Below are 288,358 nucleotides of genomic sequence, written 5' to 3'. Positions count from 1 at the left end.
CCTGTATATCCCAGCCGACACCCTGTGCGGGGCTGTGGTGACAATATCTGTTGCCGATACGGTATCGGTGGAGCGACTGGCTCGGACCGTGAAACACTCAACGATAGGGGCGGTGGCATGAGGCAGCAAAAGGTCACCGATGGCGTCTGGGGCATTCCACGTCAAGTGGGACAAAAAATGACGATTTTGAACCTCACCTCCTCCGATTTTTGCGAAACTTTGTGAACCTACTCATCTATATGTGAAAAGAAAGGAGACATTTTTTTGCCAAGATATGACGTCACTTTTCCGAGATACACGTCATCAAACACTGACTTCGGTAAGGCACATTATCATCTTTAAAGCGTCATAACTTTTAAAGTTTTAGACATATCACCACGCGACAAAGTTTGAAATGGAGGCAATAGATCAGGCTTTAATTTGAGGATCACAATATGGACTTCATTAACTAATTAGTGAGCATAATTAAAATTCAAAAAATAAATTTTGAATTTCTGAAAAATGGGTACCCTTCGATTTTGCTGATTTTTGCATATTTTATTCTTCCATACATTAGCTACTTCATATGAAAATTTCAGAATGGGCCGACGTCTACGTAACTGTCTTTTGGACTTCGTAATGTCTGGCACTCGCGCGTTTCGTTTCAGCAACCAAGGAAAGGCGCTACGCGGAGATGGTTCTTTCTACCTTAACCCGCGCCCCACTGGGGGGGGCTATTTATAGCCCCCCCTCCCGTTTTTCTGCAATAACTTCCAAACCGCTTGACGGATCGACGCCAAACTTTCAGTACCTTCGGCTGCATCAATTTGACACCTTGTGTCAAAATTTGAACTTCGTAGCTACCATAGGTCGGCCGGAAATGACGTCAGAGTGACGTCATGTTCGTCCGATTTCGACGCAAAACATTGAACCACGGCAATCGCTCCCAAGAGCTCAGTTTTTAAGCTAGATCCAATTTCTTTGCATGAAAGGACTCAAAATTGACCGCGCTATCAAACTGCTATCTCGGATTTTCAAAATTTTGAAAAGTTCGAAAATTTTATATAATTATATTCAAATTTTATATTTTTATATTTTTTTTCAAAAAGTTTTTGACTTTTCGAAAAAACCGGAATATATGTGACAGAACGCATGATTATGACTAACTCTAGCAAGTTTTAGCTAAATATCTTCAAAAATGGCCAAGTTATACGCATTATTGCAAAAAATTCACAATTATCAATTTTTCAAATCAATTTTTCAGTACGTATTTGACATCTTACACCAATATAAATGGCACCATCGTGTTCCTGAGCTCAAACTGCATCCAATAGACACCTTTTTTGTTGAAAAATTTTAACTTTAAAATTTGACCTTTTTTGACCTGAAAGTGACCTGACCTAAGCTAAATTCGACTCAAAATGACCTCGAATGACACAGACGACATCAAATTCGAAATCTATGGCCTAAATGGACCATAAAACATGCGTCACGTGACCGACGCATGATATAATATTTTCGTGACCTGTGATGACCTGACCCTGACCTGAAAATCAAGGTACAAGTTTGGTACCCTCAAGGTATCTAGAGCATCTGTTCACGAGTGTGGAAACCAAAAATGAGCCTGATCTGACTTGTAAGACGGCGGCCAGAGCCCAAAATGTGAACAAGCCAAAGTGCTTATAATTTTTACTTTGACCTGACCTGTGACGTCATCGGTGACCTCGAGGTCAATGAAATTAGGTTTCGCTCGACAGTTTTTCCGGGGCTATCAGACGCCGTTTGAATTTTGACGATCGGCCCAGTAGTTTCGGAGTTAGGAGGGGGGGCTATGAATAGCCCCCCCCCCAGTAGGGCGTGTTATACACAGACCCCAGTGGGGCGCGGGTTAATCAAACCAAAGCAAACCTAACCTGACCTGACCTAATCTAACACGCGTAAACTTATGTATAGCCCTCACGGCAGTTGCTGGCTGGCCAAATGCTACTTAGATACGAACACTATAAAACAAAAATGAACGCGTGTTAAAACACTTGAGGCTGACCAGCCACGAGCCAGCGACCTTTAGATTACGAGGTGGGTTGGGTACACTCGGCACACTAGCTACTAAGCCACGAAGATAGCTGGTCATCGCTGAGCTGTAAGCCAGTTTTCTTTTTTAATGATGCAACTGAGCATTCTCCCGGCAGCGCCTCTCTTTGGTTGCAAAAAGGAAATACGCCTGACTCTCCCAGCGCTAGGGAAGAAAGGCCCGGTTTAGTAAAAAAAAAAAGTTATTAAAGAACGGAATTTGAATTGTAGGTGGGGCGGTGGGGAACTTTATCGTGTGCCAATTTCATGGCCCTAGATCAATATCTTCAAGATCAATTGAGGTTAAACGTGATTAAATTTGCTATAGTGAATATTTTGCGTTTATACGCCCATGGCGCTAAGAGTAGAGGTGGAAATGACTAACGTTTTCCAAAATCTTGACTAATGACTGACTAATGACTAATGACAATTTTGGTTGACTGACTTTTGACTGACTAAATTTTCGTCTCAAAAAGCTTGACTGACTATTGAATGACTAACGCTACTTTTCTTGATTTTGACCAATATTTGACTAAATTTCGGAATTTGCTAGCTCTGCGTAAATAAAAATTTGCCGATACGCTAAGAAATATAAACGATGACCAACACCATGTTTTATTTTAATGTTTGTTCCATTCAGCATTTCAGAGCATGTGACCTGTGATGTTTGACCACAATGAACGCAATCAGCAATGAACAAAGCAGTGCAATCAGCAGCTGGGGATGTTGGCCACTGGCGGATCCAGGGGGACATTTAGGACCATTGCCCCCCCCCAAAGCCCGTTTGCCCCCCCCCCCCAAAAGACCCGAGTTTTAATATTACGCCTATGGCGGCGCATGGAAAGAAAGGGGTCATTTCGACCATTTGCCCCCCCCCCCAAAAAAAAAACGTCGGGCTGGATCCGCCAATGATGTTGGCCATGGTGGGCACTGGGCCAACGACATTCTATGCCTGGCTGAAACGAAAACTGTTAAAAGTACAGCCTGTGACCGTTTACAAGTTACTCATCAAAGCGCTTCTAGATGTCCGATCGACACCGGAAAAAAAAACACCAATCGATCCCAAAGTTTATCCCTAATCATTTTATGGCCAACGCAATGCGAAGCGGGCGCAAGATATGTCGGCCGTTACGACGCCTGGTTCGGGAGATAACAGGGGGAGGGGTAAAATTTACCCCCCCCCCCCAGTCGGGCGCGTTCGGCGGCGACCCCAGTGGAGCGCGGGCTAAGTCACCTCACGAATTACGACAAATTAGTCGACTAATATGCAACAAAATCCTTGACTAATGACTGACTAATGACTAACAAATATTTTGGTTGACTGACTTTTGACTGACTAAAAAAGCGCTTGACTAACGTTAGTCGACTAATTTTTGACTAATGACTAATATTCATTTCCACCTCTAGCTAAGAGTTAACCCGCGCGGGGCTGGGGTCGCCAGCCGAACACGTGGGGCTGGGGGTGGGTAAATTTTACCCCCCCCCCTGTTATCTCCCGAACTAATGGACCGATTTGGAAAATTCAAACGCCACTCGAAAGATCTCATCACGAACAACTAAAAACATGTACTTTATTTAAAGTGTGAGCCTTGAGGTCAAGGTCAAGGTCAGGTCATGGGTACAAATTGCAAGTTTCTACACTTATCGGCCTTACACCGTAGTTGCCGAAGAATGGACTGAGACTGATTGCCCAAAACGTATTCTTAGGCTACCAAGACAATATTCGCTGCATACAATGTCATTCAGAGGTCAAGGTCAAGGTCAGGTCAGGTCAGGTCAGGTCACCAAAAACAAAATATAGAAAAGGGCATGTGCGACACATGTTTTGTGGGTCATTTTATTCATAGAATTCAATAGGCACACTCAGTAGGTGATATGGACCACATCTGGATGAATTTCAGGTCGAGGTCAGGTCAAGGTCAGGTCAAGTGAGGTCAAATTTTGAAGTTGGTTGTTAAGGCCTAAAAGGTGTCTATCTGATGCAGTTTTTCACGGCAAATCGAATGGTGCTATTTTTGTTTCCGTAGGAAGTCTAGAACTTCCAAAAAATTCATTTTTTTTCAAAATTTTTGTGTGTCGTGACGTCATGAAATTTTTAATAACTCCCACATTTTTGAACCGATTCTTCTAAAAAATTGGTATGTAGGTGCACATACACCACATCTCCGACATATATTCCGTTTTTTTTCGATACACTCAAAATTTTGGATTTTATAATTATTTTCCCAAAAGTCAGTTTTTTGAAAAAAATGTTGGTTAAAATCCAAAATTTTCAAAAAACCGAGATTGCCATTTGATAGACAAAGTAGAAATACGTATAACATTTTTTGTTAAGTCTTCATTCCTTTAAAAATAAAGATGTTAGCGGCGTTTGAAATTTTGCCGTTTTAGAGGCGAAAATGGCGAACATGACGTCACTAAAACGTCAATTTCTCAAAAAATTTCCGACGGATTTCGCTCAAATTTTCAGGGAACGTGTCAAATTGATGTACAAAAAGGTACTGAAAGTTTGGCGGCGCTGCGCGCCGCCATTTTTGAGTTATTGCAAAAATTCGCGAGGGTGGGTAAAATTTACCCCCCCAGCCCCGCGCGGGTTAATGGCCGAATTCCCTATTTCTTTCTTTATACGACACTAGAGGGACAGCATTACGCGCAGCGTAAAGAGGGACAGCATTACGCGCAGCGTAATAAATCAAGTTTCAATAAAATCGACCCAGTAGCGGCCGAGTTATTGCAAGAATAAATTTGGCGTCTCCTCTTGGCTGGCGGTGCTCTGTTCCGGTATTCATTGCCAAAGGTCAGTGACCTTCCGGCTCTGATTTCGCTCAGTTTTGCAAGCGAAGAAACTGAGCCTAAGGCGCGTGATCTCTGATCGGCACCGGCCGCGGCCCAAAATCCCGCAAAGATGCGCCTGCCACGTGCAAACCACCGAACCCACCCCCACCAAAATTTAATATAACAAACAGATGCACGCGTCCGACTTGCGTCGAAAATTTCACCCCCGTAGCCCGCACCGTTCCGGAGCAATAGCCCGCCAAACGTGACTGACGCGTTACATACATACATACATACGTACAGACGTTTTGATTTTTATATATGTGACTAGAGGGACAGCATTACGCGCAGCGTAATGAATCAATTTTCATTAAAATCGGCCCAGTAGCGGCCGAGTTATGGCCAGAATAAATTTGGCGTCTCCTCTTGGCCGGCGGTGCCCTGTTCCGGTATTCATTGCCAAAGGTCAGTGACCTTCCGGCTTTAATTTCACTCAGTTTTGCAGCGAAGAAACTGAGCCTAAGGCGCGTGCCGTCTGCTCGAAACCGGCCGCGGCCCAAAATGCCGCAAATATGCGCCCGCCACGTGCAAACCGGCGAGCGCACCCCCACCAAAATTTAATACGACAAACAGATGCACGCGTCCGACTAAAGTCCAAAATTTCACCCCCGTAGCCCGCACCGTTCCGGAGCAATAGCCCGCCAAACGTGACTGACGCGTTACATACATACATACATACGTACAGACGTTTTGATTTTTATAGGACGCCATTTAATTGCGTCCCAGAAAAGCTATTTCTGGCACCTAAAAGCTGACTCGCCCCAAAATTGGTCCTCAGCACCTATTTGGTGGATACCAGCACCAATCATGGAAAATGACCTTAATTAGCTGTTTCTGGCACCTATTCATCGGTACGCCTTACTCTTTTTTCTGAATCTGGCACCTAAATGCTGAGCGTAGCACCAGTCTAGTAGAAAAATGAACTACTGGCTGGTAGAATCATGTTGTTCTGGTATAATGACCCCTGGAGTCTAGCCTAAAGGTTGCCAGTGCAGCTACACTCTAAGACAGCCCCGTAGTGATCTCAGCTTTGTATATGACGTTTAACCCTCGCATATGTGCGGCGTTTGCCAGCTTCTAATGTGTAGGGGGGTCGGTTGGACACCCCTTGCCCTTTGGCCCCTGATCGAGCTAGAGCTTCGCGGAAAAAACGAGCGTGTTGCCCGTGACGAGAGGAAGCCGATGATACCCAATTTTAAGGTCCTAGGTCATTGGTTGACCTTCCAGGTCAGGTCAATGACCCAAAGTCGGGAAAATCGGGACCTATTAGAAAGTCGTAAAGTGTGGCTGCTAAGGGGTTTTTCGGGGTGCTGATCACGAATATCGTGTTAGTTTTGATCACAGATGATGTCTTTAAGCATTTAGACCAGGTCGCAGGTCAGGTCAACCAGTAGGGGTTGTGACGAGTATTCGTAGTACGTGTCAACCGCCTCTGACAGCTTCGTAACATGTTACGAAGGCACCAAAACTACTTCGTAAATGTTCAAATGGTTGCTAAATTCGAATTCAGCTCACAAAACTAGCCCAGAAACATGTAAAACTTGAAAAAGTGAGTCGAGGTCACCCGAGGTCACCAAAGGTCAATGACCTGACCTGACCGTCAGGTGACCTTGACACCCATCCAAATGCATAGGAGCAACATCAAATCACATGTTTGAACGTTTGAAACCACGAAAAGCTTGCAAACGCGCGGCTAATGCGAGCCGACATACGCCAAATCGCGATTCCGGCCAAACATGGTCTCGGAAAAAAGATCACAGGTCAAAGATCATTTGGGTCAGGGTCATAAATTTTCAGAGTAGGTGTAAAATTGATCAATGCGAGGGTACTGAAAGTTTCGTCGCGATCAACCGCTTTTTACGCGAGTTATTCGCGAAAAACCATGGGGGGTCCATCCGACCCCCCCCCCCCCTACACATGCGAGGGTTAATGCATCAATAAGTTATTTTTCAAGCAAACATGCAATGTAAATTAAACCAATTAATCTCTTTTTCAGGTACGTACCATTAGAGCAAATGGTTCCAAAAAATGGAATAGTTATACAAACCAGGACCGGGGGTGGACGCCGCAGTCGCCCTCGCCAAGTGGTTTAGCGGAAACTGCCTGCTTATAATTAAGTAGGTATACCTACATATACGGAAACTGCGCCGAAAGCTGGCCGACCACCTACTGCAGATGTATGTGTGTGGAGGAGCCAGACGCCTCCAAAGCTCCCATTCACCAGAGTGAAGTTCCTTATAAACGATTGTTCGCTCATTGCTTTATGTCTTATGAGCGATTACTTGCTGTCCTTACTTTATGCTTTCAGTTGAGTGTTTAACCAAGTATTATGAACGGGGAGGGCGGCTAGCTGGCCTTGTGATTGTTTTATAGTTTTGATGGCGTTTTTCATGACTCATGCCATATTACTGCTGCAGTTTGCAGTCCACTGTTTCATGTATTTGTGTTTCATTTGACGTGTCTGTAGTCGTTTGAAATATACATTCAATCAAAGTCAACCACTACTTTCCTTTTGCAATGCACGAGCCTCGATGACCGGTTAACAGAGCATATGAGTGACCGTAACAATTTTAAATATGCATTGAAACCGCACAACCTGCTGAAAGTGCATTGGCTGCTCCTTGCTACTTGATCCAGTGTGAAGCAAAAGCAAGATGAAGTCAAGTCGAGACTTGAGAAAACAGGAGCCATCACTCGAGCCGAACCCGAGCAAAGCCACAGCAGTTTGCAATGTATAAACCCCATTCACTTCTATGGCTTAAGTCGGGATAGACAGGGCACACAGAGTGGGCTTGCCGGAGTTCAGCCCGCTCGGGCCGAGAGTAATCTCCATTATATAAATGGATTCACTGCTTGGGCTTAAATCGGGCTAACGCCAACCGTCGCTCAACTAGGGCTAAACTACGGCTGTCCGGAGCTCGCAGAGCGGGCATACCTCCGGCAGAGCATGGGCTCTAGTCGGCGTATTTGTGTCATACGCCGACTTAAGCCCAAGCCCTAGCCGACTTTAGCCCGACTAAAAATCTCGGGCAATCCGCACTTGAGCCTGCTTGGGCCCGGAGCAAAATTGCTGGCTGGGCTTATAATTTTTTCAAAAAGTTTTTGATTTTTCGAAAAAAGCAAACGGAATATATATGATAGAACACATGGTTATGACTTACTCTAAAGGGTCTGGCCAGGTATCTTCAAAAATGGCCAAGTTACACGCAATATAGCAAAAATTTCACAATTTTAAATTTTTCAAATCAATTTTTCAGTACGAATTTGACATCGTACACCAATATAAATAGCACCATCGTGTTCCTGAGCTCAAACTGCATCCGATAGACATATTTTCTGTTGAAAAATTTCAACTTTAAAATTTGACCTTTTTTGACCTACAAGTGACCTGCCCTCAGCTATATTCAGATGAAAATGACCTCAAATGACACAGGCGACACCGAATTCAAAAGCTATGGCCTAAATGAACCATAAAACATGTGTCACTTGACCGACTTATGATATAATATTTCCGTGACCTGTGATGACCTGACCCTCATCTGAAAATCAAAGTACAAGTTTGGTACCCTCAGGGTATCAAAGGCATCTGTTCATGAGTGTGTAAACCCAAAATCAGCCTGATCTGACTTGTAAGACGGCAGCCAGAGCCCAAAATGTGAACAAGCAAAACATCGATAATTTTTACTTTGATCTGACCTGTGACGTCATCGGTGACCTCGAGGTCAATGAAATTAGGCTTGTCTCGACAGTTTTTACGGGGCTATCAGATGCCGTTTGAATATTGACGATCGGCCCAATAGTTTCGGAGTTAGGAGCCCCACAGTACATAGTGATGCAAATGGGGTTCACGAGTGGCCATAAATACCAAAAAGTCAAGTTTACGAAACCGAGTAAATCGCGATATGGCTAACCAAAGAAATGTTTGGTGCATCTAAAATCACATAGCTTTCATGTTTTTGTCAAAACCGACCTCGTGTATGATTGCCAGAAGTCGTGACATTTTCTATGTCGTAAAATGACTGTCAGATACTTGCAAGTTCAAACGCCGCTAGCGTGCGTTTATTTAACCCTCGCCCGTATTGGTGTTTTTCCAGCCGCGAACGTATAAGGGGGGGTCCGTTGGACCCCCCCCTTGCCGTTTCGCCCCTGATTGAGCTAGAGCTTCGCGGAAAAAACGAGCGTGTTGCCCGTGACGAGAGGAAGCCGATGATACCTAATTTTAAGGTCCTAGGTCATTGGTTGACCTTGCAGGTCAGGTCAATGACCCAAAAGTCGGGAAAATCGGGACCTGTTAGAACGTCGTAAAGTGTGGCTGCTATGGGGTTTTTCGGGGCGCTGATCGCGAATATCATGTTAGTTTTGATCACAGATGATGTCTTTATGCATTAAGTCCAGGTCTGGTCAGGTCAGGTCAGGTCAACCAGTAGGGGTCCTGCCGGGTATTCCTAGTAGGTGTCAACCGCCTCTGACAGCTTCGTAACATGTTACGAAGGCACCAAAACTACTTCGTAAACATTCATATGGCTGCTAAATTCGAATTCATCTCCCAAAACTGGCCTAGAAACATGTAAAACTCGAAAAAGTGAACCGAGGTCACCAAAGGTCAATGACCTGACCTGACCTTCAGGTGACCTTGACACCCACCCTAATGCATGGGGGCAACATCATATCACATGTTTGAACGCTTGAAACCACGAAAAGACTGCAAACGCGCGGCTAATGCGAGCCGACATACGCCGAATCGCGATTCCGGCCAAACATGGTCTCGAAAAGTAGGTCACAGGTCAAAGGTCATTGGGGTCAGGGTCATGAAATTTTCAGGGTAGGTGTAAAATTGATTAACGCGAGGGTACTGAAAGTTTCGTCGCGATCGGCCGCTTTTTACGCGAGTTATTCGCGAAAAACCATGGGGGGGTCCGTTCGACCCCCCCCCTATACGGGCGAGGGTTAATACAAACTACAAAAATTATACATTGCAATGATCCCTAAAGCCTGCTGCTTCTCATTCTGGGTCACAAAAAGCCGTATCTTTTTTGGTTTGGCGGTGATCTAATCATCTGTCATCATGTTGCAATAACAATTTCTTAGTGAAAAATATTTGCTTTCGTTTCACCTACAGCAGCTAATACAGTGTGTGACCGTTAGTGCACCATACCATAGCATTCCCTAACCATTTCTGAGCCACACCGTGAAAGAATTAAGGCGCTAGCACAGGGCAGTCCGGCGCTATGGAAGTTTTTGTCCGGCGCGGTCGGGTGCCGCGGTCGGGGCGGATTGCTTTCACCGCGGATCGCAATTTCGACAGACGTTTGACTTTGACCTGCTATAAGTAGGTCAAATATTGACCTTAACCCTCGCCGGCACAGGGGGGTTGATGCACCCCCCTAAGGTTTTTCGCGAATAACTCGCGTAAAAAGCGGCCGATCGCGACGAAACTTTAAGTACCCTCGCATTGATCAATTTTACACAAACCCTGAAAATTTCATGACCCTGACCCCAATGACCTTTGACCTGTGACCTCTTTTCTGTGACCATGTTTGGCCGAAATCGCGGTTCGGCGCATGTCGGCTCGCATTAGCCGCGCGTTTGTAAGCTTTTCGTGGTTTCAAACGTTCAAACATGTGATTTGATGTTGCTCCCATGCATTAGGGTGGGTGTCAAGGTCACCTGAAGGTCAGGTCAGGTCATTGACCTTTGGTGACCTCGGGTGACCTCGGTTCACTTTTTCGAGTTTTAAATGTTTCTAGGCTAGTTTTTGGAGCTGAATTCGAATTTAGCAACCATTTGAACATTTACGAGGTAGTTTTGGTGCCTTCGTAGCATGTTACGAAGCTGTCCGAGGCGGTTGACACGTATTACGAATACCCGTCACAACCCCTACCGGTTGACCTGACCTGACCTGACCCGACCTGGTTTAAATGCTTAAAGACATCATCTCTGATCAAAACTAACACGATATTCGTGATCAGCACCCCGGAAAACCACATAGCAGCCACACTTTACGACTTTCTAACAGGTCCCGATTTTCCCGGTTTTCGGGTCATTGACCTGACCTGGAAGGTCACCCGATGACCTAGGACCTTAAAATTGGGTATCATCGGCTTCCTCTCGTGACGGGCAACACGCTCGTTTTTTCCGCGAAGCTCTAGCTCGATCAGGGGCCAAACACGAGGGGGGGGGTCGTACCAACCCCCCCCCCCCCCTTGTGCCGTCGAAGGACTCAAAATGGCCTGTGCCGGCGAGGGTTAAGTCAAAAGTGATATGCTCACGCGCGAGATCTTGTCAAGGGCAATCCGTTGGTTTTTGTTGCGAGGCGCTAGGACACTTCGTTTAGAAACAGGAGAGGGATGCACCGGCGAACCCCCGCTGTGGCCGCCCGCCCGCGGCGCGGCCGCCCGCCCACCGCGGTACCCGACCGCAACGGACGAAAACTTTAGTAGCGCCGGTCAGCCCTGTGCTAGCGCCTTAATTCTTTCACAGTGCGGCTCAGAAATGATTAGGAAATGCTATGGTATGGTGCACTAACGGGCACACACTGTGTAGACTGCTGTAGGTGAAACGAAAGCAAATATTTTTTAGTAAAAAACTGCGATTGCAACATGACGACAAATAGTTAGATCAACGCCAAACCAAAAAAGATACGGCTTTTTGTGACCCTGCTTTAGAAGCAGCAGACTTTGGGGATCATTGCCATGTATAATTTTTGTCATTTGTACGAAATGAACGCACGCTAGCGCAGTGACGTACCCAAGGGGGGGGGGGCACGGGGGCCAAGGCCCCCCCCTGAGCGCCTTCGGCGCTCAGGGGGCCCCTTAGGCCCCAGGATATTTTTTAAACACTGGATAAAACGTCTTTTACTCGGAAGAAAAATTGATATTAAAGTTTCATTTATGTGCCCTGGGTACCCGAGGGGCCCCTGCAGTCATCCAAGGGCCCCCAGTTTCCTGGGCCCCTGGTCGCCTAGGGGGCCTCTGGTAGCCGGGGGCCTGGTCTCATGGGGGCCCCTGATAGCCTGTGGCCCCTAGTCGCCTAGAGGGCCCTGGTCGCATGGGGGCCTCTGGTCGCATGAGGCCCCTGATCGACTGGGGGCCCCTAGTTGCCTAGGGGGCCCTGATAGCCGGGGGCCTGGTCGTATGGGCCCCTGATAGTCTGTGGCCCCTAGTCGCATGGGGGGCCTCTGGTTGCATGATATTGAGGCCCCTGATCGCCTGGGGTACCTAGTCGCTCAGGGGGCCCCTGGTAGCCGGGGGGCCTGGTCGCATGGGGCCCCTGGTTGCCTGGGGCCCCCGGTCGCCCCTAGTCGCCTGGGGGACCCTGCACTGGTCGCCTTGGGCACCTGGTAGCCTGGGATCCCCTGGTCGCCTGGGGGCCCCTGATCGCCTGAGGGCCGCTGGTCACCTAGAGGGCCCCTGGTCGCCTGGGGGCCCCTGGTAGCCGGGGGCCTGGTCGCATGGGGGCCCCCTGGTCGCCTGGGGGCCCCTGATCGCTTTGGGGACCTGATCGCATTGGCCCTTGGTCGCCTGAAGGGCCCTGGTCGCCTGGGGCGGTGGGGCCCCTAGTCATCTGGAGGACCTGGTCGCCTGGGAACCCCTGGTCGACTGGGGGCCCCTGGTCGTCTGAAAGTACGCTTATCACCTGATTGATCCCAAATCATCTGAGTGGCTACTGGCTACTGGATATAAGTAGTGACTGGAGTAGGCACTCATCTGAAGGAGCCAATATCTTTCACGGTGCCGGAGATATCACAGAAAAACAAAAAGGCTCAACTGAATACCCCCCAACCTTGGCCCCAAAGGCGTCATTGGCTAACACAGGGATGTGGGTCGATTTGCAATCGCATTTCCTCCTAAGTCCTATTCCTCCAATTAATACAGAGTGTCCCAGAATTACCCAAGCATTTATTTTCTGGCTAAAAGTACAATTGCGCTCGTTTCCTAGTGAAACATATAATAGCCACGTTTACATAGAGCTAGTTGCCAGATAGTGGAATTCCGATAACGAGACATTTATTCCCCACTATTATATTATATACCTACATATCCGGAATTGGAGGATGTTCAGTAATTGAGGCGCTCGCTCATAAAATGCCGTGCGTTTCATGCACACTCCTCAAGCAAAAATATTTTTACTTTCCAATTTTCCACATTTTCTCAAGGCTTAGACCGTTACAGAGACCGTTTTAATTGACTTTGATGAAGTTGAACGCGAGAAATCACAACCAAATGCTACATTAGGTTGTAAAGAACTGAATGGCGTTTTCCCACACACGCGGCGTTTTCTCACCTACGTCTGCAGGAGAGACAGGACCCACTATGCCCCCCCCCCCCACCATCGAAAGGTTCTTCATGACTCCCGGGGGCCCCCGGGGAACCTGGGGGGCCCTATACACTGTGGGGGGCCCCTTCGAAAGCAGGTGGCCCCCTCCTGGGCGAAATCCTGGGTACGTGCCTGCGCTAGCGGCGTTTGAACTTGCGAGTATCTGACAGTCATTTTACGACATAGAAAATGTCACGACTTCTGACAATCATACACGAGGCCGGTTTTGACAAAAATATGAAAATCATGTTTTTTCAGACACCCCAAACATTTGCCTGACTTGTCATATTACGATTTATTCGATTAGGTGAACTTGAAATTTGGGCCTTTTCGGTATTGATGGCCACTCGTGGACCCCATTTGCATCACTGTGCAGTAGGGCGCGTTATACACAGACCCCAGTGGGGCGCGGGTTAACCCTCGCCGGCACAGGCCATTTTGCGTCCTTCGACGGCACACGGGGGAGGGGGGGGGGGGGCTACGACCCCCCTCGCCTTTGGCCCCTGATCGAGCTAGAACTTCACGGTAAAAACGAGCGTGTTGCCCGCCACGTGAGAAAGCCGTTGATACCCAATTTTAAGGTCCTAAGTCATCGGTCGAACTTCCAGGTCAGGTCAATGACCCAAAAGTCTGGGAAATCAGGACCTGTCAGAACGTCGTAAAGCATGGCTGCTATGTGGTTTTTCGGGGTGCTGATCACGAATATCATGTTAGTTATGCCATCATAGATGATGTCTTCATGCATTTAGGCCAAGTCGGGTCAGGTCAGATCAGGTCAACCAGTAAGGGTTTTGCCGGGTATTCGTAGTAGGTGTCACCCGCCTCTGAAGGCTTCGTAACGTGTTACGAAGGCAACAAGACTAAATCGTAAATGTTCAAATGGATGCTAAATGTGAATTCAGCTCCAAAAACTAGCCCAGAAGCCAAAAACATTTAAATTAAAAAACTGAACCGAAGTCATCAAAGGTCAATGACCTGACCTGACCTTCCGGTGACCTTGACACCCACCCACTGAACTCTATAATGTGGAAGGCGCATCGGCCGCCAGATGGTGTCCAACGGTGCCGCCATGTTGCGCAGACTAGGAAGCGGCCGCCGCCTGTGTTGGGGAATAGGGAATTCGGGACCTCGATTTTGTTTGTGGCCGCTGCATCCGTTACGTTCAAGCTATGTCGACACGGAACCCGGCATCTTACGCAGAATTGAGTGGAGAATAAGATGAAATCCTAAAAAATCCTCAGCTACAAGGAACTAACACGTTAAACCCTTTTATAAGTCAATGGGGAAATATGAAAATTGTTATTTTGGCGCCGGGAATGATCTGAAACTATCTCAGGCATATAGAATCATGATTTCGTGCACTCCTTGCAAGCTTCGATGCTTCACATTTGCATTTTTGCCCTTGTGTGACGTCATTTGTGACGTCACAAGGGTCACAATTTTTCTTCAATTACTCCCGATCAAATTGAGCTAGCGAATCAGGAAAGCCACAAATGGACTCAGAAAGACCTGCCGAATCAAATGATAGGCAACATGACCTTACTCGACCAGCTTCGTGACGTGAGAGCTCTAACCTGACCTTGTCACGAGGTCAATGCCTTAAATTGACCTAACCCAAACAAAAAGTATATCACTCGATGCGCCTGAGCTAGCTGAACACGATGATGCCAAAATCGCGGCTCTACAGCCATTTTTGGCGAAGTTATTTGCCAAAAACCGAACCCGGTGCCTTAGGTCACATGACCTGACCTCAGAGGTCACCGGTTGACCTGAGAACTTTAAAGCGGACTCCTACCAGTCACTCTGCATTGTACTTTGCCGCATACGACCACTTTACCGCTAAATTCTAGTTAAATTAGCGGCGCGTTATGGAGGTGGGTTGAATCAACCCTCTCGGCCGGGGCAAATGTAGGTCCGGCGAGTGAAGTTGAGGAATTCTGAAGATTCTATCGTTTTTTTCCCACTCAATTCTGCGTAAGATGCCGGGTTCCGTATCTACATAACTTGAACGTAACGGATACGGCGGCCGCAAACGTTAATCGAGGTCCCGAATTCCCTATTCCTCAACACAGGCGGCAGCCGGTTTCTGGTCTGCGCAATATGGCCGCCACCGTTAGACACTACGGCCAATAGGCTTGAAGCGGCAGTGCTCCCCTGTGCACCCACCCTAATGCCATGGGAGCAACATCATATCCCGCGCCCCGCTGGGGCTCCTGGATATCCACGCCCTGTTGGGTGTTTGAACAGGGTTCCGGACAAAATATCGAAATGCAAAATATCGAATCGCAAAATATCGAAGGTAAAATATCGAAGTGACAAAATATCGAAAGCAAAATATCGAAATGGTAAAATGTCGAAGTTGCGAAATATCGAAAAGCAGAATATCGAAATGGCAAAATATCGAATCGCAAAATATCGAAATCGCAAAATACCGAACAGCATAGGTAATATCGAAGCTGCAAAATATCGAGACAAAATATCGAAAGACAAAATATCGAAAGACAAAAAATGGAAAAGACAGGATATGGAAAGACGAAATATCGAAAGGCAAAATATCGAAAGACAAAATATCGAAAAGACAAAATATAGAATGCAGAATATCGAAAAGACAAAATATGGAAAGCAGAATATCGAAAAGAAAAATTATCGAAAGCAGAATATCGAAAAGACGAAATATCGAATGCTAAATATCGAAAAGACAAATTATCGGTAAGGAGAATATCGAAAAGACAAAATATCGAAAGCAAAATATTGAAAAGATTCGCTGATGCACTGACATTTCCGACACTTCTTGCCTTGAAATTAAAAAAAAAATCACAGGCTGTGTTGGGCTGGGTTGGGTTGGGCTGGGTTGGGCTAGATTAGGTTAGGTTTGGGTTGGGTTGGATTGGGTTGGGTTGGGTTAGGTTTGATCAGGTTTGATTATTATTTTAGATCAAATGTAACTGTTTCCTTCTAATGAAACGCCAATAACGGGAAGGGTTGAATCAACTTATGGTTTAGTTGTCCACTGGTTCAGCTGTCCACTGGTTCAGCTGTTTACTGGTTAAATTGTCATCGGTTCAGCTGTGACTTATGACTGGTTTTAGTTGTCACTGGTTCAGCTGTCACTGGTTCAGTTGTCATGAAATCAAGTTTTAGTGCCTCGTCAATTATCCCACCCTGGTACCGCCCATGCCTTCGTCTTTTTGATATTTCGCTTTATCGGCATTTTGTCTGTTCGATATTTTGCATTCAATACTTTGTCCTTTAGATATTATGCTTTCGATATTTTGTCTTTTCAATATTCTGCTGTCTGTATTTTGTCTTTTCGATATTATGCATTCGATATTTTGCCTTTTCGATATTCTGTTTTCGATATTTTGTCTTTTCGATATTTTGTCTTTTCGATATTTTGCATTCGATATTTTGTCTTTTCTATATTTTGCTTTCCATATTTTGTCTTTTCGATATTTGGCGTTCGATATTTTGTCTTTTGGATGTTTTGTCTTTCGATATTTTGCCATTTCCATATTTTGCAACTTCAATATTATGCGAGTCGATATTTTGCTATTTCGATATTTTGCTATTCGATATTTTGCTATTTCCATATTTTGCGATTTCGATACTATGCGACTCGATATTTTGCGATTCGATATTTTGCGTTTCGATATTTTGTCATGGAATCTCAACAATCGTTTGAACACCCTCCCCCCTTCTAACTCGGCTCCTGGGCCACGTAGTGTTACGCAGAAAAGAGCGCCAGAAATAATGACGAAATCACTTCGGTCACTTTTTTGGTAAGGTTAAAGATCAGGTCACCAGAGGTCATTGAAGGCAAAATTTCGCCGATTTTCAGGTCGAATGTCGACAATTTCCAAGAAGCCAACGCATAACTCAAGAAACCCCTGCAAACACAGCTCACATCATTGAACCGCGGCCTCGGCTCAGGCCGTGCGCCGCGGCCCGGGCCGAGTCAGGGGCGGCGCCAGGTACAGCGACACATGGGCCACTGGCGCAGCCAGGGGTGGGGCAATCTACTACATCCCTCCACCTCAGGACAAAACATGACACTTTTGAACAGTCGCCACTAACACTTTACACATATGACAGTCTCTCAGGCGGACGGAGCCGCGCACGACCCCGCAAAGCGTAACCCCCCGGGCCGTCTCCCTCGGCCTCCGTCGCCGAGGGCAACGTCTCAGCGGCCCGTGAGGACGGCTCACGCACACATGAGGGAGGATATCCAACACTGGGAATGCTGACATTGCGATAGGGCAGCATTGCAAGCATTTTGGCCAGACGTCCGCACACGGTCGAGGTGTCGATGAATCACACGCCCACCTCTGAGTCGCACTGACAGTTTCACACCCTCTCTCCCCACCAGGACACCGGGCAGCCACGTCCTCCCCCCGCCACCGCTGAGCCGGTCCACTGCAGACACAAACACAGCATCGCCTACGGCCACCTGACGACCAACCGTGTGCCGATCGCGATACAATTTCTGTTTCTTTTTTTTAACATTTATTTCGTTCATATACGCACATATGATGTATAGGTACACGTACATCGTGAATCACATGTCACTCATGTATATGGATGCTTGCACATATTGGGCATGTCACAATGCGAGCGCACCAAACGTTCACAAAACTCGCCCCGCCCCGCATCGCCCCGCGAATCCCATATCTACTCGTTCTCGCTGGGGCGATGCCCCAGGCCGCCTGCCGGGCCCGCGACCCGTCACCCTGATAGGGTGGCGAGCCGCGCGCCCGGCCGGCCGGCCGACCCTTAATAGGGCCGGCCTCCGGTTAGCCGGGTTGGGTTAAGCTCAGGCTACACTACCAGCGTTTTTTCGGTTTCTGCGTGATTTCGGTTTCCGCGTTTTTACGGTTTCTGCGTTTTTTTGTTCCGGGCGGCCGCCGCGTGGACGGTGTTGTTTATAGCATAGTGTCTTCAGTCCATCGCGTTCATACCTTTGGATGAGTTTGGTGCGTTTTATTTTATCCCCTTTGTTACACCATATGAAGTTGTAAAGAAGGGTTTCAATCTCTTTTATCTGTTGGGCAGGGGGATTTGGCAGTGCCATAAATATGTGTACTAGCTTGGATATTAGTAAGGCTTTAATTATGCATATTTTCCCTATTGGGGTGAGATTTCTTCTTTTCCATTGTTCGATATCTCTGTTAATATTATGAATTTTTTCATCCAAGTTTCGCTGCGTAATATTGTCAGTATTGTTGCTAAAATAAATCCCAAGAATTTTGAGTTCCTTCACTACCTTTATATGGCACCTGGAAGATAGTTGGTCTGTTGTTAATGTTCCTATTGGTAGACATGACGTTTTGTCTAGATTTACTTTTAGTCCTGATAGTTTAGCGAATTTCATCAGTATCTCTAAGGCGCCTGATATCGAGATGCTTGTTCCGTCAAGTAACAGGATCGTATCATCGGCATATTGTGAAATTCGGATTTGTTTATTTGGGGATACATTAACTCCTTTAATTGATTTAGATTTAGTTATTAACCCTGCTAAAACTTCGACTGCAATATTAAACAAATATCCTGAAGACGGGTCGCCTTGTCTGATTCCACGCTGTAACGTTATCGCTGAGCCTAAGTGTCCGTTGATCATAATGCGGGAATAGTTTTCAGGATTAAGATACAGACAGTTAATCATTTTTAAGAAATAGGGGCCGAGTTTTAGACATCGGAGGCAGTGGCGGCGGAATAGGGGGTGCAGGGGGTGCAGCTGCACCCCCATCGAAAAACATGGGGGTGCAAACATATCTTTTTGCACCCCCAAAATCCGTACAAGGGGCCCGTCGCACCATCCAATACATTTTCTCCTGAAAACCAGTGATCGGGAAACGAACACTAGTGTGGAATCATCCGGGATGTCCAATTATGGTCAGGAGCGCCCCATGCTAGTCTTTGGGGTCCCCACACCGGCTAGAAGTGTTCCGAGCCGCGTTTGGTGCTCCACGCGGCATCTGAGGGCCCCCACGACGGCCTCAGAGGGCCCTTTTATGACGATCTCTGAGGGCTCCCACCTGAGGGCTTTGTCCCCTGGGGCCCTACAACGGCCACTAAGGGCCCTTATGACGACTGCTGAGGGTCCCACAGAGACTTCAGGGCCCCAAGGAGACCAGGGGCCACGCTGGCCTCTGAGGGCCCCTATGACGGCCTCTGAGGGCCCTTACGATGATCTCTGAGGGCTCTCACGACGAACTCTGTCCCCTGGGGCCCTATAACGACCACTAAGGGCCCTCATGACGACCGCTGAGGGTCTCACAGGACTCCATGGGCCCCACTGGCCTCTGAGGGCCTCTACGACGGTCTCTGAGGGCCCTTGTGACGGTCCTAGGCCTGACTCAAGTCTGAGGGCCCATTTGGCTTCAGACGGCCCAGCGACGGCCTCTGAGGGCCTCAACACAACCAGGCTGCAGGGGCTATGCTGGCATCTGAGGGCTCTGCAACGGTCTATTGAGGGCCCTAACAACAATGGCCTCTAGCGGTCTCACCAAGGCCTCTGAGAGCCCTGCAAAGGTATCTGAGGGCCCATGAAGACCCTCAATATGGCCAAGGACCCTCATGACGACCTCTGATGATCCTCTCGAAGGCTTCTAAAGGCCCTCACAACAACTTCTGAGGACCCAGGACGGTCCCTGAGGGGCTGAGGGCCCTGACGACGACCTCTCTGGGCCCTCACGATGGTCTCTAAGACCCAACGCAAGCTCCAAAGGCCCACACTGGCGTCTGAGGGCCCCACGACGGCCTCTGAGGGCCTCGACACAGGCAGACTCCAGGGGCCATGCTGATCTCTGAGGGCCCTCTTGACGGCTTCTAGGGCCTAACGAAGGTTTCAAGGGCCAACGCTGGCCTCTGAAGAACCCTACGACGGCCTCGGAGGGTCTCAACTCAACGCAGGCAGGTGCCAGGAGATATGCTGGCCTCTGAGGGTCCCGCAGAGTTCAGATTCAGAGGATCCAGCGACCTTTGTGGACCTTACGAAATACGAAGGTCTCCGAGAGCTCACGCAGGCTCCTGGAATTCCACACTGATTCTCAGGCCCATGTCGGCTTTTTGAGGCACTTTATCTGCTCTTGGTGCCCCGTCGCCGGCCTCTGAGAGTCTCAATGTCGGAACTTATGGGGCCATGGGCCCTACACCGGCTTTTATGGCCCCTACACTACATCGACTCTTGGGACTCATGACCCATGAAAGGTGGGTCTAAGCAGCTTCTAAGAATCCCCATGCTGGTTCTAGTAGCCGCCAGCCGAATATTAGGGCTCACACGCGAGCTCCTGGGACCCCGTGCATATCCCAGGGGTCTACCTGCCTCTAAGACCCCACACATACTTTTGGGGCTCAAACGCTTGCCCCTGAAGGCCCCACTGAGTCCCCTTTCCTCTATTCAGTCCTCCATACCGGCTCTTTAGGCTAAACATCGGCTCCTGTGGCCTCCATCCCGGCTTTGGAGGGCCTCCATACAGGCTTTTTTGGGTCCGATGCCGGTTTCTGAGAGCCCTTAAAAGACTTTCGAGCCTATACTGCATTCTGAAACCTTTCAGCAACTTTCAAGGGACCGACCCTGATCGGAGGGCTCATTCAGTCTGGGGAGTCATGTAGGTCTCTAGAGGAGTCCCTATATGGTCGGTTTTCAAGGGGCTTCTAAACACGGTCTTCTTGGAACGGTCTCGTAGGGCCCTCAATGGTCCTCTGCGGATCCAGAAAAGTGGAATGAATGAATGAATGAATGATGTATTTCAGTGCTTCCACAAAGTGGGTGTTCCAGCAGCCACCTCGATGAACATGTGACTAAAAATACATAACTTAAAAGCATGACACAATGAACATGTAAAATATACGAGTAGGCATTGGTTAAAACTACGAATAAAGAAACCCAAGCGCAGGGCGGAAAGATCCTGATGCACCGCTCACTTGTGTGACAAATAAGAAAATAAGAAAAGTAGTTTGAGACGCTGCGGGTGGTGGCTAGACTAAAAAATTAGCCGAAAAAAAACTAGCTGCATTTGCTTCTTTATGCTTTCATTATTTGAGACAGGTAGGTACACTGCAATTTCAAACCTTTTACAGAACCTGTGTGTATGGGAATAGTTTTCCAAAATCTTCGTTTTTCATAAATCAATAATAATCACTCAAAAAAAAAACTGAGGGGGGCCCAAAACTTCCAGAGGGGCCCCTTGAGAAAACTTTGCACCCCCATCCAAAATTACCTTCCGCCGCCACTGATCGGAGGACTGATCTTAACCCGCGCCCCGCTGGGCTATTCAGCCATACGCGCCCTGCTGGGGGGGGGCAGATTCTGCCCCCCCTGTCTAACTTCCGAACCGATGGTCGTAGAAAGACGGGGAAAACGGCAATCGAAAGCTCTCAACAAGGCGGATCTAAAGAGCCCAAATTTTTTTGCTTAAGTAGGTCAGAGGTCAGGTCAAGGTCAGGTCAAGGGTACAAGATGCAAGTTTCTACAGTATCGGCCTTGCACCGTAGTTGCCGAAGAATGGACTGAGACTGATTGCCCAAAACGTGTTCTTAGACTACCAAGACAATATTCGTTGCATACAATGTCATTCAAAGGTCAAGGTCAAGGTCAGGTCAGGTCATGTCAGGTCACCAAAAACAAAATATAGAAAAGGGCATGTGCGACACATGTTTTATGGGTCATTTTACTCATAGAATTCAATAGGCACACTCAATAAGTGATATGGACCACCTCTGGATGAATGTCAGGTCGAGGTCAGGTCAAGGTCAGGTCAACTGAGGTCAAATTTTGAAGTTGGTTGTTAAGGCCTAAAAAGGTGTCTATCTGATGCAGTTTTTGACGGCGAATCGAATGGTGCTATTGTTGGTTCCGTACGAGGTCTAGAACTTCCAAAAAAATCATTTTTCAAAATTTTTGTGTGTCGTGACGTCATAAAATTTTGAATAACTTCCACATTTTTGAACCGATTCTTCTAAAAATTAGTATGTAGGTGCACATAGACCACTTCTTTGACATATATTCCGGTTTTATCGATACACCCAAAATTTTGGATTTTATAAATATTTTCCCAAAAAAGTCAGTTTTTTGAAAAAATTTGGGCCAAAATCCAAAATTTTCAAAAAACCGAGATAGCCATTTGATAGACAAAGTAGAATCACATATAACCTTTTTTGTTGCGTCTTGATTTCTTTAAAAATGACGATGTTAGCGGCGTTTGAAATTTTGCCATTTTTGAGGCGAAAATGGCGAACATGACGTCACTAAAACGTCATTTTCTCAAAAATTTTCCGACGGATTTCGCTAAAATTTTCAGGGAACGTGTCAAATTGATGTATGATAAGGTACTGAAAGTTTGACGTCGCTGGCGTAACGCGTTTAGAAGTTATTGACGAAAAACGGGAGGGGGGGCAGATTCTGCCCCCCCCCAGCGGGGCGCGGGTTAAATATGTCCACGATACTGACTCGAAAGCCGCTTCGAAGTCTGCAGCTAGAATCATTGCGTCCATATTCTTTTCTTTTACTGACTCTATTGTATCAAAAAGTAAGCGAGTATTTTCTCCAATATATCTTCCAGATATATAAGCAGTTTGGGAGGAGCTAATTATTTTATCTATTATACTCTTGAAACGAATAGCTACGGCGGATGAAACTATTTTATAGTCGACATTTAACAATGTTATCGGCCTCTACCCTTTCAATGAATGTGGTGATTTACCTTGTTTGGGAATCATTTTTATTATCCCTTCTCTGTGAGAATTTAATTTTTGGCCTTGTGTGAGTGATGCGATAAAAGCTCTGTGTAAAAAATGGCCCTAGTTCTGCCCAGAAAGTTCTAAAAAATTCAACGGGAAAGCCATTTGATCCTGGTGTTTTCCCTCTTTGCATAGAACGCAACGCGTTAGTTAACTCTTCCATTGTAAGTTGCGATTCTAATCTTAACCCTCGCATGTGTAGGGGGGGGGGTCGGATGGACCCCCCCCATGGTTTTTCGCGAATAACTCGCGTAAAAAGCGGCCGATCGCGACGAAACTTTCAGTACCCTCGCATTGATCAATTTTACACCTACCCTGAAAATTTCATGACCCTGACCTAAATGACCTTTGACCTGTGACCTCTTTTCCGAGACCATGTTTGGCCGGAATCGCGATTTCGCGTATGTCGGCTCGCACTAGCCGCGTGTTTGCAAGCTTTTCGTGGTTTCAAACGTTCAAACATGTGATTTGATGTTACTCCCGTGTGTGTCAAGGTCACCTGAAGGTCAGGTCAGGTCATTGACCTTTGGTGACCTCGGGTGACCTCGGGTCACTTTTTCGAGTTTTACATGTTTCTAGGCTAGTTTTTGGAGCTGAATTCGAATTTAGCAACCATTTGAACATTTACGAAGTAGTTTTGGTGACTTCGTAACATGTTACGAAGCTGTCAGAGGCGGTTGACACGTACTACGAATACCCGTCACGACGCCTACTGGTTGACCTGACCTGACCTGACCCGACCTGGTCTAAATGCTTCAAGACATCATCTGTGATCAAAACTTACACGATATTCGTGATCAGCACCCCGAAAAACCCCTTAGCAGCCACACTTTACGACTTTCTACCAGGTCCCGATTTTCCCGACTTTGGGTCATTGACCTGACCTGGAAGGTCAACCAATGACCTAGGACCTTAAAATTGGGTATCATCGGCTTCCTCTCGTCACGGGCAACACGCTCGTTTTTTCCGCGAAGCTCTAGCTCAATCAGGGGCCAAACGGCAAGGGGGGGTCCAACCGACCCCCCCCCCCCTACACATTAGAAGCTGGCAAACGCCGCACACATGCGAGGGTTAAGCTATCGCTTTGAGACACTGTCTTAGTAATGTTCTTCTTCACGACTGATTCCTCAACTGTTTCGTCTTTTCTGCTGCTATATTTAGCCTCTACATTCCCTGTGAATTCTGATATAATGTTTTTTGTCTGAGTAATAATGCGATCTCCTTCTTTTATATATTGAATATGGTTAGATTTCCCGTTCCTCTTTTCTAGCGAGAGGAAATATTTTGAATTTTTCTCACCTTGTTCGTACCATGAAACGCGGGACCGAATAATGAGTCCTTCTATCATTGGCTGTCTCATTTCTTCTAATTTATATTTCGCCAACTCAAGAGAATCTAAATCCTCCTCCAGTCTGGATTCACTATAACGTTTTTGCGCTCTGATTACTTCTTGTTTCAAGTTATTTTCAACTGTTCTCTTTTGTCTGGCTTGTTGCTTGGAAAATTTGATACTTTCTCCTCGTACCATCATAAGGAGTGTTTCGTAAAAAAGACATTCGCTTATTGTCAGCTGAATAGTTGAGTATTCAAAGTGGTCGGTGTAAGCGTCTGAGTGATATGTTGGCACTGCGTATTGCTTTAAAGTGTCTACTATGCAAGTTTTTATGCGTTTTATAAATTCCTCGTTGAGTAGATGCGATGTGCTCAGCATCCACATTCAGTGGCGGCGGAAGGTAATTTTGGATGGGGGTGCAAAGTTTTCTCAAGGGGCCCCTCTGGAAGTTTTGGGCCCCCCTCAGTTTTTTTTAATGATTATTATTGATTTATGAAAAACGAAGATTTTGGAAAACTATTCCCATACACACCGGTTCTGTAAAAGGTTTGAAATTGCAGTGTACCTACCTGTCTCAAATAATGAAAGCATAAAGAAGCAAATGCAGCTAGTTTTTTTTCGGCTAATTTTTTAGTCTAGCCACCACCCGCAGCGTCTCAAACCACTTTTCTTATTTTCTTATTTGTCACACAAGTGAGCGGTGCATCAGGATCTTTCCGCCCTGCGCTTGGGTTTCTTTATTCGTAGTTTTAACCAATGCCTACTCGTATATTTTACATGTTCATTGTGTCATGCTTTTAAGTTATGTATTTTTAGTCACATGTTCATCGACGTGGCTGCTGGAACACCCACTTTGTGGAAGCACTGAAATACATCATTCATTCATTCATTCATTCCACTTTTCTGGATCCGCAGAGGACCATTGAGGGCCCTACGAGACCGTTCCAAGAAGACCGTGTTTAGAAGCCCCTTGGAAACCGACCACATAGGGACTCCTCTAGAGACCTACATGACTCCCCAGACTGAATGAGCCCTCCGATCAGGGTCGGTCCCTTGAAATTTGCTGAAAAGTTTCAGAATGCAGTATAGGCTCGAAAGTCTTTTGAGGGCTCTCAGAAACCGGCATCGGACCCAAAAAAGCCTGTATGGAGGCCCTCCAAAGCCGGGATGGAGGCCACAGGAGCCGATGTTTAGCCTAAAGAGCCGGTATGGAGGACTGAATAGAGGAAAGGGGACTCAGTGGGGCCTTCAGGGGCAAGCGTTTGAGCCCCAAAAGTATGTGTGGGGTCTTAGAGGCAGGTAGACCCCTGGGATATGCACGGGGTCCCAGGAGCTCGCGTGTGAGCCCTAATATTCGGCTGGCGGCTACTAGAACCAGCATGGGGATTCTTAGAAGCTGCTTAGACCCACCTTTCATGGGTCATGAGTCCCAAGAGTCGATGTAGTGTAGGGGCCATAAAAGCCGGTGTAGGGCCCATGGCCCCATAAGTTCCGACATTGAGACTCTCAGAGACCGGCGACGGGGCACCAAGAGCAGATAAAGTGCCTCAAAAAGCCGACATGGGCCTGAGAATCAGTGTGGAATTCCAGGAGCCTGCGTGAGCTCTCGGAGACCTTCGTATTTCGTAAGGTCCACAAAGGTCGCTGGATCCTCTGAATCTGAACTCTGCGGGACCCTCAGAGGCCAGCATATCTCCTGGCACCTGCCTGCGTTGAGTTGAGACCCTCCGAGGCCGTCGTAGGGTTCTTCAGAGGCCAGCGTTGGCCCTTGAAACCTTCGTTAGGCCCTAGAAGCCGTCAAGAGGGCCCTCAGAGATCAGCATGGCCCCTGGAGTCTGCCTGTGTCGAGGCCCTCAGAGGCCGTCGTGGGGCCCTCAGACGCCAGTGTGGGCCTTTGGAGCTTGCGTTGGGTCTTAGAGACCATCGTGAGGGCCCAGAGAGGTCGTCGTCAGGGCCCTCAGCCCCTCAGGGACCGTCCTGGGTCCTCAGAAGTTGTTGTGAGGGCCTTTAGAATAGAGGTGGCAAAATGTGGACCCGGGGACCCGGTCTATGGAACCGGTCTGGACCCGGATGGGTCCAGACCGGGTCCCCCAAAATATTTGGCCGGGTCCAACCGGGTCCTATCATTTCCCCGTGCTTTATGGTAAATATTAAATTAATATCTTTTATGCTTTGGCAAACATAGTCAGAGTTGATGCAGTTTCCAGTTCATAAGTCCCAAATCCACTTTTGAATTTTAACATTCCTGCAGATTGGGCTACCTATTCTATAGCATACTGGTCAGTCTTGCTTCAATTTCTTATCTTGTCACCTACAACAGAATAAACAAGTTCTAAGTGCTAGCAATCCAGAAAATATTTCACCAAATGTTTGTACGGATCACTTCCATTCAGTTTGCTGTACAAAACCTAGCAATATTTTGAGCTGTAGAAATCAAATACCAATAGCATATGTAGGTAAGTATGTATGACTGAAATCCATTTATAAATGGACACAAATCCAATTGAAGCAAGGCTGACCAGTGGCATTCTCACCTGCCTCTTCAAAGACATTGACATACTGATACCAAATTCACTATGCCCACCGGAAATCAGAGTTCATGTTTGATTCAAATGCATTTCATAACTCAAACAGCTTTGAAATTATTTCTATCACGGCCAGAAGACAACTCATAAAACCAACATGCCCTTTCATAAATCCATAAAGCTAAAAATGAATCCAAGGCATTCTCCAGAAACCGTAGTATTGATCAGATTTTTACCCAACTGGCGCCGCATGGTGGCGCTAGCAGAGCGTATTATACATATAGCGCTCTACTAGCGCCATCATACGGCAGCAGCTGGCAAAAAACTTAGTCAATACCAATGCCCTTCTCCAAGGCCAATGATTCCGTGTTGATGTGAAAATGGCGCATTTGAGCGTCATATATGCTATACCTTACGCACGCTAATCTACTGCATAAAGGTTACAATTTTGGAACACGTTTGGGAAGAAATCAAGTAAGTCTCAGAACCCTTGGTTTTTATTCTATATCTAAGTACTAACAAAAAAATGTGGTTTGTTTTCTACGTTAATAAATTGGCACTTAAGTCATGATCGCAACCTTGCAGTACTTTAAAGTTTATTGCCATTTGCCATTACGATTTTGCAGTACTTTAACCCCAACAAAGTTTTGCAGTGATTTAACGCCTGTTTTGTCCTTGCATTGCTATCGTGTCGACATTTCTGGCGGACCTCACAAAGTTTTGATGTTTCTATTTTGATTTTGAATGTTTTCTGGTTTGGGGCCTTGGATAGTTGATAATATATGTAAGGACTAATGAATTAATTCTAAAAACGAATATCTTTTACCAAGAATATTAGAAAAGGTATGTATCAGTATGTTATCTTGTCCCATGTTGATGTTAGGTTCTGACTCTGGTGAAGGCACTGCTCCATGGATCCCCAGTTCACATCATTTTTAGCAGCTGTAGTAAAAGTGGCTTAGGTTAGCATGCAATTCATTGGTCTACTTACTTCTTATATTCTTAAATAATCTGGTTCTAAAATACAAACTGTGAAGCGAAGTGAAATGACCATGGCATGAGTTTTTTACTTTGCAACACAAGTGTGCCCAACCCATTTGGAAAGAAACTATTTTTTTCTTGCTATACCTACAACTGTACACAATTTTCATAATGAATTTCGGGAACGGGTCCATCTGGTTCCAACGCTGACTTAGACCGGGTCTGACCGGTTCCAGAAATATGCCAGTCAGACCGGGTCCGGGTCCGGGTCCCAAAATTTTCCAGTTTTGCCACCTCTACTTTAGAAGCCTTCGAGAGGATCATCAGAGGTCGTCATGAGGGTCCTTGGCCATATTGAGGGTCTTCATGGGCCCTCAGATACCTTTGCAGGGCTCTCAGAGGCCTTGGTGAGACCGCTAGAGGCCATTGTTGTTAGGGCCCTCAATAGACCGTTGCAGAGCCCTCAGATGCCAGCATAGCCCCTGCAGCCTGGTTGTGTTGAGGCCCTCAGAGGCCGTCGCTGGGCCGTCTGAAGCCAAATGGGCCCTCAGACTTGAGTCAGGCCTAGGACCGTCACAAGGGCCCTCAGAGACCGTCGTAGAGGCCCTCAGAGGCCAGTGGGGCCCATGGAGTCCTGTGAGACCATCAGCGGTCGTCATGAGGGCCCTTAGTGGTCGTTATAGGGCCCCAGGGGACAGAGTTCGTCGTGAGAGCCCTCAGAGATCATCGTAAGGGCCCTCAGAGGCCGTCATAGGGGCCCTCAGAGGCCAACGTGGCCCCTGGTCTCCTTGGGGCCCTGAAGTCTCTGTGGGACCCTCAGCAGTCGTCATAAGGGCCCTTAGTGGCCGTTGCAGGGCCCCAGGGGACAAAGCCCTCAGGTGGGAGCCCTCAGAGATCGTCATAAAAGGGCCCTCTGAGGCCGTCGTGGGGGCCCTCAGATGCCGAATGGAGCACCAAACGCGGCTCGGGACACTTCTAGCCGGTGTGGGGACCCCAAAGACTAGCATGGGGCGCTCCTGACCATAATTGGACATCCCGGATGATTCCACATTAGTGTTCGTTTCCCGATCACTGGTTTTCAGGAGAAATGTATTGGATGGTGCGACGGGCCCCTTGTACGGATTTTGGGGGTGCAAAAAGATATGTTTGCACCCCCATGTTTTTCGATGGGGGTGCAGCTGCACCCCCTGCACCCCTTATTCCGCCGCCACTGTCCACATTCCATTCCCTCTCAAGTCTTGTTTTATTTTAACCCATTTATGCCCAGGAATATTGACCATCATGAAAATCGACGAAATCAAAATATGTTATGCTCCTACCAGGGCCTTGCATGGAATCGAAAATAATTTTTGCCTGCAGCAGAAGTTTTTCGAGAAAAACGTAAAAAACGTGCGTTGCGAAATCGCAACGAAGGGCACACCGGGCGCCATCAGCGTTGCGAAAACGCAACGACGGGCACATCAGACGGACATAAAGTACACTGAACTGCCGTATATGCTAATTTGTTTTGACAAACATCAATCAACTGTTGACAACTATTGCTTGAAAATGCGGAACCCACATCCGTCATGCTCTATAACCCGCCTAAGAGCCTCAGTGAGGAAGCATAACTTCATGATTCGCGAACGGGGAGATGGCAACACGGTCATTATCAACCAGTTACGTTGTCCATTGCTGTTCATTTAAAGTTGTGCTCGACACATATCCAGGGTGATGCTTTCTTTTTGGAAGCTAGACAGAGCCATTACCCCCACCTATCAGACCCCACACTGACTAAAATTAAACGGAGGATTGGGAGTAAACCAGTGCCTCACGTATGCGCGTATATCCGCAATCATTGTTAACCACCCTCCTAGGTGTAAAGTTAAATTCCATTGCAGGTTAGTCGTACCCACTCTCAGCAAAAAGAAAAAAAAACAAGACTGATCCGGCTCTAACAAATTATCCGCGTAAGGCGTAGCGAATCACAACAAATCGACTCCCAGTTTATCATGTTTACACCTGATCCAAAATTTTCATGGCCCCACTCTCAGCGACCTTCACGTGTAACCTCTTTCTCGAGACAATGCCAGGACAGAATGGTGATTCGACGTCAATCCGTCCTTTCCATCTTCAGGATAGTTGAATCCTCCTATGTTTGATGCATGGGTCCTATGTTTGATGCATGGGTCCTTTTCCTACCATGCGATTTTCAGATGCATGGGAACACATTGCTTAGTGAACGAACAGCCCGAGGCCGATAATCTGCGAGAGAAAAAGAAAGGATTGTTTGTGGCTGTTTGAGCCAGCAAATATGAAATGTGTCGCAACATTTTACGTGCGAACGCACCTTGCACTAAACATACCTATACACGTCTCTCATGGCATAGGCGGCGGAGCGGGGGGGGGGAGGGGGCATAGGCGTTGCATGGAAATGGAAATGGAAAGAATGGGACCAAAAGTCGGCAGTACCCCCCCCCCCCCCTTAATTGAAGATGTTCCGCCGCTACAGCCTCATGGCTACAAAATGAGAGAGAGAAAGAAAGAGAGAGATAGAGAGAGAGAGAGAGAGAGAGAGAGGGAGAGAGAGAGGGGGAGGAAGAGAGTTGGGGAACGAGGAGGAGAGGGAGGAAGATGGGGGAGAGAAAGAAAGAACCCACAGCGTATCACGAGTGAAGTCTATTGTTGATATTCATACTTCCGCTACCCTGACAATGTGCCCATCGTTGCATTTTCGCAACACCGCTGTCTTTCCGATGTGCCCTTCGTTGCGTTCCCGCAACACGACCGTAGTCATATTTGAAAATAGTCACAAACCTTTTTCGTAGCATTATTTCTGAACAAAATGCATATCTACGCTATTGTAGGGACTCTGCAGAATATGTTTACACAATTTTCATTACGATATTATTAAGCACTTAGCCTACTTATTTTGGTTTTCGTGACGTCATCACTCACAAAACCTTCGACTTCCCTCTGGGAGCTCTAGGCAGTAACTTACCGGCCGCACAGACTTGTAACTGCGTAGCATCATGCGCACAACCATGCTAGACACGCTGAAACTTGTCTCATCGGTTAGTCTCTTTTACACACTTCTCAAGCTTCGATTACGTCGACGCTTGCTTGCGTTGCGAAAACGCAACGAAGGGCGTAAATGGGTTAATTGTTAGAGTTATAGCATTATGGTCGGTTCGATAACCTGGTATAATTTTTGTATTCGTGATGACATTTGCCGAGTGATCGGTGACAAAGAATATGTCAAGTCGGCCACACTGGAATGGGTTTCTGCGTTCCCACGTATATTCGCGCTCACTGGGATTCAATCTTCTCCATATATCTATTATATTAAATTTATTTGCGAGCTGCATAAACGTTTTTCTTGCGTTTACATTGTTTTCTCTTTTGTAATTGAGACAGTCTATTTTTGGGTCTACCACGAAATTTAAGTCTCCGGCAAGAATAATATGATCGACCTCAATATTTTCTAGATGCGCAAATACCTCCTCAAAAATATTGGGTTATCTCTGTTGGGGCCGTATATATTGATAAGAAACAAATATTTCCGTTGATATTTCACATATAACAATCACATAATTTCCACACTCAGAGTTAATATTTTTTATTAAAGTGTGCTGTGTATTTTTATCGATTAATATGCATGTTCCTCGACTACGTGAAGAAACACACGAGTGGTAACAAGTACCTCTCCACAAACTATTAAAGTACGGCAATGTGCGGGATGTCATATGCGTATCTTGGAGGAAAACTACGTTAAAATTGGATTTACGAATGTAGTGCAAGACATCGCGCCTTTTGCTTTGTTGGCTTAAGCCTCTGCAATTCATAGACAAAACATTTAGATTATCCATTGTCTGTTGGTTGCCCAATTGATTTTTTGCATGTCCCCGCTGCATCCCCAGAGCAACCAGCGAATATGTGAGTGTATGGGTGTGGGTGTTTGCGTATGTGTGTGTGCGTGTGTAGTTGTACTGTGACAGGTAGACGCGACATAGATTCACAGCAACGATTGGGTACGACTACTAATCCGCTCCTTCCAGCCCCGACACTCCCCTCGCCTGGCACGTTGCCAGAAACAGTGGGCTAAAAGAGAGCCCGGGCGGCTACCAGACAACTCACCGCCTAATAACTAATAACTAACTAGCCGGAGTGTCATAACAAAAACGACCAGAAAGACCAGAAACACGTAAGGCAACTGATAGGCCGCTCAGCCAATCTCCTACTGATATCGTAAGAAGTCATTCTAGAGCGCTACTCATTAGATAAGCATATATTCATCGCTCCAGGCAGTAACATGGCGAATATGTAGTCTTACTTAACCTAGAACACTACTAAGCTTAACTGACGTGCGCAAGGTGCAAGGTACCGGGAGTCGCCACCACTGCGACCGCCGGCAGCCGGGCCGCAACGCCGCGTCAGACACGGCCGCAGCCGTCGTCGGCCGCCGGCCGCCGCCGGACAGCGCACCGGAAACACGGCCGCCGTCGCTGACTCCGACAGACCAAGTCGAGGTCGCTCAGCCATCGCTCTACATCACTATGATCATTGATCAACGCCCAATTCCCTTGCTGCTTAGCCCTAAAGTGGTAACCGTGAGCTCCGATCGCCTTCCTACGTCTTAATTACTAGGAACTGGCACGCCATTGGGCACGCCTATTTGCACATAGTAGACAAGAAACGCTTTTGAAAACAAATTGACTATCTCGACTAAACAAAATGTTGTCAAAGTAGGTGGGAGTGAGCTATGACAGTACCTTTCTTGTGTCGGTTTCCGTCCTGGCTACCGCTCCAGTCCCCGTCCCAGCTCCCGATTTCGGCACCGCTCCATCCCCCGCCGCCGTCCCCGCTCTGGCCGGGGGGCCAGCGCCGGAGGGGTCCCGGCACGGCGGCGGCGCAGGAACGGCCGCTTGCCTCTCCGGGGCCGGCGCCGACGCGGGCGCGGGTGGCACGTCTTTGCGACCGGTGTCCGCGGCGGCAACCGCCGTCAGCTGAGGCGCGCTCGCAGACGGCGGAGGGTGTGCTCCGCCCCGCGGTGGAGCAGGGATCGCACTAGGGCGCGGGTCGCGATCACCGCGGTCCCCACGCTCCCCGCTTAGGATGCGCCGCACCTGTTGGAGATCTGGCACTCTGATGTTGGGACCTCCCTTCACCAGCCGACAATAGACGATGCCGCGACGGCTGAAGACGGACGCCACTTTTCCTCCATTCGCAGGTTTCCTAGCCTCCAGCAGCTGGTTGTATATTTCACGGTTCTTGGGCGTCAGGCTTTCCGTGATGTAGAGTTCTGATGTTCCCCGCGACTCCCGCCTTGATCCGTTGAACAGTTCAAAGCGACCGTCGTAGACTGCGTCTCGCATGCGACGTTTCACAAAGCGAACGACCACCTTGTTATTTGCCTGTAGTCTGTGAGCCGCCTGGATGTCCGCCGTCGTCATTTTCAGCCACGGGAACCTCTGGTTCAAGACTTGGGTGACCTTCTCTTCAACGTCTTCGTCGGTGGTTCTGGAGATGAAGTCGTCGCACGCCAGGATCAGCATGGAGAGACGACGGTTGAGGTCGATTCCCTCCGTCCGCTCTTGCAGCTCATCCAGGGCCTGCCCTTGTCGTTCCAGCTGCTCCTGCAGACTGCGGATCTCGACGTCCTTATCCATAACCTCTCCTTCCAGGACTTCGATCTTCCGCTGCATGCTCTCAAACTTGGCCTCGAAAGCCGTGATGACGGTCGCGATACCTCCGTCGAGCATGCGTTGGAACCGAGACATGGCCGCGTCGCTGAGCTCCACGGAAGCCAAGGTGTCGGCAGCTTCTGCCGCTTTGGCGGAAGGTGCAGTCTCTCTCGGTGATTTGGACTGTCTGCTTACCGCCGGACGCTTTGACTTCCTACCTTCAGCTCGGGCAACCATCTCCGGCACGGAGAACTGGCGTTTTCTCCGGCCGGCGGTGCCGGCACTCGTCTCAGACTGAGATGTTTTTTTTTTCAGAACAGACAATTTCTGTTTCGCCTGAGTCTGCCGCACTGTCGCACCTAAATCAGGCACTAGAGCGTTCAGCGGTGTTCGCATACGCCGCCACAAAAACAACTCTGCCGGTGTAGCGCGAGTCGTGGTATGGGGAGTCGCTTGGTAATGAAACAAAAATCTCGAAACTTTTGTGTGCACAGATCCCGACTGCTGCTTCTTGAAACTGCGTTGAAAAGTTCCCACACATTTTTCAGCTAAGCCATTCGATTTCATCTCGCCAATTAAACCCAGCAGGGGCTTATGATCAGTTTGGATAACGAACGTCTTGTCAGCTAAATAAAAGTGAAAATGTTTGACCCCTGCTACCACTGCTAAGCCCTCTCTGTCTGTTTGCGAGTAACGCCGGTCCGTCTCATTGAGCGTGCGCGAATAATACGCTACTGGGCGCTCGCCGGACGGCGTCTTTTGACTGAGTGCACAACCGATCCCCACCGGACTGGCGTCACATGCCAACGTGATCGGTAAGTGAGGATCAAAGTGTGCCAGAACAGGAGGGCTCCTTAACAGGCGCTTGGCATCCTAAAACGCCTCCTTTTCCGCGTCTGCCCATTTCCAAACAGCATCCTTTCGCAAAAGAGCGTACAGTGGTGACAGCGTAGTGGCCAGACCACGCAGAAACTTCCCATAGAAGTTAACCAGTCCCACACATTGCCCCAAAAGACGGTAAATAACTTTTGAAAATACCCATCTCCAATTTTAGTGTATTCTGGACAAAAATTTTGCGAGGAATCCGATGGTGTGGTCCCCGAGATCTGAAAAATTTCCATTTTGGAAATAGCACCTATTTTTTGGAAAAATAAGAATTCGTCAGGCATAATACTCAAATAAATTGAAAATATAATGAGTTAACCCTCGCCCGCACATAGGGGGGGGGGGTGGTTGCCACCCCCCCCAAATAGTCTTTCTGCTCTGCACTCAACATTTTTGGAGCTAGAAGGCTGATTTTTCGTATAGCTGCTCCTCTATCCTTTCTGGATGTCCACTGAAAATTTCAAGCTTCTGTGATTTTTGGTTTCGGAGATATGACCTTGCTTTTCAGGTCATGTCATGACCCAAATGGCCAATTCTCAACATCTTGCGTTTGCCATGGGCCTAGTGAGCTTTTAACACCCTGATTTCGGCCTTTTTTGCCAGTCTTACCTCCCACCTATCATGGAACATGTTCGACGATGTACAGGGGTCAAGGTCAGGGTCAAGGTCAACCTAGGTCATCTAAGATAATTGCGTTTTAGGCAAGCTGAATTTACTTTTTGTGAAGTTTTTTGACTGCATTTTTGGTAAAAGCTTCTCAGATCATGATTTCATGTAATATGGACCCAAAAACAATCGGTGCACACCTCAGTATACATTACACACAGACACACACAGATATACAAACACATATAATTGACCTTGACCTAACTTGACCTGAAATGACCTCAGCAGCAAAAATCTGGTCGGGTAGTGTAACAAAGAGGTTCTAGCTTGCTTGGCACCAGAAAACAGCATCGTCATCGGTATTTGATAAGCAGCGCACTTGATATCCAACGGTGACCCAAAACAGCAACATTTTTTAGTTTGACCTGACCTGGAAGGTCAATGACTGACCTAAGAAGGTAAAACTGGGTGTCATTGGATTCGTCTCTTCCCAAAGAATCTTTTTGGTCTTTACCGCTAAGCTCTATCTCCAACGGGAACGAAATGGCGCGGGGGGGGGGTGGCAACCACCCCCCCCCCCCATGTGCGTTCTAGGATGGGAAAATGGCATGTGCGGGCGAGGGTTAATTTCGGTAACAGCACTAGAATGTGTCGAACATGAATTAGAGATATATTTTAGCTGAGATATGATACTATATCTGCGCATACATGTACATGAACCAGTACATTAACCCTCGTCGGCCGAGAAGGGGTGGGGCGGGTGCCGCCTCATAGGGTTTTTCGCGATAGCTCAAAACACGCCTAGGGTAGACAGCTGAAACTTCGCATACCTAATCTTTTATTCAAGCTGGATCTTTTGACACCAATCGCGTTTTCAGGTCAGTTCAGGTCTCTGACCTATGACGTCATAAATGAACCTCTGCGAGGTCCTCAGACGTTGCAACTTTGCAAGGCCCTCAGTGCCAGAGGAACTTTCACAGGAAGATGAAACTTACAGGACGTAGTATCATTCAGAGGTCTCACAACTTGTATATCTCGGATTTTACCTAAATGTCACATGAGGTCAGGTCGGTCAAGTGACCTAACCATTATAAGTCAATGGGGAAATATGAAAACTGTAATTGTGGCGCCGGAAATGATCTAAAACTATCCCAAGCACATGGAATCGTGGCTTCATGATTGGACCTTACAAGGAGTGCATGAAACCACGATTTCATGTGCTTGGGATAGTTTTAGATCATTTCCGGCGCCAAAATTACAGTTTTCATATTTCCCCCATTGACTTAGAATGGTGAGGTCACGTGACCGAACTGACCTCATGTGACCTTAGGGAAAAATCTGAGATAAACAAGTTGTGAGACCTCTGGAGGATACTACGTCCTGTAAATTTCATCTTCCTGTGAAAGTTCCTCTGGCACTGAAGGCGTTGTCAATTTGCAACATCTGAGGACCGTGCAGAGGTTCATTTATGACGTCATAGGTCAGTGAGCTGACCTGACCTGAAAGGGCGGTTGGTGTCAAAAGATCCAGCTTGAATAGAAGATAACTTATGCCAAGTTTCAGCTGTCTACCCTAGGCGTGTTTTGAGCTATCGCGAAAAAAAAAACCTATGAGGCGGCACCCGCCCCACCCCTTCTCGGCCGGCGAGGGTTAATGTACTAGTTTATGTACATGTACACACACAGAAATATTGAGCGGAAAAACGGTGTAATTGAAAGTACCAAAAGGAACATTTTTTTTGGTGTAAAATTACTCTGTTTTCTGCGTAAAAGAACACTTATATGTGTGTTTTGCTAGCTTCGGAGTGCTTCACTATTGTGTAGGAGAACCGCTTTCAGTGTACCTTTACCGCGGATCTCGCGTTACATTTACGCACAAATATGTGTTTTTGGTAAAAAGTACCAAAAGGAACACTCGCGTGGTAATCGTACACAAATTCATGGCGGTAAATTTACACAAATATGACGGTTATTATAACGATTTTTTCTGGTAAAGCTAATGTTTGGCCCGCAAAATTTGTAACGCAAGCGACACACGGCGGGACGTTGTCGCCAGCCGCGAGCCTTAGCTATAAATGCAACGAAACATTGTGATGCTCAATGCCTACCCCATGCTGCAAACACGTTTGTTTGTTTGTCGTTTATTATTAAGAATCGACATGACATCTGACGGAAATAAAAGCTAGATTAGCGTATATACCTTATGATGTATATAAGCTGATATTTCACAACGCATATGGGCGCCGCTACAGGCCGCAGCCACCGCCCGTCTCCCGTCAACTGCCCGTAATTGATGAATACAAAATATGTCATCTGTACGCACTACTTCACTGTGCCAAAATTATCGTTCATTTAATTAGCCATCGGCTCTCTGTTGCCTATCTGGCAAAATATTAGCATACCCATACCTAATTAACCCTAGAAAAGCATGAAAGTGCATCCATTATTTTCATAACACGACAGCAGTTCAGTTGAGAAATTACAAGCCCACCTTAGCACTCCGACAAAGCTGGATAATTTCCAGCAGCTCCTCCAATGTCGCTCCGCTTCAGATTTCCGACTCGGTCTTGATTGCAGTTATCAGACGATGACCACAATGCAGTATTTCACTTATTACTCACTTATTCACTCATTACTCAGCTTATTATCCAACTAGATAAACACCACAGCACTGTTTTATCTCACTGATGTCACAAAATGGGCAAACTCACTCTGCGCACTGCAGCCACAACACTCCCCCGCCGGCCCCCGCGGTCCCCGGCGCACAACTGACAGATTGCGAAAATGGCGCCGCCGCCGCGCCGTCAGCATTTAGCTCAAAATTTCGCTAAATTTACATGGGTTGACGTAAACGAACGGTGCTCTGGATGTGTACCGCAATTACCAGTGTGACACAACACTCATTCGCTTATGGATACACTTGCTTTGCATGAAAACATATCAGTTAGGTATTTGAACATCTGTTATGCTGTTACATTATCCTGTTTTGCGTAAAGATGCTTGTGTGGTGTAATAAAACTGCCGATGTTTGTTAGTTAACCAATAAACGTCGTATAAAAACAAACTTATTCTTGATGCCTTTACTTATTATGGCGTTGTGCGACGGATACCTTGCTTGTTTATCACGTAAATACTTAAACTAAAGATATTTTACTACGTGAAGCAGAACTTTGAAGCTATTTGAACTATTTACGAGTATATTGAACTTGACATCGCTCAATATTTCTGTGTGTGTATGAGCAGATATAGTATCAGCTCAGCTAAAATATATCACTAATTAATGTTCGACACATTCTTGTGTTGGTACAAATATTTACTCATTATATTTTCAATTTATTTGACTTTTATGTATGACGAATATTTACTTTTCAAAAAATATGTGCTATCTCCAAAATGGAAATTTTTCAGATTTCGGGGATCACACCATCGGATTCCTCGCAAAATGTCGGTTCAGAAAACTTTAAAATTGGAGATGGGTATTTTCAAAAGTTATTTACCGTCTGTTGGGGCAATGTGCCCAGCCAGCAGCGCAGCTGGGACACATTTTCCGGCTCCGGGGCCGCTGTGATCGCCTCCACTTTGTCATCTGTCGGTTGGACACCCTCACCACTGATCTGATGACCCAGGTACACCACCCTGTGAGCTCCGAAAACGCACTTGTCCTTGTTAAGCCGCAGTCCGGCCTCACGGATACGCGCCAACACCGCTCGCACTGCGACATTATGCTCCTGCAGCGTCTTACCCGAGACTACGACATCATCCAGAAAGACGCATGTCCCTTTGATGCCCGCTAAGAGCACCTCCATCGTCCTTTGGAAAAGTGTTGGTGCGGATGAATAACCAAACCCGAGTCTCGTGGGCTTCAGTAAGCCTTTTAGAGTGGTGACGGTAAGATATTCTCGTGATTTTTCGTCTAGAGGGAGCTGATTATAGACCGATTTGAGATCAACCTTTCAGTACACCGTACTCCCCTGGAGCTTTGCTGAGAGCTCTTTAAAACGCGGTAAAGGATACTGCTCCACCGGAGCCGCTTTAAACTACCTTAGTAAAGTTGGGTTCATGTGGTGACCCTTGGTGACCTGACCTGTGACCTGACCTGGTATGACCAGTGACCTCTAATAGGAACATATGTACTAGACAACTGACGCCCTATCGCTAATTTTCGACAAAATGCGTTTTACTCGGTGTTATAGCGCCTGCTCTAGAAGCCCCGTGAACGGTGAAACATTTTATCTTTGACCTGACCTGTGACGTCATCGGTGACCCCGAGGTCAATGAAATTTGGTTTCCTTCAACAAATTTGACAGGGCTATCGAACGCAGTTTGAATGTTCCGAATCCATCCAGTAGTTTCGGAGATACGGGAGGGGGGGGGGGCAAAAAATGCTCCCCCCCCCCACCGCGCGGAAGGTGGCCGGGAGGCCCACCGCCTGCCGGGTTAAACATTAGCGAGGATTCATGATACCAACAAAATATCAAACACATTAGGATTGAAATACCAAATACCAAGTTGGTATCGGTTTGGTATCGGTATACCAAAAAGTTGGTATCCTATTGACATCTCTAGTGAGGTCACGTGACCGACCTGACCTCATGTGGCCTTTAGGAAAATCCAAGTAATAAAAGTTGTGAGACTCCTAATGGATACTAGGCTCTGTAAGTTCCATCTCCCTGTGAAAGCTCCTCTGGCACTGAGGGCATTGCGAATTTCTGACATCTGATCTGAAGACCGTGCAGAGGTTCCTTTATGACGTCATAGGTCAGTGACCTGACCTGACACGAAAATGCGGTTGAGGTCAGGTATCCTAAGTCTCAGCCCTCCATCGCCAGCGTGTTCGGAAATAGGAGTTATTGCGAAAAAAAACGACGGGGAAGGGTGGCCGCCCCCCCCCCCCTCCTCGGCCGGCGAGGGTTATAACACCGTACCAGCATTGCGAGCAAATCCAGGCCCCCCAGCGAGTGAGCGGGGCGCGAGTTTGAAGTCCAGCAGGGCGTTGAAACCTTAAATCTAGGACCACAGCCCGTGGCGCGGGTTTAACTTGAATCGCTTACCTTACTTTCCTTAGCACACCTTTCTTCCTAGTCCTCCACTCTCTGTACGAGGTCACGGCGCTGACACTGCGCAGTGCCACCCCTGTGTCGCTTTGTCATGAGGCCGAACTAGCATGGCCTTGGAACTAACCCATTAACCTGGTGGCGGGACTCAATAATTTGATGACGTCATCAGAGCTACCATGGTAACGTGACAACACGAGTCGGTCAGTGTGCAGGCTCCCCCTCCCCTGGCATGCAGCTTGCAGTTTCAGCCGGCAGTACATCCGGCCCAGGTGGTCGATTTGACCGCGCTTACCCATGACAACAAAGTAGGTACAAACCAGTGACGTACCCAAGGGGGGGGGGCCACGGGGGCCAAGGCCCCCCCCTGAGCGCCGAAGGCGCTCAGGGGGCCCCTCAGGCCCCAGGATATTTTTTTAAACACTGGATAAAACGTCTTTTACTCGGAAGAAAAATTGATATTAAAGTTTCATTTATGTGCCCTGGGTACCCGAGGGGCCCCTGCAGTCATCCAAGGGCCCCCAGTTTCCTGGGCCCCTGGTCGCCTAGGGGGCCTCTGGTAGCCGGGGGCCTGGTCTCATATAGCCTGTGGCCCCTAGTCGCCTAGGGGGCCCTGGTCGCATGAGGCCCCTGATCGACTGGGGGCCCCTAGTTGCCTAGGGGGCCCTGATAGCCCGGGGCCTGGTCGTATGGGCCCCTGATAGTCTGTGGCCCCTAGTCGCCTAGGGGGCCCTAGTCGCATGGGGGCCTCTGGTTGCATGATATTGAGGCCCCTGATCGCCTGGGGGTACCTAGTCGCCCAGGGGGCCCCTGGTAGCCGGGGGGCCTGGTCGCATGGGGGCCCCTGGTTGACTGGGGCCCCCGGTCGCCCCTAGTCGCCTGGGGGACCCTGGTCGCCTTGGGCCCTGGTAGCCTGGGATCCCCTGGTCGCCTGGGGGCCCCTGATCGCCTGAGGGCCGCTGGTCACCTAGAGGGCCCCTGGTCGCCTGGGGGCCACTGGTAGCCGGGGGCCTGGTCGCATGGGGCCCCCTGGTCGCATGGAGCCCCCTGGTCGCATGGGGGCCCCCTGGTCGCCTGGGGGAACCTGATCGCATTGGCCCTTGGTCGCCTGGAGGGCCCTGGTCGCCTGGGGCAGTGGGGCCCCTAGTCATCTGGAGGACCTGGTCGCCTGGGACCCCCTGGTCGTCTGAAAGTACGCTTATCACCTGATTGATCCCAAATCATCTGAGTGGCTACTGGCTACTGGATATAAGTAGTGACTGGAGTAGGCACTCATCTGAAGGAGCCAATATCTTTCACGGGTGCCGGAGATATCTCAGAAAAACAAAAAGGCTAAACTGAATACCCCCCAACCTTGGCCCCAAAGGCGTCATTGGCTAACACAGGGATGTGGGTCGATTTGCAATCGCATTTCCTCCTAAGTCCTATTCCTCCAATTAATACAGAGTGTCCCAGAATTACCCAAACATTTATTTTCTGGCTAAAAGTACAATTGCGCTCGATTCCTAGTGAAACATATAATAGCCGCGTTTACATAGGGCTAGTTGATTCCGATAACGAGACATTTATTCCCCACTATATTATATACCTACATATCCGGAATTGGAGGATGTTCAGTAATTGAGGCGCTCGCTCATAAAATGCCGTGCGTTTCATGCACACTCCTCAAGCAAAAATATTTTTACTTTCCAATTTTCCACATTTTCTCAAGGCTTAGACCGTTACAGAGACCGTTTTAATTGACTTTGATGAAGTTGAACGCGAGAAATCACAACCAAATGATACATTAGGTTGTAAAGAACTGAATTGCGTTTTCCCACACACGTGGCGTTTCCTCACCTACGTCTGCAGGAGAGACCGGACCCACTATGCCCCCCCCCCACCATCGAAAGGTTCTTCATGACTCCCGGGGCCCCCGGGGAACCTGGGGGGCCCTATACACTGTGGGGGGGCCCCTTCGAAAGCAGGTGGCCCCCTCCTGGGCGAAATCCTGGGTACGTGCCTGGTACAAACTTACTGAAGGTCAATGCTAAATAGATATACAATAGGTACAATGGAAGACGATGCATATATAGATATATTATTGAGTAGGAAAAACATACAGCACATGGGTGGACGCGTTTCGTCAGAGACTTTTTCAACACCCAAATATCGACAAAACAATACGAACACACAAGAACAAAGCTAGCAAGCACAGTTTCATACCTGTTGATATATCGCGTGTACATATTATGAGAATGTGCCTAAATGCAAATACACCTCCAATACTGCGCGTCAGTTAATTGGCAAAGAAAGAGAGAACACATATATGTGTAAGACAACTCATGTTGACAAGTATCTGTTTTTCTATGTAACATTTATTTTATATTCTGAGTACAATATACGGCCGCAGATTTTGCCCATTTTATAAACCCTGCCCGTGTATTGATCGTTTCGTTCGTTGCAATGTATGCCGCTTCCGTCGCCTTTCTACTCCCCTTGCTTTTGCACTTCGCTATCACTCTCGCCCCTCCCCAATTCGGTAAATGATTCGTTGAGTGAGCATGAAGCACGAACGCACTGTGTTCCATGTCGTTTCTTACATCTCTCCTATGCTCCTTTAACCCGCGCACCGACGGGGGTCTGCGCCAACTTCGCACCGACGGGGGGGGGGGGGGCGGATGACCGCCCCCCCCCCCTGAGATCTCGAGAACGAAGCAAGATAGCGACAAGCGGTAAACGGCATCGGATACGCACGGACAAGGTCTACAATTTTTACACAGGTCATTTTCAGGTCAGGTCAAAAATGACGTCACAGGGGTCGAAAAAGTCAAAATGGCGGCGCTAGATATGGAGAGTTTTTCTCGAATAACTTTCGAATTAGTCAAGATAGGAACAAACTAAGGGCATCATCGTGATCCTCTCGTCAATCCGCATCGAATGATATATATGTTGACCTCGAAAGGTCAAGGTCAAAGGTTGACCTCAGGTCACGTGACCTCGAGGTAATCGTGTATATCATTCGATGCGTCTTGACGAGTTGAACACAATGAGACCATCCGCGCGGCTGTATCTTGTTCCTGTACGGAGTTATTGGCAAAAAAAGCTTTGGTGACCTTTGGTGACGTCACATGACCTTACAGCTGCCCAACAGCAAAACAGACCTCAAGGTAATGAAGGTTGATCATATATGAAGTCATGTATGGTATATGGGGCCATTTCGACCCGTTTTAGTGGTAAAAACAGGGAGTTGATTTTCCCCCCATTGACTTATAATGGGGAGGTCGCGAAATTGACCTGACCTTAGGTCACCGATATCAAAATTCCGAGATATACGAATTGTAACTACTAATGACCTAATGACATCCTGCGACTTTCAAAGGCCTCCGACATCTATTGTAGCTCTGGCACGGTGACAAAGTTGCAAAAAAGTGACTTGAGGTTGGGCCATTCAAAGTGACTTGGTGACCTGACCTTAAAAGTTAGGAGGTTCAAACTTGCACACCATGTGTAAAATTGATGAGAGAATAGTCGTACCAAATTTCGCGGCGCTACGCGCCGCGGTTTTCCCGCTATCCGCGAAAAACCTCAGGGGGGAGGATATCCGCCCCCCCTGAGGTTTTTCGCGGATAGTTGGAAAACCGCGGCGCGTAGCGCCGCGAAATTTGGTATGACTATTCTCTTATCAATTTTACACAGGGTGTGCAAGTTTGAACCTCCTAACTTTTAAGGTCAGGTCACCAGGTCACTTTGAATGACCCAACCTCAAGTCACCTTTTTGCAACTTTGTCACCGTTCCAGAGCTACAGTAGATGTCGGAGGCCTTTGAAAGTCGCAGGATGTTATTAGGTCATAAGTAGCTACAATTTGTATATCTCGGAATTTTGATGTCGGTGACCTAAGGTCAGGTCAATTTCGCGACCTCCCCATTATAAGTCAATGGGGGAAAAATCAACTCCCTGTTTTTACCACTAAAACGGGTCGGAATGGCCCCATATACCATACATGACTTCACATACGATCAACCTTCACAACCTTCACAAAATGGAACATGAGGAAGGCCGACTGGAACGGCTTTCAAGATTACATTGACAAATACATAGAGGAATATAACAATAACAACGTAAATATTAGCAATAATAACATTGATATACAAAATCTTTTAGACATAATCAACGAAGCTGCAAATATTAACATTCCACTTACCGGCCAAAGGCCCGGGTACAAACACGCTCCCTGGTGGAGTGACAGTTGTCAGAACGCGGTCGCCAGAAGGCGCAGAGCCCTCAGGCGATGCCGGAAGTTCCCCTGCCCCCAACACGAAACAGAACTCCGCATAGAAATTAAAAATTGTAAAGACACCATACTTAACGCCAAAAAGCAAGCTTGGGAAAACTTCTCAAGCAAGTTCAACCGATTCACTCCCACATCCAAGATATGGGAATATATAAAATGTTTCAAAAATAAAAAGACGCCAAGCTTTAAAATACCATCATTGCTTATACACAATACACTCACAACAGAACCCACCACAGTAGCAACACATTTCGCAGCCCACTACGCATCCACCTCATCACAAAACAGCTTAGTCGCAAGTACTTCACCACGAACTCAGCACCACACTAGCAACACTTACCTTTCACTCCGACAATACAGAGCATTACAATCACCTATTTACCCTTTATGAACTTCAACTTGCAATTTCTAAATCTGGCAATACTTCGGTAGGCCCAGATAAACTAGCATACCTATTTTTCAGAAAACTAACCGATTTCGGCCTAAATCAACTTCTCTCGGCTATTAACCAACTCTGGGTTGATGGCACCTTCCCAGACTCCTGGAGGGAGAGCATTGTCATTCCCATCCTTAAACGAGATAAACCAAACACCGATCCAGCTAGTTATAGACCTATATCCCTGTCAAGCTGTGCCTCTAAAATTGTCGAGAGAATGGTCAACAATCGAATCAGGGTGTATCTAGAGTCCAACAATCTCCTTTCACAACACCAAAACGGCTTTCGCCCAGCCCGTTCTACAGCAGACAGCATAATCCACATAATAGACACAATTCAGCAAGGTTTTTACAATGATAAGGTCACCGCAGCGCTATTTCTCGACCTAAAAGCAGCATTTGACAGGGTACACCATGAAACACTTTTAATAAAAATACACAATATTGGCATTAACCCGCGCACCGACGGGGGGGGGCGGATATCCGCCCCCCCCTGAGGTTTTTCGCGAATAGCGGGAAAACCGCGGCGCGTAGCGCCGCGAAATTTGGTATGACTATAACCTCATTAATTTTACACATGGTGTGCAAGTTTGAACCTCCCACCTTTAAAGGTCAGGTCACCAGGTCACTTTGAATGACCCAACCTCAAGTCGCTTTTTTGCAACTTTGTCACCGTGCCAGAGCTACAGTAGATGTCGGAGGCCTTTGAAAGTCGCAGGATATTATTAGGTCATTAGTAGCTACAATTTGTATATCTCGGAATTTTGATATCGGTGACCTAAGGTCAGGTCAATTTCGCGACCTCCCCATTATAAGTCAATGGGGGAAAAATCAACTCCCTGTTTTTACCACTAAAACGGGTCGGAGTGGCCCCATATACCATACATGACTTCATATACGATCAACCTTCACTACCTTGAGGTCTGTTTTGCTGTTGGGCAGCTGTGAGGTCATGTGACGTCATCAAAGGTCACCAAAGGTTTTTGGCCAATAACTCCGTACAGGAACAAGATACAGACGCGTGGATGGTCTCATTGTGTTCAGCTCGTCAAGACGCATCGAATGATATACATGATGACCTCGAGGTCACGTGACCTGAGGTCAACCTTTGACCTTGACCTTTCGAGGTCAACATATATATCATTCGATGCGGATTGACGAGAGGATCACGATGATGCCCTTAGTTCGTTCCTATCTTGACTACTTCGAAAGTTATTCGAGAAAAACCCTCTCCATATCTAGCGCCGCCATTTTGACTTTTTCGACCCCTGTGACGTCATCTTTGACCTGACCTGAAAATGACCTTAGTAAAAATTGTAGACCTTGTCCGTGCGTATCCGATGCCGTTTACCGCTTGTCGCTATCTTGCTTCGTTCCCGAGATCTCAGGGGGGGGGCGGTCATCCGCCCCCCCCCCGTCGGTACTAAGGTGGCGCAGACCCCCGTCGGTGCGCGGGTTAATCTTTTGTCCATGCCTCTACCTGTTTCACCTATATATGACTTTTCACAATGCCCACAGGGTACCTGATATACGACGCTAAGATCTACATTCTTACTTATTTTCTTTTGCGTGATCTCTCCTATTTTTCTGCCAGAAGTCAATTTGACTTTGACGTCTGTCGTTTCAAGTTCTTTCGCGATGTTTCGGCTGCTTTTGAGTTCGGTACCTAATGAAATATATCTTATGTCGTTCTTTGGTTTCGCTTCAGCTTTTGCTCTGTTTCGAATGTTCAACGCTTTTTTCTTGAGACGAATGAGATAGCCTTTGGGATATTTAAGCTTCATGAAACTGGAAAAGGTGTGCTCAATTTCTTCAGTAAAATACTCCTCACTACAAATACGAAAAGCCCTTAAGAAAAAGCCCAAGACCACCCCACTTTTAACTCTATCACTATGACCGGAAAAAAATGAACATAATCTTCCCGGTTTGTAGGCTTACGATATACTTTGAATTTCGCACGACTATCGCTTCGGACTACTTCCGTATCTAGGAAAGCAATGGAACCTCCCTTTTCTGTTTCCACAGTAAACTGAATCTTCGGGTCGACTGCGTTGAGTTCGTTGACTTTGGCGTTCAGATCGATCGTTTTTGGTACTACTACCAGCACGTCATCGACGTATCGTACCCACAGAACATTGTACCCCATAATATTTTGGTACCTGTTTTGTTCCAGCCATTCCAAATACAGGACGCTGCTACTGGACCCATTGCCAGCCCGCTGTGTTGGCTGTAATCATCCGACTCAAATACAAAACCTCCAAATTTCATACACATTGACACAAGCTTAACCTTCGCCCTGGTGGGGGGGGCCATTTTGGCCCCCCCCTGTGGTTTTTCAGCGATAACTCAGAAACCACTTGAGTTAGCGCCCTGAAACTTTGTATAGCTGTTTATTCAACATTTTTACATCATGTCCTTTTTTGGGGGGTTCGGGTCAGGTCAGGTCAGGTCACAAGGTCACCAAAACTGACACCACCTCTAAAAAAGTTCAAAGCTCTCTCAAAGGCACAGCTTTTATCCGATCGATGTAAAATTTACAGTACTTGAAGATGTCACCCAGCTCTACAAAATGGCTATCTCGGATTTTTTATAAATGTGACCTAAGGTCAGGTCAGGTCATCGCTGCTCCCCATTATAAGTCAATGGGAGAATCGAAAAGTAGTTGTTTTTCAGCTAAATCGGGCGTGATTGTTCCTATATTTCGTTATTGAAGTGTCTTGGGTCAGCAAATCACAGCCCATGTGAAACCATTTGCTTGTGACCTCGCTGAGGTCACGCTAGGTCATCTCCCTGGTCACCAGAGGTCACCAGCGGTTTTTCTGCACTTACTTGTTATTGAATAGAGATAGAGACTCCGTTCGACGTTTATCGTGTTTGTCTCGTCAATGCGGATCGAATGATATGCAGCATGACCTATTTCGGTAAGGTCATGACCTTGACCTGAGGTCAAATTTTCAAAATGACCTTTCGAGGTCAAACTATATATCATTCGACGCGTCTCGACGAGCCAAGCACGATGGTGCATGAATCGTTTCTCTATTTTCTCGTGAATGCATGCTATAGTTAAAAACATTTTCAACGAAATTTGCCAAGTTGACCTTGCATGACCTCTGTAGGCCAAACCGTTAAGCTGAGGTCAAATCTGACGAACCTTGGCGAAAGAGCTTGAAAAGAGCTATCGATTGCTTTTTTCCGCGGCTCTCTAGCTCTTCTAGTTTCCGAGCTACAGCGGAATATGTCCGGCAACACCGAAAACACTGAAATTTGACCTATGATGACCTCTAGCGACCTCAATATTGACCTTAGCGAAAAAATGACCGAAATACTTTCGAACGTACTTGTTATGGGCTTTCGTTTGCTTTTTTCCGCGTCTTCCTAGCCCTCTTCGTTTTCGAGTTAGACGGGGGGGGTCATTTTGGCCCCCCCCCACCAGGGCGAAGGTGGCTCAGACCCACACCAGGGCGCGGGTTAACCCTCGCCCTGGCAGGGCATTTTTCATAACACGGCCTGGCAGGGGGGGGGGTCGATGTGACCCCCCTCGCGATTGGCTCCTATGGCACCTAGAAACACCAAATTTGGTAGGTAGGTGGGCCCCCTGGAGTTCTCGCCCCTGTGCAAATTTGGTTGCTCTAGGTCAATATTAAGGGGGGTTTTGGGGGGTATGAATGTAAAAATTTTGCTAAAAACAGGTCAAACGTTTTTCGCTTATAACTTTTGATCTAATTAAGATAGAGCAAAAAGAAAAGCACCAGTGAACTCAGCACGTCAAGGCGCGTCGAAAGATATACTTTTTTGTTTGCTTAAGTGTACTTAAAAAGTTAAGCACATCTTAAGTACAACTTAAGTCTTAAGAATGGTCGAAATGCTTAATGTTGCATATCATTCGACTCGGCTCTTCAAAAGGAACAGAATGATGCCATTTTGAAAACTGTATCTTTATTGTGTGACAAGTTATTGGCACAAACGTCATTTGACCTCAGTTGACCTCATTTGACCTGACCCGTGGATAAGTACACCAAACAAAGAAGCACCAAGTGACATACTGTTAAGTACTGAGGTTTCAAAGCACAAAAATGATAGAACGAAGCGGATATCTCCAGTATTTTCCGAATTGAATATTTTCCCATAGGCTTAACATTACGACGTAATGACCTCTAACTGACCTAAGGTCAGTGACATAAAAAAAACGGATTATATGTTATACAACTTGGTGAACTTAGCACATCCTGAAAGTTTCAAGGAAATCGGTCCAAAACTGTGAGTTGGACAGGTGCATAAAAAATTGGAATTTGACCATGACCTTGTACCGGTTTTTCTGACCTGGTGACCTGACCCAAGGTCACCCGGATCTGAAATTTTCAGGTCATATGTAAAAAGGTTGCCCCATAGGCTGCGCTAAATTTGGCGGCGCTGCGCGCCGCCGTTTTTACGCTATCTTTGAAAAACCTTAGGGGGGTCGCATCGACCCCCCCCCCCTGCCAGGGCGAGGGTTAAAGTAGTCAGACTTTGCGAGCCGCAACTGGTTCGCATCGATCTTATCAACTACATCTTTGATCACTTTAAGGGCGTCGTCTACGGGTACATTCGTGAACAGTGATTTTACATCAAGACTAGTCATGTACTTATCTGTGAAGTCGAAGTCTTTAAGTCGTTCAATTAAGTCGTTGCTGTTTCGTAGGTGTGCATCACTGATGGCACCCAGACTGTTCGATAAGGGCTTTGCCAATACTTTTGCGAGTCGATGTGGCGCGCTGCCGATTCCTGAAGTATTGGGCCGTAGTGGGATGCCGTCCTTGTGGAGTTTTGGAAGTCCAAGCATCCTTGGAGTTTCCGGTGATTCTTCTAAAAGATGCAATAGCTGTTTTCCTTTTTCCGATTTTCGTAGAAGTTTTCTTGCCTCCTGGTTGAATTTCTTACTTGCCTTTTCGACAAATCCGTGTGGTCACGGATTTGTCCCAGAAACCACCCTTTGCTAAGCTCTACCCAATTTTGCGTTATTCGGCCCAAAATTGGGCCTCCTTCCCCTGACTACTACCAGTATAACACCTTTTGGGGCGACTAACGGAGCGAGCGAGAGGGTGAGCCTTGCACGTGCGAAATTTCGAGGGGGTACCTGCAGCTGACTTGTGCACGGCACCCTACTAACCGGTCTCTAGCGATGTGCCAAATTTGAGCACAATCGGCCCAGCCGTTCTCGAGATCTGGAAGCGGCACCCTGCACGTGCGCACGTGCAAAATGGGTCCCAACTGACTTTTGCACGGCACCCTACTAACCGGTCCCTAACCATGTGCCAAATTTGGGCGCCATCGGTCCAGCCGTTCTCTAGATCTGGAATCGACCCCTGCACGTGCGCACGTGCAGCAGCACCCCAATTCTGGCACATAGATATGCATTGCCTAGTGGGTGCCTACCTACATGCCAACTTTCAGCGCAATCGGTCGAGTAGTTACCGAAATATTGCAACAATTACAAAAGTGACACATCTTCGTTTTGCACGTGGCACGTGCAAAGGGGTCACCTACATGTATCGGGAATAGTCCAGTACTTGGTAGAAGGAATGAAGCTACCCTACAAAAATAACCGCATGTAAATCGGTCAAGTGGTTGCTGAGATATAAGCGTCGCAAAATCGTGACCACGGCCGGCCGGCCAGCCGGCCGCTCATACTCAGAAATTTCCGTTAATCTAAGGAAAGACTTCGCTCGCTTCGCTCGCTCCGTAACCAAAGTGGTGGTTTTCTACCACAGATGCTCGTCGAGGTCGGAATTTCCAAATACGCGTCACCGAACATCTATCGACTCCGCAAACATGCTAGGGCTGCGAGTCAGAGTCGGAGTCGCTGCTGGTCGGAGTCACAGTTCTAAGTCATGCTCGATTCGGAGTCTAATCTTAGAAGATGGGGTAGGTGTCGGAGCCAGAGTAATCAAAAACCCATCGACTCCGCAGCCCTGCAAAACCATCCACTAAAACTACCAAAGCATCGGATAATGGCTCACTAACACTGCCAGTGCTATACGCACACACTGGGTGCTGTTACGCATGAAGCTAGAAATGGTCTGCAAAAACGGGAAGCGTTCTGCACTAAACCGGAAGTATTCTGCACTAAACTGTAATTATTACCGGCAAAACCGGAAGCGGCCCGCATGTGATATTTCAATCGCGACCCTGGCTGCCTATGCACAGTGCACATATTATGTGACGCAACGTTGCATATAATTTAGTCTTCCTGCAAGTTTTAACACCAATCGTTTTGTTTCAGCGATTTTGAGACGTCTGGCAATATTTGTACTGATGATGGTTACAGAAAACATCGAGCTACTCTTACCTTCTGATTTCAAGTCGTTAGTTAAATACGCATCATTAATTTCCATTGGATGTTAGACGACCACAGTTTGACATTTTTTCTTTGCCACAGCTCTCTTACTGCCGGCACTTATAAACAAAAAGGTATTCAAAAATTATTTCCTAGCACAATAAGTTCTCGTAGTGTTTCGCCATCGTCAAGAACGGCTACATTTATTTTAATTACTGTCCTTTTCCTCTTACAGATAAACACGACAGAGTCTTCCGAGTACGTCTTTGTCTTCCATCAAACCAGACTGAATAAGCGGCCTGCAAGTATCTCCATACCAATATGCCTACTATTGAGACTGGACTCAACCTCAACGTACTCTCGCCGCCGAACTGTCAACATGGCCACTCAGAAACCATCGCATCTTTCTTGTAATACATCCAAATGAGACGGACGGGTCTTGACGCGCTTGGTATTTATTCTCATTGAAACCCAGTTCAAACCTAGTCACCTGCCTATGTTTTGCTGAAGCAGCTTTTGAAAGCGCAAAGTTCAGCGGGTTGAAAGCCACGTTCCTGCTCTTCTCCAGTGCTGAAGATTCTCCAAATGGATTTACTTAACCCTCGCACGACCAGGCCATTTCTCATAACACGAACGACCAGGGGGGGGGGTTGTTACGACCCCCCCCCCTGGCGTTTCGAAACGGAAGGTCGTAGAGCTTAGCGGAAAAAACCAACGGATTGCTCTCAACGAGATCTCGCGATTGGTGGTATATTTTTTGGTCCTAGGTCAACATTTGACCTACTTATGACCGGTCAAAGGTCAAATTTTCCGAAAAATCAAACTTTTTCAACTTTCCGCGGCGATTGCGGCAAAACGGTGGGAGATATCGACTTGAAACCTTCACTATCGTGTTCCTTGATCAATTCTCTATCGTTTGGTATATATTTCGTTTCCCTAGCTCTAAAAATGGCGCGTTGGGAGCGCCGGAAGTCGGCAAGGTCACAGTCGGCGGCAGAAATTCGAAAAATCAAAATTTAAATTTTTGAAATCTGATTGTATTTTTGGATTTGGGAGGTCCATTTGCTCCTTATAGAAGCTAATATTGCTGCATATTCCCATTGAGGTGACAAGAATTAGCAAAATAGTGGTTCGGGCGCTTTTCAAAAATAGTACCGGACGCTGTTCCTCTTGTGACGTCATAGCTCCATGACCTGACCTGACCCGGTCAATTTTCTTGCACCACACGATAGCCAATGCTTGCCCCAACATGCATGGGAAGTTTCATCATGATCCATCAAACAATGTGGGTATCACCGGCAGAAAACCTAGGGATTCGGCGCACACGTTTGGTAACTGTCGGCCGGAGGCTGTACCTCTTATGACGTCATAACTCCGTGACCTGACATGACCCGATCAATTTTTTTTCGGCAAAAGATGCGCAAAGGTTGCCCCAGAGGGTATTGAAAATTTCAGCCCGCTACGACAAGCCGTTTAGCGTGCACTTCGAAAAAAACCTCAGGGGGGGTTGATACAACCCCCCCCCCCCTAGGCGTTCTAGGGTTAAATGGTATAAGTCGGAGTGAGATCTAGGTAGCTTGAGAAAAGGTGGAAAAGTTGTGAATGTTCTGAGAGGTGGTGTTTGGAGAAGTTTATCACGTGACGTTCACATGTGATGGTGAGAGTGATTTGCCGAAGATGTTGGCCTAAAGACGCTGGCTGCTGAACAACGAATCACCCAGACGGATTACGACCTCCGTGTGACCGGAGTGACTGAACCCAAATTCACTAGACAAACGCACCAACAGCCGGCCATCCGACCTCACGAACCACCAATGTCCTCGTCGCCAAACTCCACCTCCCTCCCCGCGTACGACGACTACGACATCGCCACCTTCTCCACCTTCCCCAACCACACCACCTCCAACATCACACTCCTCGCTCCTGAACGTGCTCCCCTCCATGTCATCATCTCCCTGACGGTCCTCTACGGCGTCATCTTCTTCGTCAGCGCCTTGGGCAACACCATCACCTGCATCACCATCGTACATAAGCGCTACATGCACACGGCGACCAACTACTATCTCTTGAACCTGGCCATCTCCGACCTCTTGCTGCTCATCACCGGACTGCCCTTCGAGCTGTACTCCTTCTGGAGGCCCGGTGGCCAGCATGTCTTCAGAGAGGCCTTTTGTGTCCTAAGGGGACTCTGTGCCGAGACGTCCACCAAACGTACAAAGGGATCATTATACTCCCACATGTACAAAGGGATCATTATACTCCCGGTGTTATGTCACTGTCGTTACTGTATTACAGATATAAAGCAGGCACGTTTGGTGATCATACACACGCACGTGGCATATAAACACGCAAACAAATACTCCAAGGACATTAGCTAGTTGTAACTGGCTACTAAGCTACCCATAACATCGACATCTGGAGTTGCATTAGGCAAACGGAGTCAAGAGAAAGAATGTATGCAAACCAGCGCAGCCGTGCGGCACAAATAAAGCCCATCAATGATTCGTCACAGATAATTCAGACACAATCCGATGCACAAACTTCTTGATCTCCGCATGTGTACAAAATATCCCGGCAGTTGCTGGGGTATTTCGCCACCCACAGTTTGCTGGGGGGGGGGGGGGCGTTAAACGCCCCCAGCCGATAACTCGAGAACCAATAGGCGCAGCGAAACGCACGAGGCGGCAAACGAAAGAACGCGACGAGACGCTTCAGATGAGTACTTTAACCCTCACCGGACCTATTGGTTTTCTACATACGCGCCGGCCGAGGGGGGGCGGGTACGACCCCCCCTCGCCGTTTCGCCCCTGGTGGAGCTAGCGCGTCGCGGAAAAAACGAGCGTGTGCGCCGTTACGAGACGCAGAGATTGGTACTCGATTTTAAGGTCCTAGGTCAACCGGTGACCTCTGAGGTCAGGTCAAGTGCCGCAAGGTACGGTTCAGTTTTTGGTGAATAACTTCGGAAAAACGGCCGCAGAGCCGCGATTTTGGCAGCATCGTGTTCGCCTCGCTCAGGCGCGTCGAATGATGTAATTTTTGTCCGGGTCAGGTCAACTTGGGGTGTTGACCTCAGGTCAAGGTCAGGTCAGCACCCCCAGGTCACGAAGTTGGTCGAAAGAGGTCATGTCGCATATCATTCGATTCGGCAGGCCTTCCTGAGTCCATTGGTGGCTTTCACGACTCGCTAGCTCAATTTGATCAAGAGTTATTGACGAAAAACTAATATGACCTTGATGACGTCATAAATGACGTCACGCAAGGTCAACATTGCAAAAGTGACGCATCTAACCTTGCAAGGAGTGCATCAAATCACGATTATGTGTGCTTGAGATAGTTGGAGATCGTTCCCGGCGCCAGAATAGCAGTTTTCATTTTTCCCCATTGACTTATGATGGTGAGGTCACGAAAATGACCTGACCTCATATGACCTTTAGGAAAAATCCGAGATATACAAGTTGTGAGACTCATAATAGATACTAGATCCTGCAAGTTTCATTTCCCTGTGACATCTCCTCTTGCAGTGAGGGCGTTGCGAAGTTGCGACATCTGAAGACCGTGCAGAGGTTCACTTATGACGTCATAGGTCAGTGACCTGACCTGACCCAAAAATGCAGTTGGTGTCAAAAGATCCGGCTTGGATCAAAGGTCAGGTATGCCAAGTTTCAGCTCTCTATCGCCAGCGTGTTCGGAGCTATTGCGAAAAAAAAACCTATGGGGGGGGGGGCACCCGCCCCCCCCCCTCGGCCGGCGAGGGTTAAAGTTGAATTTTGAGGTCACAGGTCGGGTAAAGGTCAGGTCAAACACCTGAAATCGGGCTCTCAGTAGCATGGACTTCAGGACTTCGCAATGGGCACCTCTCGTCATAAACTCTGTCAAAACGGTGCACAATCCATCATATAAGGCCTACAAGAGTGTCAGCTCCATGTAGGGGTCAGTCAAGCATAGGTCAGGGTCAAGGTCAGGTCAACCGGGTAGGCACATATCCCCGAAAATCAAAACTGATATTCGCAGCCCGTGAAACATGTTTTATGGGTAATTTGGGGCGTAGAACACGATGGTGACATTCATTTTATCATATGTGTACGTGTTTGGCTCAAAAAGTTCAATTTAAGAAATGCATGTATCATGGTCGTCAAGTAGTCACGAGAAATTGCCAAGTTTCAGTTCAATAATTTGGAAAATGCGGAACGATAATCAATACCTAATCGAAGATAGCCATTTGATTGTTCACGGTATTGGCAGTCTAATGGCGTTTACGGCATGTCTGTATGTTTATTCTGTGATTTTATATGATTTTTTGAACATATGCCGTTTTTTGTCGAAAACTCAGTAATCATGACTTCACTAAAACCTCGATATCTCAAAATTTTTCCGACCGATTTTTTTGAAACTTTGTCACAATAAACTTTAATCAATTCTCTACAGGTACCCAAAATTTATGCTATGGCCCGGCGAAAAAAGTGGGGGCGTTTAACGCCCCCCCCCCCTCCCCCCCAGCAACTCGCGGGATAAAAGCTACATAGCAGTGTTTATCGTTAAGTATGTACATGTATTAACAACTAAACCTTCATAAAACTTCTTTCAAACGTAGTAAATGGCAGTCCCCTGACGAATTTCTACAAAGCAGCTCGCACGTAGGACCTCACAACATATGCAATGTGCAATCTCCAGCAATGATATTTCACACAATTCATTTGGAAGAAAGTAAACACCGCACAGTGCGTCATCCGCTCTCGATAGAGTCCACAGATAACCCAATGTGTTGGGTTCAATTGCACGGCGCACTGTGGAACCACACACAAGTTCCTGGTCCATATTTCACGCCTTACTTGTAATGTATCACGCCATTATATTCACATCTTGTCCTTCTACCTGTATATAAAGCATACACGAGATGTCCATGGACTTTTTCGAACACGTATAATGTCATAAATCAGCGTAGTTTTGATCGAAATAATTGTGTTCGACCCCAATGTGTCCCCCTGGTGCACGCTGGTGCTGAAGGAGCGCAGCTTCACCGGCTCCCAGCTGGAGATAAAGCCCGGCCGACTGTCGTCCCATTTGTCCGTCATCTCAACGTCTTGCAATGCGAGGGTGAACAAGTCTGCCGGTACCGGGTGGAGCATGACGTCATGCGGGGACAAAATATGACATATGACGTCACTGAGGAGACAACAGGTGCTATATGATATGGGAGAATAGTGCCACAGTGACGTCACAGCGACAATATCAGACTGAATGGACACAATGACGTCATCGATATATGATTGTTTATGACGTCACTGCCCACTGGACAAGTCCGATAAAATATTCGCGGCATCCTACGACAGTGACCGCTCGTGCCAATGACCTCTGAAGTCGGGACGTCCTGATCTCATACACACTCATCCGATTCGGAACTCACCAGTCACCACCGCTGGTCGTTACAACAACGTTACCGTATAGGGGGCACACATTTTATATCTAAGGTCAATTATAAATTTACTGCCACTAAAGTTTCTAACTTACTCGCCGTTGTTTCCGGCTCATGGTCAGAGAATGTGAGGTTTATTCATCGTAGGCTGCTGCCCTCTGGTGGTGAAACCGCTGTGTATGGTGCTGCCACCTGTGTGTTCCCTCCTGCCTATGGAAGGGACTAAATGCAATAACACCAGCTAGCCCGCGCCCCAGTGGCGGTCTCAGCCAACTTCGCCCTAGTGGGGGGGGGGGGCATATGTTACCACCCACCTCTAACTCAAAAACTAAGATTGATAGAAAGACGCGGTAAAAAGCAGTCGATAGCTCTTAATGCGTACGTTTGAAAGTATTTCAGACATTTTTCACCTTAGAGCAATATTGGGGTCACCAGAGGTCATCAAAGGTCAAAATTTGCCAATTGTCATAATATTTTTTTTTCAGAAAACATGCCGCTATCTCAGGAACTATGGTAGCTAGAAAAAACGCATGGAAGAGCAAACGATAGCTTTTGAGCTTTTCTTTTGAAAAGGTTTTTTATCAATATTGACCTCAGGTCAACGGTTTAGCCTCCAGAGGGCAAAAACTCCAAAAATAGCTGTTTTTACGAAAAGTGTTTTTCGACAATAACTTTTGACTACAAAAAGCCATGGCATTTCTATTGCCAGAATCGTGTCCCCCTCACCGAGACGCGTCGAATGAACTATAATTTGACCTTGAAAGGTCAACTTGAAAATTTGACCTCAGGTCAAGGTCATGACCTGACCGGAAAAGGTCATGTTGCATATCAGTCGATGCGTCTCAACAAGACAAACACAATGAGACCATCCCCAGCGTTCTATCTCTTTCCAATCGCGAGTTATTGGCAAAAAACTGTTTGTAGCCTCAAGTGACCTCGGATGACCTATCTAGAGGCTATCAGCAAAAATGACACCTTGGTCATCACGAGTGGACTAAATCATTGTGATTGTGAAATATTTGGACTGTTCCTATGCGTACACACGGATCTATAGGCATTTTCATTTTTCTCCATTGCCTTATAATGGTAAGGTCACGCCACTGACCTGACCTTAGGTCACGGATATAAAAAATCCGAGATATACAAATTGTAGGCGCCCATAACATCATGCAATCCACCAAGTTTGAAACCTTTCTGACAAACACTGCAGACTGGACATGATTGCAAACTTTTTTAGGCTTGGTCAGTTAATTTGAACTGGTGACCTGACCTGACATGACCTGGGGTCAAAAATTTCACACATTGTCCAAAATTAATGTACAAAAAGCTACCCCAAGCGGCGCGGCGCTACGCGCCGCGCTTTTTTATTTACACGCGAAACACGCGACAGGGTGGTAACATATGCCCCCCCCCCCCACTGGGGCGAAGGCTCTAGAGAACAGAACTCACTGAGGATGACTGCTGTAGGCGCATTCTGAGTCGGCGTGATATTTTCGAATGATACTTCTAGGTAGCCTCATACACTATGATGCTGCTGGTGGACCTCTGTCTCAGCTTCCCATAGGCAGGTTCTGTGGACAAGACGAGAAATATAGGTAGGTAGTGGTTCGAAGCGAAAGAGTTACATAAAGAGACAAGACTGTCGAAGATGACCACAACTCGACATACACAATGGCGAAGTGGTCTCTCACAGTATAAATGGAAACATCTTTATTCAGCCTCACAAAGCGCAAACATTATGCAACGTCACACATAACTCTAACGTAAATGTCTGATGTGACGTCTCACCGGGACACAAACAACACATGAACGGGTATATGGTGCCACATGCAGTAAGCACAGCATTACAGCTGACAGCCAGGCACCAATGGTTACGCTGGATGTCCATTTATTACAATGAGTACAGTACACTAGGTATACTGATTTCTTGTTTACATCTTTGCTCAATCAAAGGTTATACAAAAATTAGCATCATAGCCAATAACTTCCAGTTGTTTTCAATTGCACTACCTACACTAATTACACTAAAAGTCACTTTCACATTGTGTGTCATTGTAAACAAAACATGCACACAGTGGAGCTCTAATAACACAAGACAACGATATATCCGACATGCATATTGCACAATGCAAATCCCCAAGTTCAGCCAGTGGTGTCACACAGATCACATTCATGCATAAAAATGATGCCAAGCCCAATATGCTGTTTATATCAGTTTTGACGTCACATCAACGTCATGTGTTAACCTCGACCCCTTGAGAGAGTGTACGACAGCGGCTCCGAGAGGCCGGTGGCGCCGAGCCGTCTGTTGCGGGACTGATCAGAGGCGCTGGGCGGCGCCGTCACTCACCCGGGACATTGAACCTCAGTGTTCTCGGCGTGCCGTCATCGCTTTTCCCCAGGTCTGCCCTGACCAGGGCGTCCAGGACCCTCTGACTGAGCTCCTCCATTGCGTGAAAGATCAGCGCCTCCAGTTTCCGACAGGTAAACGCCAGTCTGCGACAGAACAGAACACAGACCAGTCAGCGACACCAGCCGGCCGACCGGCCGTCTGGAGGGGACGGGTCCGGTATCCACAGGGCCAGTTCAAGTCAGGTCCGGTCCGGTTGGGGTTCGGCGTTCGGGTGCGGTCTCTGAGTCTGGGGTCGATGCGGTAGGTAGCGTGCTAGCTGATATTGGATTACGTGCATATACCTATGTATGGCTATAGCCATATGCATTGTGCACGTAATCCATACACCCATTAGACCTATGTAATATGTATACCGATTCTTATGATACAACAATGGTTGCGCTTATATACATATGTACATACATTTATACAATTACTGTATGCCTGGCCTATTCAAATACATTAGCCTGAGGGGTGTGGTAATAACTGGTGTAAGCAAAGTGACCACGGTCAAAAATGCATTACCAAGTCAACATTTTGGGATGACCTCGTTCAAAAAACCGCTAAGAGCTTCGGTCTAGACAATTGTTTTATCGTTGGCATACAGTAAAATACATACCAAACTCGGCCGGTGATAAATTGTCAAGACCTCAGTCCTTACTGATTTTTTGAACTCGGCCTTCGGCCTCGTTCAAAAATTCAGTTAGGACCTCGGTCTTGAAAATTTATTTACACCGGTCTCGTTCAGTATTATATATAACTGCTTTTGTTATAGCCACAATACATAGCCCTAACATACATACAGACCATGCATGCTTGTTTGCATTGGTCTTGGTCTGGTGTAGGTCTGGTCTGGGTCTGGGTCTGGGTCTGGTCTGCGACTGATCTGGGTCTGGTCTGGTCTGAGTGGTCTGGGTCTGGTCTGGTCTGGTCTGTGTCTGGTCTGGTCCGTGTCTGGTCTGGTCTGGTCTGGGTCCAGTCTGGGTGTACAGCTGACTGACCTGCTGACCGCCTTGACCGGTATATCCGTACAGAGTGCGCTGGGCGTTCCCAGCTGTATCTTACGCAGCTGGGAGCAGCCGTGGAGGGCGGCCAGTGAGGCGTCAGTGATGGCGCCGGACAGAGAGCCGCCAAGTGTTACGTCTTCCAGGCCGGTGAGGGCGGACAGCAGCCCCTGTAGGGCCCCGGCAGTGACACGCGGGCAGTCTGGGAAACACAGACACATACAGACATGGTATGGTGAATGGTGTGGGAAATGACAGACATTATGCATATTAGTGTGTTGCGCATATGGCACAATACGTCACATACATATTAGCGTATTGCGCATATAGCACAATACGTCATCGGCCCAGTCAATAGCATTGGAAGTGAAATGCCAGCTTTACATATCTGTCGAGTTATTGTGATGTTTATCACTTGTATACTTGTTTCCCTAAATGTCACCACACTACTCCCACATACCCAGCACGTGTGGCATCATGGCCGTTGACATACCCGTCGTCGGTGGTATTCACCCGACCGAACATACCACACATACACACATACAAACATATACACATTGGTGACGTCATTGCCAATACTGTTCATAGTCTGTCGTTCTCCTCTACTGGTACGGTGTAACCATGCATCGTTACTCTATGTTCATCACTATATCTAACCACTCGTATTAATACCCTGTTTGGCCACTGCTGGTCACCACGTATGACTTCAGAAATATGAACAATATGTAATCGACACAACTAATACCAAACAGCATTGTGAATGTGCATGCAAGACATGTTCACATAACCACTCCTGATATCGTCATATATACCGTTGTAATCACACTACTCTGACGTACCCCCATGACCTGTCCCATGCATACGTTCCCGGTTCACCTGTGCTGCGACGGTGTTACCACGCACGGCTACTCGGTGTCATCACTATACCTAACCACTCATACCGATAACCCGTCCGTGCCACTGCCACTCACTGAGCATATTCAGCCCGGTAACCCGTGGTCCCAGCCCCTTGGCTAGCTGGTCGATGACGTCATCTCCCGCCTGTTGTATGACGACCACCAGCCCATGGTCGGGCCGTCTGTTCTTCCCCAGTTTCACCGGCTCTCCCGTCTCCCCCGGTCCTGTCGGAGTGAGAGCTGTGTCAGCTGACTGCAGTCGGACGGAGCTGTCGCCGGGTCGGGAGGCGGCTGACACAATGGTGTCAAACACGGATATAGACGACACTTACACTGACACAGCCGATTCGGCACTGCTGAGTAGTTATATGGTGCCTGTGCCCATTCTTACTTATTGTGCAGCACACACCATAACCCGCGCCCTGGTGGAGTCTGTTTATAACGCGACCTGGTGGAGGTGGTGGTGGTGGTGGGGGGCGGGGCTATTTATTGTCCCCCCCCCTCGTATGTCCGAAAATACTGGCCGGATCCGCAAAATTCGAACGGCATTTGAAAGCATTGTCAAATTTGGCCCGGAAAATTCAATTTCATTGACCTCTGGGTCACTGATGACGTCACTGGTCAGGTCAAAGATAAAATGTTTTGCCGGTCACGGGTCTTCTAGGGAATGCGCTATAACATCGAGTAAAACGCATTTTGTCGAAAATTAGCGATAGGGCGTAAGTTGCCTAGTACCTATGTTGCTATTACAGGTCACTTATAATACCAAGTCAGGTCACGGGTCAGGTCACTAAGGGTGAACAGTTCAGCACATGAACCCAATTTTACTAGGGCTGTGTGATGCATGTTTTATGGCCAATTTTTCATTTAAAAATTCAATGGCGTTGGTTGTAAGACCATCAGTCGAACGGTTTATGTCACTTCCTGGTGGAGGTCAGGTCAAGGTGGTGGAGGTCAGGTCTAACCTTCCATCAGAACAAAAACTCGACATACTCCTCCACGGTAAATCCACCAGCACAGAGGACGGTCGGCGCGTCGCCGAGTGCTTCCAGAGCTACATTGAAAGATCCCTCACCATCAGGAATTCGGCGGCGGCTGGCGGCGGCGGTGCCAGCGGCCCTTTCTTGCGGACACCGCCAGTGATTTACCTCAGAGGCGGCAGCATTACTTTAGTTACTTATGTTTTATACGTAACTTAGTTGATACCAATAGTTGTTGATAGTTGATACTTTGTACCTTGTAAATGTATTTACTTTCACTGTATTTTTCTTGTTTTTCATTGTATTGCTCTTGTTCACCCGATCTTGACGTGAATGACGTGTGAATGAGCCAGTGTGTGTGAGGGAGAGGTGCCATGAAATAAGCTGAATAGCTTTTGCACCGATCCCAGACTGTATAGTGTATAATGTCTTAACCCGCGCCCTGATGGGGTCTGCCGAGCAACGCGGTCTGATGGGGGGGGGGCATTTTGACCCCCCCCCCCTAAGATCTCGAGAACCACGCAACATAGCGACAAGCGGCAAACGGCGTTGGATAGCCCCAACGAGGAACTACCTTGTGAGTTTGTGACCCAATTTCATTGACCTCGGTCTAACCGATGACATCACAGGTCAGGTGAAAGGTCGAATTTTCACCGTTTACAGGCATTTCAAGAAATGCGTTGTAAAATCGAGTAAAATGCATTTCATTGAAAATCAACGATGGGGAAATGTTCATCAAACACATATTTTGCTATTTGAGGTCACTGATACCAGGTTAGGTCACAGAGGTCAGGTCACTGAGGGTCACCAATTAAAAATATCATGTGATGCATGTTTTATGGTCCATTTTATATGCCAAATGCGATTATGTGGGACAAGCAGCCCTTGTGGTCAGTTGAGATTATGTTTTGGTGAAGATCAGGTCATGGTCAGGTCAAGATCAGGTCAAATTAGGTCAACTTTCAAAGTTGATATTTTTGCATAAAATGGGTATCGATTCGATGCAGCTCGTCACGAGGAGTTCAATGGTGGTCTTTGTTTTGCGTTACGTGCATGGGCGCCGCCACCGGGGGGGACGCGGGGGACGCGTCCCCCCACTCTCAGAATTGAAGGGGGACGTCCCCCCCCAAACTCATTACGGAGCGAGCGAAGCGAGCGTAGTCTTACGTAGGTTAACGGAAATTTCTGAGTATGCCGTGGTCACGCTTTTGCTAGGCTTATATCTCAGCAACCACTTGGCCGATTTACATGCGGTAATTTTTGTAGGGTAACACTAGAATCTAGATTCATTCCTTCTAACGAGCATCGGATCGGACTATTCCCGATGCATGTGAGTGACCCCATATGCACGTGCCACGTGAAAAACGAAGAGGTGTTAGTTTTGTAACAATTTCAATATCTCGGCAACTACTGGGCCGATTGCGCTGAAAGTTGGCATGTAGGTAGGTAATCTTGGGTAGGTATACCCACTAGGCAATGCATATCCATGTGCCACAGTTGGGGTGCTGCTGCACGTGCGCACATGCAGGGGTCGATTCCAGATCTCGAGAACGGCTGAACCGATTGTGCTGAAATCTGATGCATGGTTAGGGACCGGTTAGTAGGGTGCCGTGCAAAAGTCAGTTGGGACCCATTTTGCACGTGCGCACGTGCAGGGTGCCGCTTCCAGATCTCGAGAACGGCTAGGCCGATTGCGCTCAAATTTGGCACATCGTTAGGGACCGGTTAGAAGGGTGCAGTGCACAAGTTAGTTGGAGGTATCCCCTCGCAATTTCGCACGTGCAAGGCCCACCCCACCCTCTCGCTCGCTCCGTTGGTCGCCCCAAAAGGCGTTTTACTGGTTGTTATCCTACTCGAAATTTGATTAGGCCCTTCGGTCCAAAGAGACCATTTCAGAGCCGCAAGTATGAAAGAATTAGTGGGAGACATTGGTCGGGGCAGCCACCCTAGTGAGCCACTTGGGATGAACCCGACCAATTGAACAGGCAGCCCAGCCCACTGGCACTCACTGCACCCGGCAAAGGACTATAGCTCCAGTGGAGCCATTCCCGCATGGGATAGAGTTGCCCGTCCAGCCCGGAGCAGGGGGTTGCGGCGTGGAGGAGAAGGATTTGACTGTCCTGAGGATGGAAGAGATGGAACGGCCGGTGCCGAATCTGAGAGGGTCCAGGAGGTTTAGACACTCAGTATATGGGGTGTGGGCCCACATGCATGGGTCTGACCCCTGCCACCTCGGCCAACAAAATCTCCAGGCTTATCCGACCTGCCATCGCGGAACTGCCGATTTTTGATATCGTGATCAACGTGTGTCGTACAACACGACTGGCCGAACACGGGCCTAATATATTTCGTCTAACCAGCCAAGAACATGACTTTACACCAATCCGACCTCGAAGTCAAAATCCGAACATTTTCGAAGACTTCAACTCCGACTCTGGCCAAAACTGGCCAAAACAGTCACCTCCGACTAATTCCGGCTCCGACCCCACGCTTCTGCAGTCACGCTACACTAAATTTCCAGCTTCTAAGAAATAAAAGCTATACGGTTGCAGGACCACAAAACTTTGAGGCGACTTGACTACTTGACTTGGTTTTCCTGACCTAAGGTTTTCTGGTATCAAGCTTGTTACACGGGCTGCAAAATTCGTATTTTGGAGCAGTTTTGCCTAATATTTTTTTGCCAGTTTTCGCGGCGCTTCGCGCCGATTCGTGCACAAACCAAAAAGAGAGATTTGTGACTATACAACGCCCCCTCCTCCACGCGGGTATGCAATATGCATTGCCTATGCAATATGCATTATCGGTCATATTAGTGGCATACATCAGCAATTATACCGTGATAGAACACGAGGCTTTGCCGTGTCAAACTGAATCGGACATCAGATGTGTATAAAGGTAGGTACTCGGTGGGAATGCGGTCTATAGCCATTACTTTAAGGAAATACCTACCTAAACTACTTTCCTCAAACCAGTTATTTCGCCACAGTTTTATGAGTTTTTAAACATAAAATGGTCAGGAAATAATGAATATTTGCAAAAGGATTTTATATTTTTTTACATCACTATTTTCCATCTTTCGTAGAGGCTACTTGCCTATATTGCAGAGGAAGCTGATTACGCGTTGACCAAGCCACAGTGTATATGTCGTAGGCATCGGGTGAAATCCGGCATTTCATGAAATGCCTAGGCATTACTTGGAGTGCCGGCAAAGACTGAAATATTCGTAGAAATACGCGCGTTACGGCGAATGCCTGAACATTTTAGGCATTTCATGGAGTGCCAGGCGGAGGCCCGGCAGTCGATGAAATATGGTCGAAATAAGCCGAGTACAATCATTGCCTAGGCATTACATGAAATGCCCAAGTGACGACCGGCAATTTCTGGAACGGTTACCGAAGATGTGCGAGCGGTTTGGCGCTGGCTCGGTACCCAACCCAAACCTAATCGAGCCCAACTTATCTACTTTTAACATAACACGTTAGGTTAGGTTTGATACGTTACGTAGGCGAAAGTAGGCTTTAGGTTATATGGTAGGCTAGGTTAGGTTAGATTGTTTGAATTAGAAATAAACTTGGCCGGACGGGATTTGAACCCGCCATCTCGCCACGGAGTTCAATGTTCAATATCATACACCATCAATCCCTTTCCACCGATGCAAGGGCGGATCCAGGAAAACTCCAAGGGGAGAGGGTCATGAATCGAAGTGGTGCCCTACCTATACCCAAAACTAAAACTCAACGGATTTCGGCCACATAATTTTGGTGGTGCCCTATTTTAGTTTTTTGCTTTTTTATATTTTTATTTTTGGTCAGTGTCTTCGCCCCTGGGCCCTGGCAGGCCTGTGCTGCCCCTGGCGGGCCCGTGGTGCCCCTGCTAGGCCGCAGGTGCCCCTGACAGGTTTGTGGTGCCACTGGAAGGACTGTGGTGCCCGTGACAAGCCTGAAGTGCCAACGACAGGCCCGTGGTGCCCCTGACAGGCCCATGGCGCCCCTGCGAGGCCGGTGGTGCCCCTGCTAGGCCGGTGGTGCCCCTGGGCCCTGACAGGACTGTGGTGCACCTGACAAGCCTGAAGTGTCCCAGACAGGCACGTGGTGCCCCTGACAGGTCCAAGGTGCCCCTGGCAGGCCTGTGGTGGCCCTGCTAGGCCTCTGGGGCCCCTGACAGGCCTGTGGTGCCCCTGGAAGGAATGCGGTGCCCCTCGGCCCTGACAACTCTGAGGTGCCCCTGACAGGCTCGTGGTGCCCTGCTAGGCCTGTGGTGCCCCTGGCAGGCCTGTGGTGCCCCTGGCGGGCCTGTAGTGTCCCTGACAGGTCCAAGGTGCCCCTTCGAGGCCGGTGGTGCCCCTGCGAGGCCGGTGGTGCCCCTGGCAGGCCTCTGGTGCCCCTGACAGGTCTGTGGTGCCCCTGGCAGACTTGTGGTGCTCTTGCTAAGCCGATGGTGCTCCTGACAGGCCTGCGGTGCCCCTAACAAGCCTGTGGTGCCCCTGACAGGTTCGTGGTGTCCCTGCTAGGCCTGTTGTGCCCCTGTTAGGCCGGTGGTGCCTCTGGCAGGCCTATAGTGCCCCCGGGTCCCATGGGGGGGGGGTCATGACCCATGTGACCCCCCTTGGATCCGTCCCTGCACCGATGAGACTTGAATAAGCAAAAGGCGCGGGAACTCGCACATCCAGGGCTGCGCAGTCGGAGTCGGAGTCGGTTGGAGTCGACAGCTATGACCGGAGTCAGAGCCAGAGTCGATTTTTGGAACCGAAGCCGGACAAACCGAAAATCTATCGACTCCGCAGATCTTGCAAAGTTGCAAGGCCAGAGCTGGAGTTAAACTTGGTCGGATTCGAAAGTTCTGCCCGGAGTCGGAGTCGGAGTTGGTTTTTGAAAGCCAGAGTCGGGGTCGGAGTCGCCGAAAATCCATCATGTCCGCAGCCCTGCGCACATCTGCGGTAATCGTTACAGAAAGTGCCGGTCGTCACTTGGGCATTCCATGTAATGCCTAGGCAACGAGTGTGTTCAGTTGATTTCGACCGTATTTCAGAGACTGCCTGGTCTCCGCCTGGCATTCCATGAAATGCCTAAATTGTTCAGGCATTTGCTGTAACGCGAGTATTTCTACGAAGATTTCAGTCTTTGCCGGCATTCCACGTAATGCCTAGGCATTTCATGAAATGCCGAATTTCAGCCGATGCCTACGACATATATAAATAGACCAAGCATAGTACGTAGTTCAAACCAGCTGAATGCTGATTGGCTAGCATTTTTCCGTAAGGGAATGGATTCCTCGGTAAGAGAATGACAAAGTGTAATCTATGGGAATGACTTCAGTCTTCAAACCTAAAATCGATACCTATATATTTGGCTAGGGTGATCGTTGAGCCATAAAAGCTCCTGATTTGTTCTCGTCTCAGCTCAAGCTTCAAAACTGTTACTTCAGTTCAAAACCCTATGTTAAAAGTGGCATATTTGCTTTAAACGTTGAATGCATCCGACCGAAAAAGCCCCGGTAAGAATGTCTACTTGTGTTTTCAGTCAGTCAGTCCGTCCCCCCCAGTCAAAAATCCGTGGCGGCGCCCCTGGTTACGTGGTCTAAACTTGTTAAAATTGAGTTAAAAATTGACGCCATCAATTTGGAACCGTTTTTTTCGCTATAACTTGGCCAAAAAAGGAGGTATCGATCTAAAATTTGGTATGTGGATAGAAGGCGGTTAAGACTATCACGTACATTCCGGTTTCTTCGAATTTCAAAAAACTTTTTAGATTTTTTGGCTATTAAATTCAAAAAATATATTTTTTTTTAATTTTTGGGGGTCAAAATCAACTAAAATTCAAAAATCTGAGATATTAGTTTTGTAGCCCTGTTAATTCTACACCTTTTATGTCTGAAACATTTTTCTGTATCTCTAAAGCTGTAGGCCTGACAGCTCTTCCCGCGAATCCTTTTTTGGGTCAAAAATGGCAGAAACGACGTCACTCCGACGTCATTAGCGGCCAACCTATCATAGCCTTTGGAGAAAATTTTGGTCACAATGTGCAATAGCTATTCACGGGGGGGTACTGAAAGTTTGGTGACAATCGGCGCAGCGGTTCTGGAGATATATCGAAAAAAAAACTGAAGGGAGGGGGGGGGGCAAAAAATGCCCCCCACCGCCTGGAAGGTTAAGCGTTTTTCTGAATTTTCAAAGCTATAGGCCTGACAGCTCTTCCCGCGACACCTTTTTTGGGTCGAAAACGGCAGATATGATATCACTCTGACGCCAACTGCGGCCAACCTATCATCATAGCCTGTGAAAAAATGTTTGGTCACAATGTGTAAACTTGATGCCCGGGAGGGTACTGAAAGTTTGGTGACGATCGGCGCCGCGGTTCTGGAGATATATCGAAAGTCTGGGGGAAAAATAGCCCCCCATTTGGGCGCGGGTTAACCCTCGCTTGCCGAGGAGGGGGGAGGGGCGGGTGCCGCCCCCATAGGTTTTCCGTTATTGCTCCGAACACGCCGGCGATAGAGAGCTGAAACTTAGCATACCTGATCTTTGATTCAAGCCGGATTTTCTGAACCAACCGCATTTTCGGGTCAGACGTCACTGACCTATGACGTCATAAGTGAATCTCTGCACGGTCTTTAGATGTCGCAACTTCGCAACGCCCTCACTGCCAGAGGAGCTTTCACAGGGAAATGAAACTTGGAGGACCTAGTGTAAGTGGTGCACTGTTTACGCATTATTATTATTTAGTTGTCGCTTTCCTTTTGTCCGGCGGATGTGACGTCCTGCGCGACCTGTCACGTGACCGCCCGGCACCGACCAATCGCGTGCCGTCCGGCCCTGAGCCGGCCGGGGGTCGGGGCGTGTCCGCGCAGGTGGGCTATTTCCGTGCCCGACCGCTGTGAAGTGCACATGGTGATTGAGTGCGTCTGATCTCGAACGGTAAGCGCTGAGTTGTTGATTTGTTTGATTTTACCGATACCCTTTGTTTGCTTTAGTACTGTCTAATTAATTTTGTCTAATTTATTATAGCGTGTTCTGTGTCATAAAACGTTCAAATTATGTTTAAGCGTTACCTGGGCCGCTTTACAGGACGTGGTTTGAAGGACGCGGTTTGAAGGACGCGGGCTTTGTTGGCCAGGCTATGGTTGTAATAAATTAGAAGATGACCGACTGCTGTGTTGGCCCGCGTGCTCGAGAGCCGACGCCGACGTCGTCGCCCCGGCCCACGCTTACACTAGTATGCATTAGGAGTCTCACAACTTTTATGTGTCGGATTTTTCCTAAAGGTCATAGGTCAGGTCATTTACGTGACCTCACCATTATAAGTCAATGGGGAAAAATGAAAATGCTATTATGGCGCCGGGAACGATCTCCAACTGTCTCAAACACACACAATCGTGATTTCATGCACTCCTTGCAAGGTTCGATGCGTTACTTTTGCAATGTTGACCTTGCGTGACGTCATTTATGACGTTGTTAGGGTCATATTAGCTCTTCGTCGAAAACTCCCGATCAAATTAAGCCAGCGAGTCGCAAAAGCCACCAATGGACTCAGGACGACCTGCCGAATCAAATTATATGCGACATGGCCTCCTTCGATCAATGGCGTGACCTGGGGGGCGCTGACCTGACCGTGACCCGAGGTCAACACCCTAAGTTGACCTCATCCAAACAAAAATATATCATTCGACGCGCCTGAGCGAAACGAACACCATGCTGCCAAAATCGCGGTTCTGCGGCCGTTTTTTGCGAAGCTATTCACCAAATACGGAACCGTACCTTAGGGCACTCGACCTGACCTCAGAGGTCACCGGTTGACCTAGGACCTCAAAATCGGGTATCAGTATCTGCGTCTCGTAACGGTGCACACGCTCATTTTCTACGCCACGCCCTAGCTCCACCAGGGGCGAAACGGCGAGGGGGATTCGTAGTTCGTACCCCTCGGCCGGCGCGTATGTAGAAAACCAATAGGTACGGCGAGGGTTAACCCTCGCCCGTATTGGTGTTTTTCAAGCCGCGAACGTAAAAGGGGGGGGGGGGTCCGTTGGACCCCCTCCTTGCCGTTTCGCCCCTGATCGAGCTAGAGTTTCGCAGAAAAAACGAGCGTGTTGCCCGTGACGAGAGGAAGCCGATGATACACAATCTTAAGGTCCTAGGTCATCGGTTGACCTTCCAGGACCTTCAAAGTCATTGACCCAAAAGTCGGGAAATGGGGACCTGTTAGAAAGTCGTAAAGCGTGACTGCTGTGGGGTTTTTCGGGGTGCTGATCACGAATATCATTTTAGATTTGATCACAGATGATGTTTTCATTCATTTAGGCCAGGTCGGGTCAGGTAAGGTCAGGTCAACCAGTAAGGGTATTCGTAGTAGGTGGCAACCGCCTCTGACAGCTTCGTAACATGTTACGAAGGCACCAAAACTACTTCGTAAATGTTCATATGGTTGCTAAATTCGAATTCAGCTCCAAAAACTGGCCTTGAAACATGTAAAACTCGAGAAAAGTGAACCGAGGTCACCAAAGGACAATGACCTGACCTGACCTTCAGGTGACCTTGACACCCACCCTAATGCATGGGGGCAACATCATATCACATGTTTGAGCGCTTGAAACCACAAAAAGACTGCAAACGCGCGGCCAATGCGAGCCGACATACGCCGAATCGCGATTCCGGCCAAACATAGTCTCGAAAACTAGGTCACAGGTCAAAGGTCATTAGAGTCAGGGTCACGAAAATTTCAGGGTAGGTGTAAAATAGATTAACGCGAGGGCATTGAAAGTTTCGTCGCAATCGGCCGGTTTTTACGCGAGTTATTCGCGAAAAAAACATGGGGGGGGTCCGTTCGACCCCCCCCCCCTATACGGGCGAGGGTTAACCCTCGCCGGCCGAGGGGGGGGGCGGGTGCCGCCCCCCCCCATAGGGTTTTTTCACGATAGCTCCGAACACGCCGGCGATAGAGAGCTGAAACTTGGCATACCTGACCTTTGATTCAAGCCGGATCTTTTGACACCAACCGCATTTTCGGGTCAGGTCAGGTCACTGACCTATGACGTCATAAGTGAACCTCTGCACGGTACTCAGATGTCGCAACTTCGCAACGCCCTCACTGCCAGAGGAGCTTTCACAGGGAAATGAAACTTGCAGGAACTAGTATCCATGAGGAGTCCCACAACTTGTATATCTCGGATTTTTCCTAAAGGTCATATGAGGTCAGGTCATTTTCGTGACCTCACCATTATAAGTCAATGGGGAAAAACGAAAACTGCTATTCTGGCGCCGGGAACGATCTCCAACTATCTCAACCACACAGAATCGTGATTTCATGCACTCCTTGCAAGGTCCCATGCGTCACTTTTGCAATGTTGACCTTGCGTGACGTCATTTATGACGTCATTAGGGTCATATTAGTTTTTCGTCAATAACTTCCGATCAAATTGAGCTAGCAAGTCGGGAAAGCCACCAATCGACTCAGGAAGACCTGCCGAATCGAATGATATGCGATATGACCTCCTTCGACCAACTCCGTGACCTGGGGGCGCTGACCTGACCGTGACCTGAGGTCAACACCCTAAGTTGACCCCACCCAAACAAAAAGTATATCATTCGACGCGCCTGAGCAAGGCGAACACGATGCTGCCAAAATCGCGGCTCTGCGGCCGTTTTTTGCGAAGTTATTCACCAAAAACCGAACCGTACCTTGGGGCACTTGACCTGACCTCAGAGGTCACCGGTTGACCTAGGACCTTAAAACCGGGTATCAATCTCTGCGTCTTGAAACGGCGCACACGCTCGTTTTTTCCGCGACGCGCTAGCTCCACCAGGGGCGAAACGGCGAGGGGGGGGGTCGTACCCGCCCCCCCCCCCCTTCGGCCGGCGCGTATGTAGAAAACCAATAGGTCCGGCGAGGGTTAAGGTACGGCTCCGTTTATGGTGCATAACTTCGTAAAAAACGGCCATAGAGTCGCGACTTTGGCAGCATCGTGTTTGTCTCGCTCAAGCGCGTCGAATGATATAGGGGAGGACCGTACAAGAGTACGCACCTAATGCATTTTGTCGTCTCACGCCGTTCGGTTTTGGTTTACGGCTACGATCAGTATATTTCGATAAAGCCTGATCATTTGTCCACAAACTGTTATGACCACAGCGGCCTACGTCCAATGACCGTAAGCGTGACCGTAAGCAATTTTCTAACACCCTGCATTTGCGTACTCTTGCCTGATAGGCAGTACAAGAGTACGCACTTCGTGCGGGTGGAGTACGCACTACGTGTATGCATTCCTACTCGCTGGAATCAATGCATTCATGCAAGTAATTAACCCTCGCCCGCACATGGGGGGGGGGGTTGCCACCCCCCAGGTAGTCTTTCTGCTCTGCACTCAACATTTTTAGAGCTAGAAGGCTGATTTTTTGTATAGCTGCTCCTCTATCCTTTCTTGATGTCCACTGAAAATTTCAAGTTTCTGTGACCTTTGGTTTCGGAGATATGACCTTGTTTTTCAGGCTATGTCATGACCCAAATGGCCAATTCTCGACATCTTGCGTTGGCTATGGGCCTTGTGAGCTTTTGACACCTTGATTTCGGCCTTTTTTACCAGTCTTACCTCCCACCCATCATGGAACATGTTGTTCGACGATGTACAGATGTCAAGGTCAAGGTCAAGGTCAACCTAGGTCATCTAAGATAATTGCGTTTTAGGCAAGCGGAATTTACTTTTTGTGAAGTTTTTTGACTGCATTTTTGGTAAAAGCTTCTCAGATCATGATTTCATGCAATATGGACACATAAACAATCGGTGCACACATCAGTATACACACAGACACACACAGACATACAAACACATATAATTGACCTTGACCTAACTTGACCTGAAATGACCTCAGCAGCAAAAACCTGGTCGGGTAGTGTGAGAAAGAGGTTCTAGGTGGCTTGGCACCAGAAAACGGCATCGTTATCGGTATATGATAAGCAGCGCACTTGATATCCAACGGTGACCCAAAACAGCAACATTTTTTAGTTTGACCTGACCTGGAAGGTCAATGACTGACCTGAGAAGGTAAAACTGGGTATCATTGGATTCGTCTCTTCCCAAAGAATCTTTTTGGTCTTTACCGCTAAGCTCTATCTCCAACAGGAACGAAATGGCGCGGGGGGTGGCAACCACCCCTCCCCCCCATGTGCGTTCTAGGATGGGAAAATGGCATGTGCGGGCGAGGGTTAAACTATTGTTATCTTTATTGCCGCAGCCACTAAAACGGCCACTCTTAACAGAGTCGAGGCGCCCCGCTGTGGTCGTGCAAATGCCCCCTGGTCTACCAGAAACAGTGATGCTCTTCGTGGTTTCCCCAACTGCTCAGTGCTCGGCGTCCCCCCGAGTGTCATCCACCTTGTTGGCCAATCCCGTGAATCTGCTGAGGGGTTGCGCGCCTGATGCACTAAGTTGATTAATGCAACACAACCACGCACTCGGAAAACTGCGTACTCTTGTCCGCCACGGCAATGCGTACTCATGGCCGACACATACGGTAGACACAAAGCGGGCTGAGAGCTGGCGCCACAGTCGTCGCGTAAACAATTGGGACTTGACACACACCAGATTCCCCGTGGTATCTTGATAGGAAAAAATGAAAATTATATTGCCGCTCCCTGAGGAAGGTCACACCTTTTCCTGCACCCCAAAAAGTCTAAAAGCGATGTGAAAAACACGTCTAAGCCTCTAAAAAAGACAAGTGAACCCGTAGCGCGCCCACCTTCCACCATCGAAGCCGCGTGAGAGACAGCTTCCTTAGGACTCGAGATGACGCTGATGAGGCGTTGCTAAGCAACCGAAACAGCTGCTGCGTACTCTTGTCGCCTGCGTCCTCTTACCCGCCCTTACCCTACTTTTTGTTTGGGTTAGGTCAACTTAGGGTGTTAACCCGCGCCGTGCTGGTGGCCTGAACTTTCCGCCGAGTGCTGGGGGGGGGGGGGGCGTTTTCACGCCCCCCCCGTCTAACTCGGCTCCTGGGCCACGTAGCGACACGCGGTAAGCGGCAATCGAAAGAGCGTCAAAAATAAGGAAGAAAACACTTCGGTCATTTTTAAGGTCAGGTCAAAGGTCAGGTCACCAGAGGTCATCGAAGGTCAAATTTAGTCCATTTCGATAATTTTGGAAACTGCCAACGGCCAACTCGGGAACCAATAGAGCTACAGCGCCGCGGAAAAGCGCATTCGATAGCCCTTTTACCGCCATTTATGTAGAGTGTTCTCAGATTTGACCTCAGGTCAACGGTTTAGCCTCCAGAGGGCAAAAACTGTAAAAATAGCCGTTTTCACGAAAACTGTTTTTCGGCAATAACTTTTGACTCAAGAGAGCCACGACATTACTTTTGCCAGCATCGTGTTCCTCTCGTCGAGACGCTTCGAATGAACTATTTGTTGACCTTGAAAGGTCATTTTGAAAATTTGACCTCAGGTCAAGGTCATGACCTGACCGAAAATGGTCATGTTGCATATCAGTCGATCCGTATCGTCGATCTGAACACATCTGACGTGTTTTCACTGCTCTAGCACGTCTCTATCAAAAGTTATAGCCAAAAAACTGCTGGCGACCGTTCCATGACCTGAGATGACCTCAGGGGCATACAGAAGGGTCACAGGTGCATTTTTCCGATTCAGTGTGTCATGTTCACCTATGAACCGATGTTTGTGAGCGTTTTGAACGACATTCGTCCAAAAGAGGCACATTTCAATTTTCTCCCATTGACTTATAATGGAGAGGTCGCAAAATTGACCTGACCTTAGGCCACAGATATAAAAAAAACCGATATATACATTTTATAGATACTGTTACTCATATCAATCGCTGAAAGTTTCAAAGTGATCGTTCAGTCGGTGTAGCTATAGCGAGCCTTTGAACTTTTTCTGAGGTAAGGTCACTTGACGTGACCTGGTGACCTGACCTTGAACGGCCCAGGTCTGAAATTTTCACAACATGTGCGGAAATGATGTAGAAACACGTGTACCAAAAACAGCGGCGCTGCTCGCCGCCGTTTTTGAGATATTCGCGAAAAACCTGAAGGGGGGGGCGTAAAAACGCCCCCCCCCCAGCACGGCGCGGGTTAAACTCGGGTCGCGGTCAGGTCAGCACCCCCAGGTCACGAAATTGGTCGAAAGAGGTCATGTCGCATATCATTGATTCGGCAGGTCTTCCTGAGTCCATTGGTGGCTTTCCCGGCTGGCTAGCTCAATTTGATCGGGAGTTATTGACGAAAAACTATTATGACCCTAATGACGTCATAAATGACGTCACGCAAGGTCAGCATTGCAAAAGTGAGTTATCGAACCTTGCAAGGAGTGCATGAAATCACGATTTTGTGTGCTTGAGATAGTTGGAGATCGTTCCCGGCGCTAGAATGGCAGTTTTCATTTTTCCCCATTTACTTATAATGGTGACGTCACGAAAACGGCCTGACCTCATATCACCTTTAGGAAAAATCCGAGATATACAAGTTGCGAGACTCCTAATGAATACTAAATCCTATAAGTTTCATTTCCCTGTGAACCCTCTTCTGGCATTGAGGGCGTTGCGAACTTGCGACATGTGAAGACCGTGCAGAAGTTCACTTATGACATGATCTGAACCGAAAATGCGGTTGATGTCAACACATCTGGCTTGAATCAAAGGTCAGGTATGCCAAGTTTCAGCTCTCTATCTCTGGCGGGTTTGCACCTATCGCGAAAAAAAACTGAAGAGTTAGGGGGGGGGAAGGGGGCGGCACCCGCCCTCCCCCTCTCAGCCGGCGAGGGCTAACCATACGCAAATCCGCATTTGTAATGCTCTACTCTGTTTCCCCCAGTCAGAAGTGATATTAGCCGTTTTCGCGACGGCCATCTGGTACACATTTGGTGCACATCTGGTACAGATCACTGGTGCAGATTTGGTCAAATTAGGTTCAGTGTGTCTCTTAGTAGCCATCAGCTAGGGTTGCACTAATTGCTTATATGCCTGCTTTGTCATATCATCAGAGAGCATCATCGATTAAAACACTGAAATAAATTCATAAAATGAAGATATTTGCTGTAAAAGAAATTAGGTGCAGATTTGGTCAAATCAGGTGCATTCGCCGGATAGCCCGTCGTGAAAACGGCTATTACTTGGTTCGCCCACAAAAGGTATCTCACCGAAGACGTGCAGCGTTCGCAATGACGGCGGCAGGAGCCTCAGCCATCGTCCCGTCGAGTCAAGAGGCACTGACAGCACCAGCTCCTCCAAAGCACGGTAGGCCTCCAGGCCCCGGAGTGCCGTCTCCAGCTGCTCCTCGCTGAGGCCCCGCTGAAGTGTGTGCGTCTTCACATTCGCTATCCGCATTGCCTCCACCAATGCTCCGACGTCACTAGTCGCCGATGGCTATGGAAGTAACGGAGGTTAGCAGGGGGATTGAGCGGGGATTCAGTAGGGTCCCTGCGATTTCGCTGAAAATGTGTTTGTGGGTGCGACAGCCGACACTATCACATCTACCTTTGTACAAAACGCGGGGAATCGTATTGGGGGATAGGGGGCATAAATCTTGAAAACGAGATGCCCTCCGGGTACAACCGACGTACGCTGGAAAATCAATTATTTCTAGCAATTCTAGCTATCAAAACGGCTCCCATTGTACGTCATTCGAAAGAGAAAATGTCCTTGATGGGACAGGACCAAATTTATGTTTTGTACTTTTAACCCGTCCACCGCTGGGGGTCCTGGATTTCCACGCCCTGTAGGGGTGGGGGTGTTTGTACACTCCCCCCTCTAACTCGGCCCTGGGCCACGTAGCGACACGGGTTAAGCGACATTGGAAGGAACGTAAAAAACATGACGAAAATACGTAATTCATTTTTTAGTTCAGGCCAAAGGTCAGGTCACCAGAGGTTATCAAAGGTCAAATTTTGCTATTTCAACATTTTTCAAAACATCCGACAAACAACTCGGAAACCAATAGAGCTACAGCGTCGCAGAAAAGCGCAATCAATAGCTCTTCTACAGGCCTTTCTGACTGTTGTTCTCAGATTTCACCTCAGGTCAACGGTTTAGCCTCTAGAGGACAAAAACTAAAAAACCGCTTTTATGGAAAGATGTTTTTCTCCAATAGCTTATGACTCAAGAGACACACGACAATACTTTTGCCAGCATCGTGTTCCTCTGGGCGAGCCGTGTCGAATGAACTATAATTTGATCTTGACAGGTCAACTTTTAAATTTGACCTCAGATCAAGGTCATGACCTGACCGGAAAAGATCATGTTGCATATCAGTCGGTCCGTATCGTCGAGTCAAACACATCTAAAGCGCTTTCGTCGCTCTAGCTTGCCTCTATCACAAATTAGCGAAAACCGTTAGATACCATTCGTGAACTGAGATTACCTCGGTGACATAACGAGGGGTCACGGGTTCCATGTTCCGGTTGAGCGTGTCATGTTTACTCGTACTGCAGCGTTTGAAAAATGTTTTGAATGACGTTGGTCTAAAAGTGGCGCTTTTCAATTTTCTCCAATTGACTCATAATGGAGAGCTCGAAAAATTGACCTGACTTCTAGGTTATATAGGTATATAGAAATTTCGAGAGATACATTTTGTAAATATTGTTACATTTATCAATCGCTGAAAGTTTCAAATTAATTAGTCACTTGTAGAGATTGCAATCCCGGGATCGGGATCCCGGGATCCCGGCGGGATTTCAATCCCGATCCCGATCCCGAAATTTCGCCAATCCCGGGATAAAAAAAAGTTTTTCACCAAAAAAGGAATGCAGCCGCTGCACCAGTCATGTTCAAACTGTTAATAGTACTGGGTGACATAAAGCAGAGAAACTAGCTGGCACCCCGTCTCGGCCGTCCACAATCGACCGTGTGGGTAGCTCCCGGGATCACCCACAGCTGTTAAGCTGCTTAAATACGTACGAAAAAGGGTCCACGCACCAGAACGTCAAAAAATTGCAGCATCAGTGCTGCAGCATCTCCATCAGGATCACGGATCGTTCAGCGATTCCGACTTGTCCGTCCGTGGCCGGAAGAAAAGAGGTCATCAAGGCAGTCGTTGAGATCGTGTCGCAGAAAGATGTCGTAGATGTCACGCAAGTGACGGCAGAGCTCACTGATTCAGACGTTGAAGACGGCAGAGTGGAGCTCTCCCAGTCAGTGACTCTGCCCTCAAAGCGACTATGGAGCATAGTCTGAGAGAAATTAGTGATAAAAGCGGAACCAGGAAGAGGTGAAGTGACCAAGCGACGTCCTGAAAATAGTGTGAAATAGGGAGCTGCCAAATTTGGCGTACACTAGTCGCGAGTTTTACGATAGACAGACCTACCAGCAATGGCTTAAAACTGTCATGCCAACTAGCGTAGACGCAGAGTGAATGAGGCGTATAGGTGTCGGAACTCGGAACCCGTCTCAATGACGAGACAGCAAACGCACTGGTCGACGCATAGTTCATCAAGGCCAGTTGGGAATAAATGCCAGTCAAATTGAAACGCTTTCTTTACAAATTCAATCGTTTTTAACGCAAAGGACATGGGCTAAGGATGGCTTTTGGTTGCCCCTTTGTTTGTGGTAAGCTAAAAGACGCAAAATCTGTCAGTAGGAAATCATTCTTACGACGTTTTGTGACAAAACAGGAATCCCGGGATCCCGGGATCCCGAAATAAAAACTTTCGGGATCCCGGGATTGGCAAAACGTTCCGGGATTGCAATATCTAGTCACTTGGTATAGCTATGACAGGCATTGAAACATTTTAGGAGGTAAGGTCACTTGAAGTGACCTGGTAACCTGAGCTTAACCCGCGCCGCACGTTGCTCGGAAACGCTCCAGCGAGAGACCAGCGGCCTTTCCGCAAAAGTTTTTTGCTTGTTATTCCACAACTAGTGAAGCAAACTTCATAAAGCTTTGCATACCTTCTCTGTCATATGTAAGCTATCATTTGGATGTCAAGCACTAAATATATGACGTGAATCTGTTAAGTTATGACGTCATAATTGAGTATAATACAGGATCTAACACCACTTTAAGTCAACAAGGGAAATTGGGAGCTGCTATTCGGGCACCGGTAATGGTTTCATGCACTCCTTGCAAGGTCTGGTGCTTCACTTTAGCATTGTTGACTTTGCGTGACGTCATTTATGACGTCACTAAGGCCATATAAGTTTTTCGTCAATAACTCCTTATCAGATGGAGCTAGAGAGTCTGGAAAGCCACCATTGGACTCGGGAAGACCTGCCGAATCGAATGATATGCGATATGACCTCCTTCAACCATTTTCGTGACCTGAGGGGCTCCGACCTGACCTTGACCCGAGGTAAACACCTTAACCCGCGCCCCAGTGGCGGTCTCAGCCAACTTCGCCCTAGTGGGGGGAAGGGGGCATATGTTACCACCCACCTCTAACAAAAAAAAAAGAAGAGGGCTAGAAAGACGCGGTCAAAAGCAGTCGATAGCTCTCAATGCGTACGTTTGAAAGTATTTCGGTCATTTTTCATCTTAGAGCAATATTGGGGTCACTGGAGGTCATCAAGGTCAAAATTTGCCAAATGCCATTATATTTCTCAGAAAACATGCATTTATCTCAGAAAATACGATAGCTAGAAAAACGCATCGAAAAGCAATCGATAGCTTTTGAACTCTTCTTTTGATAAGGTCATTATCAAAATTGACCTTAGGTCAACGGTTTAGCCACCGGAGGGCAAAAACTCCAAAAATAGCTGTTCTTACGAAATGTGTTTTTCGACAATAACTTTTGACTAAATAAAAAGCCACAACGTTTCTATTGCCAGAATCGTGTTCCTCTCGCCGAGACGCGTCGAATGAACTATAATTTGACCTTGAAAGGTCAACTTGAAAATTTGACCTCAGCTCAAGGTCATGACCTGGCCGGAAAAGGTCATGTTGCATATCATTCGATGCGTCTCAACAAGACAAACACAATGAGACCATCCCCAGCGTCCTATCTCTTTCCAATCGAGAGTTATTGGCAAAAATATGTTTGTAGCCTGAGAGCCTCAAATGACCTCGGATGACCTTTCTAGAGGCTATCAGCAAAAACGACACCTTGGTCGTCACGGGTGGTCCAAATCATTGTGATTCTGAAATGTTTGGACTGTTCCTATGCGTACGCACGGATCTAGAGGCATTTTCATTTTTCTCCATTGACTTATAATGGTAAGGTCACGCCACTGACCTGACCTTAGGTCACGGATATAAAAAAATCCGAGATATACAAATTGTAGGCGCCAATAACATCATGCAATCCACCAAGTTTAAAATCTTTCTGACAAACACTGCAGGCTGGACATGATTGCAAACTTTTTTAGGCTTTGTCATTTAACTTGACCTGGTGACCTGACCTGACATGACCTGGGGTCAAAAATTTCAGACATTGTCCAAAATTGATGTACAAAAAGCTACTCCAAGCGGCGCGGCGCTACGCGCCGCGGTTTTTTATTCACACGGAAAAAACGCGACAGGGTGGTAACATATGCCCCCCCCCCCAATGGGGCGAAGGTTAAGTTGACTTCACCCGAACACCAAGGATAGCATTCGACGCACGACGACGATAGCAACGAGGGGTTAAAGTTGCCATTTTCCGGTTCAGTGCACAGTGGGGATTTTTCCGATCTAGCACGTATTTATTCGTAGAGGGCAAACCATAGGTAGAATTGTAGCCAGATTGTGCACAGATGTTGGCTGGTGTGTCCTGGTGAGAATTTTACTTGTAAATGTGCATAATCAACATAGTATAGGGGGTTCAATTGGACCCCCCGCTCAGCCGTTTGGCCCCTGATCAAGCTAGAGCTTCGCGGAAAAGTCAAGCGTGCTGCCTATGACGAAATGAGGCCGAATATATCCAATTTCAAAGTCCAAGGTCATAAGCTGACTTTCCAAGTCAGTTTAATGACCCAACTAAAGTTGGGAAATCGAGACCTCTTGAAACTTCGCAAAGTTATGGTGTTACGGGGTATTTTGGGGTGCTGATCACGAATTTCATGTTAGTTTTGATCACAGACGATGTCTTTATGCATTTAGGCCAGGTCGGGTCAGGTCAGGTTAGATCAACTAGTAGGCGTCCTGCCGGCCATCCATAGAAGTGTCACAGCTACTACTGATAGCTTCGTAACATGGAACGAAGGCACCAGAACTACTTCGTAAATATTCAAATGGCTGCTAAAATCGAAATCAGCACCAAAAACTACCCTAGAAACAAGTAAAACTCGAAAAAGTGAACCAAGGTCATCAAAAGGTCACTGACCTTGACTTGACCTTCACGTGACCTTGACTCCCACCATTATGCATGGCACCAACATCATTTCACATATTTGAACGTTTAAAACCACAAAAAGACTGGAAACCGCGGATAATGTGAGCTGGCATACGCCGAATCGCGATTCCGGCCAAACATGGTCTCGAGAAATATGCCACAGGTCAAAGGTCAGTTGGGTCAGAGTCATGAAATTTTTAGATTAGATGTAAAATTGATGATCTCGAGGGCACCGAAAGTTTCGGCGCGATCGGCCGCTTTTTGCGCGAGTAATTTGCGGAAAACCATGGGTTTTATCCGACCCCTTCCCCCTCCCCCTCCCCACAAGTGCGATGGTTAATAAGGTTACGGTATGTATAATTTACGCTTGTAATCCTATTCCTAATGAATGTGTCTCAGAAAATATGCATCATATAAATCACGAAGTAAAATTATTCGCCTATGTCCGGAACATACCTATATCGTGCTGTTTGCCCTAGCGCTCCTAGAGTGGGGTATTAAGATACTCTAATGCGAATATTCCGTGCTCAGGCAAGTTCCGGCAGCCAAACTAGGCGTTGTCTTGTGCAGGAGAAAGTGGCGAATTCGATAGGATATGTTTCGGAGTGGAAAAGTGTGGAAAACATTGTTGATTTCCTACATTTATCTAGAATACCATTCCTTCAATATGGTGTCTGTAAGGGTTTTTTGTAAATGACATTTTTGTGACCTTAGTAAGGTTGTGGCATACTTTCTGTTTGCCATTCCATTCCTAATAAAGGTGCCTTTCAGACGATATGCAACTTTAAGACCTCGCAAGATTAAAACCAACAGGACAGGACAATGAAATTGAGCTATACTTTCGGGCCTTGCTGAGCCCATTGAGTAAACACGCATGAGTGTGAACTTTGGGCGCATTTTTCCTAGTTTTGCTGTGGACATACAGATAAAACAATGCCATATATGAAAAATTCAGACATTTCTTAGCCCCACTGACACAAAAAATAAACAAAAATCCAAAAAAAGATTTTTTGAATTAATAGGCGCTAGATCGGAAAAATCCCCACTGTGCAGTGTGTCAATTTTACCTACATCTCGATGTTTAAGAGTGTCTAGAATAGCGTTCGTGCAAAACAGACGCTTTTCAATCTTCTCCTATTGACTTATAATGGAGAGGCCGCAAAATTGACCTGACCTTAGGTCACCGATATCGAAATTCCGAGATATACATTTTATAGATAATGTTGCTCTTATCAATCGCTGAAAGTTTCAAGTCAATCGATCTATCGGTGTAGCTATGACGAGCATTCTTATTTTTTTTTCTGAGGTGAGGTCACTTGGCGTGACCTAGTGACCTGACCTAAGGAGACCTGGGTCTGAAATTTTCACAACATGTGCGGAAAAGATGCACGAACAGGTGTGGCGCCGCCGTTTTTGAGATATCTGCGAAAAACCGCAGGGAAGGGTGTTCAAACACCCCCCCCCCCCGGCCCGGCGCGGGTTAACCAAAAACCGAGCCCGTGCCTTTTGGCACTTACCTGACCTAAGAGGTCACTGGCTGACCTAAGACCTTAAAATCGGGTAGTACTTATTGCGTCTTATAACGGCACACATGCTCGTTTTTTTTTCCGCGAGGCTCTAGCTCAATTAGAGGCGAAACGGCGAGGGAGTTGTACCAACCCTCCCCGGTCTAGAAAACCAATCGCTCCGGCCAGGGTTAAATACCCCTACTGTGCTCTAATGTTAAAAGACGGCCCAAGGTCACCTGACGCCAGTGACAGGTGTCCTATATTTGCAGCGCCTTATATTCACGAAGGTTTCAATTTCCACTTTTTTCAGCCGAGTGATGGTTACCAATAGCAAGGCTCTCTAAATACAAGCCGTAATCGCCACGCAATATGTGGGAGGCTTTTGATGTCAATGCATACATAAATGCATACATAAAAGCATATTGTATGCGCTTCCCACAAAATTCATAAACTCAAGCACATCTGTTTTTAACCCGGCAGGCGGTGGGCCTCCCGGCCACCTTCCGCGCTGGGGGGGGGGGGCATTTTTTGCCCCCCCCCGTACCCCCGAAACTGCTAAACGGATCCGGAAAATTCAAACGGCGTTCGATAGCCCTGTCAAATTTGTTGAGGGAAACCAAATTTCATTGACCTCGGGGTCACCGATGACGTCACAGGTAAGGTCAAAGATAAAATGTTTCACCGTTCACGGGGCTTATAGGGAAAGCGCTATAACACCGAGTAAAACGCATTTTGTCGAAAATCAGCGATAGGGCGTCAGTTGTCTAGTACATATGTTGCTATTAGAGGTCACTGGTCATACCAGGTCAGGTCACAGGTCAGGTCACTAAAGGTCACCAAGGGTCACCACATGAACCCAACTCTACTAAGATTGTGCGATGCATGTTTTATGGCCAGTTTTTTTTTTTATTTCCAACTCAATGGTGTTGGTTATAAGACCATCAGGTACAGTTTAGGTCACTTTCTGGTGGAGGTCAGGTCAAGGTCGGTCCCGTAGCTCAATTGGTAGAGCGTTGGACTCCGCGTGGTGACAGCACGCGTTCCCGGTTACAACAGTCCGGGTTCGAAGCGCGACGGGCGCTTGACATTTATGGGCCTCCTGACAGGTATGGTTGCGGTTGGTGGCAGGCCGTAGCCAGGTGAAGTCAGTGAGGGGACTGGCCGTGAGCGGCTATGTGCGCACGACTTTGGACTCTAAATTCTGCCATAGAACTGGAATTGCGCGATCGGAGGGTAGAGGGCAGGGTTACCGCAACAAGCTTCGCTTAGCGGTGGTTCTGTCCTTTTGAATCCTTCCCATCACAAGGTTCGCACTAAATTTATTAAAAAAAAGGTCAGGCCAAAAAGGTCAAATTTCAAATTTGATATTTTTGCGTAAAATGGGTATTGATTCGATGCAGCTCGTCACGGGAAGTCTAATGGTGGTCTTTGTTTTGCGCTACGAGGTCTAGAAGTGCTAAAAATTGAGTTGGAAAATTTCACGTCATCAATTTTTAACAGTTTTCTTTCGCTATAACTTGGCCAAAAAAAGAGATATCGATCTCAAATTTGGTATGTATATAGAAGGCGGTAGGGACTATCACATATTTTCCGTTTTTTTTTTTAATTCAAAAAACTTTTTGGATTTTTCGGCTATTATATTCAAAAAATATTTTTTAGGGGGTCAAAATACAAAAATTTAAAAATCCGAGATAGCAGTTTTGTAGCCTTCTAAATTCTACACCTTTTACGTAAAGAACGTTTTTCTTTATCTCTAAAGCTCTAGGTCTGACAGCTCTTCTCGCGAAACCTTTTTTTGGGTCGAAAATGGCAGAAATGACGTCACTCTGACGTCATTAGCGTCCAACCTATCACAGCCTTTGGAAATTTTTTTGGTCACAATGTGCAATAGCTATTCACGGGAGGGTACTGAAAGTTTGGCGACGATCGGCGCAGCGGTTCTCGAGATATATCGAAGAAACTAAAGTGGGGGGGGGGGCAAAAAATACCCCCCAGCCTGGAAGGTTAATGACCAGTCAAATACGCATGGTTGCGTGGAGGCCACACAGGTCAGCGTAAGCCGGGCACTGACTACTACTGTTATCTACTGGCCGTACTACTGTTATATGTGATGTGGGATTTCAATTTGGTGTCTATCAGCAATAAGACTCTGAATATCCGGCTCAAGAAACCTCTTGCTCCGCGTCAGTTTCCGAGTTCTGGGATACCCCATCTTCGGGGGCTGATTGGTCAACCGGATAAGTTTTGTTGGCCTAATTATAATAATTTGATCAATTTCAAATCGATCTAAATATAAAATAATCCGAAACTCCGGAATCGCCCGTGTCCTCTCGTGAGGGCATTTCCGATCAGTGTGCGCCGGCCCGGTGCTCCGCGACTTCCACGCCGGGCCGGGGGGGGGGTGTCCCGTCTAACTCGGCTCCTGTGCCACGTAGCGACACGCGGTAAGCGGCATTCGAAAAAGCGTCAAAAATAAGGACGAAAACACTCTGGTCATTTTTTGGGTCAGGTCAAAGATCAGATCGCCAGAGGTCATCTAAGGTCAAATGTAGTCAATTTCAACAATTTTGGAAACTGCCAACGGCTAACTCGGGAACCAATAGAGCTACAGCGCCGCGGAAAAGCGCATTCGATAGCCCTTTTACAGACCTTTCTGACTATCGTTCTCAGATTTGACCTCAGGTCAACGGTTTAGCCTCCAGAGGGCAAAAACTGTAAAAATAGCAGTTTTCACGAAAATGGTTTTTCGTCAATAACTTTTGACTCAAGAGGGCCACTACATCACTTCTGGTAGCATCGTGTTCCTCTGGTCGAGACGCGTCAAATGAACTATTTGTTGACCTTGAAAGGTCATTTTGAAAATTTGATATCAGTTCATGATCATGATCTGACCGGAAAGGGTCATGCTGCATATCAGTTAATCTGTATCGTCGAGCTGAATACATCTGACGTGTTTTCATCGCTCTAGCACGTCTTTATCAAAAGTTATAGCCAAAAAACTGCTGGTGACAGTTCGTGACCTGAGAGGGCCTCAGGGGCACACAGAGGGGTCACAGGTGCATTTTTCCGATTCAGTGTGTCATGTTTACCTATGAACCGATGTTTATGAGGGTTTTGCACATCATTCGTCCAAAAGAGGCGCATTTCAATTTTCTTCCATTGACTTATAATGGAGAGGTCGCAAAATTGACCTGACCTTAGCCCTCGCCCTGGCAGGGGGGTCGATGCGACCCCCCCCCCCCTAAGGTTTTTCGAAGATAGCGTAAAAACGGCGGCGCGTAGCCAAATTTGGCACAGCCTATGGGACAACCTTTTTGCACATGACCTGAAAATTTCAGGTCCGGGTGACCTTGGGTCAGGTCACCAGGGCCTCGTTTCATAAAGCGAGTCCGTAACTTACGCCGGTTTTTGGTCTTGTATTACAAGTGCATGTGAAGCGATGACTATAGTTTGAATCGTTGGATTCATTAATCTTGCAAGCAATAACAGAAGGGAGAAAGGGAAATAAGTTTATCGCTTTAATGTGCTTGCAATACAAGCCCAAAAAACCGGTGTAAGTTACGGACTCGCTTTATGAAACGAGGCCCTGGTCAGAAAAAACCGGTACAAGGTCATGGTCAAATTTCAATTTTCTTTTTGCACCTGTCCAACTCACAGTTTTGGACTGATTTCCTTCAAACTTTCAGGATGTGCTAAGTTCACCGAGTTGTATAACATATATTTCGTTTTTTCTAAGGTCACTGACCTGATATCAGTTAGAGGTCATTACGTCGTAATGTTAAGCCTATGGAAAAATACAAAATTCGGAAAATACTGGATATATCCGCTTCGTTCTATCACTTTTGTGCTTTGAAACCACAGTACACATCAGCAGGTCACCTGGTGCTTCTTTGTTTGGTGTACTTATCCATGGATCAGGTCAAATGAGGTCAACTGAGGTCAAATGACGTTTTTGCCAATAACTTGGCACATAATGACGCTAGAGTTTGTGGCGAGTTCGTACTTCCTTTTATTAGAGGTTTTTGCTCCTATTTTATCACGCCTTATTTGATTCATGTTTATTTTCTTTTATTGTTGCTGCGCTCGTGAAAAACAATAGTTTTTTATCAGAAACTGTCATTTTCCTTATTTTCGTCTCTCAATATAATTTTATCATTTTTTATCGATTCGTCTCGGCCACCACAAGCTTACAAAATGGTGTCATTGTGTTCCTGGTGATCAGCCGAATCGAATGATATGCGATATGATGCAATTAGGTTAACTTGAACTTAATTAGTTAATTAAAGTTTACTTAAAAATGAGAAAAACTTTAAGTACAGTCCACAGCAGAAGTAATGTGTGGTTTCAGTCATGGGTATGTTCTGCTTCTGAAGCCTAGGAACGATTAGCCAGACTGCAACGAAACTTTAAATGTAGCTTACATGCAGGGGGCTTACATGTATCTTCACCCTTGCAGCTACAACTTTATCTATTGACGTCTTCTTTTTAATCAGTCCGCATTTAAAAATCGTCGGTCAAACCCATCCGTTGAGATTGGTAAAACCACACATTACTTTAGCGGTGGGCTGTACACTTAAACAAGCTAAAAAGTATATCATTCGATGCGCCTTGACGTGCTGAGTTCACTGGTGCTTTTCTTTTTGCTTTATCTTATTTTTACCTCGCAACCGCCGCAGACCAGTAGTCACGCAATCTCGAGGTTTGAATAATTTGGATCACCGTGCATATCTCACCGACTTGTACTTAGCTGACTGGAGTAGTGTGTTTGACTCAGAAACTGTCTCCGAGAAATGGGACGCCTTCATATCCACATTCTCACCTATACTGGACAGCCACGCGCCGCTCCGTTCGGTCCGGGTGAGGAACCCGGCCGCCCCTCCGCTCTCGGCCGACACCAGGGACCTGATGTCTCGCCGCCGCTCTGCCTTACGCCTCGGCGGGAGGGGCTCGGCCGAGTACCGGGAGCTGAACCGCGCCGTCCGCTCAGCCATCCGCCGTGATACCCGCGAGAGCATAGAGGCCAGGATCAGTGAGCGGGGGCCACAATCTGTCTGGCGCAGCCTGCAGTGCGTGGTTGGCGGTAAACGCTCCGGTACACCGGTAGTGCCCCAGCTGACAAGCGAGGAGCTGAACCACTTTTTCGTGTCCGTCGGACCGCGAGTGGCCGCTGAGGCGGCGAACCGGGGCCGAGGCGCGAGTGATCCAGTACCCTGTCGTCTTCCGCGTGTCGGTGCCTGTGGTTTTAGCGTCTCACCTATCGATATCGACACTTTGACCTGTATACTGCTGAGCATGCGCAACTCGTCCGCCTGCGGTGCGGACGGTATTTGTGTACGGGTGCTGAAGGCTGCGTTCCCCGCCGTCGGCGAGATCATCCTACACATCATCAATAGCTGTTTGATCCGAGCCGACTATCCTTCATCCTGGAAACACTGTTGTTCATCCTATCTTCAAAAAAGGCGACCCTTCCGACCCTTCTAACTTCCGTCCAATATCCATCATTCCCATCATATCCAAAGTCGTTGAGCGTGTCGTTCAGCGGCAGCTCTTTCACTACCTGTCCTCAAACCACCTCCTGTCATCCAACCAGCACGGCTTTCGCCCACACCACTCGACGGAGACCGCGCTGGTGACGGTCTCTGACCACATCCTCACAGCCGCCGACGGTGGAGAGATCACCCTCATGTGCCTGATCGATCTCAGCAAATGTTTTGACGTTGTCGACCACCGAATACTTTTAGACATGCTACAGCTGCACGGCGTCGACACCGAGTGGTTCGAAGCGTATCTCGGCGGCCACACACAAAGTGTTTCACTCCGTAACGCCGCGGGTGCCGACAGTGTCTCACGGCCGCTGCCCAACTCCATGGGAGTCTTCCAGGGTTCGGCGCTCGGGCCGCTACTTTTCACGGTGTTTGCCAATGACGTCACCATACGCTGAGGGTGCTACGGTGGTCCAATACGCTGACGACACCCAGGTGCTAGTCTCAGGTAAAAAGAGCGAACTACCAACGCTCATCTCCAACTTGGAGACATCTCTGGCCTCTCTGGATCAATGGTTTACAGCTAACGCCCTTAACCCGCGCACCGACGGGGGGGGCGGATATCCGCCCCCCCCTGAGGTTTTTCGCGGATAGCGGGAAAACCGCGGCGCGTAGCGCCGCGAAATTTGGTATGACTATTCTCTGATCAATTTTACACAGGGTGTGCACGTTTGAACCTCCTAACTTTTAAGGTCAGGTCACCAGGTCACTTTGAATGACCCAACCTCAAGTCACTTTTTTGCAACTTTGTCACCATGCCAGAGCTACAGTAGATGTCGGAGGCCTTTGAAAGTCGCAGGATGTTATTAGGTCATTAGTAGCTACAATTTGTATATCTCGGAATTTTGATGTCGGTGACCTAAGGTCAGGTCAATTTCGCGACCTCCCCATTATAAGTCAATGGGGGAAAAATCAACTCCCTGTTTTTACCACTAAAACGGGTCGGAATGGCCCCATATACCATACATGACTTCACATACGATCAACCTTCACTACCTTGAGGTCTGTTTTGCTGTTGGGCAGCTGTAAGGTCATGTGACGTCATCAAAGGTCACCAAAGGTTTTTTGCCAATAACTCCTTACAGGAACAAGATGCAGCCGCGCGGATGGTCTCATTGTGTTCAGCTCGTCAAGACGCATCGAATGATATACATGATGACCTCGAGGTCACGTGACCTGAGGTCAACCTTTGACCTTGACCTTTCGAGGTCAACATATATATCATTCGATGCGGATTGACGAGAGGATCACGATGATGCCCTTAGTTTGTTCCTATCTTGACTACTTCGAAAGTTATTCGAGAAAAACCCTCTCCATATCTAGCGCCGCCATTTTGACTTTTTCGACCCCTGTGACGTCATCTTTGACCTGACCTGAAAATGACCTATGTAAAAATTGTAGACCTTGTCCGTGCGTATCCGATGCCGTTTACCGCTTGTCGCTATCTTGCTTCGTTCTCGAGATCTCAGGGGGGGGCGGTCATCCGCCCCCCCCCCCCGTCGGTACTAAGGTGGCGCAGACCCCCGTCGGTGCGCGGGTTAAGGTGAACGCGGGTAAAACAGAGCTGATCGTTTTTGGTAGCCGTCAAAATCTCCGCGATTTTCCCAAATTTACCGTCAAATTCTGTGAAACCAGACTCGTTCCCTCTGACCAAGTCAAGAACCTCGGAATACTCTTCGATAAACACCTCACCTGGGACAGCCACGTGGATGCCGTCAGCCGCCGCTGCACAGGGACTCTCCTTGGTCTTTCACACGTCCGCCATATGGTACGTGGCATAATTACTATGCTCGTGTCAGCCCTGGTGCTTACGCAGGTCCGCTACTGCATATCTGTTTACGGCAATGGGTCAAAAAAGAACGCAGCAGAAATTCAAAAGATTTTGAACTTTTCCGCTTAAGTCATCTTTGGTAGGCGGAAATTCGACCACGCTGCGGACCTGCGGGAGCAGCTGGGCTGGTTGGAAGCCCAGCAGCTAGCTGACCACAGCACGATCTGTCTCACCCACAAAGTGTTCCGAAGTGGAGAGCCTGAATCGCTGGCAAATGTCCTCCGTCTGAACGCGGCAGTACGACACCGTACTACCAGGCAGGACGGTCTGCTGCACGTGCCGCGCTTCAGAACCGAGACCGGCAGACGACGCTTTTGTACCAGAGCGCCAACACTGTATAACCGGCTGCCACCGGACGTGACTGCTCTTGACGGGCAGCGCTTCCGACGGGCGCTGAAGCGCTTTAGTGCCCGTGATTGTACTGACTGACATGTCTGCAAGCATCGACGTACGTTGTGTGAGGACGCGTGGCAGAGTGTGTATATGTGTTCAATTTATATGTTGACCTTAGAATGTACTGCATCGCTCCCCCTGATGACTCGGAGCCATAATAGCCACTGCTGCTGTGGAGTGCTCCTCAATAGAAATACAATACAATACAATACAATACAATTATCTTAATTAGATCAAAAGTTAAAAGTGAAAAACGTTTGACCTGTTTTTAGCGAAATTTTTACATTTATACCCCCCAAAACCCCCCTAAATATTGACCTAGAGCAACCAAATTTTCACAGAGGCGAGATTCTCCAGAGGGCCCACCTGCCTACCAAATTTAATGTTTCTAGGTGCCATAGGAGCCAATCGCGAGGGGGGTCGCATCGACATCGACCCCCCCGCCAGGCCGTGTTATGAAAAATGCCCTGCCAGGGCGAGGGTTAGGTCACCGGCATCAAAATTCCGAGATATACATTTTGTACATACTGTTCCTCTTATTTCTTATTAACCCGCGCACCGACGGGGGTCTGCGCCACCTTAGTACCGACGGGGGGGGGGGCGGATGACCGCCCCCCCCTGAGATCTCGAGAACGAAGCAAGATAGCGACAAGCGGTAAACGGCATCGGATACGCACGGACAAGGTCTACAATTTTTACAAAGGTCATTTTCAGGTCAGGTCAAAGATGACGTCACAGGGGTCGAAAAAGTCAAAATGGCGGCGCTAGATATGGAGAGGGTTTTTCTCGAATAACTTTCGAAGTAGTCAAGATAGGAACAAACTAAGGGCATCATCGTGATCCTCTCGTCAATCCGCATCGAATGATATATATGATGACCTCGAAAGGTCAAGGTCAAAGGTTGATCTCAGGTCACGTGACCTCGAGGTCATCATGTATATCATTCGATGCGTCTTGACGAGCTGAACACAATGAGACCATCCGTGCGGCTGTATCTTGTTCCTGTAAGGAGTTATTGGCAAAAAACCTTTGGTGACCTTTGATGACGTCACATGACCTTACAGCTGCCCAACAGCAAAACAGACCTCAAGGTAGTGAAGGTTGATCGTATGTGAAGTCATGTATGGTATATGGGGCCATTCCGACCCGTTTTAGTGGTAAAAACAGGGAGTTGATTTTTCCCCCATTGACTTATAATGGGGAGGTCGCGAAATTGACCTGACCTTAGGTCACCGACATCAAAATTCCGAGATATACAAATTGTAGCTACTAATGACCTAATAACATCCTGCGACTTTCAAAGGCCTCCGACATCTACTGTAGCTCTGGCACGGTGACAAAGTTGCAAAAAAGTGACTTGAGGTTGGGTCATTCAAAGTGACCTGGTGACCTGACCTTAAAAGTTAGGAGGTTCAAACTTGCACACCATGTGTAAAATTGATGAGAGAATAGTCATACCAAATTTCGCGGCGCTACGCGCCGCGGTTTTCCCGCTATCCGCGAAAAACCTCAGGGGGGGGCGGATATCCGCCCCCCCCCCCCGTCGGTGCGCGGGTTAAATCGCTGAAAGTTTCAAGGCGATCGTTCAGTCGTTGTAGCTATGACGAGGATTGAAACTTTTTCTGAGGTGAGATCACTTGACCTGACCTGGTGACCTGGCCTTAAGAGCCCTGGGTCTGACATTTTTCACAACATGTGTGGAAAAGATGCATGAACAGGTGTGCCAAAAACGGCGGCGCTCCGCGCTGCCGTTTTTGAGATATATGCGAAAAACCGCAGGGGGGGGGGTGTTCAAACACCCCCGGCCCGGCGCGGGTTAAGTGACCTTGGGCTTACATTTTCACAGCATGTGCGGAGAAGATGTACGATAAGGTGTTCCAAAAACGTCGGTGCTCCGCGCCACCCGCGCCACGACGAGCTATTCGCGGAAAAGCGCAGGGGGGAGGGTGCTCAAACACCGTCCCCCCAGCAGGGCACGGACCAAAGAAAAGAAACTAAAAAAAAGCAAAGAAGTAAACATGACGTGAGCAATGTATGCCCCCAGGCTTAGACCACTATGTTTGGTCTATGGTCTACCGATATATAGTGGTCTATGCCCCAGGACATATACAGACATCTGAAACGAATCAAACTTCCCAGATTGCCAAATCTCCCAAAATGCTCATCAATGCTGCTCATCAATGGGACAAATCAAACTGCCGTTCCCCACAAAACAAGTGAGGGCCCAACTAGGCCCAATTGAAAATGTTGTCCCGATTGGGCGGTTCCTACGATTTCGATGTTTTGTAAAATTACCACACTCTCTCCTGGGCACCGCACCTTCACCCATTTTATGCAGAAATATCAACCTTGAAAATTTACCTTTTTTGACCTGGCATTGACCTGACCTCCACCAGGAAGTGACTTAAACCGGTCCTGATAGTCTTATAACCAACATCATTGAGTTGGAAATGTAAAATGACCATAAAACATTCATCGCACAGCCCTAGTAAAATTAGGATCATGTGCTGACCCTTGGTGACCTGACCCGTGACCTGACCTGGTATTATCAGTGACCTCTAATAGCAACATATGTACTGGGCGATTGACGCCCTATCGCTGATTTTTGATAAAAAATGCGTTTTACTCGATGCTATAGCGCACTTCCTAGAAGACCCGTCAATGGCAACATATTTTTTATCTTTTACCTGACCTGCGACGTCATCAGTGACCCTGAGGTCAATCAAATTGGATTTTCCCTCGACTAATTTGACAGGGCTTTCGAATGCCGTTTGAAATTTGCGGATCCGTCCAGTAGTTTTGGAGATACGTGGGGGGGGGGGGGGTAAACAATAGCCCCCAGCAGGTCGCGTTATGAACAGACCCCACCAGGGTTGGGATTAAATCTGGCTGAAAATTAGGAAACCTACCGGGGAACCCACGGCAAGGGGGTTCCCAACTTGGCTACTAAGACAATGCATCTCAGTCAGTGCTCGCAACAAAATCGGCTCGATGAGCAGTCACCATATGGAATCGCTAGAATCAAGGCTAGCCCGCGCCCCGCTGGGGGTCCTGGATTTCCACGCTCTGCTGGGGGGGGGGGGGGTTGAACACCCCCTTCTAACTCGGCCCCTGGGCCACGTAGCGATATGCGGTAAGCGGCATTCGAAAGAACGTCAAAAACAATGACGAAAATACTGTCATTTTTAGGTCAGGTCCAAGGTCAGGTCACCAGAGGTCATCAAAGGTCAAATTTTGCTATTTAACATTTTTCGAAACTGCCAACGGACAACTCGGGAACCAATAGAGATACACGCCGCAGAAAAGCGCATTCCATAGCTCTTTTACAGGCCTTTCTGTATCATTCTAAGATTTGACCTCAGGTCAACGGTTTAGCCTCCAGTGGGCAAAAACTCCAAAAATAGCCGCTTATAGGAAAAATGTTTGTCTTTAATAACTTTTGACTCAAGAGAGAAGCGACATTACTTTTGCCAGCATCGTGTTCCTCTCATCGAGACGCTTCGAGTGAATTATAATTTGACCTTTAAAGGTCAATTTGAAAATTTGACCTCAGGTCAAGGTCATGACCTGACGGGAAAAGATCATGCTGCATATCAGTCGATCCGTATCGTCGAGCCAAACACATCTTAGGCGTTTTCATTGCTCTACCTTGCCTCTCTCAGAAGCTAGGAGCGAAAAACGGTTAAGGGGCCCTGACACTTGCACGATTTTGTGGCACGCATTGGCACGAGTCGAATCGTGCCCGTGCGCATACTAGTCGTAAACTGACGTGAAGTGTGCGTTAAGGTGCTCTGACACTTGCACGACTTTTGGTCACGATTTTGTCGTGGCAAGCCGTGCCATTTTCGTGCACGAACTGGGATGGCTCCCGCACTGTTCACGACTAGTGCACGACCAGTTCACGACGATTTCTAGAATAATTCACGAATGTGTGCCCATCAGTGTCCACATTGGCACGGACTGGTACGACGAGTTCACGCATACTTTCCGCATAGTTTGCGCATAGTTTACGCACTTCACGCATTGGCACGACAAGTCTGCGCAATTTGTGCCGACTTGGGCATGCCATATAGAAATAGGACCTCCCATTCATTAATGTATTGTAAGCTCCGTGTCCTGGTAAGACCCATCGTGACCTCCAGTGACACAAATGTCCTGACCGTGCCTAATGTGACCAGTTTGACCTGGACTGACCTATCGTGACCTTGTCTGACCTCTGCGACCTGGCGTGACCCGTCGTGATCTCATGGTGACCTTTGTGACCTAACCTGACACCGTGTGACCTAATTTGACCTCTGTGACCTAACATGAGCCCGTGTGACCTAGTTTGACCTCTGACCTGAAATGACCCGTTTAATACATTTTCGGTCATTACTTCCCATCTAGGCGTCCAATCGACTCGGGAAAAACACCAAACAATCCCAAATTTCGCGCTGCGAAGCTAGCCGAGATCCACATATTGGCACGGGCTGGTAGGACGAGTTCACGAATACTTTCGCATAGTTTGCGCATAGTTTACGCACTTCCCGTACCGTCCCGACGAGTTCACGACGAGTTCACGAACAGTTTGCGCATAGTTCACGATCCGGGTGCGAAATTTTGTCGTGACCAAAACTTTGAACATTTCAAAGTTTTTGCTCCGACATGGCACGAAGTCACGACGAGTTAACGCACACTTCACGTCAGTTCACGACTAGTTTGCGCACGGGCACGATTCGATTATTGTCAATGCGTGCCACAAAATCGTGCAAGTGTCAGGGCCCCTTTAGCTCGTCGTGACTTCGTGCCATGTCGGCACGAGAACTTTGAAATGTTCAAAGTTTTGGTCACGACAAAATTTCGTGACAGGATCGTGAACTATGCGCAAACTGTTCGTGAACTCGTCGTGAACTCGTCGGGACGGTGCGGGAAGTGCGTAAACTATGCGAAAAGTATGCGTGAACTCGTTGTACTAGCCCTTGCCAATGTGTGGATCTCGGCTTGCTTCGCAGCGCGAAATTTGGGATTGTTTGGTGTTTTTCCCGTGTCGATTGGACGCCTAGATGGGAAGTTATGATCGAAAATGTATTTAACGGGTCATTTCAGGTCAAAGAGGTCAAACTACGTCACACGGGCTCAGGTTAGGCCACAGAGGTCAAATTAGGCCACACCGTGTCAGGTTAGGTCACAGAGGTCACCATGAGGTCACGATGGGTCACGCCAGGTCACAGAGGTCAGCCAAAGTCACGAAAGGTCAGTCCAGGTCAAACTGGTCACATTGGGTACGGTCAGGACATTTACGTCACTGGAGCTCACGATGGGTCAGGCCAGGACACGGAGAAATTGGTAAATGGGAGGTCCCATTTTTATACATGGCATGCCCAAGTCGGCACAAATTGCGCAAACTTGTCGTGCCAATGCGGGAAGTGCGTAAGCCATGCGCAAACTATGCGGAAAGTATGCGTGAACTCGTCGTACCAGTCCGTGTCAATGTGGACACTGATGAGCACGCATTCGTGAATTATTCGTGAAATCGTCGTAAACTGGTCGTACACTAGTCGTGAACAGTGCGGGAACCATCTCAGTTCGTGCACGAAAATGGCACGGCTTGCCACGACAAAACGTGACCAAAAGTCGTGCAAGTGTCGGGGCACCTTTAGATACCATTCGTGACCTGAGATGACCTCGGGGACATAACAAGGGGCCACGGGTGCCCTTTCCGGTTCAGCGTGTCATGTATACTCGTAAATCAGTGTTTGAAAGTGTTTAGAATGGCGTTCTATCGTGTTTTTGTTTTTCTTTAATGACCTCCTTACAATGATTATGAAACTGTAATCTCAATTCGTTTATTTTTTATATTGTTAATAGAATGGCGTTCGTATAAAAGAAGCGCTTTTCAATTTTCTTCCATAGACTTATAATGGAAAGATCGAAAATTGAGCTGACCTTAGGTCATTGATATCAAAATTTCGAGAAATAAATTTTGTAGATACTACATGTATCAATCGCTGATAATTTCAAAGCGATCGGTCACTCATCATAGCTATGGCAGGCATTGGAACTTTTTAGAAGGTGAGGTCACTTGAAGTGACCTGGTGGCCTGACCTTTGGTGACCATGCCAAAATTTTCACAGCATGTGCAAAGCGGAAGGTGTATGATAAAGTGTGCCAAAAACGGCGGCGCTCCACTCCACCATTTTTTAGATATACGCGAGAACCGCAGGGGGGTGCTCACCCCCTCCCCCCTAGCAGGGCGCTGGCTAATACAGGGTGTCCCGAAATTGATTGCGCCTTTATCCCATCGCATTCATAATGAAACAAAAACATGATCGGTACTTTGTTAATTTACCGATGCATCCTCCCCTTAGTCGAATGCTCTCCCTCATGGGCTCAGGCATCCCGCACACCAGATTGTCCAGCGTCTCGGCGCTGATACCACGGTAAAACTCTTGCTTGAGATGTCAGAAGCGATTTTTTCAGCAAGACAGCGCGCCAGCGCACAACGCGGCCACGACTCAGCAGTGGTGCCGCGACAACCTCCAAGGGTTCTGGGAGAAGGGCGTATGGCTCGGGCACAGCCCTGACTGGTCTCCCATTGAAAATATCTGGGCTATCGTGCAGGGCGAGCTGGACAAGAGAGAGCCGCCCACCTCCGAGAAGGCGCTGGTCAGCAATCTGCAGAACGCTTGGCTTCAGATCAGCGCCGAGACGCTGGACAATCTGGTGTGCGGGATGCCTGAGCCCATGAGGGAGTGCATTCGACTAAGGGGAGGATGCATCGGTAAATAAACCAAGTACCCACCATTTTTTGTTTTATTACGAATGAGATGGGATGAAGGCGCAATCAATTTCGGGACACCCTGCATAGCTCGGAAGCCCTGCTGGCAGCGATCGAAGACTCACCGTGCGCTCCAGTTCGTACAAACGCGCCATCAGAGAGGCGATGGTTTGCTCCAGGTCTTCATTGCGCGCCTCGGTCTCGCGCAGCTTGGTCTCCGTGGACGAATTGGTGACGCGCAGTTCCTTCAACAGATTTGCAGGGCAAATATGGGGCGGGACGTGACTTTCATATGCACCGCGAACACAGGTCGATGGGTTTCAAACCTCTTGTCCGACACACATAGCTGGCGAATCTAAAGGTGGGGGACTTTTGGGGGATATAGCCTAGCCCTCCATCAGTGTTCAAAATTGACGATATTTTCCAGTTTCCCTCACACAGAAATAATATTCAACAATTTTTGTTGGCGAAAGTTTACTTTATTCCGCACACAATAAGGATGATAACCCGAGGTGGACAGCAAAGGTCAGTTACCTTCAGGTCATTTTCCGTCCTCTTTTTGTCTGTCAGCGCTTGGTTCAGTTGGTCTCGCAGCTCACGTACACGAGTCTTCAGTCGCAACACCTGCATCTCGGCGGCCTCCTGCTCTCTGGGCACCAGCCTGGCGGCCAGATACGGGAAGCGTTACACGTTACACAGCAGCCCGTCCCCCACGCAGGCCAACACTACTCGACCGCCACAGTCCGCCATTCTTGCAGCCATTCTGTAACTCGGGAACTACTGGGCTGATCGGAACGAAACACCATTCGAATCTCATCAGGGGATACGTTTTTATCAGCCGTTTCTAATATGGTAACATCAGGTTACCTCTGTGACCTCGAAAGGTCATTTTGACGTTTTAACCCTCGCACCGACGGGGGGGGGGCGGATATCCGCCCCCCTGAGGTTTTTCGCAAATAGCGGGAAAACCGCGGCGCGTAGCGCCGCGAAATTTGGTATGACTATAACCTCATCAATTTTACACATGGTGTGCAAGTTTGAACCTCCTACCTTTTAAGGTCAGGTCACCAGGTCACTTTGAATGACCCAACCTCAAGTCACTTTTTTGCAACTTTGTCACCGTGCCAGAGCTACAGTAGATGTCGGAGGCCTTTGAAAGTCGCAGGATATTATTAGGTCATTAGTACCTACAATTTGTATATCTCGGAATTTTGATATCGGTGACCTAAGGTCAGGTCAATTTCGCGACCTCCCCATGGGGCGTTCAACGACAAATCGACAAATAAAAAATTAAATTTGCACCCTCATATTTTATTTTTCGTTGAAAACTGGTGTATGGGGTTGTGATGGGCGGGGAAGCCAGCTGTGGCAAGGATTTTTTTCTTCGAACAACGGTTTCCGAGATATAGCCTCGGGCAATTCCAGCAGGTCGCGCTGCAGCCCTATGTTTGGCGGCCTATAACTCAGAAACTGTTGGTTTTCTACGATAAAAACTCTATATGGTTCAACCATAGACCTCTGTACACCTGGACTGAGCGCAGAAATTTCGGCCATGACCATAGTGGCCCTAACTTTCAGATGTTATATCTCGAGATCAGTAACACCCAGATAGGTCCGGTCTTCACTGTTTGATGGCCCCGTGCATTAAAAATTGAATGCAATGTCTGCGGGAGATATCGGCTGGCACAGAGGAGGGTCTGCGCGTGGCGCGTGAGGGGTGTTTACAAAGTTGGTCTAATGATATCTCCAGAACCGCGTCACTGATTGAGCTCAAATTTGGTATGTGACCAGATACAGCACATCCGACACTATCACATTTCTCAAATAGGGGGTACTACTGCACGTGCGCACGTGCGCACCCCTTCTTTATATCTCAGTAACCACTGGCCCGATTGAGCTCAAATTTGGCATGTGGCCAGATGACATACATTAGCCACTATCACATTTCTCAAATTGGGGGTGCTACTGCACGTGCGCACGTGCGCACCCCTTCTTTATATCTCAGTAACCACTGGCCCGATTGAGCTCAAATTTGGTATGTGGCCAGATGACATACATTTACATTACCCACTAGTGCATTTCTGAAACAGGGGGTGCTGGTGCACGTGCGCACGTGCGCACCCCTTCCTTATATCTCAGTAACCACTCACTGGCCCGGCTGAGCTCAAATTTGGTATGTGGCCAGATGACATACATTAGCCACTTTTGCGTCTCTGAAACAGAGGGTGCTGCTGTGGGTGCTGCCGCAAGTGTGCACGTGCACACATTTTCTTATATGTCTGGAACTGCTGACCCGATTCTTGGGCCCGATTGAGCTCAAATGTGGGTCTAAACATCAAGCAACTGCCGCTAACGCATTTCTGAAACTGTATGGGGGCATTCTGGAACCGCTGACAGTGCACTTCCCTTTTTACGCAAACTAATCGGCGCGTGCCATTGCTCTCAAGTTCGGGGTGCAGCATCATATCATGCATCTCCGTCAGAGGCAGCCCTCGAACAGGGGATTCTGTTCTAAGTTTACAAGAGAATGTCTCTTTCGATTGGTTTTATTTGACGTTTTCCACTTTGATCAATAGATCTGTAAACGGTTTATAAATAACGCATTGCAAAACGATTTTATTTTACTGAACACTCTTATTCTTCATACCTACACGAATGTATAACCAACTCCACAAAAGTCATAACATATCACACGGATGCGAAACGGCCCCCGCTAAACCAACGCCACGGCCTCATTATTGACTCTCAGGCATTCGCACCCGATATTCCACACGGACCAGCGTTCAACCACCAGCCACCAAAACCGTTATGTCACTCTGTGACCAGTGAAGGACAGTGACGACAAAGTGGCCGTGTATGGGATATTGTCCCTGTATATCATCGAAGTACATAATTCTACAGCTACGTAATTATACGTAATTATGCGTACGTAATTGCACATTTCTTTCACGCCAACGTTTAGGCTGCTGATATTATCACGGTTTTGTGTGCTGTCCGTGGGCTGGTCGCGTTGCCGCATGCATGCACATTGCACACTGCTGACGTTTATCTCACTACTGCCGGCTACCACGTCTTCAATATGTCATTATGCAGTCTTGGGCCTGAGCTATGATGCATGCCCCACTGACGCGTGACAACACTTAGGCACTTGAGCAGTGCTACGGGTTGTCCTCCACGTGGCACACAAGGAGATAGCACACGGGTAGCTCCGTCTGAGCAGCCGATATTCTCACAGCCCAGGCAGTCCTCCGTCGCGTAACGGTCGATGCGGCTTACCTACTGAGGCACGAGCAGCACTATATAGGCTTAAAGGGACTATCCCACCTTTAACATGGGGTTTGAATTGAGATAGCCAAGTTTGCGGCGAGGTTCAGAAACCACTATCTATCTAGGTTGCAGCCCCCGCGGCCTCTTGGTGTTGAAGAAATTCGTTCCCTTCATTTGAAGATGGGCCTTGTACAAGGCCCTATCTTCAACATGGAGCGACCGTTAGTGTGACGTCACCTCGTTTAGTCATTCTGATTTAAATGGGTTTGTTCGTTGAAAAATCGCTTAAAACTTGGTCTGAACTTTGTTGTGGTGCCTACAGAGTAAAAAGAATCAGCTTTATGACAGTAATGTGGCCTAGGGAAGGAGGTAATTTTGGCCTGTGACGTCACATATTTGAAAGTTTGTGTTTGGAATATGGGAAGCCTAAGATGTTTAATGAAAAATAAATGCCAGAACCGTGTTCCTGGTCATCCAATCTATAAAGTCGGGCACAATTTAACTGGTTTTAACAACATTTTAGAAGGTGGGATAGTCCCTTTAAGTAGTGCTGCAGAATGTCCTCCACGTAGCACAAAATGAGGTAGCACACGGGTAGCTTCGACTGGACAGAATGTGTCACAGCTCAGGCTCAGGCAGTTTTCCGTCGGGCGGCGGTTGTTGTTGTTGGTCCCTCCGGCCGCTGCACGAAAGGACCGCGGCCGGAATTAGCGCGACATTGGTGGATTTGGCGACCTTTCCCAAATTGAGTTAAACTGTGTCACGTAGTTCAGAAATGTCCATGGACCACGAATCTGCAAATATTTTTCGTCCATAGTGTACAGCGTCCGCGCCACATCAGCCCAAACACAAAGTTTTGTGCCAAGCATCGTAGACCCGTTTTCGTACGGAAAAAAATAGCAGCTAACGTAGGTAAAAAATATATCTATTAGACGGCTTTGTCAATATTTTCGACGTCTAACCTGATAGTTTAGACCATGGGCTACACGATGGAAGAAAAAACTCATAGCGGAATATATAAATACGCTTCAAATGTTAAGTTTTTTTGGTGCTTTAAAAATTTTGAGTTAATTTTACTGTTATAGATATTCTGGAATGCCGATATAAAAAGTCCCGCTAGGTCCCGCTGTTCTTTTATCAATATGGTGTTTAACAATCAATTGCCTTTCAGAAAATGTATAATTTAGCTGCGTCAGCCTGCGGCAGCGAAAATGAGGGGCATTTTTTTACTCCAGGTCGCCGCGGCCGTGAGCCGCGAGTAACAGAACCTCAGGAATCGAACAAGGTTGCCAAGTACCAACTATATTAAAGTTTTGTCCGGACATATCCGTACCTTCTATCGAAGTTTCTGATACACTTTTCTGACCCGTAATAAATTTGTTATATAGTCATGTAGGCCATCAGATTCCCATCTTCACGGTTTTGGTGGCTACATTATTTGCTTATCGGAATTTCCGGTGCCGTCATGACCTGGCCTGACAGGTGCTGCCGTCTTATCACGTGACCGAGCGGAGTCGAGGTCAGGGCAGGTCAACCGATTAATTAATCAATTAATTAATGAATTAATTAATGATTAATTAGTTAAATTAATCAGAAATTGCTTAGAAAGTACACCGATTACCATTTCTATGATTCTACCATCCTTTTCATGTGAAAAGCGGGCACGAAATACGAAAAAGTACCGATGTCGCGCTAATTTTCGCTCCGGTCCCATTGTGCGCTGGCGTCCCGCAACGTAGCCTAGAGGCTCTGGAGGGCCCTTAACCCTATTCCTGGCGGGCTCCGCCGGGACAAGAAACTGGCGGGGGGGGGGCCGATTCGGCCCCCCCCCTCAGATCTCAAAAACTACACATCGCAGCGACAAACGGTAAACGGCATCGGATACGCACGGTCAAGATCTACAATTTTTACTAAGGTCATTTTCAGGTCAGGTCAAAGATGACGTCACAGGGGTCGAAAAAGTCAAAATGGCGGCGCTAGATATGGAGAGAGTTTTTCTCGAATAACTTTCGAATTAGTCAAGATAGGAACAAACTAAGGGCATCATCGTGATCCTCTCGTCAATCCGCATCGAATGATATATATGTTGACCTCGAAAGGTCAAGGTCAAAGGTTGACCTCAGGTCACGTGACCTCGAGGTCATTATGTATATCATTCGATGCGTCTTGACGAGCTGAACACAATGAGACCATCCAAGCGTCTGTATCTTGTTCCTGTACGGAGTTATTGGCCAAAAACCTTTGGTGACCTTTGATGACGTCACATGACCTCACAGCTGCCCAACAGCAAAACAGACCTCAAGGTAGTGAAGGTTGATCGTATATGAAGTCATGTATGGTATATGGGGCCATTCCGACCCGTTTTAGTGGTAAAAACAGGGAGTTGATTTTTCCCCCATTGACTTATAATGGGGAGGTCGCGAAACTGACCTGACCTTAGGTCACCGATATCAAAATTCTGAGATATACAAATTGCACATACTGGTACCCTAACTAAAGCCTGAAGAGAAGAAATTGATCGGTCAAAAACTATAGCTCTGGCGTGATTGCAAACTTTTCTGAGATAGGGTCACCAAACCGCCTCTGGTGACCTGACCTGAGGTCAGATCAACTCAAAATTTTCAGACATCTTGCGTAGAAGCCTTTTAGGAAAAGTCAGAAAATTTGAGCTTCCTAGCTCAACGCGTTTGGGAGAAATAACCAAAAAACCTCAGGGGAGGGGGGGGGGCTCCTGAGGCCCCCCCCCCGCCAGGAATAGGGTTAAGGCGGCCACCAGGGCGGCCATCACGTCGCTGCGCCAGGCTTCCTCAGGTGTCGGCCGTCTCGTGTCGGGAGTATATTCCCAGAGGCCGGGATTCTGAGGCGGACGCCTTTCAGGCCCGGGCACGTGAGCAGGACGCGCCGGTGGGTGTTGGTGTGAGGTGGGGGGGGGGGGGGAGGCCGCATCCTCTGCATAGCGGGCATTGCGCGGCCTCGCACTGGAGGTCCCGGCACTGGGTGCAAACGGCTGTCGGGCTCCGGCCAATTGAGTGCGGGTACTCCATCGGCCGGTCCGGATCTGGTGCACTTCAACAGCTGGGACTCGCGCACCCATCAGCTCGCGGTATATACCAGCCGGTAGCCGCTCTGCGCGTCGGGTACGGGTGGTATGTGGGTCTGCCAATGACTGCGTGGTCGCTCTGAAACTAGAACTGAGTACTCCGGCGGGTCTCTTCAGCTCGACGCAATCGTCGTCAGCGTAGACAGTCAGCGCGCCGGCTCCGCCACGGAGGACGCCACCCATCGCCGGCCCATCAGTCCATACCCAGGTCGCGCACTAGTTCAGTGATGTCAGGTGATGGAGCGCGGTGTCCCTCTTTGAGGAGGCGGCAGCTCCGGCTGGGAGCTCCGCTCCTATCTCCAGCTCGAAGGTGATTGCACAAGTCGGCAGCCAGGGTGGAGTGGGGGGGGGGGGGGGGGCGCTGGGGCGGACTTGAGGATTCAGAAAAGAAGGATTCATTGGGTCCGCGGCGGCCAGCTGGTGCAGAGGGTCCTCGGTGGGCAGGGATGCTTCCCTGGTCGGCATTCGCGCTGCCAGCGCCGTGCGGCGCGCCGCGACCGGTACATACCACGCCAGCATCAGCCATGACCCCATGATGGGGGGCCGATCCGATGCAGCCGGTGATGATCCAAGCCGCGGCGTGCATCTCACGCCCCAGCACCTCCACGTTTTGTCCGTCGCTGGCAGCCAGGCGACCGCTGCTGCCCTCTCCAGAGAGGGACCTGGTGGCCGGGCTTCGGTCGGTGCGGTTCACCTGCTCACTGGGCCGACTCGCTTCGGCGGCTGGCCGTTGTTTGTTGATGGGTATTCACCACGACTTCTTTTTCTGTTCGCTATTTTGCTATTCTTCCGTACAGTTACTGGTAGGCTGCAGTGGGTACATACCTACTGAATTAGGCAGCTCTGTCCTCTGCACACCACGAGGCGACCAGGCCGAATATCGATGTACCTATGTACCATTATAGGTATAGGTGGACGGTCGGTGACAAATTAACTGAATCTAAGAAGAACCTCTTGTATAATGAAACAATGCAGCTTTTGACTCTTCAATATCTAGGTACTACTACCGTGACTTCTGTCTCAAAAGCGTCTGTCTGAAAAGAAACATTAATTGCAATTCAGTACTGGCATTAAACAGCATTGTTGGGGATTCAAACCATGAAAACTGCGATTAAGTTAAGAGCATAAGGCTACTAAGGTACTCTGTTTTGGGCGATGTAGAAAGCCACTAGAAAGCCATCGTTTTCAAGTGATAAATCGATTATTCAAATGATGAATCGATCATTGGTATACAGTTGTTTTACAGCGACCACCGATGACACCACTCACCTAAAACTTGACCTGAAGCCTGAAGGTAGCTGATGTGGTGCCTTGTCGCCGCATTAGATCATTCTCTGGGATTCGTCATGCTGATGTTTCCTTCTTCAAAAACTCGGAACGTAGTTGAAATGTGGCATACCAACAATGTCAAGCAATGGTCTGTAACAACATAAACTTTGAAACAATGACTAAAACATCTAAATATTCCATAGTATTTAAATCCCGCACAACTTCATAAAAATCAATAAAAACTAGATGGCCATGTTTGCGCGATAACTGTACAGATCTAAGTTATATGTGAAGGGGGCCATATGTTTGGTTGTCAAAACTGGTATGTTTATATAAGTAGGGTTGAGTTTTTAGTTAATTCATTTAATCGTATGGTACGTATGACTTTTCGAGAAGCACTACAGATCCAAAAGCTTCTCAACTTCTACCCTATCCTACCTGTCACCTAACGATACCATAACCTGCCCATACTCTACCCTGCCCATACCTACTCTGCCCATACACTACTTATAGGTACTCTAGATGGCCAGCTTTGCGCGATAACGCATTGCGATATTCCGAGTAACGCAATACGCATATTATCCGTGAGGATCGGTGTATTGAACTGAGACTAAGGATGACCTGTTGCTGAGTCGATTCCTAACTGTACGCCAGGTCGTTAAAATGTAACATTCGCAGCCCTCTCGGCAGTTGCCGGCTGGCCGAATGCATAGTGGGTCAAAAGTGGAAATAGCCGGTGCGCCGTCTGGCAACCCGGCAGCCCGCCGCCATAGGGAAATTCATGCTTTTTGTCGCTTTTTCGCTCCTTATGAGTCACTTGATCTAATTAGAGCTTAACTAGGAACGAGGCGGGTCACTTGGACGTATTCGGGAGCGGAATACGGTGTTTTGGAGGCAATACCTGGGAAACCCAACCCGCCCAATGCGAGTTTTTAAGAGTCTGCATGCCCAAATTAACGTTGAGCGCGGTCGTTTTCGGTCGGTTTTCCGCGACCTTGTGGCGAAATCGCCTAATCTATTCAACAAGGATGGGCTAATTCGCTTAACTAGGAATGAGGCGTTGAAGAGAATTATTCAAGGAATAGAGCTGTGCAAAAATATTTTTTGTATTGTTTAAACTGTATCCGCCCTTGAACGATAAACATTGTTGACCCATCAGAAACACATCCCTTGGAATGCGTTTGGACTTAGCTGGATCTAATATTAGCGAGTATCTGCTAGTGCAGTTTCTTGGCTTACACAGTACGCACACAAGCATACATACTTCCTGCCCATGGTTATTCCTCACTTGAATGAAAATTTTGCTATAATATCTATTCCAAGCAGTTAACAGGTTTTAGTGCAGTGCCAATTCGGAACCGTTCAGCGCCGCCAGTCTCCCAGGCGGCGCGTACTACGGCCGCCGCCGGCCGCCGCCGGCCGCCGCGCCGCCGCTCTGGCAGGGTGTTTGACTTCATATCTCTGTTGCTAGAAAAGTTGTGGACCAATTTACTTGATTCTTGCATGAAAAGATCCGCCATTCAGTTCTTAGCAGGTAACGAAAATTTGACGTCAATTGCACGATCCGCTGCCCATATTGTGGTACTGCCATCTATTGACAAGGCTGGCGAACTAAAGCCGGGCGGCTATTTCCACTTTTGACACACCATGTTAACTCGCTGTTCAGTTCTTGCCCCGCACCTCACGCAAAAAGATAAGTTACTGGCGTCATGTAACCCTCAGAGGTTGGGCACGCCATCAAACCCAATCATCATCATCGACCTTGACCTTTGACCTTGACCTCGGATTTTTTTGAATGTGCTACTGCCTCTCGATGAGACGAACACAGTGGTGGCCGAAATTTTCCGATAGCTCCAAAAATGAAGATTTTATAGGGTACGGGGACTAAAATGTACGTTTAAAGTGACCTTGACCTTGACCTATGACTTTGACCTCGGATTTTTTTTGAATGTGCTACTGCTTCTCGATGAGACGAGCACAGTGGTGGCCGAAATTTTCCGATAGCTCCAAAAATGAAGATTTTATAGGGTACGGGGACTAAAATTTACGTTTAACCCGCGCCCTGCTGGGGGGGGGAGGGGTGTTTGAACACCCCCCTTGTGGTTTTTTGCAAATATCTCAAAAACGGCGGCGCTCCGCCGTTTTTGGTACACCTTATCATGCATCAATTCTACACATGTTGTGAAAATTTCAGACCAAGGTCATTCAAGGTCAGGTCACCAGGTCACTTGAAGTGGCCTCACCTCATAAAAAGTTTCAATGTCTGCCATAGCTACACCGAGTGAGCGATCGCTTTGAAATTTTCAGCAATTGCTAAGAGCAATAGCATGTACAAAATGTATATCTCAGAATTTTGATATCGGTGACCTAAGGTGAGGTCAATTTTGCGACCTCCCCATTATAAGTCAACGGGATAAAATTGAAATGCGCCTCTTTTGGACGAAAGACATTATAAACACTCCCAAACACTGAATTACAAGTGGTTTAGACACACTGAACATGAAAATGGTGTCCGTGACCCCTATTTATGCCCCTGAGGTCATCTCAGGTCACGAATGGTGTCTAAGTTTTTCGCAAATAACTTTTGATAGAGGCATGCTAGAGCGGTGAAAACGCCTTAGATGTGCTCAGCTCGACGATACGGATCGACTGATATGCAACATGACCCTTTCCGGTCAGGTCATGAACTTGACCTGAGGTCAAATTTTCAAGTTGACCTTTCAAGGTCAAGTTATAGTTCATTCGATGCGTCTTGACAAGAGGAACACGATGCCGGTAAAAGTAAGTTCGTACAAGGCTTGGGTCAAAAGTTATTGCAGAAAAACTGTTTCCGAAAAAAAAATCGGCTATTTTTGCAGTTTTTGCCCCCTGGAGGCAAAACCGTTGACGTTAGGTCAAATCTGAGGGAATTGCTCAGAAAGGGCGTTAATAGGGCTATCGAATGCGCTTCTCCGCGGCGCTGTAGCTTTATTGGTTCCCGAGTTATGCGTTGGCTTCCTGGAAATTGTTGACATTCGACCTGAAAATCGGCGAAATTTTGCCTTCAATGACCTCTGGTGACCTGACCTTTGACCTGACCAAAAAAGTAAAGTGACTGAAATGATTTCGTCATTATTTTTGGCGCTCTTTCGAACGCCGCCTTCCGCGTATCGCTACGTGGCCCAGGAGCCGAGTTAGAAGGGTGGGGGGGGGGGTTTAACACCCCCCCCCCAGCAGGGCGTGGAAATCCAGGACCCCCAGCCGGGCGCGGGTTAAAGTGACCTTGACCTTGACCTATGACCTTGACCTCGGATTTTTTTGAATGTGCTACTGCTTCTCGATGAGACGAACACAGTGGTGGCGGAAATTTTCCGATAGCTCTAAAATGAAGATTTCATAGGGTACGGGGACTAAAATTTACGTTTAAAGTGACCTCGACCTTGACCTATGACCTTGACCTCGGATTTTTTTGAATGTGCTACTGCTTCGCGATGAGACTAACACAGTGGTGGCCGAAATTTTCCGATAGCTCCAAAAATGAAGATTTTATAGGGTACGGGGACTAAAATTTACGTTTCAAGTGACCTTGACCTTGACCTATGACCTTGACCTCGGCTTTTTTGAATGTGCTACTGCTTCTCGATGAGACGAACACAGTGGTGGTGGAAATTTTCCGATAACTCCAAAAATGAAGATTTTATAGGGTACAGGGACTAAAATTTACGTTTAAAGTGACCTTGACCTTGACCTATGACCTTGACCTCGGATTTTTTTTAAAATGTGCTACTGCTTCTCAATGAGACGAACACAGTGGTGGCGGAAATTTTCCGATAGCTCCAAAAATGAAGATCTTATAGGGTGCGGGGACTAAAATTTACGTTTAAAGTGACCTTGACCTTGACCTATGACCTTGACCTCTGATTTTTTTAATTTGCTACTGCTTCTCGATGAGACAAACACAGTGGTGGCCGAAATTTTCCGATAGCTCCAAAAATGACGATTTTATAGGGTACGGGGACTAAAATTTACGTTTAAAGTGACCTTCACCTTGACCTATGACCTTGACCTCGGATTTTTTTGAATGTGCTACTGCTTTTCGATGAGACGAACACAGTGGTGGCTGAAATTTTCCGATAGCTTCAAAAATGAAGATTTTATAGGGTACGGCGACTTCTAAAGTGTCCTTGACCTTGACCTATGACCTTAACCTCGGATTTTTTTGAATGTGCTACTGCTTCTTGATGAGACAAACACACTGGTGGTCGAATTTTTCAAATCGGACCATAAACAAAGATTTTACATGGTACGCAGTATTTTGACCTCTCAAGGTTAAACGGTTTGACCTAGGAAAAAAGGTCACCATTTTCGAACTCAGCGTGCCATGGGCTATCTGCATGCCAATTTTGAGCGAAATCATTACTCGAATTTGAATCCGAATACGAATACGACGCTAACTTTATGGACATACTGGCCTGCCTATTTACCTGAGCTGTCATGCTATGTCACCACTGGATCATCAATGCAGCATAGCCGCAGGCTTTCGTGCATCCACAGAGTGGCACATTGCCAGCAGTGACCTGACCCCCAGTCGGCCCGCTGCAGACCGGTGCAAGGCGACACCCCCGCTCAACGGCAGTCTGACCGCCGGCCACAGGCCCGTCACGGGCTTGGCCAAGGGCAGCTGACGTCACGCCTGATGAGTCACCCGGCAGCCCCCCGGTGCGGAGGACGGTCAAGTATGTCCGCTGGCCTGCCCCAGCACACAACTCGCTGTCGACTACCATGTCATTACGTCGCTACTAATGACATGTCTGCTGGCTTGCCACAGCATCCAACTCACTGTCAACTACCATGTCATTACGTCGCTACTAATGACACGTCCGCTGACTTGCCCCAGCATACAACTCACTGTCAACTACCATGTCATTACGTCGCTACTAATGACATGTCTGCTGGCTTGCCACAACAACCAACTCACTGTCAACTACCATGTCATTACGTCGCTACTAATGACACGTCCGCTGGCTTGCCCCAGCATACAACTCACTGTCAACTACCATGTCATTACGTCGCTACTAATGTCACGTCCGCTGGCTTGCCCCAGCATACCACTCACTTACCGGGGTTACATGAGCAAGTAAATGCGTATCAGGAACGGATTTTCCTATTCGCTCACCATTGTAGTCCGTTTGTAATGCGTATTAACCCGCGCCCGGCTGGGGCTCCTGGATTTCCACGCCCTGCTGGAGGGGGGGTGTTTGAGCACCCCCCCTTCTAACTCGGCTCCTGGGCCACGTAGCGATACGCGGAAGGCGGCGTTCGAAAGAGGGTCAAAAATAATGACGAAATCACTTCGGTCAATTTTTTGGTCAGGTCAAAGGTCAGGTCACCAGAGGTCATTGAAGGCAAAATTTCGCCGATTTCCAGGTCGAATGTCGAAAATTTCCAAGAAGCCAACGCATAACTCGGGAACCAATAGAGCTACAGCGCCGCGGAAAAGCGCATTCGATAGCCCTATTAACGCCCTTTCTGAATAATTTTCTCAGATTTGACCTAACGTCAACGGTTTTGCCTGCAGGGGGCAAAAACTGCAAAAATAGCCGATTTTTTCGGAAACAGTTTTTCTGCAATAACTTTTGACCCAAGCCTTGTACGAGCTTACTTTTACCGGCATCGTGTTCCTCTCGTCAAGACGCATCGAATGAACTATAACTTGACCTTGAAAAGTCAACTTGAAAATTTGACCTCAGGTCAAGGTCATGACCTGACCGGAAAGGGTCATGCTGCATATCAGTCGATACGTATCGTCGAGCTGAACACATCTAAGGTGTTTTCATCGCTCTAGCATGCCTCTATCAAAAGTTATTTGCGAAAAACTGTTAGGTACCATTCGTGACCTAAGATGACCTCAGGGCATAAACAGGGGTCACGGACACCATTTTCATGTTCAGTGTGTCTAAACCACTTGTAATTCAGTGTTTGGGAGTGTTTATAATGTCTTCCGTCCAAAAGAGACGCATTTCAATTTTCTCCCATTGACTTATAATGGGGAGGTCGCAAAATTGACCTGACCTTAGGTCTTCGATATCAAAATTCTGAGATATACATTTTGTACATGCTATTGCTCTTAGCAATCGCTGAAAGTTTCAAAGCGATCGGTCACTCGATGTAGCTATGACAGACATTGAAACTTTTTATGAGGTGAGGTCACTTCAAGTGACCTGGTGACCTGACCTTGAATGACCTTGGTCTGAAATTTTCACAACATGTGTAGAATTGATGCATGATAAGGTGTACCAAAAACGGCGGCGCTCCGCGCCGCCGTTTTTGAGATATTCGCGAAAAACCACAAGGGGGGTGTTCAAACACCCCCCCAGCAGGGCGCGGGTTAACTCTGCTCATGTAGCCCCGAGCACTGTCAACTACCACGCCATTACGTCGCTACTAATGGCATGTCCGTTGGCTTGCCCCGCATACACCTCACCGTCAACTACCATGTCATTACGTCGCTACTAATGACATGTCCCCGCTGGCCCTGTCCCAGCAGCTCCTTCTAGAGCCCTGAACAGCGGCATGACGTCTAGTTTTGGCGTTTTTTGGCGTCTTTCAGAAGAGCCCAGGAAGGGGTCAGGGGTCGAGGCCAGCCAATGCCAATACACCGAACGTAATAGCTTAGCCCGGACTCACTTAGCACCTTAACGCTAATGGTCATTTCACGATGGAACCGTGCAAATTATATTAGCGGGAAGTTGCGCCATCTCCCACCTCCGCCAGCGCCAGGTCGTGGCTCATCAAGGGACAGGTAGTGCCACCTAGGTGCGCCGGGGAGAACTACGGGTCGCATAGTGCCACCAGATGTCGCGCACACACGACAGGCGCAGATATATGGAATTTAGAACGTGGGCGATGAATTGTAACAGCGTTGATTTCTACCATGAATATATCTTAGCAACTTACAGCGTGGGCGCAGGCACTGGAACCACAACGGCTACCACAACTGCACGTAAGTAAGTCCGACATACAACTTATGTTGGACTCGAGGCAACGCTGGCCAAGCGGCCTTTTCCGTTAGGACGCCGAGCGACGGAGTGCGCGCAGCCATTGTTTTTTTTGTCTCCCTCTGTTCTTTCTAGGGCGTCTTTCAGAAGAGCCCAGGAAGGGGTCAGGGGTCGAGGCCAGCCAATGCCAAAACACCGAGCGTAATAGCTTAGCCCGGACTCACTTAGCAACCTTAACCCTCGCCCGCACATGGGGGGGGGGGTGGTTGCCACCCCCCCCCCCCCAGGTAGTCTTTCTGCTCTGCACTCAACATTTTTAGAGCTAGAAGGCTGATTTTTCGTATAGCTGCTCCTCTATCCTTTCTTGATGTCCACTGAAAATTTCAAGTTTCTGTGACCTTTGGTTTCGGAGATATGACCTTGTTTTTCAGGTCATGTCATGACCCAAATGGCCAATTCTCGACATCTTGCGTTGGCTATGGGCCTTGTGAGCTTTTGACACCTTGATTTCGGCCTTTTTTACCAGTCTTACCTCCCACCCATCATGGAACATGTTGTTCGACGATGTACAGATGTCAAGGTCAAGGTCAAGGTCAACCTAGGTCATCTAAGATAATTGCGTTTTAGGCAAGCGGAATTTACTTTTTGTGAAGTTTTTTGACTGCATTTTTGGTAAAAGCTTCTCAGATCATGATTTCATGTAATATGGACACATAAACAATCGGTGCACACATCAGTATACACACAGACACACACAGACATACAAACACATATAATTGACCTTGACCTAACTTGACCTGAAATGACCTCAGCAGCAAAAACCTGGTCGGGTAGTGTGAGAAAGAGGTTCTAGCTGGCTTGGCACCAGAAAACGGCATCGTTATCGGTATATGATAAGCAGCGCACTTGATATCCAACGGTGACCCAAAACAGCAACATTTTTTAGTTTGAACTGACCTGGAAGGTCAATGACTGACCTGAGAAGGTAAAACTGGGTATCATTGGATTCGTCTCTTCCCAAAGAATCTTTTTGGTCTTTACCGCTAAGCTCTATCTCCAACAGGAACGAAATGGCGCGGGGGGGGGTGGCAACCACCCCCCCCCCCATGTGCGTTCTAGGATGGGAAAATGGCATGTGCGGGCGAGGGTTAACGCTAATGCATTTTGTCGAAAATCAGCGATAAGGCGTCAGTTGTCTAGCACATATGTTGCTATTAGAGATCACTGGTCATGCCAGGTCACATAAGCGTAGGAACCATGGGTGCAAGGGTGCAGCTGCACCCACAATATTTATCCAGTGGGTGCAGACAATGTATTCTGCACCCACAATAATCTGAACCAAAAACCCCTTTTTCATCAACACTACTTCCCATGCAGCACGGCAAATTCAGGATATGTTGCCTACTATCCATCTTTCGAAGCATTTGCTACTGTGATCAGTGATGGTCTTCAAAACTTACATTTGTGCTGAAAAAGGGAAATGGAGCATGTGATTGAACACATACCGAACCGATGACCCACTGTCAAAAATTTTAGCCCGATATCTTCGAAAATGGCTAAGTTGGCCGTTTTTACTTTTTGCGGTAGTCAGTGTTGACAATACAGGGTGGCGCCGGTAAATAACCACAAATGTCAAACCTGTGTTACGAGGAAACTGTTTTGTGAAGAGCAATAATTTTTTTGCATTCATGTTCCATGCTTTATGTAAATTGTTGTCCATAGCAAAAGGAAACGTTGCAGCTGAAGATAATAACGGAAGAAATGAAAAGGCACGCGGTCATTGTGGCGCTTCACGCCGGCAGCTAGGCATCCGAGGTCGCCAGCTTCCTCAAGGTCGACAGAAGCCATGATTATAAAGTCAAGCGGAGCTTGGATGAGTCTGTGGGCGACGTCCCGTCTGTGGCAAAGCGGAAGAAACATCCCCGACGATCTGATGCCGTCAGAGACGACGATTTCATTGCCAAAGTCGAGAACGTCGTCGACGATGACCCGACGTCGACGTCACCGTCGATGGCGGTGACGTCGTGAAGCCCTGGATCGACCGAGTGGCTGAGGAAGGCCCTATGTGTTCCAACAAGACTCTGTAACCGCCCACAAGGCCAGGTTGACGCAGGAGTGGATGAGCGCCAACCTGCACAGCCACATCACGCCCGAGTTCTGGCCGCCAAAATCCCCGGACCTGAACCCGCTCGACTAAAACGTCTGGGGCGTAGTCGAGAGGAACACAAACACCCACACAACAATATTGACTCTCTGAAGTCAGCCATCAAGCAGATGATGGTCAAGATGGACAAAACCATGCTGACCAAGGCCCGCGCCCGGTTCAGGCCGCGCATCGAGGCCGTCATCGACGCGGAGGGGGATTCATCGAGTGAAGTGTGCTCGACAGGTCGCCATCAGTCACCCCAGTTCCAAACTTTCATCCAAAGTACTGACTTTTGCCAAAAAAATTGATGTTTTGTGTGGAGCACATATTGTCTTCATTTATCGGCGCCACCCTGCATTAGCCCTCGAATGTGTGCAGCGTTTTCCAGCTTCTAATGTGTAGGGGGAGGGGGAGGGGGGTCGGTCGGACCCCCTGCCGTTCGGCCCCTGATCGAGCTAGAGCTTCGCGGAAAAAAACGAGGGTGTTGCCCGTGACGAGAGGAAGCCGATGATACCCAATTTTAAGGTCCTACTTCATTGGTTGACCTTCCAGGTCAGGTCAATATTCCAAAAGTCGGGAAAATCGGGACCTGCTAGAACTGCGTAAAGTGAAGCTGTTATCGGGTTTTTCGGGGTGCTGATCACAAATATCTGATGTTAGTTTTGATCACAGATGATTTCTTCATGCATTTAGGCCAGATCGGGTCAGGTCAGGTCAGGTCAACCATTAGGCGTCCTACCGGCTATCCATAGTACCTAGGTGTCAACTACCACTGACGGCGTCGTAGCATGTCACGAAAGCACTAAAACTACTTCGTAAACGTTCAAATGGATGCTAAATTCGAAATCAGCCCTATAAACTACCCTAGAAACATGTAAAACTCGAAAAAGTGAACCGTGGTCATCAAAGGTCAATGACCTGAACTGACCTTCAGGTTATCTTCACACCCACCGTGATGCATGGGAAGAACATCATTTCACATGTTTGGACGTCTACAATCACAAAAAGACTGGAAACGCGCGGATAATGTGAGCTGACATACGCCAAATCGCGATTCCGGCCGAACATGGTCTCGAGAACAGGTCACAGGTCAAAGGTCTTTTGGGTCAGGGTCATGAAATTTTTAGAGTAGGTGTAAAACTGATCAACTCGAGGGTACTAAAAGTTTCGTAGCGATCGGCCGCTTTTTGCGCGAGTTATTTGCGAACAACCAACGGGGGGGGGTTCATCCGACCCCCCTATACATGCGAGGGTCAATGCTTCCAAATGCACTTATCGGTTGGTACCTTTTCGACATGGTACACCCTCAAAGCTCGTAACGAGCCTTCGCTCGGGTGTCGCCCCCCCCCCCCCCACTTCACCGGCCATGGCTGGATTTCTGCACCCATGCACCCACAATGTTCCAGCCGTTCCTACGCCCATGCCAGGTCAGGTCACAGGTCAGGTCACCAAAGGTCACCAAGGGTCACCACATGAGCCCAACTTTACTAAGGTTATGCGATGCATGTTTTATGGCCAGTTTTTCATTTCCAACTCAATGGTGTTGGTTATAAGATCATCAGGTATGGTTTAGGTCACTTTCTGGTGGAGGTCAGGTCAAGGTCAGGTCAAAAAAGGTCAAATTTCAAAGTTGATATTTTTGCAAAAAATGGGTATCGATTCAATGCAGCTTGTCACGGGGAGTCTAATGGTGGTCTTTGTTTTGCGCTACGAGGTCTAAAATTGCTAAAAATTGAGTTTGAAAATTTGACGTCATCAATTTTGAACAGTTTTTTCGCTATAACTTGGCCAAAAAAAGAGGTATCGATCTAAATTTGGTATGTAGATAGATGACGGTAGGGACTATCACATATGTTCCGTTTTTTCGAAATTCAAAAACTTTTTGGATTTTTTGGCTATTATATTCAAAAATATTGATTTTTGATTTTTGCAGGTTAAAATCCAAAAAATTCGAAAAACCGAAATAGCAGTTTTGTAGCCCTTTTGATTCCACACCATTTATAACTGAAACATTTTTCTTTATCTCTTAAGCTGTAGGCCTGACAGCTCTTCCCGTGAAACCCTTTTTTGGGTCGAAAATGGCAACAATGACGTCACTCTGACGTCATTAGCGGCCAACCTATCATAGCCTTTGGAAAAATTTTTGGTCACCATGTGCGCTAGCTGCTCCCGGGAGGGTACTGAAAGTTTGGTGACGATCGGCGCAGCGGTTCTCGAGATATATTGAAAAAACTACAGGGGGGCAAAAAATGCCCCCCACCGCCTGGAAGGTTAACCCTCGCCGGCCGAGGGGGGGGGGCGGGTGCCGCCCCTCCCATTGGGTTTTTCGCGATAGCTCCGAACACGCTGGCGATAGAGAGCTGAAACTTGGCATAGGGGAGAGCGGGGCCAGTTGAACCACTTTTTATATATTGACATGCACAGCGAGATCTAGTTGTCATATCGAAAAATGCACAATACCATGAAAAAATATGCTCTTTTGGCTTTATTTTAAGATATGTAAAATTACGTTTCAAACATATTTTGCTGCCAAACGCATGCTTATAAAACAGCTCTACGCCCGTTTCAAATGACCCCGATGCGAGGGTCAATTGAACCAGCCCATGGGGTCAATTGCACCTATCCTTAACAATGGGATGTTTTCCTCTTTAAGGCCACTTTCTTAAGGAGATATTTTGTCCGGTTCACTTTTCCAAATGCTACATTCAATAGGTCGTTGGAAAGCTAAAAGTGCAAAGTTCCTCATAATAGGTGACATAAAGTACATAGACTATGGTAAAATGGGCGGATGAGGAAAATGAGAAATATCTCAGGCTATAGTGTGCTTTCAAGCAAAAGGCTGGAGAAAAAGGGGTCAAAAATTGAGCTCTATGAAACTACTATTTCAGTTTAAAAGCTCATTTCAAAGGTGGACTATTTCTTTTAATGTTTACAGCCCCTGAACAATAACCATTGCAAAGGTCACCGGGGTCCATTGAAACGGCCTGTGGCCCTGTTTCAACTGACCCTCAGAAAAGCGTTTCAATTGACCCCATCCGCTCCCGCCATCTCGCACGCGCCGTAAAGCACATGTCAAACGAGCTGGAGAGACTGCATCATGCTGAATGAAGGGCCAAATAAGGTGTTATTCCGGAGCCAGGAGTTCTTCTTTCAGCAAACAAAGGTATATGAGATATCACAAAATATTTATAAAACGATTTCTCCCAAACGCCCCTCAAAAACACAAAAACAAGTGTCAAATCAAAATTACCGTCCGTTTGCCGCCCAAACGCCGTTGACAAAGGAAGTGGTCGAGCGCGGATGCGCAGTGGTGTCGGCAACGCCATATGTTGCATACTGTTGAAAATAAAGCCATGTTTCATCTGACCCCGTGTTTCAACTGGCCCCGCTTTCCCCTACCTGACCTGTGATCCAAGCCGCATCTTTTGACACCAACCGCATTTTTGGGTCAGGTCAGGTCACTGACATATGACGTACTAAGTGAACATCTGCACGGTCTTCATATGTTGCAACTTCGCAACGCCCTCACTGCCAGAGGAGATGTCACAGGGAAATGAAACTTGCAGGATCTAGTATCCATACGAGTCTCACAACTTGTATATCTCGGATTTTTCCTAAAGGTCATATGAGGTCAGGTCATTTTCGTGACCTCACCATTATAAGTCAATGGGGAAAAATGAAAACTGCTATTCTGGCGCCGGGATCGATCTCCAACTATCTCAAGCACACCGAATCGTGATTTTATGCACTCCTTGCAAGGTTAGATGCGTCACTTTTGCAATGTTGACCTTGCGTGACGTCATTTATGACGTCATCAAGGTCATATTAGTTTTTCGTCAATAACTCTTGATCAAATCATCTCAGCTAGCGAGTCGGGAAAGCCACCAATGGACTCAGGAAGACCTGCCGAATCGAATGATATGCGACTTGACCTCTTTCGACCAACTTCGTGACCTGGAGGTGCTGACCTGACCTTGACCTGAGGTCAACACCCCAAGTTGACCTGACCCGGACAAAAAGTATATCATTCGACGCGCCTGAGCGAGGCGAACACGATGCTGCCAAAATCGGCGCTCTCCGGCCTTTTTTGCGAAGTATTTCACCAAAAACTGAACCGTACCTTGGGGCACTTGACCTGACCTCAGAGGTCACCTATTGACCTAGGACCTTAAAATCGGGTATCAATCTCTGCGTCTCGTAACAGCGCACACGCTCGTTTTTTCTGCGACGCGCTAGCTCCACCAGGGGCGAAACGGCGAGGGGGCTGGTTCGTACCCGCCCGCCCCCCTCGGCCGGCGCGTATGTAGAAAACCAATAGGTCCGATGAGGGTTAACCCTCGAGGGTTGTTCGAAACGGCGAGGGGGTTCGTACCCACCCTTGCCAAGCACCGTCCCCTTTCCCTTTCATTTGGGTCGGAGGCCCGCCGTCCGCCGCCCGGTACAGTCGTGTACAGGTTGATGGTCCCCTACTCTTTATCCACCGGGTTCCTATGGCTCAGCATTGGCAGCAGCCGCCTGGTACCGGTAGGCTGTGCCGCATGACCCGAGAGTGAAGCGGCACAGTCTACCCACGCCGTTTGACATCGGCTCGGGTCGCCGGGTGGAGCGCTTTGTAGACCAGCTGTCACGTCAGACCAGCGCGGGGGGAGGGGCTCGTCTCGGTGGTTGGCGTGGGCTGGCGAGTAGTGTGGGGCGTGTTGGTGGACCATGTGGGCTGGGCGGGTGTGTGTGGTCACTTGCTGCATTGCACATTTTGCGTCGCTTAACAATTGCATTCCTGTTTTTGCTAAGCAAAATGCACGGAAGAACCAGCGAATATAATTTACTTGTGCATTGTGCAAAACGTGATTTGCCACGGTATCGAGGCAACCATAGGTCTTGTGCCACATATATGCATGATATTTAGGCAATACGCTTATGAAAATGGTAGATTGATCGGATTGATCCTGGATGTCAATTCGTATGTTAAATGTCGACATGTATTAAATGAACGAATGAATGAATCAATCAATCAATCGACAATCGACATGTAGATATAAAACCGTATAAATGGCTCGCAACCACTAAAATCGAACCGGATCCTAACTCGGAAAAGTAGCCGGAGCCCCGATGAGGCTCGAACCGGGACTCCACGTTGAAAGTTTTGCCAATGATCCATCATCATTCCACCAAGCTAGAGCGACCGGCACCCGGAACCACAAAAACATTCATTGAGTTTGCTGCCGACCTCCCGGCCCCGCCGCCCGCCCGGCCAGACTTTGCCCCGGCCGTGGCCACCATCCGATGTAGCTCAGCGTAGGAGTGCTAGACTGTCAAACTGACCGGTAGCGAGAGGCCCGGTTCGAGGCGCTTCGCGTGCTGGATGTTTATTTCTGTGTCCGAGGCTATGCGATTAGTCCACTTTTCAGAAAGATTATTTGGTGACAGGTCTGTTTTCTTTCTTTGCTGCAATTCATGAGGAGACCGTATGGACCCTTACCTGTCCTTCCGCACTCCACTTGGGAGATGGGTGTTTGAACCCCCCTGGGTTTTGTGAATATCTCTAAAGCGAATTTTTTGGAGGGTGGATTACGATCGGGTCTATGCGACAAGTGACCACACACACCCAGCCCCGGGTCCGCTCACTCCCTCCCCACATCACCCCCGCCCCACACCACACTCCAGCCCGCCTCATCCACCGAGCCGAGCCAAATAGACAGGCCTGACCCTTACCCCCCCCCCTCCCCCCAGCCGGTGTAACGCAGCGTCCGGTCTAATCGCTCTACCAGGCGACCCGAGCCGGTGTCATACAGTGTGGGTAGGCTGTGCCGCTTCACTCTCGGGTCATGCGGCACAGCCTACCGGTACCAGGCGGCTGCTGCCAATGCTGAGCCATAGGAACCCGGTGGATAAAGAGTGGAGGACCATCAACCTGTACACGACTGTACGTCCTCCTCACCCCCTCAAATCTATCCCTCCCTCCGGGGACGCCCCGTCGGAAAGCATGGGTCAGCTTACACGAGGGAGGGAGGGTAGGTCATTATGAGAGATGAAAGGGGGCGGGCATTGTAGCGGGTGGACTGGGAATGGCCGTCTGTGCTCCGAGAATGACTGACCTCCTTGAAGAGAGTAGGCTACTGCTGCGCCGTCGGCTGCTGCTAGTGGCACTCTCACCGTCGAGGTAGACCGCCACAGAGAAGAAGCCCCTTTCGTTTCTTGCTCCAGTTTAAATACCCCTGATGACATCACTTGGCGCCCCAGTTTTTGTGGGCGGTCTAAATCGGTGGAGGGACATAGGTAGTAGGTACCGCCCTCGAACCAAGATGTCTTCTTCGGCTTGAAGCACCGCCCCAATTTCTCGTGATTTGATGGTGGTGGCTGACGGCTGTGCATCCCCTCAGGGTGTAGTATCGACAGTCCTCTCAGCAGCCCCTGGGGCGTGCCACCCTCTTTCCCCAGCTTCCGGGTTAATTGTATCAGAAATGTGGGTCGTTTCTCCGCTCCCCTTGTTTGGTCCTCGGCTTAAGTCCAGGTCGGCTGCTGCGCCCTTCTCTTGTTTGGCTTCTGTCAGTAATGATCCGCTTGATAAATGTTCCCCATCGGGGTGCCGAGAGTGGGACCAAGTCCTGCTTTCCAAAGGTTAAACCCTCGCCGGACCTATTGGTTTTCTACATACGCGCCGGCCGAGGGGAGGGGGGGGGGCGGGTACGACCCCCTCTCGCCGTTTCGCCCCTGGTGGAGCTAGCGCGTCGCGGAAAAAACGAGCGTGTGCGCCGTTACGAGACGCAGAGATTGGTACCCGATTTTAAGGTCCTAGGTCAACCGGTGACCTCTGAGGTCAGGTCAAGTGCCCCAAGGTACGGTTCAGTTTTTGGTGAATAACTTCGCAAAAAACGGCTGCAGAGCGCCGATTTTGGCAGCATCGTGTTCGCCTTGCTCAGGCGCGTCGAATGATATACTTTTTGTTCTGGTCAGGTCAACTTGGGGCGTTGACCTCAGGTCAAGGTCAGGTCAGCACCCTAAGGTCACGAAGTTGGTCGAAAGGGGTCATGTCGTATAACATTCGATTCGGCAGGTCTTCCTGAGTCCATTGGTGGCTTTCCCGACTCGCTAGCTCAATTTGATCAAGAGTTATTGACGAAAAACTAATATGACCTTGATGACGTCATAAATGACGTCACGCAAGGTCAACATTACAAAGGTGACGCATCTAACCTTGCAAGGAGTGGATCAAATCACGATTCTGTGTGCTTGAGATAGTTGGAGATCGTTCCCGGCGCCAGAATAGCAGTTTTCATTTTTCCCATTGACTTATAATGGTGAGGTCACGAAAATGACCTGACCTCATATGACCTTTAGGAAAAATCTGAGATATACAGGTTGTGAGACTCATAATGGATAATAGATCCTGCAAGTTTCATTTCCTTGTGACATCTCCTCTGGCAGTGAGGGCGTTGCGAAGTTGCGACATCTGAAGACCGTGCAGAGGTTCACTTATGACGTCATAGGTCAGTGACCTGACCTGACTCAAAAATGCGGTTAGTGTCAAAAGATCCGGCTTGAATCAAAGGTCAGGTATGCCAAGTTTCAGCTCGCTATCGCCAGCGTGTTCGGAGCTATCGCAAAAAAAAAACCCTATGGGGGGCGGCACCCCCCCTCGGCCGGCGAGGGTTAACTGATTAATGACTCGCCACTGGCAGGTGGTGCGCTCCGGCATGTCATTTGTTGACTTCAGATCCGGGTTCTCATGAAGTGGGGGGTGGTCGTCCATAGTGGAGCCTTTTTGTCAAAGCCGGCTTCACCCCTTGTGTACGCCGGCCTGCGACGCAGATGGGCATCGCAGCCGATTTAGCCAACTGACCGTGTCTCTGCGGCGCGCGCAGATGGTCTTGGGGCCGACGCGACGGTCAGGGGGTCAAATGACTTTGTTTGCGTGCACAGCCCGGCTCTCCATTCATCAGACGACATGGCTGATCGGCATCCGGGTCTCTGGTCCCAGCCTCGGTCTGTTTTCATCCGAGTCGGGTGCAGCTGCTGTTTCGGGCCGGCCCGAGTGCGCCGGCGCGTGGTCGGCCTTCCTGCGCTCTGGTCAATGATTGCACTTTCGTTTGTGACACAGCTTGCTTTTTCAAATTGAAAAAAAAATTGTGGCGCACCTGCGTTACAACTCCGTCCAAGCTGCCGCAGCCTTTACTGGTAAAAGAGAGCATGGTGGTCGTCTTTGCTCTTTGAGAAGTTCTTTTACTACCTTGACGGTCGGCATTTCATAATGACCACATACAACAGCGCTCTCAGATACATGCTCCAGGCCACAACGGAACCCAAGTGCTCCTCACGACTTGTGAGGGATGCATTGAAGCTGCTCGATTTCGAGTTCGAGGTGCGGCATCAACCGGGGCCCGAAATACCGCACGACGGCACGTGAATGGACAGAGCCGTTTGTCTTGAAGGGCAATGAAAGAAGGGCAAAGCCAAGAAGTGACCGTGGTCATCGACCTCGACTCGTGCACTTGGTCGGTTTGTACCGTCATTGAGATGGAAATCAAACCGCTGAGTGCCGAGGAGCTGCGAGCAGAGCAGCTCAAGGATGAGCCGTCCCGGTACGAAGTGCCAAAAACTCGCATAAATGCTTATGACGTCACCATCCCTATACATGTTGGAGCCATTTTTTACATTTTGGGGGTCAAAAATCAAGATAGAAAGTTGCAATTTGGGACATCTATTGTTCTAATAGAGCTATATAACATATATTCCGTTTTTTAAATAAAAAAAAGATTTTATTAGCTGTTTTCCAAAAATCATAGTTTTTTGAATTTTATGGGTAAAAAATGCATTTTATGGGAAAAGTGAGATAGCCATTTTGAAGACCTCATTGAGCTGCGTCTATTCGTGTCTTTAATTTGCAAATTGATTAAACCCCTGATTGTTGGCGATTTTTTAAACATTGGTCATTTTTTGACGAAAAAAGCCATGTAGTTGCAGCAATAAAATCGATATATCTCAAAAAGTTTTTGAAAAATTTGCATAAGAATTTGACGAAAGACGTCAAATTGAAAAAGGAGCAGGTATACGAAGTTTCAAGTTGATAACTTAACCCTCGCATGTGTAGGGGGGGGGGGGTCGGATGGACCCCCCATGGTTTTTCGCAAATAACTCGCGTAAAAAGCGGCCGATCGCGACGAAACTTTCAGTACCCTCACATTGATCAATTTTACACCTACCCTGAAAATTTCATGACCCTGACCCAAATGACCTTTGACCTGTGACCTCTTTTCCGAGACCATGTTTGGCCGGAATCGCGATTCTGCGTATATCGGCTCGCATTAGCCGCGCGTTTGCAAGCTTTTCGTGGTTTCAAACGTTCAAACATGTGATTTGATGTTGCTTCCATGCATTAGGGTGGGTGTCAAGGTCACCTGAAGGTCAGGTCAGGTCATTGACCTTTGGTGACCTCGGGTGACCTCGGTTCACTTTTTCGAGCTGTACATGTTTCTAGGCTAGTTTTTGGAGCTGAATTCGAATTTAGAAACCATTTGAACATTTACGAAGTAGTTTTGGTGCCTTCGTAACATGTTACGAAGCTGTCGGAGGCGGTTGACACGTACTACGAATACCCATCACGACGCCTACTGGTTGACCTGACATGACCTGACCTGACCTGGTCTAAATGCTTAAAGACATCACCTGTGATCAACACTAACACGATATTCGTGATCAGCACCCCGAAAAACCCCTTAGCAGCCACCCTTTACGACTTTCTAACAGGTCCCGATTTTCCCGACTTTGGGTCATTGACCTGACCTGGAAGGTCAACCAATGACCTAGGACCTTAAAATTGGGTATCATTGGCTCCCTCACGTCACGGGCAACACGCTCGTTTTTTCCGCGAAGCTCTAGCTCGATCAGGGGCCAAACGGCAAGGGGGGGGTCCAACCGACCCCCCCCCCCCCTACACATTAGAAGCTGGCAAACGCCGCACACATGCGAGGGTTAAGTGGTTCGTGAGCTATTCATGAAAAACGGAGGGGGAGGGGGGATTGGATCCAACCCCCCCCCCCTCGGCCGTCGCGGGTTAAAATCGGGTATCATCGCCTTCCTCTCGTCACGGGCAACACGCTCGTTTTTCCGCGAAGCTCTAGCTCGATCAGGGGCGAAACGGCAAGGGAGGTCCAACGGACCCTCCCCCCTTATACGTTCGTGGCTGGAAAAACACCAACACGGGCGAGGGTTAAGAGGAAAGTGAACATTTACCTACTGTTTATCGTATAGTGTCTGTTGACCGCTGTTTGATGAAAAATGCAAGATTATAAAAAGGGAAGCTTGTGAATTTGAATCACTTGTGTCAAACATCAAACTTACCTTTTTGGAGGTCTTGACTCTGTGTAGAAGGGTTTCAGGCTGTCCAATGTAATGCCGATGCTAGCTGCTGCCAGCCACACGTGCAAGAGCAGGGTAGGGAACTCTCCAGTGATGTAGTTGACTACTCCAGTTGACACGTTGCCAACCTCCTTTCGTCCCTCCTTCGAGATATCATTGAAGTGGTGGACCTGTAAAAAGCATGAAGCAAAAAACATGAAAAAACAAAGTTGTAGAAGTGACGTCAGCCTTTCCTTTCGGCATCGCTGAGCAATCAGGTGTAGCCAGAAGCCTGCCACTAATAGGGATATAACTGTGACTGCTACGGATTTCCATAAATAAAGGCTCAAGAACCTTGGAACCATAAAAATACAATCTTACTTAACCCGCGCCCTGGTGTGGGTCTGAGCCACCTTCGCCCTGGTGGGGGGGGGGCCAAAATGACCCCCCCCCGTCTAACTCGAAAACGAAGAGGGCTAGGAAGACGCGGAAAAAAGCAAACGAAAGCCCATAACAAGTACGTTCGAAAGTATTTCGGTCATTTTTTCGCTAAGGTCAATATTGAGGTCGCTAGAGGTCATCATAGGTCAAATTTCAGTGTTTTCGGTGTTGCCGGACATATTCCGCTGTAGCTCGGAAACTAGAAGAGCTAGAGAGCCGCGGAAAAAAGCAATCGATAGCTCTTTTCAAGCTCTTTCGCCAAGGTTCGTCAGATTTGACCTCAGCTCAACGGTTTGGCCTACAGAGGTCATGCAAGGTCAACTTGGCAAATTTCGTTGAAAATGTTTTTAACTATAGCATGCATTCACGAGAAAATAGAGAAACGATTCATGCACCATCGTGCTTGGCTCGTCGAGACGCGTCGAATGATATATAGTTTGACCTCGAAAGGTCATTTTGAAAATTTGACCTCAGGTCAAGGTCATGACCTTACCGAAATAGGTCATGCTGCATATCATTCGATCCGCATTGACGAGACAAACACGATAAACGTCGAACGGAGTCTCTATCTCTATTCAATAACAAGTAAGTGCAGAAAAACCGCTGGTGACCTCTGGTGACCAGGGAGATGACCTAGCGTGACCTCAGCGAGGTCACAAGCAAATGGTTTCACATGGGCTGTGATTTGCTGACCCAAGACACTTCAATAACGAAATATAGGAACAATCACGCCCGATTTAGCTGAAAAACAACTACTTTTCGATTCTCCCATTGACTTATAATGGGGAGCAGCGATGACCTGACCTGACCTTAGGTCACATTTATAAAAAATCCGAGATAGCCATTTTGTAGAGCTGGGTGACATCTTCAAGTACTGTAAATTTTACATCGATCGGATAAAAGCTGTGCCTTTGAGAGAGTTTTGAACTTTTTTAGAGGTGGTGTCAGTTTTGGTGACCTTGTGACCTGACCTGACCTGACCCGAACCCCCCAAAAAAGGACATGATGTAAAAATGTTGAATAAACAGCTATACAAAGTTTCAGGGCGCTAACTCAAGTGGTTTCTGAGTTATCGCTGAAAAACCACAGGGGGGGGGCCAAAATGGCCCCCCCACCAGGGCGAAGGTTAATAGATTATAAGTCGTGTCTGCGTCCGTCAGCCTTATGTGTCTTAAAGCGCCGGAACGGCGCCGCGTATCGACGTGAAATTTGTTTACCACAAACTTTGGGTGGGGCGGACCATCGTATCAAAAGATGGGCGCAATCGGACCACGGGTGCGGCGTCAGCGCGTGCATCTCTGCCTCAGGCTGGGCGCGGCCGGCGCTGGGCAGAGAGCACGCGCTTTAGGCTCAGTTGTTCGCTTAAAAAACTGAGTGAAAAGCATCAGAGCTGGGAGGTCGTTGACCTTTGACAACGAAGGCCGACACAAGGCACCGCTCGCCAAGAGGATTCGCCAGTAAATACAATTAATTTGTTTTTGCAATATCTCAGCCGTTTCTGGGCCGATTTAGCTGAAACTTGGACTGTCGGTGGTAGTGCAGTGTAGAGTAGGGTAGGGTAGGGTAGGGTAGGGTAGGGTAGGGTAGGGTAGGGTAGGGTAGGGTAGGGTAGTGTAAGGGTAGGGTAGTGTAGGGGTAGGGGTAGGGGTAGGGTAAGGGTAAGGGTAGGGTAGGGTAGGGTAGGGTAGGGTAGTGTAAGGGTAGGGTAGGATATGGTAGGGTAGGGTATGGTAGGGTAGGGTAGGGACTAGGGGTAGGGGTAGGGGTAGGGTAGGGTAGGCTAGGGTAGTGTAAGGGTAGGGTAGGGTAAGGGTAGGGTAGGGTAGGTTAGGGTAGGTTAGGGTAGTGTAGGGGTAGGGGTAGGGGTAGGGGTATGGGTAGGGTAGGGTAGGGTAAGGGTAGGGTAGGGTAGGGTAGGATATGGTAGGGTAGGGTATGGTAATTGGTAGGATAGGGTATGGTAGGGTAGGGTATGGTAGGGTAGGGACTAGGGGTAGGGTTGGGTAGGGTAGGGGTAGGGTAGGGTATGGTAGGGTATGGTAGGGTAGGGTAGGGTATGGTAGGTTAGTGTAGGGTAGTGTAGGGGTAGGGGTAGGGTAGGGTAGGGTAGGGCAGGGTAGGGTAGGAAAGGGTAGGGTAGTGTAGGGTAGGGTAGGATATGTTAGGGTAGGATATGTTAGGGTAGGGTAGGGTAGGGCAGGGTAGGGTAGGGTAGGGTAGAGTAGGGTAGGTTAGGGTAGTGTAAGGGTAGGGTAGGGTAGGGTAGGGTAGGGTAGGGTTGAATTGAGTAACATCCTAACTTAAAAAGGGCTCGAACAACTCGCATGCATCACCATCATGCTTTACAGTTCAATTAAAAGCAGTTACCCAGTTCTACACAAATAACACCAATAAAAATGCAAGTTTCTACACCCAAACTAATGCATCCGTTAATCATACATATCAGAACATACAGTTATCGCGTAAACCTGTAGTCTAGTATCATTAGAATTTTGGAGAATTGTTGGCAAGAATTTGAAATTTTATGTGGTAGAATTACTAGTTCCTAGAAAAAATGTTTTTCTTTTACACCTTTTACACCAAAAGCAAAAGAATCTCATTTCTAGTTAGGTGGTCTCATTTTGGATATGGTATACGTTAACCCTATTCCTGGCGGGCTCCGCCGGGACAAGAAACTGGCGGGGGGGGGGGCCGATTCGGCCCCCCCCTGAGATCTCGAGAACGAAGCAAGATAGCGACAAGCGGTAAACGGCATCGGATACGCACGGCCAAGATCTACAATTTTTACAAAGGTCATTTTCAGGTCAGGTCAAAGATGACGTCACAGGGGTCGAAAAAGTCAAAATGGCGGCACTAGATATGGAGAGAGTTTTTCTCGAATAACTTTCGAATTAGTCAAGAAAGGAACAAACTAAGGGCATCATCGTGATCCTCTCGTCAATCCGCATCGAATGATATATATGTTGACCTCGAAAGGTCAAGGTCAAAGGTTGACCTCAGGTCACGTGACCTCGAGGTCATCATGTATATCATTCGATGCGTCTTGACGAGCTGAACACAATGAGACCATCCACGCGTCTGTATCTTGTTCCTGTACGGAGTTATTGGCCAAAAACCTTTGGTGACCTTTGATGACGTCACATGACCTCACAGCTGCCCAACAGCAAAACAGACCTCAAGGTAGTGAAGGTTGATCGTATATGAAGTCATGTATGGTATATGGGGCCATTCCGACCCGTTTTAGTGGTAAAAACAGGGAGTTGATTTTTCTCCCATTGACTTATAATGGGGAGGTCGCGAAATCGACCTGACCTTAGGTCACCGATATCAAAATTCCGAGATATACAAATTGCACATACTGGTACCCTAACTAAACCCTGAAGAGAAGAAATTGATCGGTCAAAAACTCTAGCTCTGGCGTGATTGCAAACTTTTCTGAGGTAGCGTCACCAAACCGCCTCTGGTGACCTGACCTGAGGTCAGATCAACTCAAAATTTTCAGACATGTTGCGTAGAAGCCTTTTAGGAAAAGTCAGAAAATTTGAGCTTCCTAGCTCAACGCGTTTGGGAGATATAACCAAAAAACCTCAGGGGGGGGGGCTCCTGAGGCCCCCCCCGCCAGGAATAGGGTTAACCCGCGCCCTGCTGGGGGTCCTGGATTTCCACGCCCTGCTGGGGGGGGGGGTGTTTGAACACACCCCCCTTGTAACTCGGCTCCTGGGCCACGTAGCGATACGCGGAAGGCGGCGTTCGAAAGAGCGTTAAAAATAATGACGAAATCACTTCAGTCAATTTTTTGGTCAGGTCAAAGGTCAGGTCACCAGAGGTCATTGAAGGCAAAATTTCGCCGATTTCCAGGTCGAATATCAAAAATTTCCAAGAAGCCAACGCATAACTCGGGAACCAATAGAGCTACAGCGCCGCGGAAAAGCGCATTCGATAGCCCTATTAACGCCCTTTCTGAGTAATTCTCTCAGATTTGACCTAACGTCAACGGTTTTGCCTGCAGGGGGCAAAAACTGCAAAAATAGCCGATTTTTTTTCGAAAACAGTTTTTCTGCAATAACTTTTGACCCAAGCCTTGTACGAGCTTACTTTTACCGGCATCGTGTTCCTCTCGTCAAGACGCATCGAATGAACTATAACTTGACCTTGAACGGTCAACTTGAAAATTTGACCTCAGGTCAAGGTCATGACCTGACCGGAAAGGGTCATGTTGCATATCAGTCGAACCGTATCGTCGAGCTGAACACATCTAAGGCGTTTTCATCGCTCTAGCATGCCTCTATCAAAAGTTATTTACGAAAAACCGTTAGATACCATTCGTGACCTAAGATGACCTCAGGGCATAAACAAGGGTCACGGACACCATTTTCAAGTTCAGTGTGTCTAAACCACTTGTAATTCGGTGTTTGGGAGTGTTTATAATGTCTTTCATCCAAACGAGGCGCATTTCAATTTTCTCCCATTGACTTACAATGGGGAGGTCGCAAAATTGACCTGACCTTAGGTCATCGATATCAAAATTCTGAGATATACATTTTGTACATGCTATTGCTCTTAGCAATCGCTGAAAGTTTCAAAGCGATCGGTCACTCGGTGTAGCTATGACAGACATTGAAAGTTTTCATGATGTGAGGTCACTTCAAGTGACCTGGTGACCTGACCTTGAATGACCTTGGTCTGAAATTTTCACAACATGTGTAGAATTGATGTATGATAAGGTGTACCAAAAACGGCGGCGCCGTTTTTGAGATATTCGCGAAAAACCACAAGGGGGGTGTTCAAACACCCCCCCCCCCCCAGCAGGGCGCGGGTTAACCCGCGCAACGACGGAGGTCTGCGCCAGCTTAGAACCGACGGGGGGCGGTTGACCGCCCCCCCCCTGAAATCTTGAGAACGAAGCAAGCTAGAGACAAGCGGTAAACGGCATAGGGTATACGCACGGACAAGGTCTACAATTTCTACTAAGGTACTTTTTAGGTCAGGTCAACGATGACATCACAGGGGTCAAAAAAGTCAAAATGGTGCCGCAAGATATGAGGAAATTTTTTCTCGAATAACCTTAGAAGTAGCCAAGCTAGGAACGGTTTATGGCACCACCGTGATCCACTCGTCAATCCGCATCGAATCATACATGTGTTGACCTCGAAAGGTCAAGGTCAAAGGTTGACCTCAGGTCACGTGACCTCAAGGTCAACATGTATATCATTCGATGCGACTTGGCGAGCTGAACACGATGATGAGACCATCCGCGTGGCTGTATCTTGTTCCTGTGAGGAATTATTAGGGAAAAAACTTTGGTGACCCTTGATGACGTCACATGACCTTACAGCTGCCCAAGAGCACAAAAGCCTGAAGGTAGTCAAATTTGATCGTAAATAAGGTATATTGGGCCATTCCAACGCGTTTTAGTGAGGACAAAAACCTCGCGTTTGGCTCCTGATGGATCTAGAGCTTCGCGGAAAAAACGAGCGTGTTGCCCGTCACGAGAGGAAGCCAACGATATCCAATTTTAACACGCGCACCGACGGGGGGCGGATATCCGCCCCCTTGAGGTTTTTCGGCGCGTAGAGCGCGGGGGGCACTACGCGCCCCCCGCGGCGCGTAGCGCCGCGAAATTTAGTACGATTATTCTCCCATCAATTTTACACGTGGTGTGCAAGTTTGAACCTCCTAACTTTCAAGGTCAGGTCACCAGGTCACTTTGAATGACCCAACCTCAAGTCACTTTTTTGCAAATTTGTCACCGTGCCAGAGCTACAGTAGATGTCGGAGGCCTTTGAAAGTCGCAGGATGTTATGAGGTCATTAGTAGCTACAATTTGCATACATCGGAATTTTGATATCGGTGACCTAGGGTCAGGTCAATTTCGCGACCTCCCCATTATAAGTCAATGGGAAAAAAATCAACTCCCTGTTTTTACCACTAAAACGGCTCGGAATGGCCCCATATACCATACATGACTTCATATACGATCAACCTTCACTACCTTGAGGTCTGTTTTGCTGTTGGGCAGCTGTAAGGTCATGTGACGTCATCAAAGGTCACCAAAGGTTTTTTGACAATAACTCCGTACAGGAACAAGATACAGCCGCGCAGATGGTCTCATTGTGTTCAGCTCGTCAAGACGCATCGAATAATATACATGATGACCTCGAGGTCACGTGACCTGAGGTCAACCTTTGACCTTGACCTTTCGAGGTCAACATATATATCATTCGATGCGGATTGACGAGAGGATCACGATGATGCCCTTAGTTTGTTCCTATCTTGACTAATTCGAAAGTTATTCGAGAAAAAACTCTCGATATATAGCGCCGCCATTTTGACTTTTTTGATCCCTGTGACGTCATCTTTGACCTGACCTGAAAATTACCTTCGTAAAAATTGTAGACCTTGTCCGTGTGTATCCGATGCCGTTTACCGCTTGTCGCTACCTTGCTTCGTTCTCGAGATCTCAGGGGGTCGGTCATCCGCCCCCCCCGTCGGTACGAAGTTGGCGTAGACCCCCGTCGGTGCGCGGGTTAAGGTCCTAGGTCATCGATTGACCTTCCAGGTCAGGTCAATGACCCAAAAATCGGGAATATCGGGACCCGTTAGAAAGTCGTAAAGCGTGGCTGCTAACGGGTTTTCCAAGGTGCTGATCACGAATATCGTGTTAGTTTTGATCACAAATGATGTCGTTAAGCGTTTAGACCAGGTCCGGTCAGGTCAGGTCAGGTCAGGTCAGGTCAACCGGTAGGGGTCGTGACGGGTATTCGTAGTACCTGTCATCCACCTCTGACAGCTTCGTAAGATGTTACGAAGGCACCAAAACTAGGTGTTGTTTTTATCCACTGGGACTGAGAGCGTGAGATGATGTTTTTCGTACTCCAGCGTAGATGGGTGGGTAGAACCGTGGAAGCCGTATGGCTACCCATCTACGCTGGAGTACGAAAAACATCATCTCACGCACCAAAACTACTTCGTAAATGTTCAAATGGTTGCTAAATTCGAAATCAGCTCCAAAAGCTAGCCTAGAAACATGTGAAACTCGAAAAAGTGAACCGAGGTTACCAAAGGTCAATGACATGACCTGACCTTCAGGTGACCTTGACACCCACCCTAATGCATGGGAGCAACATCAAATCACATGGTTGAACGTTTAAAACCACGAAAAGCTTGCAAACGCGCGGCTAATGCGAGCCGACATACGCCGAATCGCGATTTCGGCCAAACATGGTCACGGAAAAGAGGTCACAGTTCAAAGGTCATTGGGGTCAGGGTCATGAAATTTTCAGGGTAGGTGTAAAATTGATCAATGCGAGGTACTGAAAGTTTCGACGCGATCGGCCGCATTTTACGCGAGTTATTTGCGAAAAACCTTATGGGGTTGCATGTTCCGGCGAGGGTTAAAATTCAAAGTTGATATTTTTGCATAAAATGGGTATCGATTCGATGCAGCTCATCACATGGAATTCAATAGTGGTCTTTGTTTTGCGTTACGTGGTCAAGAATTGCTTAAAAATTGAGTTCAAAAACTTGACGTCATCAATTTTGAACAGGTTTTTCGGTATAACTTGGCAAAAAAGAAGGTATCGATCTAAATTTTTATATGTATAGCGAAGAGCGCAGGGACTATCACATATATTCCGATTTTTTTTCGAACTTCGAAAAAATTGGGGATTTTTATAGTTTTTTGTTTAAAAAACTTCTTTATTTTTAGAGTTGAAAATCCCAAAACTTTGAAAATCCGAGACAGCAGTTTTGTAGCGCCGTTTTTCCTCTACATGACCACATAAAGAACTTTAAAATTGCTTGTTACCTGTAGATTTGGTGAGTGTTTCAAAATGTCATGTTTTTTGCTCATGTTTACTCGAACATTACCTCAGTTTGACCTCAATAACTCCTGACTCAAGGTGACCTGTGACTTGAAATTTTGTGTGAAGGTGTCAAATTGATGCCCGGGAAGGTACTAAAAATTTGGCGTTGCTATTTAAGAAAAACAAAGGGGCGCCAAAATGCCCCCCATCAGGTCGCGGGTTAACCTTTATGACCTCTGGTGGCCTGACCCTTTGCCTGATAAAAATAACGCATCGTCGTGAGATTTGATGCGCTTAAATGCCGTTTACTGCGTGTCGCTACGTTTCCGAAGATGGGAGTTAGAAGGGGGCATAAGACATCCCCTGTAGCAGTCCACGGAAAATTTAGTCCACCGGCATGTAGGGGAATTTAAGGTATTTCACATTTGTAATCAGCGCTTTAGTGCAGAGGGAACAGATCATCAAAAGTGGGAGTAGTGCAGTATGGACTGGTGCTGATCTGTGTAGCGCTTCTTCGAGATACCATCTTGGATGTGAATTGTGCAATGTGCATTGTGCATCGTGAAAATTCTACTCTACGAAATGAGGTGTTTGCTAATCGACCTTCGTTGGTGGTGCGTCGCTAATGTAAACGAAAAACAAGCAAAGATAATAAAAATTTTTACATCACCTTGTTTCTTATCAACCTAAGTAGTTCTGCAGTGGTCCCCTGGTAGCTCTCGAAAGCCCCTTTATCCAGAGTGGCGTCGACGACTTTCTTCCATTCTTTCAGTTTGACCAGTTCTGTGACGAACGCAAGATCGAGTTCTTCATTGACAGCCTTCTTCAGCACAGGGCCATGTTCTTTGTCTTCTTTGATGCAGTCGCTGACAGCCTTAGGACAGTACAAAACGACAATTACAATCACTGACGAGGATCGTCTTTAGGTTTGCTGACATACCTACTTCATTTGGACCTTTGATTAGGTACACATGCATAGGTGAAGAGGATTTCTTCAAAGGATGGCCTCTACGGGGTGTCACCAACTTTCTTTGAAGAGCAAAAGTAATAAATGACTTACAGGATTATTTCAGATCGTTGTAAAAAGTGAACAACAATACGAAAATGTTCGTACCGGCTTATATATCAGCACGTGTCAACAAGAATAATAGCTTTTTTAATTTTTACCTTTATCACATACGCTGGGAATTTAGTCGCAGAATTCCGATAATGAATCATGTGTTTTATATTTTGTTTTCGAGCATTTTTTGAAATTAGTGCGCAAACTGTTGGTTATAATTTGGTACTTCTTTCTGAAAACACCGTGATCAAGATTGTACTGTACCGGAGATTTTGTTACGGAGCGAGCGAAGCGAGCGTAGTCTTTCCTTGAAATTTCTGAGTATGAGCGGCCGGCCGGCCGGCCGTGCGGACGCTTTTGCGAGGCTTATACCTATCTCAGCAACCACTTGACCGATTTACACGCGGTAATTTTTGTAGGGTAGCTTCATTCCTTCTACCAAGTATTGGACTATTTTCGATGCATGTGGGTGACCCCTTATGCACGTGCCACGTGCAAAACGAAGAGGTGTCAGTTTCGTAATTGTTACAATATCTCGGTAACTAATTGGCCGATTGCGCTGAAAGTTGGCATGTAGGTAGGCACCCACTAGGCACTGCATATCCACGTGCCAGAGTTGGGACCCTTTCTGCATGTGCGCACGTGCAGGGTGCCGCTCCCAGATCTCGAGAACGGCTGGGCCGATTGTGCTCAAATTTGGCACATCGCTAGAGACCGGTTAGTAGGGTGCCGTGCACAAGTCAGTTGGAGGCACCCCCTCGAAATTTCGCACGTGCAAGGCCCATCCTCTCGCTCGCTCCGTTAGTCGCCCCAAAAGGCGTTGTACTGGTGCGTAATTTACAATAAGAAACACTTGAATCATGTACTTGTGTACTTCGTGTCGGGTCGCGGCCGGCCGGCCGCGGACCAATTTCAGAAGTGGCGGGCAGACCGTACGTCGAGTACTTGTTTACTCGCGCGGCGGTACTGGGGTTCACAAGCATTGTTTAAAATCTTTTTATTTGCCATGAACTTGAAAATATACACTAATTAACGTTCATTTGTCAATTATTACAAGTTCTTCGAAATTATTCTTTGAAAGCAGATGATTTCATTTCACTCAAGAATTATCTTGTCCACCACTACAACCGCCACCCAGCCGCCCTCCATTGGAAGAGATAGGCTCTGCGGCACAAAGTGTCGTTTTAAAGTGGACAGGGAACCAAGGTGTCATGACACTTCAAGCTAAATTTATGCTCATTATGTACCTAGAAGCATTGGGAACAACGCTCTGACTGTACATTTTTAGATTTGTGCCTCTTAATGGAAACATTTACGATCAAGTACTTTGCGAACGCAGCTTGGAAGCTCCAGTAATGTTAAAGCCCTATCTCCTACAAGTATGTAAATACTGTTCTAGGGAACCAACAGTTCGCATCGTACTACCTTTAAATTATATCCATATTGTTCCCAGTGCTTTCCTGAACACCGTAGTGAGTGTACATTTTTCGTTTTTTGCTTTACAAGCGAAAAATTCGTCTAGTTTTACACCACTTCACTCGCCTCCATAGCCCCCTAACGGCGGCGCGCGGCGCGGCCGGCCGGCGCCCGCTGTAGTTCCAAACACTCCCGATAGATGGCAGGCGCAGAAGTGGTCCCAGCCGTCCCGGTACGTACTACCCTACTAAGGATGTATTATGAGTATGACCCTTGTTTGCCCCAAAAGGCGTGCTCCTTGAAATAGGTGATTTTTTTTCTTAATCGTTTGGATGGTAGGCATGAGCGAAGAAATGACAGTCGGATTTGAAAATGATCAATAACATGCCAAAAATTGCACAGGCTCTTTTAGTTTATCAAATAGCAATAAAACAGACAAGCATTCGATGATAATGGAAATGTTGTCGAAAGTTTGTTGTTATATTGCTATTTGGTAAACTAAAATAACTAATACAATGTTGGCATGTTATTGATCATTTTCCCATCAATTTTGACTATTGGGTGAATAAGGTTAAGTTATTCTTACCTGGAAAAACTTCTCCGTTTGCTCTGATGTCCACAAAGCCGGATGGTTGACCACGTAGGTGCTTGATGGTCTTTTTGTTGGATCTTGCTGTATCATTTCTTCTACCAGATGCCTTGTCGCCACGTTCACTGATTTGGGATCTTCGATGTTCGCGAGGCTGACAAAATGAAAGGTTTGAAAAACACGAGTCAACTTAACCCGGCAGTTGCTGGGGTATTTCGCCACCCACCGTTTGCTGGGGGGGGGGGGGGGCGTTAAACGCCCCCAGCCGATAACTCGAGAACCAATAGGCGCAGCGAAACGCACGAGGCGGAAAACGAAAGAACGCGACGAGACGCTTCAGATGAGTACTTTAAAGTTGAATTTTGAGGTCACAGGTCAGGTCAAGGTCAGGTGAAACACCTGAAATCGGGCTTTCAGTAGCATGGACTTCAGGACTTCGCAAAGGGCGCCTCTCGTCATAAACTCTGTCAAAACGGTGCACAATCCATCATATAAGGCCTACAAGAGTGTCAGCTCCATGTAGGGGTCAGTCAAGCATAGGTCAGGGTCAAGGTCAGGTCAACCGGGCAGGCACATATACCCGAAAATCAAAACTGATATTCGCAGCCTGTGACACATGTTTTATGGGTAATTTGGGCCGTAGAACACGATGGTGACATTCATTTTACCATATGTGTACGTGTTTGGCTAAAAAAGTTCAATTTAAGAAATGCATGTATCATGGTCGTGAAGTAGTCACGAGAAATTGCCAAGATTCACTTCAACATTTTGGAAAATGTGAAACTGTTTGTGATATTTTACTCGCGTTGTGTTTTGTCTTAATTGCTTAATTCGACTTAATATTCAAATACTGTTTCTACATTGCTTCACTTTATTGACCCACTTCAGAAGTAGTTCCCACTTTTTTTCCTCTAAATCAGCTCATATTTATTTGGAGCTCGCGCTGAACCTGCTATGTAATCAATCGGTCCTCCGCGACATCACCCCCCACGCTGAGTGATTCCCAATCACTCTGAATCACTATCACACCTCACATGTCTCGATCAGTCCCTTGCATCACTGATCCAGCTCCAGTCTGACGATCTTCGTCACTGGTCTCCTGTAGACGCCCTTTGACGTTTTGACCTCAGCGACCCGCACCAGTCCGTCCGGGCCGGGGAACGTGGCGGTGACTCTTCCCAGGGGCCACGAGCCGCGCGGCACGGTCTGGTCGACGAGCAGGACTGCTTCGCCTTCTTGGATGTTCCGTGACGCCTCGGTCCATTTCTGTCTGGCGTGCAGACTCGGCAGGTACTCTCGGACCCAGCGGCGCCAGAATTCCCTGTTGAGTTGTTCCAGCCGCTGCCACCTTCGCTTCAGGTAGTTGCTGTCGTTACAGGAGGTCGGTGCCAGGTCAACTTCATTATGACCCAGCAGGAACGACGCCGGGTTCAGCGGAGGGCCGTCATTTGGATCGGACGACACCGCTGTGATTGGCCGAGAGTTCAGCAGCGCCTCGGCGCGACAGAAAGAAGTCTGTAGCTCTTCATCAGTCAGGTCTGCACTCTGCAGCGTTTTGCGCAGGCTCCTCTTCACACACTTCACTGTTGCCTCACATCCACCGTTGAAGTGAGGCGCTCCCGGCGGGATGAAGTGCCACTTGATGTAGAGGTGCGCTGTCTTGTCTTTGACTTGATCTTCATCAAGCTGAAGCAGTAGCTTCTTGATCTCCTTGCTTGCTCCGACGAAGTTGGTGGCGTTGTCTTCTGATGCACTCCGGGCAGGTGCGTATGGTTCGTTTGACAGCTTCTCTTGCGGCGATGATCCAGAACCGCTGCCTCAGCTCGGAAATGGTGTGCTCCACTCCCATCTCGTGGTCTGCGTCTTTGTGTGTCTGCTCGATGATGAGACAAGTCACGGCGTGCTGTTTGGGTAACAGCGCTGGGTGTCTTGCTTCGAACGGTATATCTGACCGGCGCACGCGACCACCGACTCGAAGAATGCCATCGCCATCCAAGAATGGAGATAGCCGTCGAATGCTGCTGTCCTTTAGCTCCCTTGGCCGCTTTCCTGTGCCGGAGTGGCCTGCCTGAGCCACGAGCTGACGCTTCTCTTCTTCAAACTCACTTTGAGCCAGCTTCACCCAGAACGTCTCCGCCGTCTTCAGCTCAGATGGATACAATGGATGCACCAGTGAGGCGTCTGAGGTCAGCTGTAGGTCACGGCCGGACCTCGTCTTCAGATTTGACACGAACCTTAGCACGTAAGCAGTGGTTCGCACCAACTTCACCCAAGATGAGAAACGAGCAGGATCAAGGCGTGACTCCTTTTCCAGCTTCTTCATCTGCGTGTTCTTCACCTGTTTTGTCTGTCGATCATCACTTCTGTCGAATTTCTCCTGTGAGAAATCTTTCTTCTCTGGCCAATAATCGGGTGGCTGACACAGGAAGTCAGGACCTTCCCACCACATCTTGCTTTGGGCCACCTCATCCGAGCTCTGGCCTCTGGTCGGCAGGTCGGCTGGGTTTCTTGTCCCGGGCACGTGCTGCCACTGTCTTGGCTCTGTAGTGTCTCTGATTTCCGACACCCGGTGTGCCATGAAGCTCTGGAACCTGCTGACGTCGTTGCGGATCCAGCAGAGAACATTCACTGAGTCTGACCAGAAGAATACTCCGGTCATCGGAATGTTCATCATCTTGCACACCTTCTTCACTAGCCGGGCGCCAAGCAGTGCTCCCATGAGTTCGAGCCGTGGTATGCTGACTTTTGTCGACTTGGGCGCCACTCTGACCCTTGACATGGCCAGTCTTGATGACCTTTCTTCATCCTGTTGACTTACTACGCATATAGCGGCGGCGTATGCAGACTCTGACGCGTCTGAAAACACGTGTATCTCCTGCCGGCAGATCTCTTCAAATGGATGCAGACAGCGAGGCACGTTCACTGACTCCAATCTTCGCAGCTCTGACTCCCATCTTCTCCATCTCCGTTCCAGCTCCGGTGGGAGGTCATCATCCCAGTCCAGATTCAGCTGCCATGTCTGTTGAAACAGCAGCCTCCCTGTGACCGTGAAAGGCGAGCAGAGGCAGAGCGGATCGAACACGGAGGCTAGAACTTTCAGACAACTTCTCTTGGTTCTGATTGTGCCTTTGTCTTCAGCTTCATCTGTCCTCGGACCGGAGCTGACGCTGATCACATCATCTTCTGCGTTCCAGACAACACCCAGGGCCTTGTTTGGAGAAGAATGTTGTTCGATTTTCACGGAAGACTTCTCAGCTCGATCCTAAGGTGGCACAGTTTCCATGACTTTTGTGTGGCTGCTCATCCACTTCCTTATCTTCATTCCAGCACCTGCCATGAGATCGGTCAGCTGTTTCCGAGCTTCCACTGCTGCTTCGACATCTTCAAATGAGGTGATGGCGTCATCCATATAGAACGAATCATTCACGACATTTGCAGCCAAGGGAAGCTTCTCTGCGTGAATCTCGGCGTTCCGCTTCACAACAAACTGCGCTGCAAAGGGTGCTGCTGCGTTGCCGAATAACCACCTGCTCGCTTCATATACATCAACTTCACGTTCTTCATCACCGTTCCTCCACATCACTCTGTGATACTTCTGATCTTCCTCTGGAAGTTTCACCTGCAGGAACATTTCCTTCACATCGCCCGTGAGGGCGATTGGGTGCCGACGGAAACCGAGGAAAACTTCAATGAGGTCGTTGCACATTGATGGACCCGTGTAGAGCTGGCTGTTGAGACTTCTGCCTCTGAAGTTGGCGGCAGCGTCATAGACCACTCTCAGTTTCGTGGTGACTCGGTCGCTTCTTATCACAGGAAAATGTGGCAGAAACCATCCGTCCTCTTCAGCAGTCATCCTGTCTTCACCTTCAAGCTTCTTCATGTAGCCCTTGGAGAGGTAGTCTTTGAAGACGGCGTCGTAGTCCGTCAGCAGCTCCTTCCCCGCCTTCTTCAACGACTTCTCGGTCCTCTCGAGCCTTTTGACCGCGTATCCAAAGTTTCCGTGTAGGTTTGGCCTTCCGTCTCGCCACGGGACAGCAACTTCATAGCGCTCGCCATCAAACTTCAGAGGAGTCTCCATCATTTTTGTCGCTATCTTGTCTTCATGGGACAGAACTTCAGCTTCATTTTGGATCCCGATCAGGTCCAAACTGGTCATTGCCTTCATTGCTTCGATTTCTTCTTCATTGTGCTTCTCCGGTTTTGGTGGCGCCTCTTCGGAAGGAGCCAACTTCAGCTTCTTCAACTCTTCCAACTTCATCACCTTCATGTTCGTTCTCATCGTCTTGCTGTTGCTTCCGCTGCGCTCATATCCGAGAAGTCCGAATGCCGTCCATCCCAACGGTGTTTTGATACCCACTGGATCGTCTTCACCGCCCTTCACAGTCTCCAGCGGAATGAAGAGTTCCATGGTGTTCCTGGCAAGTCCGATGAGCATGTCAACGCCTTGCTTCTTCGTAGGTGTTGGAAATGGCAGAGACTTCAGGTGGTCCCACTTCAACTTGATGCCATTCCAATCACCGATCGTAGAAGCACTTGACAGGTCATCAATGACGAAGGCACTCAAGTCAATGCCAAACTTCTCATCCAGAGAACTCATCTTCACTTCGGTTTTCTTCATGTTCACCGATTCATTTCCATTCACCGTCCCCAACTCAAACATTTCTTCGGTTCCACTGAGTTTCAGCTCTTCAGCAGTGGCTCTGGTGACGAAACTTGCGTCCGAGCAGGGGTCGAGCAGCGCGTTCACCACCACTGATCTTGTTCCATTGGTCAGTCTGACAGGGACTGTCTGGAACGCTACGGTGTTCGTGTCTTCTTGAACCTGTTTTGTTTTGAACACCTGCGAAGCATTAGCGGTCCTCTGTTCTGTCTCCCGAATGGCTGCGCCTCCGCTGGGAGCCTCGGAGCAGGTCAAACCGCTGGCTTCAGCGTGCAGTAGTGTATGATGGCTGCCGCCGCACGCCGCGACAGAATAGCCAGGATACTGGCGACAGTTACGGCCGTTGTGAGTTCCTGAAAGGCAGCGAAAACATATACCCTCCGTCTTGCAGAAGTGGTACCTGCTCCCAACAGTCCACTGGCAAAACATGGGGCACACTTCCAACTTGTGCTCTCCGCCGCAGTACATGCACTTCATGGGTCCATTCTCTTTGGCACGGTGTTCACTTCTTGCATTGAAGCTCTTCTTGTATTCGTGTTCGCCTCGTTTCTCTCCGTGCCTCGGTTTCGACTCCTTTCGGTCTTCTGACTGCCAGTGACTGCTTCCGGCTCCGCTCATTTCATGGGCATCTCTCTCACACACCGCTTCATCTGAGAGCCAACCGGCGAAGAGAGTGAAGCTGTCCTTTTCTTTTTGAACTTGCAGCCAGCGCTTGTAACTCTTGAGGTAGGTGGCTGGCAGCTTTTCTTGTACAAGAATATAATAGGCTGAGACGTCCGAGAGATCTCCAGCCCCTCCATGTTCTTCAAGCTGGGTCACCAGACTCTGCACTCGATCGGCTAGATCTTCGAGATCTTTGTATGAGCCCTGACGGACCGGTCTCAGGTGTCTGATTTCTTCCGTCTGATACCGTATCCGGCGGCCCGACCCTCCATACCTTCGATCCAATTCACTCCTAGCCTTGTCATATCCGGCTTTGGTAGGGCTGTATCTTTCCACCAGCTTGAGTGGCTCTCCGGAAAGACAGTTGCGAAGCTGCATCATCTTAAACTTCTCTGGAATTTCTTCGCCGTCGACAAATGCATCAAACGTGGTCTTCCAGTCTTCATATTTTCTGTTGTCCCCGGAGAAGACCGACAGCGGGGGATTTTTTAATCCATACGCGCCCCAGTCGATTCGAGCGGTTCTAGCCTCTGCTTTCTTCTGCGCTCTTGGTGCTTCTTCATTTCCTTGGGAACTTACGGAAGCCAATTTCTCTCTGATCACTTTGTTGGCGAATCTTATTGCTTCTCTGCCGTCCTTCTCCATCTGTTCTATCTCTATCCACAGCTCTTCTCTTTCTGTTTGTTCAGACATCTTTAAGCTTAGAGCTTCCCCAATTTCATTCAGTTTTTCAGTCAGGTTGTCCATGGACTCCAATATTTCTGTTGAGTTCCCTACAGTTAACTCTCCGCTTTCGACTAGCGAGTTGAGTTCCCTCTGAGCTTTATGAAACTCTCTCACTGTTGCCGCCATGTTCTTCTTTAGGGAGAGCTCCGTCGCGTTGTCTTCCGCCATCTGTTCTGAACCTTCAGGGGGCTGTGTTCCTTTCTTCTTCTTTCCGGCCATTCTTGCTCGCCGATATTCTAAATTCACTTACCTACACAGCTTTATAATATTAATTACACCCAAGCTTCATCATTTACTGTACATTAAAACTCATGCAAATGCTAATCGTAACTGTCCGTTTCTTCACTCAATCAAACTTCAAAGAGCTTAATTACGTTAGCTTTGCTCAATGCAATGTGATAATCAATAGCTTAACATCCGGGTCATCGCGGCATCAAATGTTTGTGATATTTTACTCGCGTTGTGTTTTGTCTTAACCCTAGAACGCCTAGGGCGGGGGGGGGGGGTTGTATCAACCCCCCTCCCTGAGGTTTTTTCGAAGTGCACGCTAAACGGCTTGTCGTAGCGGGCTGAAATTTTCAATACCCTCTGGGGCAACCTTTGCGCATCTTTTGCCGAAAAAAAATTGATCGGGTCATGTCAGGTCACGGAGTTATGACGTCATAAGAGGTACAGCCTCCGGCCGACCCGACAGTTACCAAATATGTGCGCCGAATCCCTAGGTTTTCTGCCGGTGATACCCACATTGTTTGATGGATCATGATGAAACTTCCCATGCATGTTGGGGCAAGCATTGGCTATCGTGTGGTGCAAGAAAATTGACCGGGTCAGGTCAGGTCACGGAGCTATGACGTCACAAGAGGAACAGCGTCCGGTACTATTTTTGAAAAGCGCCCGAACCACTATTTTGCTAATTCTTGTCACCTCAATGGGAATATGCAGCAATATTAGCTCCTATAGGGAGCAAATGGACCTCCCAAATCCAAAAATACAATCAGATTTCAAAAATTTAAATTTTGATTTTTCGAATTTCTGCCGCCGACTGTGACCTTGCCGACTTCCGGCGCTCCCAACGCGCCATTTTTAGAGCTAGGGAAACGAAATACATACCAAACGATAGAGAATTGATCAAGGACCACGATAGTGAAGGTTTCAAGTCGATATCTCTTACCGTTTTGCCGCAATCGCCGCGGAAAGTTGACAAAGTTTGATTTTTTTGGAAAATTTGACCTTTGACCGGTCATAAGTAGGTCAAATGTTGACCTAGGACCAAAAATATACCACCAATCGCGAGATCTCGTTGAGAGCAATCCGTTGGTTTTTTTTTTTGCTAAGCTCTACGACCTTCCGTTTCGAAACGCCAGGGGGGGGGGGGGTCGTAACAACCCCCCCTGGTCGTTCGTGTTATGAGAAATGGCCTGGTCGTGCGAGGGTTAATTGCTTAATTCGACTTAATATTCAAATACTGTTTCTACATTGCTTCACTTTATTGACCCACTTCAGAAGTAGTTCCCACTTTTTTTTCCTCTAAATCAGCTCATATTTATTTGGAGCTCGCGCTGAACCTGCTATGTAATCAAGCGGTCCTCCGCGACAGAAACGATAATCAACAATCGAAGAAAGCCATTTGACTGTTCATGGTACTGGCAGTCTAATGGCTTTACGGCGTGTCTGTATGTCTATTCTGTGATTTTATATGATTTTTTTGGACATATGCCGTTTTTGGTCGAAAACTCAGAAATCATGACGTCACTAAAACCTCAATATCTCAAAAAAATTTCCGACCGATTTTTTGAAATTTTCCATAATAAACTTCAATCAATTCCCTACAGGTACCCAAAATTTGGCGCGCCTGCGGCGCGCCGTTTTTATGCTATGGCCCGGCGAAAAAAGTAGGGGCGTTTAACGCCCCCCCCCCCCCAGCAACTCGCGGGTTAACCCGCGCCCTGCTGGGGGGGTGTTTGAACACCCCCCTTGTGGTTTTTCGCGAATATCTCAAAAACGGCGGCGCGGAGCGCCGCCGTTTTTGGTATACCTTATCATACATCAATTCTACACATGTTGTGAAAATTTCAGACCAAGGTCATTCAAGGTCAGGTCACCAGGTCACTTGAAGTGACCTCACCTCATAAAAAGTTTCAATGTCTGTCATAGCTACACCGAGTGACCGATCGCTTTGAAACTTTCAGCGATTGATAAGAGTAGCAGTATCTATAAAATGTATATCTCGGAATTTTGATATCGGTGACCTAAGGTCAGGTCAATTTTGCGACCTCCCCATTATAAGTCAATGGGAGAAAATTGAAATGCGCCTCTTTTGGACGAAAGACATTATAAACACTCCCAAACACTGAATTACAAGTGGTTTAGACACACTGAACATGAAAATGGTGTCCGTGACCCTTTTTTATGCCCTGAGGTCATCTTAGGTCACGAATTGTATCTAACAGTTTTTCGCAAATAACTTTTGATAGAGGCATGCTAGAGCGATGAAAACGCCTTAGATGTGTTCAACTCGACGATACGGATCGACTGATATGCAACATGACCCTTTCCGGTCAGGTCATGACCTTGACCTGAGGTCAAATTTTCAAGTTGACCTTTCAAGGTCAAGTTATAGTTCATTCGATGCGTCTTGACGAGAGGAACACGATGCCGGTAAAAGTAAGCTCGTACAAGGCTTGGGTCAAAAGTTATTGCCGAAAAACTGTTTCCGAAAAAATCGGCTATTTTTGCAGTTTTTGCCCCCTGCAGGCAAAACCGTTGACGTTAGGTCAAATCTGAGAGAATTACTCAGAAAGGGCGTTAATAGGGCTATCGAATGCGCTTTTCCGCGGCGCTGTAGCTCTATTGGTTCCCGAGTTATGCGTTGGCTTCTTGGAAATTTTCGATATTCGACCTGGAAATCGGCGAAATTTTGCCTTCAATGACCTCTGGTGACCTGACCTTTGACCTGACCAAAAAATTGACAGAAGTGATTTCGTCATTATTTTTGACGCTCTTTCGAACGCCGCCTTCCGCGTATCGCTACGTGGCCCAGGAGCCGAGTTACAAGGGGGGTGTTCAAACACCCCCCCCCCCCAGCAGGGCGTGGAAATCCAGGACCCCCAGCCGGGCGCGGGTTAAGCCTGCAAAGTAAAAAGATTAGCACCATAGGGTTGACCTTCGCCCATACCTATTGGTGTTTTACCAGCTGTGAGCGCATAGGCGGGGGTTCATTGGAAGTTGGAGCCCCCCTCTTGCCGTTTACCCCTGATCGAGCTTGATAGGTCAAGTCTGAGAGAATTGACCAGAAAGGGCGTTAACCCGCGCCCCAGTGGCGGTCTCAGCCAACTTCGCCCTAGTGAGGGGGGGGGGGCATATGTTACCACCCACCTCTAACTCAAAAACTAAGAGGGCTAGAAAGACGCGGTAAAAAGCAGTCGATAGCTCTCAATGCGAACGTTTGAAAGTATTTCAGTCATTTTTCACCTTAGAGCAATATTGGGGTCACCAGAGGTCATCAAAGGTCAAAATTTGCCAATTGTCATTATATTTTTTAGAAAACATGCCGCTATCTCAGGAACTATGGTAGCTAGAATAACGCAGGGAAGAGCAATCGATAGCTTTTGAACTCTTCTTTTGAAAAGGTCATTATCAATATTGACCTCAGGTCAATGGTTTGGCCTCCAGAAGGCAAAAAGTCCAAAAATAGCTGTTTTTACGAAAAGAGTTTTTCGACAATAACTTTCGACTACAAAAAGCCACGACATTTCTATTGCCAGAATCGTGTTCCTCTCGCCGAGACGCGTCGAATGAACGATAATTTGATCTTGAAAGGTCAAGTTGAAAATTTGACCTCAGGTCAAGGTCATGACCTTACCGGAAAAGGTCATGTTGCATATCAGTCGATGAGTCTCAACAAGGCAAACACAATGAGACCATCCCCAGCGTTCTATCTCTTTCCAAGCGCGAGTTATTGGCAAAAAACTGTTTGTAGCCTCAAGTGACCTCGGATGACCTGTCTAGAGGCTATCAGCAAAAATGACACCTTGGTCATCACAAACTTGGACTAAATCATTGTGATTCTGAAATATTTGGACTGTTCCGATGCGTACACACGGATCTAGAGGCATTTTCATTTTTCTCCATTGACTTGTAATGGAAAGGTTTCGCCACTGACCTGACCTTAGGTCACGGATATAAAAAATCCGAGATATACAAATTGTAGGCGCCTATAACAGCATGCAATCCACCAAGTTTGAAACCTTTCTGACAAACACTGCAGGCTGGACATGATTGCAAACTTTTTTTTAGGCTTTGTCAGTTAACTTGACCTGGTGACCTGACCTGACATAACCTGGGGTTAAAAATTTCACACATTGTCCAAAATTGACGTACCAAAAGCTACCCCAAGCGGCGCGGCGCTACGCGCCGCGGTTTTTTATTCACACGCAAAAAACGCGACAGGGTGGTAACATATGCCCCCCCACTGGGGCGAAGGTTAACCCGCGCCCTGCTGGGGGTCCTGGATTTCCACGCCCTGCTGGGGGGGTGTTTGAACACCCCCCCCCCTTGTAACTCGGCTCCTGGGCCACGTAGCGATACGCAGAAGGCGGCGTTCGAAAGAGCGTAAAAAATAATGACGAAATCACTTCGGTCAATTTTTTGGTCAGGTCAAAGGTCAGGTCACCAGAGGTCATTGAAGGCAAAATTTCGCCGATTTCCAGGTCGAATGTCGAAAATTTCCAAGAAGCCAACGCATAACTCGGGAACCAATAGAGCTACAGCGCCGCGGAAAAGCGCATTCGATAGCCCTATTAACGCCCTTTCTGAGTAATTCTCTCAGATTTGACCTAACGTCAACGGTTTTGCCTGCAGGGGGCAAAAACTGCAAAAATAGCCGATTTTTTCGAAAACAGTTTTTCTGCAATAACTTTTGACCCAAGCCTTGTACGAGCTTACTTTTACCGGCATCGTGTTCCTCTCGTCAAGACGCATCGAATGAACTATAACTTGACCTTGAAAGGTCAACTTGAAAATTTGACCTCAGGTCAAGGTCATGACCTGACCGGGAAGGGTCATGTTGCATATCAGTCGATCCGTATCGTCGAGCTGAACACATCTAAGGCGTTTTCATCGCTCTAGCATGCCTCTATCAAAAGTTATTTGCGAAAAACTGTTAGATACCATTCGTGACCTAAGATGACCTCAGGGCATAAACAAGGGTCACGGACACCATTTTCAAGTTCAGTGTGTCTAAACCACTTGTAATTCGGTGTTTGGGAGTGTTTATAATGTCTTTCATCCAAAAGCGGCGCATTTCAATTTTCTCCCATTGACTTATAATGGGGAGGTCGCAAAATTGACCTGACCTTAGGTCATCGATATCAAAATTCTGAGATATACATTTTGTACATGCTATTGCTCTTAGCAATCTCTGAAAGTTTCAAAGCGATCGGTCACTCGGTGTAGCTATGACAGACATTGAAAGTTTTTATGAGGTGAGGTCACTTCAAGTGACCTGGTGACCTGACCTTGAATGACCTTGGTCTGAAATTTTTACAACATGTGTAGAATTGATGTATGATAAGGTGTACCAAAAACGGCGGCGCTCCGCGCCGCCGTTTTTGAGATATTCGCGAAAAACCACAAGGGGGGGGGGGTGTTCAAACACCCCCCCCCCAGCAGGGCGCGGGTTAATAGGGCAATCGAATGCGCTTTTCCGCGTCGCTGTAGCTCTATTGGTTCCCGAGTTATGCGTTGGCTTCTTGGAAATTGTCGACATTCGACCTGAAAATCGGCGAAATTTTGCCTTCAGTGACCTTAGGTGACCTGACCTTTGACGTGACCAAAAAAGTGACCGAAGTGATTTCGTCATTATTTTTGGCGCTCTTTCGAACGCCGCCTTCCGCGTATCGCTACGTGGCCCAGTAGCCGAGTTAGAAGGGGGGAGGTGTTCAAACACCCCATCCCCCCACCCCAGCAGGGCGTGGAAATCCAGGACCCTCAGCGGGGCGCGGGTTAAAGAGGAAAAATATCTGCAATAGTTCATACTACAATCAACAATTTTGCCATTGCACCAACCAAAGAACAGATTTATGGATTTATCCTTTTTTTGCACGAATGTGCCCCACTCTCCCCTAGAAACCAACTGTAAATTCCAAATCCAATAATTTGAGTCAATCGTACATGCATGGACAGACGAAGCAGCTACTTCATACATCGTAGCCTAAAGGCCGGAACACAGCTTTTCAGCTGCAAAAACGAGTCCCGCTTTTTCCATTGAAATACATGGCATATTTTTCGCTCCCAACACGCAGGTCGTCCCGCTTTGCGCCGCGAAATCACACCGGATCCTGCTTGCAAAACGCGGACAAAACGCAAGCAAAACGGGAGCGAAATCAGCCTGACGCTTTTTGCAAGCTGAAAAGTTGAATCCAAGGCCATCTAACCAGGTATGGACATCAGCCAATCGGGGCGAATCACGGCCGGCGGGCGGATGACGTCATCGGCCCATACTCCGCAGACTCCGCTCACTTACGGCAGCGAAACTGAATGGCGTTTGCATCAATTGTTTAGTGATCGATTTTATCCAACTGGAATGCAATTAACGTTCAGCGGCTTCTTAACCGTTGGCTCAATATTCTTGCAACCTTTCAACTAGTGGTGTCAATCGGTTACCGAAAATTTCGGTTACCGAAAATATATGCTGACCGATTTGGTAATCGGTCGGTCAGGCCCCCCAAAAATCGGACACTTTCGGTCACCCTGCCAGTGAAACCATTTTCTAAAAGAGAGAGTATTCCATTTTTGCCTAGTTAAAATGAAATTTATTGGGATGTTAATGATAAAGTTGCAAAATTTCCCCCAAATGCCAAATGCCACATTTTGGCATCTTCATTGGCCATCCCACCCAGCAGGCAGCAGCCACCCATTGTCCAACCACAACTTATACAAGCAGCCAAGCAGGCTGATTTTGACTCAGTTGACCCCACAAGTACACACAAATTTGAAACTCTATTCCAGTCTAACTGTTAAAATTTCACCTGTAATCAAAAAAGTATTGCCTACAAAAAATCATTATACAGTCATCAAAAATGCAAGGACAAAAATAACTTGAATTACTGAAATGTGTTTTCTGAAGACTGGACAGTTAGCACTTAGCACTTAGCAGTGATCACATTTACATTTCACAGGTGTTCTACTATTCCACATTCTCCTTAATTAAATATTGCAGGTACCAACCAAATGTTTGAAATCTAGATGACCACAACATACAAACATAGGAATCTTGACAAAAACTACATATTCGGCCCATGTCCGATTTCTGGAATCTTCCGCATTCCAAACACAAGGAAGGATTTCGAAACAGATGCGCCATAACAGAGACTTTAAACCAGCTGATTAAGTTGCTGCAAAAAAAAAAGTTTTGGATCGTTACATGCTGCCTCGTGAATTATTTTATTGATGTAAATGATCCAACACGATATTGAATTCTAATGAAATCAACATTGTGAGTGTAATTCACTACAAGAAAATTAATTTCCCCTCAATAATTCGACCAAAAGGGCATATAAATAAATATTACGTCATCATCATACATCCTTTCTTTAGGGAAGAGAGGATCTTAAAAGTCAATCCTTGGTTCTTCTATTACTTTTTGCGCCACTTTGGCGCCACTGTATTAATTTTGTCTGCATATTAATATTTTGTTTTCTTGTAAAGATAAGATTAACAAGAGATAAGACAAAGTGCCCGTTTAATGAATTTTCATATCATTTTTGGGACAAAATTCAAGCTCAGAGCTACCTAATACCTGCCTTTTCAGCTGGATTTTCAGTGTCAAATTCTTTGTAGAGTATCTCAGACCACATCTCAAGACTCAAGGCAAGTTTCCAAGCAGTTTTGATTTGTTTTGTGGTGTTTTGATTCCGCCTTTTCTCCTAGGGAATGTTGTCATGAACATACATATTACCAACCATTTGACTTACTAATTGATCGTGCTTTTGCAACATGAATGAGCATTCTTCCTTACATAGACCACAGTAGATTCTTGACAATTCTAATTAACCAAATCTGTGAAATGCTGAGGTCCATGTGTTGCTACCCTCAGCAATGTATTGTAACTTCTACCACAAAATGTATTTTGCAGTGACTAAGAATTGACTGAACTTGGACTGAAATGCCATTTCGCATCATTTTCCATCATAATTTACCAAATATTTTAATTTTGGGGTAGAGTAATAGCAAATAGAATTTCGGTCAAATTTCGGTCAAATTTTGGCTTGGGATGTTATCGGTCGGTATTCGGTCGGAAATTTTTCCCAAATTTTGGTTTCGGTCGGTATCGGTCAGACATTTTTTGGAAAATGACATCACTTTCAACAGCAAAAAAATGCAGCCAATTTCGTCTAATTTGCAGTCAGTGCGGACGGTGCCGACTGCTGTTCCTAAGCCGTGACAAACGGGTAGACAAACCAGGGGTAGCCAGTAACAGTTGGTAGCATTAAGCCAAATGGGCGCTCAAAAACTACTACCCCATAGGGTTTCCATGTTATATCAAAATTTTTCCAGCGAGCCCCATACGTAAGCTAATAGATAAAGTGCCAATATCATTGTGGGGAAAGGTAGCCTCAAGCTTCCTCTACAACCTTTCTATCTAGCGTTTTTCGATGCGGAGGCCATAACAGGTCCAAAAAGCATTGGGCACTGCCCGATGTACCAAAAGCACCTCCATGAGAGCACAAGTTCCTGCGCATGCGCACATTGCCTCAACCCTGTATGTACTAGCGTAAATTAGTGATACTGCTCACGGACTCGCTCAGCCAATCAGCATCCCTGATTACATTCATAGTCGCTTGCATCACGTAAATCCTGCTTGCAAACACACTTTAAGACTGAAACAGCTGCGCCATTTCTGCCTTCGATTGATTCCCTCCATCTCAGTAAACTATACGGTTTTCAACTAACTTTAGACTAAGTTTTAACCCGCCCTGATGGGGTCTGCCGAGCAACGCGGTCTGATGGATGGGGGGGGGGCATTTTGGCCCCCCCCCCTAAGATCTCGAGAACCACGCAACATAGCGACAAGCGGCAAACGGCGTTGGATAGCCCCAATGGGGAACTACCTTGTGACCGAATTTCATTGACCTAGGTCAAACCGATGACGTCGCAGGTCAGGTCAAAGGTCGAATTTTCACCGTTTACAGGCATTTCAAGAAATGCGTTGTAAAATCGAGTAAAATGCATTTAATTGAAAATCATCGATGGGAAAATGTTCGTCAAACACATATTTTGCTATTTGAGGTCACTGATACCAGGTCAGGTCACAGAGATCAGGTCACTGAGGGTCACAAATCAAAAATCATGTGATGCATGTTTTATGGTCCATTTTTTTCCAAATGCGATTATGTGGGATAGACAGCCCTTGGGTCGGTTCAGATTATGTTTTGGTGAAGGTCAGTCAGGTCCTGGTCAGGTCAGTCAAATGAGGTCAAATTCAAAGTTGATATTTTTGCATAAAATGGGTATCGATTCGATGCGCTCGTCACGGGTATTTCAATGGTGGTCTCCGTTTTGCGCTACGTGGTCTAGAATTGCTAAAAATGAGGTTGAAAAATTTGACGTCATCAATGTTTTAACAGTTTTTTTTCGCTATAATTTGGCCAAAAAAAGAGATTCGATCTGAATTTTGTAAGTATATCGAAGAGCATAGGGACTACCACATATTCCGTTTTTTTCGAAATTCGGAAAAAATGGAAATATTTTGAGTTTTTCTAAAAAAATATTTTTTTTTAATATTTGGGGGTCAAAAACCCAAAATTTCAAAAATCCGAGATAGCAGTTTTGTAGCGCCGTCTTTTTTTACACAACCACATAAAGAACTTTAAAATTGCTTGTTAACTGTAGAATTGTTGAGCGTTTCAATATGTCATGTTTTTGCTCATTTTTACTCGAACATGACCTCAGTTTGACCTCAATACCTCCTGACCCGAGGTGACCTGTGACTTGAAATTTTGTGTGAAGGTGTCAAATTGATGCCCGGTAAGGTACCCAAAATTTGGCGGCGCCGTTTTCTCGCTATTTAGAAAAACCACAGGGGGGGGGGCAAAATGGCCACCCATCAGGGCGCGGGTTAACCCGCGCCCTGGGGGGTGTTTGACACCCCCCCCTTGTGGTTTTTTCGCGAATATGTCAAAAACAGCGGCGCGGAGCGCCGCCGTTTTTGATACATCTTATCATACATCAATTCTACACATGTTGTAAAAATTTCAGACCAAGGTCATTCAAGGTCAGGTCGCCAGGTGACTTGATGTGACCTCACCTCATAAAAAGTTTCAATGTCTGTCATAGCTACACCGAATGACCGATCGCTTTGAAACTTTCAGCGCTTACTAAGAGCAATAGCATGTACAAAATGTTTATCTCAGAATTTTGCTATCGATGACCTAAGGTCAGGTCAATTTTGCGACCTCCCCATTACAAGTCAATGGGAGAAAATTGAAATGCACCTCTTTTGGACGAAAGACATTATAAACACTCCCAAACACTGAATTACAAGTTGTTTAGACACACTGAACATGAAAATGGTGTTTGTGCTCCTGTTTATGCCCTGAGGTCATCTTAGGTCACGAATGGTATCTAACAGTTTTTCGCAAAATACATACTTTTGATGGAGGCATGCTAGAGCGATGAAAACGCCTTAGATGTGTTCAGCTCGACGATACGGATCGACTGATATGCAACATGAGCCTTTCCGGTCAGGTCATGACCTTGACCTGAGGTCAAATTTTTAAGTTGACCTTTCAAGGTCAAGCTGTAGTTCATTCGATGCGTCTTGACGAGAGGAACACGATGCCGGTAAAGTAAGCTCGTACAAGGCTTGGGTCAAAAGTTATTACAGAAAAAAACTGTTTCCGAAAAAAATCGGCTATTTTTGCAGTTTTTGCCCCCTCCAGGCAAAACCGTTGACGTTAGGTCAAATCTGAGAAAATTTCCAGAAAGGGCGTTAATAGGGCTATCGAATGCGCTTTTCCGCGGCGCTGTAGCTCTATTGGTTCCCGAGTTATGCGTTGGTTTCTTGGAAATTGTCGACATTCGACCTGGAATTCGACGAAATTTTGCCTTCAATGACCTCTGGTGACCTGACCTTTGACCTGACCAAAAATTGACCCAAGTGATTTCCTCAGTATTTTTGACGCTCTTTCGAACGCCGCCTTTCGCGTATCTCTACGTGGCCCAGGAGCCGAGTTAGAAGGGGGGGGCGTTCAAACACCCCCCAGCAGGGCGTGGAAATCCAGGACCCCCAGCCGTGCGCGGGTTAAGCTATGGTTAGTATGTTATTTCTGGTACATATAATTTAAAAATAACTGCTTTATGAATTTGGCTTTACTCTTCAGAATTGAATATACCGTATTTTTCCATATACAAAAAAAATATATCACCTACCCTGTAACTTGTCCAGGTAAAATGGGCGCTTTCCGCGTCGTTGGTGTACCCGTTGTTTTATATACCCTGAGACAAACAGGCGAACAAAACACAACACCAGCTGTTTTCTTACACGTTCATTAGCATGTCAAAGGTTGATATAAATGTCAAGGTATGCACAATGCACATTTCTTGGCTAGACAGCATAGAACCCAAAATACTGTCCGAGTTGAAGCGCTGATCTAGCCTGGAGTTTGGGAGGGGGAAGGGGGGGGGGCAATAGTTCATCGACGTCGCACATGGGGACTGTGTGGAACTGATTGGCGTTTTGGTTGTCGGCTCGGGGACGATCGACGGCACTGTGCTGCTGCTAGGTGCCTCCTCTGTCGTTTGACGGGGCTCTGGAGCACCTGCTAAGCTTCGGCTAACCGCTGCGGCTCCGGTGCCATTGGCTCAGAGACCAACACTCGCAGGCTGTACCGGCAGGAACTGATCGGCGATTTTGATTCTGTTAGGCTGATTTTATTAGTGCGTTAGAAGCAGATGGAGCCTGGCCGGTGGGTTCTGCCTCAAAGCGGGGCTGATTGGGTTAGGTGCAGCCCATACACCAAAATAAATTGAAAAGTGTCCAAAATATCGCTTCACAAAGTCAGAGGATTTAGCATGGAAACGCGCTATGGCCTGATAGGAACTGACTGTCGTGGCGAATTTCGATGCTACCAAATTTCGGCGGGGGCTTGCAGCCACGTGCCGCTGGTCAGCCGTGCCACGGACGCTCTGGACGTGTCGCTGCCGGTGCTGGCCGAGCCGGCCGCGCTCTGGGCCGACTGCGGCCATGGTGCCCGACCTGAACCAGTTATAGGTAGCTGACGCCGGGGTGGCGCTCGGCGAGGCCGGTGCTGGTTGGAGATCGGGCCGCTGCCGGCTGCGGTGTCGCACGGTGCAGCTGCTCGGCACTCCGGCCGCCACCGGCTTTATGGCAGACACCTCGAATCTCAGCAGGTTGAATCTCTTTCAACTTTTCAGCTCTTCTGCTCGCAAAGCGGAAGCGTAATAGCGTCGGTAACCATAGAAACCAAATAAAACACCTCGTTTACGACAATAGGGTTGGGACCTATCTGCATGCTCTGTATGTTTTGGTAAAATAAAAAGCTCAGAATTTTTAATGATTTAATTTAAAATCACTTTGTTAAAAAAATGCCTAGTTAGTTCAGAAATTAATTATTTGTGGCTGAAAACAACTTGCTTCTGATTGGTCGGGCTAATCATGACGTCACATGTAGGTATATAACTGTCTGTATATTTGGCGCAGTTGAGACATACATTTTCTATGTATTTTCCTATGGTAAATCGGAGTGATTGGTCGTGTTTCAGTGTCTCTTTATTTTGCGCTGGTATTGCGTGGCTAAGAAGTTTTATCAAGAATGGCATATACTAAAATGTTCCTTTAATAATGGAGCTTCAATATCTGTGAGTTTTATTGGCAAGCGAAAACTGATTTCGCTGTTATTTTATCTGGAAATTACTCATTTTTTTAGGTCAATATTCAAATATTTTACGGGAACAAGTTGGCACTTTTCTTGATTTTTGCAATCAAATCGCGTGTGATTCAACTGTATTGGAACTTGCAAAGAAGCTTGGTGATTAATTAACTGTGTTGTTATGGCACTGTTTGCAAAGCATGGATAATGAAACTCAGTGCCAAAGACTTAGCTACATAGCAATGCCTCAAGTAATACTTAGGTGTTGTTTTTATCCGCTGGGACTGAGAGCGTGAGATGATGTTTTTCGTACTCCAGCGTAGATGGGTAGCCATTCGGCTTCCACGGTTGACAGTGATGACATCGCAGGAGGGACAGAATTCAGAGTCCGATCGAGAAGAATCGGTGCAAATGCTACGAAGACCAGGCAGCTCTGATACAATAGCTAGTCGTCTCACTACTCTCACTCCATTAGACCAGCTGATTCCTGACAGCACCGACTCGGATGCAAAGATGGAGCTCATCTTCCAAGCCAGAAACCAGTTCTTTGATGGAAGATGTGATGCTGCCTCTGTCTCTGCTTTGTTGGCCACTTTGGACGGGGCGGAGCTCCGCTCCTTGCGTGAGCGGTTATTCGCCTGTCATCCAGAAATAGTTCCTTCGTTTGCTGGCCGTTCCCTGATTAGGTGCAATACGGGAGCTGTAATCAGGGAAGTAACTTTCCATATGAAAGGGTGCAGTTGCACCCCCGTCCCCCATCCACTAGAAGTGCACCCCCATAGGCTAAGCGGCGCCCCACACGCCGCACCACACGATTAGCTCTAGAGCAGATGGCGAGGGTGATTTCTCGGCTACATTCCATCTCGGCGTCGTGATGCTTGTGGACTTGGAAAGCGTCCAGTCGTATGTAGGGTAGTGTAGGGGTAGAGTTGAGTTCAATAAGGTCCTTACATTTGAAAGGTTTGAACAACCCGCAATCAGCACAACATACCACAAGTTAAATAAAAACTACCAAACTCCGCCCAACTAATATTAATAAACATTACAGCCAAACTAATGGCCTAAATAAAAATATATCTCAAATCCTAACAGTTATCGCGGGTGATGGCGCCATGAGTTGCTATTATCCAAAACAGATGCAAATAAACATGTTTGCATGTCCTATGTATGTTTGTTTTAAAAACGTTGCAGCGGCACTGGGAACTGCAGTCTTAGATCTGGGTATGTTTGGCATCTGCAACTCTTCATATACACATTAACCCTTTTCGGACGGGGAGACCTTTCAGGATTTTCTTGTACAATTGCCAAACGCCGCGAGACATTCAGCTCATATTTGGTGACTTTTCCTAAATGCTCATTGCGCACATCTCAGCAAAAAAAAAAAAAAATACCGGGTCAGGTCAGGTCAGGTAACCAGAGCGGGTTTGTTGACCCCACCTCAGAAAAAGTTTGCAAATACGTCAGAGCTTGAGTTTTTCACAAAGTTATTTCCTCTCATCAAGTCTTCAAAACAGTACCTGCAGTATGTGTCGTTTGTATATCTCAGAATTTTTGATCTGTGACCTGAGGTTAGGTCAGAGTCGTGACCTTTACATTGCAAGCCTATGGAAAAGTATTGAAATGCGACCTGCACCTCGAGTAAACGAGTCAAAACCACCCAATTCTTTAACCCGCGCACCGACGGGGGTCTGCGCCAACTTAGTACCGACGGGGGGGGGGCGGATGACCGCCCCCCCCTGAGATCTCGAGAACGAAGCAAGATAGCGACAAGCGGTAAACGGCATCGGATACGCACGGACAAGGTCTACAATTTTTACTAAGATCATTTTCAGGTCAGGTCAAAGATGACGTCACAGGGGTCGAAAAGTCAAAATGGCGGCGCTAGATATGGAGAGGGTTTTTCTCGAATAACTTTCGAAGTAGTCAAGATAGGAACAAACTAAGGGCATCATCGTGATCCTCTCGTCAATCCGCATCGAATGATATATATGTTGACCTCGAAAGGTCAAGGTCAAAGGTTGACCTCAGGTCACGTGACCTCGAGGTCATCATGTATATCATTCGATGCGTCTTGACGAGCTGAACACAATGAGACCATCCGCGCGGCTGTATCTTGTTCCTGTAAGGAGTTATTGGCAAAAAACCTTTGGTGACCTTTGATGACGTCACATGACCTTACAGCTGCCCAACAGCAAAACAGACCTCAAGGTAGTGAAGGTTGATCGTATGTGAAGTCATGTATGGTATATGGGCCATTCCGACCCGTTTTAGTGGTAAAAACAGGGAGTTGATTTTTCCCCCATTGACTTATAATGGGGAGGTCGCGAAATTGACCTGACCTTAGGTCACCGACATCAAAATTCCGAGATATACAAATTGTAGCTACTAATGACCTAATAACATCCTGCGACTTTCAAAGGCCTCCGACATCTACTGTAGCTCTGGCACGGTGACAAAGTTGCAAAAAAGTGACTTGAGGTTGGGTCATTCAAAGTGACCTGGTGACCTGACCTTAAAAGTTAAGAGGTTCAAACTTGCACACCATGTGTAAAATTGATGAGAGAATAGTCATACCAAATTTCGCGGCGCTACGCGCCGCGGTTTTCCCGCTATCCGCGAAAAACCTCAGGGGGGGGGGCGGATATCCGCCCCCCCCGTCGGTGCGCGGGTTAAGAATTATGACAAATTATCTTATCTGTAATGATCCAGGTGCCATTTACTGACAGGGACACCGGAGAGGGTTATCTGAGCCGAGATCATGTGAGGTGATATCTACCATAGCTCACAATACTTACAATATTGACAATGCTTTTGCTTACAACACTTACAATACTTACGATGAGACCAGCAAGCACTCTGCCGTTACAGTTCTAACTTCTGTTTCGAAAAACGACGTTACACACATTCGCTGCCAGCATAACATGTATTGTTTGACAGTAACAAAATACAATTGACATCTGAACCCCAAACGGACCGCCATCCACTCAAATTTTATAACCCTGACCGGTCAGGGGGCGAATGGAGGTCATTTCCTGGGCATTACACTCAGCCCTTGCACAAAATATCTCACCTCACAGTGATCATTACAACAATAGCACCGACTTGATAGTGGATTTCAAAGTACTTGCATCAGCTCTTCCTGCTATTGCAGACGATCATCTCCTCAGGGTAATGTTGTTCGGGACATGAACGAAGATCGTTTCGGAGTTTCATAAGTGCTACTGCAACAGCCTGGCACAAAACAGGACTTGATACGCTCTTCTCTGCACTTTGCCCTTCAGTATATCACAAAAGAATTGTTTAGAATCCATCTTACGCTTCTTTCACAGTCTCCCTTGCCACCGTAGGGCGTAGATAGATTGCTGTTGCTGGTAAGTTAAGCCACGGTAGATAGCAATTACCTCGGTCTCAACGCCTTAACCCTATTCCTGGCGAGCTCCGCCGGGACAAGAAACTGGCGGGGGGCCGATTCGCCCCCCCCCTGAGTACTCGAGAACGAAGCAAGATAGCGACAAGCGGTAAACGGCATCGGATACGCATGGACAAGGTCTACAATTTTTACTAAGGTCATTTTCAGGTCAGGTCAAAGATGACGTCACAGGGGTCGAAAAAGTCAAAATGGCGGCGCTAGATATGGAGAGAGTTTTTCTCGAATAGCTTTCGAATTAGTCAAGATAGGAACAAACTAAGGGCATCATCGTGATCCTCTCGTCAATCTGCATCGAATGATATATATGTTGACCTCAAAAGGTCAAGGTCAAAGGTTGACCTCAGGTCACGTGACCTCGAGGTCATCATGTATATCATTCGATGCGTCTTGACGAGCTGAACACAATGAGACCATCCACGCGTCTGTATCTTGTTCCTGTACGGAGTTATTGGCCAAAACCTTTGGTGAACTTTGATGACGTCACATGACCTCACAGCTGCCCAACAGCAAAACAGACCTCAAGGTAGTGAAGGTTGATCGTATATGAAGTCATGTATGGTATATGGGGCCATTCTGACCCGTTTTAGTGGTAAAAACAGGGAGTTGATTTTTCCCCATTGACTTATAATGGGGAGGTCGCGAAACTGACCTGACCTTAGGTCACCGATATCAAAATTCCGAGATATACAAATTGCACATACTGGTACCCTAACTAAAGCCTGAAGAGAAGAAATTGATCGGTCAAAAACTCTAGCTCTGGCGTGATTGCAAACTTTTCTGAGGTAGGGTCACCAAACCGCCTCTGGTGACCTGACCTGAGGTCAGATCAACTCAAAATTTTCAGACATGTTGCGTAGAAGCCTTATAGGAAAAGTCAGAAAATTTGAGCTTCCTAGCTCAACGCGTTTGGGAGAAATAACCAAAAACCCTCAGGGGGGGGCTCCTGAGGCCCCCCCCCCCCGCCAGGAATAGGGTTAAGTTATTTTCATAAAAAAGAACAAATAATGATCAATAAGATGACAGGAATGTAAACATTTTAATCGTTAAGTAGTCCAAATATTGGAATGAGCTTTTGCTTTTCAGCATCCTCCGATTCATCATCTTTATCATTTGAAAATTCGAGGTACATAAAATGTTTATCACGCGCTCATGTTAAGTGGGAATATATAGTTCGTTTTTTTTAAGTTTGCCCCTCACTGTAAACGTCTCTTTGAACACAGCACGAGAATTGCTAGCTGAATTACTGGGAAAACTGGCTAGCGCACATTGTATTGTAGAGTTGGATAATATTTTCAAAATAAGTTTGAACACCGACGATTTAACGTTATGTTAAGCGCCGTGCAATTTATTTATTAGTTCAGACATAATTCCTGAGAAGTCGTCTATCCCTGTGGGGCTGTAGGTATTGGCAAATACGAGCTACGAGTCTGTGAAATAGTAAATAAATTTGATGAAATTGATCGTCTGTGAAATCTGGTCAAATCAATGTGCGCCAACCAGTTTTCTCAGTAATTCAGCTAGCAATTCTCGTGCTGTGTTAAAAAAGACGTTTACAGTGAGGGGCAAACTTAAGAAAAACGAACTATAGTACACGGCAGACACATCAATTTTTGACACTGAACATTTCATCCGTAAATGTTTTAGCATAATTTAAAGTTAAAAACAGCGCGAATGGCAGAGTGAAGCAAACAACATCTTTCACCCATTGATATACATGTAATCTGTGGTGCGCCAGATGCGCCATTATTTGTCAACCGCAGAAGGTGACATGTGACGTAACAGCATCAAGAGCATCTTTTTCAAGAACTTTTCAAAACAAGTTTCCTATCTTTCTTCCCCCATTTCTCTCAGCTTATTGATTTTATCAGGCAATGGTATGCACCATAAATTCTGTGAAAATAGTTTGATCATTTTCATGCATTCTTAAAAAATCGAGTTCCCAACCCCATTTTGACCCTGTGCTGTCTCTGGCCTCTTGCCTTCAGCTCAAAGGAATTTAGTTGATCGACATTTTTATGCTGCGTCGTTTACATACAATTTTTTTTATATTTCGTTGTTAAAAAATGCTCGATATCATACTGTCTCAAATAATAATAAAAAATAAATAAAATAAATAATAACCGAAGGTTTGTTGTCAATAGTTAAAACACTATTCTTTAGAATTGTGTTTTTCTATTGAAAACAAATCTGAGTTCCCTGACAATTTGGCAAAAGCTGCCTGAGATCAGTACAACTTGATGCTCTTGAAAACGGCTGGTCCAAAAATTCTGATTTTTTCAGGATTTCTAGTGGGCCAGGTGATCTACGTTCTGGTATGGGTCTCCCCTCCGCGGACCATCTGGTGCACGTGCCACGTGACTTTAAAAATTCCCGTGTTAAGCCAATGGGGAAAATGAAAAAATGCGTTCCACGGCAGATTGCTCGAAAACGATCCAAACGACCCCCCATTTTCTTACATGCAGATCAACCACCATTCGGTGCACTACCCATGGGTATGTCGCAAAGTGGCCGGAAAAGTCCAGAAACCACGTGCCACGTGCCGTTGAAAATGACCCTGCACACCGGAAATTGGGACTTTTGGTCATTTCGGCGCACCCATGATGCATACTATGGCGTGGGTGACCAAACAATGGGTGTCATCCGGTCGGCAACTGTTTAAGGTGTCGTCCAGTGGGCCAAAGTGGTAGTTTCAAACTTTTGGGATCCACCACTCTGGGGATTCTTTTTGACAATATACTTACGTTTCTTGGCGCAATGTTCATTCCACCCAGCCGGTCGTCAATGCGTTAGATGACCCAAATGACGATTGACCTGAAGGAAGTTGGGGGCGAGGAACACGCACGTGCCATCCGTTTTTTACTCGGGCGCTTTCATCTAGGAGATTTTTGCAGATACGTCAATGCGTTAGATGACCCAAATGACGATTGACCTGAAGGAAGTTGGGGGCGAGGAACACGCACGTGCCATCCGTTTTTTAATCGGGCGCTTTCATCTAGGAGATTTTTGCAGATATCTTTTTGATTTGTGAAAATCACCAGCCTAGCGGTATGCCAGCCGCTGATAAATTATTATCTTGCTGCGGCCGGGCGCTTATTTGCGGTGTTTGCGTTTGGCGGCTGGCGGGCGACTTTAAGTCGTTTTCGGTTAGCAGTTAGCGTCGGTGCGGTGCGGGCGGTTTTATTTTTTTCGGCGTTTCGGCGTTTTTTTCTGTGTGGTTTGCGGCGGTCGGGTGATTTTTTGCCGTTTGCGTTGGCTTTTCGGGCGTGCGTTTTACACGTTTTGCGGTGTTTACGTTTTGCGGCGGGCGGGCGTTTTGTGTTTTTTGCGGTGTTTGTCTTTGGCGGCGGGCGCGGGCGGGCGGGCGATGCGGGCGGTTTTCTTCTTTTTTTTTGCGTCGTTTGCGGTGTTAAATTTTTTGCGGTTGGCGGGCGGTTTTATTGTTTTGCGGCGTTTTTGCGTTTTTATTTGCGGTTTGCGGCGGGCGGGCGTTTGTTTATTTTTTGCGACGTTTGCGTTGGCGTTTCGGGCGTGCGTTTTGCGCGTTTTGCGGTGTTTGCGTTTTCCGGCGGGCGGGCGTTTTTCACAATTCAAAGTCCAAACCTTCGGGCCACAGCGCTCCTCGAAAAGCGCTGCCCTCGAGTAAACGAATTGATAAACATGTTGGGGCACCTTACAGTAAGTATATGACATTCTGTCTTCCCAACCCAAAGCTTGGCCCTAAATCTGTTTTTACTGCTTGACCTCAGTAAAAACAGATAAGATCTCATGTTGGTAAGATCTCATATGTTTTATGGAGAAGAAAACTTTGTAATAGCCGTTTTAACGACGGCTATCTGGTACACATTTGGTTTACAGTTGGTGCAGATTTGGTCAAATTAGGTCCCTTGTGTTTCTTAACCCGGCAGGCGGTGGGCCTCCCGGCCACCTTCCGCGCGGTGGGGGGGGGGGGCATTTTTTTGCCCCCGCCCCCCCCGTATCTCCGAAACTACTGGACGGATCCGGAAAATTCAAAATTGCGTTCGATAGCCCTGTCAAATTTGTCGAAGGAAACCAAATTTGATTGACCTCGGGGTCACCGATGACGTCACAGGTCAGGTCAAAGATAAAATGTTTCACCGTTCACGGGTATTCTAGAGAAAGCGAAAGGTCAAATTTGAAAGTTGAAATTTTTGCATAAGATGGGTATTGGTTCGATGCAGCTCTTCACGGGGAGTCCAATGGTGCTCTTTGTTTTGCGCTACGAGGTCTAGAATTGCTAAAAATTGAGTTTGAAAATTTGACGTCATCAATTTTGAACAGTTTTTTTCGCTATAACTTGGCCAAAAAAAGAGGTATTGATCTCAAATTTGGTATGTAGATAGAACGCGGTATGGACTATCACATATGTTCCGGGTTTTTCGAAATTCAAAAAACTTTTTGGATTTTTTCGGCTGTTATATTCAAAAAATCTTTTTTAATTTTTGTGGGTCAAAATCCAAAAAAAATCGAAAAACCGAAATACCAGTTTTGTAGCCCCTTTGATTGTGCACCTTTTATGTCCAAAACATTTTTCTGTATCTCTAAAGCTGTAGGCCTGACAGCTCTTCCCGCGAAACCTTTTTTTGGGTCGAAAATGGCAGAAATGACGCCACTCTGACGTCATTAGCGGCCAACCTATCATAGCCTTTGGAAGAAAATATTGGTCACCATGTGCGCTAGCTACTCCCGTGAGGGTACTGAAAGTTTGGTGACGATCGGCGCAGCGGTTCTCGAGATATATCGAAAAAAAAACTAAAGGGGGGCAAAAAATGCCCCCCGCCACCACCGCCTGGAAGGTTAAAAGATCTTCAAAAACTTGAAAGAGATAGATAAGAGTAAAGAGAAACACCTTTGTAGGCATAGGTGTAGGAACTGGGGAGACCAGGTGGGCAAGTGCCCACCCACTTTTCGAGGTGGGAGGGCCAACCATGTGTTTTGGCCCACCCACTTTTTACTCGAGGCCCCTCGTCTCGATTTGAGAGGACGTCGTCACCTTCCAGAATAAACAAACTCGGTAAAAATAAGTTCCACGAATCCCCACGCACGGACTCCAAGGGGCCGTGATGGATTCAAGGAGGCCCTCTGTTCATACTTGTCAGTCGAAGCCCCTGAGACTGATGGCCTGAGAGGCCCTAGTGGATTTGAGGAGGCCCCAATATCCACACTGGTCTGGGGAGGCCCCTGACACTGTCGGTCTGGGAGGCCCCTCTATCCACACTAGTCAGAGGTCTGAGACTGGTGGTCTGGGAGGCCCCTCCATCCACACTAGTCAGAATAGGCCCCTGACACTGGCGGTCTAGCCGAGGCCCCCTACCCTCACTAGTCAGAGGAGGCCCCTCTATCCTCAATAGTCAGAAGAGGCCCCTGAGACTGATGACCTGAGAGGCCCTTATAATCACACCAGGCAGAAGAGGCCCATGAGACTGATGGACTGAGAGGCCCTTCTATTCATACTGGCCTTAGGAGACCCCCAAAACTTTCGGTCTGGGAGGTCCCTCAATCCGGCACCAGTCAGAAGAGTCCCCTGAGACTGATGGCCTGGGAAGCCCTTATATTCACACTAGGCAGAGGAGGCCCCTGGGACTGATGGTATGAGAGGCCCTCATATTCACACCAGTCAGAAGAGGCCCCTGAAACCGTTGGTCTGGGAGGGCTCTCTATCCACACTAGTCAGAAGAGGCCCCTGAGACCGATGGTCTGAGAGGCTCTTATATGCATACTGGCCACAAGAGGCTCCTGAGACTGATAGTCAGAGAGGTCCACTCCTAATGAATCTGAGGGGGCCCTCTATCCACATTTACACTTTTCTAGGGAGGCCCCCGAGACTGATGGTCTGAGAGGCCCTTTATTTATACTGTCCACAGGATCCCCCTGAGATTAATGGTCTGAGAGACTCTTCTATTTATACTAGCCAGAGGAGGCCCCTAGGATTGATGGTCTAACAGGCCCTTCTATTTATACTAGCCAGAGGAGGCCCATGAGACTGGTGGTCTGAAACGCCCTTCTATTCAAACTAGGCAGATGAGGCCCCTGAGAATGATAGTCCGAAGAGCCATGCGGCGGCAACTGGCCGTGGCCATATTTCGGCTCGGTAGGGCCCCACAGAGCTCATGAGAGCACCTCAAGGGCTCCTAAGTAGATACGCTTATCCCCGTAAGGGTGCCACGCCGGCTTTTGAAGGCTCCTTGTAGGCATCTAAGGGCCCTTTCCGGCCTCTAACGGCTCCACCCGCCTGTGATGGCTCCACACTAGTGTTTATGAGCGCCACACAGCGGCGCCTTTGAGGGTCATACTAGTGTCTCTTAGGGCCCTATATCGGTGGCTCTGGGGGCCCCACACCGGCGCCTCTGTGGGCCACCACACCTGTGCATCTCAAGGCTCTATAGGTATATATGTTACAGGGAGTTTGAGAAATCCGTGAGTTTGCAAACTCCCTAGGGAGTTTGCAAACTCCCTGACCCATCAGTGAGTTTGCAAACTCACTAGGGAGTTTACAAATTCACTAGGGAGTTTGCAAATTCACTGACCGGTCAGGGAGTTTGAGAAATTCCAGAGCGATTGGGCCAAATAAAATCAAGTGTGTAAGATGAGGGTGGCATACGGCCGTCCGTGATGTTAACCCGCGCACCGACGGGGGGGGCGGATATCCGCCCCCCCCTGAGGTTTTTCGCGAATAGCGGGAAAACCGCGGCGCGTAGCACCGCGAAATTTGATATGACTATAACCTTATCAATTTTACACATGGTGTGCAAGTTTGAACCTCCTACCTTTTAAGGTCAGGTCACCAGGTCACTTTGAATGACCCAACATCAAGTCACTTTTTTGCAACTTTGTCACCGTGCCAGAGCTACAGTAGATGTCGGAGGCCTTTGAAACTCACAGGATATTATTAGGTCATTAGTAGCTACAATTTGTATATCTCGGAATTTTGATATCGGTGACCTAAGGTCAGGTCAATTTCGCGACCTCCCCATTATAAGTCAATGGGGGAAAAATCAACTCCCTGTTTTTACCACTAAAACGGGTCGGAATGGCCCCATATACCATACATGACTTTATATACGATCAACCTTCACTACCTTGAGGTCTGTTTTGCTGTTGGGCAGCTGTGAGGTCATGTGACGTCATCAAAGGTCGCCAAAGGTTTTGGGCCAATAACTCCGTACAGGAACAAGATACAGACGCGTGGATGGTCTCATTGTGTTCAGCTCGTCAAGACGCATCGAATGATATACATGATGACCTCGAGGTCACGTGACCTGAGGTCAACCTTTGACCTTGACCTTTCGAGGTCAACATATATATCATTCGATGCGGATTGACGAGAGGATCACGATGATGCCCTTAGTTTGTTCCTATCTTGACTAATTCGAAAGTTATTCGAGAAAAACTCTCCATATCTAGCGCCGCCATTTTGACTTTTTCGACCCCTGTGACGTCATCTTTGACCTGACCTGAAAATGACCTTTGTAAAAATTGTAGATCTTGGCCGTGCGTATCCGATGCCGTTTACCGCTTGTCGCTATCTTGCTTCGTTCTCGAGATCTCAGGGGGGGGGCGGTCATCCGCCCCCCCCGTCGGTACGAAGTTGGCGCAGACCCCCGTCGGTGCGCGGGTTAAAACAAAGGCGGCTTGTTGTAGGGCCTCGCACGCTGACGAAAAGCCTATAGATCATATGCACACCATAAATACCTTTTTTTATTTTAAACTGCTCAGTGTATGCATGTACCGCCGCGAAGCCCGTGGCGCATGCATGTACCGCCGCTTTATTTAGTCATACCTACGTGTATTTAGTTCACGTCCAAATTAGATCCGTTCCACTCAAGTGTGGCTATTCCAGAGTCAGGCTCAAAATATCAAAGGCAGAAACAGCTCACTGTTGGTCACTTATGCTAAAGTACAGGCACACGCACCAATTCACGCCCATTCCCACTCCGCCATAGACGTGTCATCGAAGCAGCAGCCCAGCTGCGACTGGCGCACGCTGCCTGTTTGTTTTTGTTTTGTTGGGTTAAGCCCTTTCGGTCTGACAAGACCATTTCAGAGCCGGACGAATGATAGGAATTGGGGGAGACATTGGTCTGGACAGACACCCTACAGAGTCGCCGGGACTGAGCCCGTCCGAATGGACAGGCCGACCAGCCCCCCAAGCACTCTCTGCACCCGGCTACGGGGTGCGCTCCCTCGGGAGCAGCGCACTATGGTTGGAAACGGCCTCACGGATGGCCGGGGGTCAACGCGAAAAAATGTTTTGCCCATAACTTGTTAATGCGTAGACCGACTGCGATGAAACTTTGCATAGGTATACCAGTGTCTTTCGTGCATCATACAGTAACTCAGAAATGACGAGGTCACGTCACGTCACGCGGGTGTGACGTCATCATTGCAAGTATGTTATAAGTCGCCTATGTCTTTCGTAATGTTATCGATATCGCGAGGCATTTTGAACATGTTTTGAATACTGCTATTACTGAATGGATATTGATGTTATGCTTTAGGGCGAGAAATATCAACGTAGTGACGCACAGTGTCTTGCTATTGGTCATAAAGGGTCAAAAATTTGGAGAAAAAGTATTAATGATTTTTTTTTTAGATTGGGCAAAAAAGTAACAAATAAAATGACGATCAAATGACAAAAAATGCGTCAGATTAACCCGGCAGTTGCTGGGGTATTTCCCCACCCGCCGTTTGCTGGGGGGGGGCGTTCAACGCCCCCAGCTGATAACTCGCGAACAAATAGGCGCAGCGAAACGCACGAGGCGGCAAACGAAAGAAGAACGCGACGAGATGATTCACGTGAATACTTTAAAGTTGAATTTCGAGGTCACAGGTCGGGTCAAGGTCAGGTCAAACACTTGAAATCGGGCTTTTAGTAGCATGGACTTAAGAATCTCGCAATCGGTGCCTCTCGTCATAAACTCTGTCACAACTTATGGCAAAAGTCAATTATTCAAAATAATTTACATTAAGACCAAAACGCGTTTCGATTATATCGTCATCAGTTGGTCCTAAATAAAATTCAGTCATCAGTTGGTCCTAAACAATCTCTCACAACTGTCACAACCCTCCATATAAGTGCTAAAAGAGTGTCAGATTAATGTAGGGGTCAGTCAAACATAGGCCACTGGCCAGGGTCAAGGTCAGGTCAATCAGGTAGGCACATAACCCCGGTCCCCGAAAATTAAAACTGGTACCTATTCGCAGCCCATGACTCATGTTTTATGGGTACTTTTGGGCGTAGAACACGATGGTGACATTCATTTTATCATACGAGTACGTGGTTCGTTGAAAAAAAGATCAATTCCAGAAATGCATGCATCATGGTCGTGAAGTAGTCACGAGAAATTGCCAACATTCAGTTCAAGATTTTGGAAAATGTAGAACGATGATCAAAAACCATAGATTGCCATTTGATTTGCCATGGTATTGGCAGTGTAATGGCGTTTACAGCATTTCTGTATGTCTGTTCTGTCAGTGGATATCCATATCTATACTCCAGGATATCCATACACGTTTGCACGATATCCATATTCCAGGTGCAGGGGCGAGCAGTTACTTCTTACGAGGGGTGCGGAGTCGAAGTCAGAGTCGAAGTCAGAGTCGGAGTCGGAGTCAGAGTCGCCCAGAGTCGTGGCAACGAGCCAGGAGTCAGAGTCGGAGTCGGGGTCGGTCAGGAGCCCGCAGTGGAAGTCGGAGTCGGTCCGAATCGGAACAGCTCCATCACGACTCCGAAACACTGGCAGGGGTCCGGAGTCGGAGACAGAGTCGCCTGGAGTCATGGCAACGAGTCAGTAGTCGGAGTCGTAGTCGGAGTCGGATTTGGCGCCACCACGACTCCGCAACCCTGGTTCTTACCAACGTGCATCAAGTGCTATGATATTCAGATTCACTTTCAAATGCACATTCAAAAAAACTCACCAAATGCAAAGTTTTGGCTACCATCGTGTAGCCAGCAAAACCCTGATTCTGAAAATATATATCCCAATGCATGACAATCAATAGTTTACGAGATATACCTGTTTTCCTTTTGAAGGTCATTCAAGGTCATATAGTGGCAGGTCATCAAAAAAACTCACCAATATACACCAAAATTACAGGATATATAGTCCAAAGCAGCCTCCATCGAACGGTGGTAGTCGCTATTCATGACACTTCTGCGTTTTTGGTACAGGGGCCATTTTTATTTTCAAATGCCTATCTCGCTAATGTTAACACTGCCTGACTTAAAGGCCAATAACTCCCAAAGTACATCACCGTTCTCTTTCATCTTTTGGTGACACGTTTGGAAGGCCCTGGGGCAGTTTTTGGTCAATTGCCTACCCATGACGCCTTCTCAAATCGTTTGTACGCGGGTTTGAAAATTTGATATTTTTTGTCATACGGCCAAAGTCAACAAAAAAGAACTCACCAATATGCACAAAAATCACAGGATATATAGTCCAAAGTGACCTCCATCGAATGGTGGTAGTCTCTATTCATGACACTTCTGCGTTTTTGGTACAGCGGCCACATTGATATTCAAATGCCTATCTCGCTAATGTTAACATTGCCTGACTTAAAGGCCAATAACTCCCAAAGTGCATCACTGTTCTCTTTGATCTTTTGATGACACGCTTGCAAGGCCCTAAGGCAGTTTTTGGTCCAGTACCTACCCATGACGCCTTCTCAAATCGTTTGTACGCGGGTTTGAAAATTTGATTTTTTTTGGTCATACGGCAAAAGTCAACAAAAAAGAACTCACCAATATGCACAAAAATTACGGCATATATAGTCCAAGGTGACCTCCATCGAATGGTGGTAGTCCCTATTCATGACACTTCTGCGTTTTTGGTACAGCGGCCACATTGATATTCAAATACCTATCTCGCTAATGTTAACGCTGACTGACTTGGATGGGTATAACTCCAAAAGTACATCTCCGATCTTGTTAAACTTTTAGTGGCACGCTAGCAAGGCCCTGGGGCAGTTTTTGTTCAAGTGCCTACCCATGACGCCTTCTCAATACTTTTGTAGGCGAGTTTGAAAATTTGATTTTTTTGGTGATACGGCCAAAGTCAACAAAAAAGAACTCACCAATATGCACAAAAATTACGGCATATATAGTCCAAAGTGACCTCCATCGAATGGCGGTAGTCGCTATTCATGACACTTCTGCGTTTTTGGTACAGCGGCCACATTGATATTAAAATGCCTATCTCGCTAATGTTAACGCTGACTGACTTGGATGGGTATAACTCCAAAAGTAAATCTCCAATCTTGTTAAACCTTTAGTGGCACGTTAGCAAGGCCCTGGGGCAGATTTTAGTCAAGTGCCTACCCATGACGCCTTCTTAAAACTTTTGTACGCGGGTTTGAAAATTTGATTTTTTTGGTGATACGGCCAAAGTCAACAAAAACGAACTCACCAATATGCACCAAAATTACGGCATATATAGTCCAAAGTGACCTCCATCGAATGGTGGTAGTCCCTATTCATGACACTTCTGCGTTTTTGGTACAGCGGCCACATTGATATTCAAATGCCTATCCCGCTAATGTTAACACTGACTGACTTGGATGGGTATAACTCCAAAAATACATCTCCGATCTTGTTAAACTTTTAGTGGCATGTTAGCACGGCCCTGGGGCAGTTTTTGGTCAAGTGCCTACCCATGACGCCTTCTCAATACTTTTGTACGCAGGTTTGAAAATCTGATTTTTTTGGTGATACGGCCAAAGTCAACAAAAAAGAACTCACCAATATGCACAAAAATTACGGCATATATAGTCCAAAGTGACCTCCATCGAATGGTGGTAGTCGCTATTCATGACACTTCTGCGTTTTTGGTACAGCGGCCACATTGATATTCAAATGCCTATCTCGCTAATGTTAACGCTGACTGACTTGGATGGGTATAACTCCAAAAGTAAATCTCCGATCTTGTTAAACTTTTAGTGGCACGTTAGCAAGGCCCTGGGGCAGTTTTTGGTCAAGTGCCTACCCATGACGCCTTCTCAATACTTTTGTACGCGGGTTTGAAAATTTGATTTTTTTGGTGATACGGCCAAAGTCAACAAAAAAGAACTCACCAATATGCACAAAAATTACGGCATATATAGTCCAAAGTGACCTCCATCGAATGGTGGTAGTCCCTATTCATGACACTTCTGCGTTTTTGGTACAGCGGCCACATTGATATTCAAATACCTATCTCGCTAATGTTAACGCTGACTGACTTGGATGGGTATAACTCCAAAAGTACATCTCCGATCTTGTTAAACTTTTAGTGGCACGTTAGCAAGGCCCTGTGGCAGTTTTTGGTCAAGTGCCTACCCATGACGCCTTCTCAATACTTTTGTACGCAGGTTTGAAAATCTGATTTTTTTGGTGATACGGCCAAAGTCAACAAAAAAGAACTCACCAATATGCACAAAAATTACGGCATATATAGTCCAAAGTGACCTCCATCGAATGGTGGTAGTCGCTATTCATGACACTTCTGCGTTTTTGGTACAGCGGCCACATTGATATTCAAATGCCTATCTCGCTAATGTTAACGCTGACTGACTTGGATGGGTATAACTCCAAAAGTAAATCTCCGATCTTGTTAAACTTTTAGTGGCACGTTAGCAAGGCCCTGGGGCAGTTTTTGGTCAAGTGCCTACCCATGACGCCTTCTCAATACTTTTGTACGCGGGTTTGAAAATTTGATTTTTTTGGTGATACGGCCAAAGTCAACAAAAAAGAACTCACCAATATGCACAAAAATTACGGCATATATAGTCCAAAGTGACCTCCATCGAATGGTGGTAGTCCCTATTCATGACACTTCTGCGTTTTTGGTACAGCGGCCACATTGATATTCAAATACCTATCTCGCTAATGTTAACGCTGACTGACTTGGATGGGTATAACTCCAAAAGTACATCTCCGATCTTGTTAAACTTTTAGTGGCACGTTAGCAAGGCCCTGTGGCAGTTTTTGGTCAAGTGCCTACCCATGACGCCTTCTCAATACTTTTGTACGCGGGTTTGAAAATTTGATTTTTTTGGTGATACGGCCAAAGTCAACAAAAAAGAACTCACCAATATGCACAAAAATTACGGCATATATAGTCCAAAGTGACCTCCATCGAATGGTGGTAATCCCTATTCATGACACTTCTGCGTTTTTGGTACAGCGGCCACATTGATATTCAAATGCCTATCTCGCTAATGTTAACACTGACTGACTTGGATGGGTATAACTCCAAAAGTACATCTCTGATCTTGTTAAACTTTTAGTGGCACGTTAGCACGGCCCTGGGGCAGTTTTTGGTCAAGTGCCTACTCATGACGCCTTCTCAATACTTTTGTACGCGGGTTTGAAAATTTGATATCTTTGGTGATACGGCCAAAGTCAACAAAAAAAAGAACTCACCAATATGCACAAAAAACGCAGAATAAAAAAAAACGCAGAAGTGTCATGAATAGCGACTACCACCATTCGATGGAGGTCACTTTGGACTATATATGCCATAATTTTTGTGCATATTGGTGCGTTCTTTTTTGTTGACTTTGGTCGTATCACCAAGAAAAAATCAAATTTTCAAACCCGCGTTCAAAAGTTTTGAGGAAGCGTAATGGGTAGGCACGTGACCAAAAACTGCCACAAGGCCTTGCTAACGTGCCACTAAAAGTTTAACAAGATCGGAGATGTACTTTTGGAGTTATACCCATCCAGGTCAGTCAGCGTTAACATTAGCGAGATAGGCATTTGAATATCAATGTGGCCGCTGTACCAAAAACGCAGAAGTGTCATGAATAGCGACTACCATCATTCGATGGAGGTCACTTTGGATTATATATGCCGTAATTTTTGTGCATATTGGTGAGTTCTTTTTTGTTGACTTTGGCCGTATGACCGAAAAAATCAAATTTTCAAACCCGCGTACAAACGATTCGAGAAGGCGTCATGGGTAGGCACTTGACCAAAAACTGCCCCAGGGCCTTGCTAACGTGCCACTAAAAGTTCAACAAGATAGGAGATGTGCTTTTGGAGTTATACCCATCCAAGTCAGTCAGCGTTAACATTAGCGAGATAGGCATTTGAATATCGATGTGGCCGCTGTACCAAAAACGCAGAAGTGTCATGAATAGCGACTACCATCATTCGATCGAGGTCACTTTGGATTATATATGCCGTAATTTTTGTGCATATTGGTGAGTTCTTTTTTGATGACTTTGGCCGTATCACCAAAAAAATCAAATTTTCAAACCCGCGTACAAACGATTCGAGAAGGCGTCATGGGTAGGCACTTGACCAAAAACTGCCCCAGGGCCTTGCTAACGTGCCACTAAAGGTTTAACAAGATCGGAGATGTACTTTTGGAGTTATACCCATCCAAGTCAGTCAGCGTTAACATTAGCGAGATAGGCATTTGAATATCAATGCGGCCGCTGTACCAAAAACGCAGAAGTGTCATGAATAGCGACTACCACTATTCGATGGAGGTCACTTTGGACTATATATGCCGTAATTTTTGTGCATATTGGTGAGTTCTTTTTGTTGACTTTGGCCGTATCACCAAAAAAATCAAATTTTCAAACCCGCGTACAAAAGTTTTGAGAAGGCGTCATGGGTAGGCACTTGACCAAAAACTGCCCCTGGGCCTTGCTAACTTGCCACTAAAAGTTTAACAAGATCGGATATGTACTTTTGGAGTTATACCCATCCAAGTCAGTCAGCGTTAACATTAACGAGATAGGCATTTGAATATCAATGTGGCCGCTGTACCAAAAACGCAGAAGTGTGATGAATAGAGACTACCACCATTCGATGGAGGTCACTTTGGAGTATATATGCCGTAATTTTTGTGCATATTGGTGAGTTCTTTTTTGTTGACTTTGGCCGTATCACCAAAAAAATCAAATTTTCAAACCCGCGTAAAAAAGTTTTGAGAAGGCGTCATGGGTAATCACTTGACCAAAAACAGCCCCAGGGCCTTGCTAACATGCCACTAAAAGTTTAACAAGATCAGAGTTGTACTTTTGGAGTTATACCCATCCAAGTCAGTCAGCATTAACATTAGCGAGATAGGCATTTGAATATCAATGTGGCCGCTGTACCAAAAACGCAGAAGTGTCATGAATAGCGACTACCACCATTCGATGGAGGTCACTTTGGAATATATATGCCGTAATTTTTGTGCATATTGGTGAGTTCTTTTTTGTTGACTTTGGCCGTATGACTAAAAAAATCAAATTTTCAAACCCGCGTACAAACGATTCGAGAAGGCGTCATGGGTAGGCACTTGACCAAAAACTGCCTTAGGGCCTTGCAAACGTGTCATTAAAAGATGAAAGAGAACGGTGATGTACCTTGGGAGTTATTGGCCTTTAAGTCAGGCAGTGTTAACATTAGCGAGATAGGCATTTGAATATAAATGTGGCCGCTGTACCAAAAACGCAGAAGTGTCATGAATAGAGACTACCACCATTCGATGGAGGTCACTTTGGACTATATATCCTGTATTTTTTGTGCATATTGGCGAGTTCTTTTTTGTTGACTTTGGCCGTATGACCAAAAATATCAAATTTTCAAACCTGCGTACAAACGATTTGGGAAGGCGTCATGGGTAGGCACTTGACCAAAAAATGCCTCAGGGCCTTGCAAACGTGTCAACAAAAGATGAAAGAGAACGGTGATGTACTTTGGGAGTTATTGGCCTTTAAGCCAGGCAGTGTTAACATTAGCGAGATAGGCATTTGAAAATAAAAATGGCCCCTGTACCAAAAACGCAGAAGTGTCATGAATAGTGACTACCACCATTCGATGGAGGCTGCTTTGGACTATATATCCTGTAATTTTGGTGTATATTGGTGAGTTTTTTTGATGACCTGCCACTATATGACCTTGAATGACCTTCAAAAGGAAAACAGGTATATCTCGTTAACTATTGAGTGTCATGTATTGGGATATATATTTTCAGAATCAGGGCCTTCCTGGCTACACGATGGTAGCCAAAACTTTGCATTTGGTGAGTTTTTTTGAATGTGCATTTGAAAGTGAATCTGAATATCATATCACTTGATGCACGTTTCTTACCATCATTTATTAGGATAAGCGATTGCACGACTGACGAGCCGACCTGGTGCTAACGAAGTGACGGGTAGGTACGCCTCGGGAGATGAAGCTTCACGGACGAATTTGCGCACAAGTGCGCAGTTTGCTTTTACGTTCCCCTTACGCAGAATTGAACAGAAATTTATTCTGCCAAAAAGCTCAATGGAGGTCGATGGAGACCTTTTTGTATGTCCAATGAAACATAAACGTAATTTTGCAAATGTTGCTGTGGTGACACTGCAAACAGAATGCAATGCCGTTCCTGATTTTAAACACGCATGGGAAAAAGAGTCCAGGGCTGGTAAAGTGTTATGTCCTATTGACGTCGTCGGGGACACAGTACCAGTAAAAGTTCAAGTACCCGGGGTCAAAATTACCACATTTAGTAAACTTTTACAGTAATAAATAACTTTCAAATAAAGCAGAAACTAAACGCAAGTAAAAGATCATTGAATCCACAACGTATATCCCCTTTAACAAGGACATAAAAAGCCCCTATACCTAATACATACCTACAACATGGTTATGAACAATTAGTAGCCACAACTCACTTCCGTTAACAGCAAAACTACCGTCGACAGTTGCTAACGAAAACTAGATCAAACTAGATGATCAAACACATACTAACAGACACTTAGACACCGACCCCGCTGTCGGCTGTGCTATTTCAAGCGGGGTTGATTGACGACCAGTTGTAGCCAGCTATACGACTAGACAAACGACTAGATTCGGAACCGGTAAATTCATGCGGGGTCGATAGTTTCTAGCCGTCGTCGTTGTGAGCTACCGATACAATAGCGACACCTATTGCATCTGCTCGACGATCGTAGCGCCCCCTACCCTTTCCGGGTTCTTCGTCTGTTACGCTAACCGCTGACCGAGTGATGCCGTGATATTTAATTAACAAACTGGAAATTTCGAAGCGCGAGTCTGATAAGCTGAAGCAATTTAGTACATATGACTGCTCGTAAAAAAATAATATAGAAATGAAACCTAGGGAAACGCGCATCGTAGTTGCATGCAGCCTGCATGCATGAATCGTAAAAAGGTCGGGGTCATTTTTCGCTCTCATTTTTGGTCGGGGACGCAATTTGCTTTTTTACCAGCCCTGAAAGAGTCCCTCCACTCGATAGCCAACATAACAAGGATTATTTTGATATATAATAATCCAGTTTTATAACGTCATGGAGGTACTCCACATGCTATCACCAGCGTGGTTGTTTAAACCTTTGACGGCGCACCAAAAAAGCAACTATCAGAAACTCCCGATTCATCGTACGATAATGGAGACTAAATGCGCAACTAAATATTTGTTGTGCCCAATTCAAAACATTTCATCAATTTCCAACAGAATGACACCCCAAATATACATATATTCCGAAACTGCCCATGGCCATCCGTGAGGCCGTTTCCAACCATAGTGCAGCGGTGCGGCCCGGCTCCAAGGGAGCAGCCCGCATGAGATAAAGGTGCCTGTCCAGCCCGGAGTGGGGGTTTCGGTGTGGAGGAGGATTTCAGTATCCTCGGGCGTTATCTGTGCTCGGGCTGATTCCTGAGGATGGCAACGACGGAACGGAGGAGCACGTTGCTCCGAACCTCCCCTCTACATAGCCGCGAGTAGCTTTTTTTTTCTCGGTAAAACAATTAAAGATCTGTAAGCTTTTTGTCAGCGTGCGACGGTTATATAGGCCGTACCACTAGTCGCCTTTGTTTTAACATCACGGACGGCACGTATGCCACCCTCATCTTACACACTTGATTTAATTTGGCCCAATCGCTCTGAAATTTCTCAAACTCCCTGACCGGTCAGTGAGTTTGCAAACTCCCTAGTGAATTTGCAAACTCCCTAGGGAGTTTGCAAACTCACGGATTTCTCAAACTCCCTGTAACATATACATACATCTGAAGGACCCACACCGACACCTCTGAGGGCCCCACACCAGTATCTCGGAGCTCTGAAGGCCCCACACCGGTGACTCTGAGGACTCACCGGCTCCTGAGAGCACCATGTTGATGTCTAACGGCTCCACAAGGCCACTGAAGGCACCACACAAGCTCTCACTGAGCTCTAATGTCCATGTACCGGCCTCTGAAGGATTTAAGCCAGCGCATTCATAGCTCCACACCAGCAATTGTAAGGGCTTCACCAGGGATGCGGAGCCGTGGAAATTTCAGACGGCTCCGGCTCCGGCTCCGGCTCCGGAGAAAAAAATCGGCTCCGGCTCCGGCTCTGGCTCCGGGTGAAATGTCATGGCGGCTCCGGCTCCGGCTCCGGCTCCGAGTAAAATGATCCGGCTCCGGCGACTCCGGCTCCGGCGGCTCCGGCTCCGGCTTCTACTCAGTACATCCCCTATGCGATCAATTAAATACGGGTGGAAGAAAAAAAGGCGATGGGATTGGTACACGTTGCTTCTGTATTTGTATAACAAGGTTATTTTGAATACCACATTGTTTTACGCCTTGTACTGTCAAACCGAACTAGGTAAATAATTGTTTCCTCTTAAGAAAAGGAGCCGGAGTCGCCCCCTTTTTTGACGGCTCCGGCTCCGGCTCCGGCTCCGGGCAAAATATGCCGGCTCCGGCGGCTCCGGCTCCGGTCCGGCTCCGCCTCCACATCCCTGGGCTTCACACTGAAGTATCTGAGGGTTCCACACCGGTGTCTCTAAAGTCTAAGGGCCACATACCGGCATCTCTGAGGGCCCCATACCGGCGTCTCCGAGGGTCCACATCTGGCGGGCACCCATCAGCGACTGAAGGTCCCACACTGTCGACTCCGAGAGCCCTATCTGCGTCTGGGAGCACCATGCCGTCTTTAAGAACCACAGCGGCTCCTCCGTACGAAAGATGGGCGTCTGCATGCCAAAGGGGAGAGGTTCTGAGACAGTAGGGCACCTACGTGCAATAGAGGGGCGCCTATGAAGCCCATAGGGGCGCCTCAATGCGAAAGAGGGGCGCCTCTGAGGCCTACATATATGGGCGTCCACATGCAATAGAGGTCTGCAAATTGCAATTGATCAATGCCATGGGGGTGCATTCATTAGAAACAGGGGCGCCGGCATGGCAAAGAGAGGCGCCTTCAAGTATCCATAAAAGAGAGACGCCTTTGATAAGCGCACATTGTATGCGACAACGGGGCGACTGTGGGACATATAGGGATGTCTCTGAATTCTGATGACTATACTTAGGGCGCTTATATGCCAAAGAGGGCGCCTATGACGCTAATGGGGGCACGTGGGACACGAGGAAGACATTTGTGTAAGGGTTTTCAGGGGTCATGCGCCGTTTGCGGCAAATAGATTCTAAAAAAAAATCGGAGGGGGAATAAGTTTTAAAAATGGTGCGGACTTTCTGCACTGTTCGCTTAAGCGGTTACGCCCCTGGGTACATCTGCCCGATCTCAGAAGCTAGATTTGGAGGTCATACTTGAAAGCAGCCAGCAGGACGAGGCAAAAGTTGGAGGCCCCTGGAAAAGGAGGCCCCTTGACAGGGTGGCCCACCCACTTTTCATGACGTTCCTACGCCCGTGTTTGTAGGTAGAACTCAGCTTTTTCTCGTTTGGACACAGTTTTAGGAATTACAAGAGTGAAAAAGTTACCCCGGCCGCGCCGGGTGTTCGCGCAAATCAACTCCGGGCGGCCACCGGCCGTAGCAGGCAGAGGCGTTCACTATTCGCCGTGTATTGGCGACGACAGCAACACGAAGGCGGCCAAAGACCACTCACACACATCCCAAGGGTAGCCGGGGCAGGCAAACGGTGAATCGCGAATCCGAATCGCCAGCCCAGCGCGGCCGTTCCCCGTGTACCGAACGACACATCCGAGCAAGCCAAGCTCAACCAGCACAATGGCGGCCAAAACCGATTCGATTGACCACGTGCGTACATCTCTATCGTTCGAATATGTTGAAGATATTAAATACTACATGCCAGTAAAGATCATAACTAATTGTCGACGAAAGACTGAAACATTTTACATTTACATATCATTTAATTTGAGTTAAGTTACGAATAATAATTGACAATCGAATTCAACAGGTATTCGTGCGGCTACCCGCTACTATCGGGCGCCAGCAGCGCCTCTCCTGGCGAATAGTGTAATTACAGTTTACGCCAGGACGCGCTCAGAGGTCGCGCGTCACAATTCCCAACATCCTGCCGCGGGGGGGTTGGCGCTGAAAGCAGCCAAACGTGCACTGCAACAAGCGACAGCAAAATAAACACATTCTAGTCTAACACAAACACAAATCGTACACTAACAAACTCCACTGACACGAGAGGCAGTGCGCGGTTGAGAGGATTGTCAGTTTAGGATTGTGACTGTGGGACCTCTAGGCTGTGTAGTCGCTGGACGGCTCTAGTCTTGTACCCGCCCTTAGTCCTCACTTCTGCGGACCTAATCCTACCGTCCCTGCCCGGGAACACTCGGGAAACCACCCCAAAGTCCCACTGTGATCGTGGGGTCTTATCCTGACTAATCAGAACGGGGTCTCCCACCTGCAGCTGGCTACGAGGACCGCCAGTCCCAGCAGGAGGCAGGTGGCGCAGGTACTCGTCCTTCCAGACACTCCAAAACTTGGTCAGGCGTCGCTCACAAACCCGAGCGCGCTCACTCAGGGCTCGAGCAGACACAACAGTGGGATCCTCAGCGACCTTAGCCCGGAAACCAACGCTGTGCCCCGTCAAAAAATGGTTCGGAGACAGCGGATTGGGACTGTCAGGAGTGTCCCCCACAAACGTGAGAGGGCGCGAGTTAACGCACGCCTCCACCTCGCACAACACCGTCTCCAGCTCTGCGCGGGAGACAGCGCTTTCCGAGCGTCTTCCGAAGCGCCGTCTTCACGGAGCGAACTAAACGCTCCCACCACCCTCCCCACCATGGAGAGAGGGGGGCGATAAACTTCCAGTGAGGAGCGATCCGACCGAAATACTTCCGAAGGAGGACATCAGCTCCTGTGAACGTGCGAACATTGTCCGAGTAAATGGTGGACGGCACTCCCCGTCGTGCGGCAAAACGACGAAATGCCAGCATGAACTGATCCAACGAAAGAGCCTCAGTTAGTTCCAAATGAACTGCTCGGGTCACCGCACAGGTAAACAAACATATATATAACTTCTTGCGCGGATCGTCAACAGAAAATAGCGGACCGGCAAAATCCACTCCGCAGATCGCGAACGGCGGCGCCCGCTCTGCTCGATCTCTCGGCAGAGGGGCAGGGCGCTCCGAGAGAGCAGGGGCGTCCTGACGGCGACAAGCAAAACACGCACGCACCACCCGGCGAGCGATCGTGCGCAATCCCAAAACCCAGAACTCTGAGCGCACTGCAGTCATCAGAGTAGCCACACCTGCATGATGCATCATCTCGTGCTGTTCACTCACAATCAGCTGAGCTAAGGCACCCTTCGGCACAATCACCGGGTGTCTCTCCTCATACGACAGCTCACTGAACTGGAGACGGCCGCGCACCCTCAGCAGTCCATCGTCCAGGAATGGTGACAATCGACGAATCGGCGAAGTAGCCGGCACCTCCTTCCCAGACCTCAGAGCAGCCAGCTCAGCAGGGAAACACTCCGCCTGAGCGAGACGCAGCAGCGCCTTTCGAGCAGCCTCCAACTCTCCGTCAGACAGGCTCGGAGAGTAGCTCTGATCCGTCCGTCGAATCCTGCGAACAAACCTGAGCACCCATGCCAAAACACGTGTCGCTCTCCCCAGAGAGCCGTACCTCTCAGGACTGAACACTGCGTCCTCATACACACCTGAGCTAGCAGACAGAACAGCCGGTCCATCTGAGCTCAGCTCCCCAGCCTGGGACACGGTGAGAGCAGCTGAACCCGCCCCGTCAGAGCCGGGGGTGGTCCCCAGCACCACCGCCGACCGGAGCGCAGCCGGCTCACGGGCCTCAGAACTCACCACCTCGCTCAAAGCCTCTGAGTCACCCAGCTCATCGGTCGGACGAGGAGCGTCTCCGGCGAGCCAAATCGGTCCACACAACCACAGCCGGCTGTCAAGGAGCGTCTCAGCCGACACCCCACGTGTCAGCATATCAGCCGGATTCTCAGAACCACTGCAGTGAGACCAGCAGTCCACAGGAGCCAGGCGCTGGATCTGCTCCACCCTGTGGGACACATACTGCTTCCAGCGCTCCGGTCGACCGCGCACCCAGCCCAGTGCGATCATCGAATCCGTCCAGAGCGTGCAGGGCACGTCAGCGGGCAGCTGTAGTGCCGCGCGCACCGCGTGAAACAGCTGGGCCGCCAGCTGACAGCCGAGCAGCTCCAGCCGCGGCAGAGACTGACGTTTCAGCGGAGCCACTCGTGCCTTCGAGAGCACGAAGGACACAGAAACCGACCCGTCAGGGTAAGTGAGACGCAGGTACACCACTGCACCATACGCCCTAGGGGAGGCATCGGCAAACACATGCAGCTCCTTACTCGCCTCAGTCCACCGACCGGGTGCTCCAGACGAGTAGCAGCGAGGAACCTCGAACCTCTGCAGGAGCTCACAGTCTCTCAGCCAGCTGCTGAAGTCGTCTCGTAAGCTCCCTGGCAGTGCGTCGTCCCATCCGACCTGCAGCTCCCACAGCTGCTGGAAAAGACATTTCGCAGTGATGATGAAAGGCGTCAGAAACCCGAGGGGGTCAAACAGCCTGGCAATGACCGACAGCACCACCCGCTTGGTGGGCACCACCGCCTTTGTAGGGAACCTCTGGCCAGAGAACGTCAGTGTGTCTCGCTCTTGACACCACTGGACCCCCAAGACCTTCACCATCTCGGAATCACCACTCGCCTGCTCACCGAGCTGCACCGGGGTGCTGGATGAACATTTCAGCTCCATACCAGCAGACTGCATCACAGAGCGCGCCTCCTTCAGGATGGCAGTCACCTCCTCCTTACTATCCGCGCCAGAGAGGAGGTCATCACAATAAAAATTGTCACGCATCTCTGAAACAGCGACACTGTCACCATACTGAGATAGGTGGTGTCGAATCGTGGCGTTCAGCAGGAAGGGACTGGAAGCCACACCAAAAGTCACCCTCTGGAACCGCATGACCCTGGTGCGTCCCTCCTTCCGCCACAGAAACCTATGGACGTCCTGATCCTCTCGAGCCAGAGCAATCTGCAGAAACGCCTTCACGATATCCGCAGAGAAACCATGGCGCCACCTCCGGAACCTGAGCAGGACATCCACCAAACTGGGTGTCAGGGCCGGTCCGACCTCCACACAGTCGTTCAGCGAGACGCCGTTAGGACCCTTAGCCGAGGCATCGAACACTGGACGGACCTTCAGACTCCCTGTCTGCTTCAGCACCGGCCGGTGTGGCAGATAGAAGGTGGGGTGTTCGGAAACCAGCTCACGGGCTGGAACCTCAGCAACAATCCCACTCTCCTCCATCTCCTGCAGAACAGAATCATACCTGTCTCGCATCACAGGATCCCTGTCCAACCGCCTGGAGAGGCCGATCAGACGAGCCTCTGCCATCTCCCTGTTAGGCATCAGAGTGGAGACAGAACCATCAGCTCTCCATGGCAGCTTCACTACATATCGACTGCCGTTGAAGGACACAGAGGCATCAAACTCCTTCAGCACAGACCGATCCGAGGAGTCATTCACATCATCACATCGGTCACACGACCACAGCCGCCTGCCCACCGGGATGTCAGTCATCGTCAGCAGCTGACAGGCCACCCCTCCACTGACTGGGGCCCCACTCCCAGGGGGATCACCACCTCCCCCCACCCTGCCACAGAGGACCCAACCAAAGACTGTCTCTTGCCCCACAAGACCCTCCGGGGTACGGAACAGACCTGAGCCGACCAGCGACCAGAACTGATCCTGTCCCACCAGTATGTCAATGTGCAGGTCATCAGTGGTGTAGTTGTCTGCCAGAGGTAGGTGCAGGAAGTGATCCAACTGCTCCACCGGGATCCGTGGGCGCAGCAGTGGTGAGCAGATGATGGGTACGCGCACTGCCTCCAATTCGTGAACTGTGGGCATAGAACACATCGCTGCAGTCGCACTGACTTTGAACACATCATACACTCCATCGCCTTTCTCACCACCAAACGCTGCATATCTCATGTCAACCGAACCTGCCCACGTAGGACTGACCTTCTTTACCAGACTCTCAGAGATAAAGGTGCGGTCGGCCCCACTATCGAACAGCACACGCGCTTTGACAGCCTGACCATCAGACCCAATCACACTCACAGTTGCAGTGGGCAGCACAACTCTGTCCACACCAGACTGGGAGGCCAGAGATGCTCCCTGCTTCAGCACACTGGACCCAGCCCCTGACTCAACAGACCTCAGACCCCCACTGTCTAACTGAGGCTGAGTACGAGCACCCCCCTGACCCCTGTTGACACTCGAACCCTCCTTCTGAAAACAGATCAGTGTGTTGTGTCTCCCCTTACAGAAACCACACCTCACCCGACAGGAACGGGCAGAGTGCCCACGTGAGAGACAACAGAAGCACAAGTGAGCGAGCCTGACCTTGGCCAGTCGCTCGCTGCAGTTCAGACCCACCCACTGGGAACACTTAGCTGTCTGATGGGCGCCTGAACACAGGCAGCAGGTCTCCGAAGACAGCTGCAGAGCCGCTGCAGCAGCTGGGGCTGGAGGCCCCTCCTGGCGTCTGGGCCCACCAGCAGCAGCAGGTCCTCGAGGTCTGGAACCAGGCGCTCCAGGGGGCGCCCGCTGAGCACCCGCCTGTCCTCTTGAAGATTGCTGCTGCACTGCTCCTCCCTCCAGCTGGGTGAAGTTCTTGGATCTCTCCCGTCGGGAGATCTCACAGGCCAGGAACTCCAGGAGGAAGTTCAAGTCACTCTCCTTACCCTCAGCACCTCGAGCCCACTCAAGACGAACATCCTCGGGGAGCTTGGAGAGCACTAGGGGTGTCAAAAACACACCAAACTTCTCTCCCTCCACTCTGAGTCCCTCCAGGCTGCGGATGTGAGAAAGCAGCTCGTCCTGCAGGCGCTGAAGGTCTGTCTGCTGCACACTCAGCAGGGCTTCAATGTGGAGAAATCTCAGTCTCTCTGGTCGTCCGAACCGCCTGCACAGAATCTCACAGGCTGCCGTGTAACTGGCCCCCGTCAGAGCCAAACCACTGATGGCCGACAGAGCCTCACCCTTCACCAAGGACCTGAGGTAGGCCAGCTTGGACACCTCAGGGAGGTCAGTCTGATGAACACAGGCCTGGAACGACTCCCAGAAAAGCGGCCACTCTTTGACGTCGCCGCTGAACGTTGGCAGTGATAACTGAGGAAGCTTCAGGTGACAAGATGAGGCCACACTTGGAGACAGTGACCTAGCTCCGCCCCGTTCGGTAGCAGTCTGTGACAGAGCCCTGCGGCAACGTGCTCGCAGGCCGTCAAAACTCTCACGGAACGCCGCACTGCTCTCTACATCCTTCATCACCTCTTCTTCATCAAGCACCGACTCGACCGCAGCCTGGGCGGAATCGAAAACGTCCAGGCGCCTGATGAAGTCACCCTCTACCAGCTGCGCCTCATAGCGCCAGTCTTCAGTGTTCGCATCGTCTCTCACCAGGAGGGCTTCGAGTTTGGCAGCAGCTCGGGTCAGCCACCCCTTCGCGGCAGTCCTGGCACGCAACTCTGCCATCCCGGCTAGTTTCGGCACCAAAATGTTCGCGCAAATCAACTCCGGGCGGCCACCGGCCGTAGCAGGCAGAGGCGTTCACTCTTCGCCGTGTATTGGCGACGACAGCAACACGAAGGCGGCCAAAGACCACTCACACACATCCCAAGGGTAGCCGGGGCAGGCAAACGGTGAATCGCGAATCCGAATCGCCAGCCCAGCGCGGCCGTTCCCCGTGTACCGAACGACACATCCGAGCAAGCCAAGCTCAACCAGCACAATGGCGGCCAAAACCGATTCGATTGACCACGTGCGTACATCTCTATCGTTCGAATATGTTGAAGATATTAAATACTACATGCCAGTAAAGATCATAACTAATTGTCGACGAAAGACTGAAACATTTTACATTTACATATCATTTAATTTGAGTTAAGTTACGAATAATAATTGACAATCGAATTCAACAGGTATTCGTGCGGCTACCCGCTACTATCGGGCGCCAGCAGCGCCTCTCCTGGCGAATAGTGTAATTACAGTTTACGCCAGGACGCGCTCAGAGGTCGCGCGTCACAATTCCCAACACCGGGGTTGGCTGAAAGTTACCCCGGCCACGGCCGGGCCGGCCGGGGTAGGTTCTCCACCCATGTGTACAATGTCAAATACGTATTGAAAAATTGATTTGAAAAATTAATAATTGTGATTTTTTGCAATAATGCGTACAACTTGGCCATTTTTGAAGATATTTAGCTGAAACGTGCTAGAGTTATTAATAAGCATGCGTTCTATCCCATATATTCCGGTTTTTTGGAAAAGTCAAAAACTTTTTTGAAAAAAAATATAAAAATATAAATTTTGAAATTTATTATATAAAACTTTCAAAATTTTCACAATTTTGAAAATCCGAAATAGCAGTTCGATAGAGCAGTCAATTCTGAGTCCTTTCATGCAAAGAAATTGGATCTAGTTTAACCCGCGCCCGGCTGGGGGTCCTGGATTTCCACGCCCTGCTGGGGGGTGTTTGAACACCCCCCCCTTCTAACTCGGCTCCTGGACCACGTAGCGATACGCAGAAGGCGGCGTTCGAAAGAGCGTCAAAAATAATGACGAAATCACTTCGGTCAATTTTTTGGTCAGGTCAAAGGTCAGGTCACCAGAGGTCAGTGTCGTAGCCAGAGATCAGCGAAAGGGGGGGGGGCCATGGTGCTCGAGGGGGCGACTTTTGCCCTTGAGAGGGGCGCCATTGTCAGCTAGTGACAGGGGCGTCAGTCTAAAATGTAACGTCATGTTCATGCATGATTTATTAGGTGTTGCAAAATACGAGTATAAGAACCAGCTTTCGCCGATTTTTCATAAAAGGGCAATTCCACGACAAATCACCTAATTTTTTTCCAATTGTTCACCATGACCTCTCCGATTTTGCTCAAATTTGGCGTGTAAGTTGACCTATGGGCACTACTTCGTCCCAGTAAATTTTTAGTCTCTAGGTCACAGCAAGGGCGGATCCAGCCGGCCGTCTTGGGGGGGGGGGGGGGGGGGGCAACCGGTTGGGACTAGCCAAACCTAGGGTACCCCCAAATCTAGTTTTCTCACCGGTTTTAGGCCACTTATTTTTCACCCTTCGCCTTTTCATCGAAAAAAAAAAAACGAAACGAAAACATTTGCAAAAAGTGAGATATTTTGTCTCAGCCGAGTCAAGGAACTACCTTTTTGGTAACGTAGGATAAAGGCTTAAAGGTAGTGTGCCAGCTTTCCTGGACCGTATGGAGTTAATGGCCCAGATAAGGAGAACCGGATTTTTAGAACTTATCCATACCTTCAAAACTCATGGAAACGTCTTAAATTCTTCAAATTTTGAGTACCCCAGTGCGAAATTCGCCCCGACGGGTTGTCGGTCGTACCCCAACCACATTTCACACCACTATGAACAATAAATGCACACACTGAAATCGCTATTACCGATAGGCTCATCCAATCAAGTTTCAATAAACCCGTTCATCATCATCTCCTGCGGTTTCGAACATGCCTGTTAGGTGGTGCGGTAGACCGCGCCCAAAGCCAGGGCCCCGGTAACGTGAGGTAGCCGAGTCGGGGCAGCGTGCGCTGACCCAAGCCGGGGCCGCGCGTCCTCCCGGTGTCATGTGATAGCCCGGGGCTGCCCGCGGGGATGCGGTAGACCGCGCCCAAAGCCGCGGCCCCGGCTTGGGTCAGCGCACGCTACACCGACTCGGCTACCTCACGTTACCGGGGCCCCGGCTTTGGGCGCGGCTTCTGCTCATACTTTGTGGTGCGGTGGTGGTGCGTCGGGCCGCGCTCTGACTTCGGCCAAGAAAAATGCGTCAGCTGATCATTGTCATTTCTGCCACTTTCATGTGGTGAGATGGGGTCATAACTTTAGAGACGGCTGTTTCATATCAATTATTTTACATAAAATAATATTTCAAACCATAAATTAATGTTCGACAGCCAAATTAAAGAAACAATGCCAATACAGGCTTACAGTTTAAATTCGACATTGTGTTGTCTACGATTAGACAGCTGATAACTCATTCCCGTACGTCGTAACTCTATAATGACCTTCGCTTAATGTCACATGTGCACCGCATTCGTGATTGTTGCCGACGCCTGTTTGCAGGTCAGTCCACTACAGTTGTTATACATATCGAAAAACCGATAAACTTTTAGGCGAAAAAAGCACTATTTTAGGCCCATTTTTTATTTTTTTGCGATATTAGGTAAAAACAGAAGCTTCTTATCCTAGGAAAAATAAAATGGGAAATCATTCGAAGGTGGCACACTACCTTTCAATCTTCCACATGAGCTGTCAAGCCAGGTAAAGAGGGGGATTTTTTCTTCCCTTTAGTTTTCCTTTGTGACCCACAACCGCTAATTCAGGGAGGGCAGGCTGCCCCGACGGTTCCTAGCCCTATGAAAAGTTGTGGGGCAGCGCCCCCACGGCCCCAGAGTTGTGGGGGCAGGCTGCCACCACTGACCCCCAGCTCCCGCGCCCATGATCACAAAGTTCAGGCCCATGGCCCGGCGTCGAGCTCAAATTCAGACTCGGCAATGTTGATGGTGTGTCCGAGTTCAGACAAGCTGATCTTATGCTGGGTTCAGCTAGGACGATTGAAGAGGTATCCTGTTGGGCTAAATGCCGGACAATCTCAAGCTCTAATTTTGCATTTAATGCTTAATTATCCTACTATGTTGAGTGAAAACTACCCATGTGTCATTAAGTATAACTTCAAATAGTGGGTTTAGTTAGTGACATATGGTGGAGCATTAGGGGTTTTAGGAGTGCACATGCACCCCCTAACTGAATAAAGTACCTTCTCAAAATGACGCTTGAAACACTTCAAAAACAAGTACAGGTAAGGGGAAATTGTGTCTTCCTCTGTTAACCCTCCCCCGTATAGGGGGAGGGGTCGAACAGCCCCCACCCCCTCGGTTTTTCGCGAATAACTCGCGTAAAAACGGCTAAACGCGACGAAACTTTCAGTACCCTCGAGTTAATCAATTTTGCATCTACCCTGAAACTTTAATTACCCTGACCCAAGTGACCTTTGACCTGTGACCTATTTCTCGAGACCATGTTTGGCCGGGATCGCGATTCGGCGTATGTTGGCTCGCATTACCCGCGCGGTTGCAGTCTTTTCGTGGTTTCAAGCGTTCAAACATGTGATATGATGTTGGTCCCATGCATTTGGATGGGTGTGAAGGTCACCTGAAGGTCAGGTCAGGTCATTGACCTTTGATGACCTCAGTTCACTTTTTCGAGTTTTACATGTTTCGAAGCTAGTTTTTGGAGCTGAACTCGAATTCAGCAACCATGTGAACATTTACGAAGTACTTTTGGTGCCTTCGTAACATGTTACGAAGCTGTCAGAGGCGGTTGACGCGTACTACGAATACCCGGCAGGACCACTACTGGTTGACCTGACCCGACCTGGCCTAAATGCATGACGACATCTTCTGGGAGCAACACTAACACGATATTCGTGATCAGCACCCCGGAAAAGCTCAGCCACACATACGACGCTCTAACAGGTCCCAATTTTCCCGATTTTTGGGTCATTGACCTGACCTGGAAGGTCAACCATGAACCAATGACCTAGGACCTTCAATTGGGTATCATCGTCTTCCTCTCGTCACGGGCAGCACGCTCGTTTTTTTTTTCGCGAAGCTCTAGCTCGATCAGCGGCCAAACGGCAATGGGGGAACGCCCCCCCCCCCCCCTATACGTTCGCGGCTGACAAAACGCCAATATGGGCGAGGTTTAAATCCATATACATTCAGGCATGAGACAAGAAAGCTCCTGTTTAATAGTGTTAATGAACTATGAAGAAGCTTCAGCTATTAAGAAGCTTCTGAAATCTCTCAAGCTGAAGTTGATTATACTCAGTGTTGTTATGATCATTCCTCAGTTTTCTGACCAGAATCACACATTTGGCCATGGCAAACGTTGAAAATACCTTTTTCTTAAAAAAAGTGCCTAATGACAATCTTATTTTCCAACAAATTTGCAATTAAAACCAACCAGTACACAATACAGAACACGTGCCTATGAATGCGAATAACAATGTGATATCATGTCAATTTCTCCTACATGTTAACCTTCGCCGGCACAGGCCATTTTGACTCTGGTTGGCAGAGTTTTTCATGTTTGCCCCAAGGTCACTCAATCATCAAAGCAACATTTCAGTTTTTCAGCATAGGAACTTAGAGAATGTTTATTTTTTTAGTTTTCTTGACTTATGTCTTGGGGGATTACGTGACAAAAGATCGTAAGACAAAAGATCGCATGGAAAAAGATCGTAGGAAAATGATCGTATGATAAAGATCGTATGTCGCAAAAGATCGTACGACTTAAGATCGTAAGCAAAAGATCGTAAAGCAATTGATCGTATGGAAAAAGATCGTAGGAAAAGGATCGTAAGGTAAAGATCGTATGTTGTAAAAGATCGTACGACGAAAGATCGTCAGAAAAAGATCGTAAAGCGAATGATCGTATGAAAAAAGATCGTAGGAAAATGATCGTAAGATAAAAATCGTATGTTGCAAAAGATCGTACGACTAAAGATCGTTAGCAAAAGATCGTAAAGCAAAAAATCGTATTTAAAAAGATCTTACAAAAAAATCGAAAAATAATCGTAAGATAAAGATTGTATGTTGTAAAGTATCGTGCGACAAAAGTTGTTAAAGTAAATAATCGTATAGAATAATCTTGTAGGTAAATGATTGTAGGATAAAGAGCGTTAGTCGCAAAAGATTTTACGGAAAAAAAAAACAATCGAAAGAAAAAGATCGTAAAGCATTTGATCAAAAGTTTTGGAAGCTTCGGTTCCGATTTCGACTCTGTGCAAAATGTCAGCGGCTCCGGCTTCGGTTCCTGCCACACTCCACTAAGTTAACAATATTATGTAACCATTTTACGGGCTGCTCGTATAACGTGCTGTTATCTCAGAAAATATAATATGTAGGAAGCCGCGCAAGAACGCAACCGGCAGCTTTTGAACTGTTCTTTTGATAATGTTCATTAGAATTCACCTCTGGTCAATGGCTTAGGCTCCCGATGTCCAGAGGAAGGTCAAGTAATGGAAATATGACCGTTATTGACAAAAAGGTTTTTCGTAAACAACTTTTGAACTACGAAAATTGTGGGACCGACTAAAGAGACGAGCATCCATTACTGAATTGGCCTCTAAGGGCCCTTACCAGCCTACCAGGGGCAGGCTCTAGGCCCTAGGGGACCCACACCCGCCTGTAATGGTCCCACGCCAATTTCTCCGAGAGCCCCCATAACGGCGACTGTGAGGGCCCTCACCGGCGCCTCAGAGGGCCCACACCGGTCTCGAATGTCCCTAACACGAGCCCGAGGGGATCTGTGGCTCCAGTTGGCCGTCAGGGTCCACACTGACCGTATTTCGACTCAGAAGGGTGCCACCGGGCTCGTATAGGAGTGCCTCATGGGCCCCTTTGTGTGCTGGTTCACGAGCTACAGCGCAAAAAAGTTATCGAACTAACAAAAAATCCGGAAAATTCGACTTTCGATGATTTCTGGTGACCTGACCTTTGACCTGACCCAAAAAAAGTGACAAAACATAATTTTGTAATGTTGTTGACGAGCTTTCGCCGCCTGCCGCTTGTCTGGTGACCCAGGAGCTGATTTAGAGGGTGGATGTTTAAGCAACCCCCCCCCCCAGCAGGGCGTGGAATTCCTGGAGCCTAAGAATTGAAGCAGTTTTGACTTTGAATTTCAATTAGTCTTATCTGAATTAGTCCTGTGGTAGTCTGTGAACTGCGCGAGTAAACATTGCGATTGTGGACATTTCTTCAGGCTGTGGTCTGAATCTATTCTTTTTCACAGCACACACTTGCTGAATATTGAAAAGTTAGGTGTCATTGAGCCATCTAAGCTCTAACACAAGATCAATGTATGGTCGAGCTTAGCCCGCGCCGTGCTGATGCCGTGCTGCATTTTACGTCCCCTCCTCAGGATTTTCGCGAATATCTCAAAAACGTGTTTGGCACACCTTTTGATACATCTTTTCTGCACCTAACACACTGAATCGGAAAATTGCACCCATGACCCATCTTTTTGCCTCTGAAGTCATCTCAGGTCATCAAAGGCCCCCAGCAGTTTTGTAACTATAACTTTTGATAGAGACGTACTAGAGCGGTCGAATCGCATCAGATGTGTTAAGCTCGACGATACGGATTGATTGATATGCAACATATAACCCTTTCCGGTCAGGTCATGACCTTGACCTGTTGTCAAATTTTCAAAATGACCTTTCAAGGTCAAATAATAGTTTTCAACGCGTCTCGAGAAGAGGAACACGATGCTGGCAAAATGACGTAACTCTCTCGAGTCAAAACGTATTACAGAAAATATTTTTCGTAAGCAAGTTTCTCTAGTTTTTGCCCTCTGGAGGCTAAACCATTGAACTGAGGTCCAATCTGAAGACAATATTTAGAAAGGGCCTTAAAAGAGCCATCGAATGCGCTTTTCTGCGGCCCTGTAGCTCTATTGGTTCTCGAGTTAGCCGTCGGCTATTTTGAAAATTGTTGAAATGGGCAAAATTTGACCTTTGATGACCTCTGGTGACCTGACCTTTGACCTGACCTGAAAATGACCGAGGTTTTTCTTCTGCGAGTGCCGCTTACCGCGTGTCGCTACCTGGCACAGGAACCTAGTTAGCATGCCCCCCCCCCCCCAGCACTCTACGGAAAACTCAAACCACCAGCACGGCGCGGGTTAAGACGGCCACTTACGTCGCGAGTTCACAGAAATTCATAAGCTTTGTATGCGCTGGAGTTGGGGTGCACCATTTGAATACCATATCTTTACTGTGCCATCTTTATCTCGTACGATCATTTTCCTTGACGATATTTTGCTAATACGATCTTTTATCCATACGAGCATTATACTGTACAATCTTTATCCCATACGATCTTTGGCATACGATCTTTTTCGCTGACGATCTTTTGCGCATACGATCTTTTGTCCATACGATCATTATGCCGTACGATCTTTATCCCATACGATTTTTGGCATACGATTATTTGCCTTGACGATCTTAAGCGGATACGATCTTTTGTCCATACGAGCTTTATACCGTACGATCTTTATCCATTACGATCTTTTGCATACGATCAACTTCCTACGATCTTCTGCCATACGATCTTCTGCTTTACGATCTTTTGTCCGGTTACCGTCTTGGGGGGGGGGGGGCAAAAGATAGTATGGCCCCCCTTTGACCGACTTGGGGTGGGCCATGGCCCCGTTGGCCCCCCCCCCCTTGGATCCGCCCTTGGGTCACAGGGGTCATGAGATATGGGTCATGCAAATCTTTAGGTTTTCATGAACATTACTTTTTGTGAAGTTTTTTGACTGCATTTTTGGTAAAAGCTTCTCAAATCATGATTTCATGTGATATGGACCCAAAAACAATCGGTGCACACATCAGTATACACACAGGCACACACAGACATACAAACACATATAATTGACCTTGACCTAACTTGACCTGAAATGACCTCAGCAGCAAAATTCTGGTCGGATAGTGTGACAAAGAGGTTCTAGCTGGCTTGGCACCAGAAAACAGCATCGTCATCGGTATTTGATAAGCAGCGCACTTGATATCCAACGGTGACCCAAAACAGCAACATTTTTTAGTTTGACCTGACCTGGAAGGTCAATGACTGACCTGAGAAGGTAAAACTGGGTATCATTGGATTCGTCTCTTCCCAAAAAATCTTTTTGGTCTTTACTGCTAAGCTCTATCTCCAACAGGAACGAAATGGCGCGGGGGGGGGTGGCAACCCCCCCCCCCCATGTGCGTTCTAGGATGGGAAAATGGCATGTGCGGGCGAGGGTTAATAGTGGTATGTGATTTGGTTGGTATATCGGACCCGTTGACCTCAAACTGAGGTCAACAATGTGGTCATGACCTGACATCCTAATTCATTTGATTCATTCAATGACTAATTCATTGGATTTTAATCAAATTAATGCAACTTGCAGCCCGGTGTTTTCTTTATTAACCCTCGCCCATGTAGGGGGGGGGTTGGTGCAACCCCCCCCCCCTGAGGTTTTTCGGAAATAGTGCAAAAACGGCGGCGCGCAGCGCCGCCAAATTTTGGGTACCTTATGGGGCAAGCCTTGCGCATCTTTTGATAAAAAAAATTTGACCGGGTCATGTCAGGTCACGGAGTTATGACGTCACAAAGGGAACAGCCTCCGGCCGGATTTTCACAAACTGAGTGCCAACGCCCGAGGTTTCCTGCCGGTGGTACGGACATCGGTTGATGGATCGTGATGAAACTTCCCATGCATGTTGGGGCAAGTATTGGCTATCATATGGTATAAGAAACTTGACCGGGTCAGGTCAGGTCACGGAGCTATGACGTCACAAGAGGAACAGCGTCCGGTACTATTTTTGAAAAGCGCACGAACCACTATTTTGCTAATTCTTGTCACCTCAATGGGAATATGCAGCAATATTAGCTTCTATAGGGAGCAAATGGACCTCCCAAATCTAAAAATACAATCAGATTTCAAAAATTTAAATTTTGATTTTTCGAATTTCTGCTGCCGACTGTGACCTTGCCGACTTCCGGCGCTCCCAACGCGCCATTTTTAGAGCTAGGGAAACGAAATACATACCAAACGATAGAGAATTGATCAAGGAACACGATAGTGAAGGTTTCAAGTCTATATCTCCCACCGTTTTGCCGCAATCGCCGCGGAAAGTTGAAAAAAGTCTATTTTTCCGAAAATTTGACCTTTGACCGGTCAAAAGTAGGTCAAATGTTGACCTAGGACCAAAAAATATACCACCAATCGCGAGATCTCGGCGAGAGCAATCCGTTGGTTTTTTCCGCTAAGCTCTACGACGCTCCGTTTTCAAACGCCAAGGGGGGGGGTCGCACCAACCCCCCCCCCCTGCATGGGCGAAGGTGGCAGATCGCCGTTTACGGGCGAGGGTTAAAAAACCTTTATCTTGATACATTTTAAGCATGATATAGGAAGCGAGCTCAGGCTACAGACATTTTATTCTCAAAATACGCATCCATGCGAATTCGAAGCGGTAAAATATACGTTGATCGATAGGCACAATCTATATTCTTTGCAAAAAAAAAAAAAAATACGGGCTTACTCACTGATCCAAAGTGACCTGTGGGCTGCAGCCTGTGGTCGACCGGGGTGGCCGTGCTTAGATTCTCAAACCGCACGTATGTAGGATTCACGCTGCGACTCATTGCCTAAATTGGGATCAAGGAAAGACTTGAACATTTAACCCTCGCCCATGTAGGGGGGGTTGGTGCAACCCCCCCTGAGGCTTTTCAGAAATAGTGCAAAAACGGCGGTGCGCAGCGCCGCCAAATTTTGGGTACCTTATGGGGCAAACCTTGCGCATCTTTTGATAAAAAAAATTGACCGGGTCATGTCAGGTCACGGAATTATGACGTCACAAAGGGAACAGCCTCCGGCCGGATTTTCACAAACTGAGTGCCAACGCCCGAGGTTTCCTGCCGGTGGTACGGACATCGGTTGATGGATCGTGATGAAACTTCCCATGCATGTTGGGGCAAGTATTGGCTATCATATGGTATAAGAAACTTGACTGGGTCAGGTCAGGTCATGGAGCTATGACGTCACTAGAGGAACAGCGTCCGGTACTATTTTTGAAAAGCGCCCGAACCACTATTTTGCTAATTCTTGTCACCTCAATGGGAATATGCAGCAATATTAGCTTCTATAGGGAGCAAATGGACCTTCTAAATCCAGAAATACAATCAGATTTCAAAAATTTAAATTTTGATTTTTCGAATTTCTGCCGCCGACTGTGTCCTTGCCGACTTCCGGCGCTCCCAACGCGCCATTTTTAGAGCTAGGGAAACGAAATACATACCAAACGATAGAGAATTGATCAAGGAACACGAAAGTGAAGGTTTCAAGTCGATATCTCCCACCGTTTTGCCGCAATCGCCGCGGAAAGTTGAAAAAGTCTATTTTTTCCGAAAAATTTACCTTTGACCGGTCAAAAGTAGGTCAAATGTTGACCTAGGACCAAAAAATATACCACCAATCGCGAGATCTCGTTGAGAGCAATCCGTTGGTCTTTTCCGCTAAGCTCTACGACGCTCCGTTTTCAAACGCCAAGGGGGGGGGTCGCACCAACCCCCCCCCCCTGCATGGGCGAAGGTGGCAGATCGCCGTTTACGGGCGAGGGTTAACCCTCGCCGGACCTATTGGTTTTCTACATACGCGCCGGCCGAGGGGGGGGGGGCGGGTACGACCCCCCTCGCCGTTTCGCCCCTGGTGGAGCTAGCGCGTCGCGGAAAAAACGAGCGTGTGCGCCGTTACGAGACGCAGAGATTGGTACCCGATTTTAAGGTCCTAGGTCAACCGGTGACCTCTGAGGTCAGGTCAAGTGCCCCAAGGTACGGTTCAGTTTTTGGTGAATAACTTCGCAAAAAACGGCCGCAGAGCGCCGATTTTGACAGCATCGTGTTCGCCTCGCTCAGGCGCGTCGAATGATATACTTTTTGTCTGGGTCAGGTCAACTTGGGGTGTTGACCTCAGGTCAAGGTCAGGTCAGCACCCCCAGGTCACGAAGTTGGTCGAAAGAGGTCATGTCGCATATCATTCGAGTCGGCAGGTCTTCCTGAGTCCATTGGTGGCTTTCTCGACTCGCTAGCTCAATTTGATCATGAGTTATTGATGAAAAACTAATATGACCTTGATGACGTCATAAATGACGTCACGGAAGGTCAACATTGCAAAAGTGACGCATCTAACCTTGCAAGGAGTGCATCAAATCACGATTCTGTGTGCTTGAGATAGTTGGAGATCGTTCCCGGCGCCAGAATAGCAGTTTGAATTTTTCCCCATTGACTTATAATGGTGAGGTCACGAAAATGACCTGACCTCATATGACCTTTAGGAAAAATCAGAGATATACAAGTTGTGGGAATCATAATGGATACTAGATCCTGCAAATTTCATTTCCCTGTGACATCTCCTCTGGCAGTGAGGGCGTTGCGAAGTTGCGACATCTGAAGACCGTGCAGAGGTTCACTTATGACGTCATAGGTCAGTGACCTGACCTGACCCAAAAATGCGGTTGGTGTCAAAAGATCCGGCTTGGATCAAAGGTCAGGTATGCTAAGTTTCAGCTTTCTATCGCCAGCGTGTTCGGAGCTATCGCGAAAAAAACCCTATGGGGGGGGGGGCGGCACCCGGCCTTCCCCCCCCCCTCGGCCGGCGAGGGTTAAGACCATAAGATCCACCATGAGATCCCAACTCATTGTCATACCAGCAGCGACTGCAGTCAGAGGCGACCGAACGCTGATATACGTTCTGGATTTTTTCTCCACAAATCACCTTTACAATTCGATGTCTAGTGCGTGCAGCCCCTACTTGTGGACATGCATGACTGCCTCCAGTGACTGACTGTCACTAGCCTCCAGAGGGCAAAAACTCCAAAAATTGCAGTTTTAATTAAAAACATTTTTTTGCAATAACTTTTGACTCAAGACAGTGACGACATTTATTTTGCCAGCATCGTCTTCCTCTCGTCGAAACGCGTCGATTGAACCATTCGTTGACCTTGAAAGGTCATTTTGAAAATTTTACCTCAGGTCAAGGTCATGACCTGACCGAAAACGGTCATGCTGTATATCAGTCGATCCGTATCGTCGAACTGAACACATCTGACGTGTTTTCACCGCTCTAGCACGTCCCTATCAAAAGTTATAGCCAAAGAATTGCTGGTGACCGTTCATGACCTGAGATGACCTCAGAGGCACACAGAAGGGTCACAGGTGCATTTTTATGATTCAGTGTGTTGCGTTTACCTATGAACCGATGTTTGAGAGGGTTTTGAACCACACTCGTTCAAAAGAGGCGCATTTCAATTTTCTCCAATTAACTTATGATGGAGAGGTTGCAAAACTGACCTGACCTTAGGTCATAGATATCAAAAGTCCGAGATAAAAATTTTATACATATTTTTGTTCTTATCAATCTCTGAAAGTTTGAAAAGTGATCGTTCAGTCGGCGTAGCTATAGCGAGCCTTTAAACTTTTTCTGAGGTAAGGTCACTTGACGTGACCTGACCTTGAACGACCCGGTTCTGAAATTTTCACAAGATGTGTGGAAAAGATGTATGAACAGGTGTACCAAAAACCGCGGCGCTGCGCGACGTCGTTTTGGAGATATTCGCAAAAAACCTAAGGGGGGGCGTAAAAACGCCCCCCTCCCCCAGCATGGCGCGGGCGTAAAAACGCTCCCCTCCCCCAGCATGGCGTGGGTTAATGGGAGAAAACTGAAATGCTCTTCTTTTGAACGAAAACACCCTCAAGCATCTGGGTACAGGTAAATATGCACATGTAATCGGAAAATTTCACTCGTCATGTGACCCCTTTTATGTTACTGAGGTCATATCAGAATCAGGCCATGAAAGGTCTTCAGCAGTTTTTGGACAATAACTTTTGATAGAGATATGGTAGAGCAATGAAACACCTTATATAATTATTTTCCTTCTCAACAATACGGATCGACTAATATGCGATATGATCATTCCCGGTTAGGTGATGACCTTCACCTTTGGTCAAATTCTCAAAATGCCCTTTTAATGTCAAATACTAATTCATTTAATTCGTGTCGAAAAATGAAACACGATGCCGGTTAAACTAATCTCGTGCAGGTCTGAGTCAAAAGGTATTACAGATAAACGTCCTCCGCGAAAACGTATATTTTGAGGCTAAAACGTTTACCTTAGGTCAAATCTGAGATAATTAATAAGAAAGATCTATCGAATGCGCTTTGCTGCGGGGCTGTAGCTCAATTTCTTTCTGAATCCTGACTTACGAGTACTTTGTCGAAAAATGTCAAAATCGGCGAAATTTGATTTTCGGTTGTCTCTGGTGACCTGACCTTCGACCAGTTCGACCTAACCTTAAAAATGGTTAGCAGGTTCAATTAAAAAAAAAAACTCATACGCTGGAGGCGGCACCGCACTGCTAGGCGGGGGTAGGGGAAGTTGGGGCAATGCCGGAGTTGGGGCAAAGCCGAAATTCGAGATATTTCGAAAACTGTACGACATGGGTGCAACCTGTCAGTGATGCTCTGAAGCTTAAGTGACTACCAATTATCGCATGTTTGTTACGAGTCGTCGTTCGGAATACTTCGGCTGTGAGGGCGCCAAGAGCGTTTTCAAGGTACGTTTCCCTTGTACTACATGCGCCTTTGAAGCAGCATTTCTTGCTCATTATGCTACCGTTTGTCTGGCCAATTCGGTCAAGTAATCTTCAGCATGTCTTTGCATAAGCGTGCTGACTATTTGAAATTCATACAGCACGTTGAAAAGTTATGGGCCTGCAAATGAAAGTATGGATGGCTGGGGTAATGCCGAAAACGTGCAACTACGCACGTTAAAGCACGCTACGTGGAATTTACTGCTGTAGAATAGCAACGCATATTTTAGTCACACAAATTACACTTTTAACTGACACAACGGCCTGTTTCCTATAAGGAATGATTTACCTGGCCTTTTCTTATTATATCACACAATTATAACTTCCAGTGTGCACCAAGCGTCCTCAAACTATTGAAAAAAGTGTCAGCTTTGATGAATTCTGGATAAAGTTTGAGATAAAATGGCAAAACATCAATTTCGGCATTCCCCGTAGATCATTTCTCCCATTTTCGGCTTTCCCGCAGTCCGGGGCAACGCCGAAAAAGTCACTTCTTTGATATTTTTAGTTTGTGCGCTTAACGGTATGCGAATTCATCAAATGCGCCTGGTATGTTTGAAAGGCAAAAGACTGGCTTCTCGAATGACGCCAACAAGAATAGCTTATGTTGTCTACCTTGCGTGCTACGGGCGTCAGAAAAAAGTATTCGGCGTTCCCCCAACTTCCCCTAGTATCGCAATAATGGGCGGCACTGTGCTGAGACGCACCACTTGCATTGAGGGGTGGCATTGTACGGTGAAGGGGCGGCGTCACATTGAAGGGCGGTATTGCAACGAGGGGTGGCACTAACGAGGCTGCCTTATAAGGAACGCTTGGCACATCCTAGCCCAGCTCGGCGCCGCCTGGCTGCTGAATCTTTAAAAGGGCCCTTGGTGTCGATTAGAGAGCCCCATTGTCAAATAATTACCTAGCGTTAGTGGTTTCTGAGGGGAAGGGGGAGCGCTAAGATCTTGAATGGGGCGGGGCGACTGAAGTCTTCGTTCAGATGGGCGTCAGTGACTACTGGAAGGCGTCAACGAACTCGGATAGGGCGAATGTGATCTTCAGAAGGCCACCGGGTGATCTAGAGGGGTGTTATGTTGGATGGGGTCACTGCTGCCTTCAGTAGGGCGTCAGACTCTCTGAAGGGGCGCCATTGATCTCAGATGGTCCGACTGTTATTTTCAGAGGGACACCAGCGGTTTCAGAGGGGCGCCATTGATCTAGGATGGGACGAATGAAGTCCCGGTTCCGGTGGGCGCCAGTGGCTCTTGAGGGGCGCCAGCGACCTTGGATTGATGGGGCGACTGTGATCTTAAGAGCGTTGAGGGGCGCCATTGGGCATGGATGGGGCCGCTGTTGCCTTCAGCAGGACGCCGGACGCTCTAGAGTCTAGAGGGGCGCCTTGAGCTTGGGTGCGGCGACTGTAGTCTCAAGGGGCGTTGTCTCGGATGGGGCGAATATGATTTTCAGAGGGTCGCCGGGTGCGAAGGGCGCCATTGGTTTCAGAGGGTTGCCATCGATCTTAAGATGGGGCAGCTGTGATCTCCGTTTAGATGGGCGCCAGTGACTTTTGAGGGGCGCCAGCGACCTCGGATGAGGACGACTGTGATCTTCAGAAGCGCACTGGACGCTCTGGAGGGGCGTCATTGGGCTTGAATGGGACTTCAGTCTCAAGGAGGGGGCGCTAGTGACTCTCTTGAGGGCGCTATTGATCTCAGATAGGGCGACTGTGATCTTGAGAAGAATGCAGGTGCTTTAGAGGTGTGCCAGTGGTTTCAGGGGGCGCCATCGATCTTGGATGGGGCCGAATGGGGCAACTGTGAACTTCAGAGGGGCGCCATCAACCTTTAATGGGGCGACTGTTCCGTTCAGGTGGGTGCCAGCGGCTCTTCAGGGGCGCCATCGACCCTGGGGGTTTGGAATATTCTGGTTTCCGGAGGGGTGCCCCTCAATATTGGGGGGCTCAGGTCCTATTTGGGGGTGCCCGGGAGGACATAGGGGTGTCCAGGCACCCCCAAAGATATCTTTAGTTCGATCCCTGCCTGCACATCACTTTTTAATTTATGTTCCCTCTGTAAAACAGCATCAGCCTAGTCGGCACTAATTGGGGCGCCATCTGGGCGGCTGGGCGGAAAGGGGGGGCATGGCCCCCATGCCCCCCCCTGAATACGCCACTGCCAGAGGTCATTGAAGGCAAAATTTCGCCGATTTCCAGGTCGAATGTCGACAATTTCCAAGAAGCCAACGCATAACTCGGGAACCAATAGAGCTACAGCGCCGCGGAAAAGCGCATTCGATAGCCCTATTAACGCCCTTTCTGAGTGATTTTCTCAGATTTGACCTAACGTCAACGGTTTTGCCTGCAGAGGGCAAAATCTACAAAAATAGCCGATTTTTTCGGAAACAGTTTTTCTGCAATAACTTTTGACCCAAGCCTTGTACGAGCTTACTTTTACCGGCATCGTGTTTCTCTCGTCCAGACGCATCGAATGAACTATAACTTGACATTGAAAGGTCAACTTGAAAATTTGACCTCAGGTCAAGGTCATGACCTGACCGGAAAGGGTCATGTTGCATATCAGTCGATCCGTATCGTCGAGCTGAACACATCTAAGGCGTTTTCATCGCTCAAGCATGCCTCTATCAAAAGTTATTTGCGAAGAACTGTTAGATACCATTCGTGACCTAAGATGACCTCAGGGCATAAACAGGTGTCACGGACACCATTTTCATGTTCAGTGTGTCTAAAACACTTGTAATTCAGTGTTTGGGAGTGTTTATAATGTCTTTCGTCCAAAAGAGGCGCATTTCAATTTTCTCCCATTGACTTATAATGGGGAGGTCGCAAAATTGACCTGACCTTAGGTCATCGATATCAAAATTCCGAGATAAACATTTTGTACATGCTATTGCTCTTAGCAATCGCTGAAAGTTTCAAAGCGATCGGTCACTCGGCGTAGCTATGACAGACATTGAAACTTTTTATGAGGTGAGATCACTTCAAGTGACCTGGTGACCTGACCTTGAATGACCTTGGTCTGAAATTTTTACAACATGTGTAGAATTGATGTATGATAAGGTGTATAAAAAACGGCGGCGCTCCGCGCCGCCGTTTTTGAGATATTTGCGAAAAACCACAAGGGGGTGTTCAAACACCCCCCAGCAGGGCGCGGGTTAAAGGCCGGAACACAGCACACGCTTGCAAATCGCGTCGAACTCGCGTCAAGCGCGGAAATCGCTTCGTTCACTGTGTTTTCACTTGCAATTCAGCTCACAACTCGCGTCGAAAACGCCTCCCGCTTGGAAAACGCTTTGCACTCCCAACTCGCGGCTGAAACGCGTTGATTATTGATTGCACTTGACCTTTGCACGTGACATCTTAGCATATCCATGCGTCTGTTTCATGATAAAATTTTATGCGGCGTTCTTTCGATGAAATTTTTTAGCTTTGGTATTTTAAATGACGTTCTCCTAGATCATTGATTAAAATCAGCACAGGTTAACTCGCGCCCCGTTGGGCTCTGCCGAGCAACGCGCCCGGTTGGGGGGGGGGGGCGGCATTTTGGCCCCCCCCCCCCTACGATCTCGAGAACCACGCAACCTAGCGACAAGCGGCAAACGGTGTTGGATAGCCCTATCAAGGAACTACCTTGTGACCCAATTTTATTGACCTAGGTCAAATCGATGACGTCATAGGTCAGGTCAAAGGTCCAATTTTCACCGTTTACAGGCATTTCAAGAAATGCGTTGTAAAATCGAGTAAAATGCATTTCATTGAAAATCATCGATGGGAAAATGTTCTTCAAACACATATTTTGCTATTTGAGGTCACTGATACCAAGTCAGGTCACAGAGGTCATGTCACGGGGGGGTCACAATATGAAAGTGTCGTGTGATACATGTTTTATGGTCCATTTTACACGACAAATGCGATTATGTGGGTCAGGCAGCCTTTGGGGCCAGCTTAGGTCACGTTTTGGTCAAGGTCAGGTCAAGGTCAGGTCAAGGTCAGGTCAAATTAGGTCAAATTTCAAAGTTTATATTTTTGCATAAAATGGGTATCGAATCGATGCAGCTCGTCACGGGGAGTTCAATGGTGGTCTTTGTTTTGACGTACGTGGTCTGTAGAATCGCTAAAAAATGAGTTCAAAAATTTGACGTCATCATTTTTTAACAGTTTTTTTCGCTATAACTTGACCAAAAAACGAGATATCGATCTGAAATTTGGTATGTATATAGAACAGCGCAGGGACTATCACATATATCCCGGTTTTTTTTCGATATTCGGAAAATTTTTTTGATTTTTTTAAAGTTTTTCTAAAAAAATCAATTTTTTGATTTTTTTGGTCAAAAACCCAAAATTTCAAAAATCCGAGATAGCAGTTTTGTAGCGCCGCTTTTTGTCTACTAGACCATATAAATAACTTTGAAATTGCTTGATAACTGTAGATTTGGTGAGCGTTTCAAGATTGCATGTTTTTTGCTCATTTTTGCTCGAACATGACCTCAGTTTGACCTCAATAACTCCTGACCTAAGGTGACCTAAGACTTGAAAGTTGGTGTGAAGGTGTCAAATTGATGCCCGGGAAGGTACTGAAAATTTGGCGGCGCTGCGCGCCGCCGTTTTGGGAGAATGGGAGAAGCGAGACGCGATTTGCGAGCTTAAAAGCTGTGTTCCGGCCTTAAAAACTGAGCTCTTTAGAGCGATTGCTGTGGTTCAATGTTTTGCGTCGAAATCGGCCGAACATGACGTCACCCTGAAGTCATTTCCGGCCGACCTATAATAGCTACGAAGTTGAAATTTTGACACAAGGTGTCAAATTGATGCAGCCGAAAGTACTGAAAGATTGGCGTCGATACGTCAAGTGGTTTGGAAGTTATTGCTGAAAAACGGGAGGAGGGCTATGAATAGCCCCCCCCCCCAGTGGGGCGCGGGTTAAAATATAGATACTCAAAAATTTTCCTTGGAAGCACGCCGAACAAAATTTTGTCATGAAAAAGAAGCATGGATTATGCTAGATGTCACGTGCAAAGGTCAAGTAGAATGAAAAATCAACAAGGCCATATATAGGAGGTAGCGACACTGAGCGGTTTGTTTACAGCCAATTTCGATCCCGACGACGCAAATGTGTTGTCACGGGACAAAGCAATATGGCCACCTCTAATGAGAACCAAGTGCAATGAATTCCCGGATGTAGACAGCACTGACTTCACCGGGATCGAAACCAATGACATCAGTACTGGACGTATCTATGGCGAAACTAAGTAGTGACATCCCCCCCCCCCCCCTACTTAACCCGCGCCCGGCTGGGCCTATCTGCCAACTTTGCCATGGTGGGGGGGGGGGGGCCTTTTTGGCCACACCATTATCTCAAAAAGTAAGCAAGCTAGAAAGACGCGGTAAAAAGCAACAGATAGCTCGCTACAATAGCTTTCAGAATCAATTAGCCCGCGACCGCTGGGGGGGGGGGGGGTCGGATCCGACCTCCCCTCCCTCCGTTTTTCTTGAATAACTCATGAACCGCTTACGCTATCAACTTGAAACTTGGCATACCTTCTCCCCCATCAATTTGACGTCTCCTGTGTAATTTTAAGAAAAAAAATTCCAATTTTTGTTTTAGATATATCGGTTTTAGTGACGTAACTACATGGCGTTTTAACCCTCGCATGTGTAGGGGGGGGGTCGGATGGACCCCCCCCCATGGTTTTTCGCGAATAACTCGCGTAAAAAGCGGCCGATCGCGACGATACTTTCAGTACCCTCGCATTGATCAATTTTACACCTACCCTGAAAATTTCATGACCCTGACCCAAATGACCTTTGACCTGTGACCTCTTTTCCGAGACCATGTTTGGCAGGAATCGCGATTCCGCGTATGTCGGCTCGCACTAGCCGCGTGTTTGCAAGCTTTTCGTGGTTTCAAACGTTCAAACATGTGATTTGATGTTACTCCCGTGTGTGTCAAGGTCACCTGAAGGTCAGGTCAGGTCATTGACCTTTGGTGACCTCGGGTGACCTCGGGTCACTTTTTCGAGTTTTACATGTTTCTAGGCTAGTTGTTGGAGCTGAATTCGAATTTAGCAACCATTTGAACATTTACGGAGTAGTTTTGGTGACTTCGTAACATGTTACGAAGCTGTCAGAGGCGGTTGACACGTACTACGAATACCCGTCACGACGCCTACTGGTTGACCTGACCTGACCTGACCCGACCTGGTCTAAATGCTTCAAGACATCATCTGTGATCAAAACTAACACGATATTCGTGATCAGCACCCCGAAAAACCCCTTAGCAGCCACACTTTACGACTTTCTAACAGGTCCCGATTTTCCCGACTTTGGGTCATTGACCTGACCTGGAAGGTCAACCAATGACCTAGGACCTTAAAATTGGGTATCATCGGCTTCCTCTCGTCACGGGCAACACGCTCGTTTTTTCCGCGAAGCTCTAGCTCGATCAGGGGCCAAACGGCAAGGGGGGGTCCAACCGACCCCCCCCCCCTACACATTAGAAGCTGGCAAACGCCGCACACATGCGAGGGTTAAGTCAAAAAGTGTTAAATGTTTAAAAATCGACAAAAATCAGGGTTACGCCCCCACTTTTTCGCCGGGCCATAGCATTAAAACGGCGCGCCGCAGGCGCGCCAAATTTTGGGTACCTGTAGCGAATTGATTGAAGTTTATTGTGACCAAGTTTCAAAAAAATCGGTCGGAAAATTTTTGAGATATCGAGGTTTTAGTGACGTCATGATTTCTGAGTTTTCGACCAAAAACGGCATATGTTAAAAAAATCATATAAAATCACAGAATAGACATACAGACATGCCGTAAACGCCATTGGACTGCCAATACCATGATCAATCAAATGGCTATCTTCAATTATTGATTATCGTTCCGCATTTTCCAAAATCTTGAACTGAATCTTGGCAATTTTTCGTGATCATGATACATGAATTTCTTAAATTGAGCTTTTTGAGCCAAACACGTACACATATGATAAAATGAATGTCACCATCGTGTTCTACGCCACAAATTACCTATAAAACATGTGTCACAGGCTGCGAATATCAGTTTTGATTTTCGGGGATATGTGCCTACCCGGTTGACCTGACCTTGACCCTGACCTATGCTTGACTGACCCCTATATGGAGCTGACACTCTTGTAGGCCTTATAAGATGGATTATGCACCGTTTTGACAGAGTTTATGGCGAGAGGCGCCCATTGCGAAGTCCTGAAGTCCATGCTACTGAAAGCCCGATTTCAGGTGTTTGACCTGACCTTGACCCGACCTGTGACCTCAAAATTCAATTTTAAAGTACTCATCTGAAGCGTCTCGTCGCGCTCTTTCGTTTGCCGCCTCGTGCGTTTCGCTGCGCCTATTGGTTCTCGAGTTATCGGCTGGGGGCGTCAGGACTGGTAAAGTGTTATGTCCTATTGACGTCGTCGGGGACACAGTACCAGTAAAAGTTCAAGTACCCGGGGTCAAAATTGCCACATTTAGTAAACTTTTACAGTAATAAATAGCTTTCAAATAAAGCAGAAACTAAACGTAAGTAAAAGATATCGTGGAATCCACAACGTATATCCCCTTTAACAAGAACATAAAAAGCCCCTATACCTAACACATACCTACAACATGGTTATGAACAATTAGTAGCCACAACTCACTTCCGTTAACAGCAAAACTACCGTCGACAGTTGCTAACGAAAACTAGATCAAACCAGATGATCAAACACATTCTAACAAACGCTTAGACACCGACCCCGCTGTCGGCTGTGCTATTTCAAGCGGGGTTGATTGACGACCAGTTGTAGCCAGCTATACGACTAGACAAACGACTAGATTCGGAACCGGGGTCGCACCGGTTGGACATGGTAAATTCATGCGGGGTCGATAGTTTCTAGCCGTCGTCGTTGTGAGCTACCGATACAATAGCGACACCTACTGCATCTGTTCGACGATCGTTGCGCCCCCTACCCTTTCCGGGTTCTTCGTCTGTTACGCTACCCGCTGACCGAGTGATGCCGTGACATTTAATTAACAAACTGGAAATTTCGAAGCGCGAGTCTGACAAGCAATTTAGTACATATGACTGCTCGTAAAAAAATATAGAAATGAAACCTAAGGAAACGCGCATCGTAGTTGCATGCAGCCTGCATACATGAATCGTAAAAGGTCGGGGTCATTTTTCGCTCTCATTTTTTGGTCGGGGACGCAATTTGCTTTTTTACCAGCCCTGGGGGGCGTTTAACGCCCCCCCCCCCAGCAAACGGTGGGTGGCGAAATATCCCAGCAACTGCCGGGTTAACCTCGCCCGCACATGCCATTTTCTCATCCTAGAACGCACATGGGAGGAGGGGGTGGTTGCCACCCCCCCCGCGCCATTTCGTTCCTGTTGGAGATAGAGCTTAGCAGAAAAGACCAAAAAGATTATTTGGGAAGAGACGAATCCAATGATACCCAATTTTACCTTATCAGGTCAGTCATTGACCTTCCAGGTCAGGTCAAACTAAAAAATGTTGTTGTTCTGGGTCACCGTTGGATATCAAGTGCGCTGCTTATCAAATACCGATGACGATGCTATTTTCTGGTGCCAAGCCAGCTAGAACGTCTTTGTCACACTATCCGACCAGAATTTTGCTGCTGAGGTCATTTCAGGTCAAGTTAGGTCAAGGTCAATTATATGTGTTTGTATGTCTGTGTGTGTCTGTGTGTATACTGATGTATGCACCGATTGTTTTTGGGTCCATATCACATGAAATCATGATCTGAGAAGCTTTTACCAAAAATGCAGTCAAAAAACTTCACAAAAAGTAAGTTCAGCTTGCCTAAAACGCAATTATCTTAGATGACCCAGGTTGACCTTGACCCTGACCTTGACCCCTGTACATCGTCGAACAACATGTTCCATGATAGGTGGGAGGTAAGACTGGCAAAAAGGCCGAAATCAGGGTGTCAAAAGCTCACAAGACCCATGGCAAACGCAAGATGTTGAGAATTGGCCATTTGGGTCATGACATGACCTGAAAAACAAGGTCATATCTCCGAAACCAAAAATCACAGAAACTTGAAATTTTCAGTGGACATCAAGAAAGGATAGACGAGCAGCTATACGAAAAATCAGCCTTCTAGCTCTAAAAATGTTGAGTGCAGAGCAGAAAGACTGCCTGGGGGGGGTGGCAACCACCCCCCCATGTGCGGGCGAGGGTTAAGCAAATTGCAAATTAAGGACATAAATATACGCAGCTCAACGAGATCTTAAAAATGGTTATCTCAGATTTTCCATAAAATGCGTTTTTTCACCCCTAAAAATTCAAAAAACTATATTTTTTGGAAAACAGCTGATAAAATCCAAAATTTTGGGAATTTCCAAAAAACGGGAATACATGTTATAGAGCTCTATTTGAACAATAGATGTCCCAAATTTCACCTTTCGATCTTGATTTTTGACTCCCAAATTGTAAAAATAGCTCCAACATGCATAGGGTATGGTGACGTCATAAACATTTTTGTGAATTAGAGGCACTTCTGAACATCGCATGTGAAAACAAATGACACCACTTAGATTCCTGGGACAAAGCTCGTCTATAAAAGGGCATTTTTATGTCAAAAATAAAAAGTTTAAAAATTGATTTTTTTTTCTTAGCCCTCGTTTAGTTATGTATGGTATAAACGTTTTTTGTTATGCTTTCAATGTACACTTATCACCAGCACAGTGACTTAGGGTCACATATAACCATTACATCGGATTCGGCGTGAAAAATAAGCCATAAAACATGTGTCGCACGCCCATGTAGCAGAAAGTGAAAACCGTGACCTTTCGTGACCTGACCTGACCTTGACCCGTACTTAGTATGACCCCTATACGCACATGGTACCTTCATTAGGTCTTTGAGGTCATTTGTGGTGAGTTTCGAGCAGCAGCTATCGATTCCACTGTCCGTAAGCCTTATCATGCAAAACCCCAGAATTTGACCTTTGACCTGACCTTGACCCGAATGTTGACCTCAATCTTAAAATCTTAAGAGTGCTTTGGGAAGGTCTCGTAGAGACCTTTCGAACGCCGCCTCGCGGGGCTCGATGCAACCATTGGTTCTCGATATAACAGGGGGGGGGGGTCGGATCCGACCCCCCCCAGGCTGTCGTGGGTACGGAAATAGCCGAGGCGGTGCCGGATTTGGTCATTTTTGATCAGGTCATCGCCGAGGTCACTGGAGGTCACCAAAGATACAAATTTCACGATTTTTTTTGTACCAATTTTGACATCGTTTTTACAAATCGGCGCATAAGTTGGGAACCAATAGAGCTACAGCGCTGCGGACAAGCGCATTCGATAGCTCCTTTCAAAGGCCTTTCTGAGTATTTTTCTAAGATTTGACCTAAGGTCAACAGTTTAGCCTCCAGAGGGCAAAACTACAAAAATTGAACGTTTTTGCGGAAAAAGTTTTTGCATCATAACTTCTCACTCAAAGCTTGTATGACGCTAATTTTACCAGCCTCTCGTTTGTCTCGTCGAGACACGTCGAATGAGCTATAAGATGACCTGAAATTTGAAAAGGTCAACTTGAAAATTTGACCCAGGTCAAGGTCACGGAAAAGGTCATGTTGCATTTCATTCGATTCGTATTGCTGTTCACTGAACACATTCATGGTGTTTTCAGCGCTCTAGCATGTCTATATCTAAAGCTATTGTCAAAAAACTGTTTGAGACGTTTCATGACCCGAGATGACTCAGGGGCATAAAAGGGGTCACCAGCGTAATTTTTCGGATCAGTATGTCATGTTTACCTATGTCACGATGTTTGAGGGTGTTTTCGGCCAAACAAAGAGCATTTCAATTTTCTCCCATTGACTTATTATGGAAAGGTCGCAAAATTGACCTGACCTTAGGTCACCGATATGAAAACTCTGAGATACACGAATTGTTTACACTGGTCTCGTCATGCGAAATCCCGAGTTTCAAACTTCTGGGATGTAAACTGTACGAATGACAGAATCACAAAGTTTTTTTTTAGAGGCATGGTTTCTTAACTTGACTTGGTGACCTGACCTTACGTGACCTGGGGTCAAAATTTAAACACAAGATGCGAACTTGATGTATAATAAGCTATAACAAGTTTCGCGGCGCTGCACGCCGCGGTTTTCTTTACACGCGCAAAAAATTGGCAGGTGTGGCCAAAAAAGCCCCCCCCCCCACTCGGGCGAAGAATAATGGCCTATTGCGTCACTCTAGTTTTTTTTTCTTATTTTCAGGCCTGGTAAATCGCAACAACAATTCGAGGTTATGTAACCAAAATCCCTTTTATGAGGAAATCGTATACTCACCACGGTTTTCCCTGTTGGATGTTTGCCATCCTGTCGGACATATCGCCGAAAGGATGCTGTCCGGGGAAGATGATGTAGTGAAAGACACATCCGAGCGAAAAGATGTCAGCTGTCTTCTCCTAAAAGAAAATATGCAAAACAACAAATGTAACAAGGGAAAATATCATGATGACCAATTATAAACGAGATATTCTAGGACAGTTGTTGAGAACAGAAATATGCATGCTTCGGAAAAAATTAAAAGAAGCACGTTGATGAGATTGATGGAACACGACATTTGATATCTCATCATTAACCCGCGCCCCACTGGGGTCTGCGTATAACACGCCCTACTGGGGGGGGAGGGTATTCATAGCCCCCCCCCCCTCCTAACTCCGAAACTACTGGGCCGATCGTCAAAATTCAAACGGCGTCTGATAGCCCCGGATAAACTGTCGAACGAAACCTAATTTCATTGACCTTGAGGTCACCGATGACGTCAGAGGTCAGGTCAAAGTAAAAATTATTAGCATTTTGGCTTGTTCACGTTTTGGGCTCTGGCCGCCGTCTTAAAAGTCAGAGCAGGCGCATTTTTGGTTCACACACTCGTGAACATATGCTCTAGATACCCTGAGGGTACCAAACTTGTACTTTGATTTTCAGGTCAAGGTCAGGTCATCACAGGTCACGAAAATATTATGTCATGCGTCGGTCACGTGACACATGTTTTATGGTCCATTTAGGCCAAATATTTCGAATTTGATGTCGTCTGTGTCATTCAAGGTCATTTTGAGTCAAATTTAGCTTAGGTCAGGTCACTTTCAGGTCAAAAAAGGTCAAATTTTAAAGTTATAATTTTTCAACAGAAAAGGTGTTTATTGGATGCAGTTTGAGCTCAGGAACACGATGGTGCTATTTATATTGGCGTACGATGTCAAAAACGTGGTGAAAAATTGATTTGAAAAATTAATATTTGTTAATTTTTTTGCAATAATGCGTATAACTTGGCCATTTTTGAAGAAATTTAGCTAACACATGCTGGATTTAGTCATAATAACGCGTTCTATCACATATATTCCGGTTTTTTTTCGAAAAGTCAAAAAAAAAATTGAAAAAAAATGTAAAAATGTAAATTTTGAATTTTATTATATAAAATTTTCGAAATTTTCAAAATTTTGAAAATCCGAGATAACAGTTTGATAGCGCAGTCTATTCTGAGTCCTCTCATGCAAAGAAATTGGATCTAGCTTAAAAACTGAGCGCTTGGGAGTGATTGCCGTGGTTCGATGTTTTGCGTCGAAATCGGCCGAACATGACGTCACTCTGACGTCATTTCCGGCTGACCTATGGTAGCTACGAAGTTCAAATTTTGACACAAGGTGTCAAATTGATGCAGCCGAAGCAACTGAGAGTTTGGCGTCGATACGTCAAGCGATTTGGAAGTTATTGCAGAAAAACGGGAGGGGGGCTATAAATAGCCCCCACCCCCAGTGGGGCGCGGGTTAACCCGCGCCCTGCTGGGGGGTGTTTGAACACCCCCCCTTGTGGTTTTTCGCGAATATCTCAAAAACGGCGGCGCGGAGCGCCGCCGTTTTTGGTACACCTTATCATACATCAATTCTACACATGTTGTAAAAATTTCAGACCAAGGTCATTCAAGGTCAGGTCACCAGGTCACTTGAAGTGACCTCACCTCATAAAAAGTTTCAATGTCTGTCATAGCTACACCGAGTGACCGATCGCTTTGAAACTTTCAGCGATTGCTAAGAGCAATAGCATGTACAAAATGTATATCTCAGAATTTTGATATCGATGACCTAAGGTCAGGTCAATTTTGCGACCTCCCCATTGTAAGTCAATGGGAGAAAATTGAAATGCGCCTCTTTTGGACAAAAGACATTATAAACACTCCCAAACACCGAATTACAAGTAGTTTAGACACACTGAACATGAAAATGGTGTCCGTGACCCCTGTTTATGCCCTGAGGTCATCTTAGGTCACGAATGGTATCTAACAGTTTTTCGCAAATAACTTTTGATAGAGGCATGCTAGAGCGATGAAAACGCCTTAGATGTGTTCAGCTCGACGATGCGGATCGACTGATATGCAACATGACCCTTTCCGGTCAGGTCATGACCTTGACCTGAGGTCAAATTTTCAAGTTGACCTTTCAAGGTCAACTTATAGTTCATTCGATGCGTCTTGACGAGAGGAACACGATGCCGGTAAAAGTAAGCTCGTACAAGGCTTGGGTCAAAAGTTATTGCAGAAAAACTGTTTCCGAAAAAATCGGCTATTTTTGCAGTTTTTGCCCCCTGCAGGCAAAACCGTTGACGTTAGGTCAAAGGCCTGTTTCACTAACAAATAAAGTGTGTAATTACAAAGAAAAAACTTGAGTTTAAAAGAAATAATTACCAACATTTGAAATTTGGATTTCACGAAACCTTCGGGCATGAATTTTGAGTTTAAAATTTGCAAACTTTTTTACAAGAAAAAGTTTGCTAGAAAACACGGGAATCGCAAACTTTCTGTTTCACGAAGACCAGAAACTTGAAAGAAAACATCGTAATTACAAACCTGAAATTCCAGTGGTCCTGACGTTCGGAATTTTGATACTTTTTGTGCAATGATGCAAAGCAATCAATTATTTAAAACAAATATGATATGCTGAGTCATTATATGCTCTTTTTCACTTAGCACATTCCCTACGAACCAGCTACGAGCAATAAATAAATATCGTCATGTTTTGTCATTCGCGCGCCATAATTGCATTCAACAGTCTTCTGCTGTCAAATGTTTTACGTATTATTTTCTTTCAATAAGATATTGTGAACTATCATTTATACCACTCAGAAACAGCATCATTATTTTTAATTTATTCCTGCAATTTCTGACATGAAAACTAGACATAGTTTGATAAAAAGAAGCAATATCTGTAACATGTTAAAGTTCTTGATTAAAAACAATTTTATTGTTTACAAGTTTATTTACCAACTCTTTTTATCGGAGATGCCGCTGGTGATGAAGTTAAGTGAAACCCGATTTTACATAGTTTGCAAAAATACTTATGAATTGTTAAGTTCCAACACTTGTAATCGCAAGTTTTTAGTGAAACAGGCCTCAAATCTGAGAGGATTACTCAGAAAGGGCGTTAATAGGGCTATCGAATGCGCTTTTCCGCGGCGCTGTAGCTCTATTGGTTCCCGAGTTATGCGTTGGCTTCTTGGAAATTTTCGACATTCGACCCGGAAATCGGCGAAATTTTGCCTTCAATGACCTCTGGTGACCTGACCTTTGACCTGACCAAAAAATTGACGGAAGTAATTTCCTCATTATTTTTGACGCTTTTTCGAACTCCGCCTTCCGCGTATAGCTACGTGGCCCAGGAGCCGAGTTAGAAGGGGGGTGTTCAAACACCCCCCCCCCCCCCAGCAGGGCGTGGAAATCCAGGACCCCCAGCCGGGCGCGGGTTAAGAAAACGCATCATAATAATCAGCATGAGCATTGAGCACGAAGCCCATCAAAATGATTACGCTGTTTTCGTTTCTCTTTGGTTAACTTCTTTATTATGCGTGTGTTGATGGAATAAATAAAAATGTCATATTTAGCCTGTAATTTTTTAAAAACACATCTCTGAGGAGATCGTAGGCCGGTATTTTCCTTTCTGTCAGAGGCCTGTTTCACTAACAAATAAAGTGTGTAATTACAAAGAAAAAACTTGAGTTTAAAAGAAATAATTACCAACATTTGAAATTTGGATTTCACGAAACCTTCGGGCATGAATTTTGAGTTTAAAATTTGCAAACTTTTTTACAAGAAAAAGTTTGCTAGAAAACACGGGAATCGCAAACTTTCTGTTTCACGAAGACCAGAAACTTGAAAGAAAACATCGTAATTACAAACCTGAAATTCCAGTGGTCCTGACGTTCGGAATTTTGATACTTTTTGTGCAATGATGCAAAGCAATCAATTATTTAAAACAAATATGATATGCTGAGTCATTATATGCTCTTTTTCACTTAGCACATTCCCTACGAACCAGCTACGAGCAATAAATAAATATCGTCATGTTTTGTCATTCGCGCGCCATAATTGCATTCAACAGTCTTCTGCTGTCAAATGTTTTACGTGTTATTTTCTTTCAATAATAAGATATTGTGAACTATCATTTATACCACTCAGAAACAGCATCATTATTTTTAATTTATTCCTGCAATTTCTGACATGAAAACTAGACATAGTTTGATAAAAAGAAGCAATATCTGTAACATGTTAAAGTTCTTGATTAACCCTCGCCCGCACATGCCATTTTCCCATCCTAGAACGCACATGGGGGGGGGGGTGGTTGCCACCCCCCCCCCGCGCCATTTCGTTCCTGTTGGAGATAGAGCTTAGCAGTAAAGACCAAAAAGATTCTTTGGGAAGAGACGAATCCAATGATACCCAGTTTTACCTTCTCAGGTCAGTCATTGACCTTCCAGGTCAGGTCAAACTAAAAAATGTTGCTGTTTTGGGTCACCGTTGGATATCAAGTGCGCTGCTTATCAAATACCGATGACGATGCTGTTTTCTGGTGCCAAGCCAGCTAGAACCTCTTTGTCACACTATCCGACCAGAATTTTGCTGCTGAGGTCATTTCAGGTCAAGTTAGGTCAAGGTCAATTATATGTGTTTGTATGTCTGTGTGTGTCTGTGTGAATACTGATGTGTGCACCGATTGTTTTTGGGTCCATATCACATGAAATCATGATCTGAGAAGCTTTTACCAAAAATGCAGTCAAAAAACTTCACAAAAAGTAAATTCAGCTTGCCTAAAACGCAATTATCTTAGATGACCTAGGTTGACCTTGACCCTGACCTTGACCCCTGTACATCGTCGAACAACATGTTCCATGATAGGTGGGAGGTAAGACTGGCAAAAAAGGCCGAAATCAGGGTGTCAAAAGCTCACAAGGCCCATGGCAACCGCAAGATGTTGAGAATTGGCCATTTGGGTCATGACATGACCTGAAAAACAAGGTCATATCTCCGAAACCAAAAATCACAGAAACTTGAAATTTTCAGTGGACATCAAGAAAGGATAGACGAGCAGCTATACGAAAAATCAGCCTTCTAGCTCTAAAAATGTTGAGTGCAGAGCAGAAAGACTGCCTGGGGGGGGGTGGCAACCACCCCCCCCCATGTGCGGGCGAGGGTTAAAAAACTTTTTATTGTTTACAAGTTTATTTACCTACTCTTTTTATCGGAGGTGCCGCTGGTGATGAAGTTTAGTGAAACCCGATTTTACATAGTTTGCAAAAATACTTATGAATTGTAAAGTTCAAACACTTGTAATCGCAAGTTTTTAGTGAAACAGGCCTCTGATGGATGCGTTAATTTTACTTACAGTTCCCTGTTGATATTCACCCATATGGGCTTCCGGAGCCATCCAATCCAGGGTACCGACACCAGCTGTCATTTTCAGCTTGCTGGCTGTCATCTCCTTGGATATGCCAAAATCGGCGAGCTTTGTCACGATCTCGCCTTTTTTGCTTTTCACCAGCATCAGGTTGGGCGGCTTGATGTCACGATGAACTGTGAAGGCGAATATTGTTATTGGTTTTATTTTTGACGTGCACATACATGAAAAGTGTAAACAAATTCAATTCCCCATACGTATTGCCCACCCACAGTGATAACGTCAAGGTTACGTGCAGTACAGGGTGTCCCAAAAATAATGTCACACATTTCCAGCGTCAATTGCATGAAAATAACAAACATGAGAGGTGTGCTTTTCTTACATATGTATCCAACCTTCTCTCTGATACGGGCAAGCATACGGTCCGGAACATCAGACATCAACATATTCAGCTTCTGTGGACTAATCTTGGACCAGGCAGATCGAACGTTCCTGGTCAGCGTGCCTTCAGATTATCCAATCCTGGTGCCACTTTGTTCAACTCTTACCGGACGATCGCCCTAAGATTTTTTATCGGCGACAGGTCAGGGCCAGGCCCATGTCGTCCCCTATCTCCCTGTGTGTCCAGGTGCACAGATGACGTCACACGAAGGGGCGGAGTCGGGGGCGGAGCCTGGCGCAACGGCCGCCATATTTGAATTTGTTTTATTAGAATGTATTCTACATTTTGGGTTTCAGTCAATTGTTATCGATAGTTTTATGAACGGTTAGCTGTAATATAAGTGATTTATCAAGAAAAAAAAAACACATAATCTGCTTACAATTTCGATTTAAGTACGACCCGCGCCTAGATTCGAACGCACGATCTTTGGATTACGGCGCAAGCATCCTAACCACTACACTACCGCGGCGGCGTGGCGGCCGGCGGAAGGGAGGCTGCCGAGGCATGAGGGCTTTTTTTACGCATTTTCGGAAAAACTAATGGGTTTAGTGAAAAACGCTTCTTAGATAATTCGAAGAAAAATGTTTCGGCTTTCCAATAATGCACTTAGTTCTGTGCTAGCTTTAGCAGAGTTTGTTCTAGAGCGCTTCAAAAATCGCCCATTTGCATAGGACTTAAACGGGACTTCAAGACTTGCCCCCAGATGACGTCACGATCAGGTAGAATCGCCGGACGACCCTACCTGGTATATAGGGCCTTGGTCGGGGCTATTCCCCGGCCATTTGTCCTTCTCCCAGAATGCTGGGAAGTTTGATCTGCACCACCCCTGCGTCGTTCTAGCTCGATGAGCCGGGGTGCCGTCCTGTTGAAAGATATCCCTGGACATGTTCAGCAGAAGTTTTCGGCTGGAGACGTGGCTTGACGGGCTTCAGCTTTAGAGACAACCTCCGGTACCGATGGATTGTCGACTTGGAGACTGAATGACTGTTGGCAATCAGCCCCCTGCCAGTTTCCTTGTGGATAAGCCCGTCTTTAGCTCAGCACTTCGCGATGACGACCTGCGCTACCCGGCTGGCGGGAAGTCTTTCTGCCGCGACCTAGCTTGTTCTCAGGCATCTATCCGCTTCTGTCGCGTGACAACCAGCGCCAAATCGTGCGGCAACTCATGCCCAGTTTCTCGGCGACCTGGCCGTGGGTCATGCCGCCGGCAACAATGCCTAAAGCCTCGCTGCGGGACGATTTGCTCTGCAGTTTTGCCATCCTGGACACCTGGTCCGGCGCGCTGGGTACTGCCCCGGAAATGACCTGCGTACACCCCTTGACCGGTCAGGGTCACACAAATTCGAAGGTCACGTGACTAGAATGTAGCCAATATGGTCTGGGAGCCAGTACCGGCGAAATTATATTGGTATTGCGGCGTAGAAGGCAAAATAAGTGTTGTGAGAGCGTGTGACATTAATTTTGGGACACCCTGTATATCTAACGACCGAACGCACTCTGTGCAGGTAGTGGCGTATATTAACACACGATAGGGTTTTCCTACCCATGAGTTAATTAAGTCTCGCGATGGACTCCGCTACCCCCGAAATCCGAATCATCGACTGTTTGGGTGTTTGGTTTGTTAGCCTTCGCCGGCACAGGCCATTTTGCGTCCTTCAACGGCACAAGGGGGGGGGGGGGGTTGGTACGACCACCTCCCCTCGCGTTTGGCCCCTCATCGAGCTAGAGCTTTGCGAAAAAAAACGAGTGTGTTGCCTGTCACGAGAGGAAGCCGATGATACCTAATTTTAACCCGCGCCGGGCCGGGGGGGGGGGTGTTTGAACACCCCCCCTTGCGGTTTTTCGCAGATATCTCAAAAACGGCGGCGCGGAGCGCCGCCGTTTTTGGCACACCTGTTTGTGCATCTTTTCCGCATATGTTGTGAAAATTTCAGACCCAGGTGACCTTAGGTCAGGTCACCAGGTCACGCCAAGTGACCTCACCTCATAAAAAATAAGAATGCTCGTCATAGCTACACCGACTGAACGATTGCCTTGAAACTTTCAGCGATTGATAAGAGCAACACTATCTATAAAATGTATATCTCGGAATTTTGATATCGGTGACCTAAGGTCAGGTCAATTTTGCGGCCTCTCCGTTATAAGTCAATGGGAGAAAATTGAAAAGCGTCTGTTTTGCACGAACGCTATTCTAGACACTCTCAAACATCGAGATATAGGTAAAATAGACACACTGAACCAGAAAATGGCAACTGTGACCCCTCGTTATGTCCCCGAGGTCATCTCAGGTCACGAACAGAATCTAACAGTTTTTCGATGATAACTTCTGATAGAGGCGTGCTAGAGCGCTGAAAACGCCTTAGATGTGTTCGGCTCGACGTTGCGGTTCGACTGATATGCAACATGACCTTTTCCGGTCAGGTCATGACCTTGACCTGAGGTCAAATTTTCAAGTTGACCTTTCAAGGTCAAATTATAGTTCATTCGACGCGTCTCGAGGAGAGGAACACGATGCTGGCAAAAGTAATGTCATAGCTCTTTTGAGTCAAAAGTTATTGCCGAAAAAACGTTTTTCGTAAAAACGGCTATTTTTGGAGTTTTTGCCCTCTGGAGGCTAAACCGTTGACCTGAGGTCAAATCTGAGAACATTACTCAGAAAGGTCTGTAAAAGGGCTATCGAATGCGCTTTTTTGCGGCGCTGTAGCTCTATCGGTTCCCGAGATAGCCGTTGGCAGTTTCCAAAATGTTGAAATAGTCAACATTTTACCTTTGGTGACCTCTGGTGACCTGACCTTTGACCTGACCCAAAAAATGACCGTAGTGTTTTCGTCCTTATTTTTGACGTTCTTTCGATTGCCGCTTACTGCGTGTCGCTACGTGGCCCAGGAGCCGAGTTAGAAGGGGGGTGTTCAAACACCCCCCCGCGGCCCGGCGCGGAATCTCAGAGCACCGGCCCGGCGCGGGTTAAGGCCATATTACCCCCCCCCCCCCCACTTTCCCCTCAACGGGGCGAGAGTTAAGACCACTGAACTCTATAATGTGGAAGGCGCATCGGCCGCCAGATGGTGTCCAACGGTGCCGCCATGTTGCGCAGACCAGGAAGCGGCCGCCGCCTGTGTTGGGGAATAGGGAATTCGGGACCTCGATTTACGTTTGCGGCCGCTGTTTCCGTTACGCTCAAGCTATGTGAACACGGAACCAGGCATCCTACGCAGAATTGAGTGGAGAACAAGATGACATCTTAAAAATCCTCAAATACAGGAAACTTATACGTTAAACCCTTATAAGTCAATGGGGAAATATGGAAATTGCTATTTTGGCCCCGGGAATGATCTGAAACTATCTCAAGCATATAGAATCGTGATTTCATGCACTCTTTGCAAGGTCCAATGCTTCTTCACATTTGCATTGTTGCCCTTGCGTGACGTCATCTGTGACGTCACAAGGGTCATAAACTTTTCTTCAATAACTCCAGATCAAATTGAACTAGCGAATCGGGAAAGCAACAAATGGACTCAGAAAGACCTGCCGAATCGAATGATATGCAACATGACCTTACTCGACCAGCTTCGTGACCTGAGAGCTCTGACCTGACCTTGTCACGAGGTCAGTGCCGTAAATTGACCTCACCCGAACAAAAAGTATATCACTCGATGCGCCTGAGCTAAGTGAGCACGATGATGCCAAAATCGCGGCTCTACGGCCATTTTTGGCGAAGTTATTTACCAAAAACCGAGCCCGTGCCTTAGGTCACTTGACCTGACCTCAGATGTCAACGGTTGACCTGAGACCTTTAAAGCGGATTCCTACCAGTCACTCTGCAACGTACTCTGCCTCATACGACCACTTTACCGCTAAATTCTAGTTAAATTAGCGGCGCATTAGCGAGGTGGGTTCAATCAACCCTCTCGGCCGGGGCGAATGTAGAAAAACGATGGTCCGGCGGGTGAATTTGAGGAATTCTGAAGATTCGATCGTGTTCCCCACTCAATTCTACGTAAGATGCCAGGTTCCGTATATACGTAACTTGAACGAAACGGATGCGGCGGCCCCAAACGTAAATCGAGGTCCCGAATTCCCTATTCCTCAACACAGGCGGCGGTCGGTTCCTGGTCTGCGCAATATGGCCGCCACCGTTAGACACTACGGCCAATAGGGTTGAAACGGCAGTGCTCCCCCGTGGTTAAGACAAATATTATTGTGCTGCTTCTTTTTACACCGCTGTCGTCACCGTTTCGTCCTCTCGCGCTTACATCCATGAATTGCAAAACGTCACCATTCTTCCTCTCCACCATGAAAGCATCCCATGTTTCCAAATACCCTGATGTTTCCTGACTATCATAGAGATTAGTGTGCCTGACTGTTCAGTGCTCGTGAAGGCTTTCGTCACCAAGTGCCTTTTCTTCAACAAATAAGCATAATCGATGTAACATCGCCAAACCTTGAGTAGATGTGCAAGGGAGAATGCGCAAGAGTTTTCTGAACCTCTCGGCCTCAGCTCATACCTAAATTTATGATTACCTCTGAAGCTTGACTGTACATCGTTTTTTTTTTTTTTACAAACAAGCTACTAGCAATGGTCGACGATCCAGATGTTTCCCGATTTAACCGTCCTCGATCGCTTGCAACGGGTGTCAGGCAGCCACCAAGCCATGCATCGGGGTGCTTTGTATGTATACAGTGGATCTAGTTAGGATCTCCAGGCGTAACTATAGGCGGTGTGCCACGCAGCAATCCGGCGGCTCTACGCCGGTTGCGGGAAAATCAGGTCATGTGACTCAGGTCATGTGACTGCCGCGGGTCGAGAGCCACCAATCGCTGTGCGCCACGATTGGCCGGCGGGTCGGCCGTCCGGGCCGCGCGGCGGTGACCCCGCCATTCGTGCACTGGTTCTGTGTGGTTTGTGACGTGTGCGTCTGCGTGAACGGTAAGATTTGCTATTTTGTTACTATGAATTGTTGTAAACCCTCAGTTGTTGTTAACTTTGCTTTGCTTAGTGGTTATTTTTATCGTTGTCTGCATTTGTGCGTTGTTAAGTTAATTTTAATCTGTTGCAGGACGCGGGCTAGTCTGTAGGGCTAGTCTGTGGAGCTAATAGCAAGTTGATAGCGGAGCTTATGTCTGAGATTTGAGATTTGAACTCCGCACCACAATATAGACTAAGAAAGCATCAGCACCGTGTCGTGGATGGGAGGCAGCAATCGTGACGCAGAGCTCGGCACCCCGGCCCTACATCTGGTGGCAGCGGTGTGCGTTCTCCTTCGCACCCACGTGGCCGAGTCTGAGCTGCGTGTTGCTGCCCTCCACTCGGGTGCTCGCCTGTTGGCACGTGGTACGTGGATCATGGAGCATCGTTTCCTGTTCGGCTGCCTGCATCCGGCTGTGGCGTGCACGGGCGCTGATTGCGGGCCCCGCTGAGCGGCTCGCTATTCGGGCCTGTGTCGAGGCTCCGGTGCGGCACAGCTGACTGCGCCGGGCGCGCGGGCGCACACTGGGCCGGGGGCCCGGAAAAGTGCTAGAAATTATCTGTGATTGAGTTGTTGATCTCAGTGACAAGCAAACATACTAAAAACGAAGTGGGACTGCTTAACCCTCGCCGGACCTATTGTCGGACCCCCCCCACCCCCTCGGCCGGCCGAGGGGGGAGGGTTGGTACGACCCCTTTTCTTCGTTTCGCCTCTAATGGAGCTAGAGCCTCGCGGAAAAAACAAGCGTGTGCGCCGTTTCAAGACGGAACGATTGATACCCGATTTTAAGGTCCCAGGTCAACCGATTACCTCTGAGGTGAAGTCAAAAAGCCCAAGGTAGGGTTTGGTTTTTGGTAAATAATTTCGCAAAAAATGGCTGCAGAGCAGCGATTTTGGCACCATCGTGTTCGCCTGGCTCAGGCGCGTCGAATGGTATACTTTTTGTCCGGGTGAGGTCAACTTAACCCTATTAGTGGCAGGCTCCTGGCTACCCCATATTAGTGGCAGGGGGGGGCTGTTTACGACCCCCCCTTGATATCTCGAGATCTAACCGGCCGATTTTCAAAATTCAAACGGCATTCGATTTGGCTCAACGAGATCTACATTTCTAAAAAAAATAAAATTAAAAAATGTCAATAGGGGGGTAGAGGGGGGTAAAAACGGGCAAATTGCAGATACATTTTAGACTGTTTATCACGGCCAGGTTTCTGAACCAATCTTAACGCAACTTTTGCCGATCGATAGAGAATGAACCAGGAATTCACATGGATCCTAAAAATATGCATTTTCAAAAATCATAGGCGGATACAGATCATTGAGATTGGGGGTACACAAAAAGTATAGTTAATAAGGTTTTTGTTGGTACTGTTTCTAAAAAGGGTGGCAATGGTCTTGTTATGTTACAATTTTCTTATGAGAGAACGACTAAAATTGTATTGGTCATGCATAGGCGGTGTCAGGGCACCTATGTTGGGAGGTAAAAAATAACCCCCCTTTTTGGACGCCTGGATCCGCCTATTATAGCAAAAACGTGTCAAAAGAGGATGCACAATAACTTTGTATATGTTATCACATGATACCTTTCATTCACTGTTCGTAAAACTGGTGCAGCATCGTGATCTTCGCCCAAATGACTCGCTTCACGAATAGGACCCCCAATTCCCAGTGCTCTGGAGCCGCCCCTGGTAAAGTTATGAACTTGAAATTTTCAGGGAATGTGCCCAATTTAGTTTTAGGAAAAGTCAGAAAATTTCAGCATCGTAGCTTCAGCGGTTTTGGAGATATTCCCGAAAAACCTGAGGGGTGGATAAAAACAACCCCCCCCTGCCACTAATAGGGTTAAGGTGTTGACCTCGAGTCAAGGTCAGGTCAGAGCCCATCAGGCCACGAACTTAACCCGCGCCCTGGTGGGGTCTGTTTATAACGCGACCTGGTGGGGGGGGGGCTATTTTTTGCCCCCCCCTCGTATCTCCGAAACTACTGGACGGATCCGCAAAATTCAAACGGCGTTCGAAAGGCCTGTCAAATTTGTCGAGGAAAACCAAATTTCATTGACCTCGGGGTCACCGATGACGTCACAGGTCAGGTCAAAGATGAAATGTTTCACCGTTCACGGGTCTTCTAGGGAATGCGCTATAACACCGAGGAAAACGCATTTTGTCGAGAATCAGCGATAGGGCGTCAGTTGCCTAGTAGATATATTACTATTAGAGGTCACTGACAATACCAGGTCAGGTCACAGGTCAGGTCACCAAGGGTCACAGGTCAGGTCACATGAGCCCAACTTTACTAAGGTTGTGTGATGCATGTTTTATGGCCAATTTTTCATTTCCAACTCAATGGTATTGGTTATAAGACTATCAGGTACGGCTTAGGTCACTTTCTGGTGAAGTTCAGGTCAAGGTCAGGTCAAGGTCAGGCCAAAAAAGGTCAAATTTTAAAATTGATAGTTTTGCATAAAATGGGTATTGATTCGATGCAGCTCGTCACGGGGAGTCTAATGGTGGTCTTTGTTTTGCGCTACGGGGTCTATAATTGCTAAAAATTGAGTTTGAAAATTTGACGTCATCAATTTTGAACAGTTTTTTCGCTATAACTTCGCCAAAAAAAAGAGGTATCGATCTCAAATTTGGTATGTGGATGGAAGGCGGTAAGGACTATCACATATATTCCGGTTTTTGCGAAATTCAAAAAAACTTTTTGGATTTTTCGATTATTATATGCAAAAAAATTATCTTTTTGATTTTTGGGGGTCAAAATCCAAAAATTTCAAAAATCCGAGATAGCAGTTTTGTAGCCCTGTTGATTCTACAGCTTTTATGTCTTTATCATTTTTCTGTATTTGCAAAGCTATAGGCCTGACAGCTCTTCCCGCGAAACCCTTTTTTGGGTCGAAAACGGCAGAACATGACGTCACTCTGACGTCATTTCCGGCCAACCTATCATAGCCTTTGGAAAAATTTTTGGTCACAATGTGTAAAATTGATGTCCGGGAGGGTACTGAAAGTTTGGTGACGATCGGCGCAGCGGTTCTGGAGATATATCAAAAAGTCTGGAGGGGGGGCAAAAAATAGCCCCCCCCCCCCCACCAGGGCGCGGGTTAATCGAAGGAAGTCGTATTGCATATCATTCGATTCGGGAGGCCTTTCTGAGTCCATTGGTGGCTTTCCCGAGTCGCTGGCTCAATTTGATCATGAGTTATTGACGAGAAACTCCTATGACCTTAGTGACGTCATAAATGACGTCAGGGAAGGTCAAAAATACAAAAGTAAAGCATCGGATCTTGCAAGGAGTGCATGAAATCACGATTCCGTGTGCTTGAGATAGTTTGAGATCATTCCATGTGCAAAAACAACAGTTTCATTATTTCCCCATTTACTTTTAACCCGCGACCTGGTGGGGGGGGCTATTTTTTGCCCCCCCCTCCAGACTTTTCGATATATCTCCAGAACCGCTGCGCCGATCGTCACGAAACTTCCAGTACCCTCCCGGACATCAATTTTACACATTGTGACCAAAAATTTTTCCAAAGGCTATGATAGGTTGGCCGGAAATGACGTCAGAGTGACGTCATGTTCTGCCGTTTTCGACCCAAAAAAGGGTTTCGCGGGAAGAGCTGTCAGGCCTATAGCTTTGCAAATACAGAAAAATGATAAAGACATAAAAGCTGTAGATTGGACAGGGCTACAAAACTGCTATCTCGGATTTTTGAAATTTTTGGATTTTGACCCCTAAAATCAAAAAATAGATTTTTCGGATATAATAATCGAAAAATCCAAAAAGTTTTTTGAATTTCGCAAAAACCGGAATATATGTGATAGTCCTTACCGCCTTCCATCCACATACCAAATTTGAGATTGATACCTCTTTTTTTGGCAAAGTTATAGCGAAAAAACTGTTCAAAATTGATGACGTCAAATTTTCAAACTCAATTTTTAGCAATTCTAGACCCCGTAGCGCAAAACAAAGACCACCATTAGACTCCCCGTGACGAGCTGCATCGAATCAATACCCATTTTATGCAAAAATATCAACTTTAAAATTTGACCTTTTTTGGTCTGACCTTTTTTTTTTTTTTTTTTTTTTTTTTAAATTTAGTCCGAACCTTTTGATGGGAAGGATTCACAAGGACAGAGCCACCGCTAAGCGAAGCTTGTTGCGATGACCCTGCCCTCTACCCTCCGATCGCGCAATTCCGATTCTATGGCAGAATTTAGAGTCCAAAGTTTAACGTGCGCACAAAGCCGCGCACGGCCGGTCCCCCCGCTGACTTCGCCTGGCTACGGCCTGCCACCAACCGCAACCATACCTGTCAGGAGGCCCATAAATGTCGAGCGCCCGTCGCGCTTCGAACCCGGACTGTCATAACCGGGAACGCGTGCTCTCACCACGCGGAGTCCAACGCTCTAACCAATTGAGCTACGGGACCGACAATTGGTTAGAGCGTTGGACTCCGCGTGGTGAGCGGAGTCTTGACCTTGACCTGACCTTGACCTGAACTTCACCAGAAAGTGACCTAAGCCGTACCTGATAGTCTTATAACCAACACCATTGAGTTGGAAATGAAAAAAATTGGCCATAAAACATGTATCACACAACCTTAGTAAAGTTGGGCTCATGTGACCTGACCTGTGACCCTTGGTGACCTGACCTGTGACCTGACCTGGTATTGCCAGTGACCTCTAATAGCAACATATCTACTAGGCAACTGACGCCCTACCGCTGATTCTCGACAAAATGCGTTTTCCTCGGTGTTATAGCGCATTCCCTAGAAGCCCCGTGAACGGTGAAACATTTCATCTTTGACCTGACCTGTGACGTCATCGGTGACCCCGAGGTCAATGAAATTTGGTTTCCCTCGACAAAGTTGACAGGCCTTTCGAACGCTGTTTGAATTTTGCGGATCCGTCCAGTAGTTTCGGAGATACGAGGGGGGGGGCAAAAAATAGCCCCCCCCCCACCAGGTCGCGTTATAAACAGACCCCACCAGGGCGCGGGTTAATGGTGAGGTCACGTGACCTCGAAGAGTAGCAGGCATTAGGAAAAATTGCGAGTAAGGCATGACAGAAAGATGATTAGTGGTTTGTATGGCATGGTCATTTTTAGCGGCTCGAAATAACATTTCTCAAGAAGTCTAACTAAAGAGCAAGTTGTTGTTGATTATCACTGACTTGTGTTTGGGGGTTAATAATGACTGAATTTTTTTAGTTTGGCCCAAAATTTTTGACAGCATTCTGTGCGTTGCTCAATTCTGAGCTCAGGGACATATATTTTATTCAGATTATACGCGTTTGTTTTTCACAACTTCCAGCGCTTTAAAGAGCGCCGGGCCTTCAGTAGAGCGGCGAGGTGACAATTGCCCCTACATCGCGTGGTTTACTGGCGCATATCTCGAAAAGTAGCAGGGAAAAGCAGCAAAGCACCTATATGGAACGAAAGATGAGTAATCAGAGGCTAGTATAAAACGTTCATTTTTAGCTGCTCGAAATCACATTTTTATAAAAGTCTAATTAAAAAATTAGATATGATTTTTTTTACGTCTTGCAGCTGCTTGCAAAAAGCTAGCTTATCTTGCAGAAAAGCGATGCAATATGTAAGAATGATGTTGGCACAGTGAACAACAGTGCCCTGAACTAGTCTGACAGGAAATTTCGTTCAAAACGACGATTGGTCAGCTAATAAATTACCACTAAAGATCATCATGAAAATCGGTAAATGTGGTGGCCACTAGAGAGCCTAAATTGTCTTGTGTTTGGTGACAACTGACGACCTCAATTTTGACCTTAGGGAAAAACTGGCATCGGAATCGTATTCTTCGATCAATTTGGGATTAAATGATACCTATTTTGTTCATATTGCGGACAGTCAGTTTGGGGGAATTTCTAGCGCTTTTTCGGGCTGCCGGCCTACAGTGGGGCGGTCTCCCCGCTGGGACCCGCGGCGAGGCTACGGACTGGACCCGGCTGCCTCGGCCGGGCGGACGACCGGGCGTCTGGGCCCCGAGGGCTGGTCGCTGAATCGGTGCTGTGATTGGCGGACGGTCGGGCGGGCGGACGGCCGGCAGTGCGGACGGGCGGACGGTTGGTGGGCGCGGCGAGCGCCTACCGGTACCGCGTGGGGAGCGGCTCTGCGCGGCGGACCAGCTGACCAGCTGACGCGGCTGGCGGGCTGCCAGCTGTCTCCGTGACCTGACGCGTGCGTACGTGGCGCACGGGTGGAGCGAGAGTTATGGACTTCATGGGGTGAGTGTTGAACTGTGTTACCTTGTATCATTGTTACTGTATATTGTACTTTACTTTGTGCGTACGTTAGGTACTTTAATTCGTTGTGGGGTCCTCATACATTTGTGACTTTAACTGACTTCTGTGCAACGTTCGTTGTTTAGTTAGATGATTGTGAAAAATTCGGGTTATTTTTTTCTATCGATTTTCGAGATTAGGCGCCTGGAGTTAGGATTTCACTGTGCCTCTGGGACAGAAATTACCTGCCTGAGTATTTGTTCTCTGATCTCTCGAATCCCTTGCTAATTTACCTGCAATCGTTCCGTTCACGTTATTACCATTTAACCCGCGCCCCGTAGGGCTACCGGCGGACCCTACCACCCGTAGGGGGGGGGGCCGTTTCGGCCCCCCCTAAGATCTCGGAAAGTTACCGGCCGATTTTCAAAATTCAAACGGCGTTCGATAGCCCCACCCGGGAACTACCTTGTGACCAAATTTCATTGACCTAGGTCAAACCGATGACGTCACAGGTCAGGTCAAAGGTCAGATTTTCACCGTTCACAGGCATTTTAAGAAATGTGTTGTGAAATCGAGTTAATTGGTAATTTATTGAAAACCATCGATGGTTCATTGTTCGTCAAACACATACTTTGCTATCTGAGGTCACTGATACCAGGTCAGGTCACAGCGAGGTCAGGTCACCGGGGTCACAATATGAAAGTGTCGTGTGATACATGTTTTATGGTCCATTTTACATGAAAAATGCGATTATGTGGGTTAGGCAGCCTTTGGGGCCAGCCTAGGTCACGTTTTGGTGAAGGTCAGGTCAAGGTCAGGTCAAATAAGGTCAAATTTCAAAGTTGATATTTTTGACAAAAATGGGTATCTATTCGATGCAGCTCGTCACGGGGAGTCTAATGGTGGTCTTTGTTTTGCTCTACGAGGTCTAGAACTGCCAAAAATTGAGTTTGAAAATTTGACGTCATCAATTTTGAACAGTTTTTTTCGCTATAACTTGGCCAAAAAACGAGGTATCGATCTGAAATTCGGTATGTAGATAGAGCACGGTAGGTACTATCATATATATTCCGTTTTTTTTAACTCAAAAAACTTTTTGTATTTTTTGGCTTATATATAAAAAAGAAATGTTTTTTTGATTTTTTGGGTTCAAAACTCATAAAATTTAAAAAAATCCGAGATAGCAGTTTTGTAGCCCTGTCAATTCTACACCTTTTATGTCTTGATCATTTTTCTGTATCTTCAAAGCTGTAGGCCTGACAGGTCTTCTCGCGAAGGTCTTTATTCGGTCGAAAATGACAGAACATGACGTCATTCTGACGTCATTTGTGGCCAACCTATCATAGCCTCTGGAAAAATTTTTGGTCACAATGTGTAAAATTGATGCCCGGAGGGGTCCCAAAAGTTTGGTGGCGATATCTGAAGCGGTTTAGGAGATATCGACCGAAAAGGACAGGGGGGGCCGTTTCGCCCCCCCCCCCCCCCTAGGGGGCGCGTGTTAACATGGCTCATCAGACTTTGGTTACACTGGGATTACCGTCATTTGGGGGTAACACTGGTTCAGTTTCTAGGTTTATTTCTGACTTTACGACGTACGCGGCTTTTCAAAACTGGGATAACGCTAAGCAGGCTAGCCTACTCCCTTTGTGCCTTACCGGTATCGCTCGTGATGCGTATGACTGTCTCCCGGAGGCATCCAAAAAGTCGATTACTTTGGCTTTTGATGGTCTCCGACAGGCCTTCCCTTCCCATGGCGTGATCGAGGCTCAGGTGCAGCTGAGGGGCTTGAGGTTTGACCCAAGGTCTGACCTGGATGCCTTTGTCATCCGACTGAGGGGACTTGTTTGCGCTCCGTTCCCGGACAGTGAGGCTGATTGTCTGCTGTTCAACTACTTTATGCAGGCGCTACCGATGCAGTATCAGTCCCGTTTGATTTCTGACGGCATTGCGTCGTTTGACACCGCACTGGTCGCAGTCCGCAACATGTGTTGCGCGGCACGGCTGAACGTGAGTCAGCCTGCGCCGGTCCGGCAGGTCCAGTCTGAGAGCGACGTGCTCCGTAGAGGGTCGAGGAGTTGGAGAAGGAGTTAGCTCGTCTGAAGGGAACCGGAGGTTCCAAGGCTACCGGCTGTTTCTGTTTTTGTTGTGGTGGTGAGGGCTATGTCCGTAGAAACTGTCGTAGCAGGAACTCTGTCTGCTATCTCTGCGGCATCAAGGGTCACTTGGCTCGAGTCTGTGGACTTAGGGCTCCGGAAAACACGAGTGGGGCCGCCGGTTCCGCCCCACCGGGTCGGGCCCCGTACCCGCAGATGGGGGCCAGAGGTGCTCCGGCACCAGGCAGCGCTCAGTGGCCGCCGCCGGTACCGCTGCAGGCGGACGCAGCTCTGCATCCACCGGGGATGGGTCCCTCGATGCATCAGCCGCGGTTCGTACGGCCGAATCCGGCTCCGGACTCGACGGGTCAACCGAGGACGTCGACCGCGTCGTCCTGCTGAGGCGTGATATGACTTTCGATGGCGTGGTGGGCGGTGTTCGGTGCTCCCTGCTACTTGACGCCGGTAGCAGTATTAATTTGCTCAGTAAGTCTGTCTTTGATGTTTTGCCGAATCGTCCTCCACTGATGAAGACGTCTGCTGTGGCGAGCACAGCCACACAGGATCCTCTGCCGCTGCTGGGGAGGGTAAAGGTGTCTCTGAAGTTGGGAGGTCAGACCACAGTTGTGCCTTTCTTTGTTTCAGAGTGTATTGATGTGCCTGTCATGTTAGGTTTAGAGTTTTTGGCTGCGTGCCCATGCGTAATTGACATGTCTGCTGGCCAACTGGTTCTGACGCCATCGCGAGCGGTTCGTTCAGTTTCAGCTTCCGTCATTTCTGTGGGACGGGTGATTCTCCAGAATGGCCTGTCTGTTCCTCCGGGACATGAGTTAGTTTTCTCTGGTTTTGTCCCGAATTCAGACTACCGTGGCCCGGCTATGATGGAGCCGTGCGCTGATATTGAGGGCCTTGAGTTTGTCCCCTCAATTGTCTGTATCTGGTCAGTCAGTTCCGTGTGTGGTTAGAAATGTGACAACCCAGCCGGTGACGATTCCTAAGCGTTCAAAGGTCGGCCGGCTGGAGGTCGGTATCGCAGAGTGTCCGCTGTCGGGCGATCAGACCGCTGAGCGGGATTGGCGTGATCGGCTCGACCTGTCCGGTAGTGATCTTTCCGACCAACAGCGTGCCGCGCTCACTTCTCTGCTCGCTCGGTACGAGGATATGCTTGATGGTCGCCTTGGATTCACGTCTCTCGTCCAGCATCACATAGACACAGGAGACGCCCCTCCTGCCAGGTGTGCTGCTCGTCGGGTTCCCCCTTTCCTCCAGGAGAAGGTAAAGGCTGAGCTCGATCGTATGGTTGAGGCTGGTATTCTCGAGGAGAACTTTGGGAGTAGTTGGGGTTCTCCAATCTGTGTCGTTACCAAGAAGGACGGCAGTGTTCGGATCTGCGCTGACCTGCGCAAGGTCAATGCAGTGACCCGGATTCCTGCATATGACATTCCTCGAATTGATACCATTCTTGACTCTCTTGCGGGTCATTCCATGTTTTGTGTACTCGATCTTAAGCAGTGCTATTACCAGCTCGGAGTAGCGCCTGAGGACTATCTTTCTAGTTGAGGTTTATTTGCCATTGGGTCTACAGTGCAGGGATATTTCTATCTCGCACTCCTCTGAGATGCAAAGATAAAAACTTGTTATCTCTGCATCTCTCTGAGATGCAAAGATAAGGTCTCGAGGGTTCATAGTCAAAAATCAAGAGTTCAACTGAAGATGGGTCAATAACCGAACGGCATTTTTAATGGCTGTTTATGTATGAAACTTATGAAATGCAAACAAACTACTCTAAATCTTTTTTTACATAGATGAATACATTTAAATATAATATTTAATTAATTAAGAATAAACCTCAACATAGAAAGATATAGGATTCCTCATGGCTCACTCGTGGAAGATCGGATATCTTTTCCTCGCGTGTTACAGAAAAACCTCGCTCCTTCGTCGCTCGGTTTTTCAGTAACCCGCTTGGAAAAGATATCCTTATCTTCCACTCGGAGCCATGAAGAATCCTCTATGTGACAAGACTACCATCTTCTATATTACTATTTGAGGAGGGTGCGTCTGTCCGTTACCGAGGTCCCGACTTGGTGGTGCTTTGCGTGGACTACAGGCCAGACCGCTGCACCTAGCGCGGTGAAATTTGCACAACTTATAGATCAAAGATGCGCGACGTGCCTTTGAGGGGTCTCAGCTCGATCGGATTGGTAGGGAGCGCGTGGCGCGTGCTCAAAAAGTGCAAATTCGCGCCATAGACTTTACATGTATAAATCGGCTTGCAAAATCGGGCGAAAACGGCTAATTTTGGCCGACAAGGGTCCAGTCCCCGTGCAATATCTTGGTGACCAGGGGTCCGACCGGCACGGGGAAAACAGCATCGTGCAGATAATTGAATGGGCAATGGAATCGTGTGCGATACAGATGATAGCACGCGCCACGTGCACCGGGGAGGGCACTTTTGTTGAAAAATTGCGGTTTTTGGCGGATTTTGGAATTGATTTTATTTTTAGGTGACCGTTAAACAGGGCGAGTTGGAACAACGCCTGTTGGCAAGAGAAATGTACCGCCTATCATATACAAATTGTGAAAAGCTGATTGATCCAAATCAAGGTGGTACAAATCACGGGAGAAAATGGTGTTTGTCAATTTTGTGCCACTTTGTTCATCAAAATGGCTTTGCTCCATGATCTGATGTATCTGGCAATTAAAAATGGCACCGTTGGAAAGAGCATTCAATTCTGACCAAGGTTCAGTCTTCATTTTTGCATGATGAGCAACAGTATTCTTAAAAATGTAAATTTTACAAACCATCGCATCGTCATTTTTAGCAAATTCATCGATGGCCCTCAAAAGACTTCACGCCAGTTTTCGAATCATTCTAAAGTAGAACGCATGATAATACGACACGGGCACCTCGATGCGATGTATCTTTTTTATTACAAAATGCTTGGCCGTCAAAGAGCAATCGAACGAAATGGATAGGTACCAGCGAAATCGACACAGACCAACCCAATACCCACGGGTCAAAAAATCCCCCCTTCGCGTTGCGGAGCACGCGGGTGACCCTAGTAGTCCGACTCCATTTGGTTCATATAAGCACAGGCGGCTTCCGCTAGGAATTAATGTCGCCCCGATGACATGCGCTCGACTTCTGGATCTAGTGCTCCGTGATGTGCCTCCAGATACTGCTGTAGCATACTTTGATATTTTGATAGGTGGAAAAGATTTTGATGATGTCATGAGCAAACTCGAGTTGGTTTTACAGAGGCTACGTGCCGCAGGCTTGACACTCAATCTGAGCAAATGCTCCCTGTTCCAAAGGTCTGTGAAATTCTTTGGGCACGTCATTTCTGCCGACGGTGTCGCAGTCGACCCTGAGAAGGTCGAAAAAGTCCGCAACTGGCCAGTGCCTCGAACCGCCCAGCAACTCTCTTCATTTCTTGGCATGGCCAGCTTTATGCGTAAACATGTCAGAGACTTTGCTAGCATTGCAGCCCCATTGCAGCGCCTGCTGCACAAGGACGTTCGTTTCGCGTGGACAGACGAGGCTCAGAACTCGTTCGATAGGCTACGCACAGCCCTTTGCGAGGCTCCGGTTCTCACCGTGCCGGATTTCAGTCCCAATGCTGGTGTGTTCATCCCGGAGACTGACGCGTCACAGGAGTCAGCGGGTGCTGTCCTGAAGCAGCGGGTCGGCGATGATGAGAAAGTCATTGCGTATGGCAGTCACAAGTTTTCAAAAGCGCAATCCAATTACAGCGTGACTAAACGTGAGTTACTTGCAGTGGTTCTATTTGTTGATAAATTCGCTCCGTATTTGCTTGGTCGGCAGTTTTTAATCCGGGCTGATCATGCCAGCCTCCGATGGTTGCTCAATTTCAAAAATCCATCTGGTATATTGGCCCGGTGGTATGAGATTCTTGGCCAATTTCAGTTCGTCATCGAGCACCGTCCAGGGTCAGAGCACGTCGTGCCTGACGCTCTCAGCCGCAGACCTCCAGATGTGGACGACAAGGCCTGTCAGACTGAAGGTCTTTCTGCTCCCGTGTTTCGTGTCAATGCTTCTGACTGGTCAGTAAGCTACATTCGCGCTGAACAGGACCAGGATCCAGACTTGTCTGAGATCAGCAGACACCTGTCTGCAGGTCGCAAACCGAAGAAGAAGGAATTGTCTGCGGCAGCAGGTCGGTTTCTGTCGCAGTGGCACCGACTACGACTTGTGAATGGGGTACTTTTTCGTCTGTACCGAAGGAGACCGTTTGACTCTGATCAGCTCCAGATTGTGTTGCCCAGAACTCTCATTTCCAGTGCCCTGGCGTCACTACACGCTGGGCCTTTCGGTGGCCACTTCGCAGCTGACAAGCTGTTCGAACAGGCCAGACTCCGGTTCTGGTGGCCACAGATGTTCACCGAGATAGAGTCCTTTTGTAAGAAATGTCCCCAGTGTGGTTCACGCAACGCCCCAATTCCGGCTCCGAGGGCTTCGCTTGGTGAGCTCTCAGCAACAGAACCACTCGAGGTAGTGGGTCTGGACATTCTGTCATCATTGCCAGAGACTCCAAGTGGTCACAAGAATCTTCTCGTTGTAGTAGATCATTTTTCACGCTGGGTAGAAGCGTATCCGTTGAAGAGTCAAGAAGCAACTGAAGTTGCTACAGTGTTCGTTCGCGAGTTTGTTTCCCGATTCGGCTGTCCGCGCCGGATTCATTCAGACCGCGGTGCTAACTTCACGGGTGAAGTCTTGAAAAAGACTTGCGAGCTTCTGGGTATCGCTCAATCCAAGACTACCGCGTTCCATCCCATGTCCAATTCTATCGTAGAACGCACCAACCGAACTCTGATTAACATGTTTGCAAAATTCCTTGAACAGCATGAGCACGCTGAGTGGGATAGAAATCTTCCGTTACTTTTGCTTGGGTTGCGAGCTCAAGTGCATCGATCTTTAGGTGTGTCACCCTATTGTGTCATGTTTGGAAGAGAGCCACGGCTACCGATTCAGCTGGAGCTCGACACCCCTCTGAAGGGCCGAACCCGACCCATCACGGAGTATCTTGATGAACTGCGATCAAATTTGCAGGCACTTCATCGTCTTGCGTTTGACAATGCAAGGCTCAGTCATCAACGGAACAAGGCGGTTTATGATCGGAAGATAAATGACTTTAAGTTTGCCCCAGGTGACCGTGTTTATTTGGGGGAATATTTGTTTCTGGTCCCTAAAAAGCTGTTTCTGGCACCTAATTGCTGATCAGCCCCAAAATGCTTATTCGACCCTAATATCTGAGTCTGGCACCTAATTGCCTCCACACAGCCTAAAGTTGCCAGATCGTCTAGTTGAACTCCGTATTTGCTGTTTGCTGATTCAGCACCAAAACCAAAACATCCAGCACCTATTTTATTCCACGTTTGCCTACCTAATTCGCGTAATCTTCCTGATTTTATGTATCCTAACAAACATGAACGTTGCATTCGGTGATGTCAAGTGCCATTTTCGCCAGTGGAGATAATGATTAATGCCATTTCTAGCCAAAAGAGAATCACAAGCTGTAGGATATATACAGTCGTGAGGTTCGATCCAAAGTGTATTATCCATCGTTGTCTCACGTATTCATAAATAAATAATACGCGCGTGCGCATTCTCCTTCTGACTCCTTCATCTCCCTTTCATCCCCCTTCATGTTGTAACCACTCGGCTCCGGTGTGCGAGTCGTTCAGAGCGTCTGAGAGCGGCGGGGACGGCGGCGGTGTGAGCGGCGTCTGTCTGAGACGCCGGACGCTGCTGTCCGTCGCTGAGCCCCCGGGTTGTGTCGTTGACCCAACTGATGGGTCGCAGGAATCTCCTGTTCCTCAACACCAGCCGGCCAGATCCATCTAATCGCACGGTGTACTGACGGATGGGACGGATGATTCTAGTGACTACCCCTGTCCGGTCCCAGCGTTTCGTGCCAGCATCCTGGACACGGACGCGCTGTCCCACTGTCAGCTTCGGTAGATGCATAGCTGCTCCAGCCTTTTCCTGCAGTCTTTCAGCTTTCTCAGCCATCATCTTCTCTCGCCGGTCCAGGTCTTCTTTCCAGCATTGCCTGACCAGGAGGTGATTTGTGGCTACTGGCACTCCACCTCTGAGCTGTCGGCCAAGCAACAGCTGCGCAGGGGACTTGTCCCCCTCTCTCAGGGGTGTGTTGTGATACTGGAGAAGAGCCGACGTTATACGCTCCATAGCTAAGCTGCCGGCCGGTCCAGTATTGTCACGCATTATCATTTTGGCGGTTCTGACAGCAGCCTCCGCCCTACCATTCGATTGAGGGTAATGCGCTGATGACTGACGGATGCGTACTGCCCAGCGCTGGAAGAAACTCCGCATCTCAGCGCTGACGAGACTGGTTCCACCATCTACGGAGATCTGCTCCGGAACCCCATACTGCGCGAAGTGCCGCTGGAATATGGGCATGAGCTTGTCGGTCGTGAATGACCGGAGGTGGTCAAGTTTTATCCATCCCGTTAGTCTGTCGGCGTATACCAGGTATCTGTGTCCGGATACCTCGAACAGGTCAGCCACCACTTGTTGGAATGGATACTCCGGAGGCGGCGTCATGATCAGCGGTTCCGCTGGTTGTGATGGAGCATGATAATCACACTCCGAGCACTGGCGCCGGATCATTTCTACGTCGCCTTCCATCCCGGGCCAGTAAACAGCTTCTCTTGCTCGTCGCATCATGCTGTCAACACCTTGGTGTGCTGCATGCAGATTCCGCACGACGCTTCTCCTGAGGTCTGCCGGGATCACCAGCCTCAGCGGACCACCTTCGTATGCGTAACAAACCATGTCATCTACCATACACAGGCGGTCTCGTATCTTGAAATACGGCTTCAGTTGACCAATTTCTTGCGAACAGCTCTCCGGCCAGCTGTCTTCCTTGATCCGCTGTTTCAGGCACTGATATGTGTCATCAGTGTCGGCGGCCTGACGTACTGTGCTCTGGTCAATGGTTGCAATATCGTTGCATCTTTCGATGGCTGTCAAAGCTGCCACACTCAGTTCTTCTTCAAGGCTCACGTCATCCCTTGACGGGCTCAGTCTTTCCACTGGGTAACGCGACAGGGTGTCCGCTATGACGTTTTTCTTGCCAGGTTTGAACCTGATAGCGTATCTGTACGGCAGCGTTTTCTCTTTCAGCCGAAATAACCGTGGGTTGGTGATGTCCTTAACCCGCGCCCCGTAGGGGGGGGGGGCCGAAACGGCCCCTCCCTGTCCTTTTCGGTCGATATCTCCTAAACGGCTGGAGATATCGCCACCAAACTTTCAGGACCCCTCCGGGCATCAATTTTACACATTGTGACCAAAAATGTTTCCAGAGGCTATGATAGGTTGGCCACAAATGACGTCAGAGTGACGTCATGTTCTGTCATTTTCGACCGAAAAAAGACCTTCGCGAGAAGACCTGTCAGGACTAGGGGAGAGCGGGGTGAGTTGTATCATGTCCAAGTTGTATCAGGGCGAATTGTGCCAAACTTATCCAATAGATAGTGTTCGTGACACGACCAGCCGACGAGGTTTTCTGGGCGCCACCTTTCCCTGTTCTGTCGTGTGGCTGGGTGGACGCGTCTCGAGGTGAGAGCCGATTTTATGTTTTTTTAATGTCATTCTAAAAAAATAAGTTGCAGGAAAATGTGTGTTTTGGGCATTTAGATGTGCACGAATTTGAAAGATCTCCGTAGCGGTGGTGAGGGTAGGTTCTAAGGCTGCGTGAGTGAAAATGGATTTCTCCAGCTGTCCGCTGTTTTTGAGCACGAGGATGTTTTTTCCAAGATGGCGGCGAGGTACATGTTGTATCAGAGCCGGGTGGGGTATGTTGTAACATGTATGTATGTATGTATGTATGGGTATGTTGCTTTTGATCGCGAAAGCTAAGCCCTGGCTCGCGTTTGTAGGTAGCTAGTCAATACTCGTTCCATTTCGGCACAATGTGTTGGCTGCTTTGCTCTTAACGGGTTACTTTTGCGTCTAGTCTGTTGATGTTTCGTTCGTTTCGATGTTTCGTTCGGATTGACCTAAGTTTGGTCTAATAAAAGTGAAGCCTTTGAGCATACACATTGTATTAACCCCATTTAATGTTGTTGTTATGTTCAAAACCAGTAGCAAGCACACTCCCTGAAACGTGAAATAGTGATACAAATTACCCCACCATGTGATACAACTCACCCAAGCCATGGGGCAAGTTGTATCAAAAACATTGTTCTATTCGGCAGACCGTAGAAGAAAAACTAGTAGAGGTAGCGGAAAAGTTACTTTGCACAAAAAAGCAGAAGAATCAAGGAAGGAGATAGTATGGAAATAATGAGTTTATCACGGATAGTTACGAGGTTATGGGTCTCGGAGTAAAAACTGATACAACCCACCCCACTCTCCCCTACAGCTTTGAAGATACAGAAAAATGATCAAGACATAAAAGGTGTAGAATTGACAGGGCTACAAAACTGCTATCTCGAATTTTTGAAATTTTTGAGTTTTGACCCCCAAAAATCAAAAAAGAATTTTCAAATGAATTTTGAAGAATCAAATGAATTTTGGATATATTCGCCAAAAAATCCAAAAAGTTTTTTGAGTTTCGAAAAAACCGGAATAAATGTGATAGTGCCTACCGTCTTCTATCTACATACTAAATTTCAGATCGATACCTCGTTTTTTGGCCAAGTTATAGCGAAAAAACTGTCCAAAAATGATGACGTCAAATTTTCAAACTCAATTTTTGGCAATTCTAGAACTCGTAGAGCAAAACGAAGACCACCATTAGACTCCCCGTGACGAGCTGCATCGAATCGATACCCATTTTATGCAAAAATATCAACTTTGAAATTTGACCTAATTTGACCTGACCTTGACCTGACCTTCACAAAAACGTGACCTAGGCTGGCCCCAAAGGCTGCCTAACCCACATAATCGCATTTGTCATGTAAAATGGACCATAAAACATGTATCACACGACACATTCATATTGTGACCCCCGGTGACCTGACCTCGCTGTGACCTGACCTGGTATCAGTGACCTCAGATAGCAAAGTATGTGTTTGACGAACAATGTACCATCGATGGTTTTCAATAAATTACCAATTTACTCGCTTTCACAGCACATTTCTTGAATTGCCTGTGAACGGTGAAAATCTGACCTTTGACCTGACCTGTGACGTCATCGGTTTGACCTAGGTCAATGAAATTTGGTCACAAGGTAGTTCCCGGGTGGGGCTATCGAACGCCGTTTGAATTTTGTAAATCGGCCGGTAACTTTCCGAGATCTTAGGGGGGGGCCGAAACGGCCCCCCCCCCCCTACGGGTGGTAGGGTCCGCCGGTAGCCCTACGGGGCGCGGGTTAAGCTCACGATCAGAGAAGAGTTTCAGGAGTGGTCTGTGGTCCGTAATGATCTCCAGATTCTGGCAGCCGAGAAGAAACAGCCGTGCCTTTTGCAGCGCCCAGACAACTGCTAGCGCCTCGCCTTCTACGGCTGCGTACCGCTGTTCAGCTGACGTTAGGTACCTGCTGCCACACAAGGCAAGTTTCCAGCCTTCCTTGCAGCAGAACGGCCTCTCCGTTCCCGAACACTGGCAGTGCTGTTGCAGGACAACAAATCCGACTCCTGTCCTGCTCCAGTCGGTAAGGAGAGCCGTGGGCTTGTCTTTGTCGTAGTACTGAAGTTCACTGGCTACCAGCTGACAGACACGCGACTTCACCTCCTCGAACCGCTTCCTGAGCTGCTCATCCCAGTAGACGTGTTTGTTGTGCGTATCTTTTAGCAGCGCCCTGAACGGTTCCATGATGGGCGCTGTGGCCATGAACGGGGCCATCTGGTTCACTAACCCAGCAAATGACCGGATGTCGGTTATGGTAGGCTTTTCTGGCATAGGGAAGTGTGTGATGGCTGCGAGTTTACTAGCCGCCGGCGCATAGCTGTTCCATCCGAGGTTGAAACCGACAAATTCAACCTCCCTCCTGCAGAATCGGAACTTTTCCGGCGACAGCGTCACACCCGCCTTGCCACACGTTTCCAGAAAGTCCCAGCAGTGCCAGAACGCCTGCTCTACACTGGAGTCGTACAGCAGCACGTCGTCGACACATTTGAACTTACGTTCAATGTCGATTACTGCGTCATCGTATCGCCTTGTGTACGCGTCAGACGCCGATACGTGACCCATCGGCGTTCGCAGATACCGATACCGACCCCATGGTGTGATAAATGTTGTCAGAGCTCTACTCTCCACCGCGAGGGGCACTTGATGAAAGCCCCAAAAGGCGTCTAGAGTTGTCTTATACGCGTGCTGCGGGACCGATGATACCATGTCAAATGGTACCCGGGTATGATGAGTCTCACGGATGCAGTACTTGTTGAGTTCTTGGAAGTCGACAGTCCGCCGTGGTTTGCCGTTAGCTTTTGGGACGACGACCATTTGTGCGCACCATACCGAGGGTTCGCCAGTGGGTACTTTTTCAATAATACCCATCCTTTCATCTTCATCAAGCTGTGCCTTCACCTCCGCCTCCCAGTGTTTGCTGATTGGAATAGGGGAGTGACGAGCGTGAGGTACGGCGTCCGCTGTTAGGTGGATGGTGTGAGGCGGTCCGTCCATTTCAGGTAGAGGCGCACCTTCCCTGTTGAAAGTTGAGCTGGCAAACTTTTGCCTCAGAAACTCCTCTAGCTTAGGAATGTTTTCTTCGGTGGGTGAGACCGGTAACCGATCAGGGCACTCCGGTACTCTGTCCGAGGGTTTGCTCGTGGCCTGCGGACTCCGGATGCTATTCAACGTTTCCTCGCGACCCCGGCTCACTGTGTGGTGCGGAAAATTCTTGTGCACAAGACCGAGTGCCTTGCATGCACCAACGGACAAGAACAGTCGTTCTACGCCTTGAATGAAAAAGACCCGTTGCACCGTCTTCACATCTGCCAGCTGAAGAGTACACAGCTTAGAACCTAGAATTCTCAAGGCACCTCCCCCTGCATGCCGTATCTTGCCGTCTGTTCTGTCGAGATCTGCCCGTCTGAGCCCCATGGCATCCATCTGCAGCTGCCCTGCAACGCAGCACTCAGCACCTGTGTCCGCCACCGCAGGACACCTCCGTGGTGAGCTGCATTTCCCATGTTTCACGAACAGATTGACCTCTTCCAGTTTACTTCTGGGCTCATGCACGCTGTACAACTGGAACTCTTCTGTCGTGACGGGGCTTACGACCTGAGACTGTCCTAGTTCGCCTTCTGTGTCACCATGGTTGTTGGCAAACGTCTGGGGTACGCTGGGGCACCGTGCTTTTTTGTGACCGATCCCACCGCAGTTGAAGCACTTGATGCCTTTCAGACGGTCTTTGTTGCGTGTGCCATTGTTGCGAGGGTCTGAAGTCTCTGCCCTCTGTCTGAAGTTAGCCGGTCCCTGTCTTTGTGTGGCCCTGGACTTTTTGTACGTGGACTTCAGAGCCGCTAGCAGTGTGTCGTCTCCTGCCGCTGTCTCAACCGCATCACTGGACTCCAGCCCAGCAGTGATCGCAACACTGCCAACATCAGGAGAGCATCCGGAACGGGCAGACTCAAACATCTCTATCTTGGTCATGAGACTGCCCAGGGACGGGTATTTGTCTATATTCTGATATAGATCAAGTTTCAGTGCGTCACTACTGAGACCAGCCAACACGCGATCCCGGACGCACCACTCGCTGATATCTCTGGCACAGTGAGGGCATGCGAGGTCGCACTCGAGTGCCTGTTGTTCGCATCTGTGAACGAATGCTTTGCCGGACTCTCCTGGCACTTGCTGTAGACGGTGAAATAGTTCTCTTTCCCTAGCTGGGTTCGACGTTTTCTTTATGATGCCTTCAAGCGCCGTCATTGCATCATCGACCGACATGTTTTCCCAGCCATCGCCGTACTCCGCCTCGATCACTCTCTTCATTTTATCATCGCACTGCATCCGTAGGCTTGTGGTGCTGTGGGGCAGTTCACCACATATCAGTGACTGGATTTTACGCTAATCAGAAATGGAGAATATCAACCTGGTGCGTGTTCCAAAAATTCAATCAGTTCGATCCAAACGGCCCCAAGTAAAAGAATTAATTAAAAGAGCGGGTTGTTATATTTAAATTACCAAAACGAAGTCAAAAACCAAAACAGCGAATCAGACAATGGAGCGACGAAGAGACGAGAATGAAATCCAAGTTTGCCAAATATGCCCTGCCTAATCTAAGTTATAAATCCCGGACAGAACGGGCCAAATCGCGGAGCCAGACGTGACGCGTCTGCTCGGGCCAAGAGCTCGGCCAGAAGTCCCCGGGAAGCGCGCGGCCCGACGCAGCGGGCCGGGCCCCCAGACATGCGCAGAAGCCCTCGGACACCACGTGGCTGCGGATCGGAGCGCGGATTGGTCACTGGCCGACGCACTGCGGCAGCGCAGGCCGCAGACACGCGGTCGCATCGTGATGGGACAAAGTTCACTAACAGACACGTCCTGGGCCGCCCCCCCAGCGCCGGGGCGGGGTAGCGACGTCACAAGTCGGCGCGCGAATCGGTCTGCGCCGGGAACTCCCGTGCCGGCCGGCGACACACGTGGTTACCACAGTACTCACCGCCTCAGCGCGGAGCGCATACACGATAAGCCAAAACAATCACTTTTCACATCACTCGGTGCGCGACGCGATCGACACTTCACTGCGCGACGCAATAATCACTACACGGTACGGCGCAACGCAATTGTCACTGCACGGTCCTGCGCGACGCAAGAATCACTACACCGCGCGACGCAGTTATCACTTCACTGTCGGCGCCACGCGATCAGGATCGTCCTCGAACGCACGTACGCGGGCGCACTTAAAAGTATCTGAAGTCCGGTTGCGGCCGGAACTGCACGCGGCGGCCGCTGCGGGTGTGCACCGGCGCAGCCGCGGACGGCTTGTCGTCCTTGGCCGGCGATGCGGAAGACGTCACTCCAGGTTTTGAAGTCCTCTTGCTGGACGGTCTTGTAGTCGTTGGCGTCGGTGTCGGCTCGTCGGGCGCCCCAGTGGCGAGGGACCCGAGCGAGGTCGACGGTGACGGCTGCTGCTCCGGAGCCGCAGGCTCGGTACTGCTCGGACCAAGCGTGTCCTCAGGTGGCGGCATGTGTGCCGGTTTGAGTCTGTCGACGCTTACAGTGTCGTGGGCGCCAGTCGGCAGCTCCAACGTGAACACTTTAGGGCTGCGTCTGATGACTCGCATGGGGCCGCGGTACGGGGACTCCAGAGAGTGCCGCACGCGGTCAACGCGTACCCACACGTGTGTGCATGTCATGAGATCGGGTGGCACGTGCGTCGGTGGTGTGCGGGCGTGGTTCGAGCCCTGTGAGAGTGTGACGAAATCGATTTTTGACATACGCTTTGCCAGTTCTTGGACGTACTTTGTCCCGACGGGGACCTTCTCGACGGCGCAGCGGGGAAACAGCACCTGCGCGCCTGTGACGGCAGTGAATGCCGAAAAACCTGACTCTGCTGGCATAGCTCTTATACCTAGCAAAACTACTGGTAGCGCGCGCAGCCACTCTTGCTTGCGCGCCCGGATGGCAGCTTTGAGCGTTCGGTGGACTCTTTCCACCATCCCATTACATGTCGGATGATAAGCAGTGGTTCGGAGGCGATGGAAACCTATCATTGAAGACAAGTGTGAAAACAGTTCTGATTCGAATTGGGAACCACGGTCCGTGACTACATGCAGTGGCACTCCGAACCGGGACACCCAAGTGTCGAGGAAAGCAGAGGCTACACTTTCCGCGGTGATCGAGACCAACGGCACGGCCTCGACCCAACGCGTGGCGCGATCGATGCATGTCAACAAATAACGAAATGGCGCGGTGAAGGGGTGCCCGTGGGGTACTGACGGGGGCAGCGGCCCGACTATGTCTATATGTACAGTTTCGAACCGCTGTGAGGGCACGTCAAACCGACCGGGCGGAGAACGAGTGTGCCTGTGCACCTTGGCTTCCTGGCATGCTTCACACTCCTTCACCCATCGCGCAATGTCGCGGCGCATGTCACGCCAGAAATAGCGTGAGCTGATGAGGCGGGTGGTGCCTTTCCTACCCGGGTGTGACAGGCCGTGGAAACGATCAAACACGGCGCGCCTGCATGCCTCTGGTACGTACGGGCGTGGATGTGGTCCAGTGTTTTCACACAGGACTGTGATGTCGCCAGACAGTGTCACTGGCTCCAATCGGGAGGTGTCCTGTGGATTTGAGCGCGATCCTGGACCTGACTCGGAATCCTGGTGCTCTGTATCAGCACTGTCGGCGTCTCTCTCCTTTTCCTGCTTCTGAGCCGCCGCGATAAAATGGAGGTCACATGCATCGAGGGACACTGCATTTACCGGGCGACTGAGGCAGTCCGCCACCACGTTGTCACTGCCACGAATGTACGATACCTCCGTGATGTATTCCGTGACGACACACCAGTGGCGCTGTTGGCGGTCAGACTTAGCCGTGTGCGGGCTGTGAAAAGCGCGCACGAGTGGCTTGTGGTCTGTTCGGAGGGTAACGTGGCGGCCTTCGATCATGTCACGAAAATGGAGTGTGGCCAGATAAGCCGCGAGTAGCTCTCTGTCATACGCGGCGTACTTCTGTTGGGCCTGACTGAGCTTCCGTGAAAAGAAGCCAATGGGAACGGGTACTCCGTCCACAATCTGATGGGGCGCGGCACCCACCGCGACTTGTGATGCGTCAGTAACGAGCTCGTACTGCTCGCAGTGTGGCACTGGGTGTGGCAGAGTGCAGGCGCCAGCCAGCGCTGCTTTACTGTCACTGAACGCCTGAGTCTGTTCCTCTGTCCACGTCAGTTCTTTGCTTTTTGGGTTGAGTCGAATCAGTTCGGTCAGGTGGAACGTGACATCGGCGAATCGCGGAATCATACGCCGGTAGAAGCCGATGAGTCCCAGATACCGACGCAGTGACTCTGAGTCATGCGGTAGAGGGAGGTCCAGAATCTCCTTCACTCTGGCCTTGGGAGGTGTGACACCTGTGCTGGTGACGTCATGGCCGAGGAAAACGAGCGACCTTTTCATGAACTCGCATTTCTCCAGCGAGATGCGAAGCTTGTGCTCAGCCAGCCTGCTGAACACGAGGCGCAAATCCTTCTCATGCTGCTCCTGGTTCTCGGAAAATACCAGAATATCGTCGAGATAGACGAACACGCACGGCACGTCTCGGAAGATGCCGTCCATGACCCTCTGGAATGTGGCACCTGCGTTGCGAAGCCCCATTGGTATGAAGGCGTATTCGTACAAGCCGAAGGGCGTGGTGACGGCCGTCTTCTCTGAGTCAGCGGGGTTCATAGGCACCTGGTGATATGCACGGAGCAGATCGATTTTGCTGAACCACTGAGCGTTGTGGAGCTTGGTTGAGAGGCTCTGAATGTGCGGCAGTGGGTAGCGATCCGGTTTGGTTACGGCGTTGAGCGCGCGGTAATCGCCGGTGACACGCCACTCACCAGGGGTACTCTTTGGAACCATGTGGATGGGTGAGGCCCATGGGGACCTAGACGGACGAATCACTCCTGTTTTGAGCAGCACATCGAGTGCTTGCTTTGCTGCGGTTAGTTTGTCGGGCGGCAGCTTGCGTGGGCTGGCGAACGTGGGTGGAGCGCTGCCGGTGTCGATGAAGTGAGTGGTTTTGATTGGCGAGTCTGTGTAGTCCGGCTGGTTAGGGCTGAGAACAGCGGGGTGATCCTCTAGGATGGGCCGCACTGTCTCAGGCACCTGAGCGAGATCATTTATCACCAAATGAACAGACTCCCCGGTCGTCGGTACACCGGGAGCAGAGAGCAGAGTGGTGGAGTCGCGGAGAACTTGGGAACCACAATCGACAACCAACGAGCTGTGAGCGAGAAAATCGTTACCGAGTAGTGGCTCTGTCACTTCAGCCACTACAAATGTCCATGTGTAACTGCGTCTGAGTGTGGGGAGGACAATATCGAGAGTGGCCTCGCCATGCACGCGCAGTGGCTGCCCGCTGGCAGTCGTGATCGAAACAGCGGACGGGTGGATTATAGTTCCGTTCACATAGGAGGGTGGAACCAGGGATACACCAGCGCCAGTATCCACGATGAATTTCAGGGGCTGATCATTCACCTTGGCTGTTACCCTAAGGAGCGGCAGGCCGAGGGCTGCGTTTACGGCCTGCTCCTCTCGTTTCCCGACTCTGAGGCTGCACGGGAGGGAGATGCAGCTCGTGAGGACGGCTGCATGGTCAGATCAGCAGCTTTGTCGGGCCAGTGACACCATGGCTTGCAAGTGCGTGCTCTGCTGCCGAAAAACAGGTGAGCACGGCACACTTTCGGCTTCTGGTCAGGATGGAACGGCGTGAGACCGAGAGACGCTCTTGAATCACGAGCATCACGAGCAGGGGAGTGTGTGGCGGCTCGGCTCTGCGGCTGAATGGCCCTGTGGTGCCTTGGGTGCTGCTGAGCCACAAAGAACGCCTGTGAGTCGGACTGTTGGTCCTGGTCCTGACAGTGAACCATGTGAGCAGCTGAGTTTTGCACAAGAGGCATCAGTTCGTCCGCGAGTTTGCCCAACTGCGACAATGAGAGCTCGCGCTGAGAAGCCAGGGCCGTAGCAATGCCTGTGGGTAGCGACTGGATAAATTTGTGCCGAACGAGATCGTCTCCGACACCAACCTTGTCGGCCACCTCTCTGAGCTCGCTTAGAAAGAGTGAGGGTCGGCCCGTCAGACGCGTTTTGCTGATCAGTTTCTCAAACATCTCTGGCTTTGTCTTTTCGTACATGTCAGTGACGGCTTTCTGTAGCTCAGAGAAATTTTTGTTGCTCAAGACAGCACGCGGAATGTGCGAGATGGTTTCCGGAGGCAGGGCAGAGAGAACGTGGTAGAATTTGGTCTGCGAGTTGGTGATTTTGGCAATGTTAAATTGGGCGTCCATAATAGCAAACCAGCCGTCAACCGCGGTGTCCATAAAAACCGGCGGCTTGATCGAGACATGATGGACCGGCTCAGCATGAGCGGGTTCCATCGTGCCCTCGTTCGTCATGATCGTTAAAGTATAGCCGGTGTTTGCAATGCACTGAACACTTAACCCGCGCCCCAGTGGCGGTCTCCGCCAACTTCGCCCTAGTGAGGGGGGGCATATGTTACCACCCACCTCTAGCTCAAAAACTAAGAGGGATAGAAAGACGCGGTAAAAAGCAGTCGATAGCTCTCAATGCGTACATTTGAAAGTATTTCAGTCATTTTTCATCTTAAAGCAATATTGGGGTCACCAGAGGTCATCAAAGGTCAAAATTTGCCAACGGTCATTATATTTTTCAGAAAACATGCCGTTATCTCAGGAACTATGGTAGCTAGAAAAACGCATGGAAAAGCAATCGATAGCTCTTGAACTCTTCTTTTGAAAAAGTCATTATCAAAATTGACCTCAGGTCACGGGTTTAGCCTCCAGAGGGCAAAATCTCCAAAAATAGCTGTTTTTACGAAAAGCGTTTTTCGGCAATAACTTTCGACAACAAAAAGCCACGACATTTCTATTGCCAGAATCGTGTTCCTCTCGCCGAGACGCGTCGAATGAACTATAATTTGACCTTGAAAGGTCAACTTGAAAATTTGACCTCAGGTCAAGGTCATGACCTGACCGGAAAAGGTCATGTTGCATATCAATCGATGCGTCTCGGCAAGACAAACATAATGAGACCCTCCCCAGCGTTCTATCTCTTTCCAATCGCGAGTTATTGGCAGAAATCTGTTTGTAGCCTCAAATGACCTCGGATGACCTTTCTAGAGGCTATCAGCAAAAATGACACCCTGGTCATCACGGGTGGTCCAAAACATTGTGATTCTGAAATATTTGGACTGTTCCTATGCGTACACACGGATCTAGAGGCATTTTCATTTTTCTCCATTGACTTGTAATGGAAAGGTCACGCCACTGACCTGACCTTAGGTCACGGATGTAAAAAATCCGAGATATACAAATTGTAGGCGCCCGTAGCATCATGCAATCCACCAAGTTTAAAAGCTTTGTGACAAACATTGCAGGCTGGACATGATTGCAAACTTTTTTTTAGGCTTGGTCAGTTAACTTGACCTGGTGACCTGACCTGACATGACCTGGGGTCAAAAATTTCACACATTGTCCAAAATTGATGTACCAAAAGCTACTCTAAGCGGCGCGGCGCTACGCGCCGCGGTTTTTTATTTACATGCAAAAAACCCTACAGGGTGGTAACATATGCCCCCCCCCACTGGGGCGAAGGTTAAAATTTAAAACACCGAGTGCAAAATCTAAAAGAGCCAATGGAACGCCGAAATAAAATCACCGAGAAGATAAATGCCTAACTAATCACACGGCGGAGGGATGGCACAGAAACCATCATGGAAAAGTGGCGCAGAAGCCACTGTGGAGCGACGGAATAGCAATCCATGTGGGGGAATAATATAAAATAATTGATTCGGGAATGAGCGGAGGCGACAACCCGGAAGTATGGAAAAATCGAACAAAAATCACGTCGGGGTCACCAATATGTGGTGCTGTGGGGCAGTTCACCACATATCAGTGACTGGATTTTACGTTAATCAGAAATGGAGAATATCAACCTGGTGCGTGTTCCAAAAATTCAATCAGTTCGATCCAAACGGCCCCAAGTAAAAGAATTAATTAAAAGAGCGGGTTGTTATATTTAAATTACCAAAACGAAGTCAAAAACCAAAACAGCGAATCAGACAATGGAGCGACGAAGAGACGAGAATGAAATCCAAGTTTGCCAAATATGCCCTGCCTAATCTAAGTTATAAATCCCGGACAGAACGGGCCAAATCGCGGAGCCAGACGTGACGCGTCTGCTCGGGCCAAGAGCTCGGCCAGAAGTCCCCGGGAAGCGCGCGGCCCGACGCAGCGGGCCGGGCCCCCAGACATGCGCAGAAGCCCTCGGACACCACGTGGCTGCGGATCGGAGCGCGGATTGGTCACTGGCCGACGCACTGCGGCAGCGCAGGCCGCAGACACGCGGTCGCATCGTGATGGGACAAAGTTCACTAACAGACACGTCCTGGGCCGCCCCCCCAGCGCCGGGGCGGGGTAGCGACGTCACAAGTCGGCGCGCGAATCGGTCTGCGCCGGGAACTCCCGTGCCGGCCGGCGACACACGTGGTTACCACAGGCTGATCACCGTGACGCGTTCGTCCCAGCCCGCTATCTTCGCATACTGTTCCATGTCACGTCGCCAAATTCGCCATTGTTGCATTGACATAGAGTATGCCGCTTTCTCTGGCAGAGATGATGCTGGGAGTTTTGCTGGCATGTTCGAGGCCCTATTGCCAGCTTCGCTTGTCTGTGATGGCACACTGCTTGCTTGACTGTGCTGCTGCGCCAGCAGCTGCGCGTTCTGCGCCTGCATCATTCGCTGCTGCTCTTGCACCATAGTTAGAAGTGCAGCTTGTTGCTGCTGCATCATTGCGAGCAGCTGACTGACATCGACCGAACTACCAGACGTCTCATTATTGTCGAGCAGCACACCATCTGTGGAATCAGAAGCCTCGTCTCCGTCCGGCGACTGATATTCTCTCGTAGACCGGAGCCTCATACCAGATTCACTGTTCGCCATTTGCGCTTTCGTCCAATGCGCCGCCGGATATCACGAGAACAAACCTAACTATAAAATTATGCTTAGGTTTACATATTCGCTACTATGGGTCCTACCGACCGCGCCATGTAGGATATATACAGTCGTGAGGTTCGATCCAAAGTGTATTATCCATCGTTGTCTCACGTATTCATAAATAAATAATACGCGCGTGCGCATTCTCCTTCTGACTCCTTCATCTCCCTTTCACAAGCCAGCTATGGTGCAGCATAGTAAGACGCTCCTATACCAGCCCGCTATGTAGAGATTATTGCACCCTCAGCCATTTTAACGTGAAAAGTTTGGATCCGTCACTTCCAGCCAGGCTCTCAGGTCATAAACTGGAGTAAAGCAAAATGTCAACTCTGAACAGACATGCCACGCAACCGGCCCTCTTTTCAATATTATTAGCTTTCTGCAATCATCGTCTGACTCCATCTCGATCAAACGCAGCATCCGGTTTCTACAGGGGCGTTTGACTGACCGGTCACACAATAACCAAAAACAAAATCAAAGCTTCATGCACACAAGTAAGAAACGGATGAAAAAGGCACAACCACGGCACAACTCTGCGCGGCAAACAACGGACAATGTCCCACGCAAGATCCCGCGTTTCTTCAGCGGCCTTGAACGGAATGGAAACATTACATTTCTTTTTTGGAGCTATTTGATGACGTCAAAAAATACAATACCCGTTTTAATGGTCAAAATCGAGACAATTACTCACAAAAATGTTTCCCTTTAAGCATTACAAATAAATTCTTTTAAATATTTAAATGACATTTTTTTTTCAAACAAATCAATATTATTTGCTTACTTAAACGTCATATACAATTCTGAGATCACTACGGGGCTGTCTTAGAGTGTAGCTGCACTGGCAACCTTTAGGCTAGACTCCAGGGGTCATTATACCAGAACAACATGATTCTACCAGCCAGTAGCTCATTTTTCTACTAGATTGGTGCTACGCTCAGCATTTAGGTGCCAGATTCAGAAAAAAAGAGTAAGGCGTACCGATGAATAGGTGCCAGAAACAGCTAATTAAGGTCATTTTCCATGATTGGTGCTGGTATCCACCAAATAGGTGCTGAGGACCAATTTTGGGGCGAGTCAGCTTTTAGGTGCCAGAAATAGCTTTTCTGAGACGCAATTAAATGGCGTCCGTTTATTTGCACAAGGGAGTGGTCCCAAAGGGATCATATTATAAGTTCCTCCGACCGTGGAAGCCCGCGGTTGTTATAGCCAAAGTCGGAGATATGAACTATAGGATAAGGTTAGATGGTGCCAAAGCGACACTACTTGTGCACCACAACAGGCTCAAGCCACGAGCTGGACAGGATCCGGACCAGCCGCGGAGCGGTGTCGTGACCGATCCCGCGACTGATCCTGTGCACCCCGCAGGGGGGAGGGGACGTGTGGGTGACTGGTCTCGGGAGGTGGTGGGGGAGTCTCAGTGGAATGGCCATGCTGATGAACCAGCTGTACTCACTTATCTTGCCCCTGATCAGTCGTATGTCCCATGTATTTCGCATCCGGCACTGAATTTGAGTCCCACTGTGCCGCTCTTGACCAACGGTGTCCCCGGTGATGCGGGAGATCAGAGACCTGACCCAGGTGCGGGTGACAGACTGAGTCCCGCTGGTAATCGTGAAGGGCAGACGGAGGGTTCTGAGACCACCGCATTAGGCGATGCGCCTCTGAGACGCTGTGCGCGGAGCAACAAAGGTGTGGCTCCTGAGCGGTTGACTTATGGGTAATTTTGTTTGGTAGCTGCCGTTGAGCCGTGAGCACTGAGCATTGTCATGTGAAAGTTCTAGCCCGAGTCTCTGTGGTGAAAATAATGTAGAGCGGACAATGTTGGGTCGAGGGCCCCGACTCCTTCATTTGTTATGTCTCTAGTGCTACCCTATTTTTGAAGAACCTAGTAAGTGCCAAGGTGACGAAACGGAGAAAAACGAGGAAACGTTAACGTGTGCTAGCCTAAGCAAATGCGCATAACATGCATCAACCTGAATAGTGTTTCTATATGTATTTTATGTGCGCAATTCAGAAATGCTATCCAAATTTTTCAAATGCTTACCAATAATGTAATTGTGGACTTGCTAGATTAGCTGTGGCATTGGACGAAGAGGGAAAAACCTAGCATGGTTACTTACTACGTTTTTCTGTGCCAGATGTGCTTTATCTATGAAATAGGTTGTCAACAAAACTGAAACAGTTGTCATTTCAAGAATGCCCCTGTGAAGAAATTCTTTGTAGTTTTGTGCTCATCTTACCTTGCTGAACCATTTCCTGCTCTTAGTTTTGTATTTAAATCAAAAATGAAGATTTTTCCTTAAAAAAGGCTGAAAAGTGGGTGGGGCTCCCGCCCCCCCCCCTGTTCCTACGCCTGTGGACCAGACGGCTCATAAAGAAGTGATTTTCACAAGTGCTGTTCACGGGCACCTGCCGTAGCTGCAGCTCGGTGTTTACCCGTGGCCATAGATCCCGCGGTTGACCGCCGAGCCGCAGCTACCGCAGGTCCCCGTGAACAGGGCCACGGTCATTTTTTTAGAAGTTACACCTGTATATCTGCAGTGTACTACTGTAGGTCTACAAAATAAGTCCCCGCCGTATGCGGGTCACCAGTGGGCAGTTAGCGCCTGAGCGCTACTCAGGCACCACCCGCCCGCATACGGAGGAGACTTATTTTGTAGACCTACTGTACGCCATCTCATCATCATGCTGGCTGACTACAGTGCCTCGGCATGCATCAGTATCTCTCGCTATGCTTCAACACCACCCAAATCAAAATGGTTTATCCCACTAACGCACTTCACACACCCTGATATCGTGCTCTTTAGACGCATTCGGTATCGCAGACGCAGACGTAGATTACACTGGGTCCCTCAGAAACTCCTCGGGAACGTCAGGAAGAGGTGCATGGATACTGGATCCGGCACCCCTGCCACTCGTACCACCGGGGCCCGGCGGCTCGGCACACGCAGCAGATGTCGGCCCGCTCAAGGACACCGCGAAAGTTTGTCAGTGTGGCTCTCCACAGTTCAAAAATCGGGGTTCACACTGATAAGTTGCAATAGGGACTCCGGGGCGGTGAAGCGAAGTTTAGGTTTTCTAGAGCACATCAAGTTGCTACATGCATCAACCTTGATGTGCCATCAAGCTCGCTCATGTAGCCAAGGCCCATGTAGCCAGCAGTAACAGACAGACCCAACCAGAGGAGTGGGCTTCCTAAAGCGCGGAAGTCGCGGATGGGCGAAAACCTAGTATGCGACACTTTATCACAATGCACATCAGCGCAAAATGGGATGTTCAGGTCTCTTTGGTCGAGGTAAAACCTAGCATGCAGCAGCTTGTCACATGCTGTGTTTTTCTTTGCCAAACAGAAGACGCCACTGGACTTGCTATATTCTACCCCTTTAATATCTCAGTTTTGGAGAAAGTTATGAAAAAACCGATACCAGAAACGAATCCGTCGTTCCCGAAAACCCCCGTTAGCATCTCTAACTCATTTTTGTTTACATTGGTGCTTACTATGTTTTTCCTTGACACGGTAGAGTGGGTTGAATGGAGACTCGTTCGATTATTGCCGCAGATTCAGAGGGATTTAGCTGGAATTTGTGCAGTGTTATAATGTGCTCATCGATGGCGTCAACTGTCCGGCGCGTGTGTGATTGATTTCTGAATTGTGCTGCCGCTGTTCCGGCCGGTGTTAACCCTATTAGTGGCAGGCTCCTGGCTACCCCTATTAGTGGCAGGGGGGGGGGCTGTTTACGACCCCCCCTTGATATCTCGAGATCTAACGGGCCGATTTTCAAAATTCAAACGGCATTCGACTTCGCTCAACGTGATCTACATTTCTAAAAAAAAATTAAGAAAATGTCAAAAGGGGGGTTGAGGGGGGTAAAAACGGGCAAATTGCAGATACATTTTAGACTGCTTATCACGGCCAGGTTTCTGAACCAATCTTAACGCAACTTTTGCCGATCGATAAAGAATGAACCAGGAATTCACATGGATCCTAAAAATATGCATTTTCAAAAATCATAGGCGGATACAGATCATTGAGATTGGGGGTACACAAAAAGTATAGCAAATAAGGTTTTTGTTGGTACTGTTTCTAAAAAGGGTGGTAATGGTCTTGTTATGTTACAATTTTCTTATGAGAGAACGACTACAATTGTATTGGTCATGCATAGGCGGTGTCAGGGCACCTATGTTGGGAGGTAAAACATAACCCCCCTTTTTGGACGCCTGGATCCGCCTATTATAGCAAAAACGTGTCAAAAGAGGATGCACAATAACTTTGTATATGTTATCACATGATAAAACTGGTGCATACAGTTATAATACATCAGCATCGTGATCATCGCCCAAATGACTCGCTTCACGAATAGGACCCCCCAATTCCCAGTGCTCTGGAGCCGCCCTTGGTAAAGTTATGAACTTGAAATTTTCAGGGAATGTGCCCAATTTAGTTTTAGGAAAAGTCAGAAAATTTCAGCATCGTAGCTTCAGCGGTTTCGGAGATATTCCCGAAAAACCTGAGGGGTGGATGAAAACAACCCCCCCTGCCACTAATAGGGTTAAGCTGACGTTGAGAGGACTGTATGCTCGTTAAGGGGGAAGAGTATAGGCGGTGTGCCACGCAGCAATCCGGCGGCTCTACGCCGGTTGCGGGAAAATCAGGTCATGTGACTCAGGTCATGTGACTGCCGCGGGTCGAGAGCCACCAATCGCTGTGCGCCACGATTGGCCGGCGGGTGGGCCGTCCGGGCCGCGCGGCGGTGACCCCGCCATTCGTGCACTGGTTCTGTGTGGTTTGTGACGTGTGCGTCTGCGTGAACGGTAAGATTTGCTATTTTGTTACTATGAATTGTTGTAAACCCTCAGTTGTTGTTAACTTTGCTTTGCTTAGTGGTTATTTTTATCGTTGTCTGCATTTGTGCGTTGTTAAGTTAATTTTAATCTGTTGCAGGACGCGGGCTAGTCTGTAGGGCTAGTCTGTGGAGCTAATAGCAAGTTGATAGCGGAGATTATGTCTGAGATTTGAGATTTGAGCTCCGCACCACAATATAGACTAAGAAAGCATCAACACCGTGTCGTGGATGGGAGGCAGCAATCGTGACGCAGAGCTCGGCACCCCGGCCCTACATAACTACTATGCTTTTCAGACCCCATGAGACCCTAATTTTCGGCGATAATTTATTTACTATTTGTCCAATTTGCTTCAATTTTTCACAATGCACATTTCAGCTCAAGCGCCAATTTTTGCCAATATGTTCTCTTAACAAAATATCAAATTTTAGGGTACTTGTCGTTGCCTCGTAATGTTAAAATCGGCTCCGTAAATCCTTCAGTTGAGTAGAGGCTATCCGTGCGTAGGTGTGACGTCACAAACACGTGACCATTAAGCTCCGCCCTCCCGGCGGACGGGGTAGTGACCTTGGCCGGTCAGTCGGCTGCGTGGAGCGGGCGGGGCAGTAGCTGTCGCACCGGGGCGGCTCGCATGGACCGTAGCTGCCGTGCAGGTGTCGTTGCAGCCGTAATTTCATCGAATGGGCTAAATAGCGTGCATAAGTAACGCACCAGCTGAAGCCCTCGACTAATTGTATCTATCACAAATGTAGGTACGTACACCTTTTTCAGTCACAAAAAAATATATAACTTCATGAAATGCCGGATTTCAGCCGATGCCTACGAGATTTATATTTTTCCACACAAGATTCGGGGCTCGTGAAAAAAACGCGCATAAAAGACGCTGTTGATTTCAAATGATTGTGTAAGATTATGTATCGCGTCAGACTACGTCAAAATTGCAAAACAGAATCACCATTAAAGGGACCCTCCCACCTTCAAAAAAGTTTATGAATTGGCATGAAAGTGATGTCGCTCGGTTCAAAAAGAGCGAAAACGAATATCTACCAAATTTCACCGAAAAATATTCACCGGTTTTCAAGATATTAGACTTTTACTTTTGTTTACTTTTTGGGATCTCCGCTGTTTCTAGCGACTTTATTTGGAAGCAATAGTTTGGCAGCTGAAAGTGCGGCACTTGTTGCGTGTAAAGCAGCATATACCACCGCAGGCTACAAAACGTTTTATTCAAACATTTAAAAATCGTTAGATATCTGCGCTGACGTCACACATTCAGAGGGGTATTCCTATGCATTAGCCCCTCTGAATCAAAATGCTGCAATTTTGAAATTCAATATTTCCGATTTAACCCTCGCCGGACCTATTGGTTTTCTACATACGCGCCGGCCGAGGGGGGGGGGGCCGGTACGACCCCCCTCGCCGTTTTGCCCCTGGTGGAGCTAGCGCGTCGCGAAATAAACGAACGTGTGCGCCGTTACGAGACGCAGATATTGGTACCCGATTTTAAGGTCTTAGGTCAACCGGTGACCTCTGAGGTCAGGTCAAGTGCCCCAAGGTACGGTTCAGTTTTTGGTGAATAACTTCGCAAAAAAGGCCGGAGAGCGCCGATTTTGGCAGCATCGTGTTCGCCTCGCTCAGGCGCGTCGAATGATATACTTTTTGTCCGGGTCAGGTCAACTTGGGGTGTTGACCTCAGGTCAAGGTCAGGTCAGCACATCCAGGTCACGAAGTTGGTCGAAAGAGGTCATGTTGCATATCATTCGATTCGGCAGGCCTTCCTGAGTCCATTGGTGGCTTTCCCGACTCGCTAGCTCAATTGGATCAAGAGTTATTGACGAAAAACTAATATGACCTTGATGACGTCATAAATGACGTCACGCAAGGTCAACATTGCAAAAGTGACGTATCTAACCTTGCAAGGAGTGCATTAAATCACGATTCTGTGTGCTTGAAATAGTTGGAGATCGTTCCCAGCGCCAGCATAGCAGTTTTCATTTTTCCCCATTGACTTATAATGGTGAGGTCACGAAAATGACTTGACCTCATATGACCTTTAGGAAAAATCCGAGATATACAAGTTGTGGGACTCATAATGAATACTAGATCCTGCAAGTTTCATTTCCCTGTGACATCTCCTCTGGCAGTGAGGGCGTTGCGAAGTTGCGACATCTGAAGACCGTGCAGAGGTTCACTTATGACGTCATAGATCAGTGACCTGACCTGACCCGAAAATGCGGTTGGTGTCAAAAGATCCGGCTTGGATCAAAGGTCAGGTATGCCAAGTTTCAGCTCTCTATCGCCAGCGTGTTCGGAGCTGTCGCGAATAAACCCTATGGGGGGGGGGGGGGGCGGCACCCGCCCCTCCCCCCTCGGCCGGCGAGGGTTAAGGCATTTCTCGATGTTGTGAGTGCCGAAACCGGTAATTGTGAGCCAGGGACCCCATTTTGGCTATCTCAACTCAAATCTAATGTTAACCCTCGCATGTGTGCGGCGTTTGCCAGCTTCTAATGTGCAGGGGGGGGGGGGTCGGTTTGACCCCCCTTGCCGTTTGGCCCCTGATCGAGCTAGAGCTTCGCGGAAAAAACGAGCGTGTTGCCCGTGACGAGAGGAAGCCGATGATACCCAATTTTAAGGTCCTAGGTCATTGGTTGACCTTCCAGGTCAGGTCAATGACCCAAAGTCGGGAAAATCGGGACCTGTTAGAAAGTCGTAAAGTGTGGCTGCTAAGGGGTTTTTCGGGGTGCTGATCACGAATATCGTGTTAGTTTTGATCACAGATGATGTCTTTAAGCATTTTGACCAGGTCGGGTCAGGTCAGGTCAGGTCAACCAGTAGGGGTCGTGACGGGTATTCGTAGTACGTGTCAACCGCCTCTGACAGCTTCGTAACATGTTACGAAGTCACCAAAACTACTTCGTAAATGTTCAAATGGTTGCTAAATTCGAATTCAGCTCCAAAAACTAGCCTAGAAACATGTAAAACTCGAAAAAGTGAACCGAGGTCACCAAAGGTCACTGACCTGACCTGACCTTCAGGTGACCTTGACATCCACCCTTATGCATGGGAGCAACATCAAATCACATGTTTGAACGTTTGAAACCACGAAAAGCTTGCAAACGCGCGGCTAATGCAAGCCGATATACGCGGAATCGCGATTCCGGCCAAACATGGTCTCGGAAAAGAGGTCATAGGTCAAAGGTCATTGGGGTCAGGGTCATGAAATTTTCAGGATAGGTGTAAAATTGATCAATGCGAGGGTACTGAAAGTTTCGTCGCGATCAGGCGCTTTTTACGCGAGTTATTCGCGAAAAACCATGGGGGGGTCCATCCGACCCCCCTACACATGCGAGGGTTAAGGTGGGAGGGTCCCTTTAACATGATGCAATTTATGTGTTTGATATATGAAATTTGATTAGGAATATGCCGGCGTGATCGATTTATATCATTCCGGTGCAACTAAGCATTGAACACCTTCAGGACTAATCCATTTGATCATAGACTTAGGTTGAGGAGGTCGCCAAACTAACTTTGCCCCCAGAGCTTGTGCGTTGAAATGCAAACATGAAAAGTAAAAGCCTAGAGATAGTTTCCTCACCATTGAGGACATACCTACTGTTACTTAAGTTTTACAAAATAAGATACGAGTTTATTGATGATCGTTCTCGTGTAGTGCCCAACGTCCGCCTGCCACATTGCTATTTCTTTTCGTGCACGTCTTAACACGCGCAGTGGAAGGGGGGGGGCGGATTTCGCCCACCCCTCCTGTTTTTCGCCAATAACTCGCGCCGCAAGCATGATATCAATGTGAAATTTCGGCTACCTGTCCAAAATTGAATTGCGGATCTTCTCGTGCAAGAAGTAAGAAAATCGGTTCACATCTTTTCTAGTAATAGTGGTGTAAAGTCAAACATCCTGCCGCCGCGGCGCCGCGGCGGCGCGGCGGCCGGCGCTAGCCGTTACGCGCCGCCTGAATTGTAGACTGTGCCGGGGCGGGGTGGTTCCGTCTTTACATCGCGCTCCTTACCGCTGATTATATTCGATTCGCGTCAAATTCGATGAGAAGACTGAGAAATGTACAGGCAATCATATGGTCAAAGAATTTTGAAAATCGGCCGGTAACAACTTGAGTTATGAGTGTGTAAACACAAAATTGTGATTGCCGCGTTTCCCGCGTCGGCCGATCCCGCTTCAGCCGGCGACATCTTACCCTTAGCAGGCTTCTAACTGCCATATTTATTGTTGGATTATCTAGAAATTCACCATACATACTCACAAATGTTCGTTCTTTCGTATAGTGAAAGATTAAAGAAAATCGGCCGGTAACTTTTTGAGTTATCGGCGTGTAAACGCAAAAAAGTCGCTAATATGGCAGATTTGACCACATTTGACCTCATTTGACCTTGAAGACATTGACCTAGGGTCATGAAATTCACACACAACAGAGTTCCTCATGGCCCCCAACTACCCTCCAAATTTCGTCTTTCTAGCTCCAGTGGGAGCTGAGATCTTAGGGGGGGGGCGACATCCGCCCCCCCCTTCCACTGGGCGTAGTACTCGCAACCCTTCCACTGCGCGTGTTAACCCTCGCCCGCACATGCCATTTTCCCATCCTAGAACGCACATGGGGGGTGGGTTGCCAACCCCCCCCCCCGCGCCATTTCGTTTCTGTTGGAGATAGAGCTTAGCGGTAAAGACAAAAAAGATTCTTTGGGAAGAGACAAATACAATGATACCCAGTTTTACCTTCTCAGGTCAGTCATTGACCTTCCAGGTCAGGTCAAACTAAAAAATGTTGCTGTTTTGGGTCACCGTTGGATTTCAAGTGCGCTGCTTATCATATACCGATGACGATGCCGTTTTCTGGTGCCAAGCCAGCTAGAACCTCTTTGTCACACTATCCGACCAGGTTTTTGATGCTGAGGTCATTTCAGGTCAAGTTAGGTCAAGGTCAATTATATGTGTTTGTATGTCTGTGTGTGTCTGTGTGTATACTGATGTGTGCACCGATTGTTTATGTGTCCACATTACATGAAATCATGATCTGAGAAGCTTTTACCAAAAATGCAGTCAAAAAATTCACAAAAAAGTAAATTCCGCTTGCCTAAAACGCAATTATCTTAGATGACCTAGGTTGACCTTGACCTTGACCTTGACATCTGTACATCGTCGAACAACATGTTCCATGATAGGTGGGAGGTAAGACTGGTAAAAAAGGCCGAAATCAATGTGTCAAAAGCTCACAAGGCCCATAGCCAACGCAAGATGTCGAGAATTGGCCATTTGGGTCATAACATGACCTGAAAAACAAGGTCATATCTCCGAAACCAATAACCACAGAAACTTGAAATTTTCAGTGGACATCAAGAACGGATAGAGGAGCAGCTATACGAAACATCAGCCTTCTAGCTCTAAAAATGTTGAGTGCAGAGCAGAAAGACTACCTGGGGGGGGGGGGGTGGCAACTGGCTACCACCACCCCCCATGTGCGGGCAAGGGTTAACAATATAACACACACATGACACCGCGATAAAGGCCATTTCTACCATACGACATATTACGCTTCTGCCCCACCCGGCGCCCCGCACCGCTTCACGAATCACGAATACGGTCGTTTCGCTGGAGCGATGCCCCAGGCACTCGGCCGTGCCCGAGACTCTTCATCCTACTTTGTTCATTGTTGCTTTCTGCGCCTTCCTCAGAAACATTTATTGGCACTGCCAAATATATCAATATTTTTGGGTCAAGCAGAGGCTTACACATGATCTTATAGGTAATCGGGTAGTGACCTGACCCAACCTGACGATGAGATAGGTGCAACTCCGGCTCTAAATAAATGTTCAGAGTCCAAGAGTCTATCCATCTTTCCTTCTACGGCCGGTTCCGTTCCAATAGATCCTACACCTTGTACCTTGATTCTGATCATTTTGAATATTCTGAGCTGGTTCGACGTTTAAATACCAAAATAAGGTGGAGAGGATACCAAATGCCCTCAAACGGATATTTTTTGGCTTTCGTCCCGAAACAACTTTGCCAGCTTCACTTGTCTCCAGTATGTGGTCCCGCTCCGACCTCTCCGCGGTGCTGACACCGACTGAAGCGACATAGACCCATGGCGGTCACGGCCAGTGGGCCGAGTTTAGTTGGGCCCGGCGCAACGTGATTGGCCAGCGCTCCTATCCAATCCGGTGCGGTAGCGAGAGAGCCTCTATCCGGGTGCAAAAACTGAGTAATATTACGAGCCATTAGCCAACGACAAGTGCTCTAAATTTTGAATTTTTGTTAAGAGACCATATTGACAAAAATTGGCGCTTGAGCTGAAATATCGCCTGCCAAAATTTCAAGCTAATTGGACAAAAATTGAAGAAATTATCGCCGAAAAGCAGGGTCTCATGGGGTCTGAAATGCATAGTAGATGGCGTTGAGCCTTAGTCGAGTCCATGTCAAATTCAAGGAGAGGTCACTACCGAGCTGGGCCAGTTGGGGAGGTGGGTGAGGGGGGGGGTGGCGAGGTCACGGGACGGGTGACCTGTCAAACAGCCCCGGCGCGGTTGGGCACTGCCGCAGGCAAATGGCGCACTCCAGCCGGCCTGTTCCATATCGCGGTGGTGGGCCCGGCGGCCGGTAGCCTGGCCGCTTGGAAGGGAAGGATGATGAGGCGTTGTTTACTGCGGCCGGTTTATCTATTGTCAAGTTTCAACTAACTATGATGCACTCAAATGCTTGCGAATGCTCCGAGCGTCCAGTAGCTCTAAGGATTAAGGTTATTCGTATCTCCTGAAATTTTCATTTGATATAATTAAAGCACAAGAAAGATCGTATCGTTCGCCGGTTTTTGACTGGCTGGCGTTTCTTGTGTAGAGCGCTCTTGTGTAAATAATTATAACGCAGGCTATTATGTTTTTGATGACGGGCCTCTAAGGTCAAGTTTAGACGTTAAAAAGAAGATGGGGAAACGTGGGCAAATAGGCCCATTTTTCTGCATTAAGTCTCGAATAAAAAAAGTGTTATACGTATAAGTTAAAAAACAATAAGACCATTTAACAAAAATATTTGACCCGAAATTAAATTCTGTTTTGTCTGACCATGATTGCGTGTAGGACCCCGGTGCAACCTGGTTCGAACCGGTCGAATCTGGTTCGGCTCCCTCATTTACCGGGCTTAGCCTAGTAACATTGACAGACGTCAGACATTCAACCAACAACTTTGGCCGAAACACTGACAAGCAAGCTGCTCAGGGCGATGGATGCCCGTAGCGCAGAGGGTGGGTAACCTGTGAGCTGAATGCGATGTCGTGAGTTCGAGCCTCACTCCCGGCTCTAGTTTTATCTAGACACGAACCAAAACCTTTCCTTCTACTGCAACACTGACAAGCACGGTGATTTATCTTTTCCCAATATCCTCTCAACAACGTTAAAATTGTCGCACCTAAAGGTTTTGCTAAGCTAATCTTTAAAAATATTTTTGGTCATTTTTCTGGACCCATATTAACTCTTTTTCTTTTCTTCTTTCTTTTCTTTTTAATCTTTTCGACCCGATTAAACCCACAAATGCTGAGCGTGCCAAACAATGAAAAAAAACATGAAACTCAAAGAACAATTTAGAAAAGTCAAAGACAGCATGCAAATGTCGACTGAAAGTTTAGGTGCTAGATTTCAATTATCATTTGTTTAAGATTTTTGCTGAAGTGAATGGCGTTTTTCGCTTGCCCGTTTGTTTGAGATGATTATTCCCTTCAGTCGCATTTTTTCTGGCTCCTCATGAAAAGGATACCACCATACCGGAGTGAATGCACCCGCAACCATCATCCCCTCCCCTCAGCCTCGGCGCAGTGACGGCCGGCCCACTCCCGGCGCCAAGCCCACGCTCCGCGCCGCGATAGCGCGTCACTCCCCTCCCTCCCTCCTTCCCCCACAATGACCGGTGACCCCACTCCCCTCGCGATTTGGACTCGCCCTACCCCGACCGTAGCGCCACGTGGTGGCTCTGGAGATCTTAACCCGCGCGGGGCTGGGGGGGGGGGGTAAATTTTACCCCCCCCCCCTCAGGAATTTTTGCGATATCTCAAAAACGGCGGCGCGCAGCGCCGCCAAACTTTCAGTACCTTTTTTTACATCAATTTGACACGTTCCCTGAAAATTTGAGCGAAATCCGTCGGAAATTTTTTGAGAAATTGACGTTTTAGTGACGTCATGTTCGCCATTTTCGCCTCAAAAACGGCAAAAGTTCAAACGCCGCTAACATCTTCATTTTTAAAGGAATCAAGACGTAACAAAAAAGGTTATACGTAATTTTACTTTGTCTATCAAATGGCTATCTCGGTTTTTTGAAAATTTTGGATTTTGGCCTAAAGTTTTTCAAAAAACTGACTTTTTTGGGAAAATCATTATAAAATCCAAAATTTTGAGTCTATCGAAAAAACCGGAATATATGTCAGAGAAGTGGTCTATGTGCACCTACATACCAAATTTTAGAAGAATCGGTTCAAAAATGTGGGAGTTATCCAAAATTTTATGACGTCACGACACACAAAATTTTTGAAAAATGACTTTTTTGGAAGTTCTAGACCTCGTACGGAAACAAAAATAGCACCATTCGATTCGCCGTGAAAAACTGCATCAGATAGACACCTTTTTAGGCCTTAACAACCAACTTCAAAATTTGACCTCACTTGACCTGACCTTGACCTGACCTCGATCTGAAATTCATCCAGAGGTGGTCCATATCACTTATTGAGTGTGCCTATTGAATTCTATGAGTAAAATGACCCATAAAACATGTGTCGCACATGCCCTTTTCTATATTTTGTTTTTTGGTGACCTGACCTGACCTGACCTGACCTTGACCTTGACCTCTGAATGATATTGTATGCAACGAATATTGTCTTGGTAGCCTAAGAACACGTTTTGGGCGATCAGTCTCAGTCCATGACTCCATTCTTCGGCAACTACGGTGCAAGGCCGATACTGTAGAAACTTGCAATTTGTACCCTTGACCTGACCTTGACCTTGACCTCAAACTTTAAATTAAGTACATGTTTTTAGTAGTTCGTGATGAGAGCTTTCGATTGGCGTTTGAATTTTCCAAATCGGACCATTAGTTCGGGAGATAACAGGGGGGGTAAAATTTACCCCCCCCCCCAGCCCCGCGCGTTCGGCTGGAGACCCCAGCCCCGCGCGGGTTAACCCTATTAGTGGCAGGGGGGGGTTGTTTTCATCCACCCCTCAGGTTTTTCGGGAATATCTCCGAAACCGCTGAAGCTACGATGCTGAAATTTTCTGACTTTTCCTAAAACTAAATTGGGCACATTCACTGAAAATTTCAAGTTCACACCTTTACCAGGGGCGGCTCCAGACACTGGGAATGGGGGGGTCCTATTCGTGAAGCGAGTCATTTGGGCGAAGATCACGATGCTGATGTATTATAACCCGCGCGGGGCTGGGGGGGGTAAATTTTACCCCCCCCTCGCGAATTTTTGCGATATCTCAAAAACGGCGGCGCGCAGCGCCGCCAAACTTTTAGTACCTTTTCTTACATCAATTTGACACGTTCCCTGAAAATTTGAGCGAAATCCATCGGAAAATTTTTGAGAAATTGACGTTTTAGTGACGTCATGTTCGTCATTTTCGCCTCAAAAACGGCAAAAGTTCAAACGCCGCTAGCATCTTCATTTTTAAAGGAATCAAGACGTAACAAAAAAGGTTATACGTAATTTTACTTTGTCTATCAAATGGCTATCTCGGTTTTTTGAAAATTTTGGATTTTGGCCTAAATTTTTTCAAAAAACTGACTTTTTTGGGAAAATCATTATAAAAGCCAAAATTTTGAGTCTATCGAAAAAACCGGAATATATGTCAGAGAAGTGGTCTATGTGCACCTACATACCAAGTTTTAGAAGAATCGGTTCAAAAATGTGGGAGTTATTCAAAATTTTATGACGTCACGACACACAAAATTTTGAAAAATGACTTTTTTGGAAGTTCTAGACCTCGTACGAAAACAAAAATAGCACCATTCGATTCGCCGTGAAAAACTGCATCAGATAGACACCTTTTTAGGCCTTAACAACCAACTTCAAAATTTGACCTCACTTGACCTAACCTTGACCTGACCTCGACCTGAAATTCATCCAGAGGTGGTCCATATCACTTATTGAGTGTGCCTATTGAATTCTATGAGTAAAATGACCCATAAAACATGTGTCGCACATGCCCTTTTCTATATTTTGTTTTTTGGTGACCTGACCTGACCTGACCTGACCTTGACCTTGACCTCTGAATGATATTGTATGCAACGAATATTGTCTTGGTAGCCTAAGAACACGTTTTGGGCGATCAGTGTCAGTCCATGACTCCATTCTTCGGCAACTACGGTGCAAGGCCGATACTTTAGAAACTTGCAATTTGTACCCTTGACCTGACCTTGACCTTGACCTCAAACTTAAAATTAAGTACATGTTTTAGTAGTTCGTGATGAGAGCTTTCGATTGGCGTTTGAATTTTGCAAATCGGACCGTTAGTTCGGGAGATAACAGGGGGGGTAAAATTTACCCCCCCCCCAGCCCCGCGCGTTCGGCTGGAGACCCCAGCCCCGCGCGGGATAACTGTATACACCAGTTTTACGAACATTGAATGAAAGGTATCATGTGATAACATATACCTACAAAGTTATTGTGCATCCACTTTTGACACGTTTTTGCTATAATAGGCGGATCCAGGCGTCCAAAAAGGGGGGTTATGTTTTACCTCCCAACACAGGTGCCCTGACACCGCCTATGCATGACCAATACAATTGTAGTCGTTTTCTCACAAGAAAATTGTAACATAACAAGACCATTGCCACCCTTTTTAGAAACAGTACCAACAAAAACCTTATTTACTATAGGGTAGACCGGGGCAAGTCGCCCCGCCGAGGTAAAACGCCTCACCGATGTTTCTCGGAACTGGCAGAGTTCTGGGGAACATCCTCTCTTCTATAAACGTGCACTATATGATCATTATATGAGCAGACTGGAAAGAAATTGTGATGACTCTTTCGGGAGATATAGCCAAAATGTGTTTTTTGAGTGATTTTATCTTTTGTGTCAGATTATGCATCATGGCGTTCTTTTATGGTCCACATCAGGTTAACGACTTTTATGTATTTTGAACAACTATGTTTAACGCTTATCATGCCGGGTTGGTTCGTGTTAGATTATATCTTCCTGGAGTGCAAGGCGTTGTTCTCTGACCGAACTACGTGATGGGGTAAAACGCCCCAGTAGGTCGCGGGGCAAAAAGCCCCATGGGGCGTTTTACCTCATGTGTTGTTCGGGCTACCCACTTTCTAATGTTCGGTAGCTGGCGAACAGTAAGTTTCTATGCCTTTATGTGTATTTTTCCTCAGCAACTGGATGGAAAAGGGAGTATTTTGTAAACATTTGCATTGCAATAATTTATTATTTGGTCTTATGAGGCAGGTGAAAAACCTGCTCATACAATAGTGTCATAGCTGAACACCTGACAGGATGGAACGTGCTAACTCTAGTGCCGTGCCCCCAGTGGTCTAACGGACCTCTCACATAAGATTTAAGCCAACTACCATGTTAAATCTTTAACCCTCGCCCGCACATGCCATTTTCCCATCCTAGAACGCAACGCACATGGGGGGTGGTTGCCACCCCCCCCGCGCCATTTCGTTCCTGTTGGAGATAGAGCTTAGCGGTAAAGACCAAAAAGATTCTTTGGGAAGAGACAAATCCAATGATACCCAGTTTTACCTTCTCAGGTCAGTCATTGACCTTCCAGGTCAGGTCAAACTAAAAATGTTGCTGTTTTGGGTCACCGTTGGATATCAAGTGTGCTGCTTATCAAATACCGATGGCGATGCTGTTTTCTGGTGCCAAGCCAGCTAGAACCTCTTTGTCACACTACCCGACCAGAATTTTGCTGCTGAGGTCATTTCAGGTCAAGTTAGGTCAAGGTCAATTATATGTGTTTGTATGTCTGTGTGTGTCTGTGTGTATACTGATGTGTGCACCGATTGTTTTTGGGTCCATATTATATGAAATATGATCTGAGAAGCTTTTACCAAAAATGCAGCCAAAAAAAACTTCAAAAAAGTAAATTCAGCTTGCCTAAAACGCAATTATCTTAGATGACCTAGGTTGACCTTGACCCTGACCTTGACCCCTGTACATCATCGAACAACATGTTCCATGATAGGTGGGAGGTAAGACTGCAAAAAAGGCCGAAATCAGGGTGTCAAAAGCTCAAAGGCCCACGGCTAACGCAATATGTTGAGAATTGGCCATTTGGGTCATGACATGACCTGACAAACAAGGTCATATCTCCGAAACCAAAAATCACAGAAACTTGAAATTTTCAGTGGACATCAAGAAAGGATAGAGGAGCAGCTATACGAAAAATCAGCCTTCTAGCTCTAAAAATGTTGAGTGCAGAGCAGAAAGACTACCTGGGGGGGGTGGCAACCACCCCCCCATGTGCGGGCGAGGGTTAATCTAAAGTATGGGGCTACTTGCCCAGGCCGTGGGGCGTTTTGCCCTGGGGTTGGGGCAAAATGCCTCATTTGCAGTTGCTTCACAAATCACTTCCTAGCTTGGAGTCCGATCATAAGTGAATGAATTTGAGGGGTGCAATTTAAAGTAAAATGTCCAAAGAACGCATTGAGCACAAATTTGGCCTTCCAGGTGATGTGGGACAAAATTTATGTAGCAAAATAAATTATCTGGGGCGTCTTGCCCCAGGCTACCCTACTTTTTGTGTACCTCCAATCTCAATGATCTGTATCCGCCTATGCTTTTTGAAAATGCATATTTTTAGGATCCATGTGAATTCCTGGTTCATTCTCTATCGATCGGCAAAAGTTGCGTTAACCCGCGCACCGACGGGGGTCTGCGCCAACTTAGTACCGACGGGGGGGGGGCGGATGACCGCCCCCCCCCCCCCTGAGATCTCGAGAACGAAGCAAGATAGCGACAAGCGGTAAACGGCATCGGATACGCACGGTCAAGATCTACAATTTTTACAAAGGTCATTTTCAGGTCAGGTCAAAGATGACGTCACAGGGGTCGAAAAAGTCAAAATGGCGGCGCTAAATATGGAGAGTTTTTCTCGAATAACTTTCGAATTAGTCAAGATAGGAACAAACTAAGGGCATCATCGTGATCCTCTCGTCAATCCGCATCGAATGATATATATGTTGACCTCGAAAGGTCAAGGTCAAGGTTGACCTCAGGTCACGTGACCTCGAGGTCATCATGTATATCATTCGATGCGTCTTGACGAGCTGAACACAATGAGACCATCCACGCGTCTGTATCTGGTTCCTGTACGGAGTTATTGGCCAAAAACCTTTGGTGACCTTTGATGACGTCACATGACCTCACAGCTGCCCAACAGCAAAACAGACCTCAAGGTAGTGAAGGTTGATCGTATATGAAGTCATGTATGGTATATGGGGCCATTCCGACCCGTTTTAGTGGTAAAAACAGGGAGTTGATTTTTCCCCCATTGACTTATAATGGGGAGGTCGCGAAATTGACCTGACCTTAGGTCACCGATATCAAAATTCCGAGATATACAAATTGTAGCTACTAATGACCTTATAACATCCTGCGACTTTCAAAGGCCTCCACATCTACTGTAGCTCTGGCACGGTGGCAAAGTTGCAAAAAAGTGACTTGAGGTTGGGTCATTCAAAGTGACCTGGTGACCTGACCTTGAAAGGTAGGAGGTTCAAACTTGCACACCATGTGTAAAATTGATAAGGGAATAGTCATACCAAATTTCGCGGCGCTACGCGCCGCGGTTTTCCCGCTATTCGCGAAAAACCTCAGGGGGGCGGATATCCGCCCCCCCCCCGTCGGTGCGCGGGTTAAGATTGGTTCAGAAACCTGGCCGTGATTAACAGTCTAAAATGTATCTGCAATTTGCCCGTTTTTACCCCCCTCTACCCCCCTATTGACATTTTTTAATTTTTATTTTTTAGAAATGTAGATCACGTTGAGCGAAATCGAATGCCGTTTGAATTTTGAAAATCGGCCCGTTAGATCTCGAGATATCAAGGGGGGGTCGTAAACAGCCCCCCCCCCTCCGCCACTAATAGGGGTAGCCAGGAGCCTGCCACGAATAGGGTTAAATAGACCCACTGTACAGCCCACCGCTAAAGTAATGTAGGGTTTTACCAATCTCAACGGTTGGCTTTGACTGACGATTGTTTAATGCGGAATGATCGAAAAGAAGATGTCAATAGCTAAAGTTGCAGCTGCAAGGGTGACGATACATGTAAGCTACATTCAAAGTTTCATTGTAGTCTGGTTAATCGTTCCTAAGCTTCAGAAGCAGAACATACCCATGACTGAAACCCCACATTACTTCTGCTGTGGACTGTACATACCAAGGCTAGAACTGAATGCAAAGCAGTGAAATAAATAATAAAACTCACCGATTTTTTGCTGGTGCAGCCATTCAAGTGCCTTTGACGAATCTCTAAGAATGCTGATTTCATCGAGATTATCAAGCTCGTCCATATCAGGTTTGGTATGGACGCCCTGCTTCCTTTCCACGTAGTCTTCCACCGTACCGAGTGCTAACTCCATCGCAATATAGTAGAAGTTGTCAGTCCTTTGCGTCATGTAGTACCTTAAAAATGAGTGAAAAGGGGCTTTTAGATTAAACCTGGTTCTGCTCACGGGGTGTTTGAATACCCCCTAACGCTTTCCGCCAAACCTAAAAGAAACGGCGACACGTACACTACAGATGCACTACACTGTACACACTGTACAAATATGTACACTTTTAGATGCATAAAAAGTCACGTGGCTGATGCATTGGTCACAGAGGGTCATAGAGGGTCACATCGATCCCACATGCATTGGTCACAGATTACCTGATGACCCTCGCGTCATCCTCTTCGACTTTCAACAGGTTGCCTACTTCATTTTCTATCAGCAGTCGCTCTTCATCAGTGCGGTAATGGATGCGCTTTATCGCCACTTCTTGCCGCATGTCGCATTGTCCTCTGTACAGGGAAGATATGTCATACTGGTGTCATACATGTCAAGCAAGATCTAAAGTAAAAAAATCAGCACCGGACCTAGCAAAGACGGAAATGAAGCCAGTGTAGGCATTTATTGCACCCATGTGTAGTATTCATCACAAATGCTGGTCCTCGTGGGTACCTACTCTAGCGTGATCTTCAAAAGCGTCATCAGCATCGCCAGCTCTTAACCGGAAAACTCTATCATATTCATATAGCCTTAATATAAGCCGAATTCCAAAACATTGCAGGCTAAGATTAAAAAAACGGGCATTGTATAAACGCCACTGCACAGCAGACACCAAAGCCCGGAGCCGTAACAAGCTATATGACACGCTTCTACTTACCGAAAAAACAGTAGATAAGGCACCCTTCCCCAAGAAGCCGCTTTAGCGAACGTGATGCTCCCAACGGTAGTGATGTCTCCGTCCCTTTTTTCCCTGTCGGCAATATTAGTTTAACCCGCGCCGTGCTGGTGGCCATATGTTTTCCGTGTCGTGTTCGGGGGGGGGGCGTTTTCACGTCCCCCCTTCAAATTTGGCTCCTGGGCCACGTAGCGACACGCGGTAAGCAGCAATCGAAAGAGCGTCAAAAATAAAGACGGGAATACTTAAGTTGTTTTAGGTCCGGTCACCAGAGGTCACCAATGGTCAAATTTAGTCCACTTCAATTTTGCCACTGCTAAAGGCTAACTTGGGAATCAATAGACCTAAAGCGCCGCAAAAAAAGCGCATTCGATAGCCCTTTTACAGACCTTTCTGAGCAATGTTCTCAGATTTGGACTCAGGTCAACGGTTTAGCCTCCAGGGGCAAAAACTCAAAAAACAGCCGGTTTCACGAACAGTGATTTTCGGTAATAACTTTTGACTCAAGCAAGTCACCTTTTAGCCAGCATCGTGCTCCTCTCGTCAAGATGCGTCGAATGAACTATTTGTTGACCTTGAAAGGTCATTTGGAAAATTTGATCTTAGGGTTAAGGTCATGACCTGACCGGAAAGGGCCATGTTGCATATCAGTCGATCCGTATCGTCGAGCTGAAGACATCTGACGTGTTTTCACCACTCTAGCGCGTCTCTATCAAAAGTTGTAGCCAAAAAACTGCTAGTGACCGTTCATGACCTGATATGACCTCAGGGGCACATAAAGGGGTCACAGGAGCATTTTATCGATTCATTGTGTCATGTTTACCCATGCACCGATGTTTGAGAGGGTTTTGAACGATATTCGTCCAAGAGAGGGCATTTCAATTACTCCCATTGACTTAGGTATAAAAGAGAAGTCGCAAAATTGACCTGAACTTAGGTCACAGATATAAAAATCTGAGAAATACATTTTATACTTATTGCCATTCTTATCAATCGCTGAAAGTTTGAAAGTGATCGTTCAGTCGGTGTAGCTCTAGCGAGCCTTTGAACTTTTTTCTGAGGTAAGGTCACTTGACGTGACCTGGTGACCTGACCTTGAACGACCTGGGTCTGAAATTTTTACAACATGTGTGGAAAAAATGCATGAACAGTGAGATGCATGCATGCATGAACATGAACAGGCACGCCGTTTTTGAGATATTCGCAAAAAAACCTGAGGTGGGGGGGGGGGCGTAAAAACGCCCCCCCCCCCAGCACGGCGCGGGTAAAGTTAACCGTCATGTGCCATGTCTCCCTCCAATTGAAGTACGTCGGATACCTTAAAAATAACATTTCATTTCGTGTTTCAATAAGTGTGTATTTTAGTTCAAAAGCATTATACAATAGCATGGTAAGTGAAAATAAGCTACGCTATTTTCGAGTACATAACCATTGCACAAAAAAAAAAACACCAGCATATGATTATTTACTTACATTGGTGATGGGCAGGGAGCATTTTCCTGAAGAAGGTTGATCAGGCATCGCCATGTCCCGATCCAACCGGAAACTTGGGTATCATCCGACAAAGGCAGTTATCTTAACCTCCCTCGAAACGATGACGCAAGGACCGTTAGAGATTGGCGTGGAGTCCTTTGAGACCAACGCAGGGCCCTTACATGTTTTGAATTCAGCGTTGGGGGCCCGGAGTGGCACAAAACAAGAGTCAATAAGCGTAAGCTCACTGTTGAATAATGTGACATCCGCAACTGTCATAGAGATAATCCCACATAGGTATGCTTAAAAAGCGTAATGAAAAAATGCCGAAGACATTTGTCAATGATTTGCTTCCATAAATAGATGATTTTAATGTGAATCTTGATTATAATGTGTGTTACTGCCTTGTCAGAAATCCATCTCGTTTTATGTAATGGTGCCTAAATTCACAAATTATACTAAGGCTACACGTTAATTTCACAATGATATGACTAATAATAAATACGTGTATGATGCCATTCAATTCAATTCAATTGTATATCCAATTCAAATAACTAATTATGGCTAATAATACCAGTAAATTAATGACAAATTAATTCATCCATAAAAATTATCTTATCACTTACCGAGTCTCAGACGCGGAGCGAAAAGTTGAGAAATTTTTCCGCAAACCTGCAAGAAAGCTTCCCTCTATGGACACGGGCTCAGCGTCTGTCGAAATATGCCCCACCCGAGAGGCCCTTACCGTCCACCGATGCACTGCTCTGTAGTATCATAGTCCGTATTTGATAGTCGCTATCAGCTCTGGTCAATCTATATCAGTGCCGTGCAACAGTGTATTGGGCATGGGCAGACGGTGGTGGTATGAACATGATAAGCTGTGAAGTGGTCTAGAGAGTGAGCAGTGGTGGCGGATTCCATTTTGGCGTGGGGGGAGGGCAACAGCTCAGACGAGATGATGTCATAGCCGGATCCAGAAAGGCGGTTTCGACGATGCGGCAACATACCCATAGAAAATTGTCTCCAAAATCCGAAATATCCTCGGATTTTGATTGTTTTCATACCTACTGCTGAGCAGTTAAAAGCAAAAAAAGAACTTATAAAAGTCTTATTACCTGTAAGAAAACATGTTTTTGACGATTTTGGGCGTTGTGAGGGGGGCGAGTATTTGCCTTAAATGTCCGCTCCCTGGATCCGGCAGTGGACGATGTAACTATATTCGTTTTGCTGTCATAGAAAACGTTCCGATGGGAAAAAATTGTGCCAGATGCCGATCGGATATCAGATGTTGAAGAGCGGTGCTAAACTTTGGGAAACAGGTGAGCGCTATTCTTCAATAAGGTAATTCGGTACCATTGCCTCTGTTCATTTTACATTTGATTTCCGTTCAACATTCCCTTGAGAAGTAGTTCTGAGACAGATATCAACTGAAGCTAGCCCACAACGGGAGAAGACCGCTTTCCAAACATTCAGAGACAGACGGTCGCAAATGCAAGTGCAAATTCGCGTCATAGACTTTACATGTATAGATGGACAAGCGAAATCGGACGGCAGACAACGGTGGCATGCATATGATAAGCTGTGGAGTGGTCTAGAGAACTGATAGCAGAGAACTGATCATTTGGCAAAGATCAGAGACCATGGATCAGCGCTGTGGAGTCGGAGTCGGAGTCGGAGTCGGAGTCGGTTACAGTCGGAGTCGGAGTCGGAGTCGGTTCGAGTCGGAGTCGACACTTCCGGCCGAAAACGGAGTGGGAGTCGACGCTGCATTCAACCCTTCCCAGCTAATTCTCAGTACAAAAACGGCAAAATATAGATGCTTATTGCTTGATAATACAATTAGATGAAATAAAAGGTTATTAAAGGTAGTGTGCCACCTTTGAAAGATTTCCCATTTTATTTTTCCTAGGATAAGAAGCTTCTGTTTTTACCTAATATCGCAAAAAAATCAAAAATTGGCCTGGAATAGTGCCTTTTTCGCCTAAAAGTTTATCGGTTTTTAGATATGTATAACAACTGTAGTGGGCTCACCTGCAAACAGGCGTCGGGCAACAATCGCGAATGCGGCGCACTTGTGACAATAAGCAAAGGTCATTAGTGTTACGACCATACGACGTACGGGAATGAGTTATCAGCTGTCTAATCGTAGACAACACAATGTCGAGCCTTAAACTGTAAGCCCGTATTGGTATTGTTTCTTTTATTTGGCTGTCGAACATTATTTATGGTTTGAAATATGATTTTATGTAAAATAATTGATATGAAAAAGCCGTCTTATAAGTTATGACCCCATTTCACCACACGCAAGTGGCAGAAATGACAATGATCAGCTGACGCATTTTTCTTGGCCGAAGTCAGAGGCAGCACCACAAAGTATGAGCAGAAGCCGCGCCCAAAGCCAAGGCCCCGGTAACGTGAGGTAGCCGAGTCGGGGCAGCGTGCGCTGACCCAAGCCGGGGCCGCAGCTTTGGGCGCGGTCTACCGCATCCCCGCGGGCAGCCCCGGGCTACCACATGACACCGGGAGGACGCGCGGCTCCGGCTTGGGTCAGCGCACGCTGCCCTGACTCGGCTACCTCACGTTACCGGGGCCCTGGCTTTGGGCGTGGTCTACCGCACCACCTAACAGGCGTGTTCGAAACCGCAGGAGCTGATGATGAACGGGTTTATCGAAACTTGATTGGATGAGCATATCGGTAATAGCGATTTCAGTGTATGCATTTATTGTTCATAGTGGTGTGAAATGTGGTTGGGGTACGACCGATAACCCGTCGGGGCGAATTTCGCACTGGGGTACTCAAAATTTGAAGAATTTAAGACGTTTCCATGAGTTTTGAAGGTATGGATAAGTTCTAAAAATCCGGTTCTCCTTATCTGGGCCATTAACTCCATACGGTCCAGGAAAGCTGGCACACTACCTTTAAATGCATTGCGTTATTTTTACTAATAAACACAAATAAAAATACTTTATTTTTGGAACTCTTGACAATCATCAAGGGCCTCGACCTCCAGACACTAATGGACGGTAACCCACCCGCTATGTTGTAGGAATACGTGTTCCCTCCTCCCATGATACTCCCGGAACACGTGTTCCCTCCTCCCATGATACTCACGGAATACGTGTTCCCTCCTCCCATGATACTCCCGGAATACGTGTTCCCTCCTCCCATGATACTCCCGGAATACGTGTTCCCTCCTCCCATGATACTCCCGGAATACGTGTTCCCTCCTCCCATGATACTCCCGGAATACGTGTTCCCTCCTCCCATGATACTCCCGGAATACGTGTTCCCTCCTCCCATGATACTCCCGGAATACGTGTTCCCTCCTCCCATGATACTCCCAGAATACGTGTTCTCTCCTCCCATGATACTCCCGGAATACGTGTTCTCTCCTCCCATGATACTCCCGCTCGGTTCCGCCCGTTCGGTTCCCGCATGCGTCCAGCGCTGGACATCATCCCACCAGCGCGCATGCGCAGGGAGTGGGGAAGGGGGGAACGAGGGGTAGCCTCGGGCGAGCTCCCACCGCACACAGCCGCTATTTGAGTTCGGAAGTGGCCAAAATGCGATAACTAGTTAACCAGTTGACATTTTGCCATGAAATTTTTATTATATGTGAAGTAAACCTTAAAGTCACGTATGCGAGCGTATGAGCATCCTGCTGATCCAGCATTGCCGTAAAAATATATTTGCTTGTAATCCGCGGATGACGGGTATATCCCATAACGTGGGTGACTCGGGAGGGGATTCTGCATAGCTTCCCTGCCGTCTTCGAAACTACTCGTTCATAAAAATTAACCCGCGAGTTGCTGGGGGGGGGCGTTAAACGCCCCCACTTTTTTCGCCGGGCCATAGCATAAAAACGGCGCGCCGCAGGCGCGCCAAATTTTGGGTACCTGTAGGGAATTGATTGAAGTTTATTGTGACAAACTTTCAAAAAAATCGGTCGGAAATTTTTTGAGATATTGAAGTTTTAGTGACGTCATGATTTCTGAGTTTTCGACCAAAAACGGCATATGTTAAACAAATTATATAAAATCACAGAATAGACATACAGACATGCCGTAAACGCCATTAGACTGCCAATACCATTATTAATCGAATGGCTATATTTGATTATTGATTATCACTCTGCATTTTCCATAATCTTGAACTGAATCTTGGCAATTTTTTGTGACTACTTCACGACCATGATACATGTATTTCTTAAATTGAACTTTTTGAGCCAAACACGTGCACATATGATAAAATGAATGTCACTATCGTGTTCTACGCCCCAAATTACCTATAAAACATGTGTCACAGGCTGCGAATATCAGTTTTGATTTTCGGGGATATGTGCCTACCCGGTTGACCTGACCTTGACCCTGACCTATGCTTGACTGACCCCTACATGGAGCTGACACTCTTGTAGGCCTTATATGATGGATTGTGCACCGTTTTGACAGAGTTTATGACGAGAGGCGCCCATTGCGAACTCCTGAAGTCCATGCTACCGAAAGCCCGATTTCAGGTGTTTGACCTGACCTTGACCCGACCTGTGACCTCACAATTCAACTTTAAAGTACTCATCTGAAGCGTCTCGTCGCGCTCTTTCGTTTGCCGCCTCGTGCGTTTCGCTGCGCCTATTGGTTCTCGAGTTATCGGCTGGGGGCGTTTAACGCCCCCCCCCCCAGCAAACGGTGGGTGGCGAAATACCCCAGCAACTGCCGGGTTAAAACGGCTTCTGATAGGAATAGCTGACAAACGAAACCTAACTTTGTCACAAAAGGTCATGGGTCACAAAAGGTAATGGAAAAGGTCATGGGTCACAAAAGGTAATGGAAAAGGTCATGGAAGGAAATGCATACATTTTTAAGGTCATGCGACACATCTTTAACCCTCGCATGTGTAGGGGGGGGGTCGGATGGACCCCCCCCCATGGTTTTTCGCGAATAACTCGCGTAAAAAGCGGCCGATGGCGACGAAACTTTCAGTACCCTCACATTGATCAATTTTACACCTACCCTGAAAATTTCATGACCCTGACCCAAATGACCTTTGACCTGTGACCTCTTTTCCGAGACCATGTTTGGCCGGAATCGCGATTCTGCGTATGTCGGCTCGCATTAGCCGCGCGTTTGCAAGCTTTTCGTGGTTTCAAACGTTCAAACATGTAATTTGATGTCACTCCCGTGGGTGTCAAGGTCACCTGAAGGTCAGGTCAGGTCATTGACCTTTGGTGACCTCGGGTGACCTCGGTTCACTTTTTCGAGTTTTACATGTTTCTAGGCTAGTTTTTGGAGCTGAATTCGAATTTAGCAACCATTTGAACATTTACGAAGTAGTTTTGGTGACTTCGTAACATATTACGAAGCTGTCAGAGGCGGTTGACACGTACTACGAATACCCGTCACGACGCCTACTGGTTGACCTGACCTGACCTGACCCGACCTGGTCTAAATGCTTCAAGACATCATCTGTGATCAAAACTAACACGATATTCGTGATCAGCACCCCGAAAAACCCCTTAGCAGCCACTCTTTACGACTTTCTAACAGGTCCCGATTTTCCCGACTTTGGGGTCATTGACCTGACCTGGAAGGTCAACCAATGACCTAGGACCTTAAAATTGGGTATCATCGGCTTCCTCTCGTCACGGGCAACACGCTCGTTTTTTCCGCGAAGCTCTAGCTCGATCAGGGGCCAAACGGCAAGGGGGGGTCCAACCGACCCCCCCCCCTACACATTAGAAGCTGGCAAACGCCGCACACATGCGAGGGTTAATGGTCCATTTCGGCAAAAGCATCTAAAAATGATGTCATCTGGGTCGTCCGATTCGAAACTATTTCCATTCGACAAATGAAGGTCAGGTCACGGCGAGGTCAAAAAGGTCAAATTTTGAAGTTGAGCATTCTCAACAAAAAAAGACGTGCATCGGATGCAATTTGAGCTCTGGAACACGATGATGCTATTCGTTTTGGTTTTCGATATCAAGAACGTACTGAAAGTGCCTTTGCAATACCGAAAATTATGATTAACCGACTACGGTAAAATGCAAAAGCCGATAACATTGCCATTTCTGAAGATATCTGACTGAAACTTTCCAAAAGCAATGCAAATGATATATACAAAAGCCAATAAGGTTCATTCTGGTCGATGGCTGCTCCCCAAAACTCTGAATGTTATCAACCATATCGGACATCCTTACGATGTTCTGTTGGCTGGATGTCTTTTTGCTTTATTGAATTTGATCAGACTACATTCAGTTAAGACGACGAACATTTATTGGTCACCAGAAAGTATACCCACAAGTCAATCGACAATCGACAACCAACAAATGCAATCGACACGAGCGTCGAGCACCCCTCAGCACAAGCAACTGCCGGGGCGATTACATAGACGGACCGCGCTCCTCTCTCGCAGCTGATTGGTCAGCTGCCGAACCGCACGGACGTCAGCTGCACGGCCGCCGCCCGGCCGACCTGATCGGGGTCGGCCGGGCGGCGACCTAGCGTCACTAGAACTGCAATAACTTTTGCCGGCAGTGTGATGCCGACCTAATTTTTTCAGCAAATGAATCACAATTGTACGGTATATGATATGGACGTTGTCTCGATGTGAAGCACGCTGTGCGTTTTTTGGTAGGCCTATGTAAATATTGAAATCCTCAAGCCCTTCTGCTTTGTGCAAGTGTGCAACAATTAGCGTACAATAACTGAGTGGGAAGTTTTTTAGATGTACTTTTGTTACCAATGGATTCCGCACATTTTCCCCTTTCAGCTGATATCTTACTTACGCATTTTCAAGCAAAGAATATGACAGGAGACTCGTCAACATTTACATGAAAATCGCAGCACAAGTTCGGTCTCACGGAGCAAAACAAAACGGTGTACTTTGGGAGCCCACCAATCTGTGCCAGAATGAGTAATATTTTTTCTGGATGATGTTTTATACAGTCTGATCAATTTACGACCAGAAAATGTGAGAAAAGCACGCTTTAAAATTTGTCGAAAATTAGGGTATTGGCCACTTCTGAACCTGGATAGCGGCTGTGTGCGCCGCGGCGGCAGGATGTTTGACTTTACACAGCTATTACTAGAAAAGTTGTGAACCGATTTCCTTATTTCTTGCACGAGAAGATCCGCAATTCAATTCTGGACAGGTAACCGAAATTTCACATTAATAATATGTTTGCGACGCGAGTTATTGGCGAAAAACAGGAGGGGTGGGCGAAATCCGCCCACCCCCCCTTCCACTGCGCGTGTTAAAGATTTGGGCTATACGGGGATTCGAACCCCGGTCCTTTGGATTAGCGCTCCAATGCTCTACCTCTGAGCTATATAGACCAAGTACAAGATATCTTGGCTCGCTACGCGTCGCGTTGGCCATAAAATGATTAAGGAGAAAATTTGGGACCGATTGGTGTTTGTCCCGTGTTGATCGGACGTCTAGAAGCTTAGATATTCGCGAAAAACTTGTTGAACTTTCAGCTTGCTGTATCACCTGCTACTTGGTAATGTACTGAAAACTTGCTAATGTACTGAAAACCTGCCAAAGGTATTTACTTTCCTAAATACCGCAAAGAACTTGAACTTTCAGCTTGCTGTATCACCTGCTACTTGGTAATGTACTGAAAACTTGCTAATGTACTGAAAACCTGCCAAAGGTATTTACTTGCCTAAATACCGCAAAGAACTTGTTCTAAAATACTCGGTATTTACGTGCCTAAATACCGCAAAGATCTTGTTCTAAAATACTTGGTATTTACTTGCCTAAATACCGCAAAGAACTTGTTCCTTTTCCTTTCCGACGTTTAAATCAGACGTCTTTAGACGATCAAAGACTTTGGGAATTTGCCTTAGTCCCAGATCATTTTGATTTGTTTGCAAAGAATTGCATGCAATTCGAGTTATGCCTAATTCCAAATCGTAATTTACTTCACCTACCATTCGTATTTTGCTTCACCTACCTATCGGTTGTCACTCGCTGTTCGCGTCCTACCTATTAAGGGTTTACACTTAAGATCAGAGAGCCGGTGGGTGGTTATATTGCAATACCTTGCACGGTGAACAGCTTGCGAGTTTTGCAGCGGTGCGATTGCTGGGGCTTATCGCTGACTGAAAAGGGTAAATACAGTAAATACAGATGGCTGTGTTGGATCCCTTTGCTTTTGCCCAACATTCAGCGTTGGAATTGTGGCTTTACCGTCCCTCTTATTAAAGTTATCTAACTTTTTGTAGCTTCGTCAGGTTAGACACGACGCGCGTTGCGGTATCCCTCTGGCGGCCGCTGGCGGAACTACCGCGCACGGCCCGCACACGGGCCTGGCGGCCGCCAGTGGAACTACTGCGCAGGTGGCAGCACCTGCCCGTGGAGAAGCGGCTGGCAATCGGCCGCCCCACTCCCCACCCCGCCCCCACCCAGCTGGCCGCCAGACCGTGGGAACGACTCGGCTCAGCACTGCCGCACGCGCATTCAGCGGCGGGTTGTCGATTTGTCGAGTGTCGGCTGCCGATCTCCCGCGAGCCGGCCACCTGTCAGCCGCCGCTCGGCTCTGTGTTAGGCATATGGGGACGGCGAATTTCTCCCGGAGGGAAGCACCTCGCTCACAAAAGCACGTGAATCAGCCGCATTCCTGTGTGGCGCGCAATGCTGAAGAGATATGTCTGTCCGCGGGTATCTCGCAGGGCCTAAGACACGGTATATAGAGAACTAGGTAAAACCGGTTTGCCGCCACAACACTAAGGTATTTTGACCACTTTCTTCAGCTGACCTTTTAGAACCAAAAACGAAAAGTAGCCCATATATTTGGCTTATAATAATTACACACATATTAATTTAACCCGCGCCCTGCTGGGGGGGGGTGTTTGAACACCCCCCCTTGTGGTTTTTCGCGAATATCTCAAAAACGGCGGCGCGGAGCGCCGCCGTTTTTGGTACACCTTATCATACATCAATTCTACACATGTTGTGAAAATTTCAGACCAAGGTCATTCAAGGTCAGGTCACCAGGTCACTTGAAGTGACCTCACCTCATAAAAAGTGTCAATGTCTGTCATAGCTACACCGAGTGACCGATCGCTTTGAAACTTTCAGCGATTGCTAAGAGCAATAGCATGTACAAAATGTATATCTCAGAATTTTGATATCGATGACCTAAGGTCAGGTCAATTTTGCGACCTCCCCATTATAAGTCAATGGGAGAAAATTGAAATGCGCCTCTTTTGGACGAAAGACATTATAAACACTCCCAAACACTGAATTACAAGTGGTTTAGACACACTGAACATGAAAATGGTGTCCGTGACCCCTGTTTATGCCCTGAGGTCATCTTAGGTCACGAATGGTATCTAACAGTTTTTCGCAAATAACTTTTGATAGAGGCATGCTAGAGCGATGAAAACGCCTTAGATGTGTTCAGCTCGACGATACGGATCGACTGATATGCAACATGACCCTTTCCGGTCAGGTCATGACCTTGACCTAAGGTCAAATTTTCAAGTTGACCTTTCAAGGTCAAGTTATAGTTCATTCGATGCGTCTTGACGAGAGGAACACGATGCCGGTAAAAGTAAGCTCGTACAAGGCTTGCGTCAAAAGTTATTGCAGAAAAACTGTTTCCGAAAAAATCGGCTATTTTTGCAGTTTTTGCCCCCTGCAGGCAAAACCGTTGACGGTAGGTCAAATCTGAGAGAATTACTCAGAAAGGGCGTTAATAGGGCTATCGAATGCGCTTTTCCGCGGCGGCCTGTAGCTCTTTGGTTCCCGAGTTATGCGTTGGCTTCTTGGAAATTTTCGACATTCGACCTGGAAATCGGCGAAATTTTGCCTTCAATGACCTCTGGTGACCTGACCTTTGACCTGACCAAAAAATTGACCGAAGTGATTTCCTCATTATTTTTGACGCTCTTTCGAACGCCGCCTTCCGCGTATCGCTACGTGGCCCAGGAGCCGAGTTAGAAGGGGGGGTGTTCAAACACCCCCCCCCCCCAGCAGGGCGTGGAAATCCAGGACCCCCAGCAGGGCGCGGGTTAAAGAGCATTATCACAGAGGAAGTGACGAGTAAATCTGTGTGATAATAAAGAAAATAAAATCAAGCAATTTGCACCATTTTCCCCCAATAATTTATTTAACGTTACGGATGTTTATTGCATCTGAATTTCATTTTGTGTCTTCAAATAATAAAATTAATAGTAGATCTACACAAATATCCACAATAATAGCTTTATTCAATTTCTAGGGAAACCATGGCCTATGCCCACTTCTCATTCACGACGTAGTAATGTTTCAAAGCAATGGTTTGATTATTCATCATTCGCCGGTCCACAACCGCGCTATATTTAGACTTAAAAAAGATTTTTCTACAATATTAGCTATAAATTATCAAGGTTCATGCCCGACATTCAAAAATATTCAAAGAAACATAAATTAGAGCTGCAGTTCTATCAGGTCCCCGCAGCACACCTCACACGAGCTGTCTCAAAAACAAAAGGGAGTCGCGATCTATAAAAAATACGAAAAAATGCAGAATTGATCATTCTATAAGTTGGCCAATTCCTGATGCGAAGTCAAACTTGAAACGTACTCATTTTTGGTTCCAAACATGAAAGTTTGCATTTACCTGGTACTCAGCTTTGAACAAAATCGCACATCTTTTGGAAAGTTAAACGTAATTGTTGAAAAATTATACCTTTTCTGAAAGAGCAAACTTTTTTACGCTTAATGCATGTAACAAATCGGGTATCAATCTTCGAAAGATCATAAAATTTACGCCTGAAGTATGTCACTGTTTGCTTCGCGTTGGGTGACGCCTTCACATTGTCTGGATGATTACTCGAAAACAGGAGAGAGTCGCGATCTATTGAAAGATGAAAAATGCACAGAATTATCCATTTAATATACCTTGTAAATCTCAATACCAGGTCAAACTTGAAACGCACCCAATTTCGGCCCCAAAGACATCAGAACGATTTTACACGAGGTACATCAGTTCGTAATGGCGTATGCTGGTGTTCGATGTTTATGCTCATGATGCTTTTGCTTTTTATTTCAGCGTTTGAAGACGAAATTCGAGGCGTGATTGGCTCAGAACAGCGAAGCTCATTGCCAAGATTCAAATTATGAACAGTTTGACAAGCATTGTTTGTATTGTATTGTAGTGTATTGGTAGGGGTTTGAATTTGAGATTTCAGCAAATTTCAAATTAGAAGTGATGTAGGAGTTGTGTCATTGCAGTGCAATTATGAAATTCTTCCAAATGCCATGTTGGAGGGATTGGAAAGCCATATTGAAGTATCATTGGCGACATTGGCTAGCCAGTTCACATACCTACCAGAGTTGTTTGATATTTGATAAATATTTGGTTGGTAGGTACCTTTTCATTTGAATTAAAGCTGGAACTGGAACGTAACAGTGAAGAAAAGGATGCTGATTACTTGATGTATTGAAAATACCAACTGGGCCCTGTTCATGTTTCAACGTTCTGCTTCTGACACTGCGCACGCTGCAGCGTGCTGGGAGCTATAGCATACCAGCAGCGCGTTGGGTGTTCATGGAAACATTACAAACTCGGATGCCTCAATGCTGAAGCTTTGAGCCGAATTCGTCTTGAACGCTGCACCAGCGCTCTGCAGTGCACGCACCATCCAGACCGTGAAACAGGGCTCTGGTCGTAGATGTTGATTTCTTTGTAACTGGTAACGGAAGCATCAAGCATGATGAGCAGCACCATGAAGAGTGAGTTGCTGCCGCTGGTATTGAAATATAAGTAACTTTTTGTCTTTTAGCAGAGCTAGACATTAAATTTGGTATCCTTTTACAAACTTACTATTATGGATGTCAAGATGTTGCTAACAGTGGTGCTGGCACCACCAACACCAGTCTATCTCTTTATGCTGGTGTTTCATCCCTTTGCACTGCAGATGGTTGACAAAGCACAAAGCAAAGCAAGCACAAAGCATTCACTCAGTTCCTAATCTCGGTCTCCGCTGCTCTCACCTGTGTCAGCTGTCTTGTCTACCCCTGTACTCCTGAGTCCTTACTCCCTCTCTCTTTCGCTTTACCCAGGTTTTGTCAATGTTCTGCATGTACAGTTGCTGCTTTTTGGTGCGCCCAGGCTGTTCATCCAATTAATGCCTGAAGAGTTGCTGAAAGTGCCTCCCGCCAGACTTGCTGAATGGCTATTACCTGCATCTGCTATCTGGACTGAAGCTTCCCCAACTAGCTGACATGGGTCTCGGCAGCTGGGCTTAATAGGTCACAGGTCAAAGTTCATTCGGGGCAGGTTCATAAAATGTTAAGGACATGTGTAAAATTGATCAACTCGAGGGTACTGAAAGTTTCGTCGCAATCGGCCTCTTTTTTTACGAGAGCTATCGGCGAAAAACCGAGAAGGGGTCCGTTCGACCCCCCCCCCCCATACGGGTGAGGGTTAAGCTACATTCGGAAATTCAAACTACATCTAGCTAAGCACATCAGCCCATCATGGGCGTTTGACTAGTAAAATATAGACGTTTCAGCCTTATGTTACGTTGAATAAGCCTAATTTAATTATAGAAGGTCGTCATTATGTGCCTGCTGCGGCTTTTGTCGTCTTCATTGTGTGCTTTGTGGTTTTTTAGTTTTGATCATATCATCCTCCACCAGGCTTGTTTCTGACGGTGGTTCTGAAGACAGCGGGTCGATCCAGCTGTAGGACGTCATCTGGAGGTGGAAGAGTGTGATGGCCAGCCACGCGGCGCGCGTATCGACATTGACCAGAAACCATCACATCATCTCCAGGTCAGTAAACTAGGTCAGCGACGTCACGGCAATTCTGTGACCCGTCGCCGCGTCCTTAGGTGGGTGGCTCGGGGGAACTTTTTGTGTTGCCGGGATGGGATGTCTGCTAATGCAGGTGCCGTTGCAACGTGAAGTGTCGTGACGTATGATGGGTCTCAGGTTCGGGCTTCAATTTATCGAGTGAGAAATGTGTGTACATACAGGCTAATGTACTGTTATTCTAGCTGAGTGTGCGACAGGAAACATGATGAGCTATGAACCGTGGTCGCTGTGGCTCATAGTGGTATATGACGACCGTCGTGAGTCGTGACCTGTGACGGTCACCGTGACTGCTATGTGACGGTCGCCGCGGCTGGTATATGACGGCCGCCGTGACTTCTATAACGGCCTTCGTGACTGAAACGTGACGGTCGTCTTGACGTGCCGCGACTCGCTGCTTTACAGGTCACTGGTCGCGGGCGCTCGAGCTGACGGTGTCTTCCAACGGCTCCACGGTGACCAGCGCCGCCACCGCCGAGACCATCCGACTCCTGAAATGATAATGGCCGTACACGAACAAGAGGCTCTAAGCATCCAGGTGCAAGCAAGCGCCATGCTCAGAGGCGTCATCCGAAGAAGGTCGCACAGGGCACTTAAGGCTGAGCTCGGGTGTAGTGCGCGCTGACGGATAGGATGAAATGACGGCCATCATCTTTCAGTGCGGAGATCAAGATGGTCGGAGCCGACGTGGCTCCGTTGATGGTTGCTGGGGTTGATTGAGAGTGGAGGCGAGACACCCGGATCTGTGAAGGATACGTCGATACAGGTCTCGACGTCGTCTCGCAATTTGTGCTATGTAATATGACGGCTATGCCGTGGTCTCATTCACTCTCGATACGCTGATAAATCATAAATAGGACAGAGGCTGGAATAAAGATGATTATATTCCATATTTGGATGTATAATATAAGATATAATTATATTCATATAAGACTATATTATATTTGGATGTAAGGGGCAGGTTTTTGCCAGCGCGATATTAAAAATCGTGAGCGTGCTAGTTGTAATCACTCGCGCTCTTTTTGCTGAGCATCTGTGAGCGAGAAAATACTTTCTCTGGAACTTAGCAGTTCGCCGTGAAATATGTGTATCTTTGGAGTAAGTTGTCAGAGCAAGTGCATTTTTGGTGCATCCACTGCAGCTGCTGTTCTGGAACAGAAACATGTCGAAATCGGCTGTATGTACGCTGTGGCAATATCAAGCAGCCGTACCATGAATCAAAAGCGATATGTGAATTAAAGTGAATATATTTCACTATCTTTTTCCGTTTTATCATACAGATCACACAAATGCGTCAAATACTGATCACACCCGGTTCCAAACAAAAACGCTTGCGATCACTGAAAGTGAAAAGTAAATAAACAATAGATACCCAGGTGGCTGAGTGGCGCGATCCGAGGCTCTCTCTCACTGTTGTTACTGACGCACACAGGACAATACGGCCGAATCGGCCACGATGGAGAGCACGGAACGATGCTGGTGACTGGCGGACCAGCGAAAACAGGAAAGGAGATGGATAGCTCTAGCTCCCGTCTGCGCGCGGAAGGGCGCAGATTGACGCGGCTCACAGACTCCATTGGCTTATCAGGCTGTTGTCGGTTTTCTCCCTCCCCTCCCACAGGCGTAGCCAGGTAGCTAAGTTGTGCGCGGAAGCGAGCGGCCAGAGCGGCGCTAGGCGTCACCCTCTTGCGACCGGACAGCGCAGCTGGACGTGCCGCGGATGGTCCGCCGCCTCCGATCTCGGCACGCTCTGCAGAGTGCGGCCGGACGCTCCACGGAGTAAGAAAGCGTCGATAGGCCGTATGGTGTCACTGTCGTAATTACAAAAGCGTAAGTAGAAGGTTGAAGCAAGATAGAATGCTATCTTTTTCGAGCTTTGTTAAACATAGTGTTGGCCGTTTCTTCACATATAATATTGCAAAGCACAGCTTTATGCGCTGGCTACGATATGTGCGTGTCGGTTGCGGCAGTAATAATCGAAGAAATATATGATTTATTAACGTTTCTTGATCATAGAATGATAAAACATTGCAATGTTTGCCTGTTGTGAAGAAAACTGCTATACTGCCGCTCTATCGTCCGGAATTATTCGTGTTCGATTACGTCGATTCCGCCACTCTATCAGCTGATTTTTGTTTCCGAGTCACGTGACCAACCGGTGTCTCCCTGGCCTAAGAGAAAAAGCTCGCTGCAAAAACTGAGCGTTTCAAAAAACCCGAAAATCGACGCAAATAGAATATTTATACTAATGAGCTTTCTGCCAAGTTTTGTGCGGATCATTCTTAGGTGTTGTTTTTATCCGCTGGGACTGAGAGCGTGAGATGATGTTTTTCGTACTCCAGCGTAGATGGGTAGCCATTCGGCTGCCACGGTTGACAGTGATGACATCAGTCATCTTTTGCAAGCTCGCTAAAGATTTGGGCTATACGGGGATTCGAACCCCGGTCCTTTGGATTAGCGCTCCAATGCTCTACCTCTGAGCTATATAGACCAAGCACTTTAACGAGCTTTCTGCCAAGTTTTATGCGGATCATTCTTAGGTGTTGTTTTTATCCGCTGGGACTGAGAGCGTGAGATGATGTTTTTCGTACTCCAGCGTAGATGGGTAGCCATTCGGAGCTTGCAAAAGATGACTGATGTCATCACTGTCAACCGTGGCAGCCGAATGGCTACCCATCTACGCTGGAGTACGAAAAACATCATCTCACGCTCTCAGTCCCAGCGGATAAAAACAACACCTAAGAATGATCCGCATAAAACTTGGCAGAAAGCTCGTTAAAGTACTTGGTCTATATAGCTCAGAGGTAGAGCATTGGAGCGCTAATCCAAAGGACCGGGGCTCGAATCCCCGTATAGCCCAAATCTTTAACGAGCTTGCAAAAGATGACTGATGTCATCACTGTCAACCGTGGCAGCCGAATGGCTACCCATCTACGCTGGAGTACGAAAAACAACATCTCACGCTCTCAGTCCCAGCGGATAAAAACAACACCTAAGAATGATCCGCATAAAAGTTGGCAGAAAGCTCGTTAAAATACTTGGTCTATATAGCTCAGAGGTAGAGCATTGGAGCGCTAATCCAAAGGACCGGGGTTCGAATCCCCGTATAGCCCAAATCTTTAACGAGCTTGCAAAAGATGACTGATGTCATCACTGTCAACCGTGGCAGCCGAATGGCTACCCATCTACGCTGGAGTACGAAAAACGTCGTCTCACGCTCTCAGTCCCAGCGGATAAAAACAACACCTAAGAATGATCCGCGTAAAACTTGGCAGAAAGCTCGTTAAAGTACTTGGTCTATATAGCTCAGAGGTAGAGCATTGGAGCGCTAATCCAAAGGACCGGGGTTTGAATCCCCGTATAGCCCAAATCTTTAACGAGCTTGCAAAAGATGACTGATGTCATCACTGTCAACCGTGGCAGCCGAATGGCTACCCATCTACGCTGGAGTACGAAAAACATCATCTCACGCTCTCAGTCCCAGTGGATAAAAACAACACCTAAGAATGATCCGCGTAAAACTTGGCAGAAAGTTCGTTAAAGTACTTGGTCTATATAGCTCAGAGGTAGAGCATTGGAGCGCTAATCCAAAGGACCGAGGTTCGAATCCCCGTATAGCCCAAATCTTTAACGAGCTTGCAAAAGATGACTGATGTCATCAATGTCAACCGTGGCAGCCGAATGGCTACCCATCTACGCTGGAGTACGAAAAACATCATCTCACGCTCTCAGTCCCAGCGGATAAAAACAACACCTAAGAATGATCCGCATAAAACTTGGCAGAAAGCTCGTTAAAGTACTTGGTCTATATAGCTCAGAGGTAGAGCATTGGAGCGCTAATCCAAAGGACCGGGGTTCGAATCCCCGTATAGCCCAAATCTTTAACGAGCTTGCAAAAGATGACTGATGTCATCACTGTCAACCGTGGCAGCCGAATGGCTACCCATCTACGCTGGAGTACGAAAAACATCATCTCACTCTCTCAGTCCCAGCGGATAAAAACAACACCTAAGAATGATCCGCATAAAACTTGGCAGAAAGCTCGTTAAAGTACTTGGTCTATATAGCTCAGAGGTAGAGCATTGGAGCGCTAATCCAAAGGACCGGGGTTCGAATCCCCGTATAGCCCAAATCTTTAACGAGCTTGCAAAAGATGACTGATGTCATCACGGTCAACCGTGGCAGCCGAATGGCTACCCATCTACGCTGGAGTACGAAAAACATCATCTCACGCTCTCAGTCCCAGCGGATAAAAACAACACCTAAGAATGATCCGCATAAAACTTGGCAGAAAGCTCGTTAAAGTACTTGGTCTATATAGCTCAGAGGTAGAGCATTGGAGCGCTAATCCAAAGGACCGGGGTTCGAATCCCCGTATAGCCCAAATCTTTAACGAGCTTGCAAAAGATGACTGATGTCATCACTGTCAACCGTGGCAGCCGAATGGCTACCCATCTACGCTGGAGTACGAAAAACATCATCTCACGCTCTCAGTCCCAGCGGATAAAAACAACACCTAACCCGCGCCCCGTAGGGGGGAAGCCGAAACGGCACCCCCTGTCCTTTTCGGTCGATATCTCCTAAACGGCTGGAGATATCGCCACCAAACTTTAAGGACCCCTCCGGGCATCAATTTTACACATTGTGACTAAACATTTTTCCAGAGGCTGTGATAGGCAGGGGTGAAAAAATGTCTCAGGCTGTCACCGACGGAAGGTCCAGCTGACTCACGCCTAATTTTGACATTTGAGCAGTAGCTTAATGAAGTTTGAGATGCGCTGAGGACCTCAATGCACGCCTAGTTATCATAAGAAAAATCAATTTTCGACAGTCACAACTCACATCATTGAGCTGCAGTTATTGGAATCACACCACTGACACCATAGGCGGCGGAACGGGGGGGGGGGTACCGGGGCACCAGTGCCCCCCTTGATTTTGGCATTTTAACATTAGCCCTATGGGCGTTGCATGGAAAGAATGGGACCAAAAGTCGGCAGTGCCCCCCCCCTTAATTGAAGGTATCCGCCGCTACTGACTGACACGTAGATAAAAGGAAGAAGCTGTAGAACAGCGCTGAGTGTATTGTCCGTTCAAAGCGGAAACAAATTTTCGTTCTATTTAATGCATGGCTTGAGGTCGTTTCGACCCGAAGAGAAGCATCACAAACAAGATGATCATCCGCCATTCCATTTAGGTGAATGTTTTCCAGAAAAGGAGATGGAACAACGGTTGATCATAATCCTCAAAACACGGATGGCTCTCGTCGAGTGACGTTCAGCATGCTCCTTGTAAAACTCGGTTCGGTTAGAGAGTAGTTGATTAGTATGTAGCACCAACAATCTCAGCTTGTTTGAGACACCAATAGATACGGTTGTTAGGCCCATGGCGAGCGGCGAAGACCGCAGTCCCTTGTCCCTCTTATACGGCCTTGCCTTGCCCACGGTTTATGACGATCCGGCGGAGTCTCAGTCCTACCATCCCAAAACGTCCGAGGTCTGTTTATGGCGCCGGCGATGGCTCCCCGAAGATCCTACTGGTCAGTTGAATTTGAAAAGTCTTAGTGATCGAACCTCGTTGTGTCGGTTGTGAGGCCGAGTATTGCGCAGAGGAATTGTGACTAGCGCTACGCATTGGTATAACATCGTAAGTACCTATATCGGGCATCTGTAGTGTTTTTTTTCGGGAATAGAATCACCGTTAACAAATACCCCGCTATTTTAATTTACATTCAGCTAAAAAAAACGTTAAGTATTGTTTGATATCAGCTGAGCAAGATAGCACTTTTACTTGTTATCGACCTCAGGATCAAGCTGGTATTACAAATAGCATATGTTCACCATTAAACACTTTTCCTCTTTATAATGCAAACCTGATTCGAACTTCATCGCATAAACATGTGTCGCCTCCGAGATGCGAACTCACGACCCACGGATCCGTAGTCCGAGACGCTACCAACTGCGCTACATGGGCCCGGGCGGCGCCGCTCGGAGAGATGCGAGGCGGCTCGTGGGGTGCAGAAAAATATTTACCCTGTACGCCCTAGATTTAGAAGATCGGCTGGGTTTCGTGCAAAATGGTAGCCAACCAAATGCTTTGACTTACCTGACATGTTTGCAGAGACTGAGATTGAGATAAGACAGATGCAGAGGCACCACTTGCATTATTCGTGGTGTTTGTGTTGGTGTCCGATGTCTGGCTTTTCCCATCTTCAGTGGAGCACAAGCACAACCACGTGGAACACAAATTACCAAAAACGCCAACGGCCGCAATCCCGCCACACAAACAGGACAAAGAGTCTGCGATCATTCGCGTGAGCACGGGTCACCCCATTTGAATTAGTTGATTTATTCAGGTTGATAAACTTCAAAATGTGACCTACTGGCTACTTGCTAGAAACAGCTTGCATTCGTTAGTTGACTTGGTCTGCTTGCTAGAAAAACGCGAGTCGTTGACAAATAAAACTTATGAGTATTTTAGCAAGTAGCTCAAAAAGCACATGAAAACATTACTTGGGGATTAAACAATCTAAATATATAAAAAAATAACTGTTTTTACAT

At 47.5% G+C, this 288,358-nt stretch overlaps 1 protein-coding gene and 1 long non-coding RNA gene across 2 annotated transcripts; one reads left to right on the top strand and one right to left on the bottom strand.

The window, feature by feature from the left end:
* Positions 1-53,261: 53,261 nt before the first annotated feature.
* LOC122386394 lies at positions 53,262-267,138 on the bottom strand. Its single transcript, XM_043375563.1, has 15 exons — positions 267,012-267,138; positions 266,568-266,764; positions 213,878-214,065; positions 208,512-208,630; positions 135,365-135,521; positions 132,973-133,176; positions 124,060-124,247; positions 97,497-97,623; positions 97,088-97,207; positions 75,828-76,053; positions 60,788-60,937; positions 59,814-60,018; positions 58,771-58,916; positions 57,870-57,991; positions 53,262-56,111 (listed from the first exon to the last, which is right to left on the bottom strand). The coding sequence occupies exons 1-14, from the start codon at positions 267,128-267,130 to the stop codon at positions 57,927-57,929; spliced, it is 2,211 nt and encodes a 736-aa protein (XP_043231498.1). The 5' UTR covers positions 267,131-267,138; the 3' UTR covers positions 53,262-56,111; positions 57,870-57,926.
* A 12,730-nt stretch (positions 267,139-279,868) lies between these two features.
* Positions 279,869-282,694, top strand: LOC122386397. Its single transcript, XR_006257372.1, has 2 exons — positions 279,869-281,762; positions 282,207-282,694. It is a non-coding gene; the product is annotated as an uncharacterized LOC122386397 (long non-coding RNA).
* Positions 282,695-288,358: the final 5,664 nt, after the last annotated feature.

This window comes from Amphibalanus amphitrite, unplaced genomic scaffold (genome assembly GCF_019059575.1).
Source record: "Amphibalanus amphitrite isolate SeventyFive unplaced genomic scaffold, NRLGWU_Aamphi_draft 000249F_arrow, whole genome shotgun sequence".
Taxonomy (NCBI): Eukaryota; Metazoa; Arthropoda; class Thecostraca; order Balanomorpha; family Balanidae; genus Amphibalanus; species Amphibalanus amphitrite.
Note: the sequence above shows the minus strand (reverse complement) of the source record. Positions and strands in the feature narration are given on the sequence as shown.

Bases quoted from the DNA above. Each gene is read 5' to 3' on its own strand.
- LOC122386394 (XM_043375563.1), bottom strand. From the start codon at position 267,130: ATGCGGCAAGAAGTGGCGATAAAGCGCATCCATTACCGCACTGATGAA. The intron at 60,938-75,827 runs GTGAGATACCTT...TCACTCCGACAG, and splicing joins GCGAACGCTGCACGTCTTCG to GACCGGGGGAGACGGGAGAG. The intron at 60,019-60,787 runs GTGAGTGGCAGT...TGTGTTTCCCAG, and splicing joins TACCGGGCTGAATATGCTCA to ACTGCCCGCGTGTCACTGCC.